Source organism: Neovison vison, chromosome 6 (assembly GCF_020171115.1).
Source record: "Neovison vison isolate M4711 chromosome 6, ASM_NN_V1, whole genome shotgun sequence".
Lineage (NCBI taxonomy): Eukaryota > Metazoa > Chordata > Mammalia > Carnivora > Mustelidae > Neogale > Neogale vison.
In genome coordinates this window covers 96,795,387-97,083,744 of record NC_058096.1, presented here as the reverse complement: position 1 = coordinate 97,083,744, position 288,358 = coordinate 96,795,387, and the positions used below count along the sequence as shown (strand labels likewise).

The 288,358-nt window shown below is 36.3% G+C and overlaps 1 protein-coding gene across 1 annotated transcript; it reads left to right on the top strand.

Annotated features, from left to right (window-relative positions):
- Nucleotides 1-55,952: 55,952 nt before the first annotated feature.
- Nucleotides 55,953-285,794, top strand: SPATA16 (spermatogenesis associated 16). The gene is made up of 10 exons (XM_044255113.1): nucleotides 55,953-56,564; nucleotides 109,150-109,295; nucleotides 157,895-157,984; nucleotides 197,896-197,980; nucleotides 219,322-219,469; nucleotides 236,553-236,699; nucleotides 237,750-237,862; nucleotides 244,208-244,372; nucleotides 247,132-247,215; nucleotides 285,672-285,794. The coding sequence occupies exons 1-10, from the start codon at nucleotides 55,953-55,955 to the stop codon at nucleotides 285,792-285,794; spliced, it is 1,713 nt and encodes a 570-aa protein (XP_044111048.1).
- Nucleotides 285,795-288,358: the final 2,564 nt, after the last annotated feature.

Genomic DNA, 288,358 nt, shown 5'->3' with positions numbered 1-288,358 from the left:
AAAAAAGAATTAGGGGCAGTTCTACCTCTAATGTTAGCAGGACCAGAGAAAAAATAGACTCACATACCATATTTAAATATTTAAAACAATACTAAATATTTAACCACTAATAATTTTTAAACTATATATCAAATTGATCAATTATTAGATATATTATGTTTGCCCTTCTTCCTTGACAAATACACCTTTTTACAATAGCAAAACCTGAAAAATATGTGCACAGTTATAGTTTTTATTTGGCTGAAACTTTAAAAAATATCCAAAGATGCCTAAATTTAACCATTGGTACTTATGTCTGGGTGTTCCTTGGTTAGCTAATAATGTTTGGATATATAATAAAATACAGATATACATAATAAATAATATATTTGTTACATAAATTTTATGTTTATTTATCTCCCCAGGAGAAACACTGTTTTTTATCATTCTGATCATTATTTAACAAAATTTATCCTACCAATGGGAACAATGTAAATAAATAAAAGTGATGTCATTTTCAAAAGTATACAAAATTTATATATACTTCATCAAATGCTGCCAATTTTTAAAAAGATTTATTTATTTATTTTGGAGAGAAACAGAGCATGTGCATGAGAGGGGAAAGGACCAGGGCCTCCAGAAAAGGGAGAGAGAGAGAAACTCAAGTAGATTCCCTACTGAACACAGAGACTAAAGCGGAACCCTATCCTGTGACCCTGAAATCATGACCTGAACTGAAATCAAGAGTCAGTTGCTCACTGACTGAGCCACCCAGGTGTCCCAAATACTGCCAAATTTTTAATTCAAAATTATTTTTACATTTTCTAAAAAAGTTTTTCTTACAAAATATTGTGTAACCTATTACAATTATAAAATATATATTAAAATTCATGAATATTGAAATTTAAATCCATTGCTTAAATCTGATATTTAATTTTTTGAAAATTGAATTAAGTCATTACTTTTTCATAAAACCACAACTATTCTCAATTCTTGCATTCAATGCCTTCTTACTGACAATGGAAAAATCTGATATCACAAGACACCTCAATTACCTCTACATTTATGTATTGACAAGTTTCAGAGGAAATACCAGCAGTGTCTTATTGTAAAAATTCTTCAGTCATCATGTGCAACTGTTGTAAATTTTGCAGTTTCATTAACACATCCAAAACCATGAATTAAAACAGGAAAATACGTAAAATAAGTAACTCTCATCACTACTGAGAAAAAATACTTCATTATACTGCAAAATCTATTGCAGTCAAGCTATCTGGAAGAAAACATTTGACAAGTTAATTAATGTGTCTTTTCTGCCAATAAAGCACTTCTGCCTCTCAAATCCTTCCTGTACTATAAAGCAGTGTCATTTTCTGATGTTCAAAGGCATAATCCTTAAATCTTCACCACATCTGGAGGCTGTCTCTTATGATATCTAGGACATGAGACTAAAGACATAGAGAAGCTTTTCCCTGGAGCCTGAATAGACTTGGCCACAAGAATAGATGTTTAGGACGTTAGGCCATGCTGTACACTGCTTAGTGGCAGATCTCAGGTGACAGAAGTAGTTTTTCTTTGGTTTTTGTCTGGGGTTTTTCTGGTTTTAAGATTTTAGTTATTTATTTGAGAGAGAGAGAGAGAAAGAGAGAGAGAGCATGAGTGGGGGGAGGGGAAGAGGGAGAAGCAGGTTCCCCCCCTAGTGTGAGGTAGGGTTCCAGGACCCTGGAATCATGACCTGCTCCAACAGCAGACACTTAATGGACTGAACCACGAAGCCACCCCTGTTTTTGTCTGTGTTTTGTATTTTTATGTGCGTTTGTGCTGTGCAGAAATATCTAAACTTGCCAGTCCAGGGAAGGTGACCTTTTGTCCAGGTCAAGAGTTTAGGGTTCTTAGTTATTTTCAATGTCAGAGGAGCATCTGTCGAAGAAGCAGCCAATTCCAAATGCTTGAGAATCCCTCCATGTTGTTTCAAATGAAATTAAACTAAGGCTTCTACATACGATTTACTTTTGTACAGTTTGTTTGGCAATGGTATGTAATATTTCTTTTTTTTTTTTCCCGGTATGTAATATTTTGAAACTTACCTATACTCAGCTAACTCAGAAGAGTAAATCAGCTGTGTAGAGTGTCCATGGGGTCCTGTCTAATACTGGACAATCAGACTAAAATACACTTAAAGCATAAAAAAAGAAAAGAAAGCTGTACATCACTGTTTCTATGCAATTTTATTTTCCATTACACCAACAAAGCTCAAAAAATACAAAGCCAATAAAAGAGATTTTAGGAATAGGAACTACTCTGAAGATTTTGCAAATAAGAACTATAAAAATTAATTTAAAGAAGACACCCATTCTCCGTTCCAAGAGTGGAAGATTTATATTCACCAAAGGAGAACAAACGCATGTCAAATTGCTACTTAATCCTTGTCCAGGCAGAATTCAATCAGGGCAAGGTGTCTTATCAAATTGCTGTGATGATCTATCGAAGTTATGAATATTACAATTCCCATAACAGAAAGGAAAATAGGCTATCAATATATATAAGAATATATGGATATTGAATGAAAGAAACAAGTTACAGAATTTCAGAATCTAAATCATATTAATAGAACATGAAAAGCTTTATGTTGATACAGAAGTTCTTTTAACATGTGTGCATGTGTATTAGTACATATGTATATATTATGTATACATATATGTGTATATATATGTACATATATACATACATACACATAACACACACACATACACAATAAATATGTTTGGGTATGCTTGGATAAATTTTATATAAACAATCTGAATTGTATCCAAGAAACAGTGAAAGTAAACAGATAAAGGCACTGGTTTATAAGAAAAACTAAAATACATAAATATATGAAGTTTGGAAATAAAAAGAGTAAGAGCATAATTACAATATGCAATATCTGAAAAAAAATTGCAGCCGTGACTATGAAAGATGTCTTAATTTGCAAAGTAAAATAACAGTATATGAAATTACAGGACTTCTTTAATTATCAAAAATATTTCTTGGAAGTTTGAAAAGTAGGAAATAGAATGCAGGGAAAAAGTCTTTTGTGAAATGAGTCACTGACAATTAGGGACCTATATACACTATCACCAGTTCAGAGCAGCAAAATATTTCTGCTAAATGTTTCCAAATCTGAATTTCAAGAAACCAGAAGGAAAGCATGAGTCATTGAGATGCCCTGCTCCAGAATTCCCTCATGTTTTAACTACCACAAAATCCAGTTTGCTAAACTTAGAGAAGAATAAAAACATCTGATTTTCTATAAGCATTTTTTTAGTGGAAACAGGCAGTTGTAATTGTTTAACTTCTCTGTATTATGCATCATTTGTACCTATACCAGAGATTGCCATGCACACTGAGGGCATTTCAAATTAAAAAATAATAGTACTATAATAAATGGAGTTTCTTTTCTAATCAGATTAGAAAGCTATGAGACTATTACTCTCACCCAATCAATAACAACAAAAAGTTAGATAAGCTATAAAAATCATAGTTCTTAAAACTCATTGAAGAGTTGGGGATAAAATGAAAGTTAAACAAACTCATATCCAGAAAGTGCCAAGTCTTTCATAGAAGAGAAGAGACCCATGGTTGCTGAGAGAGAAAATGCCATGAAAGTGGGATGGGGTAGGGGTGGGGGGGATAGGTAGAAATTAGATACAGATTTAAAGAATTGTTAAGGGTAACACATAGGCTGGCATGGCAGATTAGAACTTGGAGGAATCCCATGCGCAGACCAAATCTGCACCACCTTCCAGTTCTTGTTCAGGAGTATTCACCAAGTATAAGCAATAATACCCTGAAAACAGGGGAAGGTGGTGTCAAAGAATGAGAACTAAGAGATTGCCCCACTGGAATGTTCGGGGTCTTTTTCAAGTGCCAATCTCCCTCAGAGGAAGGTAACTGGGGAAGGAAGCAGAGACAAATTTATCATCTGAAAATGGCAGGAGAGGTCAGAGAGTACACACACACACACACACACACACACGCACGCACGCTTGTGCAGACAACAACAGGTCAGCTTTCAATTGCCAAAGCTGAAGAGAAACCTTTTTAAGGCATTCTGCATCTTCACGGAGTATAGCCACAGGGCTCCAAAGCCTGGGAGAGAGGTAGCAGGAGTAACAGATCTCTAAAGAGATCACCCATCGATTCCGAAACCACTGGGCATGACTGGAAAAAAAAAGTCTCCAAGGATCTAGCAATCTGACAACCAGGTTGTAAACTATGGAGATATCCCACAATTTCAAAAGCTGATGGCTCCCGCTTTGAAGCATAGATAGATCTCTGGAGTCTGGGCAGTGCTTTGGCCCCAAACTCAGCAGAGAGGAAAGTCAGTATTCCATCCTCAGAGCTTTTGAAAACAATGAGAAACAAAATTAAACTAATGTCGAAAGAAAGCACAAACCCAGCTCAACTAGATAGTATTGACTCAGTCCTGCTCTAGTAGCTTATAATGAAAAAGTGTGCCTCCTGGGTGGCTCAGTGGGTTAAGCCGCTGCCTTCCCCTTGGGTCATGATCTCAGGGTCCTGGAATCAAGTTCTGCATCGGGCTCTCTGCTCAGTGGGGAGCCTGCTTCCCTCTCTCTCTCTCTGCCTGCCTCTCTGTCCACTTGTGATCTCTGTCTGTCAAATAAATAAATAAAATCTTTAAAAAAAAAAAAGTGTGCCCTTTCTAAAAGCAAATATAACTTAACATCAGTTTCTTCTACTTATTATATGAAATGTCTGGCAAATAATGAAATATCACAAGGCAAACAAAAGGCAAAATATATGAACAATGGACAAGAGAGGAAATAGTAGAAGTAGACCACAGATAGCTCAAACACTGAAATTATCAGAGAGTTTAACATAACCGTGATTTTAAAAAAGTTAAATAACATAGTGACAATGGTGGATAACAGGTATGAAGAATTGGCAAGTGTCAGCAAAGACATGAATTATAAAATTATAATTATAAAAAAGATTGAAATAAAATGTTACATGTATAAAGTACAATATGGAGGCGCCTGGGTGGCTCAGTTGTTAAGCGTCTGCCTTCGGCTCAGGTCATGATCCCAGGGTCCTGGGATTGAGCCCAGCATGGGGAATCCCTGCTCAGCGGGGAGCCTGCTTCTCCCTCTCCCACTCCCCCTGCTTGTGTTCCCTCTCTCGCTATCTCTCTCTCTGTGTGTCAAATAAATAAATAAATAATCTTAAAAAAATATATGATACAAGATGGACTTACAGGTTTCTGGTTATGTAATGATTAATTCAGAGATTAAACATAGAGCATAGGGAATACAGTCAATAGCATTTCAGTAGTGTTGTATGATGATAGATGGTAGCTACATTCTGGTGAGCATAGCATAATCTAAGAATTGTGGAATCATTGTGTTGTACACTTGAAATTAATGTAACATTGTGTGTCAACTGTAGATCAATTTAAAAAAAAAAAAAGATGGATTTAACTTCAGCCTGGGCAAAGCAGAGGGAAGTATCAGTGAACTAAAAGCAGATCAAAAAAAGTTTCCTAGCAGACACAAAGAGGGAAAAAAGTACAAATAGGAATTAAAAAGAACAGAGTATCTGACATAAGAGGAATGATATCAAACAGTATAACATATAAATTGTACAGCCAAGAAAAGATGAAACAAAGAATAGGACAAATTACTAGAAGAGATAATGACTGTTGTAATATGGGTATGTAAGATGATACCATTACTAGGGCGAACTTTTCTGGACTTCTTATAATTTATATACCCTGTGAATCCAGATATTTTACTCCTAAACACTAGGTAGAAGACATGAAAATATCTGACCACCAAAATATTTCTATAAGAATTATTATAGCCATCTTGCTAATAAGAGCCAAAACCTGGAAACAAACCAACAGAGTGAATAAACAAACACTGGTATATTCATATAATGGAATACTGCTCAGCAAAAAATGATTAATGATGATGATGATGATAAATTGTGATACATGTAAAAACATGGATGAATCTTAAAATCATTATCTTGGGCAAAAGAATCCAGACACAAAATAGTACACATTGAATATCTGCATTTATAAGGAAATCCAGAAGAAAAAACTAAGGATGGAATTTAAAAAAAAAGAAAATCAGAAAATGACTTGTCAAACAAAGAAGGATGGGAGACAAATTGACTGAAAAATGGCCCATGGACACTTTCCACGAGTGATGTAAACGTTCCATATCTTGTTTTCAAAGTTGGTTACAATGGTGAACCCAATTCTCAATGTAATCAGTAATCGAGCTGAACAATTGAGATATGTGCGTTCAATTGTATAATAATTATATTACAATAGAAAAAAGATAAAAAGAAATTTCTTCAGGAACATTATTATTATCAGTGGGAAACTGTAATTCTTGCAGAAGAAAGAAAAAGTAATTTGACCAATGAATAAAAGCTTTCAATTAGGATATTTTAAAATTGTCTTTGATTGCTGTTTGCTTAGTCCCCAACAGACTTCATATTCGTATCTCCAGCACTACAATAAAATTTAAAATAGGCTCAGCAGACACACCAAATTTGTGGATATTCTATCATTCCTACTGCCTGGTACACATTATTTATTCAATAAAAGCTTATTAGGGGCATTTACACTAAAATAAGGAAGTACAGGCCCTACACTAAAACACCTGGGTTAAAAATAATTCCAGTCCTCAGAAGGTTCTAAAATTACATTTTCCAGCAATAAATTTAACTTCCACATTTTCCATTATGTCCTGTTTTCTTTCTTCACCACGTATTTTTAAAGACTCTTTGCAAAACATGCGAACAAAATGCTTATTTGAGTATCAATTTCTGTTGATTTCTCTGTCTCATAATTCAGGAAACAAAATGAGAGAACACACAAAGTAACAATCCAATACATTTTTTATTGGTCCTATCAACAGGCTCTCAGACACTTGCATACTGGTGATTGAATAGCACTCCCCTATAGCTGGAAAATTATCCTTTCTCAACTGTAGTTAATGTTTAGAAGAGTCATTTGTGGAGCAGTAAGGAAAAGAGAAAAAAGCCATTATACGCAGCTAGAGAAGTGGAAAGAACTCTGCTGTCTTCATGTTCAATAAATACCTCTTGGTTAACTTGAAAACTATCTGTATGGTACTACCCATTGAAAATCTGCACCAACTTACTTTTTCCATTTAGAACAGAAATTCAGATATCTCAAGGATTGAAACAAGAACGGCAAATCTCCTCCCTTCCCATGCGTGTAGAAGACATCAATATTAATCACCATACTCTATCTTGCTGAACCAGATACAGCTTCAGAATCTCTCATGACAGCCCGGAACAGCCACTACCATCATGGATGGTGAGATGAAACTAACTGCCATCCTTATTCTAAATTTCCATTGAGTGTGACCTTGCTTGATCTGGATTCTACAGCTATAACATGAGAGAGTAATATTTATGATTTAAATCAAGGAGTCAGGAGGGCAGCACTAAAACCATCATAGCATCTTCTAGCTTCAAATGACACAGAAACCATGTGAGTTAAAATGAATTACTATTTGCTAGACTTTTTTACTACATTTGGTGAAATAGGCTGAACATGAACAGTGAGACATTATTACTTTCAAAATGTATTTATTTGCCCACCTCTAGCAAACACACACACAAAAAAAGAACCACAAGTTTTCTAAAAAACATAATACTAAGTTTCTCTCAAATATCTCGAATGAAATTAAAATCAAATCTACTTGTTTATGGTATCAAAGAACTCTGTTTTCTAATAATTACTGCTTCCGCACTATTTCCTCCTTGGAGACCTTAATCATGCCCACCCCAAATTCACAATGTTAATATGTACTGTTGATACAGAAAAGTCAACTTTCTGAATAGTTTTTGTTATATGTGTGGCTGATTAATCATCTCTAGTCTAATTCCTTGCCACTTTAAAGCCTAAATTCTTTTACCTCTAAGGTGACCTGTTTACTAGATTATAATAGCCCTTGGGTCTTCTCAACTAGAAACAATCCCTTGTAGCAGATCAGATTACTAATGCCAGTAATTGTTAATTAAAAATGCAGTGGTCATCTAAGTAAAGTAGAAAAATGAAATGAGAGTAATATAGAGTCAGAGAAAGCAATAGAGGAAATAAAAACATAATCTTCCATTTTTTTTTTATAATCTGCCATTTTTATACTTTAAAAAGTTGTTGCAGTGAACATCCAGGGAAGAGACTGAAAAAATTTTCCTTCTTAGCTTCTCTAACAAATATTAACAGAAGCCTTGCTGTTAGCTGAAGTAAGAAACCACTGAGATTTCAGCTATAGAATCTAAAATTTAAGACACTGAGATGTGCTAAGATTAGAGAAATTAATATTTCTAGACTTTTTTTTTGCCCCACTCACTACAAACTGAATCTTTATATAATTAATTCAACTCAAATGGAAACCTTTTGCTTTTTTGATAGCCCAGTGTTTTCTGCAAAATTACTAACCTTATTAAAAAGAAAAAAAAATCTGCCAAGTTTATTTAAAATGCAGGAGATGTTAAACTGCTGATTTGGGCAGAATGAATCATATATTCAGAATCTATCAACAGTGGACTTGGTACTTTTTAAAAAAAGATTTGCTGGGGTGCCTGGGTGGCTCAGTGGGCTGAGCTGCTGCCTTCGGCTCAGGTCATGATCTCGGGGTCCTGGGATCGAGTCCCGCATCGGGCTCTCTGCTCGGCGGGGAGCCTGCTTCCTCCTCCCCCTCTGCCTGCCTCTCTGCCTACTTGTGATCTCTCTCTGTCAAATAAATAAATAAAATCTTTAAAAAAAAAAAAAAAAGATTTGCTAACTGACTTCAGAAGTCTTCAACCTCTCCCTTTAATTTGGGTATTCCTGGCTCACAGACATACCGTCTATATTCTCTAGCATCCTTGTAGTAAGGTGGGCCAACGTGTCCATCTGTGACCTGTTTACCTAGAGATGGTCCCCATTCCCTGATCAGCCCTGCACTTTAGGACGTGGACCCTTGCACCCCGTCTGTGTTCCTCAGGCTTGCACTAGTGGCTTCCAGCTGGATTTCACAAGTGAGAAATACCAGAGGAATATTAGGGGTGGGAGGTAGGGAACGACCAGGATGGCATTTAAACTAGTGGCTACATCCCCAGCAGAGAGCTAGACTCTGCAGACAATCCCACCAGACAGCCCCACCACTGTTTCTACTTCCAGTAAGTAACCTGACCTAGATTCTGGTAACACAACCTGTTCGAACTAGAGGAGGTAACAGCTTCCTGCTCCCAAGGTGCCTAGTGTCCCTTGTTAGAATTCTCAGCTTTTTTATTACCTGTGTAACTTCCTGTATTAAATTTTTGAAACCAGCTCCTAATTTTGGATCCTTAAAGTGGTTCCTATCTAGAAGGACTCTAACTGATAACATGATATTTCCAAGTTCTGATCAAGGTAATATGAGCAGAAGAGATAAATGTCATTTTTAAAGTTTTTATTTTATTTTATTATTTATTTATTTATTTATTATTTTTTTTGAGAGAGAGAAAGAGAAAGCATGAGAGAGAGGGAGAAGCCGACTCTCCATTGAGCAGGGAACCCCATGTGGACTCCATCCCAGAACCCTGAGATCATGACCTGAGCCAAAGGTAGATACTTAGCTGACTGAGTCACCCCAGTGCCCTGAGATGAATGTCACTTTGATTATAACTTCCCATGTGTGATCCTCACCTCACTCCTTTTCCTCTTCTGCTGAATAGAAAGAGCTGCAAGAACTTGCAAGGGAAGAATCCTTACACCTCAGCATACCATAAATTTTGACATTAGCAAGAAATTAAACATTTATCAAGTTTCTGAGCTTTCAGGGTATATCTAATACAGTAGCTAGCATTGACCATAATGAATGCAGGAGTCTTCTTTCTTTCCTCATACCATATAGTTTCAGGTTTCCATACTCACATGTGGAATAATTATTTTGTACAATTTTCTCCTAGTATCCAAAATTAGAGTTCAGTAACACTTACCAGATAATGAGATTTTTATATTAATCCTCAAAAACTATCTCCAGGAAAAATTATTAAAAAGATGGAGTTAAACTTTGGCATGTTTTATCTGTTTTTAAGGTTAATCCTTCAAACTATTGTGCTCCTACCTCATGCTAACAGAGCAATCTATTGTCTCTTAAAATACATTGACTTAAACAAAATAAAAATTTATTTTTTTCTCATAGGTCAGTAAATACAGATGATCCAATGCTAGGACGATGATTCAGTGATGTTAGAACTAATTTTTTACTCTTATTTTGTAATTCCTGGTTTTTTTGCTCTTGGGTTCATTGTCAAAGATGGCTCCCACCATATTTACCTTCCAGTCTCAACAAAGAGGGAAAGTAAGAAGGTGGTAAGGGGAGAGATGGAGGAAAAGTTCCTTTTATTCTCTGTACACAAGCCAGAAATTGTTTATATCCTTTCCATTTGCATCATATGAGCAGAACATAGTCACACTGTCATAGCTGCAAGGGAGATTGAAAATGTGTGCAGCCAAAACTTCTGTTACTCTAGAAAGGGGTAATATATACAGGGAGCAAAGAGGTAGAATATCCGTTGCTTCTGTCAGAGGTCTGCAAAGCACATTCACCCAGGCTTTTAGAAGGTTTTGCACAAAAATCAAGAAGAGAGTGATTCACTATAACAAATAGTAAAAATAAGGAAGCTGAAAGATTTTACTGAGAAGTAAGGCATTTTATAATACACACATTTTAAAATTATATTTCATTGACTTTAAAGAGCTATCAGTTCAATAATTATTAGATGTACTACTATTATAACCAGTAAAAAAAAAAAAAAGTTCCTATTAAACCATAGCACAATGCTTTCTTATTATTTAGAATTTTTATTTTATACTCATTGCATTAACTTGTCTAGATTTATTTATACATACATTTTAGCAAATAAGCACTACTCTGTTTCCTGTCCTTTTATGCATATAAAGCTTTGTATTATTATTGAATTATAGTGTACTCCTCCTGATGATATTTTAAATGGCAATTAAATCCAAAGAATGTAATACCAATAATGTGAATCATTCAATTAAAATAATGATTATAAGTACTTGTGGTCAAGTTTTTCACATGAGCAAGCAATAACAACTAGATGGCCACTGCTGCCTTGCCAACAATCACTGTAAGAGGCAACCCAAACTTACAGGTGTTCAAATGTTAAGAGCAAAAAGGTCATCTCCTAATACGTAAAATACAAGAATTATATTCTACTGCATGTACCATCCTCCCCAATCTCACTCATTCCTGTTAGCTCTGTTCCTTTTTGATTGAGCAGCATAGATTTTTTGTGAAGTTGGAGCACAGCATCTTCTTTTAAAAGGTTCAAATTCACTTTGGTTTTGTGATTAAAATTTACATAGTTCTGAGTTTACATATGTTGGCCATTGTTTCTCTTTTTATATGCCACCTATAAGCATAAAGAAGAAGAATGAGATGTAGTGAAAGAACAGAAATTAAAAAATTATGGTTAAAATGTAAAGATGTGGCATTCGGTAATTGAGAATTGGAGGAAACCAGAAAAGATGAAAAAATACTTAAATTTCTCAACTTACATTGTGAAAATGCAAATAATGCTGTCTAACATTAACAGATGACAAAAGATTAATATATTAAATAACTCTTTCAATTAAAATAAGAGACCTAAGGGGAAAAGCATGACTAAAAGGAACACGGGGATGGGGCGAAAGGAAAAGAGAAAGCACAGACCAAGTGAACTGAATCCTTCTTCTTTAAGAGTGGGGAATCGACAGTTCTTTCTAGCGATTAGGGAAGGAAGGCAGAAAAAGCGATTTACTTCACATTATATAACCTCTGGAGTTTTGAAAAAAATTTTTTTTTACTTTTTAATTTCAGTGATTATATTTTTAAAGTTTTTTTTACACTTCTTAAAGAATAATTGTTTTTAATGATCCTTAATTGTTTCCTTATTTATATTCCATTTTTATTTCCTTATGAATTCTGTAAACATTTGACTTCATACCTTATTAATAAATTCAATTGCTAAAGTCCTTGGAGATCTATATCTCAGCATTAATTCCATCTGTGGTTGCTTGTTTCCCTTTTGTTTGTTATTGGTTTTATTTCAATTGTGAGTTTGTAGTTTTTAAATTTAATTTGGGGGGATTACCCTAAAGGCCTGAGTGGGGGTATTTTCTGGGGCACTACTGACCTGAAACCATGTTAGTCCCATCTAAAGATCTCTTCCTATCTCCTGTCTCACAGTGAAACAGTCTTTGTCCCTATTCCCAGAAATAAGTCAATATTTATTTTAGGGTATGATTTCCACTCTCAAATTCCAGTTTAGTTCATCCTCCGAAGTATATCCTACTGTCTGTGATCCTAGTAATTCAACGAATACATTAAATAGTGTTTAGCTTGAATTATTGCTGTATTATAGTGGGAGTGTCCTTCATAGTATTTGATTAGCTATACTGAAAGAGATAGAAAAATATGCAATTCTGTAATGATTTACTAGTCACTACTGTGTAACTTACCCTAAAACTGGGTGTCTTAAAACAATAAACACTTATTAGCTTGTAGTTTTTATGAGTCAAGAATCCCAGTACAGCTTATCTGTGTGCCTTTAGCTCCCAGTCTCTCACAAGCCTGCATCCAAGGGGTTGGCTGGAGTTTCAGTCATTTCAAGGGCTGAACTGAAGGAGGATAAACTTCCAAACTCACTCACTCTCTGAGGTCTCCATTGGCTATTGGTCAAGATCATCAGATCCTTGCCCCATAGACTTTTCTACAATGTGACAACTGGTTTGTTCCCTCAGAGCAAACCAGAAAAAGAGCAAGCAAGGATGAGAGGAAGCCACAATCTCTCTGTAACTTAATCTTGGAAGTGGCATACCATTACTTTGGCCATACCCCACTCATTAGAAAACCATTATTTTAGTCAACACTCAAGGATAGGGAATTACCCAAAGATTAAGAGGCAGAAATCACTGGGGGGTATTTTATAAGTTGCCTGTCACAATGACAACAATACATCATTTTCAAAAAAGTGAAGGTAGCATTTATATAAATCACTTACCACTCTTAAAGGCATATCTTTCCTTGAGTCTTTATTGCTATGTTACTCAACTGAATGGCTCTCCATGAATCTCTTCTATTTTATTCTGTGTTGCTTAAAATGATCTTTCCTCCATTAGCAATAAATTCATCATGTATTTCTCCTCAAAAAAACCTTTCTTTGGCTCTTTATTGACAGCCCTTTGGCTGTTTTCTTGATCTATCCTACTAATCAACCTTATCTGCTGTTCTCCCTAAGAAGCGTTTTTTTCTTTGAATTGGTCTTTTCCTTGCCACTTCCCTGCCTTTAATCAGGCTATTTTGCATGTCTGCTTGGCTTTCCCTTTTTCCAGCTTCCTAACAAATATTTTCAAGACCCTTCAAGATCCAGTTTGTCCCACCTCTTCCATGTAGGTCTTCTCAGCTTCCCAGCTCATAAAATGATGTTTTATTAGCTATATCACTCATTTGACAGTTAATCACATACTATTTTGTGACAACTCTTATGTGAATATTGCTTTCAACTCCCACTGATATTTAATGTAATTGTAATATTTCTTCAGCTATATTATTAGTACATCAAAAGCAGGAATCGATTTTCCAGAATAGTTATATCATTCAAAGTGGGCCTGGCATCCAGATGTCACTCAAAAAAAAATCTGAAAGCACTTAGACAACAATAAAACAAAACTTACACCTTTAAATCTACTTTTAACTTACAAACATCTGAGATCTAATTTACTGAATATACTGACTCTTTTGTGTATTCCAATACAATGACATTTTTTATTGGATCCTCAAATGTCTAAAAAATCTGTGTCAAAACCAAAATACCAATTAAAATCAATAATGCATAAAAATCAATGATAACTATGTTGCAAAATTCACATGGAATTTAAAAGAAGTTTTAGGAAAATCAAATTTAATGATCAACCTTTTTGGTCTTAGTTTTCACAAGAGTGAATGTCTAATTTTCTAGGTGCAGACATTCCTAAAAATATGGGGGGAAAATCCAAAGGGTCAGTGATAAAGGACATGGAACAAAAGTAGGGAAATTGCCATAGAGGGTCTTAAATAATTTTAAAAAACTTAGAAAATGAAAATCAAAATTTAATCTTATTCCCACGCATGAAGCAAAGATAAGGTTAAAATGTTGGTGGTTAAGTTCTCATTGTTCATAGGAAGCTGGTGGTATAGCCTCACAGGGGCATGGGCAGTGGATGGGTCTACATGTTATCTTGTTGTGGGATAACCCAATGCAAAGCAATAGAAAAGAAATAATAGGTTAGCCATACTTCAACTTTAAAGATGCCTCTTGAAGAGATCCTCACACGAAGTCTAGAAACATTTCAATCTTATTTCTGTTACAAATTATGCTTGAACAAGTCACAGCAGGACACCCAGAATCTCAAGTACTTTAGGAAAACAGAAGGACAGCACAACAAGGAAAACTAAAGTTTTCTCTCTCCAAACAGAATCTAGTTTTGAAAAAAAGGAAAATTTTACTAGGTTGCAATGTGTTAAGTGAGGTGTCCAAGGGCAAAGAATGAGTCATGGCAAGGCTAAGAATAAAGCATGAGTTTTACACCCTAGAAAACTTTTATTTAAAATAAAAATTTAAAACCCATGTGTAATAGAAAAAGTGTTCTTACAAATTTTTAAGTGTTTCACTGAAAGTTCCTTTTCTCTGTCTCTTTTTTCTCTCTCTTTAGAATTAAGGTAAGCACTTGCAAAAATATTATGCTAATAGGATGGTATTAATCTCAGGATATAGAAGCTTTAAATACAGAGAGCTGAAAGGAAAAATGAGAGTGGGGAAGGAGAATTAAGTAAAGTTAAATTTATATTTTGTGCAAAAGCTGGACTACTCTAATAGGCATTTATTTTAGAGGACATTCTCAGGCAGTGCAAAGAGCGTAAATTCTAAATCAGAAAATCTGAATTCAGATGCCTGTTCTGCCCTATAAGACCTGGGTAAGTCGTCCAATCTGTGATTTCGGTTATGATGTTGCCCAATAGAAATATTTTGTGAAAAAATCCTTTGTAAACTCTAAAGCTTATATAAATATTAAGTCATATTTGGCCCCCAAGATTTTGCATTTTTTTCTTCTAATGCACCAAAGGATAGTAGCTACCTCTAGGTAAACTAAAATAGACTAGTTAGATTTCATCCCTCCTCCACTTGCCATGGTTCACCCTCTTCATTTTCTCTCACCCATGTGTGTTGCTACTATGGAAGGACAGATGTCCTCTTTTCTATCACTTCCTCCCTTTTCTGCACTCAGCCACGGTGAGAAAAAGGCACCCATATCTGTATGTACATGTTATAGACCCAAAAGGATGAGGGCTTTTAGAGGAAAAGTTTAGACCTCCCTCTCTTCTGGTAGCAGTTTATCAGTGGACGCCAAAAGACAGCGTCTCCTTTCCAGATCCCAGCAAATTTGGTGTATATTGTAGACCATGTAAACAGAAGCCGCATTACAGCAGAACAGGAGATTTTAGGGGAAATAAGAGTTTTTGCAACACTACCCACAAAATAAGACACCAACCACTGGCATATGCCCTACAATCTACTTTCTATTTCATTTTTCTAGACTGCTTAAAGGTGATTTCTGGGCACATGGCCTTGTTTGTGGGCAATAATTGACCTTAATGGTGTTCAGCACTAGAACCAGTAAGGTATTTCTGAAACAAAGTTGCCCAATATGAACAGGATACCATTTTTTTTTCTTTTTCTTTTTTTTTTTTAAAGATTTTATTTATTTATTTGACAGAGAGAGATCACAAGTAGGCAGAGAGGCAGGCAGAGAGAGAGAGAGAGAGAGAGGAGGAAGCAGGCTCCCTGCTGAGCAGAGAGCCCAATGCGGGACTCGATCCCAGGACCCTGAGATCATGACCTGAGCCGAAGGCAGCGGCTTAACCCACTGAGCCACCCAGGCGCCCCTGGGATACCATTTTTAGACATAGAACTCCTAGAGATGTTGAATAACAATTTGAATTAAAATATAGTTCAGCCAGATTTATATTCATAGGTTGAATGATTGCCAAGGTATATTTTCCCCCTTTCGTTCTTAGACATTCAAAAAATATGAGAAACGATTTTTTCTACAATGTGCAAAAAAATTAAGTGAAACAGTGAAAAGCAGCCCACTCTAATCTGAGTGACTTGTCCTGGTGATGTTACAAGATTTAAGCAATTATAGTCTCAGTAATATTTTTCTGATTACCATTTAAAGTGCACTTATATAAGAATAATTATATATCCCAACTAAAATTTCTATACCGTTCTTGTGCCAAGAAATTTAGAAGTAATATGTATAAAGATTCTAAAGGATCCAATGATTTTTCCCTGTTTGATATGCATTATCTCCAAAACCACTTGCTTCTAATATGGAATATGCATAATCTTGACAATAGTGAAACTGTTTCAGAAGTGGATTGCTATTAATATTTTTTTTAATGATTGTAAAAATATTTATTTTTTATGTGCCATATGTAACCCTATTTTTTGGTCCAACTCCATACATACTAGGAAATATTTATGCTCATAACTGAAGTTTATAAATGATAAAAGACTTTACAAATTACATATGAACAATTACAATTTCTTGGCTAGCTTTCAGTAGTTATCTTGTAGCAATTTTTAAAATCCATTTCCTATTATCTGTAATACATGCTCCTTCCTTGGGAAAGTGTTACATCTACATTCTCCTCAAATATGTTTATGCATTATAAATTCCCACTGATATGGCAATTTTTGTTTCCAGGTAATATACACCATTTTTCTACAGACCTTTAGTATTTCAAACATGGCTAATTGTTATAATTTATAACAAATTTATTTCTAGTTTTACAAATTTCATAAGAAAGTCTTGGCAAGCACCTGTCTTTGCAAACCAAAGTTCTTACATGGGCATTTCATTTGAAGATGTGAAGGTCTTCTCCATGTCTCTCAATCCTCAATTCTTCATTTGAAGATGTCAGGTTCCTTATCTTCATGGCCTTCAGTTCTTCCTCTCTGGGCAGGAGCTTTTTGCCGTTCATCACACTGCCTGGCACACCTCAGCCTTAAATAAATTTTCCTGCCTGCTTTCTCAGCCTTTACATCAACCATTTCCGAGCTCTGATGGAGGAAATCGCACAACTGTTCAGACTGATTCCAAGTCCAGTTTATGGCTCCTACATCCACAGGGCACTCACACCTGCCTGCTAAACCTTCTGGGTTTCCTTGAGCATCCTGTCTCCTAATCTCAGATTGACAATCTCCAACATTCTCCCTCTCCTCATACCTCTGCCCCCATCTCCCGATCTGTCACTCCCAACGTAAGACCTGTCCTCCTATTCAGAGAGAGCGAGCCTTGAGAGCCTCCTTGTTGTTGAGCTCTCTCTCTCCCCATGCTAGGTGGCCCCCACTGTGTCCCGGACCCCAGGTGTCTGACCTCCTCAGAGAACTTGCTCATCTGCTCAGGTCCTCCCCCAACTCTTCAATACCGCTCCTCTGTTTACCACTTCTCTCCTGCCAGCCCTAACCCTCCCAAGCCTCACCCATGTTAAAATAAACTTCTTGAACTTTCTTATACCAGTCACTTCATTGACTCTCCTTCCACCCATTTCTCAATTCCCTGCATCTCACCCCACCCTTGAACTACTAAAACTTCCCTTGCTAATGATCTCTTTTCATTGATCCAATAAATACGCCCTCTTTTTTTCTTTAAAGATTTTATTTATTTATTGGAGAGAAAGAGTGTGAGGGAGAGGCGGAGGGAGAGGGTCTGAAGCAGACTTCACGCTGAGTGCAGAGCAGGACTCCGGGCTCCCTCCCAGGACTGCGAGATCAGGACCTCAGCAGAAAGCGGTTGCTTAACTGACTGAGCCACCCAGACGCCCTCTAATAAATGCTTCTTAATCTTACATTCCATCTTTTGGCTCCACATAACACATTTTATTGGTTCTCATTCTCCAAAATTCTCCCTTTTTGGATCTTCCTTTTTTTTTTTTTTTTAAGATTTTATTTATTTATTTGACAGATAGACATCACAAGTAGGCAGACAGGCAGGCAGAGAGAGAGGAGGAAGCAGGCTCCCTGCAGAGCAGGGAGCTGATGTGGGGCTCCATCCCAGGACCCTGAGATCATGACCTGAGCCGAAGGCAGCGGCTTGACCCGCTGAGCCACCCAGGTGCCCCCCTTTTTGGATCTTCTATGACTCGACACTCTCCTGTTTTCCTCTCCCAAAGTTCAGTGCTCTTTCTCGGTTTCCAGTCAAGGTGCTCTCTCTGCTCATCCCTTTAAGGGAGATATTGAGGCTCCACCCTAAGCCTGCTTCTCTCTCTCTCTCTCTCTCTCTTTTTTTAAGATTTTGTTTATTTATTTGACAAACAGAGATCGCAAGTAGGCAGAGAAGCAGAAAGGGGGGGAACAGACTCCCTGCTGAGCAGAGACACCCCCACCCCCGGGGCAATGTGGGCTCCATCTGAGGACCCTGAGATCATGACCCAAGCCAAAGGCAAAGGCTTTAACCCACTGAGCCACCCAGGAGTCCCCCGACTTCTTAAGTTAAATATTTTCCCTGGATGATTTAAACCACTGACATAGATTCATTTATCATCTATTCGCTAAAATCTTCCAGAATTAGAGCCCAATTTTCTCTGCTGAACCTCAGACCCATATAAACAACTGTTTATGAGATATTTCCATTGGGACAGGCAGTGGAGTCCTAAAATTCACATGATCAGGGCGTAACTCATTTGGTATTCACATCTGCCCTGTTGCAAACCCACATATCCTCTCCTGATTCTCTGGAAATATCCCTGGTTTCATAAATGGCATCCCAAACTTTCCCATTTTCTTGAACCAGAAATGTATGTATGTACATATGTACAAATTAAGAGTGGTACATATGAAATTTTTCTGACATCATTTCTCATTAAACACAAAATCCATACAATTCTTCTTTCTCCATATACCCTGAATCTGTTTCTCTCCATGCCCACTGCTGCTTGCCTAATTCACACCACTGTCATGCCAGGATCAATGCTGGCGGGAGGGAAGCTGTAAACAGAAGAGGGGTGTTGAAGAAGCAGGAGGGGGAGGGCCAGAGTGTGAGAGCAAGTTCTCTGAGCAAGGCCCACCCAGATATCTGGCATTGAAGAAAGAGTGGGGGTCAGCCAGGTATGCGGGGAGAGAACTCCCACAGTAAGGAGGCTCCCAAGGCTCTCATTTTGCATAGGAAGAGAGGTCTTGTATTGAGAGTGACAGATCAGGAGATGGGGTTGGATGTATAAGAAGGGGGAGAACATTTGAAATTGTCAATCAGAGACTTGGAGAGAGGGTGCCTAGGGAAACCCTCTTTAGATTTCTGTTACAGCTTCTAGCTTATCTCTCTACCTTCTTGCAAACTGTAGCCTGTAGCCAGAGGGATTATATTAAAACACATATCTCCTTTTTAAATACTCCAAACTCTTCCCACAGTCCTTAGGAATTTCTAAGCTACTGAGCATGACATCAGGATGATCTCAGTCTGGACCCAGCTCAGCCCTGGATCTCATCTTTTGTCACTGCGAGCTCCTTCACCCACTCTTCCAGTCAAACTGAATCCCTTGAAATACCCCAAAAGTGTCATGTTCTCTTTCCTCTTAAGGCTTAGAACATGCTATACCTCTGTCTAGAGTGTGTGTGTCTACCTACTCAGCTGCCCTTTTCCTCTGTATAATCCCTCCTCCTATTCCTTCAGCCTTAGTCTGGAGATGATCACCTGCAGAAAACCTTTCTGATGCACTTTGTGCAATAGGTTAGTAGTCCCCACAGTGATGAATCAGTAGCTTGTGTTTTAGCCCTTTATTGACACATATACTGCATCATGATCTTCTATTGACTTATTTCTTCTCCCACTAGCAATATGGCAAGGCCAGAGCAAAGGCTACATTAACAATTTTGAATGAATGAAAAATGAAGTCATCCCATAAAGTATGTATCCTCCTTAGATGAATGTATATACCCATTTTAAAACACAGAATTGAAATATGTGAGAATCTCTCAGCATGAGAAGCAGAGCATATATGGAATCTGGATGTGATTAAACTGTTGCACTCAGGCAGGTCAGGATCTGGGACATCTCTTACTTGCTGTCAGTAATAAGGTCTGCCAGCCAGTGGGTAGACAACAGAAATGTCAGCATTCACAATCCTCTACTGTGTGGCTTCTGTTATCTAGTTTATAGGTCCTACCTACTAAATATCCATTAGATTAATAAAAGGGAGCAATGCAATAATCTTCTACACAAATGCATAACAGACTTTTTTTTGCAAGCAGCTGAAGATTAAGAAAATACTGTGGCAGCACCGATTAAACGTGACACTTATTTAACTCTTGCTAAAACTTATAAATTCTTTTATGATGAATTTTCTTCCTTTATTTTCATATGCAAACTACAAAGTTATTCAATTCCTGAGCCAAAGGTAACATTAGTATTTTCTGCTTTAAGTAAAAATCTAATAGCATTTCTTTCATCTTTCTCTTCTGGTGGTAACTGAACTTTCCAACCACACCTGTATGCAGAGTTCTTGGGTCTATTCAGGGATTAGCCTGGTGACTTCTTATGTCAGTACTAAAATGTCACACAGTTTTTTTCTGTTTTTTGTTTTTTGTTTTTTTTAATCATAGAAGTGGTATTACAACCTGGGCAAAAAAAGAAAAAGCAACACCTCCTCACTCCCCCACCCCCACCATGCTCATATGCACCAAATGACTACCCACCTCTGTCTTTACAAACTAATGCTCTGTTTTTTGCTAAAATGCCCTACTTGTCCAGCCCAACCTGTTGAGACAGAATATGTTCCTATCTGCTATTATGTAGAGTTGCCAGACAACATCTAACATCCAAAAGACAACAAATCCAACAGAACAGGTTAAATTTGAATTTCAGATAAACAATTACTAATTTTATTTTATTTTATTTTTTTTTAAAGATTTTATTTATTTATTTATTTGACAGACAGAGATCACAAGTAGGCAGAGAGGCAGGCAGACAGAGAGAGAGGAGGAAGCAGGCTCCCCGCTGAGCAGAGAGCCCGACGCGGGACTCGATCCCAGGACCCTGAGATCATGACCTGAGCCGAAGGCAGCGGCTTAACCCACTGAGCCACCCAGGCGCCCCAACAATTACTAATTTTAGTGTGTGTCCCCTGCAAATTTGTAATATACAGGTACCAAAAACTCTCCATTGACAAATGTAACTGAGCATCCTCTTATTTTATTTGCTGAATCTAGCAGTCTTAGTTGTGGGGGGCTGTCATCAGAAAGAGGCCATCTCAAAAACCACCTTCTATTTCCTCACCAGCTACATCCCATCAGCCCCCAACCCCATTTCATCCTTCTACCCCAAAAGTCCCACCATGAAAGTTACCAACTCAGATATGCAGCAGGAAAGGACTTAGTGATCTAGGGCCAAGTCCAAGTTCAGCCTCCTCACTCTCCATTGAGTAAACAGAGGCTCGGAGTTCAATAGCTTGAACAAGGACACAAAGTAATGGAATAGCAGAGCTACAAGGAGTTTTGGTTTTATTGTTATTGTTGTTGTTGCTATTAGCTAAAAGCCTTGCATTTTAAAGGTCTTAGACAATTTTTGTTTGTTTTTAAAGAGGCATCTTCAGGATACTACTAACAAAATACAGCATGGTTGGGTGGGAGATGTTTATTGATCCTCTTCAGAAAGTCTAAAGCTCATATAAATATCCATTTAATTGAAATGCACACAATATAATGCTAAGCAAACCAATGGGTAAATCAGGAATAAGGATATGGGTATGGAGGTGCAGAGATATATAAAAGACAGTTAACAGGTAGAGGTGTCTACGAGTCCATGGAAGCAGAAGCTCCTGGACACCCTGATGGTTTCTCCTCAGGACTATACAGGACCCTTTATATCCCAGTGATGGGCTATGTGTGGTACAGCTCATACTTATCAGTATGAAGGCACAGTGGAAAACAATCAACATAAAATTATACATGTACATGTGAACACATTGAATTTACTTATGTGCCAAGACAACTGCCTTTGTTGGCTCCAAGCCTGGGTCTACTCTTCCCATGAACCCTCACTCTATTCCCCCACAGACAAAATGTCCTCTGTATGATATCTTTTACATTTTCCTAAGGTGCAATATGATTTTAATATTGCAAAATCTCAGGCATATGATTCTCAGGATCACACTCCCTTCCCCCAGGTTCCTGAAGGATGCAGCCATCAAAAGATATCAATGGAAATAACATGCTGAGCAGAGAAAGGTTTCCTCATACATAAAACTCAGAACCTGTCTGCTGTCTGTCCGGCAAGTGAGCTAAAAATAGGCAGCTTTCCTTAAGAAGAAAGAAGGAATTTAGCAAGCAGCCACATGCTTCTGAATAAGAAGGAATAACGGGTTCACATTGTGCTAGTGGCTGGAGTGATGTAGACAGAGGCATAATTAGAGGGATCAAATGACAATGACGACCATGCAAAAAACCCGGCTTGGGACTAACCAGCCAATTAAAAAAAAAAAAAAAATCTTGTCTTTTAGTAAGTGTAATTCATAAAAATTAACGAAGAAAGAAATGGATCATGGGCAAAAAGCCTAGAGACATCTAGGACTGAAATTCAGAAGGTGTCTGTAAAGTCAAACAGACACAGTGTGCTGGAGCCAACACTTACTGGCTTCTGGGAGGAGATTATACACCTCTCTTCTCAATGACATGTGCAGTGATCTCATGGGAGTAACTTAAAAGGGGCCATGGTAGGAATATCTATACATGGAAATTGACACTCTACTGATAAATGTTGTGTGTTTGTTTTCTCAAGAGCCAGTATATAGGCACAGCACTGCCCACTACCTAAAACCTAGCAGAGGAAACATGATAAGGGCAGTATACGGCCAATAGGACTGGGATGCCTTCCAAGAAGATGGCCTGGGGCCAGAGGATGGATTCACTGGGGCAGAGGTGGCAGAACCAGAAGTAGAATTGGAAAGAAGAGTCTGGCATAATTTCCCCAGACCCAGCTCTATCTATCCAAATCAAATTTGGAGTAGAATCTAAGACGTTTATTTCAAATTAGGTTGAGGAAGGGAAAAGAGCGTGTGAACTTTCAGGAATATGTAGAAACCAGTGCTCTGTTAACGTGAACATTTTTATTTTTATTTTGTTTGCTTCCTGAATTCTTTCTTGAAAAATTCAAATCCTGTGTTTGCTGTTCTAAGGACTGTTGTTTCTAAACTTCAGCTCTGATAGTCCCAAATGTAGTAACTGCAGCTAGGGCAGAGAGCAGGAGAGAGATTCCAAAACAGACAAGAAGGATGTAAAGTTAAACTTTGCCCATTTCCAAACAGAAATTAATAGCTATTTGATCAAGAACAGCTATACCTGGAATTTGCAAAACTACCTTCAGAGGCTCCACAGGGCACCCACACACTGGTGAAGGTCCCAGATGTAATAATGAGGCTTCAGCCTGCATCCTCAGGGGTAGCCCTGAATTTGCTCAACAATATCAAACCTGCTCACTAATCTGCTTTTCCTGTAACTTCAAGACAAGGACAAATCTTAAACAATCTGTGTTTGCAAGGGAAAACAGATAATTGCTTTTGCACTTTAGCAGGAGGTAATTACTAAGCCTATTCCAAAGAACAGGAAACACAGTTCTTGTATTTTCTGTATCAAATTTTTTGCCAATCATAATAAGGAATTTTAAACATAAGTCTGATTATGAAATTACCCTGTATGTGCAAAAGACAGGATTAATCTCTTTGGCTTTGATAAGAAGTTATTATATTTACTATTACAAATATAATAGATATTTTACAAAGGATATATAAAAGAATGACTAGGGATAACATTATGGAGTTTCTTCAAAAAGTTATCAGAAATAAATACACAACATCTACTCATGAAAAAACCCTCAACAAAGTAGGAACAGGAACATAATATAATAAAGGCCATATATGAAAAACCCACAGCTAGTATCATCCACAGTGGGGGAAAAACTGAAAGCTTTTCCTCCAGGCTCAGGAACTAGACAGGGAATGTCTAGTCTCACCACTCTTATTCAACATAGTACTAGAAGTCCAAGCCACAGTACTCAGACAACAACAAAAAAATAAAAGGCACTCAGATTGGCAAGAAAGAAGTAAAATGTTCGTTTTTGGCAGATGACATGATGCATATATAAAAAACCTGAAAAACTCCACCAAAAATCTGCTAGAACTGATAAATGAATTTGGTAAAGTCACAGAACATAAAATCAACATACAGAAATCTGTTTATTTCTATAAACCAATAATGAAGCAGAAGAAAGAGAAATTAAGGAATCAATTACGCTTATAATTGTATTAAAAACAATAAGATAACTAAGAATAAACCTAAGAGGTGACACTATGAAACACTGATGAGAGAAACTGAAGATGACACAAAGAAAAAGAAAGACATTCCGTGCTGATGGTTTGGAAGAACAAATATTGTTAAAATGTCTATACTACCCAAAGCAACCTACACATTTAATGCAATCCCTATTAAAATACCAACAGTACTCTTCACAGAATTAGAACAATCCTAAGATGTGTATGAAACCATAGAAGACCTCAAATAGCCAAAGCAACGTTGAAAAAGAAAATGAAAGGTAGAGGCATCACAATTCTGGACTTCAACTTATATTACAAAGCTTTAGTAATCAAAACAGTATGGTACTGGCACAAAAATAGAAATATAGATCAGTATAACAGAATAGAAAACCCAGAAATGAACCTACAACTATATGGTCAGTTAATGTTTATCAAAGTTAGAAAAAATACCCAATGGGAAAAAAGACTGTATCTTTAACAAATGGTGCTGGAAAAACTAGACAATAACATGCCAAAGAATGAAACTGGACCACTCTCTTATACCATGTACAAAAACAAGTTCAAAATGGATTAAAGACCTAAATGTGAGACCAGAAACCATTAAAATCCTAGAAGACAACACAGGCAGTAACCTCTTTGACATTAACCATAGAAACTTGTTCCTAGATATATCTCCCCAGGCAAGGGAAACAAAAGCAAAAATGAACTATTGGGAAAACTTTCAAACTAAAAAGCTTCTGCACAAGGGTGCCTGGGTGGCTCAGTTGGTTGAGCATCTGCCTTTGGCTCGGGTCATGATCCCCTGGGTCCTGGGATCAAGCCCCGCATCAGGCTCCCGGCTCAGCAGGAAGCCTGCTTCTCTCTCCCTCTGCCTCTCCTCCTGCTTGTGCTTTCTCTCTCTGTCAAATAAATAAATAAAATCTTAAAAAAAAAAAAAAAAAAGCTCCTGCACAGTGAAGGAAACAATCAAAAAAACTGAAAGACAATCTACGGAATGGGAGAAGAAATATCTGATAAAAGGTTAGTATCCAAAATAAATAAAGAACTTCTAAAACTCAACACCCCCCAAATTAATAATCTAATTTAAGAATGAGCAGAATATATGAACAGACATTTCTCCAAAGAAGACATCCAGATGACCAACAGACACATGAAAAGATGCTCAACATCACTCATCATCAGGGAAGTACAAATCAAAACTACAATGAGATATCTCACTTCACCCCTGTCAGAATGGCTGAAACTGAACAACATAAGAACAAGAGGCATTGGCAATGGTGTGGAGAAAGGGAAATCCTCGTGCACTGTTGGTAGAGATGCAAACTGGCACAGCCACTGTGGAAAACATTATGGAGGTTCTTCAAAAATACAACTACCCTAAGATCCAGCAATTACACTACTAGGCATTTACCCAAAGAATACAAAAACACTAATTTAAAGGAATACATGTGCCCCAATGTTTACAGAGGCCTTATCTGCAATAGCCCAATTATGGAAACAGCTCAAATGTCCATCTACTGATGAATGGATAAAGAAGTGGTATAGATATATACATGTATACATATATACTATATGTGTGTATATATATATACATGTGTATATATGTGTATATGTATATATTCATGTATATACATGTATACATATATACTACATATGTGTGTGTTTATATATATACATATATATACATACATACATACATGGTAATATTAACCATAAAAGAATAAAATCTTGCCATTTGCAATAACATGGGTGGAGCTAGAGAGTATTACGCAAAGTGAAGTCAGTCAAAGAAAGACAAATACCACATGTGTGGAATTTAAGGAAAATAAAAACAAATAAGCAAAGGGGGAAAAAAGAGAGAGAGAGGGAGGAAAGCCAAGAAACAGGCTCTTAATTGTAGAGAATAAACTGATGATTATCAGAAGGGAGGTGGGGGGGAGAATACGTGATGAAGATTAAGGAGGGCACTTGTGATGAGCGCTGAGTGAGGTATAAAAGTGTTGAATCACTGTATTGTACACCTGAAACTAATATTACACTGAATGTTAACTAATTAGAATTTAATAAAAACTTGAAAAAAAGAGAAAGAAATGTACGGTATAGTTTTGTGTGTGTGTTTTCTACTTTGAGTTAATGGGAAAGACTTTTTTAAAAGAAGACTTTATTGGGGCGCCTGGGTGGCTCAGTGGGTTAAAGCTTCTGCTTTCAGCTCAGGTCATTATCCCAGGGTTCTGGGATCGAGCCCCGCATTGGGCTCTCTGCTCAGCAGGGAGCCTGCTTTCCTTCTCTCTCTGCCTGCCTCTCTGCCTACCTGTGATCTCTGTCTGTCAAATAAATTAAAAAAAAAAAAAAGACTTTATTTATTTAGTTGGGAGAGAGAGAGAGAGGGGAGAGAGTATAGGAGCACGGGGAGGGACAGAGGGAAAAACAGACTCCTCGCTGAGCAGGGAGCCTGACTCAGGACTCAATCCAGGACCCTGGGATCATGACCTGAGCTGAAGATAGATGTTTAACCAACTGAGCCATCCAAACACCCCTGAAAGTCTTTTTTGATGTTTCTTTTTAAAAATATGTACTTAAATCATATATTATATACACAGACACACACACATATATATATATACACACACACACACATATATATATGTACAGGTATGTATATACATATATGCATAGAGTATTAGAGGAGAAAAATTAGTAATCAATTCAAAACCTACACGCTACAAATTCAAAGCCTAAATGGAAGAGCTTAAGTCCCATCTTTTCGTTCTGAATCCAGTATTCTTTCCAGGACCATGATACACTTCTCCCCTGAAAACAAAATAACCTAATACTTACTTACTGAGTTTATGAAATATTAAAGTATGTGATATAGTTAACAATTCAGGTGGAGTGAGGAAAAAGCAGGTTAACTAAAAACAAAATACTAAAATGTCTAGATTATCCTGACACCTACCTTCAGCAACTCAAGAAAGCCTCAGGCACTAGTTTCAGTTAGGGCAATCTTTAAACACTAGTAATCATTCCTCCTAACTTCATGCTGAGTGACTGAACAAGTAACCTCAATTGGTAACTGCAAGACAAGATGGTCTCTAAATTGCCTTCTGCTATAAAACGCTCATCACTAACTGCATGGTCTCTTTCTTATCCATAGGAGTACTCTCCTATTCACTGGCTCACCAGGTAACTGGTGTTAGAGAATCTGTATTGCTTTTGCCCAGTATTTGTAAGAAAAAGTCCTACTTTCTTTTGACACATAAGAGGTCTTTATACACACCAACAGGAAGTGTTTTAACAATATTTCTACAGGGACAGCATTGTTTTAAATTTTTTGTCCTTAATATTATTTGATGTTTTCTGGAACAATGACCGTTGGTGCATCAAATTTTTTGTTTTCAATTGTTTTGATAACCAAAAGCAATGTTCTGGAAGAGGTTTTTAATCCAATACCACTTATTCTATTTTTAGGTTACACTGACCTGTGCTTGAAAATCACTTGTGATTATAAAAGTTAAATAAATATTGAGAAGTTGCTGCCTAGGTTTATGCAGGTGTGGCATTGAACAATCCCAGAGGATGGTGTCCCTACCATTCATAATGGATGTGGATGATGCCCTCTCTGGAGTTGTACCATACACAACTTGCATGACCATGCATGGTGGCCTCATCTCTTTGGGGGCTCATTTTTCTATAATTATTTAAAGAAAATGAGTCAATCTCATGTGCTTTGCATTCTTCAGAAATTACTTACTCATTTGTCTGGTTTTGCAAACTTTTTCCAAATCTGAAATTCATAGACTCCATACCTAACAAAATCTGAACTGTTTGATCTGTGATGATAGAGGGAAGACTTTTAGTTCAAGATTATTTTTATTTTTTTAGTTCAAGATTATTAAAAGTAGAGATCTAAATGGGAAGATACAGGTTCAAATCCCCATTCAGCAATCTGCACAAGCCATTTATGGAACAAGTAATTTTCCCCAGCTATATATGAGGATAGAAGAACCTGACTTACCTCACTTAGTTACTGCAGTGAGGTAACAAAATCGAAGCCAGCCAATAGTATCCTGCCATCTATGGGGGTGGGGGAGGGAATTCAACAGATATTTAAAAACCCTGAAGGAATTCCTATGATGGCCTTGAGATTTAGCCCAATTATTTTTTTCCAATTTATTTATTTTCAGAAAAACATTCATTATTTTTTCACCACAGCCAGTGCTCCATGTAAGCCGTGCCCTCTATAATACCCACCACCTGGTACCCCAACCTCCCACCCCCCCGCCACTTCAAACCCCTCAGATTGTTTTTCAGAGTCCATAGTCTCTCATGGTTCACCTCCCCTTCCAATTTACCCAAATTCCCTTCTCCTCAGAAGAGACCCCGAATCGCTAAGGAAATGTTGAAAAACAAAAATAAAGATGGCGGCATCACGTTACCTGATTTCAAGCTTTATTACAAAGCTGTGATCACCAAGACAGCATGGTACTGGCATAAAAACAGACACATAGACCAGTGGAACAGAGTAGAGAGCCCAGATATGGACCCTTTACTCTATGGTCAATTAATCTTCGACAAAACAGGAAAAAATATACAGTGGAAAAAAGACAGTCTCTTCAATAAATGGTGCTGGGAAAACTGGACAGCTATATGTAGAAGAATGAAACTTGACCATTCTCTTACACCGTACACAAAGATAAACTCAAAATGGATAAAAGACCTCAACGTGAGACAGGAATCCATCAGAATCCTAGAGGAGAACATAGGCAGTAATCTCTTCGATATCAGCCACAGCAACTTCTTTCAAGATATGTCTCCAAAGGCAAAGGAAACAAAAGCGAAAATAAACTTTTGGGACTTCATCAAAATCAAAAGCTTCTGCACAGCAAAGGAAACAGTCAAGAAAACAAAGAGGCAACCCACGAAATGGGAGAAGATATTTGCAAATGACAGTACAGACAAAAGGTTGATATCCAGGATCTATAATGAACTCCACAAACTCAACACACACGAAACAGGCAAACACATCAAAAAATGGGCAGAAGATATGAACAGACACTTCTCCAATGAAGACATACAAATGGCTATCAGACACATGAAAAAATGTTCATCATCATTAGCCTTCAGGGAGATTCAAATTAAAACCACATTGAGATATCACCTTACACCAGTTAGAATGGCCAAAATTAACAAAACAGGAAACAACATGTGTTGGAGAGGATGTGGAGAAAGGGGAACCCTCTTACACTGTTGGTGGGAATGCAGGTTGGTGCAGCCTCTTTGGAGAACAGTGTGGAGATTCCTCAAGAAATTAAAAATAGAGCTTCCCTATGACCCTGCAATTGCACTCCTGGGTATTTACCCCAAAGACACAGATGTCGTGAAAAGAAGGGCCATCTGTACCCCAATGTTTATAGCAGCAATGGCCACAGTCGCCAAACTATGGAAAGAACCAAGATGCCCTTCAACGGATGAATGGATAAGGAAGATGTGGTCCATATACACTATGGAGTATTATGCCTCCATCAGAAAGGATGAATACCCAACTTTTGTAGCAACATGGACGGGACTGGAAGAGATTATGCTGAGTGAAATAAGTCAAGCAGAGAGAGTCAATTATCATATGGTTTCACTTATTTGTGGAGATTTAGCCCAATTATTGACTTAAGTACCACGATTCATTGATGTTAACCTAAGGGATTCAAGCAGAGCAGCTGTCTACTCATGGAGAAACCAAATCAAAACTTGGAAAGACTGGGGAAAAAATATGTATAAACAAATCATAATTAGAGAAATATAAATTAATAGTAGACATGTATAATCAACTTCACTGGTAATCAAGGAAGTGCAAATATAAACATCAATGGGAAAATATATCTCACTTACCAAATTAAGAAAGATGGAAAAAATTGATGTTGGGGAAGTCAAAATGATACACCATCACACAGCATTAGCAAGTTATAAACTACCTTCATTCTTTAGTAAATCAACATGACAGCAGGACACTGGACCATTACAAAGTTAATGCTCTTTGACTTAGAAATTCCACTTGTAAGAATAATTCTAAAGAAATAACCCCGAAATATACATCTAAATATGTGCGCAAACATACATACTTGCTTGGGAAAAACTGGCAAAAACCAAAACACAAAACAAAACCCACCTATACCTCTAAAAAAATATATTATGGTATACCCATTCAGTAGAATATGCAGAAACTAAATAACTTTTTAGCAGAATGTTAAATGGCATGGAAAATGAATACTATTTAGTGTTAGGTAAGGAAGACAGAGTAGACTTCGATTTAAGTCATCATATTGTAAAAGATAGCTTGTAAATGATAGCTATAGTCAATGTCAGTATAGAGCAGTTAAAACCACGACTGGACTATTTTTATAAAGCAAAGAGGCAAAACTAAACCACTGTGTTAAAAGCCAGGGGAGTAAAAAAAAAAAAAAAAAAGTAGGGGAGATAATGATGAGGAGGGACTTCTGGTGTGCTGGGAATAGGAATGTTTTACTCCTTTTATTTGGGTGGTGGTTGCCTTCTGTGTTCACTTTGTGAGGAATTAATTGAACACATTTGCAGTGTAATTAATTTTTCTGTACATGTGCCATATTTCAATAAAAATGATACATATATGATTTGTTAAACTATATGGAAAAGCAAGGGAATGTTTGTCATACAATTCAAAACAGTAATTAGAAGAACGATGGAATCCTTAGGGGTACATAGATTTCTTCAAATGTTTTAACAGTCTTCCTAAAATGTGTGAAAAGATACACGGTTGTTCTCCTTAATATATACAAACAGGGTTTTGAAATCCTACATACGTATATTTTAGAGTAAACATATTGTCCTTTAAAAAAGATGTACAAAACTTTATAAAGTTTATGTATATCATCTCTGCGTGTTTACGTGTTAGAGGCCGAGAAGCACCACGATCTGTTTCATTTTTATCTATCTATTCACAGTAAAAAGGCCACAAAAATACACAATAAATGCTCTTAGTGTTTCTCTTTAGTATACAGGTAGTTTGTACTTTATGTACATATTTTTCGATTCTCCAAATTATACCTAAGTATCATATGACTTTTAGAATCCAAAAACAAAAATACAAAGTGGTTTTTTTGTTTTGTTTTGTTTTTGTTTTTTTGTTTTTTTCCCCAAGATTAAAATAAGAAAAGTCGTGTCCACTGCAGAGAAGTCAACAAGAAGCCTGCGGCTGCCACAGACGGTGGGTGGGGCCGCAAGCGGAGGAACAAGGCGGAGTCGCGTGGCATGTGACGTTTCAAACCTGCGCGCCTTCGCGAGCGCACAGACCCGCGGGGCCTCAGATTGGGACGTTTGGACCCGGGCTTGCGCAGATGAAGCGGCAGGGAGGAGTCCAGGGCTTCCCTCCGGCCCGGCTGGGCTGAGCCAGGACTGCGTAGGTAGGAGGAGGTTCACATGTGCTCAATTCCAAGTTTTAATCTTTGGTACCTGAGTGGGACCGAAGGGGCTGCCCCTCCGGGGAAAGTTCTAGTAATTTGGGGAGAACCGGAATTCCTTTTATTCCTTCCCACCTGAGGAACAAGGAAGCTGCTTATAGGTATCCCTAATAAGTAGCCTAGAAAAATCACTTTTTGCGGGCGGTTAGAAGGTAGAGAATTCCAATGTGGTTCCCTAGCCTAGCCCCTTCAAGGACAAGTCCTATCTCATTCCCACTTTGATGAGAAAGAGAAGGCTAAGATCCTAATTGGTTTCTAAGTAACAGATTTTTTGTTGTTTTGTTTTACCCTAATTTGTATTCCTCAGTAAAGTGTATAATTTGAGGATAACTACCTCTAGTCAAGTGAAAGACGGTGACTATTTCAGAGTCCCAAGTTTTAAAAAAAATCATTTGTGGAACGAGCTGTTGTTTCCTTGACCCATGATACTGCTATAGACTGAAGATAATGAGTGCTACTGAGTAGGATACAGAGACAATCTGAGCTCTCTTTCTCGAAGACACAAGACTACTGTCTTCAATTCATGTGTTCTATCATGCCTGGCATAAAATAAGGTGTTTGATGTATGAGTGAGTGAATCTGTGAATGAATGTCTTTCACAAGCAGCCTACCATCATGCGAAGGTTGTTGGCATGAGCAATGAAAAATAGTCGTCAACATTATTTAAAATTTCACATTCCTCCTCTATAAAATATTTATAGGTTATCATTGAAGGATCTCCGTTTTTGAAACACCAGCTAAGTGTTTACCATTTTCAGTAAGCCACCAGTTTGAAATAAATGCATGAAAATTTATCTGTATCGATAAATTTGTTTAACCCCTTATGATTAAACTTAATGTGCTAATTATGTTATTATGCACACCAAAAGGCTTTGGATCTTTCACAATTCACCAATTAGACCCTGGATGCCATTCAGGTGCTCTCTTAAATATTATTGTAGGCTCTCGGACTGTTTTCCTCCAAATGGAAAAATTAATTTGATTGGGACCCAATAATAATATTTTACAGGATTATATTTTTGTTTTTGTTTTTTTTCATGTGTGGCAGGAGCTCAAATAGTTTTATAAAGTGAAAAGTAAATAAAGGGAGAAGAGAGAAAGAGTGTACTAGAAGGGAGAGACGGGTCAGAATCCTTCAAACTGCCTAACTCTATACACATTCTGTAATTTTCTTGATTGCCTTGATTTGAATAAGGAATGGAATATTACTCTCATATGGGAGAAGGGGATACAACTGAAGGCAAGACTGTGTTGTGTGGTGTTTCACAGAGGTTTAAATAATTTTTAAACCTCTTTTTCAAGTGCATAGAACCAACCTAAGTTGGTGAGTTATCATGGTGTGCAACACAAGTACATAATCAAGATAGAACTGAGATTTTTTTGTTGTTGTTGTTCTTAAACTGGACTTTTAAGTAACTGTTCAACCCTGCTCAATCTATTACTCATCAGTGTTATTATAACCAAATGGCTAAAACTTCCAATCTGGTCATTTTCAAAGATATTTCTAAAGAGAAATCATTTTAAAAGCCATTCAGGAAAAATACCTTTTATTTTTTTTTTGCCACTGTTCAGAATGGAAAGTAACTGCTTGTAACAGAAACTGCCCTAAATTCACAAAAGTTCTTCATCTTCGGAGCAGTGATATCAGCACATCGGATATTGATTATGACTTAAAAGAAAACAATGAATGAACATGAATCCTAATCATGAGATAGAGAACCTTAAACTGATCTCAGTCATAAACCCACAGTTTATTCCTTACTGCAGGAGAGTATTTTCAAATTAAGACACAATGACTAAAACCACATCTCTCTACCAAAACCACATTCTCTCTAGAATTTGACTGCAATTTGTCTTTTCTTTTTCCTTTTATATGACACATCAGTTGAAAATAGATAAATAGGTGCCCAATAAAGATAGGCTATGGTAACTAAAGCCATACAAACTGAATGCTCAAGGATTTTTAAATCCTTTTATATCAGGGAGCCCAGAATATTGTCTCTTACGTAGTGTAAAATATATTGAGTCATCTTTCTGGAAAGTACCATTCAACTTATAACATTTTGCACCCATGAAGAGCCTTGTTGAACGTTTTTTCAGGGATAGTAATACAATACTACAGCAGTCTAGCTTAAAGATCACTAAGGAATGACTATGACTTATCACCACTCTGGCTAAATTAAAAAAAAAAAAAACATGATAAAGCAGCATGTACCATGTGTCCAGTAGGATGTTTTCCTAATTGTCTAATTTTTTTTAAATTGCTGAGCAATAACAGTAATAATAATAATGACAATAACAATATTATAATACTTAACATTTACTGAGCACCTACTATTATCAGGAAGCCTTCTTTTATTACTCTTCTCAACAACCACATGAGGCAGATATTAACATTAACACCATTTTGTAAATGAGTAAACTGAGGATCCAATGGCCATTATTATTATCAACATCATTCTAAATTATGTGATGGGAGAAACTGTTGTAAAATAAGCATGATAGCAAGACAAAAATAAGCATGATAGCAAAGATTCAGCTTTATCTCTATATTTTAGAAGTCTTGGGGGTACACTTATTTACATACCATATAATATGTTATACAACTAGTATGAAATATTCGGGATTCATGTATTTGAATCACTAATATTTCACAAATTTCAGGCAACTCTGAAAGGTAATTGAGCTGATTCGACACATGTCAAATGTGTATTAGACATGTGTATTAGAACATGTCCCTTTAACCTTGATGAATAAAAGTTGAAGTCACATTGCAATCTAGAATTGAATTGCATGACAAGTAATAAATTGATTTCAGTAGAATAGTTTTAAGTAAATAGTTTTAAGCAGATTGTTTAAAATGTTTCAGAAAGACTAGTATAATCACTGAGTAGAAAAAAAAATCACTAATACATATCAGAGCTCTTGATTTCCATTTCTTTGCACAGGTGAATTAGTTGATCTGACAAGTAAGTAAGAGTTATTAAATCTTAATAAATAAAATTTTGATTATTAAATAATAAATCTTACTGATAAATATCACTTATTTAAGTAAAATAAGCTTTATTTATTTAAGATTTATTTAAATAAGTTGTACATGTGCCTCTCAAGAGTAAGCATTAATATATGCAACCAAAATTTAGAAAGTAAGATTAAATTTCCTTCAGCAGAGAAAGGGAATTGTATATAATTCCATTCAAGCTGGTGTTTTTTAAGTGTGTTTGAAAATACAGACTTGAAAATGTTGGTCTTGCTTTACTTTAGGCACCTTTAGTTGTTACTCATTAGGATGATAGCTCCGCATGTTAGTTTAAAAGTTACTGGCACTCAACCTGGACCTGTATTTCTCCGCTAGAATAATTTTCTTTATGAAATTCCACATTGTGGGTGTTCATCTGATTTCACATGCATGAATGCTTCAGTGCTCTCCCACTAGTTATCACTTAAATTCCTATTAGCCAGTATAACTCATGCAGAAGAATTCAATGCTGTCTTTAAAGATCACCTAAGTTATAGCTTGGGAAGACATTGTACTGTCTCCCCCCTCCTTTCCCAAAAAAGCGTGCATTTAACTTGTTAGAAACCTGCTCAATTTTGTTAATGCGAAAGTGTTAGGAATAAACCTGTGACATGATAACCACTTCACATCCCTGCTGAGCAGACATTTGGAAACCTTAAAAAACAAAACAACAACAAAAAAATGGGTGGTTGGGGTTTGCAATAGACCACGGTCTCCACAATCAACTCTCAGTATATATTCCCAGGCTGAACATACCTAGTTTCTACTTTAGGAAGATGTGTGTGTGCACGTGTGTGTGTTGAAAGTCCATGGAATCCTACTCCGAGAAGGAAGAGAATAGAGGAAGAACACATTGAAGACATGTAATCTTCTTAAGTACTAGAGGCAAGACATTCTCAAAAGTTCAGATCTCAGTTAATGTCCCCATCTTTTATATTCACTAGTGTAGTTAACAGTAGAGGGAACATCATGTTAAACACGAGGGTCATTACCAGCCTAAGGGACACTTTATGAATTTATACATTTCACCCTATGAACAGAATCCCTTCAGATGTTGCCCATACATTCACTGACAAATTCCATAAATGTACAGATAATCCGCAGTTAATAGAAGGCTTTTCTTCTTGCCTTTGCAGTTTCCATTTTTCCCCTTTTCTGTGCAGAGATTCTATCTTCCGTGGGCCTTCGTGTGACTGTGTTGTTACAGAATTTGTTCAGTACTACCCATACTAAACTGGTCATCTGGCTTTAGTCTTATCTTCCAATGGCAGGTGGCTACCTCTGTTTTCCACTTATCTTTCCATCTCCCCAATTTCCAATATTTTTCTTGTTCTTTCAGATCTTATCTACAATTTGCTCTCAAGAATAGTGGGATGGAATTGGGGGTGAGGGTGGAGGGAGAGAACTGTAGTTTGAGAAACGCTCCAGTCCTCATTATTGACACATCCTTCTTCCGACCTTTTCCTTAGGATTGAGTGTTAACTGAAATAAGGTTGGTCCTGAGGTCATTGATCTGGTCATCAGATCCTCATACTTACCAATTAATATAGCAAACTGTTGTAGGGAGACTGGGTCATGAGTGAGCAAGCACAGAGGTGTTTTTTTTTTTCTTTAACCATAACTATTTAAAAAGTTATAATAATGATAACAAAAAATTGTTCCATGTCCAATGCAGTTTATTTAGGCTCTTTAGGGGCTTCAGAAACACATAATCTCTTCCACTTAACCCACCACACACACAGTCTAATAATTTTCAGTCCACTTGTGTGAACTGCATTTCATTTGTTTTTTGTGGCTGTGCATTTTGCAGAAAAACACCTTTATCAAAATCTTCCTCTGCATTACCACTCTAATACACAGACAATGCAGAGATCACAGGTGGGATAGTAGAGAACATGTGTTTAGGAAAGTCTTGCTTTAGGAAAACACAGTTTTTAATATTTGAAATTTCAAGCTGTCCTGGCCTGCCATTTTCTTAATGTAAACCTTTTGTTGATGTATAACATGTATTGAATAAACTACACAGGGGTGCCTGGGTGGTTCAGTCATTAAGCGACTGCTTTCAGCTCAGGTCATGATCCCAAGATTCTGGGATCAAGTCCTGCATCGAGCTCCCTGTTTGGGCTGGAAGTCTGCTTCTCCCTTTCCCATTCTCTCTCCTTGTGTTCCCTCTCTTGCTGTCTCTCTCTCTCTGCCAATTAAATAAATAAATAAAATCTTCAAAAATAAACTAACTACACAAATTGTAAATATATGGCTCAGTATAGATAGATGGATAGAGATAGATGAATAGACAGATGATAGGTAGATAAAAAATGGTGATATCAGTAATCCCAGGACCTCCCTCCTGGTCCGTTTCATTTAGTACCGACCCTCTCAAGTGTGACTGCTATTGGAACTAATAACACCACAAATTAGTTTTGCCATTTGACCCTTTTAAAAATAAATTTTACAGTGTATATTCTTTTGTATCGCTCAACATTTTACTTGTGAGATTCTTTCATGTGGTAACTTGTAGTTATACTCCATTTATTCCACTGCCATATAATATTTTTTCATTGTATAAATATACCACCATTTATGTATCTTTTCTACTGTTGATTGGGAATATTTTTAATGTTTTATTTTTATGGATAGTGCTACTGAGAACATTCTTGTCCATGTGTATTTTTCAGCATCAGTATGCATTTCTGCCGGGCTTACAGGAGGAAAAAAGATTACCCAGATACAGAGTATAGGAGGAAGGGGGTGCTGCCAGTTTTCCAAAGTGGTTGGACAAATTTGAATTCATATAAGCCATCTGTAATAGTTCCAGTTACATAATGTACTTTCCAACACTTGGTATTGTCTGTCTTTTTTATTTTAGTCATTCTGGTGGATTTGTGGTTGCATCTGACCTGGGATTTCAGTTTGCATTCCCTTGATGACTAATGAAGTTGGCAACTTTTTAATAAGTTCATTGACCATTTAGAAATCCTCTTTTATGACATGTGTACACATTTGCTAAAAATTTGGGTCCATTTCTCTACTAGATTGTCTGCATTTTTCATATTGATTTATAGAAGTCCTTCATATATAGAAGTCCTTCTGGATATGAATCCATGTCAAATATATGTATTATAAATATTTTCTCTTATTCCATGAACTGCCTTTTTTCATTTTCTTCATGATGGATTTTGATGAACAGGAGTTACTACCTATAACATACTCCAGTTTGTTACTTTTTGTGTCCTGCCTAAGACATTTTTGCTTACCCAAAAGTCATGAAAATATTTTGGTTTTTTTCTAAGAACTTGATTTTTTTTTTTTACATTTAGTTTTTCAATATATTTGGGATTGATTTTTGTGTATTACATGAGATGGGAGTCAAATTTATTTTTTCCACTTGACTTAGCCAAGTACCATTGATTAAAAAGACCATAATTCCCCTCATTTCATTATAGGGTCGCATTTTTCATAAATTACCTGATCATTTATGTGTGAGTCCATTTCTGAGCTTTTTATTCTGTTCAAGTGGTCTAATTGTTTATCCTTGCATCAAAACCATAATGCTTTAATTGCTATAGCTTTATAATAATTCTCAATAATTTTTAATAATGTTTAAGTTCTCCATCTTTGTTGTTCAAGTTTATCTCGGCTATTCTTGGCCCTTTTTATTTCCATATAAAATGAAAGTTTGCTGTGGCTTGACTTGTGATTAAGTTATGTTCAATTTTGGTTAAGATTTCAGGTACATTTGGAAAAGAATGCACATTCTGCTATTCTTTGATGCAGGAGGATTCTATATATATCAAGTAGGCCCAGTTCACTACCCAGAACTTCTAGGTCTTAAGAGGGTTTTTTTTTTCCTCTTTCTTTTCTTTCATTTTTGTAGGAGGGGTGTCTGCAATTCAATCAACTATTGAGAAAGGTGTGTTAAAATTTTTTTACTTTGATTGGAGATTTGTCAATATCTCCTTTTATTTTTGTGAATTTTTTGCTTTGTGTATTTTGAAATCATGCTATTGTCAGAATACAGATTTAGAATTATATTACCTTTTCCTAGTCTAATCCTCTTTTTGTATATAATACCTTATATCAGTCAAGCTACAGTCAGAAAACAGAAACTACATTAAACAGATTTACTACAAAGAATTGTTAACTGACTTAAATAGCTGGTAACTACGAGAAATAGTAGAAAAAGAACTCCAAGGATTACAGAGGTAGGACCCACAGCAAACAGGTTACACCTCTTAGAGCTAAGAGAAAGTAAACAGAAAAGGAATGTGAAACCTTAGAGGAGGTGCTGCAAGGCTAAGGGCATAGGGCAGTGACTAACTAATAGTAACTAACTATTAGTTACCACAAATAGTAACTAAAATGAGATTCCTTTGCCTGGAAAATGGGTGAACAGTGAGGATGTGATGAAGAAATTTGCCAAAAGGATACCTTTGCTTAACTGTGAGGGCCACAAGAGCAGAAGTAAATGCTGCCTGGACTCTTACAAAATGCTGCCTAGATCCACAGGATACTGGCTGAAACAAACCCTTGAAGGGAAAGTCCTTTCTTTCTTTTGCAGCTTTGCAGTGTTTCTCTAGTACCCTCTATTGGTGGCCAGCTGGAAAAAGAGAAATGTAGTATGCAGAATTCAGTTCCAGTAAGTACAGGGTGAGGGGTACTTCTGGAGTTAGGAGACAATAAATTACTAACTAGCACACCTTTTTTATGTCTACTAATGTCCCTTGCCATAAAGCCGACTTTGATTAGAGTTAGAGCCATCCCATTCTCCTGGCAGATGTTTCCATGCTGTATCCTTTTGCACAGTTATATTTTCAGTTTTCCTCTGTTCTTGTATTTAGGATATATCTATCATAAGGAAAATATAGCTGGGGTTTGTATTTTTTCCGCTGTGATAATTTTAGACTCTTAATTAGAATATTTAGTACTTCTAAATCTAAAGTAATTGGTGCTACATCTTGGTTGATATTATTGTTAACCTGGTTTTTATTTGATCATTTTTCTTTCGTTTCTTGCCCTTTTTTTTGATTAATCAGAAATATTTAATTTTTTCCTAATTAGTTATGCATTCTTTTACTAGTCTTCAACATTTACCCCCAAGATTAGAATATGAATCCTTGACTTATTACAATCTAATATAAGTGATTCTTCTTACCAAATATTACTAATTTTAGAATATTAGAATTCTTTAATTCCTTTTACTTTTTCCCATTTTTGTATCATCGTTGCCATTCTTTTAATTCTACATACATTTTAAACTTGGTAAAAACATTTCTGTTATTGTTTTATACAGTCAGTTGACAATATTCATTTTTATATATATTATTATTTTATAGATATAATATATATTTTATATAATTTTATTTATATTTTATTTATTTATATATAATTTTATTTATATTATATATATTTATATATATATTTACTTTTACAATTACTCTTCATTCCTTACTGCAATTCTTTCTTGCTTCTTCTTCATTCTCACTCTGTACTCCACATGGGGTTCCAACTACACTGCTGTTAGACTTTCATTGTGTTCCACATTTCTTCAAAGTTCTTTCCTATGTTTTTCATTAGTTTATTTTTCTGCTTAAATTCAGATATTTTCTACTGTTCCTTGAGTTTACTAATTATGTCTTCTATTGTGTCTAAAAATCAGTTCATTTAATCTACCTAATGAGTTAATTTCAGTGTATTTCTCAGTTGTAGAATTTTTATTTGATCCTTTGTTACAGATTCTAATACTCTGGTAAATTTCTTTATGTTGTCACTCTCTGTTGTTTTGACTATGTTAGTTATTTTAAATTCCTTAGCTAACTCCAATATCATGTTTATCTATGGATGCATTTCTATCGTCTACTTTTTCTTTTGGTTTCTTGATTATGTTATCGTGGGGAGTCTGGGGGGCATACCTAATATTTTATTAAAGATTGACAATTATGTATAGAATATTATAGAGGATGCAGTGTTGCACTTCCCTCTGTAATGAATTCATCCCTCTCTTCACTAGGCAGATAACATGATAGTTCATCACAATTTAATCATGAACTGTTCCATGTTGAGGCTGGGTTGAAGCTCTGGAAAGAGTGTACCTTTACGTATGGTTCACTCTGGTTCTCAAGAATTTTCAGCTGAAAGTCTGGTGTTTCTCTAAGGCCCTTCCTTCTGCAGGTCCTTTCTGTCAAGACTGCCAAATTTTGCATTGCTTTTCAGTCTTTCCACTTAGGTCTTTGGTATTCTGCCACATGAAGGCCCAGAAACTGGCATTTTTTGAGGTGATAAACATCTCTGTATTTGAGGCCCCTCAGATACCTACCCAAAGCTGTGCTGGTTTTTTGTCACCCAAGGTTCTCCTTCCCCAGTTCCAATGCTGAGATTCTCAGTTATCTCCCTATGCCCAATTGGCAAATGCCCCCAGGATAAAAATGGCTCTAAGTCACTTCAGTATAGAATTTATACCCTCTCTTTTTTCATTGCCTTCCCAGCATCCTAATACTCTCAGACAGTTTGGTATTTTATACTGTTTTTCTGTTTGTTTTCAAGAAAAGTTATGATCTGCTGCAAACTACTACATCTCTCCACCATAGCAGAACCTGAAATGTAACCAAATAGTTTGATACATTTTGGCAGATTCAGATTGTGAAAATTACTAATTTTAAAAGTATGGCTTCAAGTTTGATACACATCAAAAATTTTTTCCAAGCAGTTCCTTTGACTTCATGGTTCTCTTTTTCAGAGATTAATTAGGAAAATATTAGTGGATAATTAATATACAATCAGTTTTCAAATATTTCTCAATTCCAGAAACCTGTAAATCTTCATTAAGTATAATTCAAACCTGATTGAAAAAGTAGAAAATGTATTTCTAAACTATTTTTATATCTCCTCTATCTTAATTCTAAAATTAATTTCTCCTGCAGACAAATGTGTTTCTGCAAAATAAGTATCACTACTTATACCAGAAAAAGATTCAAAAAAAATCTTCAAATAATAATACTAAAAAACTGTAGTGGGAAGCAATTAAATGATTTCTTTCTTTCTTTCTTTCTTTTTTGATGAGGGGGAGAAAGGGCAGTGTAGTGTATTTGGTAAGGGAGGCCCAGAGAGCCCTCTTTGCCCCCTTTACCCCCCTTTTTATCTTCCAGAGGAAAGTAGAGGGATGCTGGCTATACTTTGAAATGAGGCTATGTGTTTCAAACCTGGGAATGGGTAAGAGGGATCTGTGCTTTGAGCAACCTGAGCCAGAGGTAGAGGACTATTGGGTTGAAAGGAATAAGCATGGTACTTGTCAACTTGTACCTTTCACTGGGAAAGAAGGCAGCAGCCAACAGTAGCTCAGAGGTTTGTAAACTGAGTCTGCTGGCTTTAACAAGGGAGGCAATGAAGTCAAATTAAATATAAAAAAATTGTTTGTGCAAAAATGAACAATATACATATAAGATCTAAAGAGTTCTGTTTGAAAATACTTCATAGTTCATTCAGTAAAATATCAAACTGGAAATCTAGAAAAGAATCAGGTAAACCCTACTTTGACTCGAATGTTTATGTGAAATGGCTTGGCATACACAGATAGGGAGATAAATCAATCTCTCTCTTTCTCTCTCTCTCTTTCTCTTTCCTCTTAGGTTCTGTGGTAAGTGTGATACAACATTATGCCATTAATCTTTAGGCAAATCATGTAAATAATCTTATCTAAGAGTTTCTGAAGTGTTAAAAATGACCCTTTATTCTTCAACTTCTAAGGGAAAGGACAGCTTAGGGATTGTTAAATTGAAATGCAGTGTAAACATATTTTAAAATATTATAATGACAACAGTGATAGTTTTATTATATAACATGTTGGGAGATTAGGGGATTTCTATCTTTACTTTCTATCTATCTCCAACCCCATTCTGAAGATCCTTTACAGGGATTTATAATGATCTTATGTGAAAATAAACATCCAGTTCAGCCTCAGGGAGAAATAATTTAGAAGCAGTCTCATCTTCATGCCTCAGGTTCTACTTGTGAGGTAAGAGTGGTGAATATTAATTATTCATTCATTACCTGTGGTGTACCCATTTTATGAATCATGCTATATTTGGGCGGGGATGTATGATAACAGTGGAAAGTAGATGAGCTATCTCTACTTGTGATTGGTATTCTCTTATTTTACTGATTGCTCTCCAGGACACAAACTCCTCAGGGAGCAAATGTCTTGAGATTCATTTTTTTGTGTGTGGAAATATTAATTACCAACTTGTGAAATATAGGGAGAAAAATTGTGTGTGTGTGTGTATGTGTGTGTGTGCATACAAACAGTTTTACAATGTAAAACGAAGCACTTATAATTAAACATTACTCGTATGTTTATGTATAAATATTATTATGTTTGGAATTAGTTCATGATATAGTATGTACACTATATTTAACAACTATCCTTTGTAGAACACTTATTATGTGCCAGATGATGCATTAGTCCCTAACACATGTTGTTGCTTTGTTAATCCTTCAATCTTCCCTGTGGGGAATGAATTCATTTTCATGTTTTAAGCATAAAGAAACAAAAGATCTATCGAAGTTAAGTAGTCTCTTTAGCAAGAAATAGAATTAGGATTTGAATTCATATCTCTTCAAGTCCAAAAGGCATGTCCTGTCCTCTATGCCACTTTGATTCTTAAGCTTGGAACACCCTCCCAGGAAAGCCAGATAGCAGCTCTGATCTCTTGCTCCCAACCTCTTATGAAGCACAATCTACCCCAGGAATTAGCCCGGTATTTTCACCTTGTAGGAATTCAACAAGTGCTTGTTTACTAAATGGATGATTGGATGTCTACCAGTAATTCATCCTTATAAACTTAGTTTTGAGGAAGGTAAGTGTGTAGACCTTAAAGTGTTTCTTGAGCATCAGCTGCTACCGCATCCTCTGTCTTCTGGCAGTCTGCTTCATCAGTGCCAACTCAGGTTCCAGTTCCTTCCATCAGAAGGAAGCATGCAAATGCATTGGCTCTGGCCCAGCCTAGTCACCAGAACACTATGTCAGACTTCCCTGGAATAGACTGACCATGAGCATGCTTAGGGCACCAGCAAATAGCATCTCCCAAAAAACAACTTTCTGGAAAAAATCTGGTCTAGAATTTAATATTTCAAAAAAGCAATTAGCATAATAATATCTGAATGTTGAACATTTTAAAAATTTATTTTATTGTTTGTTATTGTTTTTACTAATACTTTCATTTATATATTTGTCTTACTAATACTTTTTTTAAAAAGATTTTATTTATTTATTTGTCAGAGAGAGAGCACAAGCAGGGAGAGTGGCAGGCAGAGACAAAAGCAGACTTCCTGCTGAGCAGGGAGCCCTATGCGAGACTCTGTCTCAGGATCTTGGGACCATGACCTGAGCAGAAGGCAGATACTTAACCAACTGAGCCTTTCAGGTGTCCCATTTTACTGATACTTTTAATTTCAAGTGGTGGGAGGATGAAGTGGGAGATTTAGGAGGTGGTGCATATACAGTAACCATATTAATGTTTTGGACCTCTTGTATTTCTACTGTAGCCCTTCTCTGCTTATTAAACATGCAGATACCTGTGCATCTACCCCAGACCTAGTGACTGAAATCTGTGGGGCCTGGAACCTAACGGGCCTCAGCCGATTCTGGTGCATACTAATAGGATCTCCACTGAATCATAAACTCTTTGAGAGTAGAAGTGATCTCTGGTTCAACATTGCATTCCATGCTGACACAGATCATGACAGAGAGTAGCTTACTAGTCAATCATGAATGAATAATTAAATGAATTAATGGATTTTTAAAAGATAGATTTTTTTTTAAGTCATCACTAATCTTCCCTTATCTTGCCTATTTAATGCAATGAGCTTTTGTTTCCAACTAATGAAGACCTTATGTTTTTAACAAATAAATGTCGATTACATTTAAAGAAATGTGGATGTGATAGAAATCTAGAACCAGAGCCTATACATCAACTTCAAGTATTACTGTTGCCACCAAATAGGGATATGATCTCTCTGGCCCTTATCTTCAAAATGAAGGAATTGGAATACGTATGCCTTGTGAGTCCCTTCCATTGTTCAAAATTCAGTTTTCAGATTTTAAAGTGTTTTAAAATAAGACAGTCCCTATGAGGTAAATGTTTCTGTGTACTCTTACTTAATTTATATTTCTTGAAAGCACAGGTTTTACTTTTTTAAAAAAATGAGAATACATAAAGTCAAACAGTATTTCAGGAAAAGGCTAAACATGTTTTTATCAATAATTTAGTGGTGGTCAACCCTCTGTGTAAGCATTATAGTAATACTGTAAATTGGGAAGAGAAAAATCACCATTTTGCAACTATCATTATTAAGATTGGTCAGTCAAAAGATCATCAATAGATGCTAAATTGGGAGAGAGAAGGTTGATGAGGAGCCGAATAATCACATGGTTTCAAAATGTTTCCCCAGAGGCTGCTTTTAAGTTGCCAGAGGGAAATCTAACATGTTGACCAGGTGATTAAAACAGACATCACCAAAGAAAAGCAAGTGAACATTGTGTGCCTTCGAATGTAATACTTAAGGAAAGACACAACATCATTCTGTAGTATTCTGACTGGGTAGCCTTAACCCAAGTCTAATCATGTAGAAATATCAATCCCCAATTGAGGTAGACTTTATAATCTGTTCAAAAATGCCAGCGACTTGGAAGACAAGAAAAAGCCTGGGAAACTGTTTCAGAGCAAAAGAAACTGAGGAGACATGACAACTATATGCACTATATATCTTAGAATGAATCTTACACTGAAGGAGAAAATAGTAAAAGGCTATCATTAAGACAACTGACAAAATTAGAATTGGGACTGTAGATTAGACAATAGTATTGTATCAGTGTTAAAGTCAATGAATTTGATAAATATATTACACAAGACAAATATTACTGATCTTAAGAAATGTGCACTGAAGTAATAAGGGGTAATGAGGCATGATGTATACAACCTACTCACAAATGACTCCAAAAGAATAACTAATAAACATATATACGTGTATCTGTCTATACATGTCTACACTACACTAAACACACACATACAAACACACACGTTAAGGAGAGGATTATGAATGTAGCCAAAAATGTTTAAATTGTAGGCAAATATGGATAAAGGGCAGTTGAGTTTTCAATATTATTCTTACAATTTTTCCATAAATTTAAAATTATTTCTAATAGTTGGATTTGTTTTATTTTGTTTGGTTTGGCTTTTTAAAGATACACTTCCCACTTCTAGGTAGATTTAACTTTAAAATATGTTTTAAAATATGAACAATTAAGTAATTTAAAGTGTAGATAAAAAGATACGAAATCGTCATGGTTACTGTTTAATTTCATGACACAGACAAAGCCCTAAGCTATCCAATATATGGTTTGTTTGTTTTTTTTCATTTGGAAATGACAACTGTGACAATTCACTTTGTGTGTTGTGGTAGGAGGCAGTGGGGTGAGGCAGAAAGAATTCTGAGTGCTGCGTGATGTGGTTTATAAGCACTGATTTGCTGTGTGACCATGAGCAGGTCATTTCACCTGCCTGAGACTCCCCATTTCTTCATCAACAAAGTAAGATTAGATGTGAGTATGTTGAAAGGCTTTCCTCCTATAATTCTGAGTTATAGTCTAAGAAATAAAACATGAAAATCTAAAAATTAAAAACTCTACCAGCACAATTAAAGAGGAGAACAAAGTTAAAGGGAAAAGAATTTCTTTACACACCTATATAGTCTCAGCCTCATAAGTAGATAAAAACTTGGATCACTTTTATAAAAGAACAGAGAAATGTTTGCAAAGAAAACAACAAAATTTGAACTTTCAGGATGTCCATGAATTTGGTGGGATGATTGCATTTATGTTTCAAAAAGAAATGTAGCCAGGGGTGCCTTCCTGGCTCAGTCAAAGACCATGAAACTTTTGATCTGGGGCTGAGAGTTTGAGCCCCACACTGGGTGCAGAGATTACTAAAAATAAATAAATAAACTTTTAAATCAATGTTACCAAAGGTTCGTGAGGTACACAAAAATTTTACTTTCCCTATTTTCATATTCCTGCCACAGCATATGAATTATTATTTTTACAAACCTACTAGATTAAAGAATTTAGAAAAGTATAGACATATCCTCATGGACTGCACTTGTAAAGATAGCAAGTTATATCATTATCACTTTACTGGAAAGGTCTTAGTTTTCTAATGCTTTTGGTTCTGTATGAGCCATAATTTATGTCAACAAAGAATCAGAAAATAATATTTATTCTCTAACAATGATTAAACTAGAGAAGACCAGAGTTAGTGTGTCATAAATATTGTTGACTTAAAGTAGCAAACAATAAAAATTTTAAGAAAGAAAAGAAAAAAGAAATGGGAAGGGTAGGAAGGAAAAGAAAAGAGGAAAGAGAAGAATCAGGATGCCACAGAAAAGCTTTCAATGGTGAAATCCATTTGTAAAAAGTTTCCTTCTAATTAGGTGACTTTCAGCTAAACTGTCTAAGCATTTGTAATGTGATGCAGCAAGTGGGAAAAAATTTTTTAATTCTTCACTAAGTGTGCATATAGATACAATCTTCCATTTGTCCAATCAACAAATATTTATTGTGTAATACTGTATGTCAGTGCATTCTGAATATAAGGCAGTGAACTAGGTATATGCTGGTGGAAGAAGACAGATACTAATGAAACATACATAAGTAAATATCACTGTGATAAGTGATGTGGAGAGATTAGAAATAGATATATGACTGGGGTGGGTAGTTACTTAAATTCATCAGAGAAGGTTTCTTTGGGAACAAACATTTAAGCTTTGATCTGAGTAACATGAAACACAGTAAAGAAAATATTCCAGAACAACTAGTACGAAGGCTTCAAGATAGGAATGTACTTGCTAAATTAGCAGAACAGAATGAAAGCAACGTGGCTGAAACATAGTAGAAAATGGAGGAAAGTTGTAATGAATTTTCAGAGGGAGCAGAACATAAGGGATGTGTATTTTATTCTAGGTGTTATGGGTAGTCCTTGAAAGGTTTTAAGCAGGAAAGTGGATCTGATTTTCATTTAAAAGAATGATTTGGACTGCTGTATATGAGGAAGAAATTATAATAATCTAGGCAGGAAGTCTTGGGGCCTGGAAGAAGGTGTCTCATGAATATGCAAAGAAGAGGAACTTTGAAAGAAAGAGTCCACAGGACATGATGATGAATTGTAGGATGGGGTAAGTGAAAGAAAGAAGTCAAAGAAAACTTGTAAAGTTCTGTCCAACCAAATAGATGTGGGGGGCATATACTGGAATGGGAAAGACTGGAAGAGGGGGCGATTTGAAGGAATGAAAATGAAGAGATTTGTTTTGGGCTTAATTTTAAGATGCATATTAGATAATTCAAGTAGAGATGTCACATAGACAGTTGAGTCTACAATTTTAAAATTCTGGGAGTCTAAAAGGGCTAGAGTTGGAACACTGGGTGTTAAGAGCTTTTGATGGAATTTGAAGCTATGGGACCAGACAAATCACCTAAGAAGAGAATGTACTTGGAGAAAAGAAGTGGCTCCAGCTCTCAGGTGGAACAAAAGAGGAAGAGCCAACCCAGAAGACTTAAGAATAAGTGGCCAGTGAAATAACAAGAAGATAGCAAGAGCAGGGTATCATAGATGAGAAAAATGTGTGCTGATAGAGTGTCACCTGTTGAAGAGTGCTTTTGGACCATCTGCAGATGAGGGCCTAGAGTCAGCACCAGGAGAGTCATGGTGGACCAGTACAAGAGCTGCCTTTTTAATTTTTTTTTTCCTTTTTTTAAAATTTTTTTTTAATTTGAAAATAGTTTTCAGAAAATGTTACAGTAGTTTTAGGTATACAACATAATGATTCACCTTTTCTGTGTGTTACGCTCAGCTCACCATGTTGTAGGTACCATCTGTCACCATACTAACTATTGCAGTATCACTGACCATATTCCCTAATATTTCTTTATACAAGAGCAATCTTAATTGAATGGTAGAGACTGAAGCCTGAAAAGAGTGACTTGGGAAGAGACTATGTGATGAAAAAGCAGATGTAAAGAATATAAAAAATTATCTTCACCCATTTTGCAGTGAATGGTGGAAGCAACAGGGGACAGTGGCAGGAAGATGTGGAGGCAAGGGAGTTTGCTTATTTATTTTTCTTTAAAAGTATTGCTAGAGGGGTGCCTGGGTGGCTCAGTGGGTTAAGCCGCTGCCTTCGGCTCGGCTCATGATCTTAGGGTCCTGGGATCGAGTCCCGCATCGGACTCTCTGCTCAGCAGGGAGCCTGCTTCCCTCTCTCTCTCTGCCTGCCTCTCCATCTACTTGTGATTTCTCTCTGTCAAATAAATACATAAAATCTTTAAAAAAAAAAAAGTATTGCTAGATTAGTGTGCACATCAGCAGGATTAAGCAAGAGAGGAAGAGAGGATGTGGAAAGGTGACAATTGTAAGACCATAGTCATTGAGAGGATGGAAACATGGGATCCAGACAAAAGATTTTATCCTTTGAAAAAGCAAAGGAATGTGCAGGAAGGCTGCTTGTGTAATCACCTCACCTTTTCTCTTAGTTTATGTTCCATTACATGAATTCTCTCATTTGATTCTCACATATCCAGTCATTCCCATTTCCAGAGGAGGAAAATAAAGTTTAGAGAAGTTGAATAATTTCTCCTAGAACATTCAGTTAATAGGCAATAAATGTAGAATTCAAAGTTTTCTTGCAACTCCAACCTGAATGCTCTTTCTACTATATAATACCCTGATGAAGCCACCATTCTAAATCCTTCTTCAGTGCAACGTGGCAGGTAGTCACAGTGTATCACATACAGAGAAGTGCAATTGCTTTGATGCCATTATTCCCGTTTGGTTGGTGACTTAGTGATCAGCAAATTGGTTGGTAATTTCAAGTTTGAAATTCCTGGAATCTGCTCATGTGATGTTTAATGTCCAATGTCCACATCCTTGCTTTCTGAATCGAATGACTGCTAGAATATAACAAGGCCACACTTATGCTTGCAACTAACTAACTAGCTAATGAACTAAATCCAAAATCTAATGCTTTTCTCAACAAAGTTGGTTCAGATACTTGCTGCCCAGAAATTGCCAGTTCATTTTACCATTTTAAATGGAGTTGCATGCAATAAGAAGGCAGTAAAGTTAAATACCTGGTTATTGAATTAAAAAAACAAAGGTAGGGAAAATACAAATCCAATCGAATGATGGTGCAGTACAGAGGAATTTATAATCCTGTTTTCAAAAGTTATGGAATTAGATGTCCTCAGTTCAAGTCTTAGATATGATAAACTCTCTTGGCAGTCACTTTCAAGTTGCTTAATCTTTTGGTTTCCTCATTAGTAAAATGAGGGTAGTAGTGCTGTTAAAAAGAGTTGTGAGAAATAGGATAATCCAGTGAAATAACTTTGTAAACTTGGAGTACCTGTTGGTTGCTATTATTATTTATATAGTACTACATAATGTGTTTTATTTTGTATTTCTTAACAAGCTTTGTGAGCCAAATTTACTCTCCCTTCTGATAATGGTGAAATATTCCTTATGGGGCACTTGGATAAGAGAAGAAAATTGCCTGCAGAGGGACACTTCTCATTCTACCTGTTCTAAAAAGCAAATCTTTTGAAATTGCCTCAGTCATATTTTCCCACAGAAGCATGTCCATTACTGCTACCATAGTACTCACTTGAGCCACGCACTCATTTGAATAACAAATGTGCATTGAGGGCCTGTTATATTCCTGGCTCTGAAGGAACTAGACATCAGAATAGTAAAAGGATGGTGACATATTTCCACTTCTCCAGTAGTTCACAGGGTAGTACTAGGATGTCACCTCTATATAAATTTGTTTATCTATATATCCCTCTCCCCATTCTCCGTCTCTACCTCCAGGTATGAGCTCTAGAATGCCAAGACCCTGTCTTGGTCATCTTTAGTTTCCTTTATATTACTTGTTACAATTTGTTGCTCATAGTAGGTGTTCAATAAATAATTGAATTGAAGAAATATTTTTAATGTATTTTTAAAAATACCAAGGTGTACTAGTGGACTAACAAGCAAGATGGTTTTTCTCATAATGTTTCTCTGGTTACATTTAACAGCAAGTTAAAATTAGATCCTTTTCTTTTTTTTAAGAAAGAAAACCATAGCAACTGTGATGTCGAATGTTTCAGAGAGCACATTTTTAAGGATTTTCTTTTTCTGAATTGCCTATGTCTGAGGCGACTATTTCAATTGAAATTCTAATAAATAATTTGTGGTACTAATAGCCATATAAACCACTGTCTGTATTGAGGAAGCAACAGAAACTGCCACATAGAATAGAATGCTTGATAAAATGCTTGAAGAAAAAGATAAATGTGTTGAAAATCCACTGGATATATTTAAATGGTTACGCCCTGGAAATGGTTGAACATTAACCTCTCTTTGTTTTTTGTATCTGTATTTATTACAAAACCTTAGAGATTGTTCTAATGTTTCATATAAATATTTTCCAGAGATCTTTTTTTTTTAAGGCATGTCTCTATGAGGAAATCAATTTTATGGTGCTGTCTTCTAAATTAAAGAATGAGCATTTTTACAGAGTGTTATCAGTGAATACTTCTTTGACATACATAATGATTGCCTAATAGTTTTCTCTAAAAGTATTTTTATTGAAGTAATGATTAAAGTATAACTCAGTGCCTTAGGAACACTGACTAATGTCATGTTAATCAACTTGACTATTTAAAAAAATGAAGAAGTTGATAGTTTAAATCTAGTTGGTACATGATTCACTTGAACTATCAAAGAAGAAAATGTACTTTACCCAGGACCAAATTTAAAATAAAAATTTTTAAAACTAGCAAAATATCTCAGATACAACTTTTGCACAGTTACAGGCCATATCATCATAAAAATCCAATTTGTTTCTCTTAAAATTTGTAAATTAACCTTTGACTCACAGCATCCATATTGATCAACATCTTTTGAATGCCTACTCTATGCAAAGCACTGAACTAATGTCAGGATAAGTAAAGCATATTTCTGCTTTTAGGGAGCTTATGGGAAGAAATAAGTCATTTGTGCATAACTGCAATGTAGAAAATAAGTGGTATAAATGCCATAGATATTCTGAGGTGGGAGAGATGGATAACATCTGGCTAGGTTTGGACAAGTACAATGAGCTGGAAACAGTAAGATGGAGGATTCTTAACAAATAGACTAGAAACCAGTATCTTTTGGAAGTAACAAGAAATTCAACTTGACTTCAGAGCAGTTTATAGAAGGAGTGCCAGATAAGTCTGGAAATATACACTGGGCTAGGTGGTAAAAGGCCTTGAATTCCAGATTATTTAAGTGTAATTTTATAATGTTTTTTAAAAAGTTCTAAGGGAGCAGTTGCATAACCCTTCTGTAGATATGCAACAATTTTTGTAAAGAACAGGCTCTAAATCTGAAGATGAAGTCTCCTGATTTGTAACCAACATTGGAAAATATTGATACTTTTCAGCCTGCACATTTAGGCCACTTTCAGACACTAAAATATTTATTCTGAGTTTTTGAGAGGACCTGAATTATTGTTTCTTTTCTGAATTTGGATATTTGAAAACAAAATATCTGCCCTCAAACTTAATCCTTCTGAGTGCTCTGTGTACCATGTATACTTTTTCCTCCTTTATTACTGTTTCTTGTACAAAACTGAAGATCAAATTATGATTTATACAAATGGTTTAAGGACTGATGCAGAATATACTCAAATGCCTGTTTCTTAAAAACAATAAAACCTTCCTTCTTGAAATGAAAAAGGGCTTGGGAAGGAAGATTGGAGTGGGGAATTTGAATGAAAAATGGACAGAGGAAGGAAGAGAGAGAGCGGGTTGGGGCGGGGAGAGAGAAAGGGAGGGAGAGCAATTATCTTCTAGAAGAAATGGTCATAAAGATAAATTTATACATGTGTATATTTCAAGAAATGTGAAATAAATACAGAAAAGATAAGTAATGCTGCTGTAGATGCCAGAATGTTACTAACTACAACCAACTACAGATATTCTGATACATTTTAATGATACGTTTTGAAAGCAGAGTTTAGAAAAGATACCTGGGACATACTATGAACATTTTGGAGTAGGTCATACACCAGCAATTCCTGTTTATATTTTTCAGTCTATTGTAAAAATGAATATGAACCCTTAACATCAAATATTTTGAGCTTTTTTTTTCAATTTATTTATTTTCAGAAAAACAGTATTCATTATTTTTTCACCACACCCAGTGCTCCATGCAAGCCGTGCCCTCTATAATACCCACTACCTGGTACCCCAACTTCCCACCTGCCCCACCACTTCAAACCCCTCAGATTGTTTTTCCGAGTCCATAGTCTCTCATGATTCACCTCCCCTTCCAATTTCCCCCAACTCCCTTCTCCTCTCTAACTCCCCATGTCCTCCATGCTATTTGTTATGCTCCACAAATAAGTGAAACCATATGATAATTGACTCTCTCTGCTTGACTTATTTCACTCAGCATAATCTCTTCCAGTCCCGTCCATGTTGCTACTAAAGAGCTTTAAACAAGTTTTCAACAGCATCACAACTCTTTTGCTTCACAGATAACATTAGACGAAGAGAGAAAAAAACGCACATTAGACCAAGGGGGGAACATAAATATAATTTCTATAGTATTCATAAGAATCCCTCTTTATTTGGAGCTTAGTCACATTGTGGTTCATAAATTTTACTCAGAATTCCATGCAACATTTAAAAAAACCACTTAATGCATATGCGGGATGTTGGAGTTGTGCTACTTCCATTTCTGCATCTCTGCTATTGAAAGAAATACTAGTATAGATGTGTATCCCTAGTGTTCATCCACCATAGATCCTAATTCAAGGACCAAATCCTATATGGAATAAGAGAAAACATAAGATAGAATGATGGCGAAGACAGTTTCCCCTCACAACTCTGACTAGCCACATCAGTGGTCCAAGAAATGTATTGGATGCCAGCCATAATTCAAAGAGAAGGAAAAAAAAAAACAAAAAACAGAGCCTTGTAAATAGTAATGCTGTGTTGATGGGGCCTATGATTCCCAGTCATGGTTATCTTCTTCAATATTGAGCATAATACAGACTGGTAAAAATTTTAATTTTTTTAGGTATTTTCCCCTATAGACAAAGAACTCTGTCAGTATAAATCACTGGGGAAATATTCCGATATGAAACCTTTGCAAATTAACATCCAAGACCACTATTATTGGAATTATTAGCACTTGATCTTTCCTATGAGATCTGGACCATCATAGTAGGGTTTTTGGTATGTCCATGTTTGACCTAAGCCCTTTCTGATGACACAAATATACAATGATAGAGGGAGAAAAGTGTCTCAAGGTACAGCCATATAATACAGTTTTGCTACTTTCTTCGTTTTCCTTAAGAATTACCAGGTCATGAGTTGCTTGGGTGGATCAGTTGGCTAGTGTCTGCCTTTGGCTCAGGTTATGATCCTGGAATCCCAGGATGAAGCCCTGCATCTGCATCTGGCTTTCTGCTCAGTGGGGTGTGTGTTTCTCCCTCTGCCTTTCACCCTGCTCCTGCTCTCTCACCCAGCTAGTGCTCCCTGGCTCTCACTCTTACTCTCTCAAATAAATAAATAAAATCTTAAAAAAAAAATTACTGGGTTAAATTCCAGGGTGTTTTAGAGGTTTTCAATAGGCAAACTTCTCTCTTTCAAACAAATGGACAATTTTAATAAAATCATAAATTTTGAGAAGCTACTCAGGACTTTATCTTGAGTCAGGTACTGTCCTTGTGGTAGATAAGAAGAAATAAGAAAGTTAGCTTTTATGTCATTGTTATCCTGTTGTTATCCTCACTCCTTGCATTTTCTCTCCTCTCTGTGTTCTGATGTAAGTTTGCCATTAGCTGTAAAGAACAACATGCTAATAGAGAAAGAGTGGAGAATGCTAGAAGTAGCGAGTGGAAGTCTTAGGGAGGAAATAGCAATTCAGGTTGTATTATACAGAGATTAGAAAAACTAATGACCAACAGTGTAATATGGATAAGTAACGTAACCTCTCTATCTCTTAGTTTCTTTGGAAAATGTGGTTCTTATTCCTATATACCCTAAAGAGTTGTTCCCAGGACAAAAACATCAGCTTTGGGGTCAAAGAATCTTTAAAAAATAGGAACCAACTATACTACATAATTATTAAATCTTAGCATATTTTATATTTTGAAATTAATCTAGCATCAGAGATAATATATAGTATGCCTTTGAATCAAAAGACCATTAGTTATTACATTTTTTGGATAGTAATCATTTAGGCAAATGTCTCATCTCTATATAAGTACAGCTTGATACCATTGCTACAAAAAATATTAATATAGTGGACTTAAGATGAATATGTGGCTCCACATTAATGTGAGGTCGAAGGTCATGTTCTTCTGCTATCAAATCAGTTCTGAATAATAGTTATCCTTAAAGCTGTTTAAACTTGAGATTTTCATTACTAATAGAAGAAATAAATCAAGGAAACATTGTGCTTACAACATTTCTGGAAGCTTTTCAGAGGAAGCAACTGTGGTTTCTTTAGACTCCCAAGTCTATTATGCAGGTTAGCAGTATATTTTATAATGAGTTCTAGACCACCTGCCTTTCCAAGGAAATTAATATTGAGATGGATTTTTTTGGTCTTTTTTTGTTCTCAGTACCTATGTATAAGGTTTTCCTATTCAGTGAATTTGGGCACCCCATAAAAATGTTCATTCAGTGTTGTTCAGCTATAGATTATTATTTTTAAAGACACTTTCTAAATGTGTTTTCAACAAATTCTTGGTGAGTTTGAGATTGAAACATACACTTCTCTAGTAAAACTGTCATCAGATAATGTACATACAGTTTTACTTTAAGGTAATAAAGGCCTATAATGAATAAAACAGTGTTTCAAATTAATTTGACTATAGTTTTAAGCCATTAGAACTTCAAATTATTGTTCTAATTATTTCCCTTCTTCTCACACTTACAGGAGTTTCGGGGGGGGGGAATCAATGGATTCAGGAAGCAGTAGGAATTTGGAGAATACAGTGAATAGGGTCCATCCTGATCAGCTTATTCCAAAGATAAACACAAGCAAGAAAATGTCTACCTTAGCAAACCAACCAAGCATCCTGGAAATGTCACAAGAGTTTAAGAAAAGCTGTGGAGAAAAACAGGTAGAAATCACAGCTGAAAGAATAAAAATGGCAAAGAGCATCAAAGAAAAACAAAGTAATGATTTAGAGAAAGTGGCCTTTAAAAGGAAGGCAGAAAATGAAGAAAAGCCAGCTGCAAAGAAAGAGGCAAAAATAACAGAACTTGACAGCACGTTGGTCACCATGCCTCTGCCTCACATTCCCTTAAAAAATATCATGGATGTGGAGGTGAAGTTGGTCTACATTGATGAAGAGGATGTGAACTATGAGTTTGTTGAGTCCTTCATGTCGACTGGGATTCGACCAATGTGCCGAGCTGCTGAAATAGTAGACCCTTTGCATGTACCTAATGTCAGCTTTCTACCCCAGATTGACAAATGGCTTCAGGTAGCCTTAAAGGATGCCAGCTCTTGCTACAGACAAAAGAAATATGCTGTGGCAGCAGGACAGTTCAGAACAGCATTGGAGGTATGGAATTAAAGAATATGTAGATTGGGGACAGGAAACTGTGAAATGGAAAGTTTGATTACATTGAGTAGCTCTGATCATACTGTAATAAACAGTGGTCATAGAGTGAAAATATTGAATGATATCAGAATTATACAATTGCCAGTTTATATAAAGCAAATAAGATATGCCTGCAAATTATATGCCTGTGTACACTTAACATGTAGAAATCACCCCAAAAGCACACATGCTTTTTTCTGTTAACAAACCCTAGAGTGAATGGTAACATATAAAAATGCTGTTGGTTTTGTAATTTAGGTGTATACCTATAAAAGCCATAAAGTTTTAGTACGGTGGTGGTGGGTAGAATATAGAATATGCAGTTAATGAGTATATGAATTTTCCCCTTTTGATATGTAGTGTTCATAATTAAATGCAACCATCTTTGCTGCTTAGCATGGGCTGATAATTTATGCCCGATACTTATTAAAAACAAAATAACACCATTTTACTTTATCATCAAACTTCAATTTCCTTCCTGTTCTAGTGAGCTTTATAAATAATTATTTTTCTCTCTGCAAGCAGGTAAATTGGTCAGTATTGTTTATGGCATAAAGAAATAGCCCATGGATAAAATAAACTTGGGAATCGCCACTGAAACACAAAATAGGTAGTGGGAAAAATTGTTCCATCTTATGACTCTCTGAATCTATAAAAAGTCCAAAGTGGGTCACTAGAAGTCATACTAACCTGACAATATTGGTGACTACATATTTCATTAATTACAAAAAAATTTTTTCAATGCATTCTATATGTGCTTGGTGGCTCCTGGAGATAGAAAAACACGAGTTATAATGTGGTCCTTTCCCCTAACAATCTGGTGAGGGAGCCAAACCAGTAAACAGTTAAATAGAGACAGCATAAAGGGACAATGGCAGAAGCATGAGCAGGAGTTAAGTGTGAGCTGTTTGTGGTAGAGATGTAAAGAGTAAAGTATTATTTACACTGTTACTTGCAGGTTAAAATGACTATATCTGCAATGAATTATTAATGGATAATGCCAGACAATGGTGTCCCTAAATATTTAAAAAGAAACTCTAAACACAGAAAAGAGGCCCAAAGAGATGAAGTGATGAAGTAGTGCACAAATGGATGCATCTATAAATACTTCTGTCCTCATAGAGTGTCATCTACCCAAAGTAAGGAAGAGTGATGCATTATGTAAGCTTGTGAACTGTGTAGAAAGTGCCAAAAAATTAAGTTATCCACAATCCGCTGAGAGTCCTATACTGTCCTTTGAGCTAAAGACCAGAGGCCTCTGACTAGGGAAAGGATGCTAAAGAAAGGTTCCAAGAAAAACCCTGAGACCTTCTACTAAGGCCATTTTCTGCTGAAATTTTTTTTAGGGTTGGGGACCATGGTTAAATGTATAATTTTAAAGATGAAAAAAGTAATCGTTTTGGAAATGAAAAAAAAGCATAAAATAAGAAAGGTTATAAACTTCAAATTAAGTCTGGGTAGAAGGGAAAACTATCTGTATTAACTGGAAGAAAATATCTGGTTTTTCCATAAAACCCAATATTCAAAATTATAAAATTTGAATCAGGTTTTAATGACCCCAAGATATAACTATACTAGAAAATACTTTTGTTCTCTCTCTCTCTCTCTCTCTCTCACAGCCAACGCTCACGCTCTCTTTCCCTCTTTCCTCTCCCTCTCTCCACTCCTCCCCCACCCCCCAACAAGGGTTTTTAGGAAAGTGTTGGATGTTGACAGTAATTACTGGTAATTAACAAAGGTAATTATTTTGAGACCAAAACTTAGCTTAGACATCTGGCCTAGCTCTTGTCTAATTATCTTGGGAGTTAACTTTGAAATTTTATCTAGAATGTCTCTTAATAAACTAGAATTACTGGGAATAGAAAAGATTTTTAAACTCTTTAATCCTTTCTTCTCCTAAATTTAACTTCCTCAATACTGACTGTTCATAGGTATTATTTAATGCATCTCTCACTTTTCATTAGGTCTTAACATGACTTCAAGTAGGGTAGAATAGATGATAGAGACTAAGGCATTATGATAAGGATCGCACCTGAAAGACAGATGCATGAATAAATATTTGTATATATGTAAGCTAAGATTAGGTTTGGCTGCAAGTGACAGAAAACCCAAAATAACAGAGTCTAAAGCAAGAAAGGTTTTTGTGTTGTTTTGTTTTGGTTTTCCACATAAATGTAGGTAGTCAAATGTGGTATGGTACGATCATCAGAGCTCCAGATTCCACTTTGTTCCTCAAGATGTGGCATTGACCTCATGATCCAAATGGTAGCTCCTATTGGTGTCATCATATCCCATTCTAGCCAGCCAGAAGGCAAGAAAAGGAAGAAGAGAGGCACGGTTTATCCCCATGAGCACAATTCGCAGGGGTTGCACAGACTATTCCTATTTTTCTTTTTTCCATTGACCCAAATTTAGTCATGTGGCCACACAAACCTGTAAGGGATGCTGAAAACTGTCATCTTTATTTAGATGGCCCTAACATTCAGGGGTTGTGTTAATAATAAGAGAATGGATATTAAAGGATAACTAGCAGCTTTCCCATAAAATGCTTATTACTTGAGAGGCATCGGGAAGATACAGAATGCTTGCCAAATAGGTGGTACAAAGTTGGCTATAGGAGTACACAGAATACTGGTTGTTGTTAAAGATAGAACCACAGAAAAGAAACAAAAATAAAACTGGGGAAAGGCTGTGAAGATTGATATGATAATTTTCAATGTTTCTAATAACTCCATTGGAAATATTCTACTTAGGTGTTTGTTTCCTTGTACTATTGACAAATTATTAGCTCCTTTTGTTTTCATAACATGGTCACTAACTAGGTAGGTAAATTTATAATACTTTTTTGAATGATTAAGATAAAATGGTAAGCAATGATTCAGAAGATAACAATTTAGCTTCCATAAAGCAGTCAACTTCGACCTTTTAGGATTTCAGAACACAGGAAGCATTTATTTAAATGGGTTTGATGAAATAATTTATTTTTTAAGATTTACTTTTACTATATAAAGTTGAACCAATTATGTGGGTGAGATTAGTGCTTAGCTCTGTGACCAGCTCATCCATCTTTGTTAAGTTTTATTAAAATCAGCCATTATTTACTCTTGGGTTTGTATTCACATCTGAAGACATACCAATAGGGCAGAAGTTAGAAGCTGAAGATAAAAACACATTCATATTAAATCACATTTGTATGCTTAGATCCTTAATTTTTAAAGGACAGTTTTTTTTTTCCCCTGAAGTGATCAAAGACCTGATGATAAAGAGCACAGGAAATCATTTTGATAAAACATAAATCTTTGCTTTTTAGCCAGATTACTTAAAAGGTAAAGGAGGAAAACCTTTCACAATCTCTTATCGGGGGCAGACCAATAGTCCAAGAAAACTTTTGTCCTTCTGGCAGATGAAAAATATTAAGTTCTAGTTTTTCTTAAGTATAACATTAATCATATCAAAGCTTATTAAAAAACTTATAATAAATTTATTTAATTTTATCCAGCTCAGACACACATAAAATTACTTTCCCAAGGTTCTTTCTCCATAACCTTTCTACAACTTTTTTAGTTTCAGATTTTTTCCTATTTTTTCCCTCTTGTCTACTTCTCTTTAGGATAAAATTACTTTTTCCTCAACAAAAATGCATCTCCATTCCTCACACCTTCTTTTACTGAAAACTCGCATCCTAGTTTCTCTGCACATACAGTATTTCCCTTATCATATCTAGAAATATTAATTGTATATTAGCATTTTTCACCATTTAAATCCTAAATTTTAATAAAAACTAAACAATTGTGAACTGTTACATCAGCATTCTTTAAATTGGCAATTTTACATTTTATGTTTTCTAGAGATAAATCCTTTCTTAGAGTATAATTTTTTCAGTGTGGTATAAAATATGTTTAGAGATAGATCAAAATATCTTTAGTTCTTTTGTAAAAAGGAATCCTAAAGAGGATAAACCTACATTCAATAATTAATGTTTCAGTTTTACCTTATTTGGAAGTGATCTGGATATTTAATGAATTTAACATAACTCCTCATTGAACTTTTTAGCAAATTTTCAGGTTTTAGGTTACTATAAAGATTTGAGGAAACTATCTGAAAAGTTCACCTAACAACTTTTTACCCTACCTGGCATAGGAAAGTCGTTAAAGTTTGAAGCTGAGGGCCAAAGAAGAATTCTTAAGACATCTTTGGTACACAAAGGCTGTTTTATTAAAGCATGGGCACAGGACATGTGGGCAGAAAGAGCTGTACTGGGGTCAAGAGGAGTGGCCTATTACATACTTTCAAGTTGGGAGGGAGTTAGGAGTAGTATAAACCTCCCAGATATTTTTAGAAATAGGGTTTCCAGGATCCTGAGGGGACTAGCTATTGTTAGGAAAAAACTGTTTAGTAAAAACTCAGTCATGACCCCCTTCAGCTTTATATTGGTGATCATAGACTTGGGGGATGATTGCCAAGATATATCTTGGAGGGGGGTAGAGATATATGAAGTTTCCAAAGAAATCTTTAATTATTAAGGGGGATTTACAGGGTCCTGGGGGTTGGGCTACGATTTCTTTTTGCCCTTAGCAAAATATCAACATCCAAGCAGTTGAGTCCCTAGAGGAATGTCACTCTGCCTATTTCAAAGATTTGTCAATGGGCTACAGGTAGTAAGGAAATGTAATAATTTTTCTTCTGCCATTGTTTCCCACATTACGACCTACATATGTTTTAATTTTCTTGTTCTTAACAATTATGTTTAGATTACCCATAAAAACTTGATAAGACATTAGAAAAAGTCAGTCATCTTAAGTTATTTTTTTGGACAACATATTTTAATAAAGATATAAGAACTTACTTGATTAGTAAACCTAGGTAGAATTAAAGTTTTATGTTTACTGCTGAAAACACTAAAGACATACCTTAAACTAGCTTTTATGTACTAGAGATTATTACTCTAATAACTTTAATTTTGTTAAATTAGCTTTTATTTACTAAAGATTGATCCTAGATCATGTGAACTTAAAAATAATTTGGGTTAATATTTTTTATATTTCTGAGAGTTTTAGAATATCCAGTACTTACAAGCACTTGCCTTTAAACCAACTAAATAGAGCTTTTTTACAAATTAATTTTGGCAACATCTATCCAGCGGTAGAAAAATATCATATATCTATGATACACATATATAGACACACATAAACACACATACACAGAGACCTTATAGTTTCATTTAGAAATTTTAACCATAAAACAGGCACAATAATGTAAAATTCATTAATTATAAAAGAACAGTTGGAATAAATTAGGTTTGTTTGCTCAGATGGCTAAAGCTTTTTCTAAAACTAATATTGTGGAGAAGACACTTAAGATTTGTATTTGTTTTAACTAATAAACTCATGGAAGCTGTGGAGAATTTTTTATTAAAACAAGGAAGAAAAGAAGAGGAAAGGGGAGGGAAAAGGAGGAACCCCCCCATTTTTCCCCCCAGTAAGAATTACCTCCCCAAAGTTTTTACTTTCAAGAGATGGCTTAGATAAGAGTTTCCATCTCAAAGACACAGGGAAGAATTTGTAAGTTCCTCCAAGAAGGACTTTAGTTTTCTAAGGCCAATATTTACAAGTCTTTTGAGATAAATGGGGGAGATTTTAGGATTGGTTAAAAAGGAATAGATGAACCCTGAGCTGCCTCTGGAGCTGCATTTTTAGTGCTGAGAAGACACATAAGATGGAAACAGTTGTTCTCAATTCTTCAAAGAATTGGCTCACAGCCTACAGGACACCAAGGGTTGATCCACCAATTTAACTACACTATTTTTTTAGTAAGTTCTTTTTCAAATCCCTCAGATGTTTTTTTCTTTTTCTCTGGGTATAGAGTTTCATTTTGGCTTAAGAGAGGAAGCCTGAAAATAAATTCTTATCAGGCTCTGTAATTGGGTCAATTTTTGACCACAGAGCTACTTTGTAGCTGTTAGCCAAGACAAACAGTAAATACTTCTGACAGTACTGAGCAACCCCTTAGACATACGAGGTGTCCCCAAAGAGGTTGCAGAAGATATTTTAATTTCCTCTCTCTACCAAGTACTACAGACAGAGAGCTGGGAAAGCTGAATCTACTAAGAATTCTCACCCTTAGTTGGCTTCTGCCAGTTTTTCCAGGATCCCATCTGCAGATTCTGACTAGGGTTTAAAATGGAGAGTGTAGCTCTGATATTTACTAGAATTTGGCAAGGTTTTTCATTAAATTTAATTTTAGTTTCCTTTAGCTGTTTAAGGGAATAATGTAACAGTTTACCAGGAAATGAATGAGTCCCATCAGTTTGGGGAGGGGCCCATATGGGGGCCTTCCTTTGAAGGTAGATATGGGAGCATATGAGTTGGTGTTAAAGAATTTGCATAGGGCCTTTGAGGACAGTCTGTTTTCTAGTGTCCCAGATGATTACAACTGAGACATCAGTTTCTGGACCAGTGTTTTTGATGAAGTTCTCGAACCTAGATGAGGTTCGGTGGGGTGAGGATCGGAGCCGACGGCTAAAGAAAGAATTCTTAAGACGTCTCTGGTGCAAAAAGGTGGTTTATTAGAGCACGGGGACAGGACCCGTGGGCAGGCAGAGATGCGGCCGCCCCGAGTTGTTAGGGTAGGCGTGTTATATACCTTGCGGTTGAGGGGAGGTGGTGAAGGGATGGGAGATTTCGACAGAGCTCTCACGTGCTAAGGTGGGCCTATAAGGTGCCGGGGGGAGTCCTTGCCCTTATGGCTTGATCAATGTCGTTTTTAGGTCAGGCATTAACATTAAGATAGTTGGGAGATTCTTAGTGGGGTATTATGACCCTGCTGTCATTCACATTCCCTTCTACCTCAGTCTCCTCCAGTTTATGGTGGGGAGGGGGACATTAGGGCTTCAGGACATGAGAGTTATCTGCCTCTGGAAATTTGTGCTATTGATAAGGTAACCTCCCTGTTTAGATCTCTAGAATACCTGTAGAGCAAGGGAGATTCCTGTTCTGCAGGATCGCGATCCCTGCAAGTTAACTATTTATCGTTTTATGGCAGTCAGGGGTGCCTGAGGAATGCTACACATATGGAGGGGAGCGGGTGAAGAGGGGGTGCAAGGCGCCAGCTTCTACTCTGTCCTCAGCCAGCCTCCTGCTCCCTCATCATTTTGACGATGGATTTTTAGGAGGCTATAATGGGAGAGGCCTAGGTGTTATTTTAGATATCTTTTGTGTCTTTAGTTGTTCATTAGCCTTTTGCAACAAAACTTTCAAATAAAGTATTTTAGAGTCTTGAAGCTTTTTGGAAGCTTCTATATACCAATTAAGATAGGTATCCTATTCTGTTCGTTTGATTTGGGAGGCCTAGCTTTTAAGTGTACTTCTTAAATAAACAATCTTATCTAAATAAGACCTTAATGGCCATTGTAATTCTAGTTGTTTTTTAGTATGATTGTGCCATTTTTGTAGATATTTGTAGCTTCTGTGTCCGAAGTTCTTAGACATAAAGTAATCTGTATGGCAGAAGGTGCCACACTTAACTCTCTGGATTTTAAGGATCCCATTTTTATCATTCATTCATTCATTAATTCATTTTAGCTTAGCCTTTGGGTCTCTCAGAGCCAAATTAAGACCTGAAAAGGATGTGCTGCCAGGTTAAGAGCTGTGTCATGTTTTACAGTATACTTCATTGCATGGAAATGTTCTTTTTTTTTTTTTTTTTTTTTAAGATTTTATTTATTTATTTGACAGAGAGAGATCACAAGTAGACAGAGAGGCAGGCAGAGAGAGAGGTAGAGGGAAGCAGGCTCCCTGCTGAGCAAAGAGCCCGATGCGGGACTCGATCACAGGACCCTGAGATCATGACCTGAGCCGCAGGCAGCGGCTTAACCCACTGAGCCACCCAGACACCCACATGGAAATGTTCTTAAAGTTGTTAGATGACCCGGGGCACCTGGGTGGCTCAGTGGGTTAAAGCCTCTGTTTTCGGCTCAGGTCATGGTCCCAGGGTCCTGGGATCAAGCCCCGCATGGGATTCTCTGCTCATCAGTGAGCCTGATTCCCTTCCTCTCTCTGCCTGCCTCTCTGCCTACTTGTGATCTATCTGTCAAATAAATAAATAAAATCTTTAAAAAAAATTAAAAAAAAAAAAAGTTGTTAGATGACCCTACTGTCAATCTAACCCATTCTGGATAACCAGCTTATTTTTCCATGGGAGTTTTTGAGTTACATAATGAGTGATCTAACAGCCTTCAAGTGTTTGACTCTTGCCCACCAATTTTTGTGGCTTTTTTAGTTTCTAAGATTCCCATTAGCAGTTAACCTTTACCTCATTTTAACATTACATACCAGCAATAACCAACAAACTGGAGGCTGGGGAAAGAACTGAACCAACAAACTTCAACAAATAGGGACTATGGGTGAGGATCTCGAGATAGGATCAAGGGCTGAGGTTTATGTGTTACTGCAGACTGACCAAGAGAAGGCTGTGCATGTACCACCAGCAATTCCCTTCGTGGAACCTGGGACCAGGATAAGGATTGAGCCAACAGAATCCCAAGAATAGGGGCTGCAGACTGATTCCAAACAAATGGAGGACTGAAGCTGCCTCAAGCAATTCCAAACATGGAATCTGGAGAAGGATTCCAAACAAACGGGGAACTACAGTCTAAACCATCAGCAATTTCCAACATGGAATTTGGAAGTAGTAACAAAGGCTAGGGTTTTTTACTCAACGACCTGGGAATTGCAGACTGAAAAACTAGATCTGGAGCTCCACACAAAGTAAGCAGAGCTCAGAACCAAGAACTCACCCACAGCCCTCAGAAATGGCAAGAAAGACACAGTCAGACTGTTCACAGGTTATCATGCCTGTGTTTCTCATGGTCCCTGAAGTTATCAAAATCTTTTTTAATCTTGCTGCTGCCATCAAATCTATTTAAAAAATAAAAATCAACAGAGTAAATTTAAAGATCTAATTGGCTTTATTCAATAGTTCAAGAATGTGGCAGCAGGGGCGCCTGGGTGGCTCAGTGGGTTACAGCCTCTGCCTTCCGCTCAGGTCATGGTCCCAGGGTCCTGGGATCAAGCCCCGAGTTGGGCTCTCTGCTCTGCAGGGAGCCTGCTTCCTCCCTTCTCTTTCTCTGCCTGCCTCTCTACCTACTTGTGATCTCTCTCTCTCTCTGTCAAATAAATAAAATCTTTAAAAAACAAACAAAAAAAGGAATGTGGCAGCATGCTATCTAGTGGTAGAAAGGAGCTCTGAAGGGCAAAAGGCAAAAAAGGTGCAGGAAAAGGAAATTAATAAAGAATGCATTGTTTTAGGCAAAATCACCCTTAAGAATAGAAAGGGTTCATCAGTTGGATTATCTAAATAGTGATGACCAGCTAGGTTCATGTTGACTGGTTAAAGATTATATTTCTGGAAGTCTGAAACTGAAATTAGGATAGGTATTAAGTCTATATGCTGACATGGGGCTTAGCACAACTGATTCTACTTGGGGCTTGTTATCTCTTTGTTTAACAGAGGGGACTATTCTTTTGTTACTAATGAAAAAACTAAGTGACAGATAGGTTGAGTCACTTGCTAGAGGGACAACAGTTAGAAGTGGTAGAAGGAGAAACTGCACCAGGGTGGTCTCGTTCCCCAGTTAACCACTAGGCCTTAGCTACTCTAACTGTGAGTTTGTTGGAAATACAGAATTTTGGATTGTGCCAGGATAGCGAGCCTTGTGCACACTGTAATTTGAGGAACATAAGTCAACATTGAACGATTTGCCCTTCAGTTGAAGGGCAAAGTTGAAACTGCACAGTTTGCTTCTTAACTTAAAATGTTCTATGCTCTCACTAATTTCATAAGAAAGGATTTCCTTTTAAATCACTTTTTTTCAATAACAGTGCTCTAGAATTTTTGAATTTCAAGGACCTGTAAATAAAAAAAAAAAAAGTTACTGGTAGAAGAGAGGATTTACACTATATTTGTATTGTCCAAGAACATTATAAAAATTACAATCTATTTCATCATTATTTTATACAAGTATGGAACACTTTAATGCCAAAGGGATAGAAAATAGAAAGGGCACACTGTGGTTCACTTGGTTAAGCATCTGACTTCGGCTCAGGTCATGATCCCAGGGTTCTGAGATTGAGCCCCACATGGAGCCCCATTATCAGTTGGAAGTCTGCTTGTCTCTCTCTCTCTTCTCTCTCCATCCCATCTTCTGGCTCATGCTCGCTCGCTCTCTCTCAAATAAAATCTTTAAAAAAAAGAAAAAAGAAAGGGTACACTCTCAGAATGAAGGATATTTTAAAAATAGGTTATATATTAATTTTATGAAAAGATAACTAAATTGTCTTTATTTTTTTGTTTCCCCATGAAACAGTAAAGCATTGGTCTGAGAACCCACTTTTGGGAATCACTGTTCTAGAACACATTGCCTTTATGGTAAATTTTAGGTATCCAGATGATTGAACCCACACCAAGGCCACCTTATGTGATTACTTCCAGTGTAATGGAATTTGGTATGAGGCAGGTCCATTTTGGAGCCCATCCATTTTGGCAGGTTTATTTAATGAAGTAGCAAAGATATCTCATTATAGGGCAGCCTCACCTATAATTGCTCTGCTGAGAATAATTCTGTAGCAAATCTCTAGGGCATGAAAATGTGGACATCCCAGAAAGCTTAATTTAAATCTATTCTAACACAAGGTAGTTCTTAGTGCAATATAATCAAGAAATAAAGAGTTCACCAAATTCTCTGAGTGCCTGGGTTGTCTTCTTAAACATCTGTGGATTTGCATATGGATGCAGTATGCATTTCTTAAACTCCTGCTGGGATCCAGGCCCTCTTATTCAGATAAGCACTGGAACAGGCTTCAAAGATATTACCAACTCCATTTTACATATAAACTGATATTCTAAAAAGTTAAAAAACAAACAACAACTTACAGTGCCACAACTAGTTTGTGGCAGGGCTGAGGCTGAAGTCAGGTGCCCCAATTTCATATCTGGAATTCTTTACTCTATTGCTTTTCACCTTAAAGTGTATAAAAATTGTATAGGAATATTATTAAAAAGCAGATTCTGATGCCTTACATCTTTGACAGGCCACCAGATGCCTTATTTCAAATAAACTCCCAAACTGCTAGTTCAGGGACCCCTTTAAGTAGCAAGGATTTATTCTACACCATCTTCACAAGTGCCTGCCACTGTCACTGTAGCAAATTAGTGGTACACACTTTCATATATGTAGTTCATATAGCCATAGGTGTCCATGTGGGTCCAGAGCTGTGATAGACAGAACCCTGAATTTGAATTATCTGTGTTTGATGCTGTTTCTGGTTCCTAATTGCTGTGTGACTTTGAACAACAAACATCCTTTAACTCCTTAGAACACTGTTAAGTAGGCATGATAGTAACTAATGCCCAACTACAATGTATATTCATATAGAATTGCTTATTGAAAAATGTGATGAACTCCACATTCATGTACAAGTTGTCATTGTACTTCTCAAGTACCTCATTTCCCTGAACAGTGTGAATGTAACCTAAAACTTTAATACCCCAGAATATTTTTCCTAGTTTAGTGTTTACCATTATTGTTTTAATCTGTATCCTTTTTCCCCCTTACCATTAAAAATGTATCATCTTCTTTTAACAATACTTGAAATTCATTTAAAGCAAGGGGCCAAAATAATGCATGTTTTCCACTCTGTTCGCCCTTTCAGAACCAGTGATCTAAATCAAACACTATTTTGAACTATTAACTGCTTTCTGCAAAAAAAATAGAAGCTTTCACTTAAATGCACAAATAGTTAGCTAGAAATACTTCATTTTTTTTCTTAGTTGTCAGGTATAAACTGACTATCGAACTTCATGTTCAGGATTAAACATTTCAGTTTTTAACTTGATTGTTGCCATCTTTGTTCTGTTTAGGGACATTATAACTAGTAAGTATTTAATGATAAAAGGTATTTTTCTATGCTAGCAAATTTACATAGCAGAAAAACACAAATGCCTCTCTTAAACTCAAAAATAACAAAATTAGATACATCCCTGTAATTAAATACTAGTTAAGTGAGATGAATCTCTGGAAAAGCAGGATTCATCAATATAAGAATGAAAGTAAAATAATACCACTAACATTTACTAGCTGTTTCAGCCTGTCACAGTTCTAAATGCAAGGGGTACAAATACAAGTAAAAGTTAGTTCTTGCCCTCAAGGAACCAGAGATTAGAAACAAAGAACAGGGCCCACTGCCTACATTCTAAGACTTCATTTGCATTTTCAGGTTATGCATTTTAAAATTCTAATTTAGTGTGTTATTGTTTAGATCCTTAAAGATTTTTTTTTATTCTGAAACGTGTCTTTCAAGTGGACATTTAGAAGGACTTCCTACATATTTCAGTGTAATTTAATTAACTTCAGTGGTCATCAGTCGCATCCTAGAGGAATCAAAAAGATTAAAAAAGATTTAAGCTACACAAAGGAGAGTTGATTGTTTAAAGGAACAAAATATTTTTCAGGCTGAGTGTTATTAAAAAGATAGGGGAAATGGGAAAAATGTGTAAGTCCATCCCTTTATTGGAATGGGCTCCTGTTTTTATGGAGGCTTTTGATCCAGATGGCCCTGGCTCCCAGGCACAGCTGAGTCATCTGACTCCTGCTAAACCCCGCTTCCCTTTTCTTCATAAGAGCAGCCATTGACTCAGTAAGAAAAGGAGCAGCAGTTCGAATTTGCACACAGCACCTGAAACATGGAGAGCTTGTGGGGAGGCATGTGGGGAGAATCAAAAAGGGGAAGGAGAGTGGGAAAGGGGTGAGGGTTAGAGTGAGGGTTAGAGGCTGGCTTTTACCATCTCAGGAAGAACTAAGTTTCCCATAGTGGTGGAGGAAGGGGAGGGTGGTGACTAGGAGCATTTTCAATAAAGAAGACTATGCTATAATTTGTATCATTTTACAAATGAAAGAATAATTACATTTTATATAAAAATATTATGAGCCTCATAGATTCTTGACATAATTCCAACCAACTAGGGAAGCTATTAAATTATATATTATATATATGTATATATATAATATAAATTAAATATATGTTAAAACACACACACACAAACACATATGTGTTATATATATTATATATATTATATATATATATGTATGTGTGTTATATATATTATAGAGAGAGATATACATAGAGAGAGAGATACCTAAAACCACCCTCAGAGAGTCTGATACTCTGGGGTTCAGATAATGACCATGCCTGGGGCATTGGTATTTTAAAGTACCCAGGTCATTTTATTGAATAGGTGACAGCTGAGGAATGCTAGCATAGAAAATGATCATTACTTTCTTCCCCTATAAAATCACCTACAAAATGTATTAACCCATATGTGTTTTTTTAAGGGGAATTAAGAGAAGTAATAATTAAACATTCTAAATCTATTAAAAAGCACCAAGAAACACTTAAATATCATTGCCATGATAATGTATTCCTTGGAAATTTACACTTAAATAATATTCTCATATTTACTTAAAAAGCAAATTCACTTATTGAATATTTCTCTATTAATACCAAGAAATACGTGATACTAAACTCCAGTCAGTGGTTAGTTAGTATGTGTCTCTGAAAAATTAAATTTATCCCATTAGTGATGACCTTATACAGAACAAATTATTAATCCATTAGAAACTGACGGATGTCTTCCAATGAACGGGATCATTTTCATAGTTTACAGGTGTTTGTTATGGATTTGACCCAAATGGCAATAAATGGTAGTGTAGTTTTTAAATATAGTTAACTCAGTTTACATTGTTCTGAATCAAAACCTGACCAACTCAAATCATTGAAGCTTTACACAACACTAAATTGTATTTCAATTGGATGATTCCATGTTGAGGTTTACACACACATACAAAGATAATTCTTTTTTTTTTTTAAAGATTTTATTTATTTATTTGACAAACAGAGATCACAGGTAGGCAGAGAGGCAGGCAGAGAGAGGAGGAAGCAGGCTCCCTGCTGAGCAGAGAGCCTGATGGGATGCCTGGCTGGATCTGACCTGAACCAAAGGCAGAGGCTTTAACCCACTAAGCCATCCAGGCGCCCCAAAGATAATTCTTATCCACGTATTAGGTAATGTTACCCAACATTTCTCCTACTGTCCAACTTTCCAAGTTTATTGCAAGGCTTCCAAAACTTAAAAAACAAAGTTAGAAACAGCAATCCTCTGTCTTTTCTCTGTGCCTTTCCAGCCTTCATACACAACACAGTGTGGTGTTCAAACAGATTCTGTAGGCGCTGAGTAGATGAGATCCACTTGAATTTGTTCACAAAAATGTAACACAGAGTGAGTTTGTGAGTTACTCTTTTGATTCAGATTATCTAAAAGAACAGGAGGAAAAATTTTTTATTTCAACATCTAGATATTTTTTTAACTCTTCTGTTGCCTCATTTGGCATTCAAGAAAATAGAGAAGGCTTTGTTTCCACCTGGGAGATGATGCTATTCCTATCAGAAATAAGATATAGTTAGGTAGGGGGTAATGAAAAGGGGAAAATATTTTCACTATACTGTCTCATTGTGGTTTCCTTGTTTTGTATGAATCGTTATGAGTACCTAGAACATTGGGTTCAAACATACTTGAATGCCACTGTCAAAGTATATTTTATATACAGAAATAAACAAATGTCTGGAGTACCTGTTTTTAGTCGATAATGATGATGATGAGACCAATCTATGAATAAGTAGTTATTGATCTTGTGGGGTAATTTGTGCCAAGAAATCAACCACAGATTATTAGATGATCACTTTCTCACTACTTCTTTCAATAGACATTTTACTTACCATGACCCAAGTATTACTTTTAGAGGAAAGCAGCCGTGGGGATAAGGATAGGGAGAACCCGAAAGAGAAAACTCCAGGCTAAACAGGAAGGAATTGAGTGCTGCAAGGGTAGAAAGTTCAGGACACAATGGGGAGAAATGAAGCTGGAAGAGCTGACAGCTTGCCAGGGGGCCATGCATGCCTTTTCAAGATATCGGACATTATCCAGTAGGTGACAGGAGGCCTCCCAAAAGGATTAATATGGAGAATGATGGAGTGAGATTTTTGTTCTTGCTATATCAATCTAATGTATATAGAGAGCAAAGATATTGTTCAGTCTCTGGGTTATAATCTATTACTGGGTTGTGAAATCAATTTCAGGGGTTGTGATCAGCATTATGCTTAATAGAAATAGAAACAGAAGAGAATCAAATAGAATAGGAATACAATACAATAGAAAATAATTGAGTTCATAGAATATTGAAAGTAAGTATTATGTTGTGAAATTTTGGTTTCTGTTATATAGCTAAGTATACCTATACCTATAAATAAAAATATAAATAGGAAAAAGAGAGATAATGTGTGCTTTCTAGCTGTGTTGGGGGACAAAAAAGGCATCCTGCTTGTGATGTAACATATACTTATTACCATGGAACTTGGTCAAAAATAATTGAAAGCCAGTCGTTTAGAAGTAGATTTGAGACAGAAAAGACCAGAAGCCATTTGGAGGTTATTCCTGTGATAATCTAGGTTAGAAAAGTAAAGGGCAGATCCAGATGAGCAATAGTTAGTACAAAGAGGAGAAACCAAAGTAAAGGGAGGAAGGAAGGAAGCCAGGAAGCAAGGAAGGAGGGAAATTTTTTACACACTGGTGGCAGGTGAGACAAAGAAGCATTTTCTAAGGATCAAAGTGCCACCAGCTCAAAAACAGGAGTACATTTAGAAGTATATGGGTAAATGCAATCTGGGACATATTTTCTGTGAAGGCAGGTGGCAAAGCAGCACATTTGTTGGATAGAGGCATGCAGGAAGCACAGAGGAGAGTTTATAACCAAAGATAGATATATTGAAGAATCATCCATACTTGTTACTACTTGAAGTGCAGCAAGAAGGATGAGGAGCACTTGTAGAACTTGTGACTCTCGATCTTGGGGTTATAAGTAGAGTTAAGAAAAAAGAAGGATCAGAAAAGAGTACGGAGAATGTGAGCAATTAAGAAAAAACTATCAAATTAAGAAATGATGAGACTAAGTTAATTAAGAGGGAACTCTAAGAAGTAACTCCTCATGGACCAGGGGCTTTGAAAAAATAGCTTGTTACAGAGTTTCTAGAGGTAGCATTAAGAGTGAAAAATAATCTGTTTGGCTGTCAGGGGTCTATGGAGAGAAGACTATTAATGGTTATTACCACAACTTAACTTGGAAACCTTGTTTCCTTGAGAATGAGACCAGACACACTCTAGTTTAGCAAGCCTGGGGAAATAGTTTGGACCCCAAAAGTTAGATTAACCATGTTCACATATCTCCTATTTAGAATGTGGGCTAAAATTTAGCATGCTTAATTTTTACCTTGAAATTTCACAACTGGAAAAAAACAGTCTTTGGGCTCATTGTATGGTTGAGTATATGTTATAATTTCAATTATCTCTGTTAAAAGAATAAACTATGATCTCAAACTGACACCTGATTTCATTATATAATCAAGTGAAAGCTGTTCTCCCTGCCCCTCCCAAAAAAAGAGCTTGGCTTATTTCTAAACAAAGCAGAAGGTGAGATTGAAAGGGAAAGTGGGCACAGTGTCCAAAATACCAAAACCTTCACCTTGAAAGGAAGAGGAGAAATGGAACAATAGTTCAAAGGGAATATAGAGTTATGGGTTGATTTTCACTTTTGGAAAATGAACACTGGCAGTGGTGCCTGGGTGTCAAAGTCAGTTAAGCATCAACTCTCGATTTTGACTCAGGTCCTGATCTCAGGGTCATGAGATGGAACCCTATGTTGGTCTCTCATTCAGCACAGAGTCTGCTTGAGAGTCTCTCTCCCTCTGCCCCTACATCTGTGAAAGAGAGTGGGAGGGAGGGAGGGAGGGAGGGGGAGGAGAGAGGTGGAGAGAAGGAGAGAAGGAAGGGGAGAAGGAAATGAACACTGGACATGATTATATTGGAAAAGCCCATAGAGAAAGAGAGAGAGAATGATGCTAATTAAAGGATGATTGAGGGTGTGAGCTCCCCAAGGAAGTATGAAAGGATAGGGGAGTAGAGACAGATGGAACACAAGGAAACCTGTTTCACTAAGAAGGAAGAGCTGTTAAAGCTGGAGGATAGGTTGAAATAATTCTAAACTCAGATTTTTTAATTGAATTGGAAGCAATTGAAGGATCTGAGACTTGAAGCCAAAGATTGGATAGACAGTAGAGACAAATTGGAAAAGGGTTGTATGGATTAAGGCAGAGGATTCAGGGTCTCTCCACGGAAGAGGGGCCATGAATCTTTAAGGACAACAAACAACAAAGTTATATGATTTTCAGCAATATGTCTCTGAGAATCCAAAATTTCTACTCAGACGTGAGGTTTTGATGAGGTGGACACAAGGGCAGAACTATTTTGATTAATGATGAGAAATGGTTACAGTGGTGGGCTGTGGTTCTAGGCTGGGTAAGAAAGAACAGAAGAGAGCTCTCAGACTGAGAGGGTGTGCACTGCTGCAGGGACTGATGGCTAAGGGAAGGGCATTTGAGACAAGGGAGTGAAAGAACTGAACAGCTAGGAGGTTTAGTCAAGGAGAAGTACTGGAGTATAAGATTTGAGAAGCTAACTTCCATTGGATTGTGTTGTTAAATTAAAAGAAACGAGGAGTTGGGGACTTATAAATAAGGAAAAGACCAGCATATTAGATGTCATCTACAGCTGATTGTCACTTAGGTGACATCAGGACAAAGAACGAAGAGGAACCATAATCCAGGTATAAACTCTTAGTAAATGTGGGGAAATAAGCAGGAGTTGGTAGATAACAGAATTGGAGAGGATAGAACAGGTAGATGACACTGTATTCTGGGATGCTGAGCTAAGGGTACAGGAAGGACAAACCCTCTATGTGACAGAGGCTGGAGGGAGGGTTGAGGTTGGGCTCCTTAGAGGACCTGGCTTAAGTTGAAGAATGTGGAAGAACATTCAACCTCTTGATCAAGGGTATGGTGTAATTTGTTTACAATGGGAGGAATCATGTACATGAATGAGAGTGGGCAGCAGTGGGAGGACAGGTTTCAAAGGGGAAACCACAGAACACCACTGGAATGAGACATGGGGAGTGTCTCATTCAAAAAGGGTTGAAACATGCTTAGGACAGCAAGTACTAATTATCCTACCCTTCCTTTCTCCTGGTCAGCGATCTAACCCAGGTGAAGGTCTATAATAATCAATTTGTGCTCAGTCTTGGAAAGTTCAGCAAGCCTTAGTCTGAAGAAAAGTGTAAGAAAAATGTTCTCGTTACTTGTACCTCTCCAGTGTCCTTTTTCCTCATGGATGTACAGCACTAATCAAAAAACAGTAAGAGTTATTAGAATTATATGAACTGCTACCATGATAAATTGCTTTTATAATATACCTTTAAACTTAGTCAGTAGGGTTATTTGTATATTTTGGCATGCTCATCTATATTTATTGAATTTTTCTCTTGTTTTTGATATTTGAAATATTGCTGAATAATTGTTTATGACTACTTAGAGGAAACATATTACTACATATAGTGGTAAGCACATCTTTTTAATGAAAGGGTCATGCTAATTTACCTTGAGTGTTTAAAAAATTAATTTAAAATATTATAAATAAGAATTCTCAGTGACTTTATTAACACACTGTGTGTGTGTGTGCACGCTCTGTGCTTTTATTATCCTCTATTTGGGATGTTTCCAAGAGCACTGGCTTTGAGATAGGGTGAGCACTATGTGTTGGCATGTAAACTTTTAAGCACAACAAATAAATGTTTTAAAATGCCAAACAGAATATTGAATAAATAAATAAATAAATAAATTTTTAAAATGGTGGAGAAAAAAAACTATTCACACTTTCCACTGCTATCATAAGGTGTGAATGTCAAAAGCTGGCAACTTCACACCAGTTGGTTCTTTTGTTTTTATTTTAACCATTTTATAACTTTAAAATTTCTCTTAGCAAGGGACTGGAAAAAGATACCCAAAGTAGCTAAAGTAGCTCAGCCCTGATACTAATCTCAAGTTTGGAATGAACAGAATGTCCTATCATTTATATGGGTTATGGGAGCAGCAATCAAGTATCCACTTAAGCAAAAGAAGTAAGTAAAATATTATGCTCTCTAACACCAGGGACCTATGTCATCTCCGAGTACAGGAAGCCATCACTGGCACCAAAGGCCCTGCTCAGCATTTCTGGCTCCAGCAGAGAGTTGTCCTCACAGACACTTTAGAATTGAGTTATTATATACTTCTCTCCCCTTTAGTGGCATGAACACTAAAGGTGCATTCTAAAGCAGGTCCCAGCTGCTAAGTGATGGATTTAGGCAGGGTTCTTGGAAGGGGCATCCAGAGAACATGATCTTACATGTAAGAATGTCCATTTAAGGCATCCCTCGGTTGCTGCCACTGCCACTTGTTAATTTAGTCTGTCAAAGGAAGAGTGTGAAAAAATGAAAATGAATGCCAAAAGCTTAGCTGATGCTGGAGAGAGGTGTAGGTGGTTATGACAGGTTTTTGACCTCCACTTAAGTACATCCTGATGACAGTAACATGCACAATGGGATCCTCAGACCAGTCAGCTGCTCACCCACACACAGCATGACTATCACAACTGAGAGGTGTCCTGGACTGCTCAGTGCATTTGTTTATATATTTTGAATTTTTTCACTGTTTTTTTGAGGTAGGTAATATGTTTGTACAGATCAAAATTAAAGAGGTAGGAAAATAGTACGTAGCAAAAAGTCTCCTTTCCACTCTTATCCTCCAGCCACCCAATTTCCATCTACTTGGGCAACCACTGTTTATCATTTAAGTTAATAAATATAAGAAATTTGGTAGTACATAGTGTTCTTTCTGAACCTGACTTTTACTAAATTCTTAGAGCCTTGTCCAAATCAGTGTATACATATTTCCTCCTCTTTATTATGGCATAATATTCCATTATATTGAATACATATATTCCTCATTGATGAACATATGGGTTGTTTCCAGTGTTTTCTTCTTAGAAATAGTGCTACAATTAAATAGTGTTTTGCTCTTAGAAATGGTGTTGTAGTTAACAACCTTACGCACATGTCATTTTACATTAATGCAGGCATGTCTGCAGGACATATTCCTTGAGTTAGAATCCAAAAGTTGGCATATTTGAAACTTCAATTAATATTGCCAGATTAGACACCTACAGCTGTGTATGAGACCTCTTTTCATTTATTCTAACCAAACTAGTGTGTTACCAAATTTTATTTTTTCCAAAATAATAGATTAAAAAAATCAGTGTATAAGATGAATTTGCATTTTTCATGGGATGTATGAGTTGAGAATCTTTTCATATGTTGAAGAATCATTTGCATTTGTTCTTCTGTGTTTCCACTTCTGTGTTTGTATACCTGGGTTGTTGGTGTTTGTCTTAGAGTGCAGTATTTTAAATTCAAAACAAATTTGAAAAGTTCCTTTGGGCAAGTAAGTTTTCTCTTACATAATTCTGGTAATTCTTTGCAGAGTAGAAGAAAGTGATTTCCTTTTAACTTGTGTTGGATATAAACTTGCATTAGGACCCAATTACCATCCTTTAGTAGCGCCAATGCTGACCTCAGTGGCCATTGCTTACAGTGTGAGGTAAATGTCTCTAAAACAAAGTGCATGCTCATGTTTTCAAGAAACGGGATAGTAGTTAGGCAGTATACAACTAGAAAAAAAAAATATTCCTAGTCTATAAAAATTAGAAAGCTCTTTATTAGTAGTAAGGTTCTTATATAAAGCATTATATTTTTTTTATATTTGGAGATTGTAAAATCTTTGGCAATTTAGGAATTGTTTATTACTTGAGATTGTTACATTTTAGATTTTGAGGTTGTTTCTAATGAACCAAGTCTAAAGTTGTCACTGCTCTTAGATAATACTTAGAGGAAAAATAAATGTGGAAGAGGTTAATATCTAGTTCAATGTAGAACGCACCTGGAATATTTATCTAATAATGTGTTTTATAGATAACAAATGGTAGGACATTTTATTAATTCTGGGTGACTTATTTCTTGTTAGATTTTGTTGGGTCCACTTTAATTAGTGTCTGGTACAAATCATTGATTCAAGTAGGAAAATAATGTGATTCCTCCTACTATATATTTACTCTAGAATAAGAATATAAAGACTGTCAATAATGTCTAAGTTAATCATGATACTCAACTCAGAATTCTCTCTGACTGGTGGCAGTGATTTGATAGAAAGACTATTTTCTTCCATGACATCAGAAGACCAATGCCGTGAGCACTGTGTAGTGTGTAAGACTGATGAATTACAAACTTGTATCCTGAAGCAAATAATACATTATATGTTAATTTAAAAATTAAAAACAAAAAGACCAATGTTGAACTTTGAGTATGAATTGCCTCCTGTAATAATTTTTTTAAAAATCTGAAATTTATGGATTATAGGTATATACTAGGTTTTAAAATTCTTTTATTCATTCTTCATCTCTAACATGTAAAGAAATGAAATATTTCTCCACTTCATACCCAGAAACAAAACAAAACAAAAATGAATAGTTTCTTTATTGTCCCGAAATTGCTTCCATTTAAATACTTAGAGGTATGGTCTTAACTGACTTGCTTTATTGTTTGTGTGTTTAAGTCAGCATTTATTAAGTGGTTAGTGTGTGCCAGCAGTTCACTGACTACATACACCACCTTCAATTCTCACAACCACCCAAAGAAGTAGGACAATCATTAGCCCCATTTGGCAAGTAAGGAAACCAGGACTGTGGAAAGTCAACTAAGTTGCTTAAGATCAACCATCTAGTAAGCAGCAGAGTTGTGGCTTGAACTTAGGTCTAGTGATTCCAAACACACAGTAACTATAACCACTGTGCAGTACTGCCTGCTTAGCAATGGAGTTCTTTTTCGAAATAAAATCTTATATAGAACCATGAATGATATTCAAAATATTTAAAAATCAACATAGCCAAATCACTGAACAATCATAAAAAAGGTACATGTTAATTTGAACAGATACCTGCAATCAGGGTCTTAACAGGAATGTCAAATAATTTAGAAAGATATAACAGAGCTGTTCTGAGGCTACTATGGAGGGCCTATTTCTCCCCCATGTAGACCATTCATCACATACTTTTGGAAGAAGCTTATTCCTTCCCTATTTTTTCTTCCAACCCCCACCTCACAAAAAATGGGGTTTGATATTAAAATTAAACTCATTAAGCCTCATACTGTTTATATTAATCTATGATCTAATGGAAGAGCTCACATTCTTCTTATTTGTACTCTTTGTAACTGGAGATGAAGATATAGATTCATTCAAATTCCTTTAAAATACCTTGTAACTAGACATAATTCTAATATTTCTAGTAGCATTTCATAGTGGAAACTGTCCTTGTACATTTTAGCATGCCCCTGCTGGGAAATATATGTCTGTCCTTTATGGTCATTTACTGAACATTCACAACCATATACTTACAATTCCCCTTTAGCTCAAAATTACTTTCCTTTTTGAAACATTACATAGGGAGTATATGTCCAAGAAGGGATTTGGCTTTAAACATTCATGATTCATTTATTTAAATAGTTGCCAGGTAAACTACACAGTGGGAAGATGACCTTGGATGTTATTCTTACTGTGAGAAAATCAGACAAAGCCTAAAGGAAAGAGTATAGAAGTCTAGCAATTGTGAAAACTCCTACACTGGGGCCTGAATACATCAGTGATTGATTGAGCCAGTTAGTACTTCAATTTTCTTTTTCTTTTTTTTTTCCCCAGAAAGTATTTGTGTTGGTATACTATACAAAGAAACATAGTTAAAACAAGAACAAAGGAACACAAGTCAAAAAGTGAATCAGACAGGGAACTGGCCAGGGAGTAAGATAGGAAAGAAGAAATAGAGTAAATCATTAAAGTCTGTTTTGTGTTCTCTGGCCTCCAAATACACAAAGTGGTAGTCTGTGCTTTGTAGGAGCCAGGGTGCAAAGAGAAATGGAATTCATTTAGCTAGCTCACATTTATTTCAAATAATACCGACCATGAGAAGAGAGAGTCTTTTTATTAATACTCTGCTTTAAAAGGAAATTGTCATGCAAGAATCTATAGGGGGACTATCAGTATCTTTGGGGTCATTGATATGGGAATATAAATATATATTTTATATATATAAAAATATATATAGACACACATGTGCACGCATATATATATATATTTATATGTGTGTGTGTGTATATATATATACACATTATATATGGTCTTAGAATGAAGGACAGACTGTGAACAAAAAAGACAGTAGACAAAGGCTATTAATTGTCTATCTTAATTTAAGATATACATAGCTGCAGAAAAATTATAACAAAACCTGATTTTTAATTGTAATTTATAGAAAGTGCTACAAAAACATAGTGCCAGGTTAGAAAATAACAGGAAGGGGCTACTTCAGAAAGAACAGGGAACTCTTCTTAGAAATACAGAACATTTAAACTGAGGTTTAGAGAATGAGCATAAGCTAGGCAGGCAGGGAGGGAAAAAACCCTAAAACTTTCCATGTCAGAAATGTTTAACACTTTCTCCTCTGTATTAGCATTCTATGATTGCTGTAAAAAATTACTACAACTTTAGTGACTTAACACAATTTTTTTAATCTTAGTCTCACTGACTGAATGAGCCTCACTGGACTAAAATCAGATCATCCACAGAGCTACATTCTTTTCAGAAGCTCTAGGGGAGAATCCGTTTCCTTGCTTTTTCCAACTTTTATAGGTTGCCTGCATTCCTTACTTCATGGCCCCTTCCTCCCTCTTCACATCCACCCCATAACATCTTCAAATCTCTCCCAACTCTGACATTAACTCGTCTGCCTCCCTCTTCTATAATTCAAGAACTCTTAGGATTACATTGAGTCCACCCAAATAATCCAGGATAATCTCCTTATTTTAAAAAGCAGTTTAATTATTAACAACCTTAATTGCATCTGCAACCTTAACTCCTCCTTGTCATATTACAGGAAGTACTCAAAGTTTCTGGGATATAGATATAGATACCTTGGAAGGCCTTTATTCTGCCTACTATACCCTCTGAGTAATGGAGAACATTGTACATGCTCAATTGCTTCTTCCTATTGACTTGTCAAGGACTGTGAAGGTATGTGATATGACTGAACTTGCAAGCTACAGAATAACCTGCCAGAGTTCATGAGTGGCAGGAAAAGACGTGAGACTCCTGGGTCACAGATGTAGGAGTTTCTTAACCCATGGCACAGCAACAGCAAGCTGCTTGAGCATCATCATATTTGTGTCAGCTCCCCTCATCTCCCAAGTCCCAAAGGGGTGATACAAAAGAGACCTGATGGATCCCTGCACACACCATGGACTGCAGTGCTAGACAGGAACTTCAAGCTTAGGGAATGTGAAAATTTACAATGAACAATAAGCATGCCTTACCCCCTTTTTTCCCCAGAAGGAAACACGACTCTCTTTTTTTGAAAGTTGTTTGATATGCCAATATCCTGAAAGGAAAATCTAGAACAAAGACTGGTTACTACCTCATTAGTAAAATGTACAAGAAAATGAGAGACTGTTGGAAATTTGTTCCTCAGTGTCCTTATGATGCTTCTACATTTGATATCCTGGTCGATAGCTTCTTGAATATAGGAACTAGGTTCTTTGAAAATCATCTTAAAATCAGTCAGTTTTAAATTAAAAGATTTGGTTTTCACTTTTGAAATACCATTTTTTTTCAACTTCTTTACTTGTTCAACTCAATCTCCATTTATTTATACATTGTACTCAAACATCTTTCTAGTACATACTTTGTTCTTTCTAAATATCATCAGATAATTCTATATGAAAACATGTTGACTGTTTGGCTAACTTAACAAACAAATGACCAATACAAAAAAACGACTTGACCTCAATTCATAATGAAGAAATAAAAATTAGCATATTTACTAATTAGGGCCCTGATACAAACAGGTAATCATGAAGAAAACCAGGTACTAATATGACCATGATATGAAATGTCATTCTAGGAAAACAGTGACAGGGAGAGAGTCTTCACTAAGAAGCAGAAGATGAAAAAATTCATTTCTACATATTAAATCCACACCTACTCTGAGAGTGAGAAATGGCTGCAACAAATTAAAGAGACCCAGTTAAACAAACAAATGATTATATTTGACATTAGAAGTATCAACATTTATGAAATTGCTAATGGATCTGTTTCTTCTTTTACTGACATTCTCAAGTTAAAGCTACTAATTACCTATGTTTCTAGTTTTAAGGGCAAAGAAGGCTACAAGGAAAATATTGAATTATGTAATGATAAAAGTGAGGTAGGTCAAAAGAAAAAAGGAATAAAAAGAAATATATTCTGTCCTCTATGTGCAGAAGTGATAGCAGTAGATATATATCAGTAAGACATATTCTTTGAGCAACTTTTCTCCCCAGAAGTGGTAATACATAGGTGAACTGTCAATATCCTCCCATCTAATAATCCTGAGACCAGCATTTATGGTGTCAGACCACGGGAAAGTTGGCAATATTTATTCATAAAAGAATCTTGTTGGTCAGAAGCCAACTAGCTTGTATTTGTACTCTACGTATGAAGTGATAATAATCTTGCCACTCATAATTTTTAATCTCATTAACTGTTCTGCAAAACTGAGGTAAAGTGCCATCTTTACTTTTACCATATCTTTGTGATGTAATAGATCATTGCTCCTATGTTAAATTTATCAATTTGAATATCCTGACAGAAGAACTTAACAAATTGCCAAGGAGCACGACAAACCAGCAGCTTTTCTTGACAGGTAGAATGCTACAGCCATTCAGGGGAGGCATTTAGAAATTGTAATATGAAAACCTGCATTTTATTTTTTTTAATTTATTTTTTATTTATTTTCAGCACAACAGTTTTCATTATTTTTGCACCACACCCAGTGCTCCATGCAATCCATGCCCTCTCTAATACCCACCACCTGGTTCCCCCAACCTCGCACCACCCACCCCCCGCCACTTCAAACCCTTCAGATTGTTTTTCAGAGTCCATAGTCTCTCATGATTCACCTCCTCTTCCAATTTCCCCCAACTCCCTTCTCCTAACTCCCCATGTCCTCCATGCTATTTGTTATGCTTCACAAATAAGTGAAACTATATGATAATTGACTCTCTCTGCTTGACTTATTTCACTCAGCATAATCTCTTCCAGTCCCGTCATGTTGCTACAAAAGTTGGGTATTCATCCTTTCTGATGGAGGCATAATACTCCATAGTGTATATGGACCACATTTCCTTATCCATTCGTCCATTGAAGGGCATCTTGGTTCTTTCCACAGTTAGGCGACCGTGGCCATTGCTGCTATAAACATTGAGGTACAGATGGCCCTTCTTTTCACTACATCTGTATCTTTGGGGTAAATAGCCAGGAGTGCAATTGCAGGGTCATAGGGAAGTTCTATTTTAATTTCTTGAGGCATCTCCACACTGTTCTCCAAAGAGGCTGCCCCAACTTGCATTCCCACCAACAGTGGAAGAGGGTTCCCCTTTCTCCACATCCCCTCCAACACATGTTGTTTCCTGTCTTGCTAATTTTGGCCATTCTAACTGGTATAAGGTTATATCTCAATGTGGTTTTAATTTGAATTTCCCTGATGGCTAGTGATGATGAACATTTTTTCATGTGTCTGATAGCCCTTTGTATGTCTTCATTGGAGAAGTGTCTGTTCATATCTTCTGCCCATTTTTTGATATGATTATCTGTTTTGTGTGTGTTGAGTTTGCGGAGTTCTTTATAGATCCTGGATATCAACCTTTTGTCTGTACTGTCATTTGCAAATATCTTCTCCCATTCCATGGGTTGTCTCTTTGTTTTCTTGACTGTTTCCTTTGCTGTGCAGAAGCTTTTGATTTTGATGAAGTCTCAAAAGTTTATTTTCGCTTTTGTTTCCTTTGTTTTTGGAGACATATCTTGAAAGAAGTTGCTGTGGCTGATATCGAAGAGATTACTGCCTATGTTCTCCTCTAGGATTCTGATGGATTCCTGTCTCACGTTGAGGTCTTTTATCCATTTTGAGTTTATCTTTGTGTATGGTGTAAGAGAATGGTCGAGTTTCATTCTTCTACATATAGCTGCCCAGTTTGCCCAGCACCATTTATTGAAGAGACTGTCTTTTTTCCCGCTGTATATTTTTTCCTGTTTTGTCAAAGATTATTTGACCATAGAGTTGAGGGTCCATATCTGGGCTCTCTACTCTGTTCCACTGGTCTGTGTGTCTGTTTTTATGCCAGTACCATGCTGTCTTGGTGATCATAGCTTTGTAGTAAAGCTTAAAATCAGGTAACGTGATGCCCCCAGTTTTATTTTTGTTTTTCAACATTTCCTTAGCAATTTGGGGTCTCTTTTGATTCCATACACATTTTTAGATTATTTGCTCCAGCTCTTTGAAGAATACCGGTGGAATTTTGATTGGAATGGCATTAAAAGTATAGATTGCTCTAGGCAGTATAGACATTTTAACAATGTTTATTCTTCTGATCCAAGAGCATGGAATGGTCTTCCATTTTTTTGTGTCTTCAATTTCTTTCATGAGTGTTCTGTAGTTTCTCAAGTACAGATCCTTTACGTCTTTGGTTAGGTTTATTCCCAGGTATCTTATGGTTCTTGATGCTATAGTAAATGGAATCGATTCTCTAATTTCCCTTTCTGTATTTTCATTGTTAGTGTATAAGAAAGCAACTGATTTCTGTACATTGACTTTGTATCCTGCCACGTTACTGAATTGCTGTGAGTTCTAATAGTTTGGGGGTGGAGTCTTTTGGGTTTTCCATATAAAGAATCATGTCATCTGTGAAGAGAGAGAGTTTGACTTCTTCATTGCCAATTTGGATACCTTTTATTTCTCTTTGTTGTCTGATTACTGTTGCTAGGACTTCTAATATTATGTTGAACAAGAGTGGTGAGAATGGGCATCCTTGTTGTGTTCCTGATCTCAACAGGAAGGCTGCGAGCTTTTTCCCATTAAGGATGGTATTTGCTGTGGGTCTTTCATAGATAGATTTGATGAAGGTCAGGAATGTTCCCTGTATCCCTACACTTTGAAGCGCTATAATCAGGAACGGATGCTGGATTTTGTCAAATGCTTTTTTTGCATCAATTGAGAGGACCATGTGGTTCTTCTCTCTTTTCTTATTAATTTGTTCTATCACATTGATTGATTTGCGAATGTTGAACCATCCTTGTGCCCAGGAATGAATCCCACCTGGCCATGGTGGATAATCTTTTTAATGTGCTGTTGGATCCTGTTTGCTAGGATCTTGTTGAGAATCTTAGCATCCATATTCATCAGGGATATTGGTCTGAAATCCTCCTTTTTGGTAGGGTCTTTGCCTGGGAAAACCTGCATTTAAAATCTGGCTTTTCTCTATCAGATCCCTGTGAGCTCTAGGCCTCAGTTTCTTCATGTGCAAAAAAAGGATGAAAACATATCCTGTCTCTGATCCCAAGGTGATATGATGCAGTGTTTGTAGAAGCCTTTTAACTTACGTGTAAGCTTTTTTTTTTTTTTAAATCTGGATTTCATCATGTATTATTTTTGTTTTAGAATGTCTTTGAAGGAGTTCTTCAGCACCTGTTATCAGCAGACTTTTTAGGAAACAGTACAGTTGGGGGGGGGGATGATTGTGATTATGGTCCACAATTTGTGACCTGCTCAAATCAGAAATCTCCAAGCAGATCTCACAAAGCCAGCCACATCTTAGGCCCTGCTATGCAGGAAGAGCCATGCTGCTGAATCCAGGAGGAGCCATGCTTCAGCATTTTATTGTCACCTTCCCATTTCCCCCTGCGTGGTGTCTGAATCCCTTCCCTCCTGTCATCATTTTCCCACTAGTACCCTTCTCACTTCTCATTTCAACAACGCTTATCATAATCCACCCCTCTCTGTGATGGATCCTCCCCCTTGCCTTTTGTATCCTGACACAAACGGCCACCATCATTTCTTCAGGCCCCATCAAATCACAGAGATTCCTCTCTGCAGAGTCTCTGCTGGCTTACTTTCTACAGAAACATATAGGCTCTTACCCTTGTCTTCACTGACAGCTCTCACTGATACAGGCGATCATGCTCTCCATTTCAGCTGTCAACTGCATGGCCTTTCTTGCCTCTCATTTCTTTCCTGAAGCTTCCTATTAGGTACCAGTTTTCTCAGCCATCCATGGATAAGAACATTTCAATAGCTAAGCTGAGAAAAACACAGGAACCATCTGACATGGCCTCCTGCCTCTGGAAGAGAGAAAGTGCCACACCAGTTGTCTATTTTCACTTCCTCTTTCAGGATTTCTGCTAACTTCTAGTCACAACCTGAACTATTATTCTGAAAGTAGTTCTTCCCTATGTCCAAAACAATTCTCTGCTGAGGTAGTCTTAATTTTCTTTGATCTTCTCAGGAGAACTTGTCTGGGATTTGGGTGTGAGATAGAGGGAATCTCAAAGTTGAAAAGTCATCTAGTCCAATTACATATCTACTTTTTAAAATATCATCTTGCCAGTGGGTTATTGCAACCTGAAAAGGAATTTGCTTCATCATAGGTGGTCTGTCCATTCGTGATCAGCTCTGATTAGGAGAAATGTTTAACTTGTAATTCATTATGATCTGCCTTCCTGAATGCTCCATTCTCTGGTGATATTCTCTCCCATGAGGATGTCATAATAGCTTCTGTGGTCAGTCCCCTATCTAGTACATTCATCACTCACTGCTTCCCCGGCACCTAGCATTGGCTCCTAAAACACAGTAGCTCCTAATAAACATTTGTTGAATGAATGAATGAATTTTTGTAGTGTCTTATACAGGATAGCACTTCCTATCTAATACATTTATGGAATGCAGTCTGGGTCTTATCCAGGCTAGAAAATCCTTAGTTCTCATAAGGAAAAGTTTCAAGTTCAATACACTTCCCTTCCTCTGATCTTTCCCCAGTGTGTCTAAATTCATCTAGGTAAACATCAAAAAATATATTACATATTCATTTTATGTATATAATTGTATATAATCACGTGTGTATAAAATTTAGTTAATGTACTCTTCTAAATAAAGCTACATCAAAGCATAGAGCATGAGTAAACAGAAACTAATTTAAAGCAGTCTCATTAACTTATAAAAAATATACTTTTTGCCCTCAAAATCTACTCACAGCTAAGTGGTTTCATTTAGTGTTATTAAATTATTTTTTTATATTTGGACAGAGGCTTTGTTATAATGTTATTAAACTATTTTTTTAAAGAAAAATATGAATCACAATTCTACCACTCTGCTGCAACTGTTATCATTTTTCTGGTTTTTTCCCACCTTGTTTAATTTATTGTAAGTATGTCATATACACTTTACATTGTACTTTTTTCACTTAAATTATATTATACTTATTTTTCATGTTATCATTAATCTTTATTATTATGTCATTTGCTTAATAGTACTCCATCAATTTGATATACCATAACCATTTTCCAATTAGTAGTGATTTAAAATGTTTCCAGTTTTCTTTCTTTTAGAAAATGCTATTAAGAATATTATATACATACAGATTTTCATCCTAAATATCTTGCCATATTTAAAAATATTCCCTTCTCTCCATTATCATTTGAAATGGGTTTTCAGTTTCTATATGTATGAGTTTTATTTATATGTATGCTATTTATTTCTAGCTTTATATCTATGTAGTAAAAGGTTCAAGACTATAAAATTTTGACTTTTAATTAAAATTATTAATTAAGCCCTAAAACATTATAATTTTTATAGATATTATAAGTATACTTTCAAAGATATAGTTTCTTTTAAAAAATGACTACCATTTTTTCACTCCAAAAATATTTATAAATATCTCATTGATGCCAGGCACCATGGTGATCCAAGGTGGACAAGGTAGATAAGATCCCTGCCCTTATGGGGTTTAAAGTCTAGCAAAGAGTAAAGAACTGAAAATAAACCATGATGAGTGTTATGATTACACGGCCCAAGTCACTACTATCCTTAGACCCAGGCAAAAAGACCGTTGCCCTTGGCCCTGGTTTCAGAGAACCCCATTCTGGCACTCCTCCAGCAGTGCCCCACCCCACCAGGCAAAGAGACCATAAGTATTTGTGGGGTATTCCAAACATGCCCATTTGGAGCCAACAGCCTCCATTAATCCACCTCTGAATAGCAAGAATGCCAGAACTCCCTGCTCAAACAGTTCAAAACCATTTCTAGGGCCAGAGAAGACTTCTCTAGATCCACCCTGCTGTAGATAGAGTTTGTGGTTATGTGTCCACCAATGCTCAGGGGAGGTTGTGAACAGTTTCAATGTGTATCATGCAGAAGCCCTTTGCAGTTCTGGATAGAGGCAGGAGTGGAAGGGGAAGGAGGAGTAGCCACAGCCACTGAGGACAAGGGGCTGGGGCAAATTCTTCCCAGAGGCATATTCTAGAACAGAACTCTGAAATTCTGAAAATTCTAATTTGAACCTAGTTTTCCAGTTGGTTTTGATGATATAAATGTGTCAGTGTAGGAGAATGGAATGCTTTTTATTTAATTGTTTGTTTGTTTAGCTTGATTTATCACTTTAAAATATTTAGACATATGGTTTGTGTGGGCCTTCATTGTATTCTTGTCTCAGGCCTTGCTGATGTTGGAGCAGGCCTGGTACAAGATGCAATGGGGACACCGAATAGAGAGACCTAAACTTATATAAGGGTGTTGTAGAAGGCTTGTTAGAGTAAAGCACAGTTCAGCAGAGCAGGCTCAGCCATAGAATATCTGACTTACGCAATCTACTACATTTACAGACTAAAGGTGAAAGTCATGTGCTTATCTTAATAAATGCCAAAAATGCATTTGATTGGATCAAAAAACAGCCGTGTTCAACACTTAATATTCTATAATTACAACATAGCTAACATAATAAGTGATATCTGTATGAACTAAATACTGGCATCACACTTAAATGATAAGTACTAGCAGTATTCCCTTTATATTTAACCAAAGACAAGAATACACCTATTACAGGGTGCCTGGGTGACTTGGTCAGTTAAGCATCTGCCTTCAGCTCAGGTCATGATCCTGGGGTCCTAGGATCGAATTCCACATTGGCCTCCTCGCTCAGTGGGGAATCTGCTTCTCCCTCTGCCTACAGCTCCCCCAACCTGTGCTCACACTCTTTCTCTCTCTCACTCTATCTCAAATAAGATCTTAAAAAACAAAAACAAACAAACAAAAAAAACAAAGAGTACAGCCGTCATTCAGTTATTTAATGTAGATCTTAAATTTCTAGCCATTCACTTTGGCAGAAGTTAATTTCTTCTCCTTTTTCTGGTGGTTTAATGAAGTTTTAAGTAAGAAAAACTGTTTCCATTCATTCCACCAATTTTTAAAATTCCTTTATTTGTTCTAGTTTGTTGTCACTGTTGCTGGTCTGTACCCAATCTTGAAGGCATGAGCTCTATAAAATTATTTTAAATATACTTTCATTTATCTCAAATATTGCTCTTTGAAGATTCAGTGGGAGTCTCCATTTTCCTTTTTATGATTTTGTATTTGTTTGGTCAACTATTGCCTGGAGCTGATGTGTAGATCAGGAAGTGACTCATTATTCTCCTGAATGGTTCCTATGTCTCAGTTTTTAATCTGCATCAGCTGGAGGCAAGTAGCATTCACTACACCCTCCAGTCTTAACACATAATCAGGAACTTGGCATAGGAAGATAGTGGTGGTAGAAGTTCTGGCCTGGCTGGCTATGAGAAACAGGCAGCTAATCAAATATAAACAAGTCAGATGGCATTTTTAATGTGAGTAAGAATACAAGTCTATTTTAAAGTTGTTTGCCTGGCCACTGCCAGGCATCTGTTAGCTACTGTGTTTGCGTATTCATTCTCTTGTTCCCTGTTTCTGTTTTCCTCTCTCGTATTTCTAAACTAGAAATTCCCAGATCAGATTTTAATATTTGCTATTTGATAGAGGATTGTTATTACACAATAACTAATGGAAAGACATGATGACATCACAGCAGCTTTGGTGTTGCTTTCTGGCACCTTCTCAAATTTTGCAACAGAACACTTGAGTATCTAGATGCTGTCTGTTCTCACAGTACCATTTTTTAGAGAGTATCTCATTTCAAGCTAGTATAAGATATAATTCATTTTTCCCCAACAGTTTAGAGCCCTGATAATTTTTTTGGCATCAGACATATTTATGTGGAATTCTCCTACATTAACTAGAAGGAGGGCTTTCAGACATGTGCTTTTGATCCTCCCTGCAGTATCATTTTATAAGTTCATAAATCAGGAAATCCATTCAGAATTTGTCTAGTGGTGCCCTAGCCACTTAAATTCAAAGCCTTGGCAAGATCAGAAATTGCCTAAAACTGATTCTTCCATTATTCATCAAGTTTAGTTTTGACAACAGAAGCCATTTCTAAGAGAGTATTTTCATAAAATAATGAAATTCTCCACAATGGCTTCCCTGTGGATTTCCACTAGGTTTTACTTCCCATCACTCTTGATCTTCCTTTCTCTCCATCCTATTATACCCACAACTATTGGTTTCAGAAAGAACAATCAAATGAGTGAAGGGCACTGAGATGGCATCACCTAGCATCTTGGAGTTTCAGCGTGAAAAACTCATCCTTGGTCTCTCCTCCTTGAAGGAAAGCATTCAGTTCTACTATTTGCTTACCTGCTTTCTGGCTCACTCCACCTTTTGCCCAGTCTCTAAATATTTGACTACTGAATTTCTCCATTCCTTTTTGGCCCTTCTTTTCTGAAGGGTATGTTCAGTAGGTTCTGGTGAAAGGAGTCATGGCCTAGGCCCAGGGAATCTCTTACCTTAGAGTAGTGCCAAAAGGCAAAGCTTGTGTTCTGTCCTCCCCCAACTTCTGTTCTGGAAAATCATATTGAATACATCCCCACACACTGAGTGGGTGATCAAAAGGAAGAAAATTAAAATTTCAAGTAATCCCATGACTCAACAATGATAAACGTTGTTGATACTTTAGGGTATAGCATGAGTTGGTATGTTACAGTGTGGTATGGTATAGTAAGATATAATATAGTTTAGTATAGTATAAGTAATACATGGGACATAATTATACTAAGCAACTATTCAGTATATAAAATTAAGTTTTAACTAGGTGTCATGTATTTTTATTTGCTAATTCTGGCAACCCTGTAATAGCTCTAATCCCAATAGGCTAGTTTTCCATTACATATACCGTCAATAATAATTTCACGTTTTCAGAAATTAAGAACCAGAAAAATAACATTTCAGTAATAATTTTGTTTAGGAAACTGGACAAAATTTGCTACGTATGCAGTGGGTGGAAAAATTATCACCTTTATTGACTAGCAGTATGAAGAACAGAAGAGTGATTTTAGTTTGCATTTTTATGTTACTGATTGAAAGTTAACAGCTTCAATATGTATTAACTAGTCAATTGGTATATATCAATTATGTCAGGTGATTCTGAACACTAAGTGATGAGAGAAAATTTTTATTTCCAAGTAAATAAAAGATAAACTTGCCAGACTAAAATCTTAAGAAAAAGAGATAGAGTAAATTCATGTGGAAAAGATATAATAATAGCATTACTTTTTCTTCCCTAATGCTTAAAAAAAAATGAGAAATGCAATTTCTGTAAACCCTAACAAGGAAAAAAATTGTTGTTTTATCAATGATCATGGGGTTTTATTTTGGAGAAGGGGATTGGAGGTTGTTTTATTTTATTTTAATATTTTGATTTATTTTATTTTATTTTTTAAAAGATTTTTATTTATTTATTTGACAGAGAGAGATCATGAGTAGGCAGAGAGGCAGGCAGAGAGAGAGAGGAGGAAGCAGGCTCCCCGCTGAGCAGAGAACCCGGTGCAGGACTCAATCCCAGGACCCTGAGATCATGACCTGAGCCGAAGGCAGCAGCTTAACCCACTGAGCCACCCAGGCGCCCCAATTTTTTTATTTATTTTAAATGAGCTCATCATGGACATGGCTTTTCTTAAGTTCACCATATTATTGTCAGTAATGCACTCCTGGAACCTAGAAATGATTTCAGGTGATAATGAGGACTGCACATAAGGTATTTGTGACTTGTCAAGCTCACAAGAAATACAGAGAATCACACCTGAACTTCTGCGCTATCTAAATCAACTTGCTGTCACTCTTTGACAGTATATTTCAGACAGTAACTTTATAAATTTGGGCAGCTAGAGAAATTTCTTAATAAACTACAACATTTCAAAATGACATTAACATTAGACATTTTTAGGTATCAAGTGCAGGCAAGAGTTGCTAAATGGGTTTGTACCACAAACTTTTCCAAGTTCTTGTAATTAGCGTAACTATAGTAGGTGGGAAATCATGCCATGAAGATTTCCTCCTTACCTACAGACCTGTTTCCATCTATTCATCCTCACCGGAGATTAGTGTGGACAGCACTCCTAAAGGTTGGGCTTTGGAGAGAGTATGCAAATGATCAGTGAGTGTGTGTGGACAGTGACATGGCCTCAGGGCTCACAAGGAGCCTGCAGGAAGATCTGCAATGCTAATTAAGGGAAAAGCAATTCTCATTCATCTGGCTTGTTCTGATATCACTTCTTGGCAGTAAAAAGCTACTAAGATAACGGGCAAATCTGACAACTGGGAAGTCTCTGAGTTAAAATGGATACTTGATATCATCTCTCCTTTCTGGTCATTGGGCACTGGTGCTATTTTGAATATTATTTTCAGTGTTGAAATGACTTTACATGATCAGAATCACTCAGGTACGGTCCATGATTAATATGATGTGGCAGCAATGAAAATCAGAATTAGTGCATGTTTTAGTTGGTAGAGTCTTTAACCATGTTTAACCAACTGGCATGTTTTTATTCAAGGAATTCCCCATTTTAAAAATATAATGTTTTTAACTCTTTTTTCTCAATACATCTGTGCTTTTAACTTGGTCATATTGAAGGAGATCAACAAGAGATACGAACTCCAGCTGACCCACAAACTGGAGCCAGGCAATCGGAAGCTCTGGACTCCCACCCCATCCTTGGAATGTACATTCTACAAACTGTTCTCATAACCAGAGCTGTTTCAAGGATGCAGCCTTGAAAGAGTAATGTGTTGTTGAGACCATCCGGACTGAATATGTGACTGAACCCCATTAAGGTCTCTATGTAAACTTTTAAGATTCTGGCAGACAGGTGCAGAGATCCTGAGGCTGCCAGAGACAAGATTTGTATGTAAGTTCCCTTGCTTGTTAAACCTTCCCTACCAGTCTGGAGTGGTCTCCCTTTTTCTTCAGTCTTCCCTTGCCTTCCATGTATGGGGCCAATTTGTGAACCAACGGCTATAACTGATGAGGAGAGAATTCCTATAGAAAGATGTATACATTTCCCGTCTGGAACCAGTACTGTAATACCACTACTGTAGTAGTCAGTACTTAATACCAAAGTATTTAAGAATGCAGCGGTTAAGTAAAATACCCTCTGGGCTCTAATCTATATGAGTCTGAATCCAAGTTTAATTTTTACCATAGCTTTGTGACTTTGAGGCAGTTATTTAAACTGCCTGAGCCTAAGTTCTGTATCTATGAAGTGAAAATAATATTAGTACCCATCTCATATGATAATATAAGTAAAGGCATAATTCGTGTCATATGTAAAAATTCAATGAATAATAGCTATTTTTGTGTAATATTAACAAATTTAACTTACATTATCATATAATTCACTATAGAAGTGTTATAATTATCGCATTTCTTCCTTAGTTTTTCCCCTCACATATGATTAGCAAACATATTGAGGCAGAAATAATTTTTTTCCTTCAGACATGTTCTCCTAGGGTCTGCCACTGTGAGTATCGGCATATTGCCAAATAAGAGATGGAAAGTGATGTCTTTATGTAAAACCTGTATTTTCTAAATAAGGTCATTAAAGAAACTCACTTCCTATTTGTCTGGGTGAATCTTTCCTTTTTGGAAGTGGAGAACATTTTCACAGAGGCTCTAGGAGGCTCTGATATGAGACAGTATTAGTCTGAGACAGAAAGTAATCTTACCCTTCTTATACACTTGGACTGAGAGCCATCAAAGTAAGTTATCACCTATTCTCACATCCCTTGAAATCCTGATTAATTCTCCAGCAAAAGTACTCTTTTCTGTTACGTTTCACCACCAACTCTGGGAAATAGCATGCTTGCTTTTACATTGAAACTTTAGCAGTTGTGCTTTAAATAAAGTTTTATCCTTGCATGGAAGAATGACTTGCATGTACTATAAAAACTTAGTTTTTTCTACATAAATCCATAAATATTGCATTAAATTCCATTTCAGGAATTCAGATTTTCTTATCATTGTTTTTATGCCTCTTTTCTCCTAAAATATTTAAATTTGAAAACAATATTTTTTTTCTAAACTCCCACCCCTTCTACCATTTCTCATGACTGAAGTCATGAGAGAGAGAGAAAAAGTCTAATTTGTAATATGAACTATATATACTTGGAATCAGAAAAACAAACCTTGTAAACAAAACATTTCAGAAAAAAATGTACAAAGATGGGGAAAGCACTGAATTTGAAATCAGAAGACTTATTTTTAGTTTCTTCTTCAACTATTGATGAACTGTGTAACCTTGGACAGGTCGCTAGGTCTCTCTGAATCTCAGTTTGATTACCCACAAAATGAGAATCGGTACCTGCCTGCTCTGCTTCTTAGAGCTTCAATGAAGAGAATATAAGATAAGGTATAGAAGTATTGTATAAATTACAAATCCCCACTCAAATATTTAATAGTATAGGATTAACTGCTCATCTGCTCTTCAAAAACTCTTTTTAAATGTGTGAAGATTTTGCTGTCTTTTAAAATCGGGGATCATGCATTGCCCTGACATGTTGGAGGGCTGGGGGTTCACTACTGCCAGAACATCTTATACTACATTATTTTTCTTTGAACATTAGGATATATTGATAAGAGAGGAATTATAAAAAAAACATACTGACATTTTACCTAAAGGATTAATGAATAATTTTCCTTTATCCTGTTTTTAAGAGAAAACGCTTAAAAAGTTGCAATATTGACTAATATATTCACCCTCATCTACATAATATAATATATTCCTCAAACTTTTTATTAGCCTTGAGTGGCTATAAAATCATAGCTGTTAAAATGATTTTTTTAGATTTATAACATTCCATAAAAATTTTCAGTGTAAAAAATGTTTTCTCCTGAGCTTAAACTGTCCCAGCCTCATGGGTATTTGTTTGTTGGTTGGTTGGTTGGTTGGTTCTTTTTTTTTAAAGTGTTATTCTCCATAACACAACATCCAGGTGTTAATTTAAACTTGCATTCTAAGAAGGAAAATATCCGTTGGTATTGCTGATTTTTTTTTTTTTTAGTTTCAATTTTTTAATGCTAACCAGAATTTAACAACTAACAAAAGAGTATGGATTAAATGACCCCAAAACTCCATTCTTTTTGGGACTAGAATTAGAAATTTCTTGGTATCCACAAACATTAATTGCTAGCATACTTTAAATATGCACATAAACATCTCTGGAATGTTTAAAAAGGAAATTTTTAAAAACAGACATACCTGGATTTGATTAACTTGAAAGTAACATAAGTAACTTTTACTTAACCAATTTAAAAGTAATATAACTAACTTTTACACATAAGTGTGAAACCTGCTTCTCAAATTCTTTTTTTAAAAATTTTATTAAATTTTTAATTTTAATTCTGGTATAGTTAACATACAGTATTATATTAGTCTCGGGTATAAAATGTCATGATTCAACAATTCTATGCATTACTCAGTGCTCATCATGATAAGTAGACTCCTCAAATTCTTTTTAGAAAAATTTATCCCAAAACTGGGGTATTAACCAGGTGTCAACACCGTTTGAAATAAAAAATAGATGGAAGTTGCCTTAGGACAGCATTTCCCAAAATGAATTCCACAAAAGTAGGCCCTCAAGATGTTCTTTTTATTTTTTTTTAAGATTTTAAAAATTTATTTGGGAGGAGAGAGTTCACATGTGTGTGAGCAGAGGGCAGGAGGGACAGACAAGTAGACTCCCTGCTAAGCAAGGTGCTGGACATGGGGCTTGATCCCAGGACCCAGGATCATGACCTGAGCTGAAGGCAGATGCTTAACTGACTGAGCCACCCAAGCACCCCTCAAGATATTCTTCTTTAAAAAATCTTTCTTGCCGGAAGGGGTTCTGCGGTCAAATAAGTTTGTAAATTATTGTATACCATATTTTCCTCTTAGATATTTGCAACATGCATTAGTATGTCCAACAGTTTTAGTAGTCCAATAGTCAAGCATGTCACAACCTTATTTGATCAGAGAAAACTTTTTAATATATTAACTCTTCAGTAATCTACAGAACATACAATTTAGAGATGTTCATTTCCATCTTGAAGGAAACTGTGGTACTAAAAGGAAAGGAAGAACGATAGTGTCAGAGACCTAGATTTTTATCATGTGTCATAACATACATTGCACAATTTCACATGACAGTGTATAGATGAGGAATTTGAAAAAAATTTTTAGAGAGATCTATTTCTCTTCTTGTAGTAAAGTAAGTTATTGGTACCAATTCTTCACCCCCAACCCCCACCCACTTCATAACATTGTCCATCCTCACCCCAGCCATGGTATCAGCCTTGGATGTTGGCCTTGGACATATGACTTGCTTTGGCCAATAGAATGTTAGTGGACCTAAAATCAGCAAGGCTTTCAGTGTTTTTGCTTAGTTCTCTTACTCACTTCTACTACTGCTTTTTCTGTGATAGAACATGTCTCAAATAGTTGCTGTTAAAAATTCTAGTTAACATGGAATTAATTATCATCCTAGAGCCAAGTCTATCTGAACACACCCTGGTTTGGCTAACCTTAGTCAACGTGCAGATGTGTGGACAAATAATTATATACTCTTGTGCACCAGTGAATTTGGGGGTGGTTTGTTTTGCAGTGTTTTCATGGCAATTGCTGACTCATATACTGCTCCATTGGAGTTTGCTCCAAAATAATACTGTTATGTCAGTGATAACTGAAAGAGAACATGGGAGTGAACTCAAGTGATATATTTTAGGGCATTAAATTTGTGGATTTGGTGGGGGGTTAGCACCTTAATTCTTAAGTTCCTGAAAACTATGTCCTGTCAAAAGCATATAATTTTTTAATATCTTACTTGTTTTATGTGGTTATTCCAACATTTCCAAGGAAAACATACCCTCTCAGACTGCTCAGGTTTCCCCACTTAAACCAAATGAGGTTATGAAAAATATTTAATTAACATGAATATAAACTGGAAAAGAAATCTGCATTTTATATATAAAGACCAAAGGTCCCACAAAATCTGAATTATTATCAAATGTTTTCACAATATTCATTTTAATTTTACTGCTATTCAGCAAAGGAGATGAAAGAGTAGACCAGAAACTCCCTTGCCTAGAGAATTGGTAATCCTGGCTTGACATTGTTCCACCAGACTCTCACTGCTGCCTACCTAGGCCTTCATCACTAGGCCCCAGACAAAGACCCCTGTGATCTTGATAAGAACTGTGCTCCTTTTCTCACCATAGCACCTTTAGCATCTGTTCTTTCTTTTGTATGTACGCACCCGATCTAGTCCTTCTTGTCTCCATTTCTACATGTTCTAGCTCCGTCCACTTCTTGAATTAGTCGACTTCTGCCTATAAAATAGGTGATGGTAGGAGTGAAATGATTCATGTATATGGAAGTCTCTTACCTGATTGCTCAATAAATGTTGACCTGTCCCTCTTTTTTCCTGCTTGTCCTCCTTGTCCTACTATTGAATTAATGCAGTCCAGTGAGATATGGACATAAATATAGATATATGTTACTGAATATATGAAGATGAATGAAGTAGTCATGAATAAAACAGCAATGTTATTTAAGTTAAGCTGTTGGGATTCACAGTGATCCTTCTAGGATTTGATTGTGACTAACAATGGTTAGCTGAGGAGCATACCATCTAAGAACACAGGACCTAGGTGAGACAGCAGATCTGGGTTTGAACCATAACTCTAGAACTTACTGTCTTGTAAGTTAGTACCCTCCCTTAAACCCAATTTTCTCATCTGAAAATTGGAAGTGATAATATTTAATAAGATACCATGTATAAAGGATAGTATCTGATAGACACTATGTATAAAGAGCTTAGGACAATGTTAAATGTATAACCAGCACTCAATAAATGCTAGCTATTACAACTATTATAAAGAGCTGAATTTATATGTAATAATATATTAATTTTTACAATACAAATAATTACCTTAAAACAAGCGTGTTATTAACCTTATCTTCATTTTAAAATCATATCTTTATGAGCAGAAATGCAGGGGCAAGAAGGAAGGAAGTTTTATTGTATTAATTCATTTTACTCCTACCGTATTTCTGCTCTGCCTTAAACATCAGATAGCTGGAGTTTAGGGGTATTCCTGAAAAAAAATTCTGAAGGTTAATGTGTATCATCTACATGCTCCAGAGCATAAGCATATTGCCGGCTGGTCAGATAAAGGTGAAACACAGTAGAATAAACCTACGATGGCCACACCTCTATTTTAAGGCTACCTGGGGGTGGGGGCTACTGAAGCGTAGCTATTTTAACAAATAGGAGTAGGAGTGATTAATTACTTTTTACTGTCATTCAACAACTTGTCACCCAGGGAGTAACCTCATTTCTCCAATTCCCATAAACTTAATAGAGGTCACATAGTGGCCTACTTGGCTGAAAAGCATTGCTCCTGAAACCCTGATGGTACTTTTAAGTCTGCTGATGTGTGAACATAATTCTCCACATCTCTTAGCCCCACACACTCTGTCTCTCCCAGGGAGACACTTTAGTAGATCTATGTGGTACCATGTAGAAAGTTACAAGTGACGAGTTCTCTGATTCATTCCTCTTTCATGTAACAAGAAGATAGAAAATTTAAAACCAATGGGTGTTCTTCTACAGTGTAGAGCTTCCTTCCACTGTGTTAAAGAACTATAAAAAGGTATTTATTGAAATTTAAAACTATTAGTAATGAGACCCTTGCAATGAACATCTAGTTTGGCATCTCAAAAGAAATTTTAAATATCTTATTTAAAAATTTGCAGGTTAAGTTAGTGGTTAGTTCTTGTGCCTAATTCTCAGCCCTTAGATGCACTAACCCAGATGAAGAGATTTCTGAAAAGCAAAATAACTGCAAAGATGTGCCAGACACCAGGTGGAATTAAAAAAAAAAATAACAAAAGGAAGAACATCATAAAAAGTAGATTATTATCTACATCTATTGCATACCCAACTCAGAGACACAGAGCCTTTTGTAACTAGAATGCTAGCAGTCCTCAGCTTCGTTCAAGGACTTTTTCGGGGCATTCTCGGTGCTATTTCATCTCCTAAATCCATTATTAGCCCTCTCCTTATATATGCATAAATGTTAATCCCTTCAACATTTGGGAAATGGAAATTGACAAGCAGTGATTTATTTGATCTTGAGATATGAAGTTGATGAGAAGTGGTGAAAAAGCTGTAAACTCTGGGGGTTAAATTTTGTTTTGTTTTGTTTTCCCTTCCAATTCTCCTGGCAAAGATAGTTTTATGTGTAAGTTCTAACAGCACCAAAGTGAACTACAAGGACAACCAAGAAGAAACCACCAACCAATCTCAAGCAAACATTTGACTTGGGTCAGTCTCTTATAAAAAGATAGGCTTTTGGAAAGATTCTACATGGTAAGAAAGAAAGGGAAATATTAAACTAAAGTGAAATCCAGAAAACAAATTTTCCAAAAGAAAATCCTTAGGAGTTGTAGTGAGAGAGTCTCCCCAATGTCTAACAGAGGTATTAGGTACTTTTTTTTTTTTTAATGACTTGAGGGGCACCTGGGTGGCTTGGTCAGTTAAGTGTCTGCCTTGGACTCAGGACATGATCTTAGGGTCCTGGGAATCAAGGCCCACATCAGACTCCCTGTTCAGTGGGGAGTCTTCTTCCCCCCCTCCCTCTGTCCCTCTCTCCACTCATGCTCTCTCTTTCTCTCTGTCTCTCTCAAATAAATAAATAAAATCTTAAAAAAAAAAGTGAATAGAATAACTTAGGACCATGAGCCTGACATAAAGGAAAGAGAACTTTCTATTAAAAAAATCAGTTCTAGCCTCTGCTACTAACTAGGGCAAATCATTACACCTCTTTTAGCATAGGTTTTAATACCTGTCAAGTGGAGCAAATTATTTTATCTACTTCATGGAGATACTAAGAAGTTAAATGTAATTATATATTTGAAAATGTTTTAGAAATTATCAAAGTTCATTAGTAATGGAATCTTTAATAGATTTCATTTTTTTAGAGATTGTCCACATTTCTGATTTGATTTTGTAAATTATTCTTTACTTATTGCTTCTGGTTTAAAATTCACTTTGCAATTTAATCTCTAGTTTTTTATAATTTTATATCCTCTAATTCCCTAATCTTACTTTTTCAAAATAACCAAAGAATACTACCTCTTCAAATTATCTTTCATATTTTGTTAGAGAGAATATCAAGATTCAGTGTTGGGCTTTCCACCTTCTCTATCTTTGGCTCCATTCCTTCTAGATAAGCTTTATTCTCAGACATTTGTCCCAGGTAGCAAAAAAGGATTCCTCAACATTGGGCTCGTGCAATTAAAAGATCTGTATCTTGAAAAGCACTATGACATGGGGTAGATGCAGTTCTCTGGAGTGGTTAAAATGTGTAGAATGGGGAAAGAAATGCAGAATATGCCAAAACACCAGGCTTCCTTGACAGGGCACATGGAAATCAACAAGAAAAATAGTTAGAACATGGAAGACAAATAATAAAGGATCTGAGCAGAGAATCCATCAATAATGCAATAATAAATGACCAACAAATAGGCAAAAAAGGTTTATTCTTACTAGTAACTAAGGAAAGTAGGGGATAAAGTTGCAAAGAGTACTAATAAGCAATCTTAGCTAGCTGCTGGCAAAGAGGTGGAAATAAAAGCTATGATTTTTTCCCCCCCTGAGGGAAACACAGAAGCATACAACAAACATCCATATAGTTAAAATTAAAATAATGAGTTATGCATTTAAATATGTTAGTGAAAGAACTTCAGAAGAGGGAAAAAAAAAAAAAAAACCCTAAGGAAAGGAAGAGAGGAAAAAATAGCCAAGATATAAACCAAAATTGATGAATTAGAAAGCGGACTAGGGGAATTAACAAATTATTCTAGGAGTTTGTTGTTTTCAGAAAAAAACAATAGTCAAACCTCTGGCAATTCTAGTTAAGAAATAAAATAAAACTGGGGCGCCTGGGTGGCTCAGTGGGTTAAGCCGCTGCCTTCGGCTCAGGTCATGATCTCAGGGTCCTGGGATCAAGTCCCACATTGGGCTCTCTGCTCTGCAGGGAGCCTGCTTCCTCTCTCTCTGTCTGCCTCTCTGCCTACTTGTGATCTCTGCCTGTCAAATAAATAAATAAAATCTTTAAAAAAAAAAAAAAGAAATAAAATAAAACTACAAAGTACTGAGAGTGAGGAAAGGAATGACATAACTAATAACACAGGCATTTAAAATGTTCCAAGAATATGATGTTCTTCACTGTAATGACAGACTTTAAAACCTAAGTGAAACTAAAAATTTTGTAAGACTATTAAAATTAACAGGATTGATGCAAAACATTGAAAACCTGAACAGAAAAATAATCAAATAAGAAAAAAAAAGTGAAAGGAACTCAGTTCAAAATTTTTTCAGCTATTTATTTCAAAATGTTCTACAGTATTGAAAAAGATTGGAATCTTTCCAGTTTGTTTTTACAAAGCTGGCATAACCTGATACCAAAACATGATAAACAAAACTCAAAATAAATTAATTGGAAAAAAGTCAAATTATATATTTACTAAATGAAAATAAGTCAGTAACAATTAGAACAACACAATTTAGAATAAAATTTATGAACAAACAGTATAGACACACACAGCCAATAAACGTTAAGAGGTTGAGCAAATAATCAAGTTAAGGTACGGTGCAATTTTTGCCCATCTGATTCACACAGAATAAATAGATTAAAACATTGCTAATACCTAGTGTGGGTGAGGGTAAAGAGAAACAAGAATTTAAATATTTTGTTAGTTAAAGTGTAAAACTTTTCTGTAGGAGCACTTTCATAATGTCTGTTCTAAAATGAGTTTTTTGGATTGCAATGTATACTCCTGACTCAGCAATTCCAGTGTGGAAGGAAATCTTATGACATATAGAATGTAACAGTTAGGAAAAGCAAAGATGTGGGCAAAGATGTATATACAAGGCTGTTCAATGTACATTATTTATGACATTGAGAACTTTCAGAGTCACTAGAGAAATTTCTCACTGGAGAAAACATTAAATGGGGATCTAGTAAAATTATCCCACCATCTAAAAAAATGGTATACATCTGTATTTATTTTGTCCATTATATATTTAAAGAAATAATCTAAACAGCTTACCTAGTAGTATAGATAATAAATAATATAATTTTTGTAAATTGAAAGGCAAAGACATGATACATGATAGATAGATGATAGATAAATAGATATATGAATAGTTATATCCACACCAATATCCAATAGTAATCATTGTTTAAATAATAGAACTGTTTTTATGACTTCTAAATTTCTAACAGTTTAATAGAGTTCTTTTTCCTATCTGTGGTGCACAACCAGCTCTGTTTCATTTCGTTTATCTCCCAATTACTTATGGATTGATACTTCATTAAATACAGTAAAAATGAATTACTAGGAAAAAATGAAGTAAAAATAAGACAAAAATACAAAACCCAATTTTCTGTCATGTGAGGTGACCCTGAGAAGTCAGCAGTCTACAATTTGTAAGAGGACCTCACCAGAACTCAACCATATTGGCATCCTGATCTTGAACTTCCCAGTCTTAAGAACGATGAGAGATAACTGTTTCATTTTTTAAGCCATCCAATCTATGGTATTTTGTTATAGCATCCTGAACAAACACAATGGGCATGAAAATAGTGCTTCATGTTGTGATTATTAAATGGGGTAATAGATGGAGAACACTTAGAAAATTGTAACTAAGCACTATTTAAATGCTTGTATTTGTTATCACTCGTATTGCTTTTATAAAAAGAAGTAGAGTTTAATGGCAAAAAAAGCCAATGATATTGCAATCAATCTTGAGATTCTTCTAGAATATGGAAGTGAAAAAAAATCAGAAAACCTAAAGAATAAAGATATAAGATGCAAATTAAGAATTCATTTCTTAAGAAAGAAAACACAGCAGTTAGAATAAGATCAATAATCAAATATGTAACTGAAGATAAGTTTTATAAGTTAAAAAAATACCCTGAGTATGGAAACACAATGAACGTCCCTCTTACCAGGTAAAATAGATGAGAATACAACATATCTGAATTCAGGATAGCAATATTTTTTTAAATAATTTTGAATTACAGGAAGCTAGAAAAAAAACTACAGGCTTGAGGAAAAGGAAGAAATTTCAATATAGCAAGTTTTTAAAAATTATGTTCTGTTTCATTTTTAAAAAGTGCTGTTTTTTCTTCTTTACCTGGTAAATACAAGAATATAAATGGAGAACTATGTATTTGCAGAGAAATGATTATGTGTCAAGAAATGTATACCCGGGACGCCTGGGTGGCTCAGTTGGTTGGACGACTGCCTTCGGCTCAGGGCGTGATCCTGGAGTCCCGGGATCGAGTCCCACATCAGGCTCCCAGCTCCATGGGGAGTCTGCTTCGCTCTCTGACCTTCTCCTCGCTCATGCTCTCTCTCACTGTCTCTCTCTCTCAAATAAATAAATAAAATCTTTAAAAAAAAATAAAATAAAATAAAAAAAATAAAAAATAAAAAAAAATAAAGAAGAAAAATAACTTTAAAAAAAAAAAAAAAGAAAGAAATGTATACTCACCCATGTTAATTTGCATGTATAATGTTAACAAAAAGACATTTGCAGCTATGCACTAGGTCAGAAAAGTTACCATTCACATGACCCCTCTTGAATTACTTGGAAGTGGGCACTAACAAACTGAAAGATGATTAAGAAAAAAATAAATAATGAAATCATCCAAAAGAACTTGCCAACTTCCCTCTATTATTCCCTCTATCACTAAACACAACCCTTATTTCATGACAAATGTCCTCAAACAAGAGACAACGATGATGCGAAAGTAGAGGGGTGGATACATTCTTTCACAATGGCTTCTGAATAGAACTTCAGAGCAAACCTCAGTATGAGTTACTATTCCTCATTATAGGAATCAGTCCGTAATTTGGCACAGAAAAAACTTTATGGAAAAAGTCCCTCAGATATAATTTATCTTCTCATCCAAAACCCCAATTAAACATGATCACAGCTGTTCTAAAAAAAAGGCAGAGAAGGAAAAAATGAGAGACACTTACATACTAATATGGTAATTTTTTAATTAAACTTTACTTGAGATAAAGATAGAGATAAATATAGATTTATATGAAATTGCAAGATATAATGCAGAGATCCCATATATTCTTTATGCCATTTCTTCCAATAGTGAGGTCTTGCAAAATATAGTACCATATTGTTATCAGAATATTAGAATTGATACAATCTACCAATCTTAAGCTTTCTCCAGGTTTACTTGTACTCATGTGTGTGTTGTGTATGTATTTAGTTCTGTGCAGTTTTAAGATCTGTAGATGAATGTAGTCACCCAAGATATAGGGTAGTTCTATCATTACAAGGATTCCTTCCCATTGGCCTTTTATAACCACAACACCCATCCCATCACTAACCACTAATCTCTCACAATTACTAATCTGTTCTCTTTTCCTATAATTTTGTCATATAATAATGCAGTATGTAAATTTGGGGGGTTGGCTTTTTTTGCTCAGCATAATTCTCTAGAGATTCATTTAAGTTGTGTGTATCACTCTGTTTTTCCTTCAAATTACCAAGTAGTATCCATTCATCCATCATTGCAGTATCTCATAGTATGGGTGTACCACAGTTTAATCATCCACCCACAGAAGGAAGGACATCTAGATTGCTTCCAGTTTGGGGCAGTTATGAATTAAGTTCTATAAACATTCATGAATGAATTTCTGTGTGAACATTCATTTTTCTAGGATAAGTGGCCAGAAGTGCAATTGTTGAGCTGTACAGTAGCTGCATGTTTAATTTGTTAAGAAACTGCCACATTGTTTTCTCCAGCGGCTGTACCATTTTACATATCTGTCATCAATGTGTGAATGATATCATTTCTTGGCTTTCTCAGCTTTTGGTATCATTTTTATTTTAGCCATTCTGTAGTCATAATTTGCAGTTTTAATTTGCATTTCTCTGACTAATGATGGTAAACAATAAGCTTTTAAAGATCTTTTTTATGTGTTTGTTGGCTTCTGTATGCCCTTTGTGGTGAAATGTCTGTTCTTGTCTTTTGCCCACTTTCTAATTGGATTGTTTATTTATTTCTTTTCTACTGATGAGTTTCAATTCCATTATGGTCAGAAGATATATATTCTGAATGATTTCAGTGTTTTCAATTTGTTGAGATTTGTTTCATGCTCCACAATATAGTCTTTTTAGGTTTTATATATACATTTATATATATTTTATATATATAGAGAGAGTATTTATATATATATAAATACTCTACCTAACTACAGCAGAATGCATATTTTAAATATATATATATATATATATATATATATATGTCATTTAACATTTTTTTGGTTGATTATGTTGTTCAGATCTTCTGTGTCTTTGGTGATTTTCTTTCTAGTATTTTTATTTTTGTTTAGAGGGGGATATTGAAACACCCAACTGGAATGGTTACATGAATAGATTTTAATACATTTTAGTTTTTTAATTGGTAACATATAAAAAGAAGCAAAGCATATAAAAAGATGCAAAAATTATATACAATATATAATTTATTATGGTATAAACACATGAAAACTATAGAAATTATCAAAAACAAATGTTTTCACTGTGTATCTTTTTTATTATTAAGGTACAGTTGACATACAATATTATATTAGTTTAGGTGATAAAATGATTTCAGGTGATGATCTGGTATTTTTATCAAAAAATGATCACCACAGTAAGTCTAGTTAATATCCATCACCAGACATAGTAAAAAAAATTTTTTCTTGTGATGACTTTTCAAATTTAATTTCTTCACAAATTTCATAGATGCAATACAGTATTACTATTTTCACTGTGGTGTCCATTATACCACCATGACTTATTTATTTTATAACTGGAAGTTTATACCTTTTGATTCCCTTTACCCATTCCCCACTCCCTTCTCCTGCCTCTAAAAATGTAGTGATCCAAAGGGACACATGCACCCAAATGTTTATAACGGCAATGTCCACAATAGCCAAACTATAGAAAGAACCTAGATGTCCATCAACAGATGAATGGATAAAGAAGATGTGCTATATATATTCAATGGAATACTATGCAACCATCAAAAGAAATGAAATCTTGCCATTTGCAATGATGTTGATGGAACTAGAGGGTATTATGCTGAGCGAAGTAAGTCAATCAGAAAGACAATTATCATATGATCTCCCTGATATGAGGAATTTGAGAGGCAGAGTGGGTGGTTTGAGGGGTAGGGAAGGATAAAATGAAACAAGATGGGATTGGGAGGGAGATAAACCATAAGAGACTCTTAATCTCACAAAGCAAGTTGAGGGTTGCTGGGGGTTGGTGGTGGTAGGGATAAGGTGGTTAGGTTATGGACATTGGGGAGGGTATGTGCTTGGTGAGTGCTGTGAAATTTGTAAGCCCGACAATTCACAGACTTGTGCCCTGGAGCAAATAATACATTATATGTTAATAAAAATAATTAATAAAAAAAGATTGATCATTTTCATTCTTTTCCTGGCCTTCAATCTTGTAGAATTAGAGAATACTTCAGTTGTTAGAAGATCAGGCATTTATTCTTCACTTTCTCTCAGTGTTTGTGGAAAAAGCCTTTAATATTATTAAGTCTAAAGGTCGGCTTCCTCCTGCCATGTAAGATCTGAATGTCCTCATGGAGGTTATTCCTTGACTACTTTCTGAATGGCCCACCCATTCATCCCACCAAAAGTTTGCCTGAGAAAGGAGGCTTATCTGCTCCATCACATCAGAGAGGAATACAAGAAAAAATGACAAAATATGCACCCAAGGTGTGCCTTGTTTACACCCTGATTTGTGTAAGATTTTATGTGAGGTCAGGAGGTTTGGCTATTTGAGACTTGAAAAAAGTATTGGTTTCATTTTGAAGATCAAGTTTATCAAGAAGGTCTAGAATTTTAATGACAATATACCAACAAATAAAACTACACAATTTTTATTTGTTTTATTTTGTACTGATTTGGGTTTTATAAAGAGCTAATGCCATTCACAAATCTTTTTTTTCTGAATAATTGTCTATTTAGGTATTTCTGGGTCCTATAGGACCAGATTGATAGAAGAGGGGAGATTCTGATGCTGCCCCAAGCTGCTGCCATGTTCAAACTACAGTGCCTTTTTTTTTTTTTAACAGATTTTATTTTATTTATTTGAGAGTAAGAGAGCAGGAGCTTAGGGGAGGAGCAGAGGGAGAAAGAGGGAGAAGCAGGATCCCCACTAAGCAGGAAGCCAAATGCAGACTTGATTCCAGGACCCTGGGATCATGACCTAAGCTGAGGTAGATGCTTAACTGACTGAGCCACCCAGGTGCCCCTCTACAGTGCTTTCTTAAATTATATTTCAAGATCTTTTTACAACGTCCTTGACATTTGTGAGGGTCAGACTCAGGAATAGTTACTAGATCAGTATTAAATGTTTTGTCTCTTTTATTATCAATCAGGTAACCTTTATAAAATATCCAAACTTAACATTGACTAAGGTCATCCACAAATGGTCTTTCCTTTTTTTCCTCAAAATAATTGAGAAAAGAGTTTTATGATATATACTCTGGGAATCCTTTTAAGAACATGAATAAAATTTGACTATTTTCTAAAACATAATTTGAGAGGAAAGACCGTTATGTATTATGTATATATAGTTGTTATAAGAAAGGGATAATAGCTTATATGCCTAAAGAGTTCTTAAATTAATAAGAGATTAGCATGTCAATGGAAATAGACAAGGAATAAAAAACAGGTATTTACACAGAACTAAACCTAACCAAAATTCAATTTTAAAAGATCTATCTAATGCAAATTAAAGTGTAAAGGCAGTAAGTTTTGTCTGGCAATTAGTTTTAGATTCAATAAACATTTATTGACCAAATAAATGAGGCAACATTTTTCACCTATGAAATTGGAAAAGACTTTTAAATGATATGAATTCTCACAATTGACAGGATATCCAAGCAAAAGATAATATTATCAGGTAACTACCAATTCAAACTATGATATTAAACATCTAGATTCTAGATTTTATTTTCTCTTACAGCTTTTGGATAAAATACATTTTAGAACAGAATATAGCCATTCTCAAATGCATTTCACTTAAAAAAATAATTGGCAATAATGTTAATGTGAATGGCAAGCCAATCCCAATTTAACCTATAAAAGAAAAATTAATTTAAACTATATAATTTAAATAATGTTTAGAAAAAAATTAAACGGTGTTTAGAAGACAAAAAATGTATATTTAGGTATATATAAATAGGTATGAATTCCAAATATTATTGTCCCCAGTGAGAAAATTTTCTCCAATATATGTCAGACGGAGATAGAAAAGAGCAAAAAAGTAGGTATTCTAAATAAGGTCACTTAACAGAAAACAGAGTTTCATCTTCCCATCAGCCTTAATTCAAGGAACAGTAGAAAACACTGAGGGAAAAAGTGCTGATGTACCCTTGTCATATTATTGAGACTTCTTAATGTTTGGGGTTCTCCTAAAAAATTAATTATTTTCTTCATCTACAGTTTATCTATGGTGCCCAGAAACCACTGACTTCCTGGAATTTTTATTAAGAATTCTACATTCTTGCCATGTTTTTCAGATACCGTGGCCTCTGCCAATAAATTCTAATAAATTTTCACTTCTATTCTTTCAATAACATCTTAGAGAATATGATTCAGACTCAAATTAATCACCGATCATGTTAATGGTTCCTAGGAGTTTACTTCCGATACCCCTTATTATATTAAATCAAACTTGATAGTGTGCTAGATCATTGCTCATCTGGGTTTTCATAAAAGCACTGGTATTCAATATGATTTATACCTGATTTTCTGTTAATATCTTTGCTTATTGTATGCTTTATTTTTAAAATAGACATTCTTAGCAAATGGTACCCCCTTAAAATATATCATGCTTTTAAAATATTTTATAGGAACCATTTTACTGTAAAATGTGTTACTTATTTTATATGATAGTCTAATAACAGTGAACAGCAACAATTTATTTAATTTACAATCAAAATATTAATATTTAACTTGTAGTTTAGAAAAAATATTCATACATGTACATGTTTTGGTAATATAAAAGCTAAATTACTTGGCAAGATTACTAGGAAATTTAAGGTATCATTTTTTTTAAGCTTTGCAGCAAAGGGGCAGCTCTGGGAAAACCATTTGAAGCATCTGCTGAAGATATATCAAGTGTGGCAAGTTTCATCGAGACAAAGCTTGTTACCTGCTATCTACGCATGAGGAAACCTGACCTTGCCCTGAATCATGCACACAGGTAAAATGAAGTATTAGTAACTGCAAGTAAATACTGTTCATGCAAGCAGAGGGCATTATGTGAGCTTGTACAATCAACTTCCATTTCATTTAAATTTAAAGACAAAACAAAAAAAAATTTCTTTACTACTTGATTTATGTTAACCTAGACAATCATAGAGAGCACAAAGGGCATCTCAAAACCTAATGGAAGGAACAGACACATAAACAGCTACTCATAATGCAGGGTAAAATAAAAAGGCAGAGAACTGAAGTAGCAAATTATTACAGCAAGAGAGGGGAGAGTGAATAAGGTAAGGGATGAGAAGGATTTCCAAAAATGCACAAAATATGGAGAATAGCAGAAGGAAATTTGGACTGCCAACCATAAGCAGAGACTTAATGTTCATGGCTTATTTGGTAGTAGGATAGCTGATTCAAAGGATGCTATGTGGGGCGCCTGGGTGGCTCAGTGGGTTAAGCCGCTGCCTTCGGCTCAGGTCATGATCTCAGGGTCCTGGGATCGAGTCCCGCATCGGGCTCTCTGCTCAGCAGAGAGCCTGCTTCCCTCTCTCTCTCTCTGCCTGCCTCTCCATCTACTTGTGATTTCTCTCTGTCAAATAAATAAATAAAATCTTTAAAAAAAAAAAAAAAAAAAAGAATCCAAAGGATGCTATGTAAGGGTAGGTGTGAAAGTTGTCCAAAGGTGCAAGACGCTTATTGTGCTTAAGGATTTCTTTTTCATATTTTTATCCGTCTTCAGAAGTCTATATCATTATGTTATCTTGTGGCTTCCTAGAATCCCCAAGCTTACCCAGGCCTCTTTTTCTTCCATAAACATATACCTCTCATATGTCCTATTTCCTAAAGACCTTGCTCTTACCATGGATAATATTCAGCTGAATCTATAGCAAAAATAAACTGATTATGTTATGCTTTTCAAATAAGTTTTCCTTAGAATTATAATGCCTCCTCCCCTTTCTGCCTAACTTTGAACAATTTACCTAGAACTTTTGGTTTTGTCTATTCTCTGATCTCAGACATCTGTGCTTCTTTTGGATGCAAATAAGAAACCAGTATCAGCATGAAAACATAATGTTTGCCTTGTTAATAACAGCTATCAGTTATACTAAGACCCATCCTGTGAATGGGAGATCTGCAAACATGACAAACATCATTTACAGCTCCACATTCACGAGGATGTAAAAGATCTACCCAAGATTCTTCACATTCGTAAGGAGAACTTGAGTTTGTAGGTTTAAGCTTTCCATTAAGGATACACAAACAAAATCACTTTGAAATTCATAAGATAACCTTCTTGAAAGAAGTTTTTCTCCTCTTTGTTTTTATTATGTTATATTAGTCACTATACAGTACATCATTAGTTTTTGATGTAGTGTTCCATGATTCATTGTTTGCATATAACACCCAGTGCTCCATGCAATACGTGCCCTCCTTAATACCCATCACCATGCTCACCCATCCCCCTACACCCCTCCCCTCTAAACCCCTCATTTTCTTTTCTGGAGTCCATAGTCTGTCATGGTTTATATCCTCCTCTGATTCTCCCCCCACTTCATTTTCCCCTTCCTTTCCCTAATGTCCTCCATGCTATTCCTTATGTTCCACTAATAAGTGAGACCATATGATAACTCTCGTTCTCTGCCTGGCCTATTTCACTTAGCATCATCTCCTCCAGTTCCATCCATGTTGATGCAAATGTTAGGTGTTCATCCTTTCTGATGGCTGAGGGTCTCTCTCTCCACAGATCACATGATACTTGATGTGGAAAACCCAAAAGACTCCACCCCCAAATTACTAGAACTCATACAGCAATTCAGTAATGTAGTAGGATACAAAATGAATACATAGAAATCAGTTGCTTTCCTATACACTAACAATGTAACTGTAGAAAGAGAAATTAAGGAATCAGTTATATTTACAATAGCACCAAAAGCCATTAGGTACCTTGGAATAAACCTAACAAAAGAGGTAAATGATCTATACTCCAGGAACTACAGAACACTCATAAAAGAAATTGAAGAAGACACAAAAAGATGGAAAAGCATTCCATGCTCATGGATTGGAAGAATAAACCTTGTTAAAATGTCTGTGCTGCCCAGAGCAATCTATACCTTTAATGCCATCCCGATCAAAATTCCACTGGCATTTTTCAAAGTGCTGGAACAAACAATCCTAAAATTTGTATGGAACCAGAAAAGACCCCAAATCACCAAGAAAATGTTGAAAGAGAAAAAGCTGGGGGAATCACGTTGCCTGATTTCAAGCTATATTACAAAGCTGGAATTACCAAGACAGCATGGTACTGGCACAAAGACAGACACACAGATCAATGGATCAGAATAGAGAGCTCAGATATGGACTCCCAACTCTGTGGTCAACTAATCTTCAACAAATTAGGAAAAAATATCCTGGAAAAAAGACAGTCTTTTCAATAAATGGTGCCTTGAAAATTAGACAGTTAAAATACAGAAGAATGAAATTCAACAGTTCTCTTACACCATACACAAAGATAAATTTTAAATGGATGAAAGACCTTAATATGAGACAGGAATCCATCCAGCAGTAACCTCTTCCACATGGGCCTCAGCAATTTCTTTCAAGACATGTCTCCAAAGACAAGGGAAACAAAAGTGAAAATGAACTTTAGGGACTTCATCAAGATAAAAGCTTCTGCAAAACAAAAGAAACAGTCAGCAAAGCTAAAGTCAAACCAGGGAGAAGATATTTGCAAATGACACTACAGATAATGGGCTGTCATCCAAGATATATAAAGAACTTCTCAAACTCAACACCCAAAAAACAAATAATCAAGTCAAAAAATGGGCAGAAGACATGAACAGACACTTCTCCAAAGAAGACATACAAATGGCTAACAGACACGTGAAAAAATGTTCAACATCATTAGCCATTGGGGAAATTCAAATCAAAAGTTTTCCTGCTAAGTAAACTACACAACCTAAAGGCAGAGTCTCTTTCACACACACACACAAAATCATCCCTATACTTTTTGGAAACATTTTATGTGGATATAGTTTTGAAACCTGATATCAGGACATACAGTCTATCAAACAATTTGTTCTGTTTCCACTTGAAAGAACCAATATTGGAAATGTAACATATACTTCCATATGTCAGAATATTGGAATATCTGGGCTACTTATGTGACTTGTGGTCACAAAGGGAAAAATATTTGAAATTGGAACTGACCCAGAAAATTTATAGGCATATGTAAACAATAATAAGTTGAGATGCGCTGGAAGTAATTATTTATCACCTTCTCCATGATTTTCGCTGTACATAAAAAGGGTCACCAACATGGCCTACATATTAAAGAAAATACCTCCTGGATATCAGAATGGTTTTATGAATTTTTAAATCATATTTAATAATAAAAAAATTCCAAATGAAATGGTCATGTCAAAACTTTATTCAGTATTATAAAAATAAGTAATGAACATTAGTAAAAAATTCCACTGCAATCCAAATATAAGGAAAAATAAAATGCTACAGGTCAATAGGTTCATGATTTAGATTTAGCAACTTTTGTTTCAAAACTAAGAGCACTTTTTCAATATTTGAAAACTGCTGAGAAGAGGACATACAATGGTGAATAGTAAAATGATCTTAAATATTACACTTGGATTAAGTTTCATCTTTTCTTTTTCTATTGTAAAATAACTTTTGCTTCTGTTTCTAAGTTGAACATTAAGTAAGAAATGCAAATCAATAGAGGTTAAACAGTCAATTCATACAATTAATAATGCACTAAGTGAAATAAATCATTTTCTTGGGCTTGTCATCCTGCAGAACTGTGGAAGTCAGTGCATAGGATTCTAATATTAAAGTGTTTTCAAAGATCTTGGATTTTAAAACAGAGTCTGATATATAATCAATAAATATATTTCTCAAAATAAATTAATCAGAATTCTCAATCTATAAATAGCTTACAACCATTAGTTATACAGCGAATGCAGAATTTTGCTTTTGTAATATTACCACTTTGTGATGCTAGCTACTAATCATGAATCAAAATTAAAATATTCCCTTTTTGCATTTATTTGCATTTGCTAAGCATTCTTTCTTTAATTTTATGTAAATGTGAGGTCTGCTGCATATCTTTAGGAGATTTGTTAGCACAAAAATTAGCTTAAAAATCATCTGTAGTTTTGCTTCTGATAAAAATAAGTGCATATTGTTATGTCATGTACAAGACTACAAGAACCATAACTTCATGGTTCTAAGTTCAACAAAGATACATTTTGAAATTAATCAGATGCGTATTGTTATTTAAAATATGATAAATGAGATAAAGGCTCTAGAAACACTTATTAACAATTGTTTTTCCTAATAACATGTCCAAAGTTGCTGATATGCATATCATGCTTTGTTTTGCCCTTTTTTTTTTTTTTTTACTTCAACCAAAAGCTATGCCTAGATTCACCAAACACATCAACTCTTGCTTACCTCATCAGACTAGTGCCATTGTTTATCAGGAATTTTTTTTTAATATTTTATTTATATATTTGATAGGTAGAGATTACAAGTAGGCAGAGAGGCAGGCAGAGAGAGAGGTGGAAGCAGGCTCCCTGCTGAGCAGAGAGCCCGATGCGGGGCTTGATCCCAGGAGCCTGGGATCATGACCTGAGCCGAAGGCAGAGGCTTAACCCACTAAGCCACCCAGGTGCCCCAATCAGGAAATGTTTTGAATATTCCTAAGATTGATTTCTAATTACTGCTATCTTATCAAGAATAGAAATTGTGCTATAACTTTTTCTATCTTGTATTTATATTTTGATATATATAATTGTAAAGATTTTAATAGTGTATATAACTTTTTTTGCATGTTTCTCATCTGTAGATTCTTGTTTTCTTGCAGCATTTTGATGACACAAAGTAGAAGGCAAAATAACAAATATGTAGAAAAGATCCTATTTTCAAAATTGTTTTGTAATGGTGGCATCTTCATTCTTTCATTCATTCAACAAATATTTATTGAATGCCTACCTAAACCCTATGCTGTGCAGTGGAGAAGCAGTTGTAAACAGGAAATATATTTATACACATTAGGAGAAATGTCAAATTGTAAAACAAATAAATATAAATAAATACATGAGAAAAAAGAATGTGATAAATGCTATGAAGGAAATAAATACAATTTCATGTTACAGAGGCAATATAGTATATTGAATCAGAGCAAAGTCTGGAATCTATCTAGGCTTCAAATCTGACTCCCCCACTCATTAGTTAGCCTGAGTTTAATTCTCTTTAATATTGGGTTGTAATTATAGTACCTACTTCACAAATATTATTTCACAAGGTTTTGTGAAAATTAAACCTAAACCCATGAATTTTTAATTCCACCTATGACAGAGTTACTGGCATTGGACCTATCTTTCTACTGTAAACAAATAAAACTGGACAATATATATGAGGCAACTCTTTTCAGGAATTGGACAGTGGTCATGGCAGGACCGTGATCCTCGAGAGAAGGGAAATACACATGGTGTGCCCCAAAATTTTATCAGTTTTTGCTAGGAAAATAATTTCCTACCATATTTCAGGGAGATAGATATCAAGTTAAACTGCAAACTCACTGACCTGAGGAGGCAGAGATTAAAATACTACGCTGAAAATAAGCTGTAATTTATAGGGTAAGTGGCCACAAAAAAGGTAGCTCTGTGAGGGGATGGAGCCAGAAATCTGCATGAGGATTTATTATAGATTCTTAGCCTATGTGAGGAGTGAGACTCCATGTAACAGAGATTGCGTGCTGCAGGCATAATAGCTAAATGAAAATATGAGACACCCTGCGGTGATGGGATATGTTGGAGTGACAGTATGAAAAGACCTCACTGAGTACCTCAGGTATTCGGTTGAAACCTCAGAAAGACTATGCTTTAAGAGTAAGGACCATGACCTCTAGAAAGGGCCACACATTAGGATTAAGCCAAAAGAGATCTGCCCTAACGAAGACTAGAGCCAAGCATGACAGGTACAAGAGTATGAAGAGTATACAGTATTTAACTGCTTGGTGAGGAAAACAAAGAGTAACAACAACAAAATCAACAAGTTTACAGGGATGATGTCATAATCCCGATTCCTTACAAAGTTTCAACTGAAATGTCTGGCATAAAATTAAAAGTTAATACACATGCAGAGAAATAGGTATGTAAGACTCATACTTAAGAAAATATACAAGTAATAGAAACAGACTCCAAGGTGCCCCATATGTTGGAATTGGTAGAAAAAAATTTTCAAGAAGCCATTACATATTTTTGGTCCAAGGCCCTTGAGATAAAGATTATAATAATGACTGAAGAGATGAGACTCTCAACAGAAAAATAGAAACTAAGAACCAAATGGAGATTTTAGCATACATTAATAAAATACCTGACATTTTGAAATGTACTGATTGATCTTAGCATTAGTTTGGATACTGCTAAAGACTGAAGATGAATTTACAGAAATTACCTGGTATGAAGAATGGAAAGAAGAGAGATTTTTAAAAATTAACCATTGCTTCAGTGACCTGTTCTCAGGGACAGTAGCAGGAAATCTAGCATACATGTAATTGAAGTTTCAAAAGGAAAAGAAAGAGAGAATAGGACATCAAAATATTTACTGAAAATTTTCCAAATTTGATTAAAAAATGGGGATATCCAGTCAGCCCCAACTAGGGTAAAAATAAAAAGAACTACATCTAGGAACATCATAATCAAACTCTTGAAAACCCAACATGGAGAGAAATATTAAGGGAGTCAAAGGAAAATAATACATTACATAAAAGGGAACAATGATATAAGTAACAGGTGACTTTTAATCAGAAATAAAGGAGGTTGATGTGCCCGAGTAGAGCAGTTGATTATGTGTCTGCCTTCACTCAGGTCACAATCCCAGGGTCCTGGAATCAAACCCTGGTTGGTCTCTTTGTTCATTGGGAAGCCTGCTTCTCATTTCCCCTCTGGCCCTCCCCTTGCTTATGTTCTCTCTCTCTCTCTATCTCCATCTCTCTCTCTCAAATAAATAAATGAAATCTTTTTTAAAAAAATCTTTTAAAAAAAGAAAAATAATGGAGGCCAAAGTACAGTGGGATAACTTTAAACTGATGAAAGATAAATTATAAAAAGATTACATATATTGATGTGAATTATTATCTTATTATTTAATTTATTTATTATTTTATGTGAATTATTATTATTGATAACAATAACACAAGTCCTGTGGGAGAGAGCACAAATATAATTTTATTACTAATATTTTTACATGAGATAGTACAATATTAACTCTAAATAGTCTGTGTTAAATTAAGGATGCACATTATAATTCCTAGAGTAAACCTTAAAAGATAGAAAAGTACAGCTAGAAAGCCAATAGTGAACTTAAAATGATATATTGAAGATATACTTAACCAAAAATAAGTCAGGTATGTGAAAGAAAGTAACAAAAATGAATGAAACACTGGAAGATAATTGCAAGATGTTAGAGTTGAACCAAACTATAGTTACATTAAATGTACATTGACTAAAAATTCCAATTAAAAGGCAGATATTGCCAATCTGGATTAAATACCAACATTCAAATATATGTTATTTACAAAAAGATATAGATAGAGAATAAAAGGGAGAAAAATGATGTACTATATAGTAAACATAAAAACTTGTTTTTGTGTCAGGCTTGGGTATGTTAATATCAGACAAGGCAGAACATAAGGAGTATTACCAGAGATAAAAAATAAAACTCAATAAAATTCTGAAAATGTGAAATCTGATAGGGTTTGTTCCCTAACCACAGTGGAATATGGTTAACAGAATTAAATTAGAAATGATTAATAGTCAGATGTCTAGAAAATCTCTCCAAATACTTGGAAATTAAACATTTAAATGACCCATGGGTCAAAATTTAAGAAAATAAAATACCCCCCCCAAAAAAAAGAAAGAAAGGAAAGAAAAGAAACAAAAAACACCAAAGGCATGATTTGAATCTCTGTCTTTTCACTTACTAGCTTTGACTTTGATGAGAAATTTAGCTTCTCTTTCCATCAATTTTATAATCTTTTTTTTTTAATCTTTATAGCACATAAATTGCTTAAAATCCTCCCTGAATGCAAAATATATCAGATTTGTATTTTATTTCAATTCTACCATGAATAACAAATGCAGATTATTTCCCATGGTATTTATTAATACCAATAAACTCTACATATGCATAGATGAGACTGTTACTTTTAAGATACCTTTTTGAACCCATCAGAAACTCAGTAGACAATTTTGAAACGTCTATGGAAATACAACTTTTAAGGTGTCATATCCACAACTTTGAGAATAATTAAAATGTTCAGTGGTGATATAAGCTTAAAGCATTACAGATACTTGGAGACAGAGGAAGATCATGGAGTGGGAGGACCCTAGGCTTGTCTTCTCACATGAACACAACTAGATAATTACCAATCATCCTAAATACCCCAGAAATTGACCTGAAGACTGATAGAACAAACTCTATAACTAAAGGAAGAAAAACAGTCACATCAAAGAAGGAAGGATGTGCAGAGACATTGTTTAAGGGAGAAACAAATCATGGGTGCTGTGGTGGTGGAGCGGGGCATGATCACAGAGAAAGGCAAAAGCTAGAGGAGTACACAGGAACACAGTAGTAGAATGTTTCCCCAAATCCATAGTTTAGAAAATGAAAGGGACCGAATTTCATAAGCTCTTATAACCAGTGGGGATTAAAGCCTGGAGTTTGAAGGTCAGCAGGTTTGATTGGGATATAGCCTGGAAGGAATTGCCCTGCTCTTGGAGAGAAAGCAGGCAAATAACCCAAGGACAGACAACATGGAAATTAACAGTCTTAGAATGCCTGGAGCATAGAGAAAGGGGTGGGAGGAGGCAGTAGATTTTCTACTCTTCTTGGAGCAAGTCCCTGAGAGGCAGAATTCCAGAAACACCTTTCTGGGAACAAAGGAGCTCCGTGTCACTATTTTCTCACACCCTCACCCCCCAGCATAAACACAGAGCTGACATTCATTGCCCAACTTGCTTACACCAATCCCCCCAACTCCCCTCCTCACTCTGGCCATTCTGCCATTCTCATTCAAGCTTCCCTCAATCCCAATGCAGCAGGACCCTTCCCAGGAAGACCAACACAAACCACTCATGTCATGTGACTAGAGAGTTCTACAAGACGTCAGTTCTGGTGGCAGTGGTAGCAAGTCCATTTCAGAAGCAAACCGGAGCACACCTAGTTAAAATTCATCACATTCAAGCCAAGGACCAAACCCTGCCCACAAAAGACAGGGAGAACCTCTGCAGATGACTTTTTTTTTTTTTGCCTTTATTTTTATTTTATTATTTTTTTTAATTTATTTTTTATTTATTTTCAGCATAACAGTATTCATTATTTTTTCACCACATCCAGTGCTCCATGCAATCTGTGCCCTCTATAATACCCACCACCTGGTACCCCAACCTCCCAACCCCCACCACTTCAAACCCCTCAGACTGTTTTTCAGAGTCCATAGTCTCTCATGGTTCACCTCCCCTTCCAATTTCCCCCAACTCCCTTCTCTTCTCTAACTCCCCATGTCCTCCATGCTATTTGTTATGCTTCACAAATAAGTGAAACCATATGATAATTGACTCTCTCTGCTTGACTTATTTCACTCAGCATAATCTCTCCCAGTCCCATCCATGTTGCTACAAAAGTTGGGTATTCATCCTTTCTGATGGAGGCACAATACTCCATAGTGTATATGGACCACATTTCCTTATCCATTCGTCCGTTGAAGGGCATCTTGGTTCTTTCCACAGTTTGGCGACCGTGGCCATTGCTGCTATAAACATTGGGGTACAGATGGGCCCTTCTTTTCACTACATCTGTATCTTTGGGGTAAATAGCCAGGAGTGCAATTGCAGGGTCATAGGGAAGTTCTATTTTAATTTCTTGAGGCATCTCCACACTGTTCTCCAAAGAGGCTGCCCCAACTTGCATTCCCACCAACAGTGGAAGAGGTTTCCCCTTTCCCCACATCCCCTCCAACACATGTTGTTTCCTGTCTTGCTAATTTTGGCCATTCTAACTGATGTAAGGTGATATCTCAATGTGGTTTTAATTTGAATCTCCCTGATGGCTAGTGATGATGAACATTTTTTCATGTGTCTGATAGCCCTTTGTATGTCTTCATTGGAGAAGTGTCTGTTCATATCTTCTGCCCATTTTTTTGATATGATTGTCTGTTTTGTGTGTGTTGAGTTTGAGGAGTTCATTATAGATCCTGGATAGCAGATGACTATCTTAAAGGATAAAGCAGCCAAAATACAACAGAGCACATGTAGCACACACTGAAGCACCAGGCCCTGGACACAGCATAATGCCCTTCTTCATATGGCTATTATTTTCAAGAGCAGGACACATAACTGGCTTTTCTAACACAGAGAAGAAAGCAGAAACTTAGACAAAATTCCAAGATGGAGGAATTCATCCCAAATGAAAGAATAAGGCCATAGCCAGAGATCTAAGCAAAAGACATATGAGTAACATGCCTGATTGAGAATTCAAAGCAATAATTATAAAGATACTCACTGGGCTGGAGAGAAAAAATAGAAGTCATCAATGAGACTCTTACCACAGAGATTAAAAAAAAAGTTAAAAAAAGGATCAGAGATCAAGAATGCAATAAATGAGATTGGAAACAGGCTTGATGCGAATTACAGCAGGCTAGAAGAAGCAGGGGAATGAATTAGTGACCTGGAAAACAAAATAATTGAAAATAATGAAGCTGAACAAAAAAGAAAAGAATTATGAAACACTAGAATAGATTTAGGGAACTCCGTGATTCCATCAAACATAATAACATTTGTATTATAGGAATCCCAGAAGAAGAGAGAAAAGAGAGAAGAAAATTTATTTCAAGAAATAATAGCAGAAAACTTCCTTAATCTGGGGAAGGAGGCACAAAGAACTCCCACCAAAATCAAAAAAGCGGGACGCCTGGGTGGCTCAGTTGGTTGGACGACTGCCTTCGGCTCAGGGCGTGATCCTGGAGTCCCAGGATCGAGTCCCACATTGGGCTCCCAGCTCCATGGGGAGTCTGCTTCGCTCTCTGACCTTCTCCTCGCTCATGCTCTCTCTCACTGTCTCTCTCTCTCAAATAAATAAATAAAATCTTTAAAAAAAAAAATCAAAAAAGCAAGCCAACACCAAGACATATTATAATTAAATTTTCAAAGTATAGTGATAAAGGAAATACCTTAAAAGCGGCAAGACAAAAGAAGTTTTTAACTTACAAGGCAAAACCAATAAGGCTAGCTGGATATTTCTCAACAGAAATTTGACAAGCCAGAAGAGAGTGCCATGATATATTCAAAATAATGAATGGGAAAAACCTGCAGCCAAGAATACTCTATCCAGCAAAGCTATCATTCAGAATAGAGGAGAGAAAGAGTTTCTTAGACAAACAAAAATCAAAGGAGTTCATGACCACTAAACCAGCCCTGCAAGAAGTAATAAAGGTGACTCTTTGAGTACAACGGAGAGACCAAAAGTGAAAGAATTAGAGAAATCTCCAGAAACAATGACAAAACAAGTAATGAGATGGCTCTAAATACATATCTATCAATAATTACTTTGAATGTAAATAGACTAAATGATCTGATCAAAAGACATTAGTGTCAGAATGGATTAAAAAAACAAGACCCATCTATATGCTGCATACAAGAGACTCATGTAAGATCTAAAGACACCTGTAGATTGAAAGTGAGGGGATGGAGAATTATTTATCACACAAATGGATGTCAAAAGAAAGCCAGAGTAGTAATACTTATATCAAACAAACTAGACTTTAAAACAAAGAATGTAACAACAGACAAACAAGAGCACTATATCATAATAAAGGAGATAATCTAACAGGAAGCTATAACAATTATAAATATTTATGCAACCAACATAGAAGCACCCAAATAAATAAGCAATTTAAAAAAATAAACTGATTGATTATAATAATACAATAGCAGAAGAATTTAACATTACACTAATGGACAGATCATCTAAACAGAAAATAAACAAGGAAATTGGCTTTGAATGACACACTGAACCAGATGGACATAACAGATATGTTTAGAACATTCCATCCTAAAACAGCAGTATATACATTTTTTTTTCAGTGTTCCAATATACATTCTTTTTGAGTGTACATGGGATATTCTCAAGGACAGGTCACATATTAGGTGACAAATCAGGCCTCAACAATTACAAAAAGATTGAAATCATACCATGCACCTTTTCTGACCACAATACTATGAAACTAGAAGCCAACGACATGAAAAAATTTTGAAAGACCACAAAAACAGGGAAGTTAAATAACATGCCACCAAACATGGTCAACCAGGAAATCAAAGAATAAATTAAAAAATAAATACATGGAAACAAATAAAAATGAAACACAACAGTCCAAACAAAACCTTTGGAAGGCAGCAAAAGTGGTCCGAAGGGGGATGTACATGGCAATACAAGCCTACCTTAAGAAGCAAGAAGACTCTCAAATAAACAATCTAACCTTATACCTAAAGGCCAACAAAAGAAGCCTGGGGCCAACAGAGGAAAGGAAATGATAAAGATTAGAGCAGAAATAAATGATACAAAAACTAAAAAATAAAGCAAAACCAATAGAACACATCAGCAATACCAGGAGCTGGTTCTTTGAAAAATTCAATAATATTGATAAATCTCTAGCTAGACTTATCAAAAAGAAAAGAAAAAAGACCCAGATAAGTAAAATCACAAGAGAGGGGAGAAATAACAACCAACACCACAGAAATGCAAAGAAAATACAAAGAAAATTATGAAAACATATATGTCAACAAATTGGACTACCTAGGATAAATTTCTAGAAACTATAATATAAACTACCAAAACCGAAACAGGAAGAAATAGAAAAACTGAACAGACTAATAATCAAAAAAGAAATTGAATCAGTAACCAGAAAAACTCCCAACAAACCAAAACAGGGCCAGATGGCTTCACAGGCAAATTCTATCAAAGGTCAAAAGAAGAGTTAACATCTATTCTTCTCAAACTATTCCAAAATTAGGAAAGGAAAGAGAACCTCCAAATTTATTCTATGAGGTCAGCATTACCTTGATATCAAAATCAGATAAAGACTCCAGTAAAAAAGAGAACTTATATCCCTGATGAATATAGATGCAAAAATTCTCAGTAAAATATTAGCAAATCAAATCCAACATCTCAATAAAATATTAGCAAATCAATTAAAATAATCATTCACCATAATCAAGTGGGATTTATTCCTGTGTTGTAAGGGTGGCCCAATATTTGCAAATCAATAAATATGATACACCACATTAATAAAAGAAAGGTTAAGAACAATATGATCATTTTAATAGATGCAAAAAAAAGCATTTGACAAATCCCAACATCCATTCATGATAAAAACTCTCAGCAAAGCAGGGATTGAGGGAACATACCTCAACATTGAATAAAGGCCAAATATGAAAAACCCACAGCTAATAACATCCTCAATGGGAAAAACGTGGGAGATTTTCCTCTATGGTCAGGACAAGACAGGATGTCCACTCTCTCTACTGTTATTTAACATAGTACTGAAAGTCCTAGCCACAGCAATCAGACAACAAAAAGAAATAAAAGGCATCCAAATCAGCAAGGAAAAAGTAAAAGTTTCATTAGTTGCAGAAGACATAATACTGTATACAGAAAATCTGAAAGACTCCACCAAAAATCTGCTAGAACTAGTAAATGAATTCAGTTGTTACAGAATACAAAATCAGCATGCAGAAATCTGTTGCATTTCTATTCACCAATAATGAAGCAGCAGACAGAGAAATGAAAAAAACAATCCATTTATAATTGCACCAAAAATAGTAAGATACCTAGGAATAAACCCAACCAAAGAGGTGAAAGACTTGTACTCTGAAAACTATAAAACACTGATGAAAGAAATTGAAGATGACCCAAAGAAATAGAAAGACATTCTTTGCTCGTGAATTGGAAGAACAAATAGTGTTAAAATGTCTATACTACCCAAAGCAATCTACATATTTAATGCAATACTTATCAAAATATCAACAGATTGAACTAGAACTAGAACTTCACAGAACTAGATCAAACAATCCTAAGGTTTGTATGAAACCACAAAAGACCCCAAATACCCAATACAAACTTGGAAGGTGGGGGATGCAAAGCTAGAGGGATCACAATTCTGGACTTCAAATTATATTACAATATAATACAATATATATTATATTGATATAGTAATATATCAAATTTTATTACTATTCAAATTATATTCAAAGCTATAGTGATCAAAACACTATGGTACTTGCTCAAAAAGAGATACATAGAACAATGGAACAGAGTGGAAAATGCAGACATGAACTCACAACTATCTGATCAATTCATTTTCAACAAAGCAGGAAAGAATATGCAGTGGAAAACAAACTGCCTCTTCAACAAATGGTGTTGCAAAAACTGGACAGCAACATGTAAACGAATGAAACTGGACCACTTTCTTACACCATATTCAAAAATAAATTCAGAATGGATTAAAGACCTAAATATGAGACCTGAAACCATAGAAATCTTAGAGGAGAACATGGGCAGTAACCTCTTTGCAGTTGGCCATAACAATTTCTTTCTAGGTATATCTCCTGATGCAAAGGAAACCAAAGCAAAAATAAACTATTGGGACTTCATCAAGCTAAAACAAAACAAAACAAAACAAAACAAAACAAAAAAACCTAACAACAACAAGAAAAACCTTCTTCACAGCAAAGGAAACAGTAAAACTAAAAGGCGATCTGTGGAGTGGGAGAAGATATTTGCAAATGACATATTCAGTAAAGGGTTAGTATCTAAAATATATAAATGACTTATAAAACTCAACACCAAAAAAATGAATAATTCAATTTAAAAATGGGCAGAAGACATAAATAAATAAACATTTTTCCAAAGAAGGCATCCAGGTGGCCAACAGGCACATGGAAAGCTGCTCAACCTCACTCACCATCAGGAAAATGACAATGAGATATCACCTCACACCTGTCAGAATGGCTAAAATCAACAACCTAAGAAATAACAGGTGTTGAGGATGTGGAGGAAAAGGAGCCTTCTTGTACTGATGGTGGGAATGCAAACTGGTGCAACCACCATGAAAAATAGAATGGAACTTCCTCAGAAAATTAATAATAGAACTACCCTATGATCCAGCAATCATACTACTAGGTATTTACACAAAGAGTACAAAAATAATAATTCAAGGGGATACATACACCCCAATATTTATAGCAGCATTATATACAATAGCCAAATTGTGAAAATGGCCGAAGAGCCCATCAACTGATAAAAGAATAAGGAAGAGCTTATATGTATATATACGCACACACTCATGTATATACATATTGTGCACAATATGTATATGTGTATATATATGTACATGTTGTGTACATATATATACACATAACATGTGTATGTATATATGTGTACATGTTGTGTATATATGTACATGTTGTGTACACATATATACATATAACATGTGTTATGTGTATGTATATATGTACATGTTGTGTATATATATGTACATATTGTGTACATATATATACACAGACACCCCAAGGTTGTATATACAATAGAATATTACCCATTAAAAATGAATGAAATCTTGCCATTTACAACAATGTGGATGGAACTAAAAAGTACAATGCTAGAAGAAGTAAGTCAGAGAAAGACAAACACCACATGATTTTGCTCATACGTGGAATTTAAGAAACAAGACAAACAAAGGGGAAAAAGAGAGAGGCAAACCATCAATTTGTTCTCAGAGGTGTTCCCAGGGTTATCAGAGGAGAGTTGAATTGGGGGATGGGTTAAATAGGTGATGGGGATTAAGGGGTGCACTTTTTGTGATAAGCACCAGGTGTTATAAGGATGTGTTCAATCACTGTACTGTACACTTGAAACTGATATCATGTTGTATAACTGGAATTTAAATAAAAACTTTTTTTAAAAAGCTTTGCAGATATTCAATTTTAAATGAACTTATTCATAGTAGAAGAAACAAATTTTGCAAATTTCTTGCAGATTTCATGAAATGAGATATTTTAAATATAGCACTTTCTTCTTTACCATAACTGAACTTTCAAAATTTGGCCAAGAGTGACATCAGCAAGATAGCAGAATTGAAGTTTCCCAGTTTATATCCCCTTTCAAAAACAGTAATTTATCAGCCATCCACAGAGAGAAGTGCCTTTGCGGGAGCTTTGGGATCTAGGAGATTGTGTGCCCTGGTGGAGCACAAGACCAAGAAGGCTGTCTTGATAATCCTTTTAACAAGGTCTACAACAAAGAGGGTGACTCACCTTTAGTGGTTTCAGCTACAGACTTGGAAAATGCTCTGACCCCTTGATCCTGCCCCTGGCACACCAAGGGTCTTAGGAGAAGTCATGCCTGCCTGTGCCTCAGGTAATAGACCCAGTGAAGTGACTTGAACCAGCTTCAGTCCCTCTTAATCACAGTCCACAAGCAGTCCCATCCAAGGATCTGGTGAAAGACAGGACCACCCATGCCTCCAGAGCCAAAATAATAGACCTCAGTCCAGTCTATGAATTCTGTAGCAGCCCTGGGACTTATTTCTGGCCTCTGCCACCAAAACTCTGGAGCCAGCCTACCTGCACAAAAAGCCACTTAGTGACCCAGTAGGAGCCCTTCCAGAGACCTGGAGGAGCAAGATCTATCTACATACCTGGTAACAAGCACTGTCTGCAGATCCTGAAGTGGACTCTTGTCCCAGCTTCAACTGTACCAAGCAAGGTCTAGAGGCAGGGACCAGACATAATCCAGCCCCATCTAGATCCCTGGAAAAGGCCCACCAACTGCAGATCCCAGTATGGATACAGCAACAGCCAGGTGATCTGGCTCCAACTCATGTCAACTGCAATTCCAGAGGCAGTCGTGTCAGCCTGGAAAACCTATAGGAGCCAACAATGGAGCACGTAAATATTGAAAGCAATGTTAACAGAACTGAAGGAAGGAATAGACAGAAATACAATAATAACAGGGGACTTTGATAGCCTTCTCTCAATAAATGACAGAAAATCAAAATAGAAAATCAAAAAGGAAAAGCAGACTTGAGTGATACTACAGGCCAATGGACCTAACAAATATATGCAGGGGCTGTCTGGCTGTACCCCAGGTTAGGCAGAGGGGAAGGTAACTAAATTAAAAAATCTATGTGTGTGTGTGTGTGTGTGTATATATATATATATATATAATATTCCATCCAATAGTACCAGAATGCACATCCTTTTTAAGCTCATGTGGAACATTCTCCAGGATCATAAATAGAGCCATAAAGTAAGTCTTAACAGATTTTAAAAATATTGAAATCATGTCAGATATCTTTTCTGACCACAGTGGTATGAAACTAGAAATAATAAAAGGAGGAATATTGGAAAATTTACAAATACATGAAAATTAAACAACATACTCCTGAAAATCCAGTGGGTCAAAGAAAAAATCAAATATCTTGAGACAAACAAAAACAACATACCAAAACTTATGGGAACCAGCAAAAGCAATTCTAAGAAGGAATTTTATAGAGATACATGGAAATTTTAGAGAGAAACGAAAATGTTAAATGAACAACCTAACTTTGTACCTCAAGGAACTTGAAAAAGAACAAACTAAACCTATAGTAGAAAAAAGTAAAGAATAAAGATTAGAGCAAAAATAAATGAAAGGTAGACTAGAAAAACAAGAGAAAAAATTGACAAAACTAGAAATTGGTGGTTTGAAGAGATAAACAATATTGGCAAACTTTATGTAGACTAACCAAGAAAAGAAGAGAGGACTCAAATTAAATTATAAATGAGAGAGAAGACACGACAGCTTATATCACAGAAATACAAAGGATTATAAAAGAATACCATGAACAACTGTATATCAAAAATTCAATAACCCAGAAGACTTGGACAAATTTATAGAAATGTATAAACTGCCAAGACAGAATTATGAAGAAACAGAAAATCTGGACAGACCCATAAGGATAGAAATTGAAGGAATAATCAAAAGCCTCCTATCCAAAAGAAAAGGCCAGGACCAGATGGGTTCCCTGGTGAATTATACCAAACATTAGAAAAATTAACTCCAGTCCTCAAACTCTTCCAAAAAATAGAAGAGAATAAAATACTTCCAAACTAATTTTATAAGGCCAGCATTACACTGATATCAAAGCCAAAAAGAATACTACAAGAAAAGAAAATTACATTCCAATATCCTTGATAAATATAGACAAAAAAAAAAAAATCCTCAGCAAAATACTAGTAAACCGAATTCTACAGCATACTAAAAGGATCGTGCATGATGATCAAGTGGGATATATTCCTGAGATGCAAGGATGGTTAAACATATGCAAATGAAAAAACATAATATATCACCTTAACAAAATAAGATAAAAATCATTCGATTATCCAATAGAGCATAAAAAGCATTGACAAATTCAAAAGCCTGATGATTAAAAAAAAAAAAAAAGAAACACCTCTCAGCAAATTAGGTAAAAAAGAAATGCGATGTCAATATAATCAAGGCCATAAATGACAAGCCCACAACAAACATCATATTCAATGGTGAAAAGCTGAAAGCTTTTCTTCTAAGTCCAGGAACAAGACAAGAATGCTCACTCTAACCACTCATATTCAACATAGTACTTGAAGTCCTAGCCAGAACAGTTAGGTAAGAAAGATAAATGCATTCAAATGGCAAAGGAAGAAGTTAAATTGTCTCTATTTGCAGAGGGTGTGATCTTACATAGAGAAACCCTAAAGATTCTATCAAGAAACTGTTAGAACTAATAAATAAATTGGGTAAAATGTAGAAAACAAAATCAACATACAAGAATCATTTGCATCTTTATATGGTAACAATGAATTATTTGAAAAAGACATTAAGAAAATAATCCTATTCATAATAGCATCAAATATAATAAAATACTACTTGGGAATAAATTTAATCAAGAAGATGAATAACCTGTACACTAAGAACTGTAAGATATTAATGAAAGATAGAAGACACAAATAAATGAAAAGATACCTTATATTCATGAATTGAAAGAATTAATATTGTTAAAATATTCATAGAGCCCAAAACAATCTATAGGTTTGGTACAATCACTATGAAAATTCCAATGACATTTTTCACAGAAGTAGGAAAAGCAATCCTAAAAGTCATCTGGAACCACAGAAAAGCCAACTAGCCAGATAAATCTTGAGAAAGAACAAAGCTGGAGCCATTACATTTTCTAATTTCAAACTATATTACAAAGCTAACAAAGATATCAAACTAGAATGATATTGACATATAAACAGACACATAGATCAATAGAACAAAACAGACAGCCTAGAAATGAACTCACACATATATGAAAAATGGATCTATGACAAGGATGCCAAGAATACACAATGGGGAAAGAATAGTTCTTCAATAATTGATGCTGAGAAAACTGGATATCCACATGCAAAAGAATGAAATTAGACCCTTATACCATTTACAAAAACCAACTCAAAATGGATTAAAGACTTAAAAGTAAGATCTGAAAGCATAAAAGTCCTAAAAGAAAATGTAGTGAAAAAGTCTCTCCACATTGGTCTTGGCATTGATTTTTTGGATATGACACTAAAAGCACAAGCAACAGAAGCAAAAGTAAACAAGTGGACCTATGTTAAATTAAAAAGCTTCATGCAACGAAGGAAACAATGAACAAAAAGAAAAGGCAACCTATGGAACGGTAGAAAATATTTTCAAACTATATATTTGATAAAGGGTTAATATCCAAAATATACAAGGGATTCTTACAACCCAAAAGTAAAAAAAAAAAAAAAAAGAAAAGAAAGAAAAACAAAAACAAAACAAAAAAAACAACCCACCACCACCAACAACAACAGATTAAAATATTGGCAAAAGACCCAGATAGTTGTTTTTCCAAAGAAGACATACAAATGGCCAAGAGATTCATGAACAGGCCTCAACATTACTAATCATCAGGGAAATGTATATCAAAACAATGAAGTATCACCTCATACGTATTTAGGATCGCAATTATCAAAAAGACAAGAGATAACAAGGGTCTCCAAGGATATGGACAAAGAAGAATGCTTGTGCACTGTTGATGGAAATGTAAACTGGTATAGCCATTTTAGAAAAAAAATGTAGAGAGTCCTCAAAATTAAAGATAGAACTACCATATGATCCAGCAATCTCACTATTGATTACATACCAAAAGAAATAAAGTCAGTATCTTGAAAGGATATCTGTATTTCTATGTTCATTAAGACATTTTTCTTGATAGTCAAGATATGGGAACAATCTGAATGTCTGTTGATGGATGAATGGATAAAGAAAATGTGATGTGTATACACACATGCACTCACATTGGAATATAATTCATCCATAAAATGTAGGAGATTTATTATTTGTGATAACATGAATGAGCCTGGAGAACATTTTGCCAAGTGAAATAGGCCACATACAGAAAGATAAATACTATATGATCTCACTTATATGTGAAATCTAAAATAGTCTAATTCCATCTAAAATAGTCTAATTCCATATAACCAGAGGGTAGAATGGTGATTGCCAGGGCCTGGGAGGTAGGAAAAATGAAATGCTGGTCAAAGAGTACACACTTTCAGTTATAAGATGAATTAAGTTCTGGGAATCTAACATACAGCATGATGATTGTAGTTAACAACAGTGTATCGTATACTTGGATTTTGCTATGAGAGTAAATCATAAGTGTTTTCACCCCTCCCAAAGTAACCATGTGAGGTAATAATGCATTAGTTAACTTGATTGCAGTAATTTCACAATGTGTGCATTATCAAATCATCACATTTTACACCTTAAATATATACAATTTTTATCAAGTAATCCTTAATAAAACTAGGAAAAATTAAAACAAAAATTGATAAGCAAAAATAAATAAATAAAATTTGGCCATTAAATTGAATAGTTCAGTAGCTTTAGGTAAGACAAAGCAATTTTCACAATCTTAGATGTACTTAAACAAATAGGAGCATTGCTGGTGTCAGATTCTTGATGTGAAAAAATCTGTAGGCTACCAAGTATCAATGTTGATATGCTTGTAAGGGGGATAATAACAGGAACACAAAAGAAAAAAGTTTGATCTAACTGAATATATATGACCCTAGGCCTCAGTTTCTTGTTTTGAGAAAATATATGGGTAACTCTTTTGAAGATCTTGTCATTCATTTCAGAAAGTCATTACAGCATCAATACTCCTTTTTCTCAACTCTCAGGCTTGAGCTAAAAAATCTGTTTCTTCCTAGTTCTCTCCTTCAAGAATTCCTTGATTACTGGTTAGTCTTTCCAATTGAATGGCATTAGCACAATCTGTATGTTTCTGTGTGACCATGTACGTTTATATGAGTTTATGAGCATGAAGAAAACAAAGGGAAATCATGACTTAACGATACCTTGTTGGACTTTTGCAAGTTAGGCACTTTGGCTTTTCAAGAGGTTAGGCATGGAGATGAACCATGAGAGACTGTGGACTCTGAGAAACAAACTGAGGGTTTTGGAGGGGTGGGGAATGGGGGGGGCTGGGTGATCCTGGTGGTGAGTATTAAGGAGGGCACATACTGCATGGAGTACTGAGTGTGGTGCATAAACAATGAATCTTGAAACACTGAAAAAATAAAATTTAAAAAAATTAAAATATAAATAAATAAATAAAATACTATATGAATCATTAGTACCTTTATGTCTCTTGCTATTTTATCCTTGCAAAAATATATTTACCTGTAAAAAAAAAAGCTCTTCTACTGAAGAAAATATGAAACATAACTCTAAAAGAATATAAAACATTCCAATTTGTGTGGAAGGGCAAAGTGTTCACTATCCCACACCGCAGGAACAACCAGAATATCTTTCTGCAGTGCAAAATTGACTGCAGAAGAAATAGTTCTCGGGGTGCCTGGGTGGCTCAGTGGGTTAAAGCCTCTGCCTTCGGCTCAGGTCATGATCTCAGGGTCCTGGGATCGAGCCCCACATCGGGCTCTCTGCTCAGCGGGGAGCCTGCTTCCTCCTCTCTCTCTCTCTGCCTACTTGTGATCTCTGTCTGTCAAATAAAGAAATAAAATCTTAAAAAAAAAAAAAAGAAATAGTTCTCAAGAAGGAATGAAAACAAGTATTTATTGAACATCTACCATGTAGCAGGTATGATTATGTACTTCATATGCTCTCTTGGTTAATTCTTCCAAAAACTTCCTAAGTTTTCCTTACTACCATTTTATAGACAAAGAAACTACCTCCCAGCAAACTTATGACAATAGGGTAATTTTTCTTTCTCCTAAAAATTTTGGTTGTCATTTTATTTCAGCTTGAAAATAATGAAAATCATAGTCTTTTTTAAATCTGGAGGGATCCCCATACAGATTGAGATAGCAGTTGGATGTAGTGACCATTGTCCCTGAAGTCATAAAATATAGGTTCACCTATCACTTGTCTGAAAAAGCCTTCTTTCCGCATATGTGATTTAGTAAGTCTACTGTATAATATTGATGCAACACAGCTTTTAAATCCCAAGACTCTAACATACATTGTCACTTTTTTTTCTTCTTTTTACCTGAATCTCTGCCTCTTCATTGTGATTATCACATGAATTAATAAAACTGTCTTGAAAGATAAACACATAAGCCTATTTGTGTTAAAAAAAATTAAGTGAGAAAAAAAGATAATGAAGTTTAAAGCTAATAAATTCAAGAAAATAATTAAATGTGGTCGTATATTTTATCCAAGGATTATAAATGTGTAAGTTCCTAAGAGTCATTATTTGCTTATCTTAATAAAAACACAAGAAACACAAATAAGATGTCTGATAGCTCAGACATCTTATTTGAAGTTTCTTTTCTGAAGGAGAAGCAGGAAAGAAACAAGAGAAGCAGAAAGAGAAGAGCAAGAAAGGGGGAGAGAAAGGGAAAAAGAGAGAAGGAGGGAAAGGAAAAGAAGAGAAGGAAGAAAGAAAGAGGAGAAGAAAGAGAGGGAGCAGGACACCAAGAGGAGGAAAGCGAAAGGGGAGGGAGAGGTAAAGGAAGAGGAAGGGGAGGAAAGGAAGGAAAAGAAGAAGGGGAAAGGGTAGAGGAGGTAGCAATAGCTATGTCTGATCAGAGAGGAAAATTTAAGACAAAGCAAAGGCAGAACAAAACAGATTGACCTTCTCTTGAGTTTTCAATGTAGGTTCTTTTTAAAATTTAATTTAATTTTTGTTATTTTATTTTATTTTCTTATTGTGTTATGTTAGTCACCATATAGTAATAGTTCTGAAGCTGGATCAGAACCTTGAGTTGCTTGTCCAAGTTTCAAAAGATATAATAAAAGGATTTTATTCTATTCATAGTAAATATATTCACAACCCTTTATGCTTGTTTTTTTTTTATTATAACAGAGCTGCAATAGATTAATTGCAATAACCCTGCCTTCAGCGTTCCTGTATTACCTCCATTACACTTTACCATTCCTCCCATGGATCTTAACCCAGACAGGTCATCGTCTACCCTTATATTCAAGTTGACTGCATTTTAATTTATAATCCTCTTTCTTGATGTTTTATGTCTCATCCTAGCTTCTACTTCTTCTCTTCTAATAATTTAGCCTACTCTTAACTCTGGAGTCAGTATCCATTTGACTTTTATCTTTCTTTTCTATTTACTCATTGATATAGAAATGATCCATAAATGAGGAAGCAGTATATTAATATAATGGAGCAGTATTCTTATGCAACAATACATCTGCCTGTCAGGACCTCTCTTTAGATTGTGAATCTACTGGTTATTGCTGGTTGTTACCCTACTTTTGACTTCCACAAGGTTCTTGGAGAACAGACCAAGGGTACTAATGCACAATTCCCATGCCAAATACTGCCTCAGGAAATGTCGTTCAGTTCGGTCCTTGAAAATGGCAAAAAGTCTGCACTCCTTCTAGTTGGATTTATTCCTATGTTATTTCAAGATTTTTTTTTATATTTGTTTCCCATTTTCTAATACATCAGCTCTAAAATCTAGTCTGAAGGAATGAACAAGTCATTAAGCATTTCTGCAACTTCTTTCTCTGTAAATTCTCACTGAGGTATTAAAAGCAGCCACATACTTAAAATTTTGAAATGTTCTAAAACATGTAATTGGTGTGGACTGGGGTAAGTTTGATTAATGAGAGCAGAAGAAATATGTTTGTTTCTACTTCCTGCAAGATCAATTGATTTTTTTAATAATTCTAGATTTTCAAGGATTAATTCTGAAATTTTACAAGTAGAGAATTCACAAACTTATTTTCATGTGTACCTTTGCTCTCTTTAATACAGTGGGTGATCAGTCCATCTAATGGTTATCAACAAAGTGAAAACCATTTTGACGATCCCCATTGGGACATAATTGTCTTTAGCCTCCTAGTTTATTGCCTGTACATGCAAAAATTTCCAGATAAGTAGTTAGAAAATGAAGTAAGTCAATGGGTGCCTAGGTGGCTTAGTCAGTTAAGCATCTGACTCTTGATATTAGCTCATGATTTCAGTGTTCTGAGATAAAGACCCCACAACAGACCCCTGCGCAAGGAGTCTGCTTGAGGGTCTCTCTCCCTCTCCCTTTGCCTCTCCCCCGTCTCTAAAATAAAAAATAAATCTTAAAAAATATATACTATATACAGAAAGAAAAGAGAAGAGAAAAAGAAGAGAAAAGAAAAATAAGTCAAGACCAGAGCTAAAATTGAGGAAGTCTAAGAAAACAGAAAGAACCGATGAATACTCTATGTCCAAAAATGTTAAAGATAACTAACTTCGAGGAAAACTGGAGGACTACCCACATTTCCAGATTTAATGAACACCATTTTAAGAAATTCAAGCTTACTCTTATGAATCTTCCTTACCCAGGCAAAACTGTAAAATTGATATTTGTGTCTTATTCTTGAAGCAACTGTCCTTGATGTTTTCCCACCATTTCAGTCCTAAAGAACTTCTCTGGGATATTTGGCCTAGAGAAGTCACTACATATAAGGCCACAAGTAGCAGGAGACAAACTTTGTGCAGACCAGTTTTTACTGGAGCAGGTAAAAAATGTGTCCTAGATGCCAACCCCTTATCATTTTATAGCTCTTGCCAGCCTATGTTTGATATTTTAAATTTTCTCTTTGCTTCTTTTCCAGGTAGAAATCTCTTGTTGAGTGTGCCTGACTAGCATGACTCTATTACCTTAGAAGAGCTGACTACCTTATAAATATATGTACCAGTCTGGTATCCATTTTACTTTTCATAGTTCAGGAACATGTATTTCATGGATCTGGACATTTTATATCACTGACAATATTGTGTTAACCTCAAATAGCATTTTGCAAATCCTGGAGTTATACTATTATTGCTATATTTACCTAAACCCTCCCTCATCTCCTCATCTGTTGCTATGGCAAATATTCCTTCTGTTTATTCTCTCTCAGCCCTGTGACCTTTCCTTATTCTTCATAGACGTCTGAAGAGCAACCATATGTTAAGTGGTAATACCTTTAGTTTGAGAGAAATGTCTCCTTGATGGCACTGCCTATAACTTTGCTCACAGGTTATAGCTGTCACATGTAATTCTTAAGAATCTTCCTCACTGGGGGCTCCTGGATGGCTCAGTTGGTTAAGTATCTGCTTTTGGCTCAGGTCATGATCCCAGGGTCCTGGATTCAAGCCTCGCATCAGGATCCCTGCTCAATGGGGAGTCTGCTTCTCCCTCTGCCTCTGCCTGCCACTCTGCCTACTCGTGCTCGCTCTCTCTCTCTCTCTCTGTCAAATAAATAAATAAAATCTTCACCAAAATAAAACAAAACAAAAAAACAAAGAAAGAAAGAAAGGGAATCTTCCTCACTAGAGGAAATGCAGACCACATGACTTTCATAGGTTACCTGACACAAAATAATTTTCTAATTGATAAAAATGTTCATATGATACTATCAATTATTTTTTAAGATTTTATTTATTTGACAGAGACACAGCAAGAGAGGGAACACAAGCATGGGGAGTGGGCAAGGGAGAGACAGGCTTCCCACTGAGCAGGGAGCGTGATGAGGGGCTTGATCCCAGGACCCTGGGATCATGACCTAAGCCAAAGGCAGATGCTTAACAACTGAGACCCCCCAGATGCCATGATATTATCAATTATTAAGCTTTTGTTAGCAAACACAACTTTTACACAAGACAGTTAACTTACACAAGACAGTTAATTTCACAAAAATAGTATTTGCTATTTTTGTGGTGTTTTACAAAAGATCAGTAGATGAAAGAGATCTAATATATAACTTCACTATATAATTTTAATCTTTTCATTTTTTAGACTTTTGTTTCCTGTAAGACTTTCTTATAGAACCTTGGTTTTTGTGGAAAGAAAAAAATGTGAGAATAACATTGAGACATCAAATGTATGTACCCCAAAAAAGGAGACAGAGATATTTTGGTTTTAAAAAACAGGGTAAAATGGTGGCATGGTATAATGCAAATTTTTAAACAAGTATCTCCCATGTGCCTCTTCTTCATTCTTATAAGTAGAGCCGTCATTCAAATTTTGACTTTTTGTTTATACAGTAGTCCTCAAACTGGCCTTATGAACCATTCTATTTTTAAACGTTATTGAGGATCCAAAAAGAGCTTTTAATTTATTTGGGTTATATATATCTATATTAAAAACTAAAATACAGAAATTTAAAAATTTTAGTTATTCATTTCAAATAATAAACCCATTACATGTTAACATAAAATATATATTTTATTAAAAATAGCTATATTTTAAAAAATACATAGCAAATATCCTTGTTTTACATGTTGAAAATCTATTTAATGTATGGTATCATAAAATGAAACTGAGTTCTCATACCTGATTCTGTATTCAATCTGTTGCCATGTGTTTGCACTGTATGAAGAAAATCCAATCTGACACAGATGCATAATTAGAAAAGGAAAGGAAATGTTAACAGACTTTTCAGATAATACCGAATATTCTTCTTTGATACTACCCCAAGACTTGACAAGTGAAAGTTTCTGAAAGACTAATTATAATGTGGATTCTGGAACCATTATCAATCAACTTAAACTCTTACATTGAAAGCCATTGGTTTTTCTTATACTTTGAATGGATTATTATGATTTAGTAATATCATACTTTGGTTATTTGGAAAATACTGCATTATTTGCAAATTTCTATTATGCAATAGTAAATTTTTTAAATTGTACGTGTTAGTATCACCAATCTCGTCAGAAGGTTGTTAAGCATTGGGTGGCTGTCAAGCTCATAGTGACAGATATGTTTTCCAAGATTCTAATTTTTGCTTGAAAGCTCAAACTTCTAACACTGGCAATAAATGTTGTCAGTTGTGTTTCTTTAAGTGACAGGCATACTTATTTCATTTTCAAAAAAAGTCTGCCAAACTCGAAGTCTGATAATCCATTTGTTAGTAGTTCTTCCATGTAAAACATGGTGTTCCATGAACAGCAGCTAAGTCAGCTCACAAATGCATACAATGGCACAAGTTCTTTTCTTTTTTTTTTTTTTTAAGACTTTATTTATTTATTTGACAGACAGAGATCACAAGTAGGCAGAGAGGCAGGCAGAGAAAGAGAGGAGGAAGCAGGCTCCCTGTGGAGCAGAGAGCCTGACATGGTGCTTGATCCCAGGACCCCAGGATCATGACCTGAGCCAAAGGCAGAGGCTTTAACCCATTGAGCCACCCAGGTGCCCGGCACAAGTTCTTTTCATCAGGACAGTCAGCATACTTTGAGAGAGAAGTGCTTTATGTATGTATCCTGTCTCATCACGCCAAATATTAAAAAGACATTCACTCAGGTGTTGAGATTTATCATTTGGGGGTGGGGGGAACAAGTATATACAATGGTAAAGAATACACTCAATGAATACTAGAACAGTTTGATATCAATGACTTGATTTCTGAAGTTTTGCCAGCTATGGCTTTTGCAACATTAGTACAAATGTCAACATAGTGCTAAAGGAAAATAATATCTAAATATTATTATGAAAATAATAATGATGATGATGATGATGATGATGATGATGTTGATGTCAGGGCCCCAAAAGGGCCAAAGAATCCTTGGGAATTTACAGGCCTCATTTTGAGAATCACTGTATTAGTTTATAGCACACTTTTTCCCAACTTTTGTATCTTTCTTCAGAATAGTTGCAGTTGCAACTTCATGTAGTTGTCTTCTTAAAACATGTTTTCATCATGTGCTTGTTTAGTAATCTGTGAAGCATTGTTAATTTCTTCCATAAAATTAAAAATCCTTTAACTAATGAACAGATCCTTAATGGGCTTCTGCCTTTCTCCATAGTCAATTTATTACTTTATTCAAGCAAATTTACATGACAGTTTTTGATATCCTCTACCACCCAGTAATTTGGGGGGACACTCTTCCAGTTTGAATTTTTTGCCTTTTTTCCTAAATGTAACTAACCATTTTAACATGCAGCTCAAAACACATTTCTTCCTGACTTCCTTCTAAGTTTTACATTTTCCTGTCATTGAAGACCCTTTGCCCAAGGCTTTTGTTTTTCCACCTTTTTTGGTATACATCCCCCAATTAACGGTTTCAAGTCTATATAATTTTTCACAATTGGGCTAAAACTTTCATTTTGGGCTTAGTTCCTTGGTATCTAACATAACTTTTTTAAACAAAAGGAGCATGATACATGCTGTTGCCATTATATTTACAGAAAAGGTAGCACTTTTAAAAATATCTGGAAAGTTTATTCTTTCCAAAGCAATATGCTATGACATTTTGTTTGGCACAAGTCACTACAGATTGCAACTCTACACATTGAGTCAAGGAGAATAGGTTATAAAAAGTGGAGATTTGTCAATAAAGAAAGAAGTAATAAACACATTAGAAAATCCCTTTGTATTTCAAAGAGAAACCATTAACATTCTTATTTATAGTGTTAGTAATTAGTAGACTTCCTTAATTGGAGTCACTTTCAGTAATGGTAATTTGGCCTATAACTAAACATTGGATCCAACATTGGGAGCTTTTCCCATAATCAAAGTCCATATCCAATTCAAATTTTGGCTTTAATCTAAAGATTTAGGCAGAATGGACACTTTATACATAAATACAGTGCCCATTGTGGTATGATCCCACTGATTTTCTTAATTCATCCAAGGGAAATCATGGACAATTGTCAAAGTCCAACTATTTCATAAAGTGTTGCAGTAATATTTCTCCTTTGATTTGGGAGCTACAGGGTGGTTTATAGTAGGTAAAATATTGTTATCTGGATGTCATTTATTAGTCTTCAGACCAAGAAATCATGATGTTAGTATGAGCAACATTAATATTTGATAAAATGCAAATGGCTTTGATTCTGCTATCAAAAAATCCCTCTTAATTATCAAATTCTAAAAGAAATACACATCCCATGTCATTATCCAGTGAAACTACAGAAGCCACTATAATTTATTTAAGTTCATTTTAAGGATTCTTACGTAATTGCCAGTTGGAGGCAGCATTAAAAAAAAAAATAAAATGCAGGCAAGACACCTATTTCCATACAATAGGGCTACCCAAAATCTTAGTTTAAGTACGTATTTACCCTTCAGGCTCTTTTCTTTAGTACCTGTTTAGTGGAACGTGGTTTATACTCAATAATTGTTGCTGAATGAATCATAAGTAATTCTGATAGGTTAGAACAGAGGAGAATTTATTAATTGTACTTTTCAAAGTAAGCATTCTAAAATGCATCCCACCCCAGCAACACAGAGAATAGAAAAATACATGTGATATTTGTCATGCTGTTCTTAACCCACCAACACCACTGCTCTACCCGTCTCCCCCTCAATACTACATAGACAAATGAATAGAGCCTTACATCTACATCTTTGTCTCTGAATCTTGATAGCTTTTCTACAAAAAAGTTGATAGCCAGTATTTGGTTTACAGACCTTAAAGAAAAGATAATAGGGCTGACACTGTATTATTTTTTTAAGAGAAAATGTCAAGAACAAAAAATGAAAATGTCAAAAGATAGGTTGATATACTGTATTACTCAAAGACAGTTTTGTTGGGAGAGCTGACCAAGTGATTTACTAACAGCCTTTACTAGATAGTCTTTTTGGATTACAATGTAGATGAAAAATAAATGGGAAACCATTTCATGCTTACTCTATCCAAGCATTTGACAGATGGAGAAAAAAAAAAAAGCAAGACACAATTAGAGTCTATAAAAATGTGGAGTTTTTTCTTTGGGTGTAAAATTGTGAAAAATAATGCTGTATTGAAATTTTATTCCAAAGGGCCTACCTATCTGTCTGGATCTTTATAACCTTTAATTACATAAACTGCCTTTCATTACTGATCACATCTGCATACAGGTAGGAGTGATGAAATTGTGTAAATCTGATGTCCAACTGGGATATAAATGCAAAAGGCAATAGAGAGGGCCCTTGGTATATTCAGTTCATAATAGATGTAGATCTCATTGGTGGATCTTAGATAAGATTAGGTTCTCTTGTGTCTCCTAAGGAAAAGTTTATTCAGTCACTCAGTAGCATTTTAATCCATAAATGTTCATTGAGTGTCCATTATGTGTCAGAAATTTTCTAAGTGTGTATATATAAAGATAAATAATATTGGTGAGCATTACTTTCCATTATGGAGAGGTCTCCAATAAATACAGAGTTAAAACATAAAAGGAATGTAAAGAAAAATAAATGTTCCTCTTGCTCAAAAAGACATATTGTTGCACATTTGTAAAGATCTACTAGGATGTCATACTTATTTTTGATGATTATTTGTTGCATGTTAACCAGTGATATTTATGTTGATGAAGAATATAGAAGGCTAAAAGCCTTAGGAGGCCTCCTTTTAAAGGCCTCCTATTTCTTGATATTAAAGACCTATCAAATTTATTATTTGCATCCTTACTCTTCATTCTATTTTTCTAAATGAGGAAATCTCATACTTAAACATAGATCCTCATCATTCTTTAATGTATGTTTATTATTAATTCTATAATGAAGACAATATAATATTCCCCTTCTGACTATTCATTTTTCAATACTGTGACAATATAGCAAAATTTTCAAACATTTATCCAACTGACTTTTGATTACGTCAAGAAATAAAGTGTTGCTCATTTGAGTAATTTAGTATTTTCCACATGTAATTAGTGGTAATTGGAGCTGCAAAACATCAGGGATAATGTTTGAGTTAGTCCCGTTTGTCCTCTCTAAACTTGTTTTCTGTTGTGCATGTACATGCTGGGATTTCAAGAAATAATTTAAGAATGATTTCTTGTTGTTCTTCTAAAAAGTTAGATTTTACTTTCATGCTTTTGCAGAAAATGCGTTGCTACTTTTTTTTTTTTGGCAGAGCTATGTGCTTTTCTACTATAATTTTCTTATTTCAAAAACCAATGCCTTTAATTCTGATTTTATGCTATAATCTTCAGAAAGTAGTTCATTTCTCCCACATACTGTTAAACTGGGTCATTCTATTGTCCTAACTTGCTTGTCAATGGGAAATATTTAAAATGAAGTCATGGACTTCTCAATTCTTCTAAATAAATTATGGACTGTTGTACTTTATTTTAGTTTTTCATTATTTTTTTTTATAAACATATATTTTTATCCCCAGGGGTACAGGTTTGAGAATCGCCAGGTTTACACACTTCACAGCACTCACCATATAGCACATACCCTCCCCAATGTCCATAAGCCCACCCCCCACCTCTCAAAGCCCCTCCCCCCAGAAACCCTCAGTTTGTTTTGTGAGATTAAGAGTCACTTATGGTTTGTCTCCCTCCCAATCCCATCTTGTTTCATTCATTCTTCTCCTACCCCCTTAAATCCCCATCTTGCATCTCCACTTCCTCATATCAGGGAGATCATACGATAGTGGTCTTTCTCCGATTGACTTATTTCGCTAAGTATGATACCCTCTAGTTCCATCCACGTCGTCGCAAATGGCAAGATTTTATTTCTTTTGATGGCTGCATAGTATTCCATTGTGTATATATACCACATCTTCTTTATCTATTCATCTGTTGATGGACATCTAGGTTCTTTCCATAGTTTGGCTATTGTAGACATTGCTGCTATAAACATTTGGGTGCATGTGCCCCTTCGGATCACTATGTTTGTATCTTTAAGGTAAGTACCCAGTAGTGCAATTGCTGGGTCGTAGGGTAGTTCTATTTTCAACTTTTTGAGGAACCTCCAAGCTGTTTTCAAGAGTGGTTGCACCAGCTTGCATTCCCATCAACAGTGTAGGAGGGTTCCCCTTTCTCCTCATCCTCGCCAGCATCTGTCATTTTCTGGCTTGTTAATTTTAGCCATTCTGACTGGTGTGAGGTGATATCTCATTGTGGTTTTAATTTGTATTTCCCTGATGCCGGGTGATGTGGAGCACTTTTTCATGTGTCTGTTGGCCATCTAGATGTCTTCTTTGCAGAAATGTCTGTTCATGTCTTCTGCCCATTTCTTGATTGGATTATTTGTTCTTTGGGTGTTGAGTTTGCTAAGTTCTTTATAGATTTTGGACACTAGCCCTTTATCTGATATGTCATTTACAAATATCTTCTTCCAGTTATCTGGGAGTTATCTCCCAGTCAGTTATCTTTTTTTTTTTTTTTTTTTTTTTTACTGTTTCCTTTGCTGTGCAAAAGCTTTTGATCTTGATGAAATCCCAATAGTTCATTTTTGCCCTTGCTTCCCTTGCCTTTGGCGATGTTCCTAGGAAGATGTTGCTGCGGCTGAGGTCGAAGAGGTTGCTGCCTGTGTTCTCCTCAAGGATTTTGATGTATTCCTTTCTCACATTGAGGTCTTTTATCCATTTTGAGTCTATTTTTGTGTGTGGTGTAATGAAATGGTCCAATTTCATTTTTCTGCATGTGGCTGTCCAATTTTCCTAACACCATTTATTGAAGAGGCTGTCTTTTTTCCATGGGACATTCTTTCCTGCTTTGTCGAAGATTAGTTGACCATAGAGTTGAGGGTCTATTTCTGGGCTCTCTATTCTGTTCCATTGATCTATGTGTGTGTTTTTGTGCCAGTACCATGCTGTCTTGATGATGACAGCTTTGTAATAGAGTTTGAAGTCCGGAATTGTGATGCCACCAACTTTGGCTTTCTTGTTCAATATTCCTTTGGCTATTCGAGGTCTTTTGTGGTTCCATATAAATTTTAGGGTTATTTGTTCCATTTCTTTGAAAAAGAATGATGGTGTTTTGATAGGAATTACATTAAATGTGTAGATTGCTTTAGGTAGCATAGACATTTTCACAATATTTGTTCTTCCAATCCAAGAGCATGGAACATTTTTCCATTTCTTAGTGTCTTCCTCAATTTCTTTCACGAGTAGTTTATAGTTTTCTGAATATCGATTCTTAGCCTCTTTGGTTAGGTTTATTCCTAGGTATCTTATAGTTTGGGGTGCAATTATAAATGGGATTGACTCCTTAATTTCTCTTTCTTCTGTCTTGTTGTTGGTGTAGAGAAATGCAACTGATTTCTGTGCATTGATTTTATATCCTGACACATTACTGAATTCCTGTACAAGTTCTAGCAGTTTTGGAGTGGAGTCTTTTGGGTTTTCCACATATAGTATCATATCATCTGCAAAGAGTGATAGTTTGACTTCTTTTTTGCCTATTTGGATGCCTTTAATTTCCTTTTGTTGTCTAATTGCTGAGGATAGGACTTCTAGTACTATGTTGAATAGCAGTGGTGATCATGGACATCCCTGCCGTGTTCCTGACCTTAGTGGAAAAGCTTTCAGTTTTTCTCCATTGAGAATGATATTTGCGGTGGGTTTTTCATAGATGGCTTTGATAATATTGAGGTATGTGCCCTCTATCCCTACACAGTTTTGATCAGGAAGGGATGCTGTACTTTGTCAAATGCTTTTTCAGCATCTATTGAGAGTATCTTATGGTTCTTGTTCTTCTTTTATTGATGTGTTGTATCACACTGATTGATTTGCGGATGTTGAACCCACCTTGCAGCCCTGGAATAAATCCCATTTGGTCGTGGTGAATAATCCTTTTAATGTACTGTTGAACCCTATTGGCCAGTATTTTGGTGATAATTTTCGCATCTGTGTTCATCAAGGATATTGGTCTGTAGTTCTCTTTTTGATGGGATCCTTGTCTGGTTTGGGGATCAAGGTGATGCTGGCCTCATAAAATGAGTTTGGAAGTTTTCGTTCCATTTCTATTTTTTGGAACAGTTTCAGGAGAATAGGAATTAGTTCTTCTTTAAATGTTTGGTAGAATTCCCCCGGGAAGCCATCTGGTCTTGGGCTTTTGTTTGTTTAGATATTTTTGATGATTGTTTCAATCTCCTTACTTGTTATGGGTCTGTCCAGGTTTTCTATTTCTTTCTGGTTCAGTTGTGGTAGTTTATATGTCTCTAGGAATGCATCCATTTCTTCCAGATTGTCAAATTTGTTGGCATAGAGTTGCTCATAGTATGTTCTTATAATTGTCTGTATTTCTTTGGTGTTAGTTGTGATCTCTTCTCTTTATTCATGATTTTATTTATTTGAGTCCTTTCTCTTTTCTTTTTGATAAATCTGGCCAGGGGTTTATCAATCTTATTAATTCTTTCAAAGAACCAGCTCCTAGTTTCATTGATTGTTCTGTTGTTTTTTTGGTTTCTATTTCATTGGTTCTGCTCTGATCTTTATGATTTCTCTTCTCCTTCTGGGTTTAGGGTTTCTTTCGTGTTCTTTCTCCAGCTCCTTTAGGTGTAGGGTTGGGTTGTGTACTTGAGACCTTTCTTGTTTCTTGAGAAAGGCTTGTACCGCTATATATTTTCCTCTCAGGACTGCCTTTGCTGTGTCCCACAGATTTTGAATTGTTGTGTTTTCATCATCATTTGTTTCCATGAATTTTTTCAATTCTTCTTTAATTTTCTGGTTGACCCATTCATTCTTTAGAAGGATGCTGTTTAGTCTCCATGTATTTGGGTTCTTTCCAAATTTCCTCTTGTGATTGAGTTCTAGCTTCAGAGCATTGTGGTCTGAAAACATGCAGGGAATGATCCCAATCTTTTGAAACCAGTTAAGACCCGATTTAGGACCCAGGATGTGATCTATTCTGGAGAATGTTCCATGTGCACCAGAGAAGAATGTGTATTCTGTTGCTTTGGGATGAAATGTTCTCAATATATCTCCGATGTCCATCTGGTCCAGTGTGTCATTTAAGGCCTTTATTTCCTTGTTGATATTTTGCTAGGATGATCTGTCCATTTCAGTGAGGGGAGTGTTAATAAAGTCCCCTACTATTATTGTATTATTGTTGATGTGTTTCTTTGATTTTGTTATTAATTGGTTTATATAGTTGTCTGCTCCCACATTAGAGGCATAGATATTTAAAATTGTTAGATCTTCTTGTTGGACAGATCCTTTGAGTATGATATAATGTCCTTCCTCATCTCTTATTATATTCTTTGGCTTAAAATCTAATTGATCTGATATAAGGATTGCCACCCCTGCTTTCTTCTGATGTCCATTAGCATGGTAAATTCTTATCCACCCCCTCACTTTAAATCTGGAGGTGTCTTCGGGTCTGAAATGAGTTTCTTGTAAGCAACATATAGATTTTTTTTTTTTATCCATTCTGATACCCTGTGTCTTTTGATTGGGGCATTTAGCCCATTAACATTCAGGGTAACTATTGAGAGATATGACTTTAGTGCCATTATATTGCCCGTAAGGTGACTGTTCCTGTATATTGTCTCTGTTCCTTTCTGATCTATTACTTTTAGGCTCTCTCTTTGCTTAGAGGACCCCTTTCAATATTTCCCGTAGAGCTCGTTTGGTGTTTACAAATTCTTTTAATTTTTGTTTGTCCTGGAAGCTTTTAATCTCTCCTTCTATTTTCAATGATAGCCTAGCTGGATATAGTATTCTTGGCTGCATGTTTTTCCGTTTAGTGCTCTGAATCTATCATGCCAGTTCTTCTGGCCTGCCAGGTCTCTGTGGATAAGTCTGCTGCCAATCTAATATTTTTACCATTGTATGTTACAGATTTCTTTTCCTGGGCTGCTTTCAGGATTTTCTCTTTGTCGCTAAGACTTGTAAGTTTTACTATTAGGTGACGAGGTGTGGACTTATTCTTGTTGATTTTGAGGGGGGTTCTCTGCACCTCCTGGATTTTGATGCTTGTTCCCTTTGCCATATTAGGGAAATTCTCTCCAATAATTCTCTCTAATACACCTTCTGCTCCCCTCTCTCTTTCTTCTTCTTCTGGAATCTCAATTATTCTAATGTTGTTTGTCTTATGGTGTCACTTATCTCTCGAATTTTGCCCTCATGGTCCAGTAGCTGTTTGTCCCTCTTTTGCTCAGCCTCTTTATTCTCTGTCATTTGGTCTTCTATATCACTAATTCTTTCTTCTGCCTCATTTATCCTAGCAGTGAGAGCCTCCATTTTTTATTGCACCTCATTAATAGCTTTTTTGATTTCAACTTGATTAGATTTTAGTTCTTTTATTTCTCCAGATAGGGCTTTTATATCTCCCGAGAGGGTTTCTCTAATATCTTCCATGCCTTTTTCAAGCCCGGCTAGATCCTTGAGAATCGTCATTCTGAACTCTATATCTGACATATTACCAATGTCTGTATTGATTAGGTCCCTAGCCTTTGGTACTGCCTCTTGTTCTTTTTTTTGTGGTGAATTTTTCTGCCTTGTCATTTTGTCCAGATAAGAGTATATGAAGGAGCAAGTAAAATACTAAAAATGTGGCAAAGACCCCAGGAAAATACACTTTAACCAAATCAGAAGAGACCCCAAATCTTGGGGTGAGAAAGGGTATAAAAAGAGGTTCAGAAAAAAAAAGAAACAATTTAATAAAGAAAATGAAGAAAAAATATAAAAAGAAAAAAATATATATATACATATATTAGATAAACTATTTAAAAAACGTTAAAAAAAGTAAAGGGTAAAAGTTAAAATTTAGCAGAAGCAGCAAAAAATTGAAAAAGAAAAAACAAATTAAATTAACTGCAAGACTAAAAAATTATGGGGAGAAGGCCATGAGTTCTGTGCTTTGCTTTCTCCTCCTCTGGAACTCCATTGCTCTCCTTGGTATTGAACCTGCACTCCTTGGTAAGTGAACTTGGTTCTGGCTGGATTTCTTGTTGATATTCTTGGGGAGGGGCCTGTTGTAGTGATTCTCAAGTGTCTTTGCCCCAGGCAGAATTGCACTGCCCTTACCAGGGGCCGAGCTGAGTAATCCACTCTGGTTCGCTTTCGGGAGCTTTTGTTCCCTGAATGCTTTCCGTAGAGTTCTGGAGGAAAGGAATGAAAATGGCGGCCTCCTACTCTCCAGCCCAGAGGAGCCAAGAGCTCAGGGCCCCACTCCTCAGTGTGCCCTCAGAGAATAGCGTCCAATAACTCCTGTCTCCCTGGCCTCTGGCCGTGCTCTGAGCTCACTCAGGCTGCAACCGGTTCAAGGTAACCCCCGCGCTGAGAGCTCACTCCTTGGCTCTGTCTCTGTAGCCGGCTTCCCCGTTCTAATACCTTCAAGCTCTGCGGCAGACACCCCCGATCCTTCTGTGACCCTGTGGGACCTGGGGCCCTGCTGACCCCGTGTGGGCTTCACCTCGGTTTAGCCTCTGGAGCGATGTCCCTCAGCAGAACAGACTTTTAAAATGCCCGATTTTGTGCTCCGTTGCTCCGCCGCTTGCCGGGAGCCGGCCCCTCCCCCTGCGGTCTATCTTCCCTTTGCTTTGGATTCACTTCTCTGCCAGTCCTGCCTTTCAGGAAGGTTTTGAGTGGTTGATTTTTTGTTTCTAGAATTACTGTTCTTCTTCTCTTCGATCTCCCATTGGATTTGTAGGTGTTTGCAATGTTCAGATAAGCTATCTAGCTGATCTCCTGCTACCTGACATAGCCTCAGCCTGCTACTTCGCCATCTTGACTCCTCCTCCCCCATCATTAATTTTTGATGTATCTTCTGTAGTGAACCAAGTGACCAAATAAGATCTAATCACTAAGATTTCACTGAATCCTTACATAGTGACAATACAATTGCATACATACTCCTTATAGTCCCATTCCACCTACTCTGGAGTTTAGGTTACTAGGTTGAGATTTGGTATTAAGATAACAGCCATGTTGAAAGAAGCTCTAAGAAGCAACCATATAGATCCCTTACAGTAAATCTATTACTGAGGCCACAGACTGTTACATTATAGGGTAATTTTGAATAAAGTGACCTTTCTGATTAAACTATAAAATATTTGAATTGAGCAAATGGCTTATTTAAAACAAACTATACATCCCTCTTTCCATTAGCCACCAGCAAACCAAGGGAGGAAAAAAAAAAAAAGATATAGTCTGTCCCAATCAAACTTGTGAGATCTTATGAAATACTTTGTGTGACTTCATCCAGGCTTCATCTTAGCATCTTTATTTTTAATATTGTTTTCCACTTTCAGCTTTGTTTTTTAGTTGTGCTAAAACACATGTAACATAAAATTTGCCATCTTACACATTCTTGAAGTGTACACTACGTACATTCACATTGCTATACAGTCTATCTCCAGCACTGTTTTCATCTTACAAAACTAAACTTCTCTATTAAACAGCAACTTTGTATTTCCCTCTCACCTCAGCCCCTGGCAGCCATCATTCCACTTTCTCTCTCTCTGAATTTATCTACCCTAGGTACCTCATATAAATACTTGCCTTTTTGTGATTGGCTCATTTAACTTAGCATAATATCCTGACGGTTCACCCATATTGTAGCATGTGTAAGAATTCCCTTTCTTTTCAGGCTGAATAGTATTCCACTGTATGTATATACTACATCATGAATATCCACTCATCTGTCGATGGACATGGGTTGCTTCCACATTTTGGCTATTGTAAATAATATTCCTGTGAATGTTGGAGTACATCTTTGAAATCCTGCTTTCAATTATTTGGGGTACATACACAGAAGTGGAATTGCTGGATTGTATTATAATTCTATTTTGAATTTCTTGGAGAACTACCATACTGTTTTCCATAGTAGCTGTGCCATTTCATATTCTGACAAACGATGCACAAGTGTTCTAATTCTCTACATCCTCAACACACTTAACTATTTTCTGGTTTGTTTGTTTTTAATTTTTTTTTTTAGATTTTATTTATTTATTTGACAGAGAAAGAACACAAGCAGGGGGAAGGGCAGAGGCAGAGGAAGAAGGAGGCTCCCCGTTGAGCAGGGAGCCTGAATCAGGACACTATCCTAGGACCCTAAGCTGAAGGCAGACGCCTAACTGACTGAGCCACCCAGGCACCCCTATTTTCTGTTTTTTTGATAGTAGCCATTCTAAAGAGTGTGAGGTGGTTTGTCATTGTGGGTTTGATTTGCATTTCCTTAATGATTGGTAATGTTGAGCATCTTTTCATATGCTTATTAGCCATGTGTATATCTTCTTTGGAGAAATGTCTATTCAAGTCTTTTGCTTATCCTTAACTTGGGTTCTTTGTTTTTTTTCATTGTTGAGTTGTAGGAACTCCTTATATTTTCTGGAAATTAACCCCTTATAAGGTATATGATTTGCAAATATTTTCTGCTGTTCCATGTGTTGCCTTTTCACTCTATTGATAGTTAGTGTCCTTTGATGCACAGAAGTTTTAAAATTTTCTTATAGCTTAATTTATCTATTTTTTACTTTTGTTCCCTGAGTTATTTTTACATTAATTTAACCTTATATGTATTCTATAAGCTATTTTAAACTCCTCCTAGAACAGAATATAAATAAGTAACAATGTAATCACTCACTCTTCAATATTAGCTATCCTGTAATTTTCCTATGACATTTTAACTATTTGTACCTTGTTATGAGCCCTTTATTTGTTAATAGAAGGAATATAAACAAATAGTGCCTGAATATCTGAATAAAAGTTATCTATGTAGGAAAACAGTTTTCCATGGACCTCCCACATTTTTGCATGTCTTGTGAACAAGGTACTGACTAGGCTTTGCTCTGGACTATCTTTTCAAAGGTGCTTGGGTAGTAAACAGCCATGGAAGAAAAGGCAGATCTGCTTACAGCCTTAAAGGATGGCAATAGTGTCTTCCTCTAGAGTTAAGGACAGGTATGCTTATAGCCTATTATAAAAGATTTATGTCCTCTAAGCTCAGGATTCCTCTCTTAAAATGCAATCTACTGCATGTGAAAATGTCTCCTGGTTCTCTCTGCATTGCCATCTGGGAATTGTGGCTCAAAGAATCAGTACTACAAGAGATTAGAGACTGGCTACTGCTATTGCTGTAAGAAACTGTCCTTTGTTTCTGGCTTTGAGGTTTGTGTATTCTGTGATCATCCTTGAAACCATGTTAGGCTAACTTGTAAGCTTACAACTGGGGGAAAACTCAGACCCTTCATGGTGCTTGGCAAATATTATAAGGATTTTTGTACATATACTTGGAAGTCATTTAGCCTAATCTCCTACTCATTCAAGACTTTTTTCTGTACATCTTGACAGATGGCATTCTAAATATCACTTAAATGATTCCAGTAAAAGGAAAACTCTTCTCAAAACCTATTGCATCATTGCTCCCTCCTTGTGTGAACTGAACTATTAATAACTTTATAATACTGAATTTTGCCTGGCCTCACCTGGTATTGCATAGAATAATTATTCTGTTTTCCACATGGCAGGTCTTTGTATTTGAAAAGTACTTACTTAGTCTCCACTAATCTTATTTAACTCTCTAGACATAGCAATTTTGTTCCATATCTTCATGCACTATGTTTTCCCAACCCCCTAGATACTCTAGACACACTATGGTGATTATTCTCACAGATGCTTGGAACTTTTGAATTCAATAGATTATATGGCTAAGACACAATTTAGTGAAAATATCATTTATTATTTGGACAGAATGCATTTGATTGATTTAATGTAAGATTTATGGGCAGTTTTTGTGTTTCTGTCATAGTGTTTACATTGGGCTTGTGATTAAAATATTCAGACTTTTTCCATGTGGTCACTTTCAAACTATGATTGTCTTTGTAAACTGACTTTTTAAATCTATAACATAAGATTTTTATTTTTAACCAGTCCAGATCATCTTGAATTTTCCTTCTGTCATCAGATATTAGTTCCTTGTTAGGTAAAATTTATGCCATCTGAAAATTTTATAGACATCCTTACAATCACTTAATCTTAGTCACTAATGGAAATATTGTCCACAAAAAAGGCTAAGGACAAGGCATTAAATTCCTTCTTTCATGATAACACAGACCATACTTCATTTTTATTGACCAGTTGTCTAGCTCGTTATAATCTACTGAATGATGCCATTATCCAGCATAAATGTCATCATTTTATCCACAAGAATATCTTATTTGATGAAATTAAAATAATCCACATTTTTGGAAATCTCTAGATCTACCATTTCTTTTTTTTTTTTTTAAGATTTTATTTATTTGACAGAGAGAGATCACAAGTAGGCAGAGAGGCAGGCAGAGAAAGAGAGAGAGGAGGAAGCTGAGCAGAGAGCCTGAGGTGAGGCTTGATCCCAGGACCCTGGGATCATGACCTGAGCTGAAGGCAGAGGCTTTAACCCACTGAGCCACCCATGCGCCAATAGATCTACCATTTCTTTTTTTTTTTTTTTAAGATTTTATCTATTTATTTGACAAGATCACAAGGAGGCAGAGAGGCAAGCAGAGAGCGAGGGGGAAGTGGGCTCCCTGCTGAGCAGAGAGCCCGATGTGGGGCTCGATTCCAGGACCCTGGGATCATGACCTGAGCTGAAGGCAGAGGCCTAACCCACTGAGCCACCCAGGCACCCCAGATCTACCATTTCTTAAAGAGTATTTCAACACTTCACTAGAAAAAGAAAAGGAGTGGCATTCAGGAGGATGAATCAATGCTAACTTACCTTGCTACTGACCAAGTAAGGGAAAGGGATCTGAATTTAGGCATCTTTGTATAAACAAGAAATTGCTTTTCTGATCCCTAATCTCATAAAAGCTAAAACTTTAAGCCCCTGAAGGAGTGATAGCTAACATTCTCATTCCCAAAGTCCAGGCAAAAATCCATGGCTTCTGGTGGAGAAATAGAAGCAAAATATATCCCTTTCTGGGGAAATAGATAGGAAACTCCTATCGCCACTGTGACTTTTTGTTGCAGTTGGAAGTATACTATATCTTTATTGTTGTGTGGTTATAAACTTGTCAAAATGTATCAAACTATATACTTTAAAAAGGTGAATACTACTGTAGTAATTTATGCTTCACAAAACTGTCAAAAGTATATTAAAGTAAGTTAATTTTCTAAAAATTAGAGAATAAAGAGAAAACAAAGAACATGAAATCAATATTGCCTTTAAAAACAAACTAAATTTTGAAATAACAATTATTTCCATTAAAATTTAAGTCTAAAAAGATCTCCCAAGGAAACTGAATGAAACAGGTACCTATTTCACAGTTTTATTTAGATCATTAAAAATCTTTTTTTTTTTTTTAAAGATTTTATTTATTTATTTGTCAGAGAGAGAGGGAGAGCGAGCACAAGCAGACAGAGAGGCAGAGAGGCAGAGGGAGAGGCAGGCTCCCTGCCGAGCAAGGAGCCCGATGCGGGACTCGATCCCAGGATGCTGGGATCATGACCCGAGCCGAAGGCAGCTGCTTAACCAACTGAGCCACCCAGGCGTCCCTTATAAGTTCCCTTATAGCAGTTTCTAACTAACAATACATTACAAATGAGGTATGTATTATTTTTCTACATGGCATTAAAAAGTTTGCTAACTCCTGTATCTATTAATTATAATGTATATGAAAAGCAGAAATGCACAACATACTGTTTATTTTGTAATAAAATGAGAAATTAAAAATAAGAGTTACAATAAAAAAGACTACCCCTTGGAAATTGAACAGTCCTATCCTAAATAATTTTTCAATCAAAGAGGAATACATATATATAATTAAAGACTAGGGGAAAAATTATGAGAATAAAATATACTCTATCATTCTTAAGGATATAGTCAAAATCAATGAAAAATCAGTAAAAGATAATCATAGCTGTAAATGCTTTCTTTATACAGAAAGAAAACATAAATAGATTAAGTGAAGAATAAGAAGAGAAATATTAAAATCCAAGGAGGACAAAAATATAAAATACAAAAATAGAAATGAAGTAAAACTGAAACTAAAAGACAGAAAGAATAGGGAAAGGAATGGCTAAAACTAAGCCATTTGGTTTGGTTAAAAGACCAAAAAAATTCAAAACTTCTGGCAACTCAATAGCAACATAATATTTTATAAAAATCACAGTATTATAATAATAATAACAATAATAATAATAATAATAATAATAATAGAACAGCCTTATTTTTATGTTTGTTCACTTTTTGTCCTGGATATACTTCTATTATTCACTTGCTTAATCCTTGACTTTAATATTATTTATTTATTAATTTCAGTGTTACCTTGAATCAGTAATTAATTCAAATCATCCCTACAAAAAGTCAAAGGACAAAGTCCACAAGATCATGTTGATAGATCTAAAGGATATTTGAAAAAAATAAACATTTATTTCTAATAATAACTCTTGGAAAAATAATGTTTCTCATATCAAACCATAATCACAATTATCTGTGAAATAATAAATCATTCCTAGATTACCTCACTTACTTAAATTCCTTTTAAAAATATTATAACATATGCGGTAAGAGAAGAAAAACATGTAAATATTGAAAAGCAGTACCAACCATCATTATTTACAGATGATGTGAACAACTAAATTATTGTAATATTAGGTCAAAAGGATACAAAAATAAGTATATTTTATTTACACATAATGTATTATTTGCCCCAGGGATACAGGTCTGTGGCCCAAGAGGCGTACACATTTCATAGCACTCAGCATAGTACATACCCTCCCCAATGTCCATAACCCAGCCACCCTATCTCTCTACCCCACCCACCCTGCCAGCAACCCTCAGTTTGTTTTGTGTTATTAAGAGTCTCCTATGGTTTGTATCCCTCCTGATCCCATCTTGTTTTATTTTTTTCCCTCCCTACCACCCGTGACCCCTGGCCCTGCCTCTCAAATTCCTCTTATCAGAGAGATCATATGATAATTGTCTTTCTCTGATTAACTTATTTCACTTAGCATGATACTCTCTAGTTCCATCCACATCGTTACAAATGGCAAGATTTTCTTTCTTTTGATGGCTGCATAGTATTCCATTGTATATATATACCACATTTCCTTTATCCATTCATCTGTTGATAGACATGGTTTTTTCCATAGTTTGGTTATTATAGACATTGCTGGTATAAACATTCAGGCGCACATGTCCCTTCGAATCACTACATTTGTACCTTTAGGGTAAATAACCAGTAGTGCGATTGCTGGGTCATAGGGTAGTTCTTTAAAAAACAAATATTTTGGGAGCACCTGGGTGGCTCAGTGGGTTAAGCCTCTGCCTTCAGCTGAGGTCATGTTCGCAGGGTCCTGGGATCAAGCCCCGCATCAGCGGTGGCAGGGGCCCAGGCGGGGGGGGGGTCTCTGCTCAGTGGGGAGCCTGCTTCCCCTCTCTCTCTGCCTGCCTCTCTGCCTACTTGTGATCTCTCTCTGTCAAATAAGTAACTAAAATCTTAAAAAGAAAATAAAAATTAAAATAAATAAATAAATAAACAAGTGTTTTTAAAATACATATGTAAATGCTAGCAACAAGAAGTTAGGTAATAATGGGAAAAATCCAATTCTTACTATGACTATATACAATGTTTTCAAACTTTAAGATGCATACAGTTCACCTGGGGGTTTTGTTAAAATGCAGATTGAGCAGGTTTGATATGGGAATCAAGATTTTACATTTCTAATGAACTCTCAGGTGCTGCTGATCATGTTTTAAGTAGTAAGATATATATATATGTGTATATATATATACATATAAGGTATAGATAGTTTTACGTATATATACATAGTATATATATATGCATACATACACATTCATACATATTTTCATGTATAATTCTCACATAAAATTTTAAAACTTAAGAATTTAATAAGAAATTAGTGAAACCTCTATTTTTAAAAAAGGAAAAAGAAGGTTAAAAATTACTGGAGAAAAAATATTTAAATGAAGAAGAGAAAAGTCACATCCCAGGATGGGAAGACTATGGTATAAAAATGTCTATTCTAATAAAATTAATCAAATGCATTTTTTCTTAACACAATGAAAACCCACCAAAAGCTGTAACTTTAAAAGATAAGGGTTATAAAGTTCATCAAGAAGAATAAACATCCCAGACAACAAATTTTTTCAGAAAGACAGCATTAGGCAGTTCTTCTCTTCCAGAAATTAAGATGTATTTTAAAGTGACAATAATTTAAAAAATTTGTTCTGCATAGAAATAGATGGATTAAAAGTGTGGGATACAAAGTCCAGCCATGGATCCAACTGTGTGTATAAACTTACATATAATGGAAGTGGCATATCAATCACTAAGAGAAAAATAAATTATTTGACAAGTGAATTTATCTATAATAATATGTATTATTTTACATGATCTCATTCAGTTCAGTGCTAGTCAGTTCAATGAGCAATCATGACCTGTTACTAACACTATCTCTCTTCTTCTGACAAAAATGCAATGAGTTCTGCAATTTAGCTATTCTCTTTAACATGATCTTGTTTTTTGCCAAAAGCCCTATCAACATAGCTAAATCGGAGTTATTTCCTCTGTGATAAAATCAGGCCCATCAGCACAGAGTTCTTCTCTCTCTGATTATAATTGTAGGGTTGCTGGGGTTTTTGTTTGTTTGTTTCTTTTTTCACTGTAGCCCCCATCAGATTGTCCATTTTAGTCTTGACTACCTCCAATAGCTCCTCAAATGGCATCAAATGATAAATGATTAAGAACTTTTAAAGCTAAATCAACATTTCCTTTACAAGTTTTAGGCACATAAAATACATCTTTATAAGGGTATGTTATTTTAGAAAGCATCAAATAAATTACTAAAAGTGTAAAAACTAGGCTTCATAATCCCCATTAGGATTTCTTTGCCAAATATCTAATAAGACATATCATAAGCACACAGTAAATTCTGCAATAGCTATGAGAGCCAAAAATAATAAATTGCCAAATATTATATCTCATCTCAAATTTCTAAACTTTTTTCTTTATAATTATACCTCCACCTCTCAGGGCAGACTGGGTCCAGGTCTTCTTGGGGTCCCTCAGATAAAACTGTGACTCACATGGTACCATGTAGCATTATATTATGATTAAAAGAAACTCTTCCAGTTTAGCAATAGTAATTTCTAAGCTTGTGTTCTCTACTTGCATTTCTTCAACACCAGAAATGTAATTACAAGCAACTTTTTAAAATACCTATCCTTTTTAGAAGTCACACGGAAACAGTTCCCATGTTTATCTCATCAACCCTTACTACTCATGACAATTTTCTCCTTCACCTACATCCCAAACTATTTTGATGACTGTTTTTTTCCATCCTCCCTCTTCTACTAAACATTTCCTTCCCTACTCCTCTTTTCCACCACACCCTATCCTTCTCTCCAGTCTTTGCATTTTTATCAGTAGAACTTGTGGGGGGGGTTGGGGGGGAAAGAACTTGTCTGACAAAGCAAGATTCTTAGAGAACAGCTCAGCAATGCCAGAATACTACATCATGGGCAAAGAGATGTCAAAGGCTAGAAACATCCATTCAGTAAGGATTTTGTCCCATCACATTTGTAGGCACTTAGTAAGATTGCACCAGTGAATGAATGATTACAAAGTTAAAGGGAAGAATTAACTATAATATGAAAGAAAATTCTTGTCAGTCAGAAGACCTAGGCCCTTGACAGAGCTCTGCTCTTATTCCCTCTGACCTACTTTTACAAAATTACTTTTACAAGGATAAGACATATAAACATACTCTTTTTCTAAATTAATATAAAATATTAGCAGTTCAGTATTGATACGGGACTCATCTAATAGTTTTTTTAAATTTCCAACATTTTAATCAGAAATCACCAAAAGAAATAATGTATATTCTGGGGGTTTAATTATTCATTTGTACAAATTATTAGTCATAGGGTAACATAAAACCTCACTAACTTAGGCCCCTTTAATTCAGAAATCATCATGCAAAAAGCCATAGGTGTAATATGAAGTACTGAGGCTAGAGATAGGAAAGAAACTAAACTTGAAACCTTTCTTCAGCTAATTTGTTGTGTATGATTTTAGAAAGTTCCCATAACCTCTTTGGTTTCTGTGAAGTTGTGTTTAAAGTGAGACAAGTTGTTCAAGCAATCCGTCTCATCGTCACATAATTCTATGATTCTGCATGGGCCAGGTAGATATTCCTTTTCTACTTTATTCTTTCTATAAACAATGGTTCTGGGAATGGAATTATTTTTGTTGGGATGTTTTATAATCTGGATATGACTAGGCTTCAGGGATCACATGAATTCCCTAAATTTAGGCAATTATGTTTGGATACATTTTTCTGGGCAGAAGTACATAGCTTACATCTGATTCTCACAAAGCTCTGTGAACTTCTCAAAAAAAGACAAAAAACCACTTACTTAAATAATGGACTAATTCCAAGTGATTCATATTAACTTGTTAAAACAGGCTCACAAAAAGTTTGCTTCATAATACTGCATTGGTTCTGTAACATTCTCTGTCCTACATCAGTAACACAATACTCTGTTAGTAGAAGCTACATTTCAAACTTTCATTAATAATCTCCCCATTCAGTGACGAGCCATAGACTACATCTGTCTAGTTCACCTCATTACATCAAATGCCTTGAACAGTGCCTAGCTCTCGATGAATGAAAGAAGGGAAATGTCTACCAGTATATCTCCAGGCGAGAACACCAGTAGGGAATGATCATCTTTTCATCTGGGCATTAATTGAGACCCTAAAACTTAGATGATGATAGAATCAACAAATAAGGATAGATACCTCATTTTATACTGAAGCCAAGCCATTGTAATTTCAATAAAGAAGAAATGAAATCTGAAGTGATGAAGGCCTAACCAAAAGTGGCAAGGTCAAGACCAAAGGAATGGAACAGATTCCTTGCATTTCACTAAGAACCTAATTATTGAGTGCAAATTACAATGCCACCCAAATTCCAGTTCCTTTCTTTTAATTGAAATTCAATAGCTAATAACCTTGTCCTTCATTATGAGTACACATACCATAAGTAACCTCTGATTTTTGCCTGATTTATTAACATAAGCAAATAAAATAATATTATGTCTCATATGTAATATAAGTTGGATTCCATTTTTTGTCACTGCCATATCTATAAAAGATATTCAGTGCTATAAATCAAATTCTTTTATCATGCAAACATAATTAGTTTTTCAATAATGCTTGTTTATTTGTCTTAACTGACAATTACAGGAAGAAAATGGTCTCATTCATTAGTATCTTTTAAAATATATAGTACATAAAATTGAATACATGTTATTTCATTCCTGTACAATTCTAGTAATTGACTTTTAAAAACCTAGTAACATTAGCATCTCTTTTATCTTCTTATAGGAGCATTGTTTTAAACCCAGCTTATTTCCGAAATCATCTTCGCCAGGCAACAGTGTTTAGATGTCTAGAGAGATATTCAGAAGCTGCCCGGTATGTTTGTTATAACTTTTGTGAAGATTTATTTCAAGTTAAATTAATTTCATTCTCAGCTTCTGGTAATAGCATAACAGAACTTTCCATTTCTCTCATGGAGTATGATTTTACCAGAATTATTGTCTTATAAATGTCAAACCAACAATTATTGACTATCTTTTTCCTTAATTAAAGCCATTCTCTGTTCATAGCTCTTAGTAAAAATTCAAACTTTCCAGCCATGAGGTCACTCATAATGATGGGAAAACTTCCAGGGAAGATTAGAAATGAACTTGACCTCTTGCCCTCCAGTACATTCCTGGTTTTGGTTGTAATGACACAATTCTGTGACTCTGTCTTTCTTGAGTTCTGGAAATGAAATCCAGCAGCATGAAAAAGACCTCAGGAGCTCTTTCTAGAGGAGATGGCATCAGTTGTAACATCAAGGGTTGTTAGAGCTGTTCTAATATATTGCCTCCTAGACCCCAGTATGTTTTATAAAAACCTAACAAAGCAGCTTTTAATATTTTCATCCCCAGAACCTACACAACAGAAAAAAAAATTTACAAGAATTGTGCAACAGCCTCAATGTTACATTCAAAATTCCTTTTCACCTTTGACTACAAAGGCTTTTTTTCTTCCTGAATCAAGTCATATTGGACTTCTCTTCCCTTTGATTAATCTCTCAATGAATTTTCCTCATCTCCCAATGAATAGCTGCTATTTCTAACTTGTCTTCATTTATTTATTTAAGATTTTTAAAATTTATTTGACAGAGAGAGAGGGATCACAAGTAGGCAGAGAGGCAGGCAGAGAGAGGGGAGGAAGCAGACTCCCCACCAAGCAGAGAGCCCTATGCGGGGCTCGATCCCAGGACCCTGAGATCATGACCGGAGCTGAAGGCAGAGGCTTAACCCACTGAGCCACCCAGGTGCCCCACCCACTTTAATATTCTAGGAATTCAGCAAGGTGAGTGGTTTCTTCACCAGCTCCAAGCACTATTCCTAGGGAAATATCTGCAGTAATAGGGATGAGAAGCCTAGGTTGCAATCTTTGCAATATAACACTTTCTTGGAGAGTGTAGTTTAAGGAATTTAAATGGATAATAAAATGGTTCCATAAAATTTATACCATGAAATCGACATGAATTCCATTTATTTAGGTGGTCCTGAGAGTTACCAAAACTGAATTAAATGATGGATATGGAGGGCAGAATTAATCCCAACTACACTCACTTTGCGGTCAAACAACCATTATGCCACAACATCTATTTACCTGTATGTTAATGTGCATTTTTTAAACTTATAATGGTCTTTATGTATCAATCTCGTTTTTTACATTCTATTTTTCCTTATACTTTTTCTAATGTATTCCATCTGATGTACTCACTTGTGACTTTTTTCTACATTTTATTTTCTCCACTAAGTTGTCTGTAACTTTCTTTCTGCCCACATACTTTTCCTATGTGAATGAGAGGGAATTTAAGAGGTGGTGGTGAGCTTCCTTCAGTCCCATACTTTTTAAAAAGTCCCTAGCTACAAATGAACCTAATAGGTCCAATGTAAACCGATACCACTACCTGTAAAATGATGTTTTCTAAAAGATGGTTTATTAATGTGTCTTCTGAATCTAATAAAAAAATCATTAGGAGAAGACTAGATGCAACTTCAAAATTAGATTGCAACTAGTAAAAAACAAGCTGTGAGAGACTATGGAATCTGGGGAAACAAACTGAGAGTTATAGAAGGGAGTGGGGTGTGGGGATGGGGGAATCTGGTGATGGGTATTAAGGAAGACACAGATTGCATGGAGCACTGGATGTTTTATATGAACAATGAATCATGGAACACTACATCCAAAATTAATGATGTACCCTATGGTGACTAACATGACACAATAAAAAAAAAAGATGTTAAGAAAAATTGATGATGGTGTGCTGGGATTGGCTTGTATAGACTCTGAAAAGCCAATTGTTAATATTCTGGAATTTACGGAGAGCCAGTTTTTAAAATAGAGGAGAACTTAGTAATGCTGGGCAAATTTAAACTATAGAAACTGGCAAATGCTACAAAGCCGCCTTTTCTGGTTCAGGGAGAGCCAGGTTGCCAGCCTATCACTGACTATAACTTAATTGTATCAAGCTTTGACTGTTTGAGTTAAAGTTGTGACAAAAATTCTTTATGGGCCCTAAAAACAAACAATAAAAACTTGAAAGTTAGTACTCTGCAAGTATTTACTATACAAAGTTGGAACTGAATATCCATTGTCCTTGATGTGTATATCCCTGCAATGAAATAAATGTAGGTGTTCAATATCATATAATGACTGACCTGAAGACCTGATAATAGTCCTGAGGAAGTTCCTGATAATTTTTGGTTATGCTGGTATGGACTTTCCAAAAAAGAAGTAGATACAATTAATTACAGATATAAGAGTTTTTCATCTTGGCTTCCTTGGCAATTATAGTCCTCAATATACAATATTAGGCATTATGGTTTTCCCAAGGGGAAGAATGAACATGACTATGATAGTGTCTCTTAGCTATTAGACTTGTAATGTGAATAATAAATGCAAATAAATATATAGAACATTCATGTTTATCAATTACTTTCTTGGAAATTTGGGTAGTTTGGTTCAGGCCTCTTACAAGGATATTATATTTAAACTCACTGGAAAAGCCAACACCTTAAAGTTACTTCCTCTAGAATGTCAAGTAGTCATGTTTCTGAAATTGAAAGGCACTTAACAAATGCAAAAGAATCCCATTACTACGTGACTTAGGAATCTTAAAACCATTATTTGCAGTGAAGTGAATCATCTCTTTCTGATTCACGTTAGAGTATTTATAACCAGGAACTAGAATTTGGGCCACCTAAGGTTTTCTGAGCCTAACCAGCTCTACTCAGGAATACTTAATAAAAATAGGTCAGAAAAGATTCCCAGGACAGTCTCATAAAAGCCAGGATTCTCAACCAGAGAGACTAGAGAAAATGCTATGACCTGTATTTGAATGGAAGGTATCAGTCAGGTTTACAACAATGAGCAGGTCCTTTTATTTTATGGGTCAATATTCTTTTAGTAACATCCTACCTACCAGAAGAGAGAACAAGAATATATAGATGGTAGGAAACTGAATAAAAATAAGGATATTTTATTTTGCTTTAGGCTCTGCAGGGATGCTGGTCATCCTTGAGCAGACAACTGGCACTGGTTAAATTGATTAAAGTACATTTTCAGACCATAAATCTAAATTGAAATTGCTGTAACTCCCCAAGAAACAACCAACCTGTGAGGTCTTACCTGAAATAGCAAGTAGCCTAGCTCTTTAACATCTCTTCATTTCTATGCACATAAAAGTATATGTGTTGAATTAGAATGTCTTTGCTTGAATCTGCCTTCTCTCGTAGCACTCACTCTCACACACACACACACACACACACACACACATCCTTTGGCACTACCTTCATAAGAAAGATGGTAAGATAAGAAAAAATACGCAGAGATGTGAAACGAACAAAAGTGAAGACTATTTTATGAAAAGAGCTAATAACTCTTGATAATACGAATGGCATGTCTTTTATTTCTGTATGCTCAGTGACTTCCACAGAGTTTGGCACATACCAAGCACCAGTTCAGGGTTGGCAAATTAAATTAGCCAGTTTTGAGTTTGTAATTAAGAACCATTTAGCAGCAGCAATAAGGAGATATTACATGAAATTGTTAGTACAACCCTGGTTAAAAGATAAATATGAGAGTGTTTACATAGTTAAGTTATGGTGATAGTATCGTGACTCCTATAATAAAGATCTATAAGGCAAAAAATAGCTGACATTACAAAGGAACTACTTTAGTTAAGATCACACTGTGTAAGTAGAAGCAAACAGAAGGTAATACTAAAGGGGAAAGTACAACAAAAGCTTCTGTTCATCATTAAGGAAGAGTTAGTTGTGCATTTCTACATATATGAACTAGATGAGGGCAGTAATCATGCATTTAAATATTCACAAATCTCAAGCTGATGGTGTTTGAAGGAGGTCAATTATAAGATAAAAGAGTTGTATGAATTACAGAGAACTAGAGACCACTAACTACAATGACCATATAATTTATCTTTCAAACTTATTAGTGAAAATAGGCATTGTTAAGAAATAACCAGGAAAATATGCATAAAGCAGGACTGTTGTGACCACACTGGCCAGCTGGCACACTACCCTAGTCCTTCTGAAGGGAATGGCCATATTCAAGTACAGTTAATGTTGCTGTATACAACTGTAGTACAGTGTTGTCGATTTTTGAGTCTTCAAGAAATAATGCTTTTCAGAACTTGGCAAGAGAAATTTCTTAATTTTTCTTTTTTTTAAATTTCTTAACTTTTAAATGTTAATTATTTCATGTTTTTCAAACACAGTTTCATATTAAGAAAGCTGAAGTAGTCCCATTCGTGAACATGTAATTCACTGCTTTGTTGCAACAAATCTGTTCTACCTTTTATTTATAGTAGTATTATTTAATACCACATTATATATACTATTATGATAAATAGATTAGGTAATCAACTATATAGTCTAATTTTTTTTATCTTTTTCCTTCCTTTTTTTAAAGATTTTATTTATTTATTTGACAGAGATCACAAGTAGGCAGAGAGGGAGGCAGAGAGAGAGGAAGAAGCAGGCTCCCTGCAGAGCAGAGAGCCCGATGCGGGGCTTGATCCCAGGACCTTGGGATCATGACCTGAGCCGAAGGCAGAGGCTTTAACCCAATGAACCACCCAGGTGTCCCTATCTTTTTCCTTCTTAAGGTAATATACAAATAGTATGTTTCTTTTAACCAAATCAAAACACAATACAATTAATTCACAAGATGAATTAATTCATGGCTGCACTCACTAGAGTGAGTAGCCAGACAGATAGAGAGAAGCCAGATAGGTAGATAGTAGAGGTTAAAGCTGATGCCACTGGAAATGGAAATAATGCATATATAAATCACAACATTCCAAAAGAGAAAGTGATCTAAAAATAAATTTAAGTATTTGTTCAGAAACATGGTCACATAAAATAGTGATATTGTTATTGATAGGCAATCACTCAGAATAGTACTACAACAGTAAGCAGCAAGAAACTGTGTCAGCTGTTTTAGTGTCATAGAACTCTATGATTTTAAATGAGATTATTGTGTGTCTTGCAAGGGAGGAGAATATACTTACAGGTAGACTTAAGACAAATGATTCTGAAAAGATGATAGAAGTGTTGGGAGTTTATTTTAACTTAGTTCTGATTCAATTGAAAGTATAAAATCCATTCAAACACCATGCAAAAATACATCACAGTTTTTTGGTTACAGTAAGTTCTCATTTATGTCTTCAGATAGTATAAATGAAGACTGTAGGCTAATTTTTATTCTTAAACTGTCCATCTGCCTGAAGGGCTTTTTCTTTTTTTGTGGAGACAGTTTGCCTTTACCAGAACAGCTTAGTGTAGGCTAGTATTAATCAGTCCTAGTGACATACAGTTGTATGCTGGAAGGTGGACATGATCATTCCACCATTAAGTGATATTCCTTTTCCTAGGTATTGATAAAGCTGTATGATCCTGAAGCACTACACAATGTTGCTTCTTCATGTATGATTTCTAAAACAGACACTAATATAGACAAATTTTAGTCATTTCATATCACTTAGGTTAAATATCTGACCATAAGACTACAACTCATCAGTTTCTACGTATGTAAGGTGAAGCATTTGTGACTTCACGGAAAAAAGTGAAGGTGGCTCAGTGGGTTAAGCCGCTGCCTTCGGCTCAGGTCATGATCTCGGGGTCCTGGGATCGGGTCCCGCATCGGGCTCTCTGCTCGACAGGGAGCCTGCTTCCTCCTCTCTCTCTCTCTGCCTGCCTCTCTGCCTACTTGTGATCTCTCTCTGTCAAATAAATAAATAAAATCTTTAAAAAAAAAAAAATTCTATATCTTCAAGTTTCTAACCATCTTGTGTTTCTTAAGGATTTAAAGTTACAGACTCATAAATGTCTAATCTTACAACAAAAGTACTAATCATAAGGTTGCAATAATAACTGATGGCTTAAAAGTAACTGTTGCCCTAAGAAAAGTTGAAATTTTTGGACATGATCCAAATTATAAGTAAATTATTGCAAGAATAAATAATTTTACGTGCAAATAGAATAGAAATTTAACACAGGCCTATTGCAAAGGACGTCCAGAAATTCATTAGAGAAAAATAAACAATGATTGATTTTGTGAATTTCTCCATCTTGCTGATGTACATCATGATAATTATTTTTGTCCCTATTTATTCAAGTTTTAAGTGTGAAGAAATAAAGAAATAAAAATGTTCTCTTCTTATTCTTCTTCCCTTCAATCAGATGCCCACCTGATTCCACATTTTCTACAATGGTGGAATTATAGAAAATCAATTAAACATTAAAAAGTTTAATTCAAAGGAGCTGAAGTTTAACTCCGCATGTTCTGTGCTATTTTCTTATGCGTAAGTGTTGCTGAAAGAATTAGAATTTAGTCTGCTGATGATAAAATTATGATAATGGATCAAAACTTCCATATCTTAATCTGCAAATTGGAGATAATAATAGCATCTATGTCCCAGAGGTTATTATGAGGATGAATGAGACAAGTACACTTGGCACAGTACTTGGCATATCATAAACTCTCAATAAAAAATAAGGATTATCATTGTTTTTGTTGTTGTTAATGGGAACTCTTTGAAGATAGGTGAAGCTTCCTATTGAGAAAATGAGTTTCTCAACATTGACACCAGAACACAACAGGACACAGATTGCACCACAATACTAATAGACCCTGTCTAACTCTGGGAGTCATGTCTGTGTTTTGGGGAACCTCCATGTTAACATTGGTGTTGAAAGGCATGATTTTGGTTGGGTTAAGGAGTTAAAAAGGGAAAAATTGATTTTTAAAAAAAATTTTGCATATGAATATATCATGAATTTTAGCATCTTATTTCATTCTGAGAGATACTCCAATTATTCTTAAAGTGAGTTAGATTGTAGAGACCCCCAGCATGGGTAGATGGAAGTTCAAATGACATAAATAGTTTAGGTCATCTGGTTTTGACTCCAAATTCTCCCTTTTTCTTTTCTTCATTTCTGTCAGAAATAGCAATACCCTGACAAAAGATTAGGCTGGAAATCCTAACAGCGCACTGCCGGAAACCCTGAAATTCTTCACACACACACCCCACTTTAAAAAAAAAAAACAACTGGCATTGGTTCATTACACTATTACGCACATAAATTAATCTTGATGCCACTGATTGTGAAAATTGTTTATAAGTCAAAAGTTCTATTTCTGTATCTGTCTGCTAAAGAGGAACTGTCTGCATTGGAGAATTATAGCCAAGTCAGAGAGACCTGTGTTCCACTCCAGGACCACAAATGACTAGTTATGTGTGACCTTGGGCAAGTTAGTTAAGTAACCTCTTTTAGTTTCACTTTCCTCAACCATAAAATGAAGATAATACTACTACTTTACAAAGTAAGCATAAGGTTTGCATGGAATAATGAGCATGAAACATGAAACTCAGTGCCTGGCACATAGTAAGCCCTCAATTAATTATTGCTCCTGCTGCTATTGTTATTGTTGTTGTTGCTGCTGCTGTTGTTGCTGTTACAAGCTTTGAAGAATGATATTTAAAACCTAAAACATTCACTCTAAAATAATTATGTCAAGTGCAACTTTGGAAAAAAACATTATATTCCAGAGCTACCACCCCAATTTATCTTAATTTTGACAGCCGTCATCTATGATCCCCTGCTTTTTGCCAAACTCTATGTCAGTTGCTTGTAGTGCATTAGCTTTGCTCCTCACAACTCTGCAAAGAAATTATATTCCACATTTTTTAGGTGAGGGAACTTAAGCTAGAGTTCGAATGACTTGTCAAAGACCATTGATAAGTACCAAATCTGGAATTCGACCTTAACTTTATCACCAAGACCCTGGTTTCTGCACAAAGGATGTACTTGCTCTTGTCACACTTCGTATTGGCCACTTGGGGGAGTTTGAAATGGTATCGATTGCCTCATTGTGGTTTACATTTTCTTTTTTTTATTACTGGTGCACTTGTGCATTTTTAATATATTTATTGGGCAATCATGTTTCCTCTTCTGTGAAACGCTCATTTGTATATTTATCTTGTATTCATTTCTTATTGGATTATTTGTCTTTTTATTATTGAATCATTGGATTCTTTATATACTCTGGGTACTAATTAGTTTTAGCAATATATGTTGCAAGTAATTCTTTCCAATTTATGGTTTATATAATCATACTCTTTTTGTTATCTTTTGATGAAAAATTAAAGACTTATTTTGAGTGTAGTCAACTGTAGTCAAATTCTTTTATGATTTGCACTGCTTAAGTTTTTAAAAAAATTCCCTTCTATCCTAAGCTCATCAAGATACCCTTCTAAATTATCTCAAAAGTTTTTGAGTTTTTCCTTTGCCTTTTAAGTTTTGACCCAATGATAGTTATTTTTTATATATGGTGGGAGGAAGGATTCTCTTATTATGTTTTTCCCTAGGTAGATAACCAATTATCTTGATATCATCTTATTAAATCCTTTTGCTATTGATCTACCATGTTAGCTCTGTTTATATCAGTTTTCCATATGTGAAAATGTTAGTTTCTGGTCTCTATTCTATTCATACATCTGTTTGTCTGTTACCTTGCCAAAAACACACTATCATACTTAGGATTATATTTATACAATGGTTTATAATTAGTCTTGATATTCCTGATAATCTAGCAAAGGAAACTTTACCAACTGATTCTTTTTCAGGAATGTCTTGTCTATTCTAAGCCTTTTGCTCTTCCACATAAATTGTAGAAACTGTGAATTTGAATTCCAAACCAGAATAGTGTAAGTTCTAGTTAGGAATTCCCAAGGAAGACTCTCTTACTTCCTTTTCCGTAGTCTACCAGGATCCAAGGCCAAGACTGACATGCTGTTCCACTATTTTGCTCTGTAAGAGTTTCTCCTAGTTCTTTTATTGAATGTGTTATTTGTAAGAAAAACTTTAAGTAGGTTGTCTATTCAATCTTCCCTCTGCTTAAAACCCTTAAGATTTGTCTACTTTTCCCCATGCACATGTCCCATTAAAAGTTAGTAGACCAGGGGCGCCTGGGTGGCTCAGTGGGTTAAGCCGCTGCCTTCGGCTCAGGTCATGATCCCAGAGTCCTGGGATCGAGTCCCGCATCGGGCTCTCTGCTCAGCAGGGAGCCTGCTTCTCTCTCTCTCTGCCTGCCTCTCTGCCTACTTATGATTTCTCTCTGTCAAATAAATAAATAAAATCTTTAAAAAAAAAAAAAATTAGTAGACCAGTAAATATTAACATATACCCTCAGAAAAAAACTTTTTTGTTTGCTTATTAAACCCTCTTTACTTATGTAACACTATCTACATATTTTTTAAATGATTGTTTGACACAAGAAGCCAAGGAGATGGTACCCCCAATAGCCAAAGTTAAAACAATCTGAATAACTGGGGCACCTGGGTGGCTCAGTCGGCTGTGTCCAACTCTTGATTTCAGCTCAGATCATGATCTGGGATCAAACCCTACATAGGGCTCCCTGCTCTGCGGGGAGTCTACTTGTCTCCCTCTCCCTCTGTCCTTTCCCCTACATGCTCAAGCATATTGCATGCACTCTCTCCCTCTTTCTCTCATAAATAAATAAAGCTTTTAAAAAAACACAATTTGAATAACAAAACAAATATTGGTAGTATCAAATTATAATCCATTGAATTAAATGAATATTCATATATGAGTTTATTCTAATATAAAAATAATTGAATAAATATATGGGGGATAAATGAAAATTCTTCCTTACAGAGGAATACCAATTAATAAATGTAGAATAAATGAGAGAAAATCAATGTTAGCAAGCACCACAGTAATAATTGTTGCAAGATATATCTACTAATGGACTTTAATTTCAGCAATTCCACTTTGTTATTTATCTGAAGACAACAAAAACACTAATTTGAAAAGATATATGTACCCCTATGTTCATTGCAACATTATTTACAATAGACAAGATATGAAGCAACCTAAGTGTCCATCTATAGATGAATGGATAAAGACAATATGGTGTGTGTATTTGCCTATCTTTATACACAGACACACACACATCCACATACACACACACACACATTAAGAAATACTACTCAGCCATAAAAAAAATGAAATCAAGCCATTTAAGACAATATGGATGGATGTAAAGGGTATTATGCTAAGTGAAGTAAATCAGACAGAGAAAGACTAGTACCATATGATTTAACTTATGTGTGAAATCTAAAAAACAAAACATAGACATAGAGAAAAAATTGGTGTTGGTAGAAGCATAGAGAATAGAGAAATGGGTGAAATAGGTAAAGGGAATTTAGAGGTACAAACTTCCAGTTATAAAATAAATGTCACAAGAATGTGACATAGAGCATTGAAAATATAGTCAATAATATCATAATAACTTTGTATGGTGACAGATGGTAACTAGACTTACGATTCTTTCATAACATATAAAAATATCAAATCACTATGTTGTACCTGAAACTAATATAAAATTGTATGTCCATTAGAAATAATTATCTCCTACAAATATTTATCAGTTGGAGAGGAAAACCTACTCACTTTATGGTGAAATAAATGAGCAAAGACCACCATAATCAAGTGGTCAAGGTTAATACCACCAGTAATAAATATCTACGTTACACACACACACACACACACACACACCCAATAGTATGCAATGAGACCATTACATTACTTCTATAGTATTCTTGCCTAAAACACAATTTCAGTTTAATCATGAAAAAATATCATACAAATTCAACTTGGGAAACAGTCTACAGAATAACCAATACTTCTCTTTAAAAGTAGGAAGACCATAAATATAAGAAAAGAATAAGGAAATGTCAAAGACTAGAAGATGCTAATGATACACAACAACTAAATGTATTGTGGGATCCTTGACTGGATCCTGGAACAGAAATGTGGCAATAAGGAAAAAACTGTTGAACTTTAGAGAAATCTGTAGTTTAGTTAGTAGAAATGTACCAACATTAATTTCCTGGTTTATTCACTATTCTATGGTTTTATAAGTTGTCAAGGTTAGAGGAAGCTAGGTAGAATGATATACATTAACTCCTGTACAATTTTGGGGACTTTTCTATAGATTTCAAATTATTTCAAAACAGACTTTTTAGAAACTTGTTTTTTATGTTTGTTTTCAGTCCATCTTGTTTAAAAGTATCAGCTGTCCTAAGTAGTGTTTCTCTGATCATCTCATCCACCATATTCTTAAATTTGAGACTTAACATTTTAAAGACATTTTTATCATCTTTCTCTCCCAGCCTATTTTGGGATATCCTTTGCCTGCTATAATTTAAGAACATGTTCTTTTTCTACATATTATATCTCCTACAGATTCCATCTTAATTTTAGCTTCTGGAACTTATTTTGATATACTTTTATACTCTTCTTTAATTACCTGAGTCATAAAATCTGGTGCTGAGTCCATTAAAATTTGGGCTAGACAATCAAGATCAGCAGTTCAGTCCTATCATTACAATTAGTTAGCCTTGGTTGGGTGCCTGGGTGGCTCAGAGGGTTAAGCTTCTGCCTTCAGCTCAGGTCATGGTCTCAGGGTCCTGGGATTGAGCTCTCTGCTCAGCGGGGAGCCTGCTTTCTCCTCTCTCTCTCTCTCTGCCTACCTCTCTGTCTACTTGTGATCTCTCTCTGTCAAATAAATAAATGAAATCTTAAAAAAAAAAATTATGTTAGCCTTGGCAAGATCTTTGGCCTCTATGGAATGGGAATAATGGTAGGACCCAGTCTCATCTCTCCAGAAGTTGTTATGAGAATCAAGTCTCTTCTTTCTCCTAGTTCTGTGACATCATACTCTCTGGATTTTTTCCTACTGCTCTAACTTTTCCTTCTTAATCTTATTCTCCAACCTAGTCCTTAAAAATTCGTGTTTCCCAAGGGCCTGTACCCTTTACTCTTTTTTAAATTGTGCATTTACTTTTCCTTGGCCATAAAAATCCCCTCTGCTGGCTTTAGCTAATCAATCTACTAATGACTCCCAAATTTATGCCCACATTCTCAGATCTTGCTCCTAACCTCACATTTATATGTTCAAACACCTTCTGAATATTCCCACTTGACTATATTAGAAGCATCTCCATCAAAACATATGTTCTAAACTGAACCCTATTGCTTTCAAAAACTTAACTCTCCAATATCTTAATTGTCTAACATAATGGATTGATTAATTAAATAGTGGAATTACCGATGGAATACAATGTTACCATTTTAATTACTGCTACAGCTGCAAATTTACTAATGTGAAAGCTATTCTCACCATATTGTTTATTTTAAAAAGCAGGTTAAAAAGCAATGTGTAATGTGCTGTATTTACAGAGCAAATTTGAACACATCTCTCTCCAGACTAATTACTTTAAATTACTTTCCATAATCTACCAAATAAATCCTGGCAAAAAATGAAAAGGTCTCTTGTAATTAAGTCCCTGTTTGTCTCTGTCTCTCTGGCCTCCTTTACACACACACTCACACACACACACACACACACTTTAATACTCAAATATTACCCAAACTCAGCATGATAGTTCATGCTTATACATATTTGCATATCCTCTTCTCTGAATTAGCTTTTCCCTCTTTGGTTATTTCTGAAACCCTTCTTGGGGTCTACCTCCTCTAAGAAGTTTTCCCTGATTCTGTTTTCTCCCAATAAGATTAATTTTTTTTTAAGATTTTATTTATTTAACAGATAGAGATCACAAGTAGGCAGAGAGGTAGGCAGAAAGAGAGAGGAGGAAACAGGTTCCTTGATGAGCAGAGAGCCGATGTGGGGCTCGATCCCAGGACCATGGGATCATGACCTGAGCCAAAGGCAGAGGCTTTAACCCACTGAGCCACCCAGGCGCCTCAAGATTAATTTTTTTCTGTATTATTTCTGTGCCTTGTCTTTAGAGCTATGAGTGCATATTCCCTGTCAATAATTATTCCCTTAAATGTTAATTTATCGTAAAAGGCTAGGGGTTTCTTGAATATGAAGAACTGATTAATTCACCTTTTTCACCTTTACCGATCTTCAAGACTCAATCACATTAGTCACAGTATAAACATTTGTGGAACTGAAATTAGAATGCATATGAAAGCATGTAATATACCACAGATAGAGTGTTCTGAAATGAAAGATAGTATTTATTGCTATTTAAATTCATACTATAATACAGTGATTTTTTTTACAGTGTTATTTTAGATCAGCATTATAAAAGATAAATTCTTCAAAAGGGTACTCCTTACTTACATTAATTAATGTAATCTGGGTGTCAAAATCTTGAATCTAATGGTAAGGTAAAATCCCCTTAAACCAGACGTCTGTTAAAAGAAATACAAAATAAAAGGGTAGCTCCTTATTCCAGAACTTTATAAAAGTAAACAAAAGGATTTATTGAAAATAATTTGATCCAGACTCTTTAATGAAAACTTCATGATTTTTACTCTACATTTTACATGATTTGAAATTTTCTAAGCCTTATCAACCTGTGAACACAAATCAAGTTATAATAATGAAAAAACTGCATAGATTGGCTTATATCCCCACCTGCATAAAACAAAATTTTACCTCTTCCCCCAACTAACTTGGGATTTCTAGGGTCTGACTCAGATGCACTCTAGAAAAGGAAAGAATGGAATAGCATGATATGAAAAGGTTAGTTTTTAATGTTAGCCTGTAAGGCATGTACATGGTTTTGTATATACAACCTATGTACAAATATGTTCACAAAAAAAATTTAATGCTTATTGTAATATTCAGTATATAATTCCATAGAAATATTACATTCAGAAACTGTGACTCAAGAATTTCTCTGCTTAGAGTGTTTTGGCAAATTAGTGAAGATTCTTTTCTGTTGGCCGTTCATTGTCATCATTCCATCTTCCATAGATGACTTTGCCAGTTCACCTTAGCCCTCAGTTAAATATCAAAGTTCTTCCTATAAGGCTTGGACCACCCACTTGTCACGCAGATGTTTGGTTTCTTTGCCATTGATCAGGGAAATCCTTAACATCTTTCTCACATTTTAAAAATAGGTTTAAAACTAGCAATGAAGGGGTGCCTGGGTGGTTCAGTAGGTTAAAGCCTCTGCCTTCGGCTTGGGTCATGATCTCAGGGTCCTGGGATGGAGCCCCGCATCGGGCTCTCTGCTCGGCAGGGAGCCTGCTTCCTCCTCTCTCTCTGCCTGCCTCTCTGCCTACTTGTGATCTGTCTCTGCCAAAGAAATAAATAAAATCTTAAAAAAAAAAAAAAACTAGCAATGCATATTGCTGATTTGACTGATTCTATTCATTGCCTGTGGGCTTAAAGTTATTGAATACAATGGCAAGCTGACACTGGGTACAACTTAAATTTTCATTTTTCCTTTTGTTTTTTCCCCAATATTCTGGAATCCAACTAGATTAAATACATGCCTGATATGCCCTTGATATTACTGGGTTTTGTATCAGTCTTCAGTCTTGGGGGTTCCTCACCAAAAAACTGGGAACAGGCCCCAACCCCAAGAGCAAAGGAAATTATCTCTTTGTTAGTGTAGTCCACATAACCCTCTTAAGGATCCCATAAGATTCTTTTCCTAGGTTTGTTGTATAATAAATGTTAATCTCTCAAAAGAGCATCTTTGAAATATGGAGTCTCTACCAATTTATTTTCTTGAAAGATTTTGCTTTCTTCAAATAAATTCTGTAAAATCATGGCCATGGCATTAGATTTTTTAAAATCCTGCCTCCAAGTCAGAAATGACTGCATTGTCTCTATAGGGATGGAAGCCCCAGCACTTAGATCTGAAATGGATCTCATTAGTACTGGCCCTAGGGACTTCCTGTCCCTCACCTTTATGCAGCCCCAAGGCAGTTGTAGCAGCTCTGGAGTAAAATAACAGGGTTACTATTAACTCTTTTATACCCGAAATCAAGTGGAGTATATAAGTTTAGTAAGAAACGGGGTCTCCATTATGCTCCCCTCACCATGAATGTTTATCCTCATAATGTATCTAGCCCCCCTAGACCTCACTCCCACCACCAACCCTAGACATAACCCTAGAGTTCCACACCTTCCTTCAAGGAATATTCTTATTCTCTTAAGTTTTTCAAAAAATTTAGAATTTTGTTAAGAGGCTCTTTCTGAACAATCTATTCTTCTGCAAGCTGGTATGGTTTGTTTCATCATGCTTAGAGAACTGTTTCTTTCCTTACAAACAACTCACTTGAAAAAGTACTTGCCAGCTGTTATTGCTTCCCAAAATTATTTATTTATATTTTAATTTATAAATATGCTACCATTACCTAATGCCTCTGGGCACATTTGCAAAATTAAAAACACACAAAAAATAAGACAAAAACGATGCAAACTGTGGTTTATGGAGTGGAGTGAAAGACTCCGCATATAGACACCCCCCCCCCAGCCATTGATTAACTAACTGCTTCTTGGCTTTTCTGTAATCGCTCGCCCTTCCCCTGTTAGACCCCTCCCCCAGTTAATTGTTTAACCACTCCCTTGCCTTTCTGTAACCACTTGGCTTTTAGGGGGTGATACTGGTCTCCTGTTTCAACAGGATACTTTATGTGCATAGTCATGTAGGCAAGGGGGGTCGCCTAGGTACGTGGGCCTAGTCACGTAGGCAGGATGTTTCTCTGCTGAGTAATAAGGTCCAACTCCCCCTCCTCACTCCCCCTCCCCACCTTTCTCTTCGCGCGCCGGGGTCCTTCAAAGCCAATCTACAAACACCGAGTATGCCTTACATTCAAACCAGCCAATAAGAACCTTGTAACTATGTTTCTGCTTCTGTACGTATGCTTTTGCTTCCCCAAACCCCATAAAAAGGCCCTGAACAAAGGGCTGGCGCGCGAGTCTTCCTAAGACTTGATCGCCCGCAGGTACCTGTGTCAACTCAATAAACCTCGTGCTGTTTGCATCTGATCAGTGGACTCGGCTTGGTTTTTGGGTCCGGGGGTCTCCTCCTGAGAAGGGGTCCATTCCGGGGTGCTTGGAGCCCCGGGGGATCTTTCATTTGGGGGCTCGTCCGGGATACGAGACCCCCCACCCAAGGACCACCGACCCACTGTCAGGAGGTAAGCTGGCCAGCACTCTATTCGTTGTGTCTGTTCGTTGCGTCTGTGGCTGCGTCTGAACCTGTTACTTGTGAATTTGCGCATGCGTTTGGTTTGGGGTTCGATCGGATCCATTTGTATTTGGCGAGGGCCAGAAGGAGCTGACGGGCTCGGACTTCTCCCTCGCAGCCCTGGAAGACGTTCCAGAGGCGTTTGTAGTCCCGCCGGACGGGACATTTGAGGATTTGCGCATGCGTTTGGTTTGGGGTTCGATCGGATCCATTTGTATTTGGCGGGGGCCAGAAGGAGCTGACGGGCTCGGACTTCTCCCTCGCAGCCCTGGAAGACGTTCCAGAGGCGTTTGTAGTCCTCCCGGGCGGGACATTTGAGTCCTTCGGGACATTTGGGCCCCGGTGCAGCGGGGCATTTGGAGCTCAGCCTGTATCAGAGAGATACGTGGCCTTGGTTGGAGAGGGGGAATCCGGACCCCCAGGATCTCCGCTTGAGTTTTTGCTTTCGGTTTTGTACCGAAATCGCGCAGCGTCCTTCTTGTTAACTGTTTTGTGTGTCTTACTTATTGTCCTTGGTGTTTTCTGTGACTCTAAAATGGGGCAAACACTTACCACCCCCTTAAGTCTCACTTTAGGTCACTGGAGAGATTCTGAGTTTCTCCTAATAGATGTGGGGGTTTCTCCCTCACTCACTTCCCATGTTAATGGCTATAACTGGAACCAACGGGTTGGTCTAACTCGAGACAGAGACCATAGGGAATATTCCCAAGCAGCTGCCGAAACTCTCTTTGTTTCGGGGAAGTTTCCCTGTGTTCTCTGGCCCGACTTGGACTGCTTAACCCCTCCCCCCTTGCTGGTGGAAAAGCATGGCATCTGCTCCTCTATTGGGGCAAAGAAATGACTAAACTGATGGTTAATTGTCTGTCTCAAAGTTCTAATGGGTAATTGCTGAAGTAGCTTTCAAAGTCTTTGGTAACCTGAAAGTTTTAAAGTTTTGCTTGGATGACAAACGGAATTGAATTGTGGACATCTATATCTTAACCAAACAGGATAAAAGGCTAAGTCGTTAATTACTGGATGTAGAAAAGTATTTAAATCTGCTGGTAAACTTGTTTTCCACTTAACTGATTCATAAATTTGCCACCTGAAAAATTCTGTTGTAACAGTTCACAAATGGCTAATAACTAAAGATGTTTCTAAGAATACAAAGTTCTGCTTAGTGTAACTAAAACTGATGAAAATAAGGAAAACTCTATAAAAAAGTAGGTGATATGTAAAAAAGATTTAAGGAATGGGAATACATTTTGTTGAAGGTTAGGGAAGGTAATTTTGTCCTCAATAAAATGGTTGTTTGAAAGAAAATGGCTTGGGACAAAACCTGAATGCAAAGGAAAGATGTAAAAGGTTTGTGAAGGGAAATCTTCAGAAAAGGAATTTTAGATATGGTCAGGACAGACTAAAAAAGAAAAACAGCCTCCAAGGTGATTTAATACTCTCCTGACCTGCCTCCACATAGATTATACTTCCAAGTATAAGGGCCATTTGGCCTTGAGAGATTAAGAAAGCAGCCCAACCTTAAGAGACTGCGAAAACACTCGGTTGCCATCCTCCATTGCCTGTAACCATAGAAATTCACTCTAATCTGTAAAGAGTAAAAAGGGAGATTGATCACCTCCCATTAGCCAGAGATACCCAAAAGGGAGGGTATCCAACCTGTTTGAATCTGAAGAGTGCCTGACTGTGTAAATCTGTCTGTACGGCTTCACTGCTTCGGCTACGGAGTCTGAGTGGGCTGCACCCTGAGTCTCGCAGGGCGTCATATGGCAGAACGGTCATCTACTCCACGGAGTAGCCTGGTCTGGGGTTTATTTGGACAGGCCTTAGCTAAAACGCTCCTAAGTTCCTGTGGGGAATGCGAGCAGGACAGCAGGGGAAAGATCCCCCTCCCTTGTCTGCGACATCATTCATGATGGGAGAAAAACCCAGAAAACTCCTATCTTAAGACTGCACACTTAAAAATAAAATTAAAAAGGGAAAAGACACTGGTATAAAAAAAAAAAAAAGCTGATTTTCTTTGTTTAAAAGGACAAAGTTTTCTTAGATTAATTGATCAGATAAGAGAATGTAAATGGTTTTCTCTTTGCCAGCCCAGAAAACCCAGTCTCTATGTTTTGTTTTATCACGTGTTTAACATCCCTAATTATATTTAGGCATGTGCTTTAAAACTTTCTAAGATTTTAGCAATTGTTGACAAGATTTAAACCAATGATAAACCTTGGGTTACATTTGGGAAAATGCTATAATTATTCTAGAGATTCTATGCATTTCCTAAAGTTTTAATGTTTTGAAAGATCATCGCTTGATATTGTAATTACAGAAATGTTATGTGTCACAAAAATAACCTGATTTCCTTGCAGCTAAATTGTAAACTCCCGTGTCTCTTCAGCTCTAACCATATACATTCCGAGTTTTTGTCATTTATAATTATTTTAATTCTTTTGTAAAATGAGTTTTATCTTCAAGGAGATTCAGACAAAGGACTTCCAGGACAAATACAGATATTTGATATACTTGAAAATCCTAAAACTGAAATGGGTAAAAATTTCCAGAACTAACTAAAGGTGCATTCACCAGAATTAGTAACATGGAACTAAATGAACTAAAAGATTATAATGTTATGTCTCTTATTTTAGACATTGCTGGTTCTCTTTAATGTTTGCTCTTCCAGACTAGGGATACTTCCTCTTAGTTATCTGTAACTTATAGAGATGTAAAAGTGCTCATTTGTAAAAGTGCTCAAAGCATTCAACTTTTCTCTCTATCTGAACCCTCTGAAACCAAAAGGTCTCAGTTAAGTATTCTTTCTTCCATGGCTATCAGTCATTTGCATAAGTTCAATAAGAATCTGTTCTCCTTGTAACAGGACAGTATTGGAAACTGGTTATTTTACCAAGGCTTTGACTGGGATGTCATATTTGAAAAGATTCAGATATGACCAGACAGTTTAAAGGAACTAAGGTTGACTTTATAAAACCTGGAGCCATAAAGGCCCTTGGGACTATTGGCCTGATACCTTGTTTACAGAGTTCCCAGCAGCCTCACCAGGTGAGTAAAGAATGTCACTCCTTGGTAGGTGCAGAATCTCATGAAGAGGCATATGCCCAAATCGACAGGTATTGCAGGCATGCCTGATGGCAAGTATGTGGCTTGGCTTCTGGCCTGGAGAGGCTACTAGAAGTTCAACCTAGAGATTCCTTATAAGAAGTTCCAGCAAAGCAGATTCTAAAAGATCTATATGATCACACTCAACTGTTCTTGCTGAGCTTATGTAAATAATGGGCCAAGTTTGTTAAAACTGGACTTGTTTCACAAGTGACTTAGTCCTGATTTGGCTATCTCTGTAAATGAGGGTTATCTTAGAAAGAAAAATTATATTTTAATAACACACCTTTATGGATATTAAATTCTAGATTCGATTGTCTTTAAATGTTTGTTTACCTAAGCTAAACAATTTGAGGTAAACTTCAGAGAAGTTACACAATAGCTTCTTTAATCAATCTTATTATCTTGTGGGTATATTAACAAGACCCCACGGCACATGATTAAACAACTGGAAAATGGGATTGATTCCCCTATAATTGTATAACTTAACTAACACCTTGTTTGTGGCTGGGATAATGAAATTGCCTAAAGGCCAGCCTATTGCACTCCATAGGATTAACTATGGACATATAGAGATAATGGATGACCCCACTTTCTTTATGATTAGATCGGATGATGCATGGGGAACTCCCCTTATCTCTTGACAAGTTTTCTCACTTGCCAGTGATCCTCTGTAATCAGGATATTGTTAAGGCTGGACCACTCAAAGGTCTTCTTATTGGTTTCATCCCTTAGTCATATTTATCCTAGAGGCCACCTCTGTTGAGGTGCAATTGCAAACAGATGCTTTAGCGAAACCTAAAACAGCCCCTAACTAATGAGTTCACATCAGGTCCAGATTTTTCTTAGAATTCAAAGGCCACCAAAGAATGATGAAGGCCGACTAATTAAATATTGGGCTATACTTACAGATATGCCAGATGAATGACAGTTTACTGATGACAGTAGTTTTCATAGAAAAAAAAAAATAAGAAAAGCTAGGTATACTGTAGTGTTCACTAGCACTTTGCAATTGCCAAAGCCTAAGAATAAACATTAACATTAACTCCAAATATGCCTTCCTGGTACTACATGCCCATGGAGCAATTTGGAAAAAAAAAAAAGGGGATTGCTGTCAAGCCATAACTCCCCAATCAAATATGGGCCTAAGTTACAAAACCCTCCTTAACTTACTAAGGATGGTGTATATCAAATCTGGGATGCATATCTGTGGCTTACACCCACGATTGGACAGCTCAGTCAGAAGGCAGTTTTATGCTGGGAACAAAAGAAATCATACGAGTGATACTTGGGCAAAGAACGCACGATATCTAGGATGGCTATCACTAGAAATGTGTTCCCAAGTAACAGTACTCCAGGCTACTGACTGGTTTGCTACTGACTGGGCAAGACGCCCTGGCATTAGATGGCCAGCTCCAAACAGAACCCACTGGATATATGAAACAAACCTGTGGCCCTGGCTTCCTCCAGGGTGGATAGGTCGCTGTACCTTAGGATTTGCCTGGATTCATGGGCGCATTACTAAAACCATTACAACTCCAGCTAGTCTCCCCAACTTAAAACAAAGATGGATGCGATCTATTTTTTTTAAATGGTATAATCACTTAGCATCCATTTTTGTTCCATCTTTGTGACTAGAGGATGTCATGTGGCATATATGTAATTCTCAAGACAGAATGTTGTGTGTACATCCCAGACTATCACAAAAATGTCACAGGATTAATAAAGGATATGAATGCCCAGATTAAAGCTCTACAAGATCCTTCTCTCTCTCTCAGCAATTGGTTAGCTTACTGGTTTGGAGGAGGACTGTAGCCAAATCTCCTTTTTGGGCTTCTCATTCTTATTGCCTTATTAGCCTTAATATGTTGCTTTGTTCGCTGTTTCTCTACTTGGTGCCGAGACTCCATCGCTGCAATGACTTCACCACGACAGATGATCCTTACCATGCGCAAAGATACTTTTTCACTGTCAGCACTGGATTCAGCTGCCTCCGCCTTTTGTAACTCCCCTATACATTCCTCCACTGATCAATGTTGACCTGAGTAGGTAGGGACAGCTCTACGCCCCTATTCAGCAGGAAGAAGTTACAGAAGATAAGACCTTCCACCTTCAACCACCTTAAAGATTTAAGGGTCAAAATTGTTCAGGAGGCTGGCTGAAGAGGGAGCAGGGGCTGGCGCCTTGCACCCCCTCTCCACCCCTCCCCTTGATAATATGTATGACATTTCACAGGCACCCCTGACTGCCCTGAAAAAAGAACAAATGTTTATATTGCAGAGATCACAGTCTCGTAAGGCAGGAGTCTCCCTTTGTTTGCAAATGTCCTTAAGATTTACAACAAAGAAGTTACCTTATCAATAGCCCAATTTCCAAAGACACATAACTCAGTTCCTCAAGCCCATCTGCAAGCCCTGCAGCTAGTACACCCTAACATCTGCAAGCTAGCAATGGGAACTCCAGCCAATTAGGACGTAGAAAATTACTTTGACCGCCTTCACAACCATCCCCCCTGGGGGCAACTCGGGTTAAATCCTTGGGGAAGCTATGGGGACTGAAGTCAACAAAGTATGTTAAGAACACTTATGCCCCGGGTTTCACAGACCCAGAGAGTGGACCTACTGGAGTGGGACATCCCACTTTTATAGTCGCTATTGGGGCTGCGAAACCACTGGTGACACAGCAATATCAGCTAATTCGACAGACCAGATCCCAAACTGACCTGGTACAGGACCAGAGCGAATGGATATAAGATTCTATCCATGATAAAGAAAAAGGGGGGAATGAAAGACTCCGCATATAGACACCCCCCCCCCAGCCATTGATTAACTAACTGCTTCTTGGCTTTTCTGTAATCGCTCGCCCTTCCCCTGTTAGACCCCTCCCCCAGTTAATTGTTTAACCACTCCCTTGCCTTTCTGTAACCACTTGGCTTTTAGGGGGTGATACTGGTCTCCTGTTTCAACAGGATACTTTATGTGCATAGTCATGTAGGCAAGGGGGGTCGCCTAGGTACGTGGGCCTAGTCACGTAGGCAGGATGTTTCTCTGCTGAGTAATAAGGTCCAACTCCCCCTCCTCACTCCCCCTCCCCACCTTTCTCTTCGCGCGCCGGGGTCCTTCAAAGCCAATCTACAAACACCGAGTATGCCTTACATTCAAACCAGCCAATAAGAACCTTGTAACTATGTTTCTGCTTCTGTACGTATGCTTTTGCTTCCCCAAACCCCATAAAAAGGCCCTGAACAAAGGGCTGGCGCGCGAGTCTTCCTAAGACTTGATCGCCCGCAGGTACCTGTGTCAACTCAATAAACCTCGTGCTGTTTGCATCTGATCAGTGGACTCGGCTTGGTTTTTGGGTCCGGGGGTCTCCTCCTGAGAAGGGGTCCATTCCGGGGTGCTTGGAGCCCCGGGGGATCTTTCAGAGAAAAAAGAGCATCATCTCTGCCTACATTAAACCCCCTTCAAGCAAACATCTAAATAAACAGATGGATATTGCACTGTATCCCAAAAGAAATGTAAAAGTTTCCTGAAATCAATACCATGAACCAATTCAAGAATACAAAAGTTCTCCTAAGAGCAAAAGCATTATTACCTTGTAAACTCAACAACTGTAGTACAGAATCTAGAATGTGGCTTCTAACATCATCCATGTATTCTGTCCCCAAAATTTGACAATGTAAATATTATTTCTAACTGGCACACAGTAAGTGCTCAATAAATTAATAGTTAGTTGCTTTTAATATGCATACCATTTTAATTTCTAACTTTATAGTTTTACTTACACTGGTCATATCTGGAATCCCTCATTTTTTTCTTCAACCTGACCTGTATTCTCTTTTCATCTAAGAAACAATGTATAAAGCTTTTATTTTATGTTTGTTTAGTTGTTTGTGTATAATGGATAACCTGTGAAGTAATGAAGATTTGTCTTTATTATCTATTAGTCAGGATTTCTGTTTCTAATCTATAAGTTTAAACTACAAAATAAGCATTTGGAAATGAGTTTAAGCATAAAAACCAGGGTTCCTATGGATTACATCTCCTGATAAATTCTATAAGAAACTCATCTAGCAAACTAAGGATAAATACCTGTATCTCTAAGAAAATACATAACTTATAGGGGGGGAAATGCACATACATAACCATTTTTTCCATTGAATCTTAAGTTTGAGAAAAAGTTAAATAGAATTTAATAGGAATGTATTGCAGCCTACTACATAATCAGCTCTTGCCAGAAAGAAGAAATCGGAGAAGCAAAAAATGAGATTCCTGCTCTTTCAAAGCTTATAATCCTACTCGAGATAAGATAATTCTTTTTACAGAGTATTTATCATGTATATTAAACCAAGGAAGATGACTGTGCAACATATACGCATACTCTAAAACATAGAAAATTTTGTGAGAAAACAATAGGAAACCACACCATTTACCTTCTAAACCATGACAACTTTGGTACTGAAAGGGGCCTCAGTAATGATGATAGAACTACAGGAATAGACTAGGGATGTCTTCAGAAAACCTACTTGTGTGGAGTCAAGAATGTGGGCATTGCAATGCTTACCACTCTTCCCTGAGGTCTTTTCCTAAGTGGAACAACCCTAGCAGACAGGTGCATAAAATGTTACCACAGTGTTATCTTGAGGCAGCCTGAAGTGCCTCTTGCTACTCAGTGTTTCTTTTTTGAATGTTCTACTTTTGATATATCTGTGATTTCCAGTCTTGCATGTTTCCTCCAAGATGTTTGGTGAAAGTTATAGCATCAGTCTGTAAAATTTGATTGCACATCCTAATCGAAACAGAAAAGAGGATCAGGCTCCCCTGAACCTGCTCCTTCATCAGGAGTCATAAGCAAGGCAGTCTCTTTTAGAAGTGGATTGTGTGAGACTGTCACACTTTATGCATGATGGTCAAGAGGACTCACTTTATTTCAAGTACTCAAACGTAAATGCCATGACCAACAAATTTGAGTACTATTCCTGCTTCATGCTGCCATCATCAGCCACAGTGTCCTTCATTTATCAAATGGTCAGTAGCTTTTGTTTGAATGAATGAGGGAGTGAATGAGGGAGTAGCTATGGCTAGTGACAGAAGAATAGAGCTAATGGATAACAACTATTCCTGCCCTCCCCTACCTACAGAGAAACAGCTCTAAAGGAAGAAACAAATGTCCTACTCTGTGTACCATAGCTTGCTTCCCCAATATACTTTTTTTTTTCTGGAGGAATAGATCTTAATTCAGTGGAAAATTTGGGTTCATATACAGAATCCTATTTTAACTTCAACAGCACATCTGTGCCATCTTTACTTTAAGCAGATTATCTATCAGCAAATTTTTATTGATGACCTACTATTGACCAGGCGCTGTTTTAAATGCTTGTGGATACAGCAATGAATGAACCTTCAAAAAACTCTGCCCTTATGGATCTTTCGATTATTCATTCATTATTTGTTACATAATCATGTAACAAGTACCTACAATGTGCAAATTTCTGGTGAATTCATAATGATGAATGAGACATGATCCCTGCCCTCCACAAAACTGTACTATATCAGAGATGCTTTTAAAGAAAACCAATAACTAATCAATAAGGGACAGTTAAAGGGCTCTAACGGAAGGCTTACAAGCAAAATGTATGATAGGGTGAACTACAAGAAGATTTAAGTATTAAGGGTTCGAGAAGGCTGCACCAAGAGAGTGGCATTCTCACTGTAGGCTCACACAACTATACCACCTATATTAGTGACAAGCTTTTATAAGTCTTTTAAGTTCAAGAAAGAAGCTTTAATAACAACCTAGAAAATCGATATACTTTTGAAGCAACTTAAACAAGTCTGTTTGGATGCAAGCTTCTCGATGAAGCACTGTGTATTTCATTTTCCTAAATATCCGTATTAATGCCTGGGCAGAATAGTAATTTGCAAGCTAACACATATTGAGTGCTTCCCAAGTACTCATGTACTCTATTATTCTGTGTGCATTACATGTAATAGAACATTTAATCCTTCTGACAATCCTGTCAGATTGACAACTATTATTATCAACATGGTAATATAAGGAAACTGAGGCACAGAAAGGTTAAGAAACTTGTCCAAAGTCATAAAGATAGCAAATGACAGCACTGGGATTCAAATAAAGGCAATCAAACTCCCATGTCTGCATTCTTAATCCCTGTGCTATATTGCCTTTCTATTAATAAGATGAAAATAACTTCTCACAAGTTATTAATGAATGATAGTGCCTTCACCTTCAGAGAAAATATAAACTTACAATGCCATTTAATCCTTCGACCTAAAGAAGAGACAAAGTGTCATTTTATGATACAAGTCATTGAGAGAAACATTTTTGGGGCAGAGGATTTTTCTGATGACTTATAAGTTACCTGTTTGTCTCTAGATGAGAAGAAGAATGGATATGCTTGAATTTAGGAATATTGAGAAAGGGAAAAGTTGAATCCTGTAATGGTGAGTTGAGAACAAGTGAAGGTGGTTTTTACTGTTGAGGATCTTTACTGGCCAGATCATGGACAGACTATACTGGAAAATAAGAAGAGATGTCACAACAGAGGCATGGACTATTTAAAGGGGTCTAGAAAAGTGTGAAAAGCAAATCTGAACACATAATTTTGCCAAATGTCCACCCTGAATATATATCACTCACAAAATCAGCAAATGCTTACATGTTATTTTTATAGCCCTCCGCTATCTTGGAAGAGTGAGCCAGTCCTCCACCAGTGAGCTGTTGACATTTGAAGAACACACTCGTTATTGTATCTTCATGGAATTTTCACAAAAAGGTTTTGTTGGTGGTGGTGGTGGTGGTGTTTTGTTGTGGCAGTTTTCCTATTTGGATTAAATTGAGAATGCTTCATATAAATTGTTTCAAAGATCCATTTAAGTGCCAAGTATCCCAAGTAACAAATATAACCATATTCTTATGAGGACATTCCCCAGGTATCCTGAGCCTCTCTTCCTGCTTACATCCAGTTTATTCTGACCTTCTCTCACACCACCTCTATCCTTGCAGCAGGGGAACCAAGCTTGCCGGAAGTGGGAGTGTAAGACCCGCGGATCCCCTTACCCAAGAATTCAACACTGCCACAGGATGCAAACAGCAAGAGGTTCTTTATTGTAGCGCAGGCGCCTGCGGGTGGTCAGCAGCTCCTGCTAGCTGAGCACACCAGGCTGGGGTGGTGCAGGATTTTTATAGACAGATACAAACAAGTTTTGGATGGGGCAGAGCTGATTGGCTGACAACTTGAACATTTGAAAAAGGCATACTTGGTGTTTGCGGATTGGCTTTGGAGGACCCGCGCGCAAAGAAAAAGGCGGGAAGGGGGAGTGAGTAGGGGGAGTTGGACCTTATTACTCAGCAGAGAAGCATCCTGCCTATGTGACTATGCGGCCCCCTGCCTCCTGCCTATGCCTAGGCTATTAGCAGAAGGTATCTTGTTCAAACAGGAGGCCAGTGTCACACCCTAAAAGCCAAGCGGTTACAGAAAGGCAAAAGAGCAGTTAATTAGTTAACTGGGGGAAGGGTCTTTCAGGAGCATCAGATTCAACTTCTGACCCTCACCACCCCCCTACATTCGCCCTCAGGTTAGCAGAAATCATGTTAATAATAAGGGTATCAACCTGAAATTTGTAGGTTATTTCATAGATTTCCAGTTGTTTTACATATATTATTATGTGCACACCACGCACACACACATACACAACTCCAGAATGTAGGTATTATTAAAATAATCTCTGTTTGGGGCACCTGGGTGGCTCAGTGGGTTAAAGCCTCTGCCTTCGGCTCAGGTCGTGATCCCGGGATCCTGGGATCGAGCCCTGCATTGGGCTCTCTGCTTGGCGAGGAGCCTGCTTCCTCCTCTCTCTCTGCCTACTTGTGATCTCTGTCAAAAAAATAAATAAAATCTTTAAAAAAAAAAAATCTCTGTTTTAGAGATGGACCATACATAGATTGTTAGGATTAAGCAACATGTATAAGGTCAAGCAAGTTACAAAAGAGTAAGAGACCTGGCTCCACAGCCTGGGTTCCGCCTTTACATAGGATCATGCAAACAATATTCCCCCCACCTCTTCTTTTCTTTCGGGATCCCTACTTGGTGCTTCAATTATTACACCTCAGGGAACTTTTCTAAGATATACATACTCTTCCAACATTGGAATCCATTTTTCATTAGAACCAAAGTATACAGACACTGTGGTAAGGTTTTCAAGGCAGCCTACAGACACTCATTTAAACTACAGTTTACTAAAATAATGTACATTTAACAGTTCTGTAAAGTTTTACTAATAAAATAAAAGCAAACAAAAGAGTAAAATGATTTAATACACCTGAATTTTTAACCGAATCGAAACTTCCAGCAGTCTTCTGGCTTGTCTTTTTTGTTATCCTGCTCAAGACAGATAAGGAAAATGCTCTTCATAATATGATCTCAGCTAAGAAATATTATGCAAATAAAACTCAATGTAAAAACAAAAACAAAAACAAAAAAAAAACCTTTAAAACCTGTCCCATCAACCTAAGTACCTGTGATTCCCTTCCAGAATTTCAATAACCCTCTCTGAGTGGTTTTCAGACTCTCTTTGTCATGGGAAGTGGGTAAGTATGTTTGGGTTAGTCTAAGTAACTGGCAATCACTATTGACTTGTAGAATAGGGTTCCTGGAGATGCTGACCCTCCAGCGGAGCCCAGGACAGGACAGACCCACACAACACAAAATGGAACCACCCAAAATTGCCAAGAGTGACCACTATTGAGAAACACTGAAAATGAAACCTACTTCTATTCAGTTAAAAATTCAGATGTATTGGGGCACCTGGTGGCTCAGTCAGTTAAGGGACTGCCTTGGGCTCAGGTCATGATCCTGCTCAGCAGGGAATCTGCCTCTCCTTCTCCCTCTGCTGCCTTTTCTGCTTGTGCTCTTTCCCTCAAATGAATCAATAAAATCTTTTAAAATAAAAAAAAAAATTTTTTTAATTTAGGTGTATTAAGTTACTCTACTCTTTTATTTGGTCTTATTAGTAAAACACTGCTGTCTTATTTTATTAGTAAAACATTGCATAACTGTTAAATATATATCATTTCAGTAAACTGGTTTAAATGGGTGTCTGTAGACTGCCTTGAAAACCTCACCAGAGAGTATTTACAATTTGTTTCAATTGGAAAATTAATTGCAAGTCCCCCAAACCACTCTGCCATACTGAAATCTGCCCATGCCTGCTACTCATTCTTTAGCCCACTTTCTCCATCTTTACCTGTAGGTCTCTGGCTCTCAAGAAATAGGCAGCAGAGTTTTTTTTTTTATTGCAGTCCAGTTACACAATCTGCTAAATAATCAGGATGGTCTATCGGAATGTATAATCTCTATATATTCTGAGACTCCTACCCAAGCAGAGATGGAGAGAGAGAACGGCAAGCACTAAGACTGTACTTTTTCCTTCTTCTTCTTGGGACTAACAAGAATTAGTTCTGGCCACTTTTACTGAAAGCTGTTCCTCTGCTGTGAATGGGTTTATTTTCTGCTCTGTATACTCCTTTTTCCAACTGTTTTACATTTTATATTGGCTTTAGAAACTGCTGGTGTGAACTACTGAAAGCAAAATTAGATTCAGGATTGCCTGGTTTTGTATAGCCAGGCTTTCCTCTAGCTTTTGCCCCTTTTCAGGATGACATGCCTTGTTTTTTCCTAATTTTGCCACTTCCTTTGATCCCACAAAAAGTTGGATAAAACTTTGTAATCCTATTCAAGATTAGAGAAACCCGTTCTGAATTTTCACAAATACCAAGAGGTGAGGGCGCCCTCTGCTGGTGAAGAAATGTTCCAAGGATGGGGGTTCAATTCTTGGTCATGGGAGAGTGACCTGGGATATGGTGAGATGGGAGACATTTCACTGGCAGGAACATTCCTAGAGGAATGTTCCAGAAGGAAATCTTCAAGAATGAGCACCAAGAAAACTCCTCAGGTTTATAGGGCTCCATCAGCGCTTTTCAGGGCGTCAGGGCAGAACATCACCTAAGTTGATACCTGTTTGTGATACCAGTCTCTATCCAACAGTTATACTTCTGGCATCAGGCCAAGCCCTTTATTGTTTTATCATTATTTATGATTTTCTTGAGAATCAGATACTTTCCATGCATCTGGAAAAGGAAAGAATTCATCTTTAGGGTATTTTTTTTCTCACATGATTAATAGGATATGCCTCTCTGGGAACAGCCCCTAGTGTCTGACACCAGGTCGCCACAGAGCCTGGAATGTCACCATATTTAAGTATGCAAATTCCTTCTCATTTGCCTTTGCCATTTGACTTTTCCTTAAGTAATGGTGCCAATATTTCAATTTCCCCTTTGCCTGCTGTCGCTGCCTAGTTAAAGCTCATTCATTGTCTCTCAGAACTCTTTCAGTGACCTCCCTCTTCCAGTCTTCTTGCCCTCAAATGCGTTCTTTACAGAGTTGCCAAGATTCTCTATCTCAACCATAGAACTTTCCGTGTCATTCTGTGTTTAAAATCCACAGGCTAAAATCCATGCTCCTTTGTGCCTTCTCAGTGCCGCCTTTGCCTGCTTTAAACTCAGAAAGCTGATCCTGTTGGGGCATTCCTTCTACTTCTAACTTCCAAACCTGTGTTCAAGTTGTACACTATGCCTAGGATGCCCTTCTCAGTCTCACTCTCCCTTTGTGTGGCTAACTTCTGTTCAGCATTTTAAGCTGATTCAGGCTTTTATCTCCTTAAGGTCTGCCTCCCTAACACAACCCTCTCAACTGCATTAGTATATATATCAATTATTCTACTTTACTCATTGTGATACAATTATCTGTGTACATTTGCATCTCCATTAGACCCTAATGATAGGAAATAGCATACTCCTCTTAGAATCTCCATCTTTGTGGAATGAAAGAATTCATGAAGTATGCAAATATGAATCTAATAATAACATGTACTCAGACCCCCTTTGTATATCATATGGTCCTATCAGGATGGTCTGGTTTCTCAGACCATCTTCTTCATCCTGGAAGCTAAGTAGGTCCAGATATCAAGGGACACTTCTTTTAAACCCATATAAAAGAAGAAACCCAAGGAATGCTCCCAGTATGGCCACAGACTGTCATTGTCCCTGCTAAATATAAGTCTGAGAGATTTTGGCTGGATAAGATGCTCCCCACCCCCATCACAGAATAGAAAACCAGCAATGACCAAGGTTTTTGAACTAGAAGTTTTCATGTTATTCTTCCTGCCAAAAATCCTTCAGTTGTTCCCCAACATCTATAAGACAAAAATCAAAATTCATCTGCCTGGAATCCAGGGCCTACCATAACCTGTCTGAAACATAATCTCCTGGTCTATCTTCTTTTACACAGATCCTTTGTTTCTCCCCACATCCTGTATTATACTTTCTGTGTTCAAAGCCCTTCCATGTGATATATCTCTGAAAAACAAAAACAAAACCTCCTTTTTCGTCATCACTTTAAATTAGTGCTAACCATAATCAGACCTCAGGGCTGTCAGTCTGTTACAGCCAAGAGTAATAATTTCCCCCTCCTCTGTGGTGTACTTGTTAGTTAACATTACATACTTAACATTTGCATTGTTCTTTATGGCTATAAAACTGCCTTATATTTTATTAATGCTTCTCAAATATTGTTATAGCAATAGTTAATTTGGCGTCTCATAAAGGCCAGTATCATGTCTTCATACATTTCCATGTAACCATGACTCCCAACCTTGCCTATTGTAATAAACACTTGCTGACAATGTTGAGTAACCATATTTGGGTAAAAAAAAATCAAAATCAATATCAAACCTTCATATATAATCTGAGATGAGTTCCATCCATCTAGACCTTTTCAACATATATTTTCTATAGAAGTAACAACACATCTTTTGACATGGCCAGGAGAGGAAAATTGACTGTATCAGATTAATAAGCCAGAAATAACACAACAACATGACTGCTAGTGAGACAAGCATGGGATGGCAATAGGGGAGGAGGACCATGCATTAGGCAATAATAACCATGTCCCCCCACACACACTTAATCACAGGAATATGGTTTTTAGAGAGTGTACCAGTAGTCAACAGGTTGGCAAGAAATTTAGCATCAGGGAAGTCCCAACAAAAGATAATAGAGTCTTGTAAAAGATGCACAGTAAAGAATGGAAGTAGTACAGGACCATGGTTAAGAGACCAACATTTGGTGACAAATATATCCGGTTGAATCCTGATTCTGCTGTCAACTTTTTGGAAATTAACCTCCTCAATTTAAGGAAACTCACTTTCATAGCTTGGTTTCAAAACTCGTTTCATAGCGTGGTTTTAAGAATTAAATGAGATGTAAAAGCACTTACTATATGTATGGTAAGCACTCTATAAATACTGGTTGTTGTTACAAATAGTAATAATAATGCTATTATTGTTGTTTTTTGTTGCTATAAATTGAGAATCTGGAGTCAGGCAATGTTTGAAATTCCAGACTAGAGGCAGGCAGGGAACTTAAAAAAAAAAAAAAAACAACTATTATCCACTGCTAGGCCATCTTGCAGGATCAAGCATGATCAAGCTAGAACCCCAGTATCATAAAAATCTGGAGTTGCAGTCAAGGCAGAAACACATTAACTAGATTTGGTCTGCAAAAGCTAGAGATTTGGTGTCAGGGGCAACTCTCAGCTATTAGAACTAGGCAATTAGGCACAGAGACAGATTTGTTCCAAAGGTAGAGAGACCAAAGTATAACTCCTTCAATGCTCATCAACCACTGAAATATGTGAACTGAGAACACTATAAGGGCTGATGAAAACTATAAGGTTTCCCGATGAAAACCAAATGACTAGGGGTAGTGGAGTGGGGGAAAGGATAACCAGAGCAAAGTGCAAACAAAAGCTGCTTTTGTTATTATTTATCATTATTATTTTGTTATTATATGTTATTATATAAGTTATTGAGCACCGTATTAATAAAGGTTCTCCAGAGAAACAGAACCAATAGGAGGTATAAATATATGGAATTGATTCATGCAATTATGGAGCCTAAGAAGTACTAAAATATGTCGTTTGGCAAACTGGAGATTCAGGAGAGCCAGAAGTTTGGTTCCAGTCTGAGGCCAAAGGTCTGAGAACCTGGGGAGCTGATGGTGTAAGTTTTAATCGAAGCTCAAGTCCAAGGGCAGGAGAAAACTGACATCCCAACTCAACAACAATCAGAAAGGGAATTCTCCCTTACTCAGCCTTTTTGTTCTATTCTGGCCTTCAGTAGATCAGATACGCCACATCCACATCAGTGAGAACAATCTGCTTTTACTCAGTATACATTTTCAAATGTTAATCTCATTGAACATTTGACCCAGAAACACTCCCACAGACATCGTGTTCAACAAAACATCTGGACACCCTGTGGCTCAGTTACGTTGACACATAAAATCAACCGTCACAGGCACCTGCTATTTACCAGGTATTGTTTGAGGCACTGTACTGGCAGGCACTGTGGCTTACTGTCCAGAGCTGTGTTGCCACTGAACTCCCATTGTTGATGGAGACGTTCTGTGCCAGTTAACATAGTAGCCACTAGCCATGTGTGGCTAGTGAGTGCCTGAAATGTGCATATGTACCTGAAAATTAGATTTTAAATTTTAATTTTAATTCTTTTAAAATACAAATAGCCACATGTGGCTGGTGGTTACCATATTGGGCATACTAGGAAAAGAAGGTAATAGGTAAACGAACTAGTAATTACAAAATATGAGACTTAATGCAAGAAAAAGAAGGTTCTGATTGAGGGATGGTAAGGCAGACTTATTTACACAGAGTGGTCAGAGAAGGACTCACTGAAATGGTCACCAGTGTTTAAGCTAAAGCCAAAGGTCCAAATCTTGAGAAACAGCAGTCAGGCAAAAAAATGGAAGGAATAGATTCCTGGTGGGAGGCACCTAATATGCAAATGCCCCAAGGCAGGAGAATTCATATTTACTTTGAGCAACTGAATAAACCACACTTGACTAGAGGGTGACAGAACATGTGTTGGAGAGGAAAACAAGGGCAGCCTATTGCAAGATTGGTAGACCACAGAAGGAGCTTGGATTCTATTTGAAGTATTTTATATTTACATAGTTTTTAAAGATCATTGTGGCTGATTGCTGTGTGGAAAAGACATGGGCCTGCAAAAAGAAGCTTCGTGTGTGTGTGTGTGTGTGTGTGTGTGTGTACGCACGCGTGTGTGTGTTTGCTTGAGTGGATTTGATGGCTTGGTTCTCCTCCTGATCGGAATATAATCTATTCAATATTAGTGTATATTTGTATTCAAAAGGAATGTACACTTTAATCAATATTAATGAATCTAAATTAACAACATGCCCATACAGATGTTCTTTAGCTTTTTTCAGTATAGGAGAAAGGAAACAACTTCCTAAGTATGTTGATAATAGGGAAGGATTCTTTAGTCAGAACTATCTAATAGATGCACTTGTAAGAATTATCTATACCATGACATTAGTGAAATGGCTGCATACGAACACCATAAGATTATTCTTAGACTCTTGAGAGAGCTCAGTTTCTGAGTGTAGGAGAAAGAAAAGGAGGAACTCAACCAAGTTGAAAAGATAATCATGAAACTGACCAATGTCAAGCAAAGAGGACCTATGGAGAAAGATTAAAGCGACTGGGGTTAATTAATTAACCTGGGGAAGAGAGATTAATACATTTTTGTGAGGATATGTAGAATGGCTGCTCAGAGAATAAGGTCTAGTTTGGTTGCATTAACCCTGGAGACTAGAACTGAACCAGCAGACTAAAACTGCAGAAGACTATTTATGGCTGTGAAGCTAAGGAATCAGTGAGGAAAACAGAGCAATGTCCTTCTGTAGAGGTCTTTAAAACAGAATAGATTCTCATCAGTCTCATTTGAAAGGTTTAAGTGTGATCCTGCCTAAAGGCAAGGTGATGAACGAATGACTTTTCAAGGTCCCAGCCGGTCAGCCCTAGGAGAACACACAGCTGATTGTGTGCTGTGATTTTCTTTTGTTTACCCATATCTTATTGTTTGACACCACCAAGTGGCCACACTGAGTAGAAATGTTACAGATTGTGAATATGGGGATAGGTCTTGAGAACTGCCAGTAGTATACTCTCATAACCTTAGAACTACACAGTCTGTTTAGAAATATTCAATCTGTAAAATCACCTGGCATGAAAATGCTTAAACATTGTGATCCTTGTATGGTATTAATTTGAAAAGCAAAACTGGTAGCTACCTTATTAATAATAACACGTCAAATTCTTGCATTGTGTATTTGCTGTTTGGTAGGAATGGGATTTGATTCACAATAAGCTGAGATATGACACAAAAATCTTTTGTTTTAGATACACATATATTTAAAAGCCAGATTTTGACCCTTTCACTTTTAACAGATGTATTAAGTAAATTAAATGTGTCTTCAGAAATACTTTTCTAAAATGAACTCAAATATCATATCGGAAGAAGAATGTAGTAGGCTTGCAGGGAAACCACAGTTGTTGACACATGACTGAAGGCATCACATTAGAAAATAACTTTAGATACAACACAATAGGCTAATATGCTTCCTGGTACCTTCTCTCTTTGATTTATGTAAAAATTACATTAGCATCCATTAACATTTATTAAACTCTTTTGTGAGCTAAATGTTGGGTTCTACATTGGGCAAGCCCACCCTGTCACTCCATTCTTGCACCACCTCCAAAACAAAAGCATTGTTAAATATGAGCAGTGAGGTAATCCAGGGCCAGACTCCTTCTAGGAGAATCCTAGTAAGCTATGTAACTCTATAGCCCTCCAGTTTTTATAACAAGAATTCGATTTTTTTTACTTTAAAAAATTAGAGAACATGTGGTCATTAGTTCAACAAATATTTATTGTGTGAGTACCACACCAACACTGTCCTAGGCAGTGGGGATAGAGCAGTGAATAAAAGAGATAAAACTCCAACCCTCAGGAAGTTTATATTCCAGGAAAGATCCAGAGAGTAAATATTTTAGGCTTTGGTATGGCTAGTAATAGAATGTGGTCAGGGTAGTCCTCACTGAGAAAATGTCTGATAAAGACCTAAAGATAGATGAACAAGGAGGTCAGGGGTTGTCTAGAGAAAAACACCCTGGAAAAGCAACCGTCAAATGCAAAATCCCAGAGGCAATAGTGTACCTGTTCTTTTTGAGCAACAGTAGAGGAGACAGCTTGTCTGGAGCAGAGTAAATCGGAAACAAGGTCACAGACCAGATGACAAAGGGCTCAAATGCCATTTTAAAAACTAGTTTTTATCTAGTAAGTAATAGAAATCCTAGGAGAATTGGCGGGGCATCTTATTCAAATGAAGTAGGAGATTTCCAAAAAATACATACATACGTACATACATACATACATACATACATAAAAACTAGTTTTTACTAGATAAGTGATAGAGTGAGGTAAGAAGCCTTTGCAGTTTTAAGCACAGTAGTGACCTGCTCAGGAGCACTAATTTTAATTTCTTTGGCCTTAGAAACTGCATGGGTGAAGAAGGCTGTTAGAGATTGGGGGAGGGAAAATAAAAAGCATTAGAGTCTCAGGTATAGAAATATTAAGCTTGGAATACCTTTTGGGTATCCACGTAGAGATGTGAGGAAGACAATTCCTACAAATCTCGAGATCCAAAAAGAGATTTAAGTTCAGGATATAAATGTAAGGTCTGTCAACCCATAGACCGTATTTAAAACCACGAAACTGATGAGATCACGAAGGGATTGCATATAGAAAGAGAAAGAAGGGGTCCAAACATTTGCCCTTGTAGTAGACATCCAGGGAGATGAGAAGATACCAGAAAAGAAGACTGAAAAGACCAACCAGTAAGGCAGAGGGAAACCAGAAAGAACAGAGTTGTTACCCCAAGTGGAAAGTATACACTGGAAGAGAGATAAGCAATTGCATCCCTTGCACCTGAGAGTGCATGCAAAATGGCAGACTGAGAATTGAACCACTGTTTTAGCAGCAAGGAAACCATTAGTAGCATTGACTAGAGCAGTTTCAGTGAAGTAGCAGAATGAGAACCTTGCCGGAATGAGTTAGGAGAGAGCAGGAAGAGAGAAATTAGAGATAAGGAGTACACACAGCTTTTTCAAGGAGTTTCTGTGGGCTTGTTGTTGTTTATTGTTTGTGTAGAAGGAAAGAATTAAGATGATTACCGGAAGGGAAAGCAGATCGAGAGGCTTTGGGGATATTTTGTTTTAAGATGGCAGAAACAACAGCATTTTTGTGTGCCGGTACAAAAGCTCCAGGAGAAAAGAAAAAAACTGAGAAAGGGAAAAGAAAAGAAATGAGAGAGAGAATGAATTACTGGAGCAGTTTCATAGGTAGGATGAGATCTGATGCGGAAGTATGGATGGGTGGGTGGATCGAGTTCACACTATACTATGTAAAATGCTTAACCTGGTGCTTAGATGAGTAAAGGCTCAAAAGGGACAGAGACGAAGCCACCCACTGTCACATAAAAGGGGTTGGCTAACATGATCCTCCAGGTCCAGTGGAGCTACAATATTCAGTAGACTAATGAAAGTAAGTTGAATAGAATAATGACAATGAAACAAACACAATTAGAGCAACATTGAATCACACTGACTAGCCTCCAGGAGACTGGTCTAAAGGTAAACAGAGATATGTAAAGGAAAGTAGGAAGAATGATGGTTAATGTTTACATTCGGTTCATCAGGGGAGTCTGCCAGAACCCGGATCCCACAAGGTACTTGACTCCTTGTAGATGCTCTGAGTTGATTAATTAATTATCCTTGCTCTTTATAAATTCAGCATGATGAGAAACCCTTGCGTCCTGCCTTACAGATACTGCATGGTATAATGTTATTTCCATGCTCTTTTCATGTTCTTCTACTGAATTTTATACTGATTTATAGAGGCTAAGCTGTAGGGCAGAGCTATGATAGGGAACCAGACAAAGGAAGGTGGGTGGTGAAAACATAACTGCCACTTCCAATGGGAAGAAAATGGGGCTGAAGCAACTCCAATATAAATTGTGTTCTAACATTAAGAGAAATAAGTTATACTTACGAAAAATATATTAGCAAACATGTAGCTTTCTGAAACCATACTTTGTTATTTAATACTAGTATCTTTTTACTATTATGGTAATTGTGCTTCCCTGAGGGCAAGTAATAAATTTCAAAGAACCTTAATTCTTCACTTGTTTCAATATAAATTGGGAGATATGTTCCTTTGGAAAAAGATGTGAGCCCCCAGGTGTAATAAAATCATATTTAAGAATGTAGCAATTTGACAACACATCATTACAGTAAGAGCAACTTTTAGAAAACATTAATAAAAATACTATAACTTCTAATTTTACAATGGTGAACTCAAAACTAAATCACTGAAAGCATTAAAAATGCAGGAAAGCTCTAGAAACCCACTGTCATGATCTCTCTTCCCTAACAATTATTCCAATCTAAGAATGACAATCACTAACATGATAGAAACTATCAATTTAGCTTTTACTTAAGCCTCTGTGCTTACCATCCAGGATCATCTTTTACAGTTTTTGCATGTTTCAGAATTGTAAAGTTTTCTTCTTGAACTCTGCACAGTAATCTTAGTACACTGTATACATTGTCCCTAAAAAGAAAACAGTAGACTGAAATATTTAAGGGAGTCTGTGGCCAGAATATATAGAAGCTGGTGCCTAACTCTTGACTGACAATTTTATCAATGCTTGCCACCTGTTGCTCAACCTCCTAATTTATATAGAGTTAGGCAAACTATACCAAATCAAGTGTACCATGTATTTTTGGATGTAAAGTCATGGAACATAACCCCACTCATGTGTTCACTTAGTGTCCATAGGTCCCTCCATAAGGCAAAGTTACTACATGGCCCACAAAGCCTAAAATATTTACTATCTGACTCTTTTTAGGGAAATCATACCCCCTCCTGGTTTAACTAATGGCTGGTCTCCTCATTAAACACTGCTTGTTGAGCCATGTCTACATATCCAAATGATAACGGAAGGAGGAATCAGAGTGCAAAATCAAGTCATCACCTAAGAGTACCCAACTTCTATAAATACGTGTGTGCTGTCTTGAGAGTGAGACTTTTTACATTTTTCATTGATTTCCTAAATTCAGAATTTATTAAATGGATTTCTATTAGGTGACAGGTACCTAAGTAGGCTTCCTTTTTAGGTAGTCATGAGAGGAAAATTTTTCCAAGTGTTTCTATCAAATGCAAATTTTGAAATTCACTTTTGCCCCCTCTTGTCTGTGATTTTTATAACTTTTTTTCCTAAATCTTACATGTTCATACAACATCAGACTTCCTAGCTCACTTTTTCTTATCAGTAAACTAGGGCTTTGAAAAATATAAAAGCATTCTTAAAAGATTAGTTATTCTTAAATTATTGTCATTTATTTTGAAATGTCAGTGGACAGCTCCTTTCCAATACCACATGTGTAAAAAAATAAATTGATCAGAATAACCCTCCAAATGGTGGCATTTTTTTCCATTGTTATTTTTTAAAGTCCTAATGTTTGTCTATCCTGAGCAAGAAACTAAACATTTTAATTCTTCCAACAGAGTACCATAGTAAGTTTATAGCTGCTGTGCCTTAGACAACCTATATTTAGGGAAGGAAAATTCCTAATTCAATTTACAATGATGTCAAGAAACAACACATATCTGCAGGCAAAGATAAGAAAAACATTCAGGGGTACACCGTGATAGCTCCACTTAAATAAATAAACTTTTGGTACTAGTGATTAGGTACACAGGATTATTATATGTTTAATTGGCTAACGTGACAATTTGGAATTACTTCTAGTCACATTTAATTGGATTTGGAATCTCTGGAGAAAAGAAATAGAGAGGCCTAGCAAAACAGTCATAAAAGTAAACTGTTTTTCCAAAGGGTGCTAAGCAATGAATTAATATCAATTGCACAATAGTTTTTAATATCCTCTCAGCTTAATAAGACTAATTCAGTGGTTGTACATACTAGGTACGAAAACCAATTCAATTAAACACAGAAAGTGGGGGAGGGGAGTGTTTGTTGAATTGCAAATTTTTTTATTTTTACTTTTAAGAAGGCCAATTTAATCAGAGCTGAATAATCTTTAATTCAGGCAAAGTCTGAGATATGCTTAAATAGCTATACAATAGTTAGCTATGTATGCTATGCTAGGTTTGAAGGCATTTTAGAGTCCATAAAATATGTGTTGCTCTATAAATGCTCTGAAGCTTAATAAGGGGCAACCGAAACAATGCATTCCTTCATAGTCTTCAAGTATTCTTATACTGTACAAGCAGAAAAAACATCTGGAAGACAAATAGCTGGTTGCTTTTCTTCGAGTCTTAGTTTAGATTAAAAGAAAAACAATGGAAAATAAAAACAAACCTACTTTTCTACAGTCTAAAAGGTGCTTGGGCTTTGCTTAATATTAATCTAGTCAAATTTATTTATTACACAACCTTCTTCCTCAGTGTTTATATATACTACCTGTTACGGTTTTCCTTCTGCCCTATAAATTTGTGTTTTTGTCTTGTTTTGTTTTGTTTTTAATTTTCCTTATTCTTAGGAGTGCCATGATTGCTGACTACATGTTCTGGCTCTGTGGAGGAAGTGAACAGTGTATAAGCAAGCTCATCAAACTGTATTGGCAGGTAAAAAATGATGTCCCAACTATGGAGGAAGAGCCCTTCTCATTTTTAGAACCAAAATGAAGGATTGGTGCTTAAAAGATTGCTGGAAAAAGTAGCTCTGGCCCTATCAGTTAGAAGGACACTACTCAGTAGTAATGTATTTATAATGAAGTAGATTTTCTGTGACTGATTTTGAGGGCAAAAATCAAGGTTGTTAACCCTTGCCCCATACTTCAGTTTTACAGCCCAATATAAATTTTAGACATCCCAGGAACTATTTTCCCAAGCATGCTGCTATAATGACATGATCCTTTAAAATATGAACATTGTATTTTCACAGATTCTTCTTGACCTGTGACCTGTAAAAGCATACACTGGAAGTAATACCAATTACATAGTAAAAAAATGCAAAGATCGGTTGTATTTGTTGGGGCATATTTAGTGTTTAGAACACCTAACTAATAACAAACTACACATCTTTTTTCTCATTATTCAAAATGGCAGCAAGAAGTCATATCAAAGGTCAATTAGATCTCTATTCTTGAGATCATATTCTTGATCATACTTTCTTAGAATTATAAAGAGAATTTAGAATATGCTAGTTCAATCTCCTTCACAATACACAAATCTATTAATTTCCTGTCTGCTCTCAGCAAATTGTCAATAACCTTCTGCGGAAATAGATCCAAAATAAAGAGCACATTTAACTCCAAGAAATGACAACCAATTTGCTAATTATTAAACTGCCTTCTTCATGTAAAATAGATTTCTACTTTATCCAGTGGTTCCCAGTAGGGCAACATGGACCAAAAGGAAACCCATTTCCAAATGAAATTTTTTTCAAATATTTGAAAGTCAACTACAAAAGCCAAAACCCTCCTCTGTATCTTCTTTCCAGACTGTGTAGAGCCTTTTATTCCTCATAGTTCAAGATGATTTGATTTAATTTAATTTAATATGAACCTTCCAAACCAACTAGAATAAGATCTTATAAAACACAAATATGAAAGTGAGAAATAATCACCAATAGTCTTTTGATGCTGCCTGATTTTTCCCTTATTTTCACTATGTCTTGGCCCCCAGTTTTCTGTCTCTATATCATGTGTTATCTTTATTAGACAGTAAAGGATTAGGTTTATCATATAAAATGCTCAATAATTTATATGGTTCCAGCTAAATATTTGGAGCTCAGTTTACCAACTATAAAAAATAAAGGTTTATATTAGTCCTACTATATTTGAGATGTGTGATTACTTAAGGAAAAAAATGGCCTTCTAGTGAATAAAGTTTTAATCTCAAAAAAATTTAGTAATCTGCTGATAAGTTTAAAACTTTCCTAAGGGAATCTGGAACATGCAAAACAGTAGAAGTTACTTATAGTCATGTAATTAAATAGTTATAAAGAATTGCTAGATGTAAAAATATAAGCAAATAATATGAGCTATAGATACAATAAAGGAAGAAGAATTTTTATTAAAGGATTTCAGAAGCTCCTGGAAAGAAGTGGGAAAGGAGTGAATCTCAAGGATTAGATACACCATTCAGCAAGCTTGGCATATAATAGGTCTCAAATGAATGTTTGATTTAATTTATTCATTCGCTAAACAAATAACATTGAGTACTTACTGTGTTTTCTACATTGAACTAAGAAAAAATAGATCCATTGTTGGTGCAACTGGTTAAGATGTACTGTAAATAATTTTTTCCTGTTTCCTTTAGCTTTCAAAGAACACTAATATCCCCATTTTTTTACCTCAAAGTAGAAAAATAATCTCCACTTACCAATACATGCATGTTTGCTATGCAAAAAGGAGGAAAACAAATACGATTACTTAATTACTCTGTATTAATAAAAATAAGAAAAACATATTTCTCTTTGTATTTTCTTTTTCTCTTTATTTTTTAATTATTTCTTTAATCCCTATCACCTATTTAACCAACACCCTCACCCACCTCCCTTCTGGTAACCATCAGTTTATTCTCTATAGCTGAGTATGGTTTGCCTCTCTCTTTCTCTCTTTTTTTCCTCCTTTGCTAGTTTGTTTTGATTCTTGGATTCCACATATAAGTAAAATCATATGTGTTTATCTTTCTTTGAATGACTTATTTCACTCTTTATTATATTCTGTAGTTCCATCCATGTCATTGCAAATGACAAAGTCTTATTCTTTTTATGGCTGAATAATGTCCTATTGTGTACATGTACCATCTCTTCTTTATCCATTAATCAGTCAGTGGACACTTGGGCTGCTTGCATAATTTTGCTATTGTAGATAATGTTGCTATAAACATCAGGGTCCATGTATCCTTTAAGTCAGTATTTTTGTATTCTTTGGGTAGTAAATATCTAGTAGTGTGATTATTGGATCATAGCCTTATTTTATTTTTAATTTTTTGAGGAACCTCCATACTGTTATCTACAGTGGCTACACCAGTTTGCATTCCCACCAACAGTGCAAAAGGTTTCCCCTTTTTCCACATTCTTGCCCATACCTTTTGCTTCTTTTCTTGGGTTGTTGATTTTAGCTATTCCGACAGGTGTGAGGTGATAGCTCACTGTAGTTTTGATTTGCATTTTCCTGACAATAAGTGATGTTGAACATCTTTTAATATGCCTGTTGGCCATCTGTACGTCTTCTTTGGAAAAATGTCAATTCGTGTCTTCTGCCCATTTTTAATTGGATTATTCATTTTGGGGGTGTTGAGTTTTTCTTTTCCTCTTATAATTTGAAGCAACTTGGCATATTGGAAAAGAGCCCTTGTTTGGAAGTCAGATCTGATTCAGTCCAAGTTCTAAGACCAAATAGTTATTTAACCTAGGGCAAATTAGTTTCTAGAGGAACTTCAACTAGAAAATAAGAGATGACTAGCACAAAGTGTTTGAGAAGGTCTATTCTTGAAGATCATTTTAGCACTGAAATCTAATATTTTAAGCCTATCTAAAAATGTCACACATATTAAGATAAAAAGAAGTAACATAATTAGAAATTTCATCCTGCAGATAAATTCCGTAAACTAAACCCCTCAACATTAACACACCAAGCCCTTCTCACCAGTTACATACTTCCTTATGTGAGCCTGCCTCTCCCTGATCTTAATTTAAATGTGTCTATCTTCCTCCTTAGACTTTATTCTGTCCTAAATCAAAAGGGGCTTTTGGAGATTGCCAAACAGTGATGCTCCACCACCCAATCTACCATGGCAACTGAATTTAAGAATGTTGAATTTATGAATGCCCCCAAACATCACAGACTAGAAACTGTATCTGCATATACATTTATAGACATCCATGAAGGTTTAGACAGGAGGCTACTTTCACTACCTTTGTAAGTGATGAAGTTTCTGTATATCTTCCTTTCAATCACATAAAATACCTATCACTCTGGTTAGTTAGTCTTCTTAGAGATCTTAAATAAGAAATGGAAAATTGGGGTATGTAAAAATTTGAGATCCATTCTACACCTACTCTCACAAATTGTTGGTTCACAAATTTTTGGATACAAAAGAACAGACCTTTACTTTGGTGAGCTCAAGAACGCTTTTCAATTGTATTAGGAACAGTTTTCATATCATCAGTCCAGCAAGAAAAAAAGGCCTAAAGCTCTGCACTACATGACAGCTCACACTAGAATATATCACTCTGAATAAAAGTGTTTGCACATGTTATGCTATAATAGCATCACCTCTTCAGAGCTAGAGAGGGTTGGAAATAACTTGTCACAACTGTACTTGCATCATGCTTCTGAAACCTGATACCCAGTCTCCTATTATCAGCCACTTTCCTATTCTCAAATACCTTGAAACCCCATCACAATTCTGAGCTAATTAACAAAATGGAAAATTCCTGGTCATGCTGAAAATTAGCTATTTTGAAGCGGTGACCACTATGTATTTATACATTGCTCCTAAAGTAGTAATATTATTTCAAAAAGATTTTAACAGTAAACTGTAGTCCACCTCCTAAGCCCCCTGCCCCCTTAGATCCAGGGTTAGACTTACTAGCATCAAGAAACAAACACGACTTCCATTCCACTTTCCCTTTCCTGGTTTCCCACCTTCACTTTCAGCCATGCTGTCAGTGACATGGATTGTCTGGTATGTGGCTTTCTCTCCTACACTGTGAGGAACAGAGCCAACTCCAGTCTGCACTGCAAAATGGAGTGAGAAAAGGGGATAAGAGCTAATTTTGCTGCAGAAGTCCCACAAAACAAGTACAGAGGAGCCCAACTAAACAAGGGCAAGCTGCCTGATCAGCTCATTCTTCACCTTAATTATTCTTTTTTAAATCTCTTTCCTTCTTTTTTGAGTCACAAACCCCTTTGAGACTCTGATTCCATTTATGAGCATCCACCTAGAAACAATACTCATAAACATATACACAAAAAAACGTGCCTGCTGTGTATCTCATTACATTGGAACTCCCACACATAGAATATGGAGAATAACAGTTTTATCACTCTTTGGAAAAGGTTATGCAATTTTGCTGGAATAAGTTGAAATATATTTGACATCACATCAATATCGATGTTTCATTTTAATAACAATAAGAGATACAACCTTGATTCACAAAGTATCTAATAGTAAATGGAATCAGAGCGCCTGTAGCTCACAAGATCTCGTATGGATAGGCAGGCATCAACAATAACCAAAATTCATATTACATCATTTCCTTTGTCCTCAGGTCAATGAGATTATCTTTGTTAAGTCTATACCATCAAAGTTATCTATGTTAGCAATTTGTTTCAGTTTTAAAGCCATCTGAACAAAAAGTGACCCCCATAAGACATAAAGCCATTTGTCAAATGTCTGTTGATTTTTGTCCCTAAAAACTCTCAAGACTTTGTCAGTCTCTCCTCCAGTATTAGAAAATTTAAATTGTTATTTATAACAATATAACAGTCACCTCATTTAGAGTAGCAGCTTGACCAAAAAAAAAGAAAGAACGAAAGGAAAAAAAGCTCATAGTTTTTCAGCAGCATCTCTAATAGTAAATTCAGCATTTTAATCAAAAGACTTGCTTCACTGATGTGACTAAGATATCAGCCATTATAAAGCTAGTCCTGGAATGAACTTCTCACTATCAATCTGTTCTAAGAAGGAGTTTTCTTTTCTCTTAAAAATTTTTCAAGAATTAATCAAACTAAATCACTTCTAAATTTCTTCTCTGAACTGCCAACAAACTTCTCTATTAAGAAAGAGCCTCATGGTGTGTTCTTATATCTTGACAAAGATCTACTGAAAAGGCACTGATTTGAGCTCTTGGCTCTGAAGAAGTTGAAGACTTTCACAGCAATTGAAAGACCTCTTTTGGGGGTTGTTGGAGGGGCTGTTGACACCAACACGAGCCCCTGTAGAAAGCCTGACATGTGGAGCATCTTTCCTTAGTGAAGCAGCAAAGGCTGAGGCAGTGCCAACTTCACAGATCCTCCATCTGTGCAGAGAATACCAAGACTTCCCATCCAATTCAACTTGTACTTGGCATTGAATGTTCACCATCTTAAAGATATCAATGGCCTAAATGGTTTCCAAAGAGGGCTCACCAGCAAGAAATTTTTCTTTGGTGAAATTAGTCACTCTCAAAGGACAAAATCAGGAACTGGCTGCACTGAGATGCAAAAGATTTTCCCCAGCCATATGCTTGAGGAAGATAATGCACAGTCTGTGGGCTCTAAAGCCCTTCCATGGTGTTCAGGGGTTCAACAGAACAACAGGTTAAGTCCCTTGTGTACTCCTTCTCTTTTCAACAGCCCTTTTTCTTCTTGGTATTGGGCCTAACAGAAGACATTTATTGCTTCCAAAGCTCAAAGCCAAAAATAATACCCAGACTGTTTGTGTCATATAGTTCCTCCTTAAACTACACTATAGTCATTCAAGCTTGAAACATTTCCAATCCAGTATGTGCAGACTACTCTTAAATTAGTGGGTACTTTTCTTTTTTATTTTCAAATTATATTTGTCATTCATACTCATTCAGGAAATATTTATTGATCACTTACTAGTGACTCTATGGCACTACGTTATGTGTTAGAATTACAGCAGTGAACAAAATAGACCTTGTCCTGTCTTCAAGAAACTTATTCTAGCACAAAATATTTATTAACAAGAAAAACAGCCGTTACTTAACTTAGACATCATTCCTTCTTAATCTTTTCTTCCACAGTAATATCAAAGTGCATTGCATATAGCGATTCAATACACATTTATTAAATTCAGTTAACCAAACATACTATTTTACATGAAACTCAAACCAATAATGTCAAGAATATTTTGGAATAGTTTTTTATTTGTTATTTAAAAATTCTGTGCTTATATAAATTCATTAAGTATTTCTGTGTGGTGTGTATGTGTGTGTTTAAGTTCACAAATGTGTAAAACTTTGTGCTTTAGTTGAGTTTGGGATTTATCAGAGTATGTGGAGAAGGTTGCCAATTTCCAATAGTCCCTTTTGTCTCATTGGTTTCTGTGCTCATGGATGTCTCTATACACATCATAGCATCTTACTTATTAGCTTCTTCTTTCAAACATAGCAATCAAGACTGCAGTAAGCTAATGGGTTTCTCTGCCCTAACCGGAGAATGATACAGGATAACTTAACACTGACTGTTATTTAGTCCTTTATACCAATAATGGAGACTAACTTTTTCACTCCAGTTCTTTGTTTTTCCTCCCAATATTGCAAAATTATACCAATTTTAATCATTTACGTGATACAGATTTATTATATCTCAACCTCAAGAGTAAAAATAAAATCTTCAACATGAAATTTCAGGCAAAGTAAGGTCAAAGAACCAGAACTTTTTTATTATCCTTAACAAAACACCTACATATTCTGGAGAAGAAAAATGTGTTCTCTCTAAAGATTTGCTTCCATGTGAAAAATGTTTCCACAGAGAGGAACCAAATAAAAATGTCATATGAGCATTTCTCCTAATGGCCTTTGTTTATAGTCTATTTATTTATTTGGCCCCATCAGGCATGCAGTTTATAAAATATTTGGACAAAAGTATCTGAAAGTAACCCAAACTTTACTGTAACTAGTTTAGGTATAATTTAAGAAGCACCAAACTCACTCACCTAAAAATATTTTTCCTATCAACTGTCACGTGTCGCACTTAAATTCCCACCATTTGGCACTGAATATCTTGTCAACCCCACATCATATGCCAAAGAAATTTTATCTGTAAGTGCTTAGCTCATTAATGGGTGACTCAACACAATTGGGAAAATTATTTTGAGACTTCTTAGTACGTTTGGAAACATGAAAGCAGAATCCTGAAGGAACAGGATCAAAGGAAGGGTAAGCCCTGATAAAGAAAGGCGACAGAATGTTCTGAGTATAGGAAATGTAGGCTGGGCAGAAGAACTCTAGGAAGGCAATGGATATATGTGTTTAACTCAGAAATGAAAGAAAGCAAAAGAAAACAGACACCATAGAGCAGTAGAAAGAAGTCAGGTCTAAGATTCACAAGCTGTAACTTCTAGTTCTAATGCTAGAATCCTGTTTTGGAAAAGTCACTTCATTTCTATACTAGTTAGCCACTGCTACAATACTGCTATGTAATAAATCACTCCTAAACTCAGTGGCTTATCATAATAGTAAGCAGGTTGGCTTATCAGTCATGATTTGGCCAATCTAGGCTGGTCTTGGATGGACTTGGCAAGGCTTAGCTCCAAGCTGCAGAGAAACCCAAGAATGATCCATATGTCTCTCATTCTCCTTTGACCAATGGCTACCTGACATCTGTTCTTCTTATGGCAAAGTGCAGAATTATAAGAGAGAAATCAAAATTATATAAGCACATTTCAAGCCTCTGTTAGACCATGCTTGTTAACTTCACATCCCATTAGCCAAAGAAAGCCATATATAGTCAAGGCTCAGTGCAAGGGGTAAAATTCTTCTGTTCACTGCAATGCCATGACAAAGGCATGGATATGACACTTTTATAGAGAGGGGAAAAATTGAAACCAGCAACACAATGTGCTAGTTTACCACACCTGTTCTGAACTTTAGTTTCTGCTGCTGTATGATGACAAAGTCGGCTTAGGTCAGTGGTTCTCAGACACTGGTCTAGTTACCAACTGCATCAAAATCATTTGGGAAAATTTTTTAAATATTATATTCCCAGAGTTTGGTGAGGTTCTAAAAGCTGTCTTTATCCCTACCCCCCAACTAGGTGATTCTGATGCACAACCCTGAGCCTGGTCTTTAAGGCCATTTATAATTTTTTAAGTTCATGACCAGCTTAGTCTACCATAGAGTTTATTTAGCACTTTGCTAAATACAAAGTAAAAGTGTGAGAGTACCTGCACAGGAAGAAACCCTAAGCCCCAGATTCTCCCTCAGTCCCTCTATATAGAAGTCTTTAGTAAATGAGGCAGCCTGTACTTCCTCTTTTTAAAGGTTAACTGCTCTCCTCTTCTCACCATGATGTAACTCGGATTTTCCAGCCCACCTCCTATGCCCTAAGCAAATTCTTTGGCTGTCTCAGGATTCCCTCCTACATTCAGTTTTACATGTAGACAATAATGGGCATTGTAGTTGTTTTTAGTCACTTGCCTACAAAGAGATTTGTCCACTAAGCTAGGCAATATTAAGATTCTCATTTTATGAATCCTCATATTTTTCAGTTAGAAGACAGGCTCAAGAGGAAGTGTCCAAATTGAGATGAGAGGTAAAAGAGAGCTTCCTTTCCTGGGTCTTGGAAAAGATAAATGTAGAAATGAATTTCTCATCTAATTATTCATTCCTGTTTATATATTCTTTAATGATATGTTTCCATGGTTACCAGCGTTGTTAAATGCTGCCTGTGTTTCACTTTGCTTTGATGCTATTTGAGGTAGTATGCCGGTAGGAGAGTTTTACTTTTAAATGAAAGATGTAATTGAGGCATGTATTTGATCTAAGGTTGAGTGTTCCTGTGAAGAAGATAGTGACCGTGACATTTTCTGTTTGTATAGTTTAGTGTAGTTGTTCCACTGATGTTCTCTGAGTGTCCCAGGCATTAAGAAGGAAGGAAGGAAAGAAGGAAGGAAGGAAAGGAGGGGGGTAGGGAGAAAGAGAGGGAGGGGTTGAGGAAAGAATCTGAGCCATACACATACTGAATTCATGTGTACTTTTCAGTAGTTACATATATTTAGTGACATTGATTTGATCAGACTGTCAAGTAGGTGAGATTGCTTTTTACTTGCCTCATCCCTCTCATCTCCCCATGCTGTCCCTGTTCTTCACGCTACCTATACAAGCCTAGAGCCACAGCCTTCTTTCAAAAATGTGTCATATATTCAATTACCTCATCTCAGCATCAGTCTGCGTCAGAGTCCCACCTTGTCAGAGGCTGTCTGCTTTTGAAGTCCTAATTGCCACTGAGAAATACATGACTTTATCCCCTGCTAAAACAATGCCAGGCATCCAGAACATATAAGAATTTGGGGGCAGGGCCATGCAGGGGGACAGCATATGTCACATGTATATCAGTCCCCTATCTGCTAGTTGATAATTCAAGCTCATTAGAAAATAACAGCATCACATCAAACAAGAAAAGTAATCCTCAGCCACTCCTAAGAAATATTTACTTAGTATTCATCTTCAGAAATATGTATATATATGTATATATATATATATATATATATACATTTTTGAATGGTGTCTATTGTAGAAATATCAATAGATTATGGAGGAAACTCACACCATTTTAATAGCTTTTCCTTTTCTCTTTTTCCCTCTTTAAAAGGTTTTTGGATATCTGACAGTTCTTAGTGGAGAAAGAAGTAACCTCTAAATTTCTTTTCATTTTCTCTCATTTGAGAATGATACAGGTTTCATAGAGTTAAGGCAGTTCGGGCCTTCTTTTACTTGAACAAATTTAGGGATAGCAATTTGGTTCCCAAGAGTCCTGTGCTATTTTGCTGGGTTGTCATGAGGCTATTTTGTTTACTTAGAGACTTTGCCTTCCAGTTTAAATTTGAGAACATGTTGATTCTCTTTCTTCGATTTGCATCTAAGAATCAAAAATTGTTATGATCCAAACCAAATTTAGAGATTTTTATAGTTATCTTTTATATTTCCTGTAGATTTTTTATGGGTTATTGATTTACAAGCTTGCAGAGAAATTGAGGTCACTTTTTTTAGCAGTTGGAGATGCAGAATAACTATTCCATGAAATCACAAAATTTTTTAAGCTGTGTGCACCCAAGTATAAGATAATCTGTAAAGCTCATAGCTTTTAATGTTTTTATGTATATTCAACCATCTTTTTGATGGCATTGCACACCAATTAAAAATAATTTCTCCTCTTTTCTTGAATTCACATGATTCTATTTTTCTCACTAATTTTTGAAGACATATTGTACCTGTACTATAATTTCTAGCTGAATCATTTGCTTTTTCATTTATTTTTCATGTTTTCTAATCTCCCCTCTTCTAGATAATGAGGCCCCAGCATTTTAAATGCCTGTCTTCAACAAGTGGCATGATTTACTTTTTTTTTTTTTTAGGATTCTAAAGTAATGTTAAACTGACCTATTTCTATCCAAGACAGCAAAAGTGCTATTTTATATAATGCAGTCTAAACCAGGAGTCAACAGCTTATGAGGGACAACAACAACCCCCAGAAAACCTTGGGAGGGCTATTTCAAGCCCAAACCTAAATAGATGGAAAACACCATAATTAGCATGGCAAGTCTTCATTTTCTTTCTCCTTCACCTTTGGGGTTGGCCTGCTTTAGCATTCATGTACAAGACACAAATTAGAGCTAAAACTAGAGACTAGATACATACATAACTTGGAAGTATAGTGGCAGGTCTCTTAAAGATAGCACTTCATTTCATTTCATCTAATATCTCTTGAAGTTATAGTTTGCTGTTGTCATACTATGTGTATGTGTGTGTATAAGAAATGTTTGTATATATATTTGACAGGTCCATCACACTTTTCACAGATGCAATTATGCCACGTCTGAGACCTCTTGATGATGAAAAGTTGCATATATAAGATACCGGCCCCATAGTAGCATCTTCCTGCAATCTCTTACCTCCTGAAAAATAAAAGTCCTCGAGGAGGGAGTGACAGCCTGAAAGAGATTAATTGCAGACAAATGAGAGAAATAAGGAAAAAGAAGAGCTGTCTGGTTGCTGAGGCAAAGCTGAAATTTGATAGAAAAAAGAAATTATGGGGCTGTAGGAGTATACCAAAGACAAACTTTGAGTAATAGACTATAGGACTATAAAGACATTTTTTGACATAGCACACAGTCCCTTTTACTGGATCCCCAGGTAAACCATCATCCCTCCTTGGTTCTGCATACCATCAGGGCCATGGAGCTTCCAAAATGAATAGTTCCCTCATTGGAAGGCTCTATTAGAACATTTTTCCTACTGCTAAGGATTTCACTTCTGCCCTCCAAAGCTTTTTGGAAACTATAAACCTAATTTGTGAGACTGCACACCATAAATGGATCAGAGCTAGAGGCTCTGACTGAGACAGAAGTGACTTGAATCCCAGCTCCGTCACAAAGTAACAATGCGAACTACTGCATATTGTATCATATAAAGACTGAGTTTTCCTCATCTTTAAAACGACATAATGCCTGTTTTCCAGTGTTGCCCTAACAAGTAATGAGAATAATATATCTACAGTACTTAGCCAATACCCAGAAACCCTCACTTAATTGATAAATGAGTGTTACAGATTTATCAGTGAATTAAATAACATCTACAACAGTAGGTTGCTCTCTGATGACAGAAAGTTAGTCCCTGTAACTTACGTCTTGTCTCTAAATCAAACATACTTGGTTTCTTTCAACTTCCCCAAAATACAGTCTTTCAAGGGCATCTTAGACTTTTCCACTCAAAGGCATCTTGTGTAGTAGCCTAAGAGATAAAATAAATGCTTGGTGGAAAAAACAGTACACATCTAAGAACCAGGTTGCTAGATTCTTGTCCCAACTCTGCCATTAATCAGCTTTGAGCACCAGCAAGCCCAATCTAAAACTACCAGTCACGAAATACAATCAGAAAACAATATACAGTTAGGGAAAGGACTATCTACCTTCATATAATTAAACTAAGTATAGAGAAGAAATGCACAATGACAAAAAAGGGTCCCAAACTGTGTTGACATTTACCACTGAACACAGAGGCTAAAGCCCATTTGTAATACCCATTTTTACTTATGAAATAATTACAGGTAATGTAGCTATTTATTCCTGTGATACCTTCTGGTGATTCATTGTAAGTCATCAAGAATAAAAGCTCTGTGGCATCCTAAAGAGTCTGGAGGCTGCTGAAACCCACACTTGTAACTCTTGAGTTTCTATCAGCTGGTATTTCTCTAATGTGCAAGCAGAAAATTATTCAAGGTCTTTAGAACAAGAATGTACTTTAAATTCTATTTATAAATTATATGTGCTTTGTCATTAAATAAGCTAGACCAACCCAAGCACATTATTATTTAAGTTGCCTTATCAAGAAGACTTTCATTTAATTTTTGTAAATGTTTCTCTTTGAGACAGGCATGCTTATTGATAGCATTCCTTAAGTCAAATGAGGGGCTGGTGGGCAAAACAGTCTTATTGTGGCCAGTGGGAGTGAAGGAGGAATATTCTGTTTTGTGCTAGAGTTATGATTATGAAGAAGATCTTGGCCCACTTCTGGTTTGCTGTGGTCTATTTGTATCTCTGTTAGAGTTAGAGTCAAGTTCTTACTGTCTTTGAAAACAGGAATAAGATAGTCATGGAAAAAGAGAAAAGAAAGTAAAATTTGATCTTATACTTCTAGGAATTTGCAGTCTAACTAGGAGGATGAAAAGTCACTGAGTAGAAGAGAAAGCAATGGTTTAGGAGAGACTTGCACTCTTGCCTGCTTCCTTCTCTCATTTTGTGTGATCTGAGTTAAGTCATCAGAACTTAGCAAGTCTAAGTTTCCTTGGTTATGAAGTTGAGTGATTTAAAAATAATATCTTAGATTCCTTTAATCTCTTTAGTTCTATGCTAAAGGGATGTAGAAATAAAATTTTGTTACCAAATACGATTAAAAATTAATACAGATTAAATTTTAGGCATTAAATACTGAAGTAATTCAACTACTGAAAGCATCATATATAATCAAAACCTTAACTCTAATCCTAACCAGACTGGATAGTAGATAGCAGTGTATACACACAACCACCCCCCAACACACACAATAGATATATGGATATATATGCATATATATGTGTGTATATGGTAAAATTCTAGAGCATTCACATATAATGCAAAACTAAAGTAAAATTAAATGCCTTAGAACTTGGCAATTTTTAAACAGGATGGATTGCAAAGTAGAGAATTCATAACAGCTATATAAAAATTTGCTTACCTTGGTACAAGTAACCTGTTCATACAACCTTTGGTCATTTCCACATACTGCAAATAAAAATTTAAATATCTTGATTTAAACTGCACAAAGACATAACTTTCACATCACTGGACTGATAAATGTAATGGCAAAGCTGCCAAATATTCTCTTATATTAGAAAATACAGAACTCATAGTGAAGGTTGTTTAATAAAAGAACACCCATAAATCCAAGGTAATATTTCAGCATTAAAATGTTGATCATCAAGGCAGTGGCAAACAATCAATTATTCCACATTTTATTCTGACATACCATTATATTAATAAAGTTATTATGAAAATGTCAATCTTGTCTATTGCATAAGTGATACTGTGAATAGGTTTATGGGGAAATCTCAAGGTAAGACATTTTGCTCTTTAGGTAAATTTGCTCTTTAAGCTAATTGTAAATTTCAAGAAAATTGGAATGTTTCAAATTGAACCCATATATATTCAAAGGATTGAATTTGAAAATTATTGTCACAAATATATTCTTTTTCCATTTTCTAAAAAATTCTAGTCATCATTCAAAATTACTTCATTATTAACGTAATAGCAAAGAACCATATTAGCCACTAAAGACTAAAGATTCCCATCTCAATTATTTATAGCTTGCAAGTAGAGCCCTGCTTCCCGTGTGTTTAATGCTAACTCTGAAAATAATATAATCATAATAGTCATTCACTAGTAATACCTACTTAGATGGGCTTTATGAGGATTAAAGGAAATAGGATATAAAAAAGCATCTCTCACACTATAAATGAAGTAATGTTATCTCTTAAAATACCATATTTTTGTCTACATTTTAAATAATACATAAAGCTTAGTAGAAAAAAACAGATTATGAAAGACATTCAAATTTTCTTTTATTATTGTTTGTGAATTAGGATAGACTAACTGCTACAACATTTCCGTAATTTAAAACGATAAAGTCATTTTTTCACGCATGCTGTAGTTCAGTATGAGTGTTCCTGATTGGTTCTCCTAAAATCAGCAATAGTGAGAACCCATAGTTCCTCTACCATGTAGTTTCATCTTCCTCCACGTCCTGAGAGTCCTCTCTCTTTAGGAAGCTGATAAGGAAAATGGAGGATCATATGAGGCAGAGTTTTATGGGCCAGGCCTAGAAAGAGTATCATTCCCACTTAGGTTCCACTGATCCACACAGAGCCACATGGCTACACTTAACTGCAAAGAGGTCTGGAAAATGCCAGCTCTGTGCCCAGGACACATATACATATAGATGTGCTAAAATTCTATAGCACTCACATATATTGCAAAACTAAAGTAAATTAAATAATTTAGAATTTAAATTGATGTTTATTATGACTGTTTTTAAACAGGAGAGTAAAACCCAGGAGGTAAAACAGTAATTTTTGAAGAGAAAGTGAAATATCATATTTGAAACCCTAATTCTAAATTCTATAAAATTAAAAAGCTGTTCGTCCTGAGAAAAGTTACTTAAGCCCCTTCAAGTCACTTAATTCATCTTCAATTCAGTGAACTGGGCTGGAAAATTCCCAAGGTTCCTTCCAGATACAATCTTATAAGTAAAGCAATTTATTGCAATTATGGTCAACCCTGATGTTGGAAGCATTAAAGGAAAAATTTGATAATAATATATAATAATTTGATCACATTTTCTAATTAGAACTAACAATATTTCTGTTACTAAACAACTATCACTGGACACATAGTTAAAAGATTGCAGTTTGTCTGAATCCTCCAGCAAAAAAAAATTGGGGAAAAATTTTCATAATCCCTTCATCCTGAAATGTTTGTTGTTTATAGTTTCTGCCAGATTTATCCTAGGTACCCTGAGTGCTTTTAAAAATTTACCAGGGGGGCACCTGGGTGGCTCAGTGGGTTAAAGCCTCTGCCTTCGGCTCGGGTCGTGATCCCAGGGTCCTGGGATCGAGCCCCATGTCGGGCTCTCTGCTCAGCGGGGAGCCTGCTTCCCTTCCTCTCTCTGTCTGCCTCTCTGTCTACTTGTAATCTCTGTCTGTCAAATAAATAAATAAAATCTTTAAAAAAAAAAAATTTACCAGGGAGTAGCAACCTTCTTGGATTTAGAAGAGGGAGCAAATTTTGTTTCTTTTTTTCTAAGTCATCCTTTCCCTCTAATTTGATGATTTTTTCCTTTACTCTTGATGGAGTATCTCTCTTTCCCTCTCTCCCCCATCATGTCCCTTGTTACAAAATTATCTTGGGCAAATTGATTTCTGAGGTAATAAATGGCTCTTTTTGTTTAGCTAAAGAACAAGGAGAAATTATTATAAGTTACTGTTTGTAGAGGAAATGAGCTGCTCGCATTCATTCTTGGTTTATGTAACTATAAGCTTTAAAACTTGATAAATGTAAGGCCAACAATAGAGAGTTAATAGAAGTCCCAAATGTAAACACCTAATTTCAAAGCTTTCTTTATATGTAGCAACAGAGAAAGCATAATTAACAACAATGTAAACTTACCAATAGAACATGTGGACTGACTGTTTTCCCTATTCTATGTACACATGTAACATGTATTGACACAGAGAAACTCACACATTGAGAAAGAATAACTCAGTTGCAGAAAATTTTTGTCAAATTAAAAAGTATCATTTGAAATCTACCTTTACTTTTAGTACAGCTTACTTTTTTTAAGTTTTTATTTACATCCCAGTAAGTTCACATAGAATTCAGTATTAGTTCAAGTGTACTATAAAGTGATCTAACAATTCCATCATTACCCAGTGCTCATCACAACAAGTGCAGTCTTTAATCCCCATCACTATTTAACCCATCCATCCCATCTACCTCCCTTCTGGGAACCATCAGTTTGTTCTCTATAGTTAGGAGTCTGTTTCTTGCTTTTCCTTTCTCTTTCTTGTTCTTTTTTTTTTTTCCTTTGCTAGTTTGTTTTGTTTCTTAAATTCCACATAAGAGTGAATTGTTTTTCTCTTATTTCCGCTTAGCATAATACTCTCTAGCTCCATCCATGTTAATGGAAATGGCAAGATAACATTCTTCTTTATGGTGGAATAACATTCCATTGTATACCACCTCTTCTTGATCCATTCATCTGTCAGTGGACACTTGGGCTGCTTCCATAATTTGGCTATTACTGATAATGCTGCTATAAATATCAGGGTGCATGTGTCCCTTTGAATCAGTATTTTTTATTCTTTGCATAATTACCTAATAGGGTGATTGCTGGATTGTAGGATGGTTCTATTTTTAATTTTTTGAGGAATCTCCATACTATTTTCCATAATGGTTGCACCAGTTTGCATTCCCACCAGCAGCACAAGAAGGTTCCACTTGCTCCATGTCCTCACCAATGCTTATTGTTTCTTGTGTTGTTGATTTCAGATGCTGATTTCATTCTGACAGTTGTGAGGTATATCTCATTGTAGTTTTGATTTGCACTTCCCTGATGATGAGTGATGTTGAGCATCTTTTCATGTGTCTGTTGGTCATCTATATGTCTTCTTTGTAGAACTGCCTATTCATGTCTTTTTCCCATTTTTAATTGGATTATTTGGTTTTTGTGTATTGAGTTGTATTGATTCTTTATATATTTTAGATACTAACCCTTTACCAGATATGTCATTTGCAAATATCTTCTCCCATTCCATAGGTTGCCTTTAAGTTTTGTTGATTGTTTCCTTCACTGTACAGAAGCTTTTTATCTTGATGAAGTCCCAATCATTGATTTTTGCTTTTGTTTCCCTTGCCTCAGGAGACCTATCTAGAAGCTGTTCTATAGCCCATGTCAGAAAGATTAATACCCGTGCCCTCTAGAAGGAGCTTTATGTTTTCAGTTCTCACATTTAGGTCTTTAATCCATGTTGAGTTTATTTTTGTGTATGGGGTAAGAAAGTGATCCAGTTTTGTTTTGTTGCCGTCCAGTTTTCTCAACACCATTTGTTGAAGAAATTATCTTTTTCCCATTTGGATATTCTTTCCTCCTTTGTCAAAGATTAATCAACCATATAACTATAGTTGCATATCTGGGTTTTCTGTCTTATTCCACTGATCTATGTGTCTATTTTTATGCAAGTACCATACAGTTTTAGTTACTACCACTTTGCAATATAACTTGAAATCTGGACTGTGATACCTCCAGTTCTGTTTTTCTTTTCCAAGATTGCTTTGGCTATTTGAGTTCTTTTATGGTTCCACAGAAATTTTCTTTGGTCTATGTGTGTGAAGAATGCCATTGATATTTTGATAGGAATTGTATTAAATAAGTAGATTGCTTTGGGAATTATAGACATTTTAACAATATTTATTCCTCTAATCCATAAGCATGGAATATCTTTCCATTTCTTTGTGCCATCTTTAATTTCTCTCGTCAGTGTCTTATTGTTTTTAGAGTACAGGTCTTTGACCTCTTTGGTTAGGTTTATTCCCTGGTATCTTATTATTTTTGGTGTAATTGTAAATGGTCTTGATTTCTTAGTTTCTCTTTCTGCTGCTTCATTATTAGTGTGTAGAAATGCAACAGATTTCTTAGTATAGCTTTTTACAAACTGCAATTCCTCTGTTTATGTTCAAATCAAGGAAAATCTTTCAGTGATAATAAAAAATAGATTTTAATAGCTATGATTATTACAAAATATTCTAGTGTTTAAAATTCCCTAAGTATAATTTTTCAATTTGCAGATATTAAATTCTTCATGAAAAACAAGTCAACCCTATGTTACTAAATTATTACCATCAAGGAAAAAAAAAAAACAATATTTTGGTGTCTACCCAAACAGTCAAAAATTCTCTTTATTTTAGTAAAGCTAATTTTTTTCTAGTTATTTCATCGAGTCATTCAATAATGCAGCAGAAATTTTACTTCTATATTTATAAATGCTATATATATAGACATACCTATACATATAATATGTACTCTATTCCTTTACAAGAACAAAGAGAGAAGGTTCAGCACCTCAAGATTGTCTATCTGTAGAAGAACAAGAAACATTAGTACATTAAAACACAACAAGGATCTGTCAGGATCGGGTGAAAGAGTAATCTGTATTCTCATTCTATTCTACGTTACAGTATTTTTCTTTGGGGTTATAATGATGGTCTTTGAGAAAATATCTCTATGGAGAATTCAGTTCTTATTCTTACATACACACTTATGCCCACTCACTCACTTCCTTACCCATCTTCAACATGGAGGGCAGAAGCCACAAGAAAGATCCCGTTTCTACTGGCTCTGATTAGGGAGAAAGGGAAACCATGCTCCAGCACATACTCTCCTACTGAGTGGAGAGCCCTGTGAAACCCTAAATACAAAGCACTGAGCATCAAGCTAAGAGTACAGTGCCTTAAATGAACAGATCAAGCTGCCACACACTTCTGCCACTTGCAAAAAAGCTAGTACAGGCTCTTGGGCAGGAGTCTTAGTGTCACTGCTGTGCGATGGCTTAGCAAAGTTACCCTGCCAGCAGTCACTTAAGCTGCCAGCAGTTGGAAAAGAGAGTGTTTTCTTCTATTCTGGCCTAACTATTAATATCTCTCTGGAAACAAACCAAAGGATTAAATAATTTCATTAATGTTTTTTGATCCAGAATTTAAGGCAAAACACCCTCCATTATTTAGAGAGAGTGTCAGAAAAGCTATTTGAGAGTTCAGAAGTATTATAAACTGAATTGTGTCTGCCCAAAATTCATTTGCTGAAGACCTAGGGTGCTATAGATTGTAATTGTATTGCAAATAGGGTATTTAAAGTGGTAATTAAGTTCAAATAAGGTCTTTAGGTGGGTCTTAATCCAGTACTACTGATGAGGAGGAGATTACAATACAAAAATACACAGAGGGGAAAAACAACAACAATGTAAAGACACAAGGAGAAGCTACAGAGCCATCTACAAGCCCAGGAGAGAGACCTAAGAAGAAATCAGCCTTGCATATAAACACCTGATCTCGGACTTCTAGCCTCTGGAACTATGAGAAAATAAATTTCCATCCTTTAAGGCACCCAGTCTGTGATACTTCATTATAGCAACTCTACAAGCTAATATAGGAACAGTTTGCAAAAGGTAGAAAAGTCAGATTGTGACCTTCAGAGTGTGAGGCCTGAAAGAGCTTCCCTCTTCAGCATATCCTCCACACTCATCTAGGTATGACTACTTACATTTTTGGTCTGGACAGGCCATCCCCTGTTTGGTTCCAGGAGTGAACATACTAAAGCCCCAAACTGGAAAAATTATTCTCCTACTTAGTATAAAGGATCTTTATTTTTGCTGGAGGACCTACTTAGTATAAGGGATCTTTATTTTTGCTGGAGGACCATGGTGCCTAAACACCATGTTTAAGTTCTCAATCCACATCTCTGAATTCCAGACCTTGTTAGCCTTCCAAAGCTGGCAACCAGGCCTCTGCATCCAGGTCCTGTGGCACGTTCGTAATCCATTGCTATCTCCACTGAGTGCTGGCTCTGGGTTTGGAATCAAGAGTTCTATTCTTTGTTCCCCTGCCAGTTCCTCAAACCTGGAAAGGGCAATATTGTAGGCAATTTAAGTTCTTTCATTCAGCCATTCAGAAATTTGCCTCACAACAACTTTAAAATGTAAATTAGAAAGTTTACATAATTTTCTAATGAAAGTCTCAGAGAAAGAAGGACACTTTGTATCCAGAAAATGCTTACAAAGCTGCACTTTTACATTATATAGATGATCAGAAGAGGCCATTTGACATCACTGAGAAATGGATTAGGCAGTGAACAAGTTAAATTAGGTTACTCGGTTTAAAATCGTCTTCTTATTGCTCTTAATATCAATCAGAAACTTGTTTACAAAACGCTAATGCTGGTGGGGCACCTGGGTGGCTCAGTGGGTTAAGCTGCTGCCTTCAGCTCAGGTCATGATCTCAGGGTCCTAGGATCGAGTCCCGCATCAGGCTCTCTGCTCAGCGCTCCCGCTGAGCAGAGAGCCTGCTTCCCCTTATCTCTCTCTGCCTGCCTCTCTGCCTACTTGTGATCTCTCTCTGTCAAAAAAAAAAAAAAAAAATCTCATTAAAAAAAAACAAAAACGCTAATGCTGGTAATAATATAAATTGCTGTTTGTTAAATGGTTTTTCTTGTGTTGGACAGTTCAAATCTATTATTTTTCCTTAGGGTTATTGGCACTCTTAATAGTCACTGAAAAAAATATTCCTATAAATAAATATGCATTTTTATAATATGCCTTTATGCTATTTTCAGAAAAATGAAATAACTATGGAAATTTCTGCTTTTTTTTTTCAATGTTTAAGCCTCATTAGAAGGAAAAGTAAGAAAGGAGTAAATTCCTTTTAAAACTCCACAGAACTTTCTTTCTGGTCTGTTTCAAACAGTAATGGACCTAGTTAAAACAGGAAGCTCAGGATGATGGCAGGCTTTATCAAGAAAGGTACATGAGCAAAGAAAATTTTAAAAAATTCTTAAATAGCCAAATCCATCTCAAGGGGCTCTTGTGATCTGGAGGGAAGGGAAGCTTTAATGGGAGGAAGTTGAGAAGTTTTTTCTTATTCCAAAGGCTTTCCCCTGCATTGGAAGAAGGAGGGGAAAAAAAAAATGTGTAGTTTGTTGTGTTATTTATAGAAAATACTTAGTTCTAGATATTTCAATTGGTTTTTTTAAAGTACAAATTGCTCATCAATGTCTGTTCAAGAGTAAGATAATTATTTTTAAAAAGTAGGATAATTATGTTAGACTTAAGAATTTGATTTTTAAAATCAAGTGAAAGATAACACCTTGGAAACTAGAATTTTTATTTTTATCTTAAAGCATGCTCTGTGTAGAGGTGCCTGTTTACAAACTTTCCTCATTTAATTGGTTTTCTTAATATGAAATAGTATTTCCAGAACTAATTAAAATTTTATTCTAATGAATATTCAGGACCAAAATATGTTATCTTTGCAGTACAGTATATAGATTTTTAAATCATCCATAAAGGTAATTATATTTCTTTACATTCGTAAAGAGTCATATATTGTTATTGATGCCAAATGTGTTGTTTGCTTCCTCTCAGGCCATGATTGAAGAAGCCATCACCAGAGCAGAATCTTTCTCAGTTATGTATACACCATTTGCAACAAAAATCAGAGCTGATAAAATAGAGAAAGTAAGAGAGGTTTTCACAAAAACTCATCCTGCATATGTGGAATATATCTATACAGGTAATATTCAAGAATCAGCTGATATTTTATTTCTATTAAAACAAATACAGGGCCATTTCTGATTTATTTGTTTATTATTCTAGTTTTAGGAGTACATTGTTGGTTTTTTTTTTTTCATTTTAGTGTATTTTTTCATCATTGTAAGTGTACTTTTTAATCCCCATCACCTATTTCCCCCATATTCCGCTTCCCACCTTCCCTCTGGTAACCATCACTTTGTTCTCCATAATTAAAACTCTGTTTCATTGCTTGCTTCTCTTTTTTTTCCTTTGTTCATTTGTTTCTTAAATTACACACAGGAATGAAATCATATGGAATTTTTCTTTCTCTGACTGACTTATTTTGCTTAACATTAAACTCTCTAGCTCTACCCAGGTTGTTGCAAATGGCAAGATTTCATTCTTTTTTATAGCTGAAATATATATTATATATATATATGATCACTTCTTTATCCATTCATCTGTCAGTGGACACTTGGGCTGCTTCATAGTTTGGCTATTGTAAATAATGCTGCAATAAACATTGGGATGCATGTATCCCTTGACTTCGTGCTTTTGTATTCTTTGGGTAAATACCCAGTAGTGTTATTCCTGGATTATAAGGTGATTCTATTTTTAATTTCTGAGGCGCCTACATACTATTTTCCACAATGGTTGCACCGGTTTGCATTCCCACCAACAGTGCAAGAGGGTTCTACTTTTCAACACTTATTGTTTCTTGTATTCTTGATTTCAGCCATTCTGACAGGAGTGAGGTGATATCTTATTGTGGTTTTGATTTGCATTTCCCTGATGATGAGTGATGTTGAGTATCTTTTCATGTGTCTGTTGGTCATCTATATGTCTTCTTTGTAGAACTGCCTATTCATGTCTTTTTCCCATTTTTAATTGGATTATTTGGTTTTTGTGTATTGAGTTGTATTGATTCTTTATATATTTTAGATACTAACCCTTTACCAGATATGTCATTTGCAAATATCTTCTCCCATTCCATAGGTTGCCTTTAAGTTTTGTTGATTGTTTCCTTCACTGTACAGAAGCTTTTTATCTTGATGAAGTCCCAATCATTGATTTTTGCTTTTGTTTCCCTTGCCTCAGGAGACCTATCTAGAAGCTGTTCTATAGCCCATGTCAGAAAGATTAATACCCGTGCCCTCTAGAAGGAGCTTTATGTTTTCAGTTCTCACATTTAGGTCTTTAATCCATGTTGAGTTTATTTTTGTGTATGGGGTAAGAAAGTGATCCAGTTTTGTTTTGTTGCCGTCCAGTTTTCTCAACACCATTTGTTGAAGAAATTATCTTTTTCCCATTTGGATATTCTTTCCTCCTTTGTCAAAGATTAATCAACCATATAACTATAGTTGCATATCTGGGTTTTCTGTCTTATTCCACTGATCTATGTGTCTATTTTTATGCAAGTACCATACAGTTTTAGTTACTACCACTTTGCAATATAACTTGAAATCTGGACTGTGATACCTCCAGTTCTGTTTTTCTTTTCCAAGATTGCTTTGGCTATTTGAGTTCTTTTATGATTCCATACGAATTTTAGAATTGTTTAGGAATACATTCTTTTAATCTGATGAATTAAAATGGGAAGTTATTTTAAGGTTTAAAGTAGAACTAGTCCTCTAGGTCTAGCACAATATTCCTTATGTATGATGTTTCTATACTTTAAGAGAAGAGGTAGAGACACCTGCATGGTTCAGTCCGTTGAGCATCCAACTCTTGATTTCAGCTCAGGTCATGCACTCAGGGTCCTTGGGTGGACCCCCACAATGGGTTCCAGACTCAGCATAGAGTATGCTTGAGATTCTCTCTCCATCTCCCTATTCCCCTTCCCCACTCACGCACTCTTTTTCTCTCTAAAACAAATAAAAATTAATCTTTTCAAAAATAAGTAAAAGGAGAGGTAAATTCTAGAAACTCTAATATTTTTATTTTTTTAATTTTTTAATTTATTAATACATTAATAAATTAATATTTATTTAATTTATTTATTTATTTTATAGAGGGAGAGTGCAGGGAGAAGGGTGGAAGGAGAGGGAGAGAAGCAGATTCCCTGCTGAGCGGGAAGCCTGATGCAGGGCTAACTCTCACAACCCTGAGATTATGACCTGAGATGAAATCAAGAGTTAGATTCTTAACTGACTGAGCTAACCAGGAACTCCATAAACTCTAAATTTTTTTAAAATGAAGGAATAACCTGTAGTAAAACACTACCTTTCCCCATATTCCTCATCAGTAAACTAGAGAATTATAGTATTTTCCAGAAGATGAAATTTTTCCAATGCTTCCTTTTTCTACTTTCCTTCTTCCATCTATCTCACACTTCAAACTTCCCTCTTTCCTTATGTTCTTGGATCATTGATATCCAAATGAGATCTGGTTGCTCAAGTATACATAGAGGACACAACACTGACATTCTCCCTTTTCCCTCTTTTTGTCTTTGGAAGACACTGGCTTTTATTCATTCATTCAAAAAATCATTTTTAATATCTACTATGTGCAAACCATTATTCTGAATTAAGACAAAGACAAAGCCACTCAATGACTACCATGGTAAAGAAAATCTCTAAATGCGCATACCTATCTTCCCATTAAGAGTCCTTCATTCCTCATTTTCATGGTTTTGAGACCAAGTCACTGGTTTGTATGATTAATAATGTACTCTGTTAGTGATCGCTTTTAAAGTGCCAGGTATTATGGAGTAAGATGATTCTCATTTTGAAACAAAAGAACAGCAACCAGAGAAAACAAATAGCTTTTCCAAAGATGCATAGCAAATTAGTGGTGGCAGGCCTTGGATTTGAACCCATGTCCTTGCTATTGAGCTGTACCATTTCCATCTGATAAGAGCAGAGGTGTGACAGAAGTATTAAATTTAGGTCTTATATAGCCCTTATTTTTCACACTCTTTAGAGGAAACGTATTACATAAACATAAATAGTGATGATTGAATACTGAATCTCTAAAGAACAATGAGAATTTAAAGGCGAGGTAAGGGAAGAGAAGAAACTATAGTGTATGCTATAATGACCACTGATGCTGATTTACTCTGAACATTTTGTAAGGAAGTGGATAAGAATGTTTCAGAACTCACATTTTTTGCTAATTGTTATAAAGCATTTATTATTTGTTATGGATATATTAAGAGTTTTTTGGGGAGTAGCCTTAATAGCAAACAAGAGTCATGTCTATCTAGTGTCATGGAAAATGAATTAGATTCAGCTATTTCCATATCTATTCTAGGATCCATTGATAATGACGAGAAATTCATTGAGGATATCACCTGTTTGATAATTCTACTGGTAGAATGAGTTTAGTTATATTTAACTTACTTTACAGAGAAATCATGAAGATTAATTAATATTTTGGAAGCACTGTTGCCACTCAGAGTTTAAAAACAATAATAACTTTAATGAGCCAGATTCATGTTTCATGTAACTCTATCAAACCTGTTATCAAGATGAATTGTGATCTATTGGCAAGACGATTCATGCTAAAGGATCTTATATGTTGGAAAAGAAGATAATAATAAGTTACTAATGATTGTTTCTATTATTTTATAATTACTAATTGCTGGAGTATGACAGAGCTATATAAGGAAACTAGAGAGGAAAGACACAGCTTCTGGAGGGAAAAGCGGAGGTAGAGAAGATAGTCTAGAATTTAAATTTCATTGGGATTGGTTAGGTGCTTCCCCTGTAGAACCTGTACTTTAGGTGACCAATGCTATTGCACTGATGACATTACTTGACTGTACAAATCAGGGAAGGATCTTCCCCAAAGTCATTGTTGTAATGGTAGTGAAACCACTGTTATTAACTGTATGTGTACAGTCTGTGGTCTGGCTTCTTTTTCCCCATGCAATTTTAATGTGAGTGAGGACCTAAAACATAGGAAAAGGGAACATCAAATGTTATCTTTAGCATCTGTATCTCTCTTATAGGTGGTACCAAGAGATTAGGGCAGGCAGTAGCTAGATAGTGAGTCACACAAAGAGAATAGTTATTTTATTTTGTTGACACTTCCCCAAAACCAGGATTTTCCTTTTTTCTGTCTCGTAGATAGAATTTAAGAAACTTCTATTCTGCCAAAAATTTATTCATTTATTTATTTCAACAAATAGGCACATAGCAAAGCAGATGTGTGCAAACAGACATTTTTTTTTTAACCTATACATATTCATCTTTGGTCTGTTCAGAGCTAGTAATATATTCTATCCCATTCCCATGAACTCAGTCTCCTTCAATCTTTTTTTTTTTCAGTGTTCCAAAAATCATTGTTTATGCACCACACCCAGTACTCCATACAATACATGCCCTCCTTAATACCCACCACCAGGCTCACCCCTCCCCTCCAAACCCTCAGTTTGTTTCTGAGTCCACAGTCTCTCATGGTTCATCTCTCCCTCCAATTTCCCCCAACACTTCTCTTCTCCAATCACTAATTTCTAGGAACTCTTTCTTGAGCTCTCTGTATCCTTTCCTATATACACCATGTCTTTTAAATGGATGTAGAAATTTTTTTAACTCACAATGTCCTCCATGTCACCAAACTGTGGAAAGAGCCAAGATGCCCTTCAACACATGAATGGATAAAGAAGATATGGTCCATATATACAATAGAATATTATGCCTCCTTCAATCATTTCTAAAATTTAATCTTCCTTCAGTAACTATCTAATCAAATTCACCAGCTTCCCTTCCCCTTTCCATGGGATTTTCTTCTTTCCCGGTCTGGTTCAACTTTCACAGAACTCAAGCATACCCATTGCCCAAAAAGGTCAGTGGATATATGAGGAAAGATTCTTTTTTTCAAAGTCTGATGCAGGCTGGTGCAGCTGCTGATTACATGGCTAATGCAACATGAGATCACCTCTGTTGGCGAGCACAACCAAATGGGCTCATTTATGTGACACATTAGGTGACCCAAGGATACCTGTATGAGTTCTCCATGCTGTCTTTTGATGTAGATGCTTTTTTATATGTATACCAATCACCCTCACCATGTAAGCTGGCCCAAACTAGAGCCATTCTCTGAGATTCCCTTTCATTGCCAGAGTGCTGGCTAGTGAATCCAGTCACTTTCTGGATCTTACTCGAAAAATCCCCTGTCCTCCACTAAAGACTGGGAGTAGTTTTAGCCCTATATCCAATTCGCTGTGTTAGTCTGCCATGACTCTTCTCCCTTTCTTGATGCTCCAGAATTCCAAGATCCTCAAGACGAAAAGAGAATCAACAATGGAGATGGGTGGTTTGTTCATCTGTTCATTTATTCATCAAACATTTATTGGGCACATATATTCCAGACTCTATTCTAGGGAGTGCTAGAATATACCTGCTCCTAAGAAAGGACCTGACCTTAGTAATTTGTAATTTAGGGTAAATATTGGACTATATTTTTCCACTCTTTTGGAGAATATTTTCAATTAAACCCTAAGCTCTAATGGTGGAATGGAAGGCTGACTCTAATTAAAAGAATGATGGAGGAGAAAACAGACAAGGGAGCAGTTTGGAACTAGAAATCCTCCCCCCTGAAAGCGGCAGAGACTAATTAGTTGTTTACCAAGTTATTTTTTCCTCTCATGTATGTAACTAAAATACATTTCCAGCCTCCCTTGTGACTGAGTAATGGCCAATAGAATGTGGGCAGAAAAAGTACATGCCACTTTTGGGGCTGGTCCATAAAACCCTACAATGCAGAACTCTCTTTCCTTGGCCACTGTAGATAGGACTGTGAAACCGAAGAAGCCACAGGCAAAAGAAGCTTGGAGTCCCTGAATGACCATGTTGAAGGTCACCCCTCTAAAGACCCACATGAGCAAAAAACAAAATTCTCTTGCTTTAAATCACCGAGATCTGGATTTGGAGGTCTTTTGTTTTGGGTGTTTTTGTTGTTAAAATGCATAGCTTTACTCTACTGCACTGCCCTATATCATAACAGGTAGGCAGCTTGTTACTCTATCCACAATGCACACAATAAATTCTTGTGAACTCAGTGACTGAATAAACACTCCCTCAGAAACACTCAGTTTGTACACATTCTTTTCTACTTCACTCTCACTCATCCTTCTCCATACAGCTACCGGTGACTGCTCTCAAGCACACGTTTGTACCCACAATGGAAAAATAATATTTCAGGAGACCCACTGATGGCCCACGGAAAGCAGAACACAAGTATGTAGTTTTGATTGCAGCAAGAGAAATTTAGGCCATAAGAATTTCTAAATTATAAAGTTCATCAAAATAAACAATCAACAGATGAAGGTCATAAAATCTATACCTTGAAGATCTTGGATAAAGAGTTACCTATCTATGTTGTGCTGGATAAGTAGTTATTATCATTAAAACTTGGAGACTAACACTTAATTCTCCCAGATGGGCTGGCAGAAAAACCTCTAACTCAGAAACTCTGCCCAATCCAGGTCACCTTCATCAAGCCTAGATAGTGTTGAGTTCTTTACACCTCGATCTTGTGACAGTGCAGTGAGCCCAGCAAAGGCTGGCAGAGGTGGCGATAATGAGCAGGTAAAGTTTTCACAATAAAGATTTCTGGGGCAGTATATTTTTCTCTAGCTAACCTTCAATTCACAGTCACCCATATCAGGGATTTCCACAAAAACAGATGGAAAGGGGAAAGCTGTAAAAATAAATCAATTTTGAGATGTGTATAGGTATAAATATGTTTAATTTTCTTACTGAATAGACCAACTAAATGAGTGATTCATTATGAGAAAAATCCACTTCACCCTCAGTGGCAGACACTAGAACCATATTGCCCTTCTAAGGTCTACAAGATCGACGAGGGAAGGTTAAAATTCAAATCTGCCTTCTGGGACAACCAGGCTTATACATCCTCAGAAACTTACTGTGCATCCTCTGCTATTTGGAGATAGCCAAATCTGGTAAGACCAGCCAAAATCTTAAGCTGTATTATATTATGTTTCTCAGAAAAAAAAAATTACTGAATTTTTAGCAGAGTAGCTATCCATTTTTCTTATTTAAAGAAAAATCCAGTTTGATTCACGCCGAGTAGTCAGGGTATATAAAGCAAATAATAATTCATCAGCCCCAGAATTATGTTTTCATTTGTAAAGATTTTGCTCAAGATTTTTATTCATATATTCCAGCAAAATAATGTAATTTTGCATAGTTCTCATTCTTGCATGGTTGTATTTTAATAATAATAAAGTAATACAATAAGCATATCCTGTCTCCTCTTGATGAAAATATCAAGATTTATTTGCTAAATAAATAAATATTCAATAATGGATCTATGCTTAGTAATGTTTAATAGAAAAGTTTTCTGGATCAGATATCAATTACTCTAACACTTAGGTGGATAGAGTCATATTTTGCCTTTCCAATGCAATTTAACTCCCAGGAGTAAATATGTATGTTCAGAGGAATAATATATTGTTTTAAAATAGGCCTTTAAGAATTGCTTTTTACTGAAATTTATAACCCTGTTCTTGTTCAGCCATCATTCACTAGTAAGAATAATACATTCTTGTGCTTTCTAGAACAAGAAGTTAAAAATTCCTCATTTTATTCTTTTTTTCTTTAAAATGTTATAATTTTATCATGATCATGAGTTCTCAAGATCAGACTATTTCCTCTTTGTAACTCACTTTCTCAGATGGAAAAGGTTATAGAATTAAAGGCCTATTCCCCAATATTATTATGAACGTATTATGGCCAGGTTGGTTATAAAGATGATAAATCATCTTATATTTGTACCACAGTATTCTTGTTAGAAACAAAGAATCATTCCCAAAGTACAGAAATCCCTCATATAGAGAGCTAAATTCTCTGTTCTTAAAAATATAAAAATGTTGGGGCACCTGAGTGGCTCAGTCTTTAAATGTCTGCCTTCAGCTCAGGTCATGATCCCAGGGTCCTGGGATCAAGCCCCGCACTGGGCTCCCCGCTCAGTGGAAAACCTGCTTCTCCCTCTTCCACTCTTGCTTATATTCCCTCTTTGGTTGTCTCTCTGTCAAATAAATAAATTAATTAAATCTTTTAAAAATATATGAAAATGTTGGTCTTTCCAACTGGAAGTGCGGTTTTCTGGCACTCTTCGATCTTCTCAATGAACAGTTCACTTGTCCTTTGCAGTAGCAGGTTACAGCACTGTTTGCCTCTGGTCTCCATCATCTACTCTTACCTTCCATGATTGTACTTCTCCTGGACCTCCCTGGAACTTTAATTCATCCTGGTTGGTATGTTTTCTTATGGAGTCTGACTGAAGACAGATAGAGTGGCATTTAAAGAAATACCATTTAATAATCCAAAAATAAGTGGAAGTATTGTAAATTTTTACTGCAGCCTCTCAAAAAAAAAAATGGGTTGGGGCAAGATGGAGCTCTTACTGTGGGATACATGGCAGGAAGCAGGTTTTACAGGTACGGTACCCATAATGCTCAGCAAAACCTTGTGATACACATACACACAAATACATATATATGCATGCACAAATGCAGACACACACACTTATATGGCACCTTCTTTCCAAGTTCCCGCTCCCACTCAAAGCTCTCCAAATATTCTTCCCAAATTTATTCCTTCATAAATAGATTAGGTCCTTTCCAGTGTTAATCTGTAGGAATATTGTGAATGAAATAGTTGATCCTGTTTAATTCTAATAAGTATATAAAAATTTATAGAACACATTTTGTGTATTAATCTCACTTATGGCTTTATCACCCATCTCTTACTTTTCCTTTTGTTCTGTTTTCCTCAGACATTCTTGTACACTTTTTCTTATGTTACAAATATCTATGTAAGGCAAGTCATTACACTTCTACCATGGGATATAAAAAAACAAATAAGTAGATTACCAATCCAGATAGGCAGGGAAATTAAATTTTCAGTTTATGTAAGTCTTTTGTTTTTCATTCTTAGTTAACTATCCAAGAGTCACTTTCTATAAGATGTAGAATCTAACCAAAACTGAAAAAGTAGTAACTATGAAAAAGATCAAGAAAAATAATGCTAGTATATATTTAAGTTTAATTATTGGTAATAATGTCATAATACTGTTATCATAATAATGGCACCACCAAGATGTATTCAATTTTTCTATCTTTGTCTAGTTGTAAAAATTAATTCCTAATCCTCAAACAGTTGTGTCTTAAATAAGGAATATATTCTTCCCAGATTCTTGAAGAGTTTATGATTGCCTTGCATCTCAGCTATAATATTTTAAGGATTCCAAAGTATTTGCAGATATACTGAACTACTAGCTAAATCCCTATACCAGAAATCTTTGGTTTCAAGTGGAAGGAATCACAGCTCAAACTGACTTCAGTATATTATAAGTTTTAAAGGGGTAAGGAGAGGTATGGAACACATTGATTTTTATTATTGAAAGATCCACAGACGGCACTGCCTTTAAATGCAGATTAATCCCACAGCTTACTCACTGCTCTGTTTTCTGCTGTCAGCTTTATTCTCAAGTTCTGCCTGGTATTCCACTACCTATACCATCCCCTCAAGTGCTAGGATCTTGAGTAATAACAAAATGCTCAAATGTCATTACAGATCTCAAATCACACTGTCCTGAAGAACAGTGAGTGCCTCTTCCACGCAGTCCCTGGACTCACTCTTACTCATTGACCCAAATTGCACTTATGTTTATGATTGAACCAAAACTGAGGTCAAGGTAATGCCAGGATTGAGTGGTCTGCACCAGTTAGGCCTCACTTTTAGAGCAGATAGAGATTAAGAAATTTGCCAAGAGGAAAAAGAAGTAAGGAGAGAAGGCGTAGTAGGTAACCAACCAAGAAATGTCCATTCTAAGTCTTATATCCTGCAAAAATATAGCTGGGGGCACTTGGGTAGCTGAGTCAGTTGAGTATGTCTGACTCTGGATTTTAGCTCAGGTCATGACCTTGAGGTTGTGAAATTGAGCCCCATGTCAGCCTCTGTGCTCAGTAGGGTATCTGCTTAGGATTCTCTTGATTCTCTTTCTCACTCGCTCGCTCTCTCTCTGCCCCTTCCCTACTCTCTAGCTCTCTCTCTCTCTCTCAAATAAACAAATATTTAAAAAATCTGTTTATGGGATTATAACAACATTGTATTATTTCTCTGACTGTGACTCTAATAATATTAAAGGGAATAACCGTATCTTTAATGTTTGTATTGTCTCAGGTCTACATTGGTGGGGATAAAATTAAGAAACTCTCCCAGAATCAATACAGTACAGCAAATTAAACATAAAACTTTGGAATCAACATAAATTCCAGGTGAAATGGAAATGAACTAAGCATAAAAATCCTGTGGGATTATTTGTTTTTTCAAAGTTTATATATGGTCTATGAGACCAACCTTAAAAATTCAAAGATCGGTTTTGAATCAGAGAAGACCAACAACCTGAAGTGAAAATTAAGAATCTCAGGAATGGAAACCAAATTTTTCCATTTGCATCCAGACCTCTATAATGAAGGTCAAAGGGAAAATGCAGCTTTTTATATGAAGATTCATTATACATAGAGCTTTCTCACACATCAAATGCAAAAATCAAAATATGCTATGTTTTTAAAAGTAGAAACTGTTTTATTATTTATGGGAGGCAATAATGATAACTTAGCTGCAAAGCTGCTGCCTTTTGCTATTTTCTTGCTGATGTGAATTTGTGGATAACTTCCAAGATAGAAGTATTGGCATTAAAAGGAGTACAAGATAAAACTCAGAAAATGGTTGGAAAAGAACTAATGACAAAGTGTTGGCATTACGAAGATACTGTAGAAGCTAAACTCTGAAACTGATCAGTAAAAAGAAGTCATATAACACTGACATGGTCCCATCTCATACTGAGCAATTGGGACCTTTAGAAATGAGATTTTGCTCCAACCCAAAATGTCAGAACATTTTGTTATGGACAAAGGGCAGAGAAATGACATAGATGCCAGAAAATAGAGAAGGAAATGAAACTTAGAGAAAGGTGATGATAGAACACTAACATATCTGCATACTTCTAAAAGAGTTTTTAAATTTTTTGTGCTTTTTCTTTTTTAAAAAAATTTGCTTTGTAAAGTTCATTCGTAGTTTGTTGTCTGTGCTTATGATGAGGTGTCCAACAGAAAACACTGATGCTGATGGCCTCTACATTTTGTACTTTACTTCCAGAGAGCTTATATTTTACAGATTTTTAACTTCATAACAGTTAAAGCTATTTCTCATATATATAGATGAGTCTGCTGATCTACAATCAATATTTCATGTTTGTGCAGATGCTTTTCTGGTGATGCCGACAGTTTCGCTAAGTCATACTCTCTCTATTAACCCAATCTTTTTGTGACTATGAGTTTGTCTTTCTCAGAGAACAAGCTGCGACAAAGGTACAACCCAAATATGAAACTGATTTTTCCATCCAGGCAAAGCTACTCTGTTCATTTGAGCATTTTACTCCATTGAGTTATGCAATACTTATTATTTTACTTCCTTCACCCTTCATAAGTTAAACAGAAACCACTTGAGATTTAGGTAAAATAAGGACCAAAGTCTGTGTGATATTTATTTCTAAGCTTAGTGACAAAGAAATAAATCATATCTCAGAAGCTCTGAACATTTTATTCGTTCTTTCTGAAGTTCTTTTTTTGAAAAAGATTTTTTGAAGTTCTTTTTTTTTTGATCATTAAAAATTCAGGGTTTGGAAAAGTTTGTTTTTAGATTCAAATATTGATGAGCACCTACTAGATGCTTAGGCATGGGCATAACTTAAAAATAACTTAAAAGAGGATTAAAACTTGTTAGGGAGATAAGACATACTCCCATGAAACCTTAGGAAATTCACTCTGGAGTGAATAATATAGATTTCTTTAAGAGTTTGAAGAGTGATGTTGAAATATTCAGGTAAACCTGCATGGACAAGATGGGACTTAAATTAGGTACATCTGGAAAGATAGTCATCAACTGAATAAAGAGAAAAAGAGAATATGTAAGTGTTTCTTAGAAAAGAAGTTTTCTGAACAAAGAAAAGTTCAGAAGCAGGATAAGCACAGGCTGGTACAAGTTAGTGAAATCAGCATAGTGGATGATAAAGGTTTATTATATTAGAGGAAATGTAGGAATTGGGTAGAGACTGTGAAACAGATACACACAGTTGAGAACCTTGAATACCAAGAAAGAAGTCACTAAAGTTCCTGAGAAAGTATGTGGCAAACACAAAGGCAATGTTCCAGAAATATTCCTTGCATGGTGGGGTGGCATAAAATGATAGTGGTGGCAGTGACGTTGGCTGGGAAACTTTTTCTGTAATCCAGATATTATGTGACAAGAAATTTGACCAGGATGGTAGCAATGGTTATGCTAAGAAAGAAGTTAATATGAGATGTATTACAATGGGCAGACTTAATTAGTTTTTGAGACTCACTAAATGTCAGAGATAAGAAGAAAGAAAAGTCAACAATGGCTTCCAGATTCTAAGCCCAAATAATTTGGGTGAATAATGGTTATCCTAACAACACATCGGTGAAAAACAGGGAAGAGGGAAGTTGTGGAAATTATGAAAATCACTTTTGAAGAACATATTTGCTCCCTTCTGGTGATTTCTTTAATGATGAGCCAATAGCAATGTACCAGGAGACATTTGGAAACGCTGGGTTTGAATTTGGCGACGATTTTTCAGACCAGACTAGAGCTTTGATCTCTAACTTTTTGCTTAGAAGTAAGAGGGGAAGCCACAAAAATTGAGAAAGCCCCCAGGAGTGTGTATATGAAGAACTCGTCAGTGAGCCAGGGACCGCCTGGAAGAGTACTAACTGAGAAGGCAGGAGGAACAACGGAGAAAGAGAAACTGGGAGGTGTGTGTGTGTGTAGGAGAGAGGGTGAAATACAGAGAGAGACAGAGAGAAAGAAAGTAAAGAGACTGTCACTGTACTCCAGGGAGGTGACTTCAAGGAGGAGGAGGGCAATACTAAAGAAGGTCAAGCTGCATGAATGACTTGAAGACCTGAAAACTGGTCAGTTCCAGAGTTCTGTGGTACAATGAAAGGTTCTTGATAAAGGGCAAACTTCATCCTCTTTTGCTGAGGTGAGACATCTTTCAAAAAGAATTGCAAGATTATGTTTCTATGCAAGAAACTTAATCTGCATAATCTATCTTTGATATATTTTTTTAAAGCATCGTTGGTGGTAAAAATTTGGAACTATGTCATACCTGCAAACTGATTTTTTAATGATAAATGTGGCCATGGTCATCTAAATTTCATCTCTAATTGCGATAAATTGTAAAAGGATGCATTAAGGTACTTATTTCTTTTCAGTTCTTCTGACATGACAGAAGCAAAGAAGACATTTTTAATCAATTCAACTTTCCTACCAAAGAACAAAAAAATACAATCTGGTTAACTTTCATATCCATCAGGGGCACAGGGCTTTTCGGACGTAGGTAGAGGTTTATGAGCATAAAATTGAGAACAATTAGCACTCAAATTAATGTTACATGAGATTCAACATCTGGTAAGTATGTTGTCATTTTGGGTCATAGACCACCTGCTAGGCTAAATGTTCATACAATTGCAATTTACTCTGCATACAAATCGAATAAGAATGATACTTTAAAAAATATTTTTTTCTAAACTTAACAGTATGAATATAGGGGCCTCTCACATTTTAAAACATAGCCTGGAATTTAATAATAGATCAAACACATAAGATGAAACATACAGGGTCGAAAGGAGCAGAAAATAGTTCTATTTTTGCTAGCATATTTTATAATAAATTAGCTATAGTGCTCACATTAGTTTCACTAGTCAATCTAATCACTGCAACTATTAGTATCAGTCTCCTCTTTGTCCCCCAAATATTTATGAGCAAGAAGACGTCAACCTTTCAAAGTTCTCCTGTTATTTATATAATCGAGCTCTCAAACATCTGGCTACTTCTGGCAATAGAGCTGACTGGAAAATGACAAATCTCAAGATGCTCCCCACAAATCCACTCTAAACACCAGCTTATGGGCTGCACACCCCAATCAGTTCTGGACTTTGCCACTCTGGGGCCTCCTGTCACTTTAGTGTAGACCTTAAAGTTTTAAAGGTGTCCTGCCAGGAGCCCTCTCTGTGCTAACAGGTTTCAGCCGTGGGATCCAGAAGCTTCTATGTCTGAATGCTCCTTTCTGGGTTTGTGTGGCGGTCAGAGCAGCCACACCAATTCTTGGGGACTCTAGTCTTCCAGAGGTACCCAAGAAGCCAAGAACATCTCCATAGGACAGTCCCCAACATCATCCCCAGAATGGCCCATGGATGCCTGCAAGCCTTCTATGTCAGGGAGCAAAAGCAGATGAAAGAGCAAACCATAGCCAGGGATCACATATCTTCCGGCCTCAATCTCCAGAGTATGTCAATTCCTGAAGATGCTGACAATTTATAAATGTTGGCATCTTATAGAGAACTAAAGGATGAACACGAAAGAAATGTGATGACCGTGTATCAGGGTGAGTTAGTGGCCTTTTGATTTCTCAGCAAAACTGGCAAGCTCTTCCTGTATTGTTCAGAGCAAGACAGTATTCAGTTGGAAGCAGAGGGTGTGTCTGTGATGATCTAATGCAGATTTCAAAAGCAAATTTCCTGCACTTTTGAGATTGAAATGCAGAAATCACATTTTTATCTTGTTTATAGAAATGAGACATCCTTTTAAAAAGAAGCCGTTTGTAATTCAAACACCAACTCAAGAGGCATGTTCAAGCTGCACGTTAAAACCCACAAAAGTTACTCTCTTCATTCTGAGAACTCTGTGTGCTTGCTATACTTTTCTAGTTAGGGTAGGAAATGTTCTACCCAGAATCATTGGCAAAAACCATTGGTTTTCAGAGTGATCATTATTGTCATGGCTAAATTGTCCTGGGGATAGTTTTGGGAGTTAAGTTTTGACATCCAGCTGCCTTTCAGTTCTGGTCCCTCCCATTTGCTCACTGTGTGATCTTAGGAAAGTTTGCAACGTCTTCTTAAAGCTCAATTTTGCCATCTGTAAGCTTGGCATAATAATATGCCCTGTCCTGCCTGGTTCTTGAGTGAAAAAGGTAATCCTGAAAAAGCATATGGAACAGAGGTTCTAAATAATAATCTCAGGCCAGATAAGCCCTCAATAATCTCAAGGGATTGACTGATTTTGAGTCATCATGGAAAGACTAAAGCATGTCTAATATATTTTGTTCTGTATCTTTGAAACAAGGATATTTTGTGATATTTTTAATTTTTTTTCAATAATGAGCATACACGTTAACTCTCTGTTTGACAAGCATACCCTATTTTCTTAACCAAAATGTGCCAAAGAGCTTTGAGAAATTATTGTTCTGGGGAAGGGTTGAAGAGGGCTATTGCATGTGAGGTGTAGAATAGGGTACAGACATGAGGATGGGTGGTCAGTATCCCATGCTCCAAATAGAACAGCTCTATTTTAGCAACTTTAAATATTGGGCTTAGTAAATTTCTTTTTGAACGAAGGATTCTGCAGCTAAAAACAGGAATGGAGGATGCCAGGGAGGGTGGATAAAAACACTCATGGTTTACTACATCTATTTTTTTTTAAGATTTATTTATTTTAGAGAGAGACAGTGCACAAGCAGGAGAGGGGCAGAGGGAGAATGAGAGAGAATCTCAGGCAGATTCTGTGCTGAGCTTAGAGCCCCATCTCAACCCCAGGACCGTGAGATCATGACCTAAGCCAAAATCAAGAGTTAGCCACTTAACTGACTGCACCACCCAAGAATCCCACATTTATTATTTTTTAAGGACATATGACAGATAAATAATGAAGGCTATATCTGAATCATTACCATTTAAGTTCTGATTCTACATTAAAAATTGACCTTTAACTAAATCATAATTCAAGGATATTTGGAATTCCATTTTTTTCCCTTTCTGGCAGCGTTAAGTAGGGAGAGCTCATTAAACCCTCTGCTCCTCATCGTTCATTTGTGAAGTCTATCACAATCAAAGTGTTATTACTCAGAATGGAAGTGAATTAAGTGAATCTGGCCACCAAGACTCCATGGATGACATTTGTCCCTATATCGAAAGTAATCAAGAGCCTAGCAAGCCTGAAGCAAAATACAATGGTTAGGTCTGTGGTCTCTGGAGTCAGACCGCCAGGTATGAATCCTGCTTTGTCCACTTATAGGTTATGTTCTTGTGAACGTCACCTCCCATCTGTGTACTCAACTTCCTATTCATTAAATGGGGAAAATAGCACCAATTTTGTAAAGTTACCATGAGGATTTAAAAAGACATTGCACAGGAGCGCCTCGGTGGCCCAGTCAGTTAAGCCCCCCAAGCCATGATTTTGCCTGGGGTCATGACCTCAGGGTCTTGGGACCCAGCACCACATTGGGCTCTGCACTCAGAGTGGAATCAGCTTGTCCTTCTCCCTTGCCCCTCCCCGCTGCTTACTCATTCTCTCTCTCGCTTTCCCTCCCTCTACCTCTAAAATAAATAAATGAATAAAATCTTTAAAAAAAGAGACAATCTGCCCAAACTACTTAGAACAAGGGAAAGTAGTAAGTAAGTACTCAGTAAATAATAGCTCTCAAGGTCATTAAGTATGTGAGTTTGTTTTACGACCATTTTCCTGACCCTAAAATTATTTCCAAGTCTAATTGTGAAAGTCAGTACATTTGTCATTTCAAATTTTTTTCAACTATGGGAGGGATGTAACTAAGTTAGCATGATAGATTTTAATTCTCACTTGGTAATTGTTCCCTTTCCTTTCATATAACATTATTTCTTTAAATCTTAAACTTTGAACAGAAAAATCAAATTCTCTTGAAAAGAGCACACAGAAAACTATTAAGCCTGCAAGCTGGTCCTGAATTTTCTATTATTTTGAATATGGAGAAAGTAATCCATATAATCCAACCATATTTTACTAATTGTTCTGTGTCTTTATATTTTAAGAAAAGTATAAATAATGAAATGTGATTTTGATATATCATCTATTTGACATTTTAATGCATATACTTTTACTTTGCACATTTAATATTTATATTTATCATGTCTTCCAAGTACAATTCCTGAATAGGAGGAAAAAATACCCTTTGTTATCAAACTCTTTAGTTCATTTCCTATTGTATTTCAGATCTTCAAGGACTCCACGTATTGCCCCAGACAGTTGACTGGTCATCTTTTCCTCCCCAACAATATCTCTTGACTCTTGGGTTCAAAAACAAAGAAGATGGGAAATTTTTGGAAAAATTATCAAGTAGGAAGCTGCCTACATTTACAGGTAAATCACCTGAACTTATTATTATCATTTAATGCTGTTATAAGGCAGGAATTGTGCTTTCTTCATCAAGTCTTATTCATCATAAGGCCTAGCATATAGTAGGGGGGTAGCCCCCAAAATATGTTTGTCAAGTTATAATGAACTCCTTTCAGTCTTCTTTGTGGGTTAGTTACCAATATCTGGGATTCAGTTTCCTCTAAGACCAATGCAATTCTAGAGTGCCTGCCTCCCTCACTCCAACCATCTCATCCCAACCATGCTATTACCAGTGCCTAAGCACAGGGCACTTAAAGAATGTAAGTTTTTGTCATCATCCATTAACAAAAATTATCCAAAATACTTGTGTAAAATCAAAAATACAGCCAATGAAAACCTTAAATCACTTGGATTATCTGTTATATTTCTATTTGTTCTACTCTTTTCTTATGTAATTTACCAAGAGCTTAAATCTCCTGAGGAGTTACTATACTTTAATGGTATTCAGTAATTCTGTTGAAACTTCCAAAACTCAAGAAAATATTTACATGGAGTCGAAGTTTCAGATTTGTGGGCAAAATTCACAACTGGGTTGAATTTATTCCTTCACCTCTACCCACATAATTAAGGATTTGTGTTTTGTCTGACACTCTGTCCTCTGAGGCTTATCTCAACTTCAAGCTACATTCAAAGTCAATGGGATCTGCACACTTGAGTAATACCTCGAAGGAACAAGACAACAATCAGACACATTTATGACAACACTTTTTCACAAGTCAGGGAAAACGTACCCTGCTGAGAGGGATGAATTGTTATAGGCTGTCTCTTAGATCTCTCAATCAGGAAACACAACAAAATGAATAAATGATAGTCTCTAAAGGGCAATGTCTCCTCTGCCTTTCTCCTCATAGATCTTTCATTGCTATGCATGTGGTCTAGGGATGGTGCTAGTTTCTACACTAAAAATTTCATATCTATTAACATTGAGATATCTGTTTATAGCTTGCTAAAGAAAGCATTTGGAAATGGAAGCCTGGAAAAAGTAGTATAAAAGTTTATTGTTACAATTTTTAGAACATAAAACTCCCTTCGGTCTGCTGACCAAAGAAGACACAGTGAGACACATGGAGACAATGGGGAAGCGAATCTTGCCAATACTGGATTTTATTAGAAGCACCCAACTGAATGTAGGTATATGAGTCTTTTATATTTGTCCAATGCACAAATATTAGGCAATTCTAGAAGTACGGAAAGTTTATGGCACAAATATTGCAAGTGTTAGAGGAGTTTAGAAACATTCACAGTTAAATCTCATCTGCAAAACCAAGCAAAGTTTAGCTAATGATTTTATTTTATTTATTTTATATTTTAAAACATACAACAATGCTACACTTCGCAATTTCCAGCATTTATTAGGCTAGTGGCTCTTTGAAGAGCCTTTTTGTGTGCGTGTCTGTGTGTGCGCCTTCCTACTATCTAATTCAAGTTTGCAGTACATTTCCTACTTCAAATCAAAAACAAAATTTTAATAAATATAGTGTTTCCCTATTTCATATCCTGGGCTAGCATACATAACTATTTTGTTACCTACACAAGAATTTGGAGTTTTCAAGCTAGTGCCTCCATACCACACTGATAAATTAGAGGCTTCCCGATGCATTGGCAATTGATCTTTGTACACCCTTAGGGTAAGTTATCTAATCCCTTTTTCTGATCTGGGGAAAATATGCCCTTTTACTTTTCAGTGTTAAAAAGCCCAAAATAATACCTGGATTTTGCTGTGCTGTTTTACAAAATTTAAGCCATTACACTGAAAGTACATAAAGGGAACTTCTCATTAAAGGGCTATAAAGGCTGCATATTTCCCCTTTTTAAAATATTTTTCAAAAGGCCTGTAAGCTGGAAATTTTGAGGAATTTTCTTTTTGTGGCTTTTGTATTACATCATTGATTTGCTGTTCTTACCTTACAAGGGGAACCAAGGGGGTCATCACAAACAGCTACTTAACATCTGTTGAGCAGTTTATCTGCTCAATAACATTATTCAGCATTTTAGAAAAGCTATAAAACCCCTAATCTATTTGCACGATTTGTAATTCTATGCATTACAAATACAAAAGCACATTTTTATCAATTTTCCTACCACCAGAGCTCCCCCCCTTCCCATAACTCTGCTCCACTCGATTATCTCCCCTATATTTCTCTTATGAAGAAATTCATTTCCATTTTCTCACAGTTCTAGAGGACAGAAGTCCAGGATCATGGTATCAGCATGGTCAAGTTCTGATGAAAGCCCTCTTCCTGGCTTGTAGACTTCCATCTTTTCTCACATGGCAGAGAGCAAACTCTCTGGGATCTCCTCCTATAAGGACATCAATCCCATTATGGGGCCTCCACCCTCATGACCTTGTCTAATCCCAAAGGCCCCATCACCATACCATCACATTGAGGGTTAGGACTTTAATATATGAATTTTGGGTGGACACAAACATTCAGTTTACAGCAATCTCATTGGCTTTACCACAAGCTTTAGGTCCTGTTCTCCAAATTACCCTTTATCATAACCTCCTTTAGCCACACACCATCACCAAACTCCCCATCTTAATTAGAGATCCACATTCATCATCCCTGTCATCATCAGACCTTTATACATAATAGAATCTTTGATAACAAGAACCATCACCATAGAGCATTATTTTTCCTCATCGGTTCATGGTAAGCCTAGCAGAGCCAATGTACTAGAAGTTGTGGAAGTGATCTGCCTGTGTCCTGGCTCGTTGGGGGCAATACCTGCCATACCTTGTTACTCGTCAGGACACTGGCCACATCACCTCTTGCCAGCTCATACCTCAGTGTTCTGTGTTCAGGTTGGGCCTATCTAGGCATCACACACTTTTTAAGTGTTCTTAACTCATTTTTTTCACCCTCCAAAGGGCATTCTAGCCACTTAGAGATTGGTATACGCATGTATCTTTATGTGTCTATAAAGGATATTTGAAAACCATAACTAAGATTCTTGGCATCTAATTAATAACTGAATCCTTTAAAATTAGTCAGTACCACTTAGCTAAGTGCAAAGAATTTTATCAACATTTCTATGCTAGCTTCTGTGGGAATTAACAGATTTTAGAAGATTATCTCAAAGAGTGTTTAATGGAACTGAAGCAAGTGAGCTCGAAGGTATCCAGGGACCACAAACATATCGAAATATTGGCCTCTAGGTTTTTTATTATATGCCCAACCACAGCTTAATAAAGCAGGACTGAATAAAATTGGCTGCAAAGGTAACCTAGATTAATGAAGCAAGTAATGAATTGGTGAGTAGAAATTATTCGTACATGGTACCATTAACTGTGACTCAAGAAGCACTCAACAGTGTTTTTAAGATTCCCTGAAGTGTGTTTTTTCTTATCACATAGCAAATGCTGTCCACTTGAATGTCTGGGTATTGCACTGTTCTTATTAGTTGTCACCTTCACTTGTGATGCCTATAGATGAAGACTTTTGTCCATAGATGTGCTCTGTCAGTATAACCCGAAGGCAAATCATTTAACCTCTGAGCTCTTTTTTCTCATTTATTAAATAAGCTTATATCTGCCAGGCCAACTTCACAGAGTTGTTCTGAGACCCCAAGTACATAATCCATGCTGAAGCACTTTGTTAAGCATTACAAATTGCAGAAGTTTTTAATTGTTTATATTGGTTTTTAGTGTGCTTTGACAAAAGGACTATTTTATAGACCTTTCTCTTTCTTGACTCAAGTGTGTACTCTGAAATTATATATTCTTCTAAAATGAAGATTATGCAGATGTCCTACAGATTTCTAATTTTTTTCCTTATATCACTAATGTGCACAGAACTACTCACAAAGCCAGGATTAGAGGTGTTATCTCCAGCCATGGAGTAGATCTACTAACCACAGCAGGCCTTCCCAGGGAACGTGAATTTTCACCGCTTGCCATAAGATGACGGAGGTTTCTATGTATCAGGCAACGATTCTCCTTACACTCTGATCCCAGTTTCCTTACTTTATAGATTCCTTTACTAGACATAAGTAACCATGGCCATACAAGAATGATTTTGACATTGTAAGAGTTATAATTTAAAATATTCTACCGCTTCCTACATGGTGGCTTTTAATCCTACTGAACATCAGTCCCATTCAACCAGTAGCTCTGTTCTAATGGTATTTTTCCTTCTCTGGATCCTTGTCCTAATGATTTCATGTGCTACCCGATGCCACTGTGCTTTTCCATTCATTAACTTTATTGGCTGCTGTCAGTTTCAAACCTTATGTACTGTGCTTCCTGGGCTAAATGTTAAAGAGTTAAAATAATAAAATCTCTTGCCGTGCATGAAGTCTTCTTCACAGGCTGACTTGCCAAAAAATGACCTAACCATGTTTTTAATACCTCATTAATTTTACTTTTAATTTCCTCTAAGTGAAGCATAAAAAAATGTTTACATATACACATTTGAAATGAACAGTAATATGCGTTTTCTATCCCTTTTTGGCAATTAATGTTTGTATATGTATGTCAAATGGAATTACAGCCCAAAAACTTGGGCTCTGCTTTCTGGTGGTATTATGTAGTATCACTTATCTGCAAAACATTTAACCATACCTGCTATTACATGTAGGCAATTCTCTGACTGAAGCCTTCATTTAAGCTTGCTATTTACCTAACCTTCATTATACCTGTGTGAGGTTTTAGTTTCAATCTTGGCCACTTTATTACCCTCTCTCCAGCAGTTAAAGACCCCTTTGATCATTCCTGAAGTCTCATGGGTGGGGTGGGGGAGGGACTACTTCTCCTTTAGATTTAGCTCCTGGTAGCATTACACGTTTAAGCTACCTCATCCCTCGTTATTTCCTTTATTTTCTTAAAGCAACAGCATTAAAACATTCTGCCTGGCCTTAGATGGCAATTTGTATCTCTTTTTCACTTTGTCTCTCAAAGACCCCCATCATGTATAGGTAAAATATTAATTTATTAGTTTCCTGATGAAAAACTACATTGTTTCCCCAAAACTGCATTGGCTTTAGGAGAGGAGGAGGATAGGTGACTATTAGCAGTCAACTATGTTCTGTCCTTGGTATCTGATTCGCATGGAGCACTTCCTGTTTTGTTATGCATCCAACAATCTAGCTAACAAAGCACCATTGCCTTCCACTATTTTTATTTTCCTGATGTTTTGGAAAATTACACTGATAGATTATGTTCCCGAGCAGACTGCTGCTGTTTCTGCTCTTTGGAGTTGAGTCACTACACTACTTTCCTACAAGGAGCCCCATTGTTTATTTTAAAGAAGAACAAAGAAAGCAATTTTTCTTCAGAAAGAAAACGGTTTCTCCTGCAACTTGCTTTTCTCTATTTGACAGTATCCCATTGTTTAGCTGCATGTTTAAACTGAATGGGTAGACTAGCTATTTTGTCAAGTCAAAGAAGGAATCCCAATTCCACGATTTGCAGTCATCTCTCCTATAGGTTTATAGGTTTTCAGATAAATGATTAATCATAAAGAACAAATTAGCAGGGATAGAAGGACATTATTCAAGTGATATAGATAGGTGTTAGAGAGACACACAGCAAATACAATGTAATGGTGCTCAATCTTTCTGTATTACCAAGATTCTAGAAAAGTGCCAAAATATGAGTATGACATTTCAGAAGGAACTGCTTTGCAAATTCAAGTTGAAATTCAGATGCTCTTTAGTAATGTTAGTTTCTAATAATTTTTCTCTTTAGAAGAGATTTTCTTTGAAGAAGAAAAAATCATGTCTGCCTTCTCTAATGTCTGGGGAGAAAAATCTGTTTTATAAGCATACACAGATTAAAATAGTCCTTGTTCAGATACTAGCCTTTCAGATGGCAGTTTATTCAACTTCCGTTTGAAATATTAGAAGATTGGGGGTAGGAGGGCACCTAGCTAAAATTAATGTTTCTAGGACCACATATCAAGAGATAGATGATTCACCCAGTAAGGCCCAGGACTCTGCCTAGTTAACAAAACCTCGTGATTCTGGTCCAGGTGGTCCAGGAGGAACCCTATGATAAAGGAACACTGGTCAACCAGACTTTCTCTTCTGGTTCCAGGATGCAGAATGCAATTGACAAATTAAATCCTCCTGTGACTTCCCACTTCTTATCACCCAACAAACACGGCAGAAACCCAAAGCTTTTCTGTTAACCCTTAGATAAACTTTATGCCCCCCTTTCCCCAATAGAAATGAGAATTTTGTGATAAACTTTACATTAAGCATTACAGTTTGTATTAAAATTTTTAGAGAAGGTCATGTCTCCTCTTTTATGGCTGGCAGTAGAAAAACACATAACTGGGCCAGCTTATCAAAGGTATCCCCCATTGTTAGAAAGCCCAAAATAAGGTGCCTGGGTGGCTAAGTAAATTAAGCATTTGCCTTTGGCTCAGGTCATGATCCCAGGGTCCCAGGATCAAGTCCCACAACAGGGCTCCCTGCTCAGCAGGGAGTCTGTTTTCATCTTCTGCCTGCCACTCCCCCTGCTTGTGCTCTCTATCTCTCTCTGACAAATAAAATCTTTTTTTAAAAAATCCCAAAATACTATGGGGGGTGGTGGTCTCTACAAATGTACACAGTAGCCTGTTTCAAGATGGATTTTATCAGTTGTTGGGATGGTTCAAGGAACCAGAATCAAGTGCTCTAATACCTCAAGGAGGGGAACCAGAGTCTAAGGCCATCCAGTGAAAACTAAAGATGAAAGAGTTGGAGATCCAATGTAAGCCATTGGGGTAGACAGAATTCAACTACCACAACGTTTTTCAGGATTTAACTTTCATAGAAAATATTCTCTTATAGAAATAAGTTAGAGGAACGCCTGGGAGGCTCAGTCAGTTAAGCATCTGCCTTCGGCTCAGGTCATGATCCCAGGGTCATGGGATGGAGTCCCCAGAGCAGGCTCCCTGCTCAGTGGGGAGTCTGCTTCTCCTTCTGCCTGTCTCTCCCCCTGCTTGTACTTGCATTCTCTCCCTCTCTCTGACAGATAAATAAAACAAGAAAGAAGAAAGAAAGAAAGAAAGAAAGAAAGAAAGAAAGAAAGAAAGAAAGAAAGAAAGAGGGAAGGAAAAAAAAAAGAAAAGAGAAAAGAAAGGAAACAAGATAGTAGGCAACTCTTAGCTCCTGTGATGCTTTGGTGACATAAATAAAGTCCCCCTCTTTAAACAAACACACCTTTGTGGGATCCCCACTAGGAGAGTGGAATGCATGTTCAATTTCAGTCCCCTCTCTCCCCCTCAGCCCAGGTTCCTTATGCAGGGTCACCTGCAAATCTTTCTGAACAGTCTTGCAAAGCATTCCCTTTTATATACATTCATCTACATGAAGGCAGGGTACAGATGATTCTCAAAAATAATGGAAACAAACATTTATTTGTGCTCAGTACCTATTGCTTCAAAGGATGTAAATATATCGCAATAATATCTGACTTCAATCCCCGGGGAGAGGTCTATGCCTGTGATTTTGTTCTAAAACACTTCCTTTTACTGGGAGACTAGGGGAGTTTCCACGGGTGCTCAGGTGTGATGGAGAAGTTGCAATACGCCAGCCTCCTCAGCGGACTGCAGAGAGTAAAGGAGCAGTCCCAAGTGATCAATCAAGCCATGGCAGAGCTAGCAACCATTCCCTATCTACAGGACATCAGTCAACAGGAGGCAGAATTGGTAAGTGTTTTTCTTTGTTTAAGGCTTTCATGGGCCCTGGGCTAACAGAAGAGGGATATGTTCTGAAAAGAAAAAAAATTGTGAGAATCAATGTAGTCTGAGGGAAAACTGCCCAACCCTCCTGAGGCATTTTAATAAAGAAACTAGAAAATGTAGAAAGGTGTTTCTGTCTTTTATTTGCTCTCATCAACTAACTTCCATTTTTATAGCAAGAATTTTGTGATGGTAAAAACATGGAAAAGGGCTGATTATTCATATCATGGAGCAGGCTTTTTGTTTTAAAGAAAGTATAATTATAATAAATTATTTCTTAAACTCCAAGTTATGTTAATATATAATTTTCTTGAAAGGGAAAGTGAGAGGACAAGAGTAATCGCTATATAAAGACCAACCCTGCAAAATAGTCTTTAGAGTTTTCTTATTCATTTCTAGTTTCATACATATGTTGGCAGTGCAACACACACACACATTCACACTGGTACATTTCTTTTTTAAGATTTATTTAGAGAGAGGGAGCACAAGCCGGGTGGGTGGCAAAGAGGCAGGGAGAGAGCATCCTCAAGCAGACTCCCCACTGAACAGGAAGCCTGATACAGGGTGTGATCCCAGGACCTGAGCTGGGATCAAAGTCAGACACAATCGACTGAGCCATCCAGGTGCCCCCACACTGGTCCATTTAGATAAAACAGTTGTTTCATTGGAAAGGAAAATGTAGTTAGTCAAATGATTTTTTTTAACTAAATTGACGAATGAACACAGAAAACACAGAGCCAGTCAAAAATTAGTTGAAGGAATATCTTGGAGAAACAATCTTCAAATAGATGTGTATATTCTAACAATAATCAATATTAGGAATGATGGCTCCTCATTTGTAAAACTATTACTAACCCCTGTGAGGGCCATTCGAGGATAGGTAAAATTTACTATATATGGAGATCCTAATGGTTTATAGGGAAGGGCTCTTTACTTTGAGGCTTTAATTGAAGGTAACCAAAACTAATTATAGACCTGAATTGAATTCACATAGCAGGGATGAGAACAACCCAAACTGATCACCTATAATTTTCAGATAAATAAAGCAACCCTCCCTTTTGGAGCTTTTAAAGTTGTAACAAATTAATCCAGCAAGAAATGAACTGCCAACATTTATAATGTTCATCTGACCCTGTTAAAGGGTATTAAATAAGTAGTGATATTCAGAGTCAGTATATAAAGTGGTCTGACTCGCCAAATAATAAAACTATGCATACTAAAGTTTGAAACTATGGGGTCAGGAAAAGTCTATTAATCAGGGAATTACAAAGTCAAAACTGGCAGGAATACTTTCTAAACCTTTATGGTTCTGTGCAGTGGAACACCTTCTAAAAGGCTAAGTGTTTATCCTACCACTCATAAGACATTCAGGAATGTAGTAAGTATGGAGTTTTCAAAGTGCATATTATAGCCAATTTTAGATGATTAATGCTCCTCTGAGATAAGAGGAAGCAAAGAAAATGTTAATTTAAGAAGCTGGCACACTGTTGATCCTGTCTTCCTGAAAAGCACATTCAAGATTTAAATGAAAAAATACAGGGGAGTTTCCTGCACTTGGGTTTTTCAACCAATTATCTGCAGCTTGTTTTCCCCCTCTCTGGAAATAACTTATATTTCTAAATATAGACAGAGAGCATCAAACTAGCATTATTGACATGTTTTACTCACATGTTAGTGTAATAGTTCACTATCTAAAACCTTGGAAAATAGATTCATGGAATATTTTCATAATTTTTATGCCTACTAGAAAAAAAACTAATGTCTATGGATTTATATGTATAGGCCAAATATTTAAAAATCACATATCTTGCAAGATTTCATCACCTTAAGTAATAGATTTTACTTTCCAACTTCCAAGCGTAGGTTAACCTAGGAAAATAAATCCTAGTAATATCATCTCTGGTGCTACATAAACAGGGACTGCTCAGTAGAAGAGTCTTGAGTGACTCAACCCTCCACCTTCCTGCTTAAGCTCTGTGATATCTAACTTAGAGATCATCTGAGAGTTCACACTCTGATGCCACAGTGAACTGAGCTGACATTTGTTCTTTTTTTAGAGAACTTTCTTTTTCAGTTTTGATCATCACATGGCTTGATGCAGTTTCATTACTTTGCAGCCACATACGCAGCATGTACATGGGATTGTTTTAACTTGGAATGTGGCAATTTGGGGCAAAGGGCGGAATTTTCTAAACTTGCCTTTGAAAAAGGCAACTTGGTTATTTTGAAATTTTAGAAAATAAAAGAATAGTAAAAGACTTTAAATGAGCTAACATCCTTTAGAAGGCAATAAAACAGCGCAATTTTAGTATTGTCCTCGGGTGAGCTTTTGCATGATGCCTCGAATAATGATACATTAGCCTCAGGAGAAAATACTAAAATGTGTTCATGTACTACATGCCATTTCCTGAGTGAATTAACTACTGCCTTCATTCTTTACAATCCGAATCTGTTTTTTTACAAAACATCAACACTTACTACATTAAAACCTATATGTTTTCTACAAATTTTCAAGAAGAATCTTTTCATTGTTATAATATTTTATATCTGCAATAATACTTGGTAATGACTGAAGCAAAGACGAGGTGGCAGTGTTCATTGTCGGAAAGATGAGTAATAAAATCATCAGCGTACAAATGATTTTTTAATTAGGTTTTAATCTGTGTATTTAGAGAAGTTATTTCTGTGTGAATTCCACACTGATAATTTTTATCTTGGTGCCACAGCTGCAGTCGCTAATGGCAGATGCTATGGACACCCTTGAAGGAAGAAGAAACGATAAAGAACGTGTGTGGAATACAATCCAAAAGGTAAAACTTTCAGCTGAAGGGAAAAGATATATTATTCTCAAAGAAAATATCCATCTTGGGTCAAATCTGTTTAGAAGATAAAAAGAAAAGAGAGCTCTTCAGGTTGTTTTATTGTTTGTTTTCTTTTTTAAATAAATGCAGCTATCTCCCTGGAAGTATAACCAGAATCAAAATGGATTTTTTTTTTTTAAGATTTTATTTTATTTATTTGAGAGAGAGAGACAGTGAGAGAGAATGAGCGAGGAGAAGGTCAGAGAGCGAAGCAGACTCCCCATGGAGCTGGGAGCCTGATGTGGGACTCGATCCCGGGACTCCAGGATCACGCCCTGAGCCGGAGGCAGTCGTCCAACCAACTGCGCCACCCAGGCAAAATGGATTTATATAATGTTTCCTCGAGTCTGTTTCTCCAACAGATTGTGGTCATATCCTTTCATGGGTCTTCTTATGTTCATTTTCATATTCTATTTTCATTATATGCTTTGTTATTGGTTAATATAGACTTTTTTAAAGCCCTCTCATCTATGTTTTAGTCCAACACCACCCCCCCAACACTTTCCCCACTTGAGGAGTAATGGCTACATTTCAGGGAACTACAAAGAAAATAGCACATTGATGTTTTGGGTGGAGGAGTAACATACTGGTTGTTAGAGGTAGAAAACCCTCCCTTCATTGGCTACCTCAGTTAAATGTAACAAGCACAGAGCTGCACCTAGTACCAGGTACTTGGAAGACTCATGGGACACTATAGAGCTCTTCGACAACGTAGAAGGGAATATGTTGAGTCTCCAGTCCAGTTAAAGGCAATAAATTGTAGTCATTCTGCTCCCTATTCAGTCTCCCTATTCAGAACCCATAAAGGGAGAACTGGTGTCAGATATGAGAAGAGCAAACCAAAGGAAACTCCAGTTTAAGAGGTAACAGTCAGCCATGATGGATTCTAGTGCATCTGAGGGAATGGGTGTCTTATGTAATCAGTTCAGAGGCCCTATCATAAATGCATAGAACAGATATGATATTTCTGTTGACTGTCTACTGTGCTGGAAGGAACACTGGGTTTTATGAATATTGTGCTGGACAATACAAACACAACCCCTGCCTATGTGGCCTTTACCATCTAGGAAAGAAGACAAGTACACAGTTACAAGTTTACCGAATATTATAGTTAAAAAGTAGATGTGCAATAATCTGTAGAAACAAATAGGGGAATATAATCTTGTCTGAGAGGTCAGAAAAGTCATTTTGGAAGGGCTCCTAGGTGGCTCAGTGAGTTAAACATCTGCCTTCAACTCATGATCCCAGGATCCTGGAATTGAGCCCCACATCAGGCTCTGCTCAGCGGGGAGTCTGTTTCTCCCTCTCGCTCTCCCTCTGTGGTCTCCCCACAACTTTTGCTTGTGCATGCTCTCTTTCTCAAATAAATCTTAAAAAAGAGAGAGAGAGAAAAGACATCTCAGAAAGTGATACTAATACAACATTTTAAGGATATGTAGTAGCTGTCCAGGTAAAAACAGATTTCTACAGAGAAGGCAGAGTTTGTACCAAGAGTGTAAAGAAAGCGTGTCAAATTTGAAAACCAATAAAGGGAGAAAAACTAATGAAGGAGCAAGGAACATGTTTCAAAATGAAGTGCAGAAGCAGAAGTCAAATCACAGAAAGACTGATAAATTATGCTAAGGATCCAGAGTGTTTCAGAGAGTATTTATCTGGAAAGTGTTTTTTGATACATCTCTAGGGCTACAGTGGGAGAACAGATTGAGGAGCTACAGAAACATGGAGAGGTCAGTTATAAGGCGGTGGTTTGATCTGTGGTGGTGGGTGTACAGATGGAAAGAAGCGACAGTTAGAAGGAATGTGCAGGAAGCCAAATCTATAGGCCTTGTTCACTGATTGCATAAGGGAGTTTAGAGAACAGAATAAGTTAGAACAATGCCCAGACATTGGGCTTGAGCCAATGGGCAGGGCATGGGGAGAGGTTTGCTGGTGCCATTTACTAAGGAAGAATGCACTTCAGAAATGTAGCTTTGGTGGGTGCCTGGGTGGCTCCTTTGGTTAGGCGGCTGACTTCAGCTCAGGTCATGATCCCGGGATCCTGGGATCCTGTCCCACAGGGAGCCTGCTTCTCTCTCTCCCTCTGCTGCTCCTCCTGCTTATGATCTCTCTCTCTCTTTGGGTCAAATAAATAGATAAGATTTTTTTTTAAATGGGAGGGTAGCTTTGGGCTGAGAAAATAAATTCAGAGTCCAGTCAGGAAACAGAAACCACTGCAGATATTTGAAAGGGAATGTAATATAAAGAATGGTCCACTAGGTAGAACATTGTTAACTCAGTAACTGAAAAAGCAAAGGAGAACAATAATTTAGCACAGAAGAAGCAATTAAAGGGAGCGGCAACCACCCATTAGGGCTGGGAAATCAAATAGAAGAGACTGGAATTATTAAAACTTGGAAACTTGAAGCAGGAACCACCCTGTGGACCAAAACTCAGACCTCCCTCTAAGAGGCACTGCTAGGGGTGCCTGAGTGGCCCAATTGTTGGGCGTCTGCCTTCAGCTGAGGTCATGATCCCAAGGTCGTGGGATTGAGCCCCACATTGGGCTCCCTGCTCAGTGGGAAGCCTGCTTCTCCCTCTTGTGTTCCTCCTCTCACTGTGTCTCTCTCTGTCAAATAAATAAAAATCTTAAAAAAAAAAAAAAAAGAGGCCCTGCTCAACTGGTGCTATTATCTCCGAGCTTGGAGGAGGAATCCTGAAGGGTTGAGATCCAGGCTTCTGAGGAGGGGCCACTAACTCACTGGGGCTGATGGGAGGAAGGGTGGCGGGAGTGAGGAGGCAGTTATAATGGAGGTAATACTGCAACTTTTGGAAAAACTAGATTCAACGGATACTACAGAAGAAAGCATAACTTTCTGGGGCAAAGAAGCCTTGCTAAATGATGCTCGCAGGAACCCCCAGCAGACAGGAGATCAGCAAGTGAACAAGAAGCACCAAGTCCCTGCTTTCCCCTTTGGTATTGCAATATCCCCTCTAACACCTCCTATTGACAGAGACTAACAGCTGGCAAAACAGAGATGGGGTTTGCAGAGTTCCAGCTCCCAGCATAACAGAGCTAATCATAGAAGGGTGGGTTTGGAGTTAAGAGGCTATAAGCTAGTAACTGGCACAAAAATGTGTTGAACTCAGGATGCTGGCAAGACATCCAGGGGGATGTACAGGAGTCTGGAGTTCTAGATAAAAAACTGAATAGAGGGAGATTTCTTGGTTGTTGGCAAACTGATACTAACTGAAATCATTCGAGAAGTTGAGATGACTGAGAAAGAACATTGAATAAGAAGAGAAGAGAACCTTGAGGAGTACATTTCAAACTTAGGAAGAGAGCCCTACAAAGGGGTCTCAGAGGAAATGGCAAGAAGAATTGGAGCTAGAGGTGAATCAAATCCAATTCTGACGAGATTCAAGCAATATAACCAAATATCTCTGTTGTTTATAGAAATAATTTTTTAGCATAGGGTCAGTAAACTACAGCCCACAGGTCAAAACCAGCCAATCACCTATTTTTATAAATACAGTTTATGGCACACAGCCCTGTCACTCATTTAAATAATCATCTGTGTCACCTCGGCCAAGTTGACTAATTGCTACGGAGACCGTAAAAACCTAAAATATTTACTGCCTGACCCTACATAGAAAAAAATTTGCTGTACCCTGGTTTATAGCATTATCCATCCCAGAAATATTTACATTTGTACAAACTACATATTTGTATTCACAAATCCCAGTGATAACAGAGCAACAGTCCAATTGTGAAATTCCAAGGAGCAGCCAAGAAGATGGAAGAAAAATTAACATTCATCCCTACCTGTCTCCGTCTCCTAGACAATCACCAATTCCACCTGACACTAAGCTAGGTTTTGATGTCCACACTCATAGGAATGCTTAGCCCGTGGCTTCCCACTTTGCCCCTATTGCAGTTATTTATTGTTGTTATATATCACCCCAAATATAGTGGTTTAGAACAATAACCCAGTACTATATCTCAATTCTGTGCATTGACCAGACTTGTCTAGGTGGTTCTTGCTCAGTGTCTCTCATTCAGTTCAATCAGATGGCTGCTATGCTGGGGGCTGCCGTATTCTGAAGGCTAAGATGTACTAGACTACAACATGGTTCACTCATATGGTTGACAAATGACATCATTCAACTGAGACAGCTGACTGGAATGCCTGCATGCGGCCTCTTCATGGGAATTGGGCTTTAAACAGCTGGGTTCTGAAAGGAACTATTTCAAGAAGAAAGGAAATAGAAACCATCAGTCCTCTTAAAGGTTAGACCCAGGACTTCTGCCATATTCTACTGGTCAAAATAGTTACAAAGCAGTCCAGCTTCACAGGATTGAAAGAATAGATTCCGTTTCTCCAAGGAGGAGTGATATATGCATTCATAAAGAGAATGAAATGATAAGATTGATCGTTGAGACAAGCTCCAGCAGAAGAGCTATGGATCTCTGTCTTGTGCAGGAGAACACCTGCAAGTGAGCAGAAGTCAGAATAGTAAAGTCAAGGCATCCGAAGCTGGAACATTGCAAAGCCACACTACCCAACCATTAGGTGTCTAGAAAGTCTCACTGGTGAGCAGCCAGTCTTTCCAAATTAAAAGCCCTGGTAATGATCCTAGCTTTCTAAATGGAAGCTCCTGAGAGGTCTTTAGGAAGATGTGAATGGGAAGGAACAGGGTGCCAAATTTTTCCCAAGGGCTTTTAATTTGGTTAATGCGGCTCTACAAAGGATGATCATATCACTTTCAGACAATTCCGGTAGCAAGTAAGTAATTTCCTTTTACTGCTACAGAGTTAATTTGCGTGTGCAGAAAAAAATAATTAAAAAAACCTAATTGTACAAGCTACACTGTGTTCTGAGCCCACTAGAAGTTGATATCAGCATCCCCACCTCTGAGATCTGTTATCTGTAATAGAAACAGCTGTTGTACCTAATGAAAACACTTGGAATTTTCATCTGAAGCAGCAGAATTATAGCAGCACCTCCTAGCTGCACGTACTTAAAGGGTCTGTCAGAATCCCCATTACCTAACACAATTCCCAGGGCTTCACTTTGTTACAGGTCTATAAAAAGCCTATCAAGATGAAATCTGATTCATGAGTGCTGACCTCCTGTCTACGTTTTTTTTTTCTTTGAGATTTTTCTAGGAACCCAGAAAAAAGAAAGGAGACAATTGTGTTTTTTCCCAATTCACCAAAACTAAAATATATTCTTTATAGGGTTTTAGGAAAGTGGTTTTTGGTTTGGTTTGGTTTGGTTTTATAGGATATTTTCTTTCTAGTAATTAACTCAAGAAAAATATAAGTACGTTGGATAAGCTGTGGCAATACAAAAATAAGCATTTTGTGTGTTAAAAAAAAAAAAGTATGTTTTCTTATGTTGGAAAGTCCCATGTCACAGCAGGATTCTTTAACAAGGTTTAGTCCATAACGACAACAACAAAACCCTAAGAAAACATACACTTTTGAATATCCCAGAGGTCTTGTTATCATACTGCTCATTCATGCACACATCCAACCTTTACTGGGATCTCCTGTGGGTCAGACAGTGTTCTAGACATTGGAGATACAGCCGTGAAAAAGTAGTGTCCTCATAATGTTCGCATTCTAAAGTAGACACTGAATTACTGAAAGTAATATACAATATGTTGTAAGTAATGAGTGCCATGGCTGGAGGAAGCAGGAAAGGAAAATAGAAAGTGCCAATGATTGCAACTGCACTAGAATAGTCAGGCCAGGATTCATGGAGGTGATGCTTGAACAAAAATCCGAAGAAAATGCAAACCTTGCAAATACCTGGTGAAAAGCATTCTAAGTAAAGGAAACAGCAAATGTAGAATCCCGAGTTGAGAGAGTACCTGGCATGTACAAGGGACTATAAGGAGGGCCAGGGAACCAGAATAGAATGAGGAAGAGTAACAGAAGATGAAGTGAGCAAGCAGAGGATACTACGCTTTGTCAAAGAGAAAAACAAAAACACTCTAAGCTGCTGAGTTAAGACTAGATTGAGGGGGGGGAGGGGAGAGTCAGGGAGACCAGTTAGTAGTTTACTGCAATAATACAGGAGAGTAATTATGATGGCTTGAACCCAAGTTTGGATGGCTTCAATCTTCAATCCAAGTGAGAAATGGTCAGATTCAGTCTTCTATCCAAAAGAAGACCAAAGGCTTATTTAGAGGGTGGCTAGAAAAGTAAAAAACCACCCCAATACAGCAATTTGGAAACCTGGGCCTGTTGCATATTAGCTCAGAAGCCACTTCCTTTCTCTGGACCTCAGTTTTTTGATATGTAAAGTAAAGATATTGAACAAGAAGATTTTAGGTCCCCTCTCAACTCTGAATGGATGAGTCTTTTGAAAGCCAGACCATCAAACTGGAGAAATAAGAGTCAGTGCTTACTGAGCTCTCAGTATGTGCCAACACTCTCCTATATTCTCTTTTCATATACCAACCCGCTAATCCTCACATGAGGTCAAATGTTTAACAGATGTTTATTAAATAGAGAGAGGTCAAATGTTTAACAGATGTTTATTAAACAGAGAAGTTCAACAGTTTGCATTGATCTGCACTTGATCTGACCCTAGAGCCTAAACTCTTTCTTACTAGAAAGAAGCAGCCTGACAAGGCCCAACAGACCAGCATCATTTTACATATAGCTGAGCATTTAGGTCTGAGGCCAAATGGGGAATTATGGTGGCTTCCAACTAAAGTGAAATTTGACCATAAACTAGAACAGTTTGATTGTCTTCAATTCTCAAAATAAATTTCTTTCGATCTGGGCCTAAGGAGTCACTAAGCAATTTTTGGTGTAGTCTACCTCTATCATCCTCCAAATAGGATCCTCATCCTCTGGTCCTTAGTTTTTCATCTAGAACCAGAAAGGGTACAGAACCTGAATCTGCAAATCCCTGACCATTAATTCAGCACCCACTCATGGGACCTTGGGCAAGTCACAACCCTCTGAGAAACGTGTGTTTATATCCTTACCACCTTCAGAGTCTATGATTTTATGTTACCTTGCATTGAATCCTAAATCCCATTAAAGCTTTATGAACTAGGCCTGAAGATAAATAGAAGAAGTCTTTAGAAAAAGGAGTCTTAAAAAAAAAAAAAAAAATCATGTGCCAACTGTTAAGTTGGAACATTCCTATTTCTTCTCACCACAAAATCAGTTAAGAGAAACAGTTAAGTAGCACTCTGTCTGCAACTCAGAAGAAAAGTTCTTTGTTCTTCCTTTACAGAGTCTAAATTTCACATTAAGGAGATCAGAATTTAATCTCGTACAACATAAAATATTGTCTTATTCTGATATGCGTCTGGATCACTGATTTGAGACTAAATGAGGAGAAATGAAATTTTGTTATTTTAAAAGTAATGAGGGAAATACTCTACCATGTAAACATGGTCCTGTGAATTTTCATGAAAAGAAATACTATTTTAAACTTTCATCAAATATTATAATGTGGTACATCACAATCTTCAATGAATTCAACTAATGGAGTATAGGTGGATATCTTTAAACCATCCATATGAACTTGTTCAATATTATTTAGCTTTTTATGTCCTTTTGTCTCAAAATCTTAACTTATAAGTCATATTCATCATCATACAGACATGATATTCATTGATATACTAATTTAGTCTTTTAAGATGAAAATGGGATAGAATTGTATGTCACTTAGCAACTCTGTACTGTTCAAGGCTGTGGATGTAGGCAGAGCAAGCAGGGGAGAATACAAATCTGGGAGATGGGCCAGGGGCAGTTGGTTGAGGAGGAAGAGAGAAGAGCAAATTGGAACATTTTATTTACTTTCCACATCAGCATTCAAACCTGAATCTCTCCAGAAACTCTTCTGAGAGAGATTGCACATGCGGCACTATCATTCATCGGCCAGTCATTTGGGCTGACTAATATGTGGTTAGGGCATGCAGTTGTGTCTCTCTGAAAGTACCACTGGCTTTTCAAAGATTCAGCAGCCGTACTACTCATTTGCAAAGCAGTTTTTTCAGCAATCAGGCTTTTCCTGTGTGTCTTGTTCTTTAAGGAGTCTCTGCAGATTTATTGCAATTTGATTGTGAATCTTCTCCGCTTCTGGTTATAGGCTTCCTCATTAGCATATCCCCAAATTCCTTTACAGTGTGTACTCTAAGCACTGCTAAGCAGTTCTGTCCATGGTATAACGCAGACTGTGTGGAGAAACCCAAGCGCTCTTGTTGCTGACCACACTGGGGAGAAGGGCAGGAACAGACTCTGATGTCAGGGAGAGAGGCAAGGCTCAAGGGGCAGAAAAGGCCAGATGCCTGGGATAAAACGTTGAGGTCCCTAGGATAAATGAGTCTGTGCCAGTAGGTGTCCAGACAGCAGCAATAGCAGAGTAGCTGCCACCAAAGCCCTGTCAGACCTCCTGGGTGTTGTCAGAGGCTGAGCACTGGGGCACTTGGACCTGGAAGAAGCATTTCATCCTCAAACGTTGCACTCAGCAAAGCCAAGTTTAGCCCAAAAGTGGAGAAAGCCAAACACCTTGGTTCTAGTCATTTTCCCCAGCTGTAGTGTGACCCTCCAAATCTAGATGACAAATAGTTAAATAGTTAAATAGTTACCATTTAAAGTAAACAGCATCTTTCTCCTCTGATTTAAAGGAAAAATATGTGGTTAATCTGTTAAACATTTTCAACAACTGTATTTGCTAAGCACTTATTTTCCACCTGTGCTTGGTCTTCCCTCCAAAATGGAGAATACCTCTTTTATGTACTTCATTGGTTGAAAGTATTCTAAAACTTTCATGATTTCTGCAGCAGAAGCATTTCTGTGTAGGAGTCAAATCCTAGCATGGCCCTCATCTAGGGAACATGTATCCAGGAGCTTTGCCAGATTTAACCAGGAGTTTATCAAGGGGCAGACAAAACTAACTGCCATTGTGCTCACATACCTTATAAAATACTGTGTTACTCAACAAATGATCAAGCTATGATAGTCTCTTTGAAGTTTGCTTTTGAATAACTATCCCAATTAAAACAAGCTATTGGAAATTTTATTTCAGATAAGTAATTACGTTAATTAATACTGTAGTGATGGCAAATATTACCAGTGATTACTATTGATCTTTTGATATGTGCCAAGCACTTCATCATCAGGTTATCACATTTGATCATTGCAACAACTCTGTGAGGGAGATGTTATTATTTTTCCTTTGAAAGATGAGAAAAAGAGCTTGTAGAATTAACAAGGAAACAAACCTAAATTTGTAGTGACGGTGTTTAGTTTTAAATCAGATTTGTTTGGGTGGAGCAAAGGCTCTGTTCCTAACCATTAGCTAGAACAATTATGTTAAACCAAATGCAGCTACTAAAAGTCAATGGCACAAAGAATATTGTCTCACCCAAGTTCAGATTCTGTAAGACAGCCAGTAAGACAACCCTTGAGCCTATTTTTCAGCAGTGAGTAGACTAGAAGCATCAGAGGCTGTTGTAGCCATCCTCCGTCCTTCTCTAGATCATGGCTGACTGGCCCACCTGAGGATTTATCCAGACAGCCTTGAAGCAGTTGCCTGACCAAATCCAAAACTTGGCACCCAGTGTCCCCTGGATCATCAGCTCTCAATGTCTTCCCTCGTTATCCCTCCTTCTACAAAATAGTGTTTAGATTGGCTTTGATATCTTACCATTTTCCTCTCTTCCTGCAACATTAGAACTTCAAGGAAAGAGCTTAGAAGTCTGGTCATTCCTATAGTGTACTGTTATCGATCCGAGGGCCACCTTCTGGTGAGTTATCTGAACTATTCTGAAATGCAGGCTGTCAATGATAATGCAATTTCAGAAGCACATATTGCCATAACCCCTCCAAGATTATCCTCAGAGCCTGGAAGCCTTGAGCCTGAGACTGGACAACATATTTTTCTCATTCCTTCTCTTCCTGGGATGCCTCCCCGCCTGTCCCACTAGTGAGCTAGTATAGGAAGGTAACTAAAACAGAAATTGGAAATGCTTATAGTTTTTTTAATGTCTATAAAAACTTTTCAAAATGTATCTTTCAGAATTTCAGTGAAATATCTGGGGCAAGGGAGGGGAGCATATATCTCAATTCTATTTTGAACCAAAGAGCGAGTTTGCAGTTCATTCTAAAGTTACTCTCCTTAAATTACCAAAGGTGTCTTCTTTGCTTGGCAGCCCAGCATTTTATTGCATGTATTTTATACATTAAGTTTTGCAATCCTTTATAATTCTGGAGAATAACACAATAACAGCTTATACCACTTGGTAGTTAAATGAACCATAGGACATCGTCCATTCTGCATTGAAAGTGGGATTAATACAGAGTTCAGAGCAATTGACTTGTAGCTCATTCAATCATTTACAGTGTACTCATTATACCTTTCATCTTTTGGAGAAGGGCAGAAATGAAAGTGCCTTTACATGCAGCCCTAAAGGAAGGTATGGCCCATTTCTCATTCTGGTTATGACTTTCTTAAAGTGGTGCATGTGGAGGAGGGGATAAGACTATAATCTAAAACACATATAAATGCCATAAGAATAAACACACCCATATCTCTTAGCATCAAAACTGTGTGTGTGTGTGTGTGTGTGTGTGCGCGTGTGTGAAACTGATGTGTACTCTGCTAAAAATGGTTTTCTGCTTAGGAGAAGATACTGAAGAAGAGCATGAGATGGCTGGTGAAAAGGATGAATATAGACCTATGTTAGAGATCCAACCTAAAAACAACATAAAGTTAGGCCCCCTCTCTTACTGAATTAAAAGGTATCAGAGAGACTTCTAACTTCCAAGACCTCTTGTGCAGAAAAGACCTCTTCAGTTTCATAATGATTGACTACATCATATTAGCATAGATAATTAGAAGCAACTGGAAAAACTGATTCAAGAAATGACAGTATATCTCTCTGAAGTACAGGGGTCAAAAATTATTTTTTAAAAAACCATAATAGAAGACTTCCACTTCAGGAACATGGAGTAGATATGCTTTTCCCTATTCCTCCCATTAAGTACAACTAAAAATCCTGAACATTATATATAAAACAAATACAAGATTCTGGAATGTGAAATGAGAAGGACTGACAACCGAGAGACGTGGAGACTTGAGGAACTACATGATGGATTTTTGTTTTCTCATATATCCTACATTTGTTGCTGAAGGAGGTAGAAACCCAGAAACATTAACATGTGTTGACAAAACAAGCCCCAACAAAAGCATGCTCTCTCCAGTCAAAGGACAAGGAATGAGGAAGCCTAGCAAAATGGAAAATTCTTAGACAATAATCATTCTACTCCAGCCAAACATCATAGAAAAGAATGGTGATCCAACACACAAAATAGTCAGCAAAGGTCAAGCAAGGAGTTAGACTTCTATCCTCACTAGGCTATAACAAGGTGTCCAGTCTTTCCACTCTAACAGGGTGGTTTCAGAAAAGACCAGATATGGAGCCTGGACTTTCATCTCCACTGGATGGTAAGACACCACTTCCTCCACTTCCACCTGCTAGTGTGGTGTCAGAGGCCTGGTAGGCAGTCAAGATTTTTGCTATGTACCAACAATTATGAGCCTGCCTCCTCAACATGATGTTAGTGGAGGCCACATGGCAAACACTGATGAGGTATTGCTACCCCTCCCAGCTAGAGAAGTATCAGTGAAAACCTAGGGAGGAACTTGAACACTCATCCTTAACCAGAACTGACAAGGAGCCCTTTCAGGAGTCAATGAAAGTTGAGTGGGGAACCTGAACTTGCATGCCCACTTAGCAGTAACAAGGCAGTGTTCCTCCCATCCTCTGCCATATCAGTGTCAGAAAAATCTGGCTAAATGAGAAGGTTTAAATAAGATCCAGAGCCTCATATCATAATGCCCAAAATGTCCAGATTTCAAGTGAAAAATCACTCATCCTACCAGGAAGCAGGAAGATCTCAAACTGAATGAGGAAAGACAATAGCTTCTAACACAGAGATAATAGAGTTATTAGAATTATCTGACAAAGATTTTAAAGCAGCCATTCTAAGAAATGTTTTAATAAGCAATTACAAACACCTTTAAAAAATGAAAAAATTGAGTCTCCACAAAGAAATAGAAAGGTTAAGCAGATAATAGAAGTTATAAAAAAGAACTAGGGAGGACGGTATGATGGCAGGGAAGTTGGAGACCCTGTTTCAACCGGTCCCCTAAAGTGAGCTAATTACTACCAGAGCACTCTGAACACCCATGAAATCAGGCTGAGATGCAGGATTATACACTTCTGGATCTCTATGGGGGCAGAAGACTCCAGTAGAGAGGTAAAGCAGAGTGGGAATGATCAGACTGATATCGGAGGACAAACAGAAGGGGAAGGGAGCCACCAGAAGCGACCCATTAGAAAGTAATACCCCAATAACAAGAGTGCCCTGTGATTGGGGACCAGCATTAACTTGGAGTCTGGTTAAAGCACTCAAAAAGAACAAGAGATCTTAAGGGGCAGCTGGTGGAATCAGGCAGTCACAGGCACGGGCATGAGCCTAAGCCCACAGACCCAGGATGGCCTGGCCAATGACCACCCATGCCAGAAAGAATATGGTGGAGCCCCCCAGGGTTGCACAGCTTGCACCACCTCTCAGCCAGGGTGCACTCCTGCCCCTCATGAGGGAGTCTGTTGATGGCGCCAGCCTGTGCTCCCTAGAAGTTTTGCCCACTGCACTACCCAGGTCTGACCCACCTGAGAAAGCTCCCTCCTGGCACTAGCTGGCCATCTCTAGGACCAGCTGAGTCCCAATCCCCCAGTGGCAACCCAAGGTCTGGACCCCAGATAGCAGTCCCAGCAAAGGCGCCCACTGGAAGTGGGCTCCCTGGACCAATATTGCTCCTGGTTTTAGTGGCTCGGGGCTGGGGGAGGTGGTGCAGAGCCAAGTGGTCACTTTGCATGACCCCTGAGATGGTGACTGGGGATGTGCTCTGCCTATGGGAGGTTGCACAGCTCAGCAGAGTTTGCAGAGGGCGAGTCTGTGTGTTCTGGACTACCCAGAGGGGAGCAGACTGAGGCTTCTCTCTGAGACAGAGGTCTGGGTACAGTTTGCTTTCTACTAAACCTCTGAAAAGCTGCAAAAAGCCGCCAAAGAACAAAAACCTCCAGAGAACAAAAGCCCGAAAAACCGGTTTCCATAGAGCCCAGCTCATTGATAGGGGGCAGAAGGACTCAACTGAAGCAAGACTGTCTGAAAAACAACATAGCAGGTCCTTCCCCCAGAAAGCAAGCCAAAAGAACGAGAGGACAACCACCACAGGGTCCCCTTAAAACTGTAAAACCCCAATATCAGGGGAAAACAATATATTAAGCTCCTGGTATTGCCTTAAAGCCTGTATATTTCATAGATACAACTTCTATTTTTAATTCATTCTCACTATTCTTGTTCTTTAATTTTTTAACCTACTTACCATTACAACTAGAGGTTTAATACAACATATTCCATAATAACCCTTTAACTTGAACTTTTTTCATATGTATACCTGTGCTTTTCTTTTTCTTTTCTATTTTTTTTAATATACATATAGATATAAGCTTCAAGGTAATCCTCTTTCCCTAATCAATACTACCCCTATATATAAACGAGTTTTAATCTCCCTTTAATCTCTGGAAAGTTTAGTCCTTTAACAAAGATATCAAGATACACCCAGGAAGAATCAAAATATCCTTCCTCACCCACATGAAGGATTTATAACCACCCTCCCATCTTTTTCTTCTGTCAGTGTTTCTGTGTATTTGTTTTTGTTCTGGTATTATATAAATCTTATCCTTGGGATTCATTTTGGCTGGGTTCTTTTTTTTTTTTTTTCTTGTCATTTTTGTCAGTCTTTTTGTTCGTCCATTTTTGTTTGTATACCTTATAAATAATACCTCCGGGGCCCCTTCTGGCTGGGTTTTTTTTTTTTTTTTCCTCTCTCTCTCTCTTTTTTTCTTTTTTCTTTCTTTTTGGTGGTGACTTCTGATTGCTCAGAAGTGTTCCAGGGTGCACCTTGCCTAGATCGCAGTTGATAAATTTAGCTACACATCCGCTCAACCACCTCTCACCAAAATGACTAGGAGAAGGAAAACACAACAGGGGGAAAATTCAGAGACTGCCCTCTCCATCAAAACTATCGGATATGGACATAAACAGTATGTTAGAAAGGGAGTAATTATCCAGGCAATGGCTAGGTTGGAGAAAACTATTAGTGACAACATGGAATCTCTAAGGGCAAAAGTGAAAGCCTCCCAGGAAGAAGTTAAAAATGTTATCAATGAGATCCAGTCCAATCTAAATACTCTAACAGCTGGGGTAACTGAGGCAGAAGATAGAATTAGTGATCTAGAGGACAAACTGATACAGAAAAAGGATCAGGAGGAGGTCTGGAACAAACAGCTTAGAAGCCTTGAAAACAGAATTAGGGAAATAAATGATGCCATGAAATGTTCCAACGTCAGAATTATTGGGATCCCTGAGAGGAGAAGAAAGAAAGAAGACTAGAAGATATAGGTGAAAAAATTCTTGATGAAAAATTTCCCAATCTGGGGAATAGAACCAGTGTTCCTGTTCTAGAGTAGAAAGAACACCCTCCCAAGATCAACGAATCTAGAAAGACCTTGAGGCACTTGATTGTGAGACTAACGAATCATAATTTTAGACTAGAACTTTTGAGAGCAGATGGGGGAAGAGATCCCTTACATATAGAGGAAGGTCCATCAGAATAATGTCAGATCTGTCCACAGAAACCTCGCAAGTCAGAAAGGGCTGGAAGACATATTCAGGGCACTAAATAAGAAGAACATGTAGCCAAGAATACTTTATCCCACAAGGTTGACATTCAAAATGGATTGAGAGATAAAGAGTTTCCAAGACCAGCAAGGTTGAAAAGGGTATGTGACCTCCAAGCTGGCACTATAAGACATATTAAGGCGGGTTCTATAAAGGAAGAAAGAACCCAAGAGTGTCATAGAATAGAAAATTACACAGACAATCTATAGAAACAAGGACTTCACAGGAAACATGATGTCAATAAAAATGTATCTTTCAATAATCACTCTCAATATGAACAGCCTGAATGCTCCCATAAAATGGCACAGGGTTGCAGATTGGATAAAATGACAGGACCCATCCATATGTTGTCTACAAGAGACCCATTTGGAACCTAAGGATACATCCAGACTGAAACTAAAGGGATGGAGGAGCATCTTTCATGCCAATGGACCTCAAAAGAAAGATGGGGTAGCAATTCTCATGTCAGATAAATTAGATTTTAAACTAAAAACTGTAGTCAGAGATAAAGAAGGACACTACAGCATTCTTAAAGGGTCTATCCACCAAGAAGATCTTACAATTGTAAATATTTATGCTCCCAATATAAGAGCAGCCAACTACATAAGACAACTGTTAATCAAGATAAAGAGTCATATTGATATGAATACAATAATAGTAGGGAATCTTAACATACCACTCTCAGTAATAGACAGATTGTCCAAGCAGAAAATCAATAAAGAAACAAGAGCATTGAATGACACATTGGACCAGATGGACCCCATATATATATACAGAACATTCCACCCTTAAAACAACAGAATACTCATTCTTCTTGAGTGCACATGGAACTTTCTCCAGAATAGACCACATACTGGGTCACACATCCGGTCTCAACTGACACCAAAAAATTGAGATCATTCCCTGCATATTCTCATACCACAATGCTTTGAGACTGGAACTCAACCACAAGAAAAGTTTGGAAGGAATTCAAACACTTGGAAGCTAAAGACCACCCTGCTTAAGTATGTTTGGATTAACCAGGAAATCAAAGAAGAACTTAAAAAATTCATGGAAACCAATGAGAATGAAGACACTTCAGTCCAAAACCTATGAGATAGAGAAAAGGTGATCCTAAGGGGAAAATACATAGCTATTTAAGCCTTCCTCAAAAAAGCTGAATAATCCAGAATATACCACCTCTCTTCACACCTTTTAGACACACTAGAGAAATCAACAACAAATTAAGCCAACCCCATACACAAGAAGGGAAAAAATCAAGATTAGAGCAGAGATCAATGAGGTAGAAACTAGAGATAGAGTAGAACACATCAACAAAACTAGAAGCTGGTTTTTTGAAAGAATAAGATCGATAAGCTATTGGCCAAACTAATCCAAAAGAAAAGAGAGAGGACCACAATTAATAAAATTATGAATGAAAAGGGAAAGATCATGACTAACACCAAGGAAATAGAAACAATCATCAGAAATTATTATCAACAGTTATATGCCAATAAGTTAAGCAATGTAGACAAAATGGATGCATTCCTGGAAACCTATAAACTTGGAAAACTGAATCAGGAAAAAATTGACAACCTGAATAGACCAATATCTAGTAAGGAGATTGAAGCAGTGATCAAAAACCTCCCAAAAAACAAGAGTCCAGGACCTGACAGATTCCCTGGAGAATTCTACCAAACATTCAAAGAAGAAATAATACCTATGATCCTGAAACTATTTCGAAAAATAGAAACAGAAGGAAAACTTCTTCCAGACTCTTTTTATGAAGCCAGCAGTACTCTGATCCCCAAACCAGGCAAAGACCCCACCAAAAAGGAGAATTTCAAACCAATATCCCTGGTGAATATGGATGCTAAGATTTTCAACAAGATCCTAGCTATAGGCTCCAGCAGTACATTATTCATCATGACCAGGTGGGATTTATTCCTGGGATGCAAGGATTCAACATTCACAAATCAATCAATGTTATAGAACAAATCAATAAGAGAAGAGAGGAGAACCACATGGTCCTCTCAACTGATGCAGAAAAAGCATTTGACACGATACAGCATCCACTCCTAATTAAAATGATTCAAAGTACAGGAATAGAGGGAACATTGCTCAGCTTCATAAAATCTATCGATGAAAAACCCACAGCAAATATAATCCTCAATGGGAGAAGCTGACAGCCTTCCGTTTGAGATCAGGAACAAAACAATGATACCCACTCTCACCATTCTTGTTCAACATAGTACTAGAAGTCCTAGCAATAGCAATCAGACAACAAAAAGAAATAAAATGTATTCAGATTGACAATGAAGAAGTCAAACTCTCTCTCTTCGCAGATGACATGATACTTCATATACGAAAGACTCTGCCCCCAAAATACAACTCATACAGCAATTCAGTAATGTGGCAGGGTACAAAATCAATGTACAGAAATCAGTTGCTTTCTTATACCTTAACAATGAAAATATAGAAAGGGAAATGAGAGAATGGATTCCATTTACTATAGCACCAAGAGCCATAAGATACCTGGGAATAAACCTAACCAAAGAGGCGAAGGATCAGTACTTGAAGAACTACAGAACACTCATGAAAGAAATTGAAGAAAACACAAAAAGATGGAAGAGCATTCCATGTTCATGGATCAGAAGAATAAACATTGTTAAAATGTCTATACTGCCTAGAGCACTCTATACTTTCAATGCCATCCCGATCAAAATTCCACTGGCATTTTTCAAAGAGCTGGAACAAACAATCCTAAAATTTGAATGGAACCAGAAGAGAACCCGAATTGCTAAGGAAACGTTGAAAAAGAAAAACAAAACTGGGGGCACCATGTTGTCTGATTTCAAGCTTTACTCCAAAGCTGTGGTCACCAAGACAGCATGGTACTGGCACAAAAACAGACACATAGACCAACAGAACAGAGTAGAGAGCCCAAATATGGACCCTCAACTCTATGGTCAAATAATCTTCGACCAGTGTAAAAAAGACAGTCTCTTCAATAAATGGTGCTGGGAAAATAGGACAGCTATGTGCAGAGAATGAAACTCAACCATTCTCTTACACCATACACAAAGATAAACTCAAAATGGATAAAAGACCTCAATGTGAGGCAGGAATCTATCAAAATCCTAGAGGAGAACATAGGCAGTAACCTCTTCGACACTGGCCACAGCAACTTCTTTCAAGATATGTCTCCAAAGGCAAAGGAAACAAAAGCGAAAATGAACTTTGGGGACTTCATCAAGATCAAAAGCTTCTGCACAGCAAAGGAAACAGTCAAGAAAACAAAGAGGCAACGCACAGAATGGGAGAAGATATTTGCAAATGACACTAACGACAAAGGGCTGATAGCCAGGATTTTTAAAGAACTCCTCAAACTCAACACACACAAAACAGATAATTATGTCCAAAAATGGGCAGGAGACATGAACAGACACTTCTCCAATGAAGACATACAAATGGCTATCAGACACATGAAAAAATGTTAATCATTTTTAGCCATCAGGGAGATTCAAATTAAAACCACATTGAGATACCACCTTACACCAGTTAGAATGGCCAAAATTAACAAGACAGTAAACAAGAAATGTTGGAGAGGATATGGAGAAAGGGGAATCCTCTTATACTGTTGGTGGGAATGCAAGTTGGTGTAGCCACTTTGGAAAACCGTGTGGAGATTCCTTAAGAAATTAAAAATAGAGCTTCCCTATGACCCTGCAATTACACTCCTGGCTATTTACCCCAAAGATACAGATGTAGTGAAAAGAAGGGCCATCTGTACCCCAATGTTCATAGCAGCAATAGCCACAGTCACCAAAGTGTGGAAAGAACCAAGATGCCCTTCAATGGACAAATGGATAAAGAAGATATGGTCCATATACACAACGGATAATTATGCCTCTATCAGAAAAGATGAATACCCAACTTTTGTATCAACATGGACGGAACTGGAAGAGATTATGCTGAGTGAAATAAGTCAAGCAGAGAGAGTCAATTATCATGCCGTTTTACTTACTTGTGGAGCATAAGGAATAACACGGAGGACATTGGGAGATAAGAGGAGAAATCGGAGGGGGAGGCAAATCATGAGAGACTGTGAACTCTGAGAAATAAACTGAGGGTTTTTGAAGTTGGGGGGTGGGAGGGTTGGGTGATCCTGGTGGTGGGTATTATGGAGGGCATGTATTGCATGGAGCACAGGGTGTGGTGCATAAACAATTCTGAAACACTGAAAATTAAATAAAATCAAATTAATTTTTAAAAAAAGATATAAAGAAGAACCAAATAGTAATTTTAGAACCAAAAATACTTGAATTAAAAACAAAATTTAAAAAAAATCCTTCAGTTGATATAAAGTATGACAAGTACCTGAAATGTGGAGGGGAGAGGAGTAAAGAATGAGTTTAAAATTAAGTGACAATCATCTTAACATAGACTGCTATATGCAGAAGATGTCATATATAAACCGAATGGTAACCACAAATCAAAAAATTATAATAGATATGCAAAAATTAAAAGTGAGGAATTAAAATAAATCCAAGGGGGAAAAAAAGAAAGGACCAAAAAAATAATAATGTAAAGAAGAGAAATGATAACAAGCACCATAGAAATATAAATTATTGTAATAAAATATTATGAAAAAGTATATGCCAACAAATTAGATAACCTGGAGAAAACGGATAAATTCCTAGAAACATAAAACCTACCAAAACTGAAGCAGATAGAAATAGAAAATCTGAACAGACCAATCACCAGTAAGGAGATTGAATCCAAGAGTCCAAAAACTCCAAACAAACAAAATCCAGAACCAGACAGCTTCAAGGGGAATCTACCAAATATTTAAGGAAGAGTTAATACATATTCTTCTCAAAATAGTCCAAAAAATAGAAGGAAAACTTCCAAATTCATTCTATGAAGCCAGTAGCACCCTGATACCAAGCCAATATCTCTCATTAACATAGATGCAAAAATCCTCAAAATACTAGCAAAGTTAATCCAACAATACATTAAAAAATCATTCACCATGATCAAGTGAGATTTATTCCTGAGATACAGGTGTGGTTCAATATTCATAAATCAACTTGATATGTCACATCAATAAGAAAAAGATAAAAACCATATGATCATTTCAATAGATGCAGAAAAGAATTTGACAAAGTACAACATCCATTAATGATAAAAGCTCTCCACAAAGTAGGTTTGGGGCACCTGGGTGGCTCAGTCAGTAGAACATCTGACTTTTGGTTTTTGTTCAGGTCATTATTTCGATATCATAAGATAAGCCCCACATCAGGCTCCATGCTGAGTGTGGAGCCTTCTTAATATTCTCTCTCCCTCTGCCCCTCCCCCCAAACTTAATTTCTCTCTCTCAAAAAAAACGTAGGTTTAGAGGGAACATACCCCAACATAATAAAGGCCATATGAAAAACCCAAAGCTGCCATCATCCTTAATGGGGAAAAATTGAGAGCTTTTCCCTTAAGATCAGGAAGAAGACAAGGATGTCCACTGTCACTTTTATTCAACATAGTACTGAAAGTCCAAGACACAACAACAAAAATACAACAAAATGAAATAAAAGGCATCCAGATTGATAAGGAAGAAGTAAAACTGTCACTATTTGCAGAGGTCATGATAATATACAGAAAACCCTAAAGACTCTACCAAAAACTACTAGAACTGATAAATGAATCCAGTAAAGTTACAGGACACAAAATAAATGTGCAGAAATCTATCACATCTCTATACACTAATAATGAAGCAGCAGAAAGAGAAATTAAGAAAACAACCCCATTTATAATTGCACCAAAAAATAAGATGCCTAGGAATAAACCCAACCAAAGAGGTCAAAGACCTGTATTCTGAAAACTATAAAACATTGATGAAAGAAATTGGAGATGACACAAGAAATGGAAAAACATTCCATGCTTATGGATTGTAAGAACAAATATTGTTAAAATGTCTACACTATCCAGAGCAATCCATAGGTTTAATGTGATCCCTATGAAAATACCAACATTTTTCATAGAGCTAGAACAAACAATCCTAAAATTTATATGGAACCACAAAAGACCACAAATAGCCAAAGCGATTTTGAAAAAAAAAAAAGCAAAGGTGGAAGCATCACAGCTCTGAACTTCAAGTTATATGACAAAGTGGCAGTAATCAAAACACTATGGTCCTGGCACTAAAATAGACACCTAGATCAATAGAACAGAATAGAAAACCCAAAATAAACACATACTTTTATGATCAATTAATCTTTGACAAAGCAGGAAAGAATATCCAATGAGAAAAAGACCATGTCTTCAACAAATGGTGTTGGGAAAACTGGACAGATACACGCAAAAGAAGGAAAATGGACCATTTTCTTACAACATACAAAAAATAAGCTTAAAATGTATTAAAGACCTAATGTGAGACCTGAAACCATAAAAATCCTAGATGAGAACAGAGGCAGTAATCTCTCTGACATTAGCCTTGGCAATATATTTCTAAAATGTGTCTCCTGAGGGAAAGGAAATAAAATCAAAAATAAATTATTGGGATACATACAAAAACATTTCTGCATAGCAAAAGAAACAATCAACAAAACTAAAAGGAAGCCTACTGAATGGGATAAGATATTTGCCAAGGACTTATCCGACAAAGGGTTAGTTTCCAAAATATATAAAGAACTGATACAACTCAATACCCCTCCCCCCAAAAATAATGCAGTTAAAAAATGGGCAGAAGGCATGAACAGGCATTTCTCCAAAGAAGACATCCAGATGACCAACAAACCATGAAAATATGCTCAACATCATTCATCATCAGGGAAATGCAAATCAAAACTACAATGGAATATCACCTCACACCTGGCAGAATGGCTAAAATTAAAAATAATAATAAATAAATAAGAAGAGACAAGTGCTGGCAAGGATTTGGAGAAAAAAGAGCCCTTGTGCACTGTTGGTGGGAATGCAAACTGGTGCAGCCAGTATGGAAAATAGTATGGAGGCTCCTCAAAAAAAATAAAAACAGTACTACCCTACAATCTAGGAATAGGACTACTGGGTATTTATCCAGGAAAAAAGAATGATTCAAAGGAATACATGCACTCTGATGTTCTTTGCAGCATTATTTATAATAACCAAACTGTGGAAGCAGCCCAAATGTTCATCAACTGATGAATGGATAAAGAAGAGGATGTGTGTGTGTGTTTGTGTGTGTACAGACACTGTGGAATTTATTTGGCCATAAAAAGAATGAAATCTTTAAAAAGAATGAGATCTTGCCATTTGCAACAACATTGATGAAGCTAAAGAGTATATCATTAAATGAAATAACTCAGAGAAAGACAAATACCATATGATCTCAAGCATATGTGGAATTTAAGAAACAAATGAGCAAAGGTGGGGGTGGGTGGTGAGGAGAGAGAGATAAACCAAGAAACAGACCCTTAACTATAGAGAAGAAACTGATGGTTACCCAAGGGGAGTGAGTTGGAAGATGAGTGAAATAGGTGATAGGGATTAAGGAGTGCATTTGTACTGTTGAGCACTGACTGATATATGGAATTGCTGAATTACTTTATTGTACAACTGAAACTAATATAAAACTGCATCATAACTATACTGGAATTAAAATAAACACTTAAAAACTTAGTGGGGGGCCTCAATGACAGAATGGAGGGGACAGAGAAAAGAATCAATAAAATGAAGATAGGAAAATAAAAAACACTCAATCTAAACACCAATCGGCCCTAATAAAGTCTTGTGTCATGGGTCCTGCCTCTATCTCCTTGTACCTGCCTCGACTTCATATGGTGCCTCAAGGCATGCTGTGGACTTCCTCCAGGACTTACGAATAACATATTTCTCTATTTCAGTTTCCCTTGTGGTCTTTTGTTGAATGCATTCAGCTCATCATCCAGCACCCTGTGCTCTACTTAGTAAATGTTGACAAAGTCATATAACAGTCTTCCAGTTTTTCTCCCTCTTTTGTGGTTTGAATTGGGTGTTTTATATGACTCTATTTTCTCTCCTTTCTTAGCATATCAGTTATAATTTTTTTACCAGTTGTCTTAGAGTTTACAATGTATATTTACAACTAATCCAAGTCTACTTTTTTTTTTTTAAGATTTTATTTATTTGACACAGATCACAAGTAGGCAGAGATGCAGGCAGAGGAGGGGGTAGGAAGCAGGTCCCCTGCTGAACAGAGAGCCCAATGTGGGGCTTGATCCCAAGACCATGAGATCATGACCTGATCCGAAGGCAGAGGCTTAACCCATTGAGCCACCCAAGCACCCCCCAAGTCTACTTTCAAATGGATACCACTACACAAGTAGTGTGAGTTCCTTATAATAAGAAAATAATCATTTTTATCTCTGTATCATTGCTTTCATTCATTTTGTTTATGTATATAAGCAGCCATAAGTGTGTGTACAGACACACACACACACTCACACACACACACATACACATAAGAGATGTACATAGGCAGGCATAATCAAGTACACTGTTGCTTTATTGTTGCCCGTTGGCCAAGATAGACCACATTCTAGGCCATAAAACCCACCTTAAAATTTAAAATAATAGAAATCATACCATGTATGCTCTTAGGCCATGACGGAATTAGATTAGAATCAATAATAGGAAAATCTCAAAATACATAGAGGTTAAACAATATACATCTACATAATACTTGGGTCAAATAAGAAATCTCAAGGGAAATTTTAAAATATTTTAAACCAAATGAAAATAAAAATATAACTTACCAAATTTTTGTGCCATACTGATAATAGTGCTTGGAGATTTGTAGCATTTGAATATACACATTAGAAAAGAAGATCTAAAAACAATAATCTTAGTTTCACCTTAAGAAGCTAGGAGAAAAAGAGCAAATTAAGTCCAAAGTAAGCAGAAGAAAATAGATATTAAGAATTAGAGCAGAAGTCAGTGAACATGAAAATAGGAAATCAATAGAGAAAATCAACCAAACAAAACTGGTTCTTTGAAAAGATCAATAAAATCAATATGCCTCTAGCCAAGCTAACTAAGGAAAACAAAACAAAACAACACCGAAGACACAAATTACTAATAACCAGATATTAAAGAGGAGATATTATAGATCCCATGGAAATTAAAAGGACAAAAAAGGAATACTGTGAACAAATGCTATGCCCACAAATGTGATAATCTAGATGAAATGGTCAAATTCCTTGAAAGACACAATCTGCCAAAACTCACTCAAGAATAAATAGACAATCTGAATAGGTCTATCTATTAAGGTAATTAAATCCATAATTAATAACCTTCTAAATACATGTAGAGCAAATATTTAAATATTTAAATGGGGGAATATATGTAGTGAATTATAAATGGAGAAAGATAAAGACATGTTAAAGTAAGGTCTCTACAATCCAATTGAACATAAAATAAAGAAAAAAGTAAACAAAATTATCAGTCTACTGGTGTCTGCATTTAACATTTGGAATGTATTTATATATACAAATATTTATATATAATTTTATAGTATAGAAACACATACTAATACTTAGAGCAACTACTAAAAATGCTATACAAAATGATAAACAAAAAACACTAGATAAATTAAAATGGAATTCTTAAAAATGTCTCAGTATGCCTAGGAAGGTTTAAAAAAAATTAAAAAACCAAAGAGAGCAAAAAGAAAACAAAAATTAAAATGATAAAGCCTTACATAACAATAATTATATTAAATATAAATGGTGTAAATATACCAACTGGGGGACATATTGACAAAATGAATTTAGATTCATGATTCAATAATATGCTGTCTACAAACTCATCAAACATAAGGGCATAGGCAGGCTGAAATTCAAAGGATGGAAAAAGGTATCACACAGACATTAATATAAGAAAAGTGGTAGTGGCTATATTAATACCAAAGTTACTTCAGCGCAAAGAAAATTACTGGAGACTGAAAGAGAGATTATGTAATGATAAAAGGTTCAATCCACCAAGAAGACATTGCAATGTATATGCACCAAATGAGTCTGAAAAAGATATGAAACAAAAATTGGTTAGACTAAAAGGAAAAATTTAAAAATTCTGCGATTATAGTTGGAGATTTTAACTCCTCTCTTTCAACAATTGATAGAGCTACTAATAAGAAAGGCAGCAAATATATATATATATATATATAAAATATATAAAATATATAAATATATATATATATAAATATATATATAAAAATATATATATATAAAAATATATATATATATATATTTGCTGCCTTTCTTATTAGTAGCTCTATATATATATATATATATATATATATATATAAATATATATATATTTGCATAACACCATCAAGCAAGTGTGCCTAACCCACATTTATGGAACATCTATCCAACAAGAGCAGAATACACATTCTTTTCATGTGCCCCTGGAATAAATACCAAAATAGACTATATCTTGGGCCATAAACAAACATCAACATTATTTTTAAAAACTGAAATCAAAAACAATGTTTTATGCAACTTCAATGGAACAAACATCAGAGAGATAACAGAAAATCTCTAAATACTATGATAATCCATGTATCAAAAAGAAGTCTCAAGGAAAATTACAAGCTACATTGAACTGAAAGAAAATGAAAATGCAAAATATCAAAATTTGGGGGACACAGCCAAAGCAGCACTGAAAAATGTATAACACTAAACCCAAAGAGTATAATAGAAAAAAAATCTCAAATCAATTATTGAAGCCCCACCTCAAGGACATAAAAAAGAAAAGCAAAATAAACCCAAAGCAAGCAGAAAGAAAACTAAAACTCCATGAAAATGAAAACAGAAACAAAATAGAGAAAATTGGTTAAACAAGACACTCATTCTTTAAACAGATTAACAAAATCTGAAGCTTGAATAGCACTAATGAAGAAAAAAAAGAGAAGACACAAATTACCAATATCAGAAATGGAATGGGATATCACTAAAGACACTGCAGACATCAAAAGGATAATAAGGGAATACATATATCAACTCTACACATATAAATTTGTCACTTAGATGAAATGTACTAATTCCTCAAAAAACACAAACCAGCACAACTCACCCAATATGAAATAATTTCAATAATCCTATAACTATTAAGAAAATTTAATTCATAATTTAAAACTGCCAAAAAAGAAATCTCCAAGCCCTGTTGGTTTGATGTAAATTCTATATAATCTCTTCCAAAGAATACAAAAAGAAGAAACATTCCCAAATTCACATTATAAAGTTAATATTATCCTGATAACAAACAAGATAAAAACAGTACCAGAAAATGCAACTTAATATCCTTTATGAATATAGATGCAAAAATCCTTATAATCTTAACAAACAGAATTAAACAATATGTAAAAAGAATTATAAGCTATAACCAAGTGGAGTTCATTCCAGAAATGCAAGTCTGAATATTTGAAATTCAATGTAATCTTTCAAATTAACAGGAAACAAACAAACAAAAAAAAATCACATGATCATATCAATTGATGCAGAAAAAGCAGTCAACAAAATTCAACACCTATTCATGATAAAAAAAAAAAGTCTCAGAAAATTAGGCATAGAAGAGATGCTAAACAGCATCTATAAAAATCCTATAGCTAAATTATACTTAATACTCAAAGACTGAAGGCATTCTCCCTAAGATCAGAAACAAGGCAAGAGTATCAGCTCTCACCACTCTTATTTAACATTCTACTAGAAATTCAAGCCACCTCTGAAAGGCAAGAAAGGGTAACAAAAGGCATAGAGATCAGAAAAGAAGAAACAGAACTTCCCCCATTTGCAGATGACATGATTGTCTACATAGAAAATCCCAAGTATCACTCTTTATTCAAAAGCTAAGGATCGCCTGGGTGGCTCAGTCATTAGGCATCTGCCTTCAGCTTAGATCATGATCCCAGGGTCCTGGGATCGAGCCCCACATCGAGCCCCACATTGGGCTCCTTGCCTGGCAGGAAGCCTGCTTTCCCTCCCTCTTTCTCACTCTCCCACCCCCTCCCTTCTCCCACTCATGTTCCTGCTCATACCAAAAGCATGATCCATAATACTCTAACTGGCAAATTAGACTTGAAAATTAAAAACATTTGCTTTGTGAAAGGTTCCATTGCAAAGGATGAAAAGGCAAGTTACAGTGCAAGAGAAAAATATTTGCAAACTACATATCCAACAAAGGAGTAATATTTAGATTATATAAAGAACTCTCAAATTCAACAGTTAAAGAGCAGTTAAGCCAATTTGAAAGTGGGCAAAAGACAGGAAAAGACATTTCACCAAAGAGGATGGCAAGTAAACACATTAAGAGATGTTGAACATCACTGGCCACTAGGGAAATGCAAATTAAAACCACATTGAGATAAATCATTGCACACCTATCAAAATAGCTAGAATAGAAAATAGTGGCAACACTAAATGCTGGCGAGGATCTCTCATATATTGCTGGTGGGGATATAAAATGGTACAGTCACTGTGGAAAAAAATATGACCGTTTTGGGGAAATGAGGAGGTTGGGTTTTTTTGTTTTTTGTTTTTTGTTTTTTTTTTTAAGGGAGAGAAAGAGCATGTGTGTCAGGGGAAAGGGGCACAGAGAGAGGGAGAGAGAGAACCTTAAGCAGGCTCAACACCCAGCATGGAGCCCGATGCAGGGCTTCATCTCACCACCCTGAGATCATGACCTGAGTTAAATTGAGTTGGACGCTTAGCTGACTGAGCCTCCCAGACACCCTGACAGTTACAAGATGGGATAGGGAGGGAGACAAACCATAAGTGACTCTTAATCTCACGAAACAAACTGTGGGTTGCTGGGGGGAGGGGGGTTGGGAGAAGGGGGGTAGGGTTATGGACATTGGGGAGGGTATGTGCTTTTGGGTAAATTGGAAGGGGAGATGAACCATGAGAGACTATGGACTCTGAAAAACAATCTGAGGGGTTTAAAGTGGCGGGGGGGTGGGAGGTTGGGGTACCAGGTGGTGGGTATTATAGAGGGCACGGCTTGCATGGAGCACTGGGTGTGGTGAAAAAATAATGAATACTGTTTTTCTGAAAATAAATAAATTGGAAAAAAAAAAAACAAAAAACTAGATATTCATCTTCCATATAACCTAGCAATTGTACTCCTTGCCATTTTTTCCAGAGAGATGAAGTCTTATGTCCACACAAAAACCTGTACACAATTGTCCATAGCAATTTAATCCATAAAAGCCAAAAATGGGAAGTAATCTGGTCACCCTTCAAAGGGTGAATCCTTAAACAAACTGTGGTACATGGGTTACTACTCAGCAATGAAAGGGACAACCTGCTGATACAACAACCTGAATAGGTCTCTAGAGAATTGTGAAATTCTATGTGTTTCCATGTATATGACCTTCTTAAAATTACAAAATTTTACAAATGGATAATACATTAGTTGTTGCCACTGCTTCAGGGATGAGAAATCTGGAGAAAAATTCATGTAGTTATAAAAGGACAACATGTGAGATCTGTGTGGTAATGGAGCTGTTCTGTATCTTAACTCTATCAGTGTCAATATCCTGGCTGTGGTATTCTGCAGTTTTGCAGGATGTTACCATTGGTGCAAACTGAGAGTACATAGGTTGTATTGCTTCTCACTCAGATGTGTGAATGCACACTTACCTCAAAATTAAAGTTTTAGGAAAATATATTTAAGTCTTCAGATAAATTATGCCATTATATATTGAAAAATAGGCTGCCTGGTGGCTCAGTTGGTTGAGTGACTGCCTTCTGCTCAGGTCATAATCCTGGAGTCTCGAGATAGAGTCCTGCGTTGGACTCCCTGCTCAGCTGGGGGTCTGCTCCTCCCTCTGACTTTCCCCCTCTCACACTCACTCTCTCTCATTCTCTCTCTCTCTCAAATAAATAAGTAAAATCTTTTTTAAAAATGTTGAAAAATATTTTTTTAAAAAAACATGATACATGGTTTCCTGGAAAAAGTCATAAGATTTTGTAATTATTCTTTAACTCTATACTAAACATAGCAAAAAGTGTTATCATTAGGGGAGTTTTCAATCAAGAGCTGATAATATGGTTTAATACAAAGTTTTTTTGCACATATAATTTCTCAGGGGTGGGGGCCTCATATTTTCACATTGTACTTTTATGACGAAAATATGGAATAAAATCCCAAATTCACTAAATAAAAAAGGAAAAATGTGGGGCTTGTCTGCTTGAATGCAGGCCAAAAGCTGAAGGAAATTGATATATTATGAATAACAGAAACAACTTCGTTTCAGAAACTAAGTTTATTTTCGAAATTAATTTCAAGCCTATTTGAAAACAATTGTCATTCTAATAAGAATTAAAATTCAAACCATTTTGGATGATAAATATTTAAAAGCATTTGGTCTGGAAACTAAATGGAACAGAGCAAAGAAACTAATGTTATCAAATCCACTGTGGTGGAGTGAAATGTCTGTTTTGCTGAGAGGATTTTGGTCCATACTGTTAATCTCTAGAAACACATTCTCCTTCTGTAACCACTATCATAGTCATATAAACATGATATTTATTCCTGAAGAATGTGATTCTTATTTCATCTACATTTTCTCTTCTTAATAATCATCTTTAAAAGCTTTACTTAAAAATCCTTTGAGCACCCAATTCCTACGGCATGAACACATGCAAACAAACCCCTGTCAATATACCTAATCCCCTCTCCGTGATCCAGACTACAAGAAATCCGATAGGCAGTCCCAATTCAACTCTTCTTAGTGTAATTTACCCACGCTTTCACATTTGAGGTCAACTTCCTCTCGCTGACATTATTGGAAAGAAACCACCGTGGTTCCCATGGTACATACTAAACTGGGCAGGCTTAGTAAGGAGCATGAACCAGCAGGAAAAGTGAATTTTAGAAAAGTATCAATCATGTTTGAGGGTAAAATTAGAACTTAACTGAGCTTCCATTAACTTTATGTCTCAGTTGTTGTATTAGTTTGCTAGGGCCACAGACTGAGTGGCTTAAACAACAGAAACTGATCATCTTGCAGTTCTGGAAGCTGGAAGTTCTAAGATCAAACTGTCACAGAGTTGGTTCCTTCAGAGAGTCATGAGGAAGAATCAGTTCCATGCCTCCCTAGCTTCCCGGGTTTGTTGGCAGTTTTACCATACCTTGGCTTATAGGAATATCACCCTAATCTCTGCCTTTGTTTTCACACGGCACTCTCCCTGTGTGTCTATCCAAATTTCTCCTTTTTAGGAGAACACCAACCATTTTGTATTAGGGCCCACGCTAAGGACTTCATTTTAACTTGACTATCTGTAAATAAGGTCACATTCAGAAGTACTGAGAGCTAAGACTTCAACATATGGATTTTGAGAGAACACAATTCAACTCGATCCAGTGCTGTTTGATTTTAATTGACTTGGGAGGGAAAGGGATCACCCAAATCTTCACAGTGACTCTCCTTCCCCTCTGAATGATCTGAATGACTCCCCTTTCAAAACTTTATCAGGCCACTGCTGTGTAGTCTTTTATTGTTATCTCTCACTAAATTTGCTCATGTTAAGCCTTTGGTTATTTCTTTCCTTATTTTGCCCCCATTCCTAACTATTTATTGCCCTAAACTTCTGTTCCTTTCTTAGCAGTGCCTTTGGTCTCATGATAGCCCTCACACAATAAATGGAAGGCAGGAATGTTGCTTTCATCCTGGCTCATATGCCTTCAATTACCATGTGAAAATAGGTTGAATCTCTGTGCAAATGAAGGCACAAAATGATGGAGAGTTAATGGTAATCCTTCACATGAAAACTCTTAAATGAACAGAATGTCACCTGACCCAAGGGCATTCCTATACTTTCCACCTACATATAAGATACAAACCAATTTAAAGTAAAAGATTATTGGAGTAAATATTCAAGTACCTTTTAGCATGCCTATATTTAAAGTGATTATGAGTGGTTGTATGTTTGAAAACATATTATTTTTATCTAATAAAATGTTTCATTTTATCCTGAAATCCAGTAGAAAATTATAAGTTTTGATATGCTGAAAAAATATAAAATCATTAACTGAAAAGAAATATTTTAGTGCCAGTACATAATCTTGCGCAGTTATAAGATGAAAAGGAAATGAATGTTCTGTGAACTACCTTCTGCTATTAAGCTAATCCATAATAGGGGCCCTGTGCATGCAAGATACAATTCTGATACATCTAGAGAAGAAAATATAGGTCTTTCAGATGTGATAATCTTATAAATGGGACACAGGGGAGGCTCAAGAATCTCAGTATCTATGGGTGTTTATAGTAATTAGTTCAGTCCTTTCAGTACATAAAAAAACTACAATAGAAGCTGTTAGATCCCTCTCATTCCCGTAGTGCTTTTCCATGTAGTACAGGCAAAATGCAATATGCCCTCTTTCCACGGAGCACATTTCTGTGGAATGAATCCAGGTCAAACTAAACATCATGGAATTAGTACTTTAAAGTTGGAATGAATTTTAAAAATTTATTGAGTCCAACGCCTGGCTTACACATGACTCACAAATATTTCATGCTCTCCAGAAGAGTCATCTAATATTTGATTTCCAGTCTCCGTGATGGGGACAGAAATAAAAAATGAAAGTCCCTTTCATTTTTATACAATAGTGAAAAGAACAGTTATACCTCATATCTATTCTTTCACTCATTTGATTACTCATTCAGTTATTCATTGACTCAGCAAATATTTACTGAGAACCACCAGTGGCTTATTTACATGAAGCCACCAGGCACTACACAATGTAACTGCTATCAAAATCTTCCTGGATGGCTTAACCACTTATGAAGAACTTTTCACGAACATTAAGCCATTTAATCCTCACAGAAACCCTGTCAAGTAGAGAATGATTATCATTATTAATTCACAATTTATATGAGAGATGAGAAAGTTAAAGGTCAGAAGTTAAGACACATGACTAGCGGAAGACTCAAGAATCAAACTCTCTAATTGTACACAGCATTCTTTCCACTGTATTAGCTCACACAAAACAAATCCACCACCCCTTCCACATAACTACCTTGATATACTTGGACACCACAGACTCCTGTTATGATTCCAGGAGCTATCCAGATCCTTCAGCTTTTCTTCTTACAGTTTGGAATTAGATCCTTCATGCATCCAGAACCAAGCATGTGATGTGACCTGAGCAGAGAAGGGATAAAAGTATTAGTCTCCTTTGAAACAGATACATTTTACCTGAAAGGGTTTTTTTTTTTAATATTTTTATAGAGATATAATTGACATATAACATTGTATTAGTTTCAGGTGTACAACATAATGATATTCATATATGTTGTGAAATGATCACCACAGTAAGTCTAATTAACATCCTTTACCACACATAGTTATAAGATTTTTTCCTTTTTTTGTTTTGTTTTGCTTTAAAGATTTTATTTATTTGTCAGAGAGAGAGTGGGGAAGCACAATTAGGGGGAGTAGGAAGCAGAGAGAGAAGCAGGTTCCCCACCTGCAAGGAGCCCAACTCGGGACTCAATCCCTGGACCCTGGGATCATGACCTGAGCGAAAGGCACATGCTTAACCGACTGAGACACCCAGGCACCCCACCTTCACCCAATCCTAAGAAGCATCAGCATCTACCTAACTGCAGCCTCTAACTTCCTCTTCCTAAACTACTCTTTATTTGATTTAATTGACTTAGCCACCCAGGCATCCCTACAAGTTTTTTTTGGTGATGAGAACTTCTAAGATTGAATCTCTCATCAACTCTCGAATATACAGCACCATATTATTAACAGTAGACACCACGCTGTACCTTACATCCCCACAACTTATTTACTTCATAACTGGAAGTTTGCATCTTTGACTACCTTCATCTATTTTGCCCACCTCCCCCCATCCCCTGCACTTCTGGCAACCACCAGTCTGTTCTCTGTGTCTATGAACACAGTTGTCTTTCTCTGACTTATTTCACTTAGCATAACGCCTTCAAGTTCCATTCATGCTGTTGCAAATGACAAGATTTCTTTCTTTTTTCTGGCTGAATAATATTCATGTGTGTGTGTGTGACGTTTTCTTTATTCATGCATCCACTGAAGAACATGTAAGTTGCTTCTATGAGACAGACACATTGCTGTCTACAGGCAGACTGATTTCCAGGGAGGCAACCAGAGAATACTGTTGATTTATATTGAAGTTGCTACTAATACGTGCTATCAGAAACTCTTCTCTCCTCTCCTTTCTCTGCCCCCTCCTAATTCTGACTTTTATATAGTGGAATTTTGAGACGTGATCGCAAGACTTTAAATGTGTGGCAACTATAATTAGTGTAGGAGAAGAATCCATGAAACAAGATGGGATAGGGAGGGAGACAAACCATAAGTGACTCTTAATCTCACGAAACAAACTGTGGGTTGCTGGGGGGAGGGGGGTTGGGAGAAGGGGGGTAGGGTTATGGACATTGGGGAGGGTATGTGCTTTTGGGTAAATTGGAAGGGGAGATGAACCATGAGAGACTATGGACTCTGAAAAACAATCTGAGGGGTTTGAAGTGGCGGGGGGGGTGGGAGGTTGGGGTACCAGGTGGTGGGTATTGTGGAGGGCACGGCTTGCATGGAGCACTGGGTGTGGTGAAAAAATAATGAATACTGTTTTTCTGAAAATAAATAAATTGGAAAAAAAAAATAATTAGTGTAGGTACTGAGCCAGGATCCCTAAGGCCAAAAACGGAGTGTCTATTAATGCTGTTTATCTTTTTTATTTTACTTCACTTCTGTATTTTTTTCTCATTTAGTTATCTTTTTTTCTATTTACTGAACACATACTTCTAGATTCAAGTATTAATGCTACTATTAAATAATAGTGATTCAGACCTATGCAAATACTTCACACAAATTAATTTAATCTTACTAGGATCCTGTGAAGCAATTGATAGAAAAGGAAACTTAGGTTTTAAAAAGTTAAATAAAATTGCACAAAGTCACACAACAAGAAAATGCTGGAGCTGGAATTCCAAACAGGTATACCTGACTTTGATCCAGTACTGTATCTCTGTACTAATCACCTTTTTACTCTGAATAACTGAAAACATTGTTTTTGTTTTTCTTAGCACTTTTTAACTGCTAGAATGCTTTTCACATGGTAGGCTGCAAAATGGTAGGTTGTTAGTTTTTTTTTAATTTGGAGTTTTGATCAACCTGGCTTTTAGCCTAGTACTAGGCTATTATTATAGGTCCATTTTTAATTAATTTCTGAATATGTGACCTTTTTTCCATTTCTTATATTTGTCACAAATCAAACTCACTTCTTTTCCCTAAAACTGTTCATCTAGTTGTATTTCTTATCTCACTAAAAATCATTATCTCAAGTTAGAACTTTCATAGTCATTCCAAATTTTGCATGACTTCTTGTCCCAACACAGAATTTTTCATCAAGTCTATAGAGCTTTCTTCCTAAATATCCCTTAAGTTCTTGATTCAGGTCCTCATAATATTCTCCATATCCTATTATACTGGTCCCCTAATTGATTCACTTGCCTCCAATTTCCCTGGCTACATTCCATTCCACATGATGGTACCAGATTTACTTTCTAACCACATGGCTAAATATTTTTCCATTCTTACAAGCTGACCCCAATCAATATTCCCAGCTGTATGTATCTCTATTCCCAGCCCCTTGATGCCCACATCTATGCTAGAAGAAACTTATCCCTATCAAATAGCCCATATTTTTTCACAACCTTGCTCTGATGGAATCCCCTTTCCTCTGTCTGGAATGCACTTCTTGTCCTGGCAAAGAGCCAGCTCCTATCTCCCCAATGTATGCCTGTGTTCCTTCAAGTAGAATTCACTGTTCTGACATTTTTGCCAATAGGAATTTTCATATATAATTCTTACAGAAGCAGTTATGCTTTATTGCAATCATTTTGTTGTTAAGCCTCTCCTGCATGAATATGAGTTCCTCATAAACAAATATCTTGATATTTTTGCTTATCACCCTATTACAGTGCCAAGCACATAGTAAATGTTCGATAAATATTTGCATGAGAGAACAAATGTGCTCCCTTTGAAATCTGAGCTGATTAGAAATTTTCCTCTAATATAAGTTGGTCTGTTTAGTTACCTCCCCATTTCTCACTCAATTGGTATTTATTTGTTTTTGTACTGTCAAAATTTCAATTTTGAGATCTCCTATTGCTTCTCAGGCTGTCTTCTAGAGTTGCATAGCTCTGAACTTCATTCTGAACTTCTTGAATCTACACGAAATCCTGACTGAGAGATTTTTGTGTATAAGATTTAAGGGTCCTGAGAAACTCATTGATAATAATTTCCTTACTCTTTGATGTGAATTATGACTGATGGCCATATGATAGGTGAGCATCTGCCCTCTCACTGAGACCTTCAGTCCCCTTGATCATCTGACATCCCAGAATTCTCCGCAAGCTCATTTGGTCTGATGTCCATAGCTCTGTAAAGCCAAGTCAGCACTGGCACATAGATACATTAAAAAAATGCCATCTTTCCACTTTACAAATGGGAAAATTAGACCCAGAATGACCAAGTAGACTATCTGATACAGTTAAGCAAGCAGATTCTGTACCGAAAAGAAAGTCTAATAAGGCCTCTGCTCCAAAAACTGGCTCATTTCCCTTCCTTACATGCTTACATATTTCTTTGTGTTTTATTTCCCTAAGGGCTTTATAGAAATTTCTATCGTTTGCAATCTGTTCTTCTTAGTTATATGAATCTATTTTCTCTTCAACTAGCATTTTTCTTTCCTTGACTTAAAAAAAGAAAATAAAGAACCAGTTTTACTAAAAACATGTTGCAGCTCTCCTACACTTCAAAAAGTATAGAAGCTAAAATTGACTTACTTTGCTGCATAGTGTGTCATTCATCTAATGGTGTAATCTAAGAGAATAACCTCTGATTTGAAAAATGTGAGGACTCATGTAAGATTGGACTAACTTAGATCCGATGTGAGTACAAGTCATGGAATTTTTTGGCTTGTTGTGTCCTTGGAAATTATCCAGGCGAACCCTTTCTTCACCAAAGATCAGTTAAGCTAAAGCTCAGAGAGGCTAAGTGACTGCTCTGGGGTCACAGATCAGGGTTATCAGTCTAGCCACAAGCAGAACTCAATACTCCTGACTCCTCCTTTACTCAGTGCCTTTTGTACCTTAGTCCGTTTTGATTATGGGGATCACACCTTGTTAGTACCTTGCCTGGAAACTCTTAAAGCTAAACAATGATGACAGAATGATGGCACATGAAAGTGATGGTTATTTAATTTGTAAGAGAAAAGAAAACCTTCTGATGTGCTGCATACTAGGTATCATTGCGAATATGGAAAAACAATTTTGTTGCTGAATGTCTTCAGCTCTATTATCAGAGAGAAGAATTATGGAGGCTCTACCATATCCTAGATTCTGGGAATAATGGAAAACATGTACCTCACTCCTGCCTTAGAGACCTTAAAACCCAGATGGGAAGACAGATATTAAAGAAATCACTATGAAAAATTAAGTAAAAAAAAAAAATTTACCATTTGCAATGAGATGAATGGGCTGTTGTGGGAATATATATGTTACTGAGAGACCTAACCTGGTCTAGATTATAAAGGAAGATGTCCCTGAGGCACTGATGTGGAACCTGAAACCTAGAGGAAATTTAAGGGCTCCAGTGGGAGTATTCTATCACATGGCCTATCATTTAGAAGATCAAGGGTGCTGAGAACACTGCGCTGCTGTGTTCAGATAACTGAAAGATGTACTACACACTGAGCTGAATGCAGTGATAGGAGACAGAATTAGAGATGCAAAGTGACACCAGATCAGTCAAAGGTGTGTGGGACATGTTAAGGGATTAGGAATGCATTTAGGTATTTTCAGCAAGGAATAATGTGACCAAACTTACGTTTAAAAAGATCAATCCAGTACCAGTAGGAGAATGGGTTGAAAGAACAGCATGTAGACATGCTAGGTAGGAGGTAAACACCCAGGCCAGGCTAAGACAGGTAAGTAGCATATACTCTAGACCTCCAGCTTAATTTAGCAGTACTCTCTGTCCCACCCAGACCTCCTGTGTTACTTCTTTGTCTTTTTTAATGAAGGCACCGAGTTAGTCGACACTGCTATTAATAAATATAATTTAAACAGGAGAAAAGACAGCAGCCACCTAATGGATATTTTAAAGCAATTATCATCGAAGAAGCTTTTTTTTGTTGCATTAGGATTGTAATTTTAAATTGTATTTGGACTAATTGCAAACATTCTAATTGTAAAGAGCGTTGATTTAAATGATACATTTTCAGTGCATAAATATGAGTGAGTCATCAACTCAACTATTGAAGTAATGGTAAAGTGCCATCCATTATGTTTGTTTTGATTGTGCTTTGTGTTAATTTTTTACTTATGATTTTGGTGTAAGTTGGATAGTATCAATGTGTGGAATATATAGAATAATTCACTGGCTTCATGACAGTCCAAAAATATTCTGTCAAATTATTTTGGCAACTGCCACAATGACCAGACATCATAACAACGTGCTTTTGGAGAAATTTGCCTGAAGTGATTTTAGGTTTTCAAAAAGAATTGTTTTCACATAAATAAATTATCTTATTTTCTTAAGGAAACCTACAGACAATTTACATCACCTGGTGTGATAAAAGATCCAAGCATAACATATAGATGAGTGCTACCATTTATTATTCTCTTTTTGACAATCTGAATTATCTTTTGGATATTACCCTGAATGATAAATCAAGTGATTTAAAAGTAGAACTCAAAATTGGAAAATTAGAGTTTAAGTGCTTTTATCTTAAGTAGGTGATATGTTCGTGTACCTTGAATAACAAGTGCTCTAGTTCTGAGCTAACTTTATGACAATGGGCTCTTCAGTGAGTGACTTTAGGCTAATGCAATATGCAGGTGCTGGGAGTCAGAGCTAAGTATAAATTATTATATCTACGGACTTTCATGAGAACCCAACTCAGCATATATGCAAACTGTTTTATTCTACAGTTCTTTAGTAGAATAAAATAGTGACAAATAGTACAACATATTCAACCATCACTGAATAATTATAAGTTTTCTTTGGTAGAAAGACTAATAGTTTATTTTTGTTTGTTTTAAACAAAATATTTTGTTTTGTATATCATTATTTTATCTTATTCCCTGGGGTGTGGCATTTTTAAAGAAAATGTATTTCCCCAAAATTGTGTTTTGATTTAAGGAGAAATGTTTCTTTGCTAAGACAATATGTAATACCATTTTTCTCCCAAGTTGGCCGGCGGCATACAAATGCTGGAAACTCTGGCTTTGACGGGGGTGTATTTGTTTGTTTCCATTGAAACTGAATCATTTTTCACCGTTTCTTTCTTTTTGAAATCCCTGGTTTTACTGACCATCAAAGACAGTGGGTAATGATAGTTCCCACTTCAATAGCCAGGAGATAGGACTGAGTGGTAAAGCAAACTCCTGCGTGTCTGCTTCACGTTCCTAAAATAAGGGAACCCAACATGGAGACTGAAGGAGGCTTTTACGTTCAGTCATTTCCAGCTCTGCTAATTCTGTCCCAACATGGACCTGCGTGTGCCTTTTCATTTTAAATACCTCACCATTTTCCTAATTACACAAAACCTGAAAAAAAGAAAAGAAAAAAACCACAAATCTTATTTCTTCTAGGTTGGTCGAATTGAAGACTTTCTATACCAATTAGAGGACAGTTTCTTAAAAACTAAAAAACTGAGAACTGCCCGAAGGCAAAAAACAAAACTGAAGCGGCTTCAAACTGTGCAGCAAAGCTAGGCACTGGGGAGCAGGTGCTGCCATGAAGAGGTCCCAGAGGAAGAGGCAGTGGTCTCCCACCCCCCTGAGGGTGACCAGTCCAGTAACAAAAGCTGAGCCAAAGAAGTGAGGGCCCCCCCCCACCGGCTCGTCTTTACAAAGGGATTCTCTACATCTTTCATTTCCACTGGCAGCAATAAATGTTCTCAACAAGTTTGATTTGACTCCTGTTCCAATTTGACTTACTTCGTTCAACAGCTTATAAAATAACCATTGCCACCTCTTTCACCTGCTTATTCTTTCAAAATCTACTTACATTTACCAGGTCGACTCAAGTATGCTTATTATATTCATGCATATTCATGTGCATCATTAAGAATTACTCACATGTCATGTACAGATATGGACAAACAATATATGTGCAAATTTCTCAAGTAAATACATAAAAATCCTTAAAAAATAATAAAAATTATAAAACTCATAATATACTTTCTCAGTCCTATGGAGAGAAGTCTTATGTGGTTAGGCAGATATTATCAGTTGAGTTGTCTCATTAAAATCTCTATTCTTTCCTCTGGGTCCTTTATATTCCCTTCCCTTAAATGTGTGATTCAGCACAAATGCACACACCTGACAAGGTAGTGAGTTAAAAGCCATCACTCAAGACCTCCACTGACACCACCAAGGGGGTGTGAAGATAGGTAAGAAGGAAGAACTCAGACACAGAGTAAAATAAACAGGAAATCAGATTTTTTTTTAAATAATGGGAAAAAAATGAGTAGGATCTCTGAGAACATTGATAATAACATGAAAAGGAAAAATGAATAAAATACATAGTGCTGAATTTTTCATGATATGATAAGATTGTAAAGTCATCAATTAATAATTTAATCTTAAATGTATGTCAGATTGTGTAGTCATAAGTATGCAAGGTATAAATACTTCTAAATTTTGAAATAAAATGACTTTGGTTTTCCAGGGGACCATCTTACCTTTATCAAATCGTCCCCTTTTTTACCCCACGTCAGAGAATCCATCACTGTTACCACCGTCCCTCAAGCTAGTTGCTAATACAGTTGTAGGCAGTTAAAGGCTGTGAAGTTTAAGAACCTCCTTTTTGTTTTTAAACTCACACTGTCATAGCATCTCCTTTCTATTTTTGTAAGTACTGGAAAATAATTTTTTTCTATGGGAACTTGAGTCCAGCCAAATGTGGGAATCTAAAGTAAATGGCTCATACTCCCATCTGACCACCTCTGATGTTATCACTTCTCACCATTCTGAGAATTCCCCATTATTTGAAGAAGAAAAAAAAATCTCATAACATCTCTAGGAAATGAAGCTTGTTCACTTTGAATTTTAACTTTAGTGTTAAAATTTTATTTTCCAAAAGGATTTCTATGTTCTGTAACTGTTTTTTTGGTTCTTAATTGAGATAAAATCTTATACTGCCTGTTTGTTTACTCCCCGGTTTTGTTTTTTTTTTAAAGATTTTTATTCATTTATTTGACAGAGAGAAATCACAAGTAGACGGAGAGGCAGGCAGAGAAAGAGAGAGAGGGAAGCAGGCTCCCTGCTGAGCAGAGAGCCCGATGCGGGACTCGATCCCAGGACCCTGAGATCATGACCTGAGCCGAAGGCAGCGGCTTAACCCACTGAGCCACCCAGGCACCCTACTCCCCTGTTTTATGGAAATCCTATTGATATTCAATAGCTGATCAATTGCTTTATCTTTGGTATTGAAAATTAGAGTTCTCTCATTCCACAGTGCCTGAAGATTATATTTGAAAATAATATAATTGCAATCACTTGATTACGGCTTCAGTGTTTGATCACTTTCTCCAAATCCAACACTAAATGTCCATAGGTTATTTTGGCTGGTGCCTGATTAGGGATAGAGAAGAAACGTTCTAGTCAGTGTTAGGAAGGATGATGTATAATGGAAATCCAAAACTTTCAAAAGAAACTTCTTTTCAGAAAGAGAGAATCTTCATAGCTTTGCAATAAGGTATCAAGGTAACATATCTTTAGAATTCTTAATAAGTTCAACAGCATTGTCCATAGAAATGAATTTTGCTCCTGATCTCAGTTTCTGTGTCTATCTCAAAAGCCTTGCATAGCAACAATGCAGCATAAATTTACTGCACCTGGCCTCCCATCCTTTCTTTTTTTTTTTTTTCTTTTTGAAAGCAGAAAGGGGCAGAGAGAGAGAGAGTGAGAGAGAGAATTTTAAGCAAGTTCCACACCCAGTGAGGAGACAAAATGGGGCTTGAGCTCAGGACACTGAGATCATAACCTGAGCCAAACCCAAGAGTCAGATGCTTGACTGACTGAGCCATCCAGGCACTCCATCCCATTTTTGTTTTTAAGTTCTCTTAAATATTTGTAAAGTAATAAAGTAAATAAAAAACAAATCTAAAGGATTTGTAAAGTAATATGGTATTAGTAAAATAATATTAATTATTATTATTAATAGTAGAGAAAGCAAAGTTTATAAAGTACTTTCAGAATGTTTATTTCATTTCAACTTCACAAGAATTTCATATATGCATTTTCTCAATTTTACAACTGAAGAAACCAAGAAC

Coding starts and splice junctions, on each gene's coding strand:
- SPATA16 (XM_044255113.1), top strand. CDS start 55,953: ATGGATTCAGGAAGCAGTAGGAATTTGGAGAATACAGTGAATAGGGTC. Junction 109,296..157,894: donor GCCCTGAATCATGCACACAG/GTAAAATGAAGT, acceptor ATCTTCTTATAG/GAGCATTGTTTTAAACCCAG. Junction 157,985..197,895: donor AGATATTCAGAAGCTGCCCG/GTATGTTTGTTA, acceptor CCTTATTCTTAG/GAGTGCCATGATTGCTGACT.